Source organism: Rana temporaria, chromosome 5 (assembly GCF_905171775.1).
Source record: "Rana temporaria chromosome 5, aRanTem1.1, whole genome shotgun sequence".
NCBI classification, from domain to species: domain Eukaryota; kingdom Metazoa; phylum Chordata; class Amphibia; order Anura; family Ranidae; genus Rana; species Rana temporaria.
The window spans coordinates 67,812,116-68,100,473 of record NC_053493.1 but is presented as its reverse complement, the minus strand read 5'-3'; the positions used below and the strand labels follow the sequence as shown (position 1 = coordinate 68,100,473).

At 43.6% G+C, this 288,358-nt stretch overlaps 1 protein-coding gene and 1 non-coding gene across 4 annotated transcripts; one reads left to right on the top strand and one right to left on the bottom strand.

Annotated features, from left to right (window-relative positions):
- The first annotated feature begins 49,232 nt into the window (after positions 1-49,232).
- WDR37 (WD repeat domain 37) lies at positions 49,233-283,109 on the top strand. 3 transcript variants are annotated; one of them, XM_040352668.1, is made up of 16 exons: positions 49,233-49,339; positions 69,174-69,240; positions 152,661-152,837; positions 181,091-181,187; positions 186,488-186,583; positions 188,429-188,493; positions 192,711-192,794; positions 205,715-205,850; positions 210,322-210,393; positions 214,436-214,480; positions 216,670-216,746; positions 221,037-221,271; positions 226,733-226,874; positions 261,076-261,210; positions 273,181-273,295; positions 279,583-283,109. In XM_040352668.1, exons 3-16 carry the CDS (start codon positions 152,700-152,702, stop codon positions 279,712-279,714), a joined length of 1,569 nt encoding a protein of 522 aa, XP_040208602.1. In that variant the 5' UTR covers positions 49,233-49,339; positions 69,174-69,240; positions 152,661-152,699; the 3' UTR covers positions 279,715-283,109. The 3 variants fall into 3 exon arrangements, with proteins under 3 accessions (XP_040208602.1, XP_040208603.1, XP_040208604.1); XM_040352669.1 differs by lacking the exon at positions 69,174-69,240; XM_040352670.1 differs by lacking the exon at positions 192,711-192,794 and having other exon boundaries at positions 49,234-49,339.
- Positions 61,976-62,048, bottom strand: TRNAG-UCC. Its single transcript has one exon. It is a non-coding gene; the product is annotated as a tRNA-Gly (tRNA).
- Positions 283,110-288,358: the final 5,249 nt, after the last annotated feature.

Here is a 288,358-nt window from a genome sequence, read left to right as displayed (position 1 = left end):
GGAGCTTACTCGCAGTTTTGCCTAAGAACACGGCCATGAATAATGGTACAAAAACATCCTCCGAGAGCAACGTCTTCCAACCATCCAAGAACAGTTTGGTGATGTGCGATGTCTTTTCCACCATGATGGAGCACCTTGCCATTGGCTTGTGATTGGCCCCAAATGTATTCTTTAGCAGGCCAATGACTCCAAACATACAGTCAATGACATTAAGAACTATCTTCAGCGTAAGGAACAAGGAGTCCTGGAAGTGAAGGTTTGGTCTCCACAGAGCCCTGATCTCATCATTGAGTCTGTCTGGGATTACATGAAGAGACAGAAGGATTTGAGTCAGCCTACATCCACGGAGGATCTGTGGTTAGTTCTCCAAGATGTTTGGAGCAACCTACTTGCCAAGGTTTTTCAAAAACTGTGTGCAAGTGTACCTAGAAGAATTGATGCTGTTTTGTTTTGCAAGCAACCGGAGGTCACACCAAATATTGATTTCAGTTGGATTTCTCTTCTGTTCAGTTTTAATTTTCTTAATTGATAAAAATAAACTATTATCACTTCTATTTCTGAAAACATTCATAATTTACAGCATTTATTCACAACTGCGTATAACTTTTGTACAGTACTGTATATGGTACTTACTATCAACGGGAAAACCTGAGCCTGAACCGCCTTAATAAAATTAACTTCACATCAGAATTCCTCTTTACATCAGAGGTTGCCCCTTCATGACACAACCCTCCCATCATGTCAGCCCTCCTTCACACTAGACTCCCTCCTATACATTGGTGTCCCCTATTCCCAACAGTGCCATACCTTACTCCAGCAGCATGGCAGAGGGTGGGAGATGGGTGGGACAAGCCCAGACAGAGGTGCACGTCATCCTTCCTCAAAACCTGGGGGGGGGCGTCCCTGAAAGCTCCTTGCCCTTCATCAGCATCCAAACAGGACATTGTGAGTCCTGGCCCTAAAGCGTCATTAGATGTTATAGCAATGGCGGTGAATCCATAAAGGGTGCACGGGCGCTGCCCCCCCTCTCTCCTGCCACCTCTCTCTCACCATAGATAGATTCATGCATTGCATGAATCTATCTATGGTCGCCGCTGCCACCCCCTATTCATGTGTCCGGACCCTTTTCGGGGCGGCGGGCACCTGAATTACAGCGGCGGGGTAGTTTTTGGAAGCACCTGATTAGAGCCTAACACGGAACCACCTCTCAGCCAATCAGGTGCTCGGGTCTGTTACCTGTCACCAGATTGGCTGAAACGGCAGGCGCTGTGATTGGACGCCGCCTATCAGGCGTCCAATCATAGAAGAGGACGGGAAGAGAGGATGGGAGAAGACATCGAGGAGTGTGGAGGACATTGCCGTGACCCGCTTCCCCACCGAGACAAGGTAAGTGGCAGGTGGGGGATTCACAGTGGAAGCATTTAATGGGCACACAGTAGTGGCAATTGATGGGCACACTGGCAGTAATTGGTGGGCACAGTAGTGCCAATTGATAAGCACACTGGGGGGGCGGCCGGCCCTGAAAGCTCCTTGCCCTTGATCAACATCCAAACAGGACATTGTGAGTCCTGGCCCTAAAGCTTCATTAGATGTTATATCAGTGGCGGTGCATCCATAAAGGGTGCACGGGCGCTGCCCCCCCTCTCTCCTGCCACCTCTCTCTCACCATAGATAGATTCATGCATTGCATGAATCTATCTATGGTCGCCGCCACCACCCCCTATTCATGTGTCCGGACCCTTTTCAGGCGGCGGGCACCTGAATTACAGCGGCGGGGTAGTTTTTGGAAGCACCTGATTAGCCGTGACCCGCTTCCCCACCGAGACAAGGTAAGTGGCAGGTGGGGGATTCACAGTGGAAGCATTTAATGGGCACACAGTAGTGGCAATTGATGGGCACACTGGCAGCAGTTGATGGGCACAGTAGCGGCAGTTGATGGGCACGCTGCAAGAAATTGATGGGCACAGTGTTAGCAATTGATGGGGCACACTGGCAGCAATTGATGAGCACACTGGCAACAGTTGATAGGCACAGTAGCAGCAATTAATGGGGACAGTGTCATAAATTGATGGGTACAGTAGCTGCATTTAATGGCACAGTGGCGGCAATTTTTGGGTACTTTGCCTGCGTTTGATGGGCACAGTGGCTGCATTTGATGGCACAGTGGCGGCAATTGATGGCCACAAGAGCTGTGTTTGACGGGCACAGTAGCTGCAATTGATGTTTTTTTTTTTTCATTTGTTTGCGCCCAAATTTTGAGCACCAGCATGCTCGCATAATGACAACACATAATGCTGATTCTGGCCAAACTGCATCCTGTATACGTGGCATTCCTGAATAACCCTGATGGCACCCTGGTTGAGAAAGGCTGAGCTATAGCATGCTTAGGGCTCATGCAAACTGCATCTCAAAGAAGCGGCTCCTACAGGTTCTTGTGGTTTTCTGACCTCTCATTTTTTTCTGGCTGGAAACTCCCCTTCATGTTAGCCAATGTGTCCATGCACACTAATGCCCTGTACACACAATCGGTCAATCCGATGAGAACGGTCTGATGGATTTTTCCATCAGTTATCCGATGAAGCAGACTGATGGTCAGTCGTGCCTACACACCATCAGTTAAAAAAACGATCGTGTCAGAACGCGGTGACGTAAAACACAACGACGTGCTGAAAAAAAACGAAGTTCAATGCTTCCAAGCATGCGTCGACTTGATTATGAGCATGCCTGGATTTTTAACCGATGGTCGTGCCTACAAACGATTGTTTTTTTTCTATCGGTTAGGTGTCCATTGGTTAATTTTAAAACAAGTTTCACATTTTTTAACCGATGGATAAATAACCGATGGGGCCCACACACGATCGGTTTGGTCTGATGAAAACGGTCCATCAGAGCGTTCTCATCGGATTGACCTATCGTGTGTACGCAGCATGAGTCTTTTTTAGGAGTTTACAGGCATATGCTCTTACAGGCAGAACCCCCCCCACCAAACTCGCATTTATGAGAGGAGCTTTCGAGCAGAAAAGACACCTAACTGCCAAAAAACATGCAAAAAAGCACAAAATAAAAATAGGAAAAAACGAGCCGGGGGGGAGAGTTTGTGAAAAAAATGCTTATGCATAAAGCTCAAAGACGCTGAAAGAAGCACAAGCTTCTTCAAGCTTTTAGGCAGAGAAATAAAAGCTCAAATGCTTGTAAAAAGCAGCTTTTTTTTTTAGGCCTTAGGCTGGGTTCACACATACATCGTGATGTTCCTGCATTGCATATGTGTGAACCCAGCCTTAGAGAGTTTGTAGCAGTATACCTCCCTCTGTTCTAAGACAAAAAGGACAATATTTTTATGATTTTTTTTTTCATGACCACTTTCTTTTGACATTGCTAAGCTGTGAATTAATGCATTAGGCTCTTGTAATGTTCCATGACAATGGGTGTAATAACAGTCGTAACATAGCGAGTGTTCAGGACACATGAACATAAAAAAGGCACAGCTTGTTAAAATGAACGAGCACAGCAGTGTCACATCCAGGCAAAATCTACAAACATTTCAGTCTCTGGCAAAGCAAATTCAATTATGTTTTATTGTAATAAAATCACGATGTTAATAAACATCCCCTTCGATCAAATTCCCTGCTATACGCATTACACGCAATGCTATCCTAATGATGAACGAATGTAAAATATTATCTGGTCTGACTGACTGCCATGTCTGATTATCATGTTCTGATCATGTCTGGGCACAGTTACAGTTTGATTCAAGCTGGATACACACTGTTAGCTAGATTCACGTAGGGTGTCCTAACTTTGCGGCGGCGTAGCTTAGCGTGTTTACACTACGCCGCCGTAAGTTAGCGAGGCAAGTACATGATTCACAAAGTACTTGCCTGCTAAGTTACGGCGGCGTAGCGTAAATGCGGCGGGCGCAAGCGCGCCTAATTCAAATTCGGCTAAGGGGCGTGTTTTATGTTAATGGGGCTTGACCTGACGTGATTGACATTTTTTTGGAACGCCTACATTTCCCAGTGTGCATTGCGGCAACGTACGCCGCACGGGGCCTATTGATTTAGACGTGGACGTAAATGACGTAAATCCCTATTCACGGACGACTTACGCAAACAACGTAAAATTTTCGAATTTCGAAGCGGGAACGGCGGCCATACTTTAACATTACTATTCCAACTATTTGTTGGAATAACTTTAGGCCTGATAAAGCGTTACGTAAACGGCGTATCTGTACTGCGTCGGCCGGGCGTACGTTCGTGAATAGGCGTATCTAGTGATTTACATATTCTACGCCGACCGCAATGGAAGCGCCACCTAGCGGCCAGCCTAAATATTGCACCCTAAGATAGGCGCAAGCCGTCCTATCTTAGATAGGTTTAAGTGTATCTCTGTTTGAGAATACACTTAAACTTAGGTCGGCGCAGATTCAGAGTTAGGTCGGCGTATCTACTGATACTACCTAACTCTACCTGAATCTAGCTATGTAAGATAATTGGAAGAAAAATTCTGTATGAGGAACAATTGTTCAATTTTTGTGTAACTTGTACACAACTTTCGACATCCGATTTAGACTTTACAAATTTACATTTCTGAAAGGACAAACTGTAATATCCAATTTGTTAAAGCGGAGCTCCACCCAAAACGGTGTAAAGTTGTACTGCGGCAGTTTGGCACGGATGCGCGAATCAGCATCATTGTACGTCGGATCTTTAAAAAGGCTGTGATCGCTCCTCACAGAGACAGAACAGAGATCTGTCAATGTAAACAGATCCCAGTTCTGCCATGGGAAAAGAGAGAGATCTGCTGTTCCTAGAGATCAGGAACAGCTTTTCCTTTCTACTTCCTGTCAGTCGCACAGTTAGAAACACCTCTCTAGGACACATTTAACCCCTTGATCGCCCCTAGTGCTAACCCCTTCCCTGCCAGTGACATTTATACAGTAATCAGTGGCTATTTTTACCTCTAATCGCAGAAAAAATTTCAGTGGTCCCAAAAAAAGTGTCAAACGTGTCTGATCTGTCCACCGCAATGTCGCAGCCCCGCAAAAAAATGCAAATCACCGCCATTAGTAGTAAAAAAAAAAAATTATAATATAAATCTAAAAAAAATAAAAATAAATCTATCCCCTATTTGGTAGATCCTTTAACTTTTACGCAAACCAATCTATAAGCTTATTGCGATTTTTTGAAGCTGTCAATCAGCTGGAGGTCCCTCCCCGTCACCATTTTCTTTTGGTGTCAGGAAAACTTGTCAGAAGTGACTCTTGCTGATAGCAGAGGAAGGAAGCATCAGAGAGAAATTACACTTAGTGCTCTTATTGAGACAAGTACACACTATAGAAGGATATGCTTTGTTCATATTTCATATCTGAGGTTTACAACCACTTTAAAAGTAAATCTGTGCAAAGGGGCTTATTTGGCCGCTGTGTCCCAATAGACATGAATGGAACTGCCTGCACATGGAAGCATAGAATACCTGTGCATCCACACCACTATTCTCACAGATGTACACCTGTGTGAACAAGGCCTAAGCCCTACTCTACATACTGACTGAATCCTGCACCACGAGCCTCTGCCACATAAGCAGATTTTCAGGATTTAATCGTGGGGGTTAGAATTCTTTCCAGGTATCCAAGCTGCTGAGATTGCCCCTCACTTTATCTGGTGTGTTGGGTTGCAACAGGGTGTCACCAAAAGAGTAAATGAGGGGAAATCTTTCCTACCGGGACACAATCTGCAATAAAAGTGGTTCCAATCCTTCCCAACTCTGAAACAAAGAAGGCATTTTGGCTGGAGTTATGATGAACATTAATTAATAAACATTTAAATGACCACGGTAAGTGTTATTCAGTGTATGACTTAAAGTCTTTTAATTGCTGTCTGTGTAGCATAAGCCGTCTGTGCTGTAAACATGTTTGTAGTTTTGATCTGCAGCACGGCACGCTCCATTCATTTCAAGGTGACCTCTCCTGCCTAATTACCATGTAGCTTACAAATGACTCAGCTTAGTACATCTAATTAATGTCTCCCAGTGCACACAGGAACCCTGTTGCTGAATTTACTTCCTCACTTGTAGTGTTCTTCTCTTTTCATTAAGATATACATGAGGGGCCAGATCCACAAAAGAGATACTCCGACTTAAGTGCTGTTCAGTCTGTGTGTAACTTTGGAAACGATCCTCAAAAGGCTTTTTCCAAAGTTAGGCAGAAGATCCGGCATGTGTAATTGAATTACACTGCCGAATCTTAGGATGCAGTACCGCATCCGCCGCTGGGGGCATTTCGAGTCGAAATGCCGTTTCTAGTATGCAAATTAGCACTTAAGGCGATCCACAAAGCTTTCCAGCTTCCTTTTTGCGCCGTAAGTGTTATTTTGCAAGTGTAAAATTAGGGCTGGTTCTACAAAGTGTAAACTAGTCACACCATGTAAAAGCCCATTCCAGCGACGGCATTTGGTATGCTTTCCCGAGGGAGAACTCCACGGCAATTTGTAAAAAACAAAACCGGCATGGGTTCCCCCCCAGGAGCATACCAGGCCCTTAGGTCTGGCATGGGTTGTAAGGAGACCCCCCCACGCCGAAAAATTGACGTAGGGGGTCCCCCTACAATCCATACCAGACCCGTATCCAAAGCACGCTACCCCGGCCGGCCAGGAAAGGAGTGGGGACGAGCGAGCGCCCCCCCCCTCCTGAGCCGTGCCAGGCCGCGTGCCCTCAACATGGGGGGGTTGGGTGCTCTGGGGCAGGGGGGCGCACTGCGGGCCCCCCCACCCCAGAGCACCCTGTCCCCATGTTGATGAGGACAGGACCTCTTCCCGACAACCCTTGCCATTGGTTGTCGGGGTCTGCGGGCGGAGGCTTATCGGAATCTGGGAGTCCCCTCAAATAAGGGGGCCCCCAGATACCGGCCCCCCACCCTAAGTGAATGGATATGGGGTACATCGTACCCCTATCCATTCACCTGGAGGCAAAAAGTAAAATTTAGTAAACACACAACACAAGGCTTTTTAAAATATTTTATTATTCTGCTCCGGATGCCCCCCCTGTCTTCGTTATTAGCTCAATTAGCAGGGGGGGCTTCTTCTTCCGCTCTCCGGGGGTCTTCCACTCTCCGGGGGTCTTCCGCTCTCCGGGGGTCTTCTCCGCTCTCCGGGGGGGGGGCTTCTCCGGACTCCGGGGGGCTTCTTCCATCTTCTCCCCTCTTCCGCTGTTGACTCGGCGAACCCCGGTTCTTCTGCAGCTCTCCGGTGCCTTCTTCTTCAGCGCTGGCTGCCTGCTATGTTTGTGTGTTAGCTCGATTTCAAACAGGCAGCCAGCGCGGTCTTCTGTGGCGTCAGGGTCTTCTCTTCCTTTCTTCCGATGTTGCCTCGTCGCCTGTTGTCGCTGTAATGATGGAAGCGCGCCTTGCATCACATTTATATAGGCATCACCGTCCCATCATGCTCCGGCAGGTACCCACGTGGTGGGTGCCTACCCACGTGCACCCACCACGTGGGTACCTACCGGAGCATGATGGGACGGTGATGCCTATATAAATGGGATGCAAGGCACGCTTCCATCATTACAGCGACAACAGGCGACGAGGCAACATCGGAAGAGGGGAGAAGAACAGAAGACCCTGACGCCACAGAAGACCGCGCTGGCTGCCTGTTTGAAATCGAGCTAACACACAAACATAGCAGGCAGCCAGCGCTGAAGAAGAAGGCACCGGAGAGCTGCAGAAGAACCGGGGTTCGCCGAGTCAACAGCGGAAGAGGGGAGAAGATGGAAGAAGCCCCCCGGAGTCCGGAGAAGCCCCCCCCGGAGAGCGGAGAAGACCCCCGGAGAGCGGAAGACCCCCGGAGAGTGGAAGACCCCCGGAGAGCGGAAGAAGAAGCCCCCCCTGCTAATTGAGCTAATAACGAAGACAGGGGGGGCATCCGGAGCAGAATAATAAAATATTTTAAAAAGCCTTGTGTTGTGTGTTTACTAACTAACTTTTTGCCTACAGGTGAATGGATAGGGGTACGATGTACCCCATATCCATTCACTTAGGGTGGGGGGCCGGTATCTGGGGGCCCCCTTATTTGAGGGGACTCCCAGATTCCGATAAGCCTCCGCCCGCAGACCCCGACAACCAATGGCAAGGGTTGTCGGGAAGAGGTCCTGTCCTCATCAACATGGGGACAGGGTGCTCTGGGGTGGGGGGGCCCGCAGTGCGCCCCCCTGCCCCAGAGCACCCAACCCCCCCATGTTGAGGGCACGCGGCCTGGCACGGCTCAGGAGGGGGGGGGGCGCTCGCTCGTCCCCACTCCTTTCCTGGCCGGCCGGGTAGCGTGCTTTGGATACGGGTCTGGTATGGATTGTAGGGGGACCCCCTACGTCAATTTTTCGGCGTGGGGGGGTCTCCTTACAACCCATGCCAGACCTAAGGGCCTGGTATGCTCCTGGGGGGGAACCCATGCCGGTTTTTTTCTTTGAAAATTGGCATGGAGTTCTCCCTCAGGAATGCATGCCGCTGTCATTTTTTTTTTTCCCCGACGCAACTTTTTTAAGCCGTCGCGATCCTCAAAACTCGGCGTAACGTAACTTCGCGCATGTGCAGTACGGCCGGCGCGGGAGCGCGCCTCATTTAAATGGGACTCGCCCCATTTGAATAGGAACGCCTTGCGCCGGCGGAATTTTAGTTACACAGCCTTAAATTTCTAGATAAGTGCTTTGTGGATCAGGCACTTAGGTAGAAACTTTAAGGCAGTGTAACTTAAATGGGATTTTTTAAGTTACGCCAGGTTTTTGTGGATCTGGCCCGAGCTCTCTACACAGATACATAGGCTGGCCGTACAGTAATCCTTTTTCTTTTTCATTCAGTCAGCTGGTTATTGCTTAATACTGAGCTATTTTTTATTGAACGCACTGATAAGTGCTATAGCCGGTGGCAATGATCGCTTGGGAAAAACCCGACAGGAAGGTTGTACAGAAGCTGATCAGTAAATTGAATTCTGTATAACCAGCCTGCCCATACTTGGATCTAAATTTGGCCGGTCCCTTCTGAGACAGTTGAATTTGAATCCATGTATGGCAGCCGTCAGAGCTTTTTTTCCTCAGAAAATAGATGCAGGAACCTGACCACGAGTTCAGGGGTGCTCTGCATACACAGTATGGAGTTCAGCCTTCTTCCATGTCTCACGTTAATCCCTCCTTCAGATCAGACCTCTATATGCAACCCCCCTCCAATGTCCCCATCTTCCCCCCTCCTTAAAGCGGGGGTTCCGCGGGAAAACGTTTTTTTTTAATAGCTTTTTGTAACACTGATACTACAAACAAACGTGTACTCACCAGTCCCAAAGTCCCAGCCGCTAGGATGACGATTTCCCTGAAAAGTATATTTTATAAAAATTTATGATGGACATGGCCATCTTAATTCCGGGCACTCTGAAGCCCTCCTGTACATACTTCCGGGATGCGGTGAATGCTGTCCCAGCATTCACCGCTCTATCCCACGCATGCGCAGTGTGACGGTGAGCCGCGCCGTCAACACTGCATAGTTGCTATGGCAACGACCGCCAGCGTCCTGAAAAGGACACTTCCCGCTGTGACCGTCATGAGGAATAGACCCTCGTGATCAATCCCACAAGGCATAGCGGCGATCGCGACACGCCCAGTCCCGCACACCTAGAACCAGGAAGTGCCTGCTCCAGGACAGGAAAACAAGGTATGTAGATTTTTTATAATTTTTTGAACTGCGGATTAGTAGTAGACATTCAGGCCACTATTATTTAATGCTAAGTTGTGAAATCGGGTGAACCTCCACTTTAAGAGCACCACCACCTTTGTTGCTGTATTAGGCTGAAGCACCCAGCCGGCTCTAGTACCTCTCGCACACTGTAGGTGGCTCTGGCTCTCTGCACCCTGGGCACCTGCATCTCCCTTGTCCTGCACCCAGTGGGAGCCACTCAGGGGAACATATTGTTTGGAGACGAGCTGTCATTTGTAAACACAGAAGCCGGACATGTGTTAACAAGTGACAGTGGTGAGTAGGGAGCGGAAGGCCTGAGCCAAAGGTGGTGGAACTGAGTTCCACCAAGTTCCAGCTGAAAAAAAGCCCTGACGGCCGTAGAATACAAGAGGGGTTCTACTCGTTTTCCCATACGTAGTAGCCATTGTTTTATGAATATTTAATATCTTCTTTAAAGAGACACCATGCAATAAATCTCCTCCAGCAATTGCGATATCCGTGTGCTATCCTGGCCAGCATATTATCCAGGTCTTTTTCCAAGCTTGGCATCCTCAGCCATCTTGATTGGTTAGTCCAGGATGACGTACCCCCCACACATGCACATAGGTTATAATAATCTAGACACCAAGGCATCAATGCCTTATTTATAGGGGGGGAAGGGGGTATTTACCCTGGGACACCTATAGAACAATATAATAACTAAAATATAATTTTCTTTTATTAAATCTCATATTGGGAAGTAATATTTTTACCCTGGAATGTTTTTTTATTTTGGCAGTTTTGTTGGGTAGATTGTTAAGTCAGCCATTGTTATCTACAGAATCTAAAAACCACATAGCTGACTAACTATGTGCTTTTTTATTTGCCTTACCTAAAATCTGCTTGGAGTTCAGGCATGTATTTACATGTATACATGTATTTACTTTGATTATATTTAACCTTTCTATGTAGGTATAACTTGTCATTTTCAATGAAATGTAATAAATGGACTATGAGGTGTATATTTGTGATTTGCTATGTATTTTAATTCCGCTGTATGGGCACTGTGGCTATACCGCCGGCAAAGTGCAGATGCAGTGGCGCTTTGTGGTGGTTTTAACTAGGGTTGTCCCGATACCACTTAATTAGGACCGAGTACAAGTACCGATACTTTTTTTCAAGTAGTCGCCGATACCGAATACCGATACTTTTTTTAAATGTGTCCCCAAATGCAGCCATGTCCCCCACATATGCAGCCATGTCCCCCCAGCCATGTCCCCCACATATGCAGCCATGTCCCTCTAGCCATGTCCCTCACATATGCAGCCATGTCCCTCTAGCCATGTCCCCCACATATGCAGCCAGGTCCCTCTAGCCATGTCCCTCACATATGCAGCCATGTCCCTCTAGCCATGTCCCTCACATATGCAGCCATGTCCCTCTAGCCATGTCCCTCACATATGCAGCCATGTCCCTCTAGCCATGTCCCTCACATATGCAGCCATGTCCCTCTAGCCATGTCCCTCACATATGCAGCCATGTCCCTCTAGCCATGTCCCTCACATATGCAGCAATGTCCCTCTAGCCATGTCCCTCACATATGCAGCCATGTCCCTCTAGCCATGTCCCTCACATATGCAGCCATGTCCCTCTAGCCATGCCCCTCACATATGCAGCAATGTCCCTCTAGCCATGTCCCTCACATATGCAGCCATGTCCCTCTAGCCATGTCCCTCACATATGCAGCCATGTCCCTCTAGCCATGTCCCTCACATATGCAGCAATGTCCCTCTAGCCATGTCCCTCACATATGCAGCCATGTCCCTCTAGCCATGTCCCTCACATATGCAGCCATGTCCCTCTAGCCATGTCCCTCACATATGCAGCCATGTCCCTCTAGCCATGTCCCTCACATATGCAGCCATGTCCCTTCAGCCATTTCCCCCATACCTTTGCCGTCGAAAGCCGCCGCCGCCGCATGGAGAAAATCACAGCATTCATTTGAATAGCTGTTTTGCACGTGATTTGCTATGCATCACTGACCTAGCAGCCGGGACACCGCTCGAATCTCTTTTTAAGACAAAGTCTCTGCCACAGACTTGGAGAAAACAGAATTGTTTCAATGGTCTCTGCCACAGACCTGGTGAATGAGTATCAGAAAGGAAACCTCTGCCACAGACCCTTTTGAGGTAAAGTTGCGTCTGAATCCTCTTTTTAACGTCACCACAAGTACCGAATGAAAGAGGAGTAGATCCTTCAGTGTCCGGTCACCTCGATCCCCGATGGTTCATCAGAATCCCACAGCACAGCCAAGCTGAAACAGAGACCCAAATTTTAACTAATTAACAATGGTCAGAGTTACTTAACTCTCTGACCCCCTCTAAATTTCAATAGCACCGGTTCTGAAAAGTAACCAGGCGCTACACCCTCCCCCCACTTAAATAGACACTGTCCTCAGTGTCCGAATAGAATGGTGTTCAATCCTGAACACCTTACCTGAATCTGCATACAATAAAAGAAAGAGATAGAAAGATATAAACATTTTAAAATATAAAAAAATTACTTTGTACAGATATTCACAATGGTACATTATGACATTAAACATTCCTGACTATCTATCCTGCCCCATTCTCCAACAGTTTTGATAGATGATCAACAACCTGTAAAACAAATGGAGAAACACACACAAAAAATATACACATATAGTCACTGAGGGTGAAATTAAACCGCACCCTCTTAAATGAAGGCAAAATCTCCTTTCCTCCCAAAGAGACACATCACAAAAAAAAACGAAGTGCTGAGAATTTCTTTAGTTGCAAGGCTTAAAAGAAATATATGTACAAGTTAGTCTCTGCAGTGGTAGAAGTTGCAGAACACTGCCCCTGGTGGTCAGTGCACTGGTACTACCAGCATAAGGCAGTCCACGCTCAAATGGTTTTCCTTCTTCTGGTGCTGTGAAGAAGCCGGCAAGTTCCTATTCTCACAAACTTATCATCCCCCCAAAGTCCTGCACAAACAGCAAAGTGTGGATCCGGTGGGAAGAAAACAACAAAAAAAAAAAACTGGAACAGGCAACAGTTCTTATCCCTAACTTCTTTAAAGCGAATAGCAAAGGTGGCAGTACAGACATGAGGCCTTCCTATAAAACCGTGGATCCGGCACAATGACAATGTCCCCTTGGGAATTTGTAGTGGTGACGGAGAAGACTTGATCCGCCTTCCCGGGACATTTAAAGACCACTCTATCACTGAAGATGTACCGGCCAGGGCTCCAATCCTTTAGCTGTTTGCCTAGTGTTTCGCTTTAACCTCTTGTGGCCAACGCGCCTGACCACCCTTTAAGAAGCACGATTCAACCGATTAGAAATTTATCGATTTGAACATTTTGAATAGGAATGAATTTGAAGAAAATTTGAAAAAGACATGAAACAAATTAGTGGGAATTGTGGAACTGATCTGTATTTTCTTCTGCAGCAGCTGAAAGTAGGCTTCTCCTCATCTCCCTCTCACCAACATTCAGCTGCCTCAGGAGGAAAATAAAGGGGATCGGTACCAATATATGCCACCCCTCTTGTCCTAGTTCCGCTTCTTTCTGCTACCCAGGTCCCCTGTGTGCCCCCCATTCCCATTGTTTCAGGATTATGAGCGGGCAAGAGGCTGGTTAATATGTCACAAATGCATATGTGTTTGAGCTTTGATGCAATAGGCTGCGCACACCTATGGTGGAGAAGTTTTTCATTTAGGCTCCATGTGGGAGTCAACTAATACTTCTTACCATTTGCACTTCCAAATAAAATAATGCACAACAATATAATTGTAAATTGTTCCAACAACAGGAATGGCGCATACCAAGATGCAAAATAATATTCTTCCTTTATAAAAATAGCTTGTAGGAGCAGGCTCTATTACAACATGTTTTGCTATAGGCACAGCACTTTCTCAAAGAAACTTTATTGAAACAATTCTTTGAGAAAGCACTATGCACTTTGTTATGGGACCTGCAGCCTCCTGGAACCTGTGATATGTCACAGGAAGTTGTCAGATGAAGGGGGGGCTCAACTTTCGATGGAATCGCCTAGGCCAACCCAGCGGAAGTGAGAGCGAGTACCTGCTAGAAATTGGTACACCTTTTCCCATAAAAGAAAGCAGGGAATCTGTCTGCTGCTCCCCGCTGAGCAGGCGGATGGTATTATGTGTCTCTGCTCCACTTATGCAGAGCAAACACAACACTGCCTGCTCTCCTCTACGGGTTGTCGGGTGTAAACAGATTGTCATCCAATCAAATCTCCTAGATGGATGGAGAACAAAACGTCTGTTTTTAGCAGATAAGATCAGATTGGGTGTTTGCAGGTAAAGTTCTGCTTTAACAAGCTACAATGATTTATACAGAATCCTTTATACACTTCCTGTGTATAGGATCATGATGTCCTACATCACAGGTGTCAAACACAAGGCCCGTGGGCTGAATCCAGCCCTCCAGGCCATTTCATGTGGCCCTTGCACCTCTCCTGCAGCTGCAGGAGAGCTGGAGAGCTCAAGCCCTCCTCTGGTCTTCCTCCAGACCCTTACTTTCTGCTTTCAAGAAATGCATTCAGCTTCTTCCCAGCAGCAGCATAAGGTAAGGGGGTGCACTGTGATGTAAGGGAAAGTGGAGGACTAAACTTCTGATGGTGGGGTGGCTCTTGACATCTAATGTAAGGGAAGGGGATGCGCTGGACATCTAATCTTACAGATACAACCGGCTTTTTTGAGGGCCATCATAATGCTGATGCGGCCCACAATGAAATTGAATTTTACGCCCTTGTCCTACATGTTCTGACAACTCCCTTTAACATAGGCTCCTCCCATTTCTTACACTAATGGTGTTATTTCATAAAAAAAGAAATTCCGGATATACTGTACTAATGGAGGCAGCAAACTATTTCATTTACAGGCAGAATGGCCGGTGAAGCTTTCAGCCCTCCTGTAAAGTGTCTATACCTGGTGTAGACACTTGACAGGAGGACTGAAGGGTTCACCGGTAGTTCTGCCTATACATGAAATAGTAGTAGTACACCAAAAGAACAGATGGCAATATTTTATCTAAATTATAAAGATACTTTTTTATTTTGGGTGCTATCATCTTGCCAACTCCACATTATAAGAGAAAATTAAGCCAGACTGCCAATCACAGCCCATACTTCAGAGGCCTTGCTATCTCCAGAGTTACCACCCCATTACATTAATTTCACAGAGACCCCTTCCTAGTATCAGGGCCCCCAGAGCTCACCGTCTTTACATTAGGGTCCTCAGAGTCAGACCCTTTACATCAGGTTCCCCAGAGCCACCCTCCCCCCCCCATATTAGGATTTTCAGAGTTCCCTTTGCTTTCATTAGGGTTCGCAAAGTCATCCCCCAACATTAAATTAGGGTCTCCAGAGTTCCCTTACCCCCCATAACTACTAGTCCTGACAGTGGCTGAGGAGGGGTGGCGCTATAGTTACGGCTGACAAAAAAGAACAACCTCTGTGGGACCGAGGTGCTATAGCAAACCCATGCACACTCCTGGCGCTGCCCCTGTGCACTGCTGATGTAGTGGTGCAGCAGCACTGGGTACTTGGAAATCATGTTCTGTGGAGGGTGGTTTGCACCCCCCTGCCACCCCCTCTATTATTTATTATGCTCCTGCTTACCATATATTTTTATTAGAATTTATCTTTGTGAATATGGAAATTTAGACTCGGTATGGGGAAAATATTCAACCACTCTACTCTCCCTGATCCACTTTCATTTGGCTGTGGTGTGTGTCTTGAGGCCCCACTGTCCCCATCTATTTGCAGCCTCACAATCTTGCATGGTGTTTCCTGCCAGATGCATATGTCAAATCTCAAAAGGGTGAACCCACTGATTGACGGCCTACTGTGCCTAGCACCTCGGTCATGAAGATTCCAAAATGGCAGCAACTGCAACCCAGTTTTGATCATCTGCTGAACCATCAAGGGTGCAGTGGTAGGGAGATGAATCAATGTGCTGATTATCAGCACAGACGCCCCCTCCCCTGACAGGGAGAGCCACCAATCGGCTCTCCCAGTCAGTGCGAACCGAGGAAAGCCAATTACCGGCACTTCCTGGTTCAAGGGATGATCAGCTGTGATTGATCACAGCTGATTACGATGTAAGGAGTGTCCATCAGAGGCTCCACCAATCGCTGTGCACCGGCATGTTATCCTGCTGGACGTCATATTACGTCCAGTCAGGATAATGGAAACCACCGCCCGGCCGTCATTCTGCTATAGGTTGGGCGGTTAGTGGTTAAGCAAGTACTCTAATATTTCTCCACAAATGTTGTTTTTAGTGGGTGAAAAGACTAATCCTTTTCTAACTTTCCAACGAAATGTCCCCAATATCATCAGATAACATAACTCCCCTCTCCCCATCTAACCCCAGCATATACAGTATATCATTTTCCTTTGTTCTCTGGGAATTTCTTTCTACTCTAGGAGCTGAAGTATGGAGGAGCATGTGACTGGCCATGCTGGGCCATGTGGCCAGATTTCTTTTATTCATGGCCATTGAACTGAGCAGCAAGAACCAAACAAAAGGTAAATATATGGTGCTGTAGGTTCACTTTAATCTTGTTTTGTGCATACTATATTAATTTTTCTACGTTTTCCTGGCTGTAATCTGTAGATTGACATTCCTCAGACATGCTTTGTGGAGGTTAAGGGGGTTATATTATCGACTTTAGCTTCATGCTGATGCTCTTTTATTATATTTGGTTACAAAATAGTACCAAAGCACTTTTGTTTTCAAAAACAACAGAAGTTATAAGGTTGCATGTCTCTCACTGAAATCTTGGGCAGAGTCACTCCTCACACTCATTCACTTGTGTGTGTAAACTTCAGATTGAGCTATAGAACTCTGTAAACAATAATTATACAACAAAGGAGCACAGGAGATACCAGAAAACATAAAAATTGGCCTAGAGTACTACCAACTAACTGGCTGTCCAGATATGGTAATACATAATCTTCATCTGCCACATTTCATATTTACATGTCTAGTATTTAATTTTTTAGGCCTTACCATAATAATGAAAGACGATATGCACAAAACTGCTATATACTGCTTTTAACCACTTCATTACTAAGACTGTTTTACAGATTCAGTGTTTACGAGACTAAACCAGTTTTTTTTGCTAGAATATTACTTAAAACCCCCAAACATTATATATATATATTTTTCTAACACCCTAGAGAATAAAATGGCAGTCATTGCAATACTTTTTGTCACACCGTATTTGCGCAGCGGTCTTACAAGCGCACTTTTTTTGGAAAAAAATCACTTTTTTAAATTAAAAAATAACACAACAATAAATTTGGCCCAATTTTTTTATATATTGTGAAAGATAATGTTACGCCGAGTAAAATGATACCCAACATGTCACGCTTAAAAATTGTGCCAGCTCGTGGCATGGCGTCAAACTTTTACCCTTAAAAATCTTGATAGGCGACGTTTAAAAAATTCTACAGGTTGCATTTTTTGAGTTACGGAGTAGGCCTAAGGCTAAAATGATTGCTCTCGCTCTAACGATCGCGGCGATACCTCACTTGTGTGGTTTAAATACCGTTTTCATATGTCGGCGCTACTCGCGTATACGTTCGCTTCTATGCGCGAGCTCGTCGGGACGGGGCGCTTTAAAAAAATTTTTTTTTGCTTTTCGCATTTATTTTTACTTATTTTACAATTTTTAACACTGAAATAAAAAAAAAAAAATATCACTTTTATTCCTATTACAAGGAATGTAAACATCCCTTGTAATAGAAAAAAGCATGACAGGTCCTCTTAAATATGAGATCTGGGGTCAAAAAGACCTCAGATCTCATATTTGGGCTTAAATGCAAAAAAAAAAAAAAAATTTGGAAATGTCATTTTTTCAAATGACAAAAAAAAAAAATGTCTCTTTAAGAGGCTGGGCGGGACTGACGTTTTGACGTCACTTCCGCCCAGCAGAGCTATGGGGGACGGGCGAAGGAGATTTTTCCTTCAGTCTCGTCCCCGCTCAGCTGCCGGATGGTTGCGATCCCCTCCGCCGCTACCGACGGCTCCGGTAAGGGTGCTGTTTAATGTAAAGGAGTCCAGTAATGCAGGGTGCTGTGTAATGTAAAGGGGTCCAGTGATGCAGGGTGCTGTGTAATGTAAAGGGGTCCAGTGATGCAGGGTGTTGTGTAATGTAAAGGGGTCCAGTGATGCAGGGTGCTGTGTAATGTAAAGGGGTCCAGTGATGCAGGGTGCTGTGTAATGTAAAGGGGTCCAGTGATGCAGGGTGCTGTGTAATGTAAAGGAGTCCAGTGATGCAGGGTGCAGTGTAATGTAAAGGAGTCCAGTGATGCAGGGTGCTGTGTAATATAAAGGGGTCCAGTGATGCAAGGGGGGGGCACGTTTAATCCCCGCTAGCGGTCGAAGAAAGGGTTAAATGCGACTGTGTATCGCTGCTGCCGAAGCGCCCCCCCTGAAAAAATGTTTGACCAAATATAACAGGCTAATTTTTAATTTGATAATTTTGTACGGCCCCCGAATGATGTTACAAAAATCCAAATGGCCCTTGGCAGAAAAAAGGTTCCCCACCCCTGCTCTAGTGCAATGGTTCTCAACCTTTCTAGTGCTGTGTTGGGGGGAGTTCTGATCAGCCAACTTAGGTGCTCTTGATCAAGGGCATCTGTTGATCTGAGAACTGTAGTGGGGACTTTTAATGACAACTATAATCACAGATAGTTTTACTCACAAGACTTTGTGGTGTCTCTTAGCAGTGACACCTATGCTGAAATCAGGAGATAGGGTCTCCTCCAGCCCCTTCCACTTCACATTCCTCACAAGTCAGCTGACCTCTAGTTTCTTTCCCCCCAGCCATGCCGTGAACTGAATGGGCAGCTGCAAAAAGGCGGAGTGGGCGGCCGCGGGCTCCAGGAACAGCCCAGCTGGGCGGCCACAAAAAGGCTGGGAGAGTGGTGCGGGCTTCAGGAACAGCCCAGGATTTGGTGAGCCCTGGCAAATCATCATTCAACCCCCAAGGGGATCCCGACCCCCAGGTTGAGAACCACTGCTCTAATGAGAGTAGGCAATGCAATCAATTGGGATAACTGAAGCGTGTAAAATGTGTATCAATTGTGTTTCAATGATGTGTTAAAATTTGTATGCACTTTTGTTACACCCAACTTTATAAGGGAAATGTCTTCTGGAAACAAAACTTTTTCTTGAAGGGCTTTTGCTGGGTTCCATTGCTGTAAGGCTCGAGGAAGGTCTAGAACAGGCCAGGCCCAGGGAAGGATCCCCTGCCCATAGCACCTTAGTGAGTCTAGTGGACCAACCTGTGTTGGGCAGGAATGGGTTAAAGAGTGCAGTTGCTCCCTGTCATGGATCTTGAGATATTAAAGTGTTTCTACTTGACATCTGTTACACAGGAGAGGGACATTCAATGCAAGGACACCGGCTTTTGAAATGCTAAGTGGAACCAGCTTGTGAAATACCTTTTATTGTGTTCTGCAGGTTAAGAGCGGGTGTCGGAGACAGTCCGTCTGGCTAGAATTGGGGATTGAAGGTTAATTGAATCTATTATGTATGTTTGAAGATGTATGTGTTTACGCTAAGAGACTTTGTATTGTTCTAAAGGTCAGAAGCCTGTCAGCTGTATTGAATTAGCATTCTATTGTCTAAAAGGAATGTAACCTCTCAGAGGTAGTAATTAAGTAGACCGGGTTATTGTGTACATTGATTACCCCCTGGGGCTTCTGTCTCAATACACAAGTCTTTCTATCCAAGCTATTGGACCAATCCCTGTTGACTATTTCAAGTCCTCATTTGCATGGTCAAGGAGGACCTGAGTGAAGACTGCATACTTTACAATTGACCAATAGGAAAGCGGTTGCTGGGAGTGGGATGGGATGTTCCAAAATTCTGTATAAAAGTGTGCTGTGTACTTGAAAATAAAGAGTCCTGTTGGAACTTACATACAGCCTGCCTGGTGTTTGTTCTTAATGGGTCCGAATGGCACATAGCTGTAATTCGGATCCCGGAACCTTGGATGACTGGACCATCAGACGTTGCAATCTGCAAGCTGACTCAATGGTAGCAGAGGAGTGTCGGGAGAGCAGAACCGGGCAAGAAAGGATCTCGTCACACTCCCCTACTATTAAGGCTGTGTATGTAGAGGACATGCAGAACAGAACGGCTACACAACACTTACTACCCTTGAAATAATTGTAATTTCCAATGGATGGTATGAGTAGCAATATTTTCTCACTCTGGATTCATTATTCATGGTGTTAGCAGTGACCTCACAAATCTAGAAATCACTTTCTTTACACAGCTGACTGTCAAGCTTTATAAGATGAATATGCACTTTGAGAAATAGCCAACCATGGTTTTTCCCTACCAAACCCATCAAAGCTGATGTGTGCAGTGTGTGCAAAAATGTTAGCACAGCAACAATGCTATCGTTCTGATTACACACCTTAATATTTGTGCTGCGTACAGATAAGGAATGAATGTAAACACATTAAACTTTCTCTGTCAATTAATAGACAAGGTCAAAGTGATACTTTGTCAAAGATAGAAAACAAATGGATTAAACATTTTCTTGTAACGATAGCAATGCTCATTCCTCACACACGTGGTGCAGTGTTTAGAGACGACCATTTTACGATTCAATGATTTTAAATGAATCAGGGATTATAATGAATTTTTATGGGTTACAGGAAAATTCTCTTCTTAGCATTATTTCTTGAACAAGATTCTTTACATCCTGCTCCCCAAAGTAAGAGATTTGTTTCTGTTTTCCTTCTCAATTCCCATCTTTAATTTCTTTTCCCTTCCTTCTTTCCTCTTCTTTTTTCATTCCCTTACTTTCCTCTATTTTCCTTTATTTTCCTTCTTTCCTCCGCTCCTTCCTTTCTTCCCAACCACCTAACTCTTAATATACATCATTACTTTGATGTTAAATACCGAGGTTATGGCGGCAGTTAACTGCCATAACCCAGGTATCTTATTTACAGCAGACGACAGCGTAAAAAAATATAAAATAAAAAGTAAAATAAATAAGATTTTGTTTCCTCCGAGCTCGCACTCTGAAGCGAACCAATACATAAGTCACACCTGCTTATGTAAACGGTGTTCAAACCACACATGTGTGGTATCGCCACGGTCGTTAGAGTGAGAGCAATAATTCTCCTCTGTAACTCTAAACAGTTAACCTATGAAAAAATTTAAAGCATCGCTTATAGAGATTTTAAAATACTGTAGTTTGTCACCGTTCCATGAGCGTGTGCAGTTTTAAAGTATGACATGTTAGATATATATTTACTTAGCGTAACATCATCTTTCACATTATACAAAAAAATGTGGATAACTTTACTGTGTATTTGTTCCGCAAATACAGTGTAACATAAAATATTGCAATGACTGCCATTTTATTCTCTAGGGTCTCTGCTAAAAAAATATATAGGGCCAGATTCAGGTAGATCGGCGCATCTTTGTGCCGGCGTAGCGCATCTCATATGCGCTACGTCTACGTAACTCTGAGTGGCAAGAGCAGTATTCACAAAGCACTCGCTCCCTACGTTGCGCCAGCGTAACGTAAATTGGCCGGAGTAAGCCCGCCTAATTCAAAGTAGGAAGGTAGTGGGCGTGATACATTTAAATTAGGGCTGTTACTGATCTAAATGTTTGTGTTCGATTAATCGTTTTTCTTTAATCGATTAATCGATTAATTTCGATTAATTATAACGCACATACAGATCCAACTACTTTTAGCTGATCTCCTTGCAGGCTGATTCCCAGTGCAGCTACCAAACACTGGAAAAATGGATAGCAGGATACAAAAAACACACAAAGGCAGCGCTCGATGGGAATAGCATTAAAACTTTTATAGTCTTCAAGTAGGTAACAAAATAAATATTGCACTGGAGATAAAATCGATGTAGCTACATAAACTGTAAAAATGGTGCGAGTAATGCCAAACGGTACCAAAAGAAGTCATAAAATCATGTAGCTAAGTATGATACTGGTATAAAAATGTGTACAACGATGCCACTGCTGAATCCAGATGAGGAGAAGATAACATCAGTCCATCAGCATGTAGATGTCCCGTGAAGGGAACTATCACAACTCCCAGTGGATGGCTGTAGAATCCCAGGTTGATAGAGGTAACAGCTCTTGCGTGTGGCAGATAGTGAGGTCCCGCCGGCATGCAGATATGAAGGCACAGCAAAGGAGCCCTTCAGATGGACACGGCAAGCCCCGCCGGTGGCCGTGACATCACCGGATCTCCGACGGAACTCCCTGAAGCCGGCGGAGAGGTGAGTACAAATCAAAAAAATGTAAGATTAATCAATGAATTAATAGTTAATTTCTACAGCCCTAATTTAAATTAACCGTGACCCCATGCAAATGAAGGGCCGAATGAACGGCGCATGCGCCGTCCCGTGGACGCTTCCCAGTGCGCATGCTCAGAATCACGCCGGATCGAACGCCTAAGATACGTCGAATCACTGAACGTAACCTACGCCCAGCCCTATTCACATAGTACTACGCAAACAACGTAAAATACGACGGCTGCTCCGTCGTCCATACCTTTGCATGGGATGCGCCTCCTATAGGTGGAATAATTTTACGCCGGATGTACGCCCTACGTAAACGGCGTATACTACTGCGACGGGCGCAAATACGTTCGTGAATCGGCGTATCTCGGTCATTTGCATATTCAACGCGTAAATCAATAGAAGCGCCCCTTGCGGCCAGTGTAAATATGCGCCCAGGCTCCGACGGCGTAGGAGACTTACGTCGATTGGATGAAGCCACATTTCAGGCGTATCTTGTGTTAAGAGTCAGGCGCATAGATACGACGGCGCATCTGTGCACTTACGCTGCGTATCTCAAGATACATCAGTGTAAGTGTTTCCTTAATCCGGGCCATAGAGTATATATAATGTTCTAAGTGATTTTCTAGCAAAAAATAGAGATTTTTACAAATATCAGAAAAAGCCAGGGTCAGAAAGTGGTCAACAGAAGTTTACTCCTACTTTGGTTGCTTTTCACCATTACATTCTTGCACATGTCCCCATGTGTTTCTGCTTCAAAATGCCATTGAAGAATGATAATGTGAAGGAAGAGAGTTTGGTTGAGACGAGCAGTTGTTTCATCTGCTAGGTATGGGAAATCAATAGCATGTGAGTGAGAAATGCAAATTATAGAAATGCACTGCTAGGAAAATACTGCAATGACCGGGAAAATTGTATCGTTTGAGCTAAATGTGTTCTTGAAATGGGAAAAACAAAGTAACTTTTTCCATTTATAAAAATATAAATTTAGATTAAATTGGTATTTTATTGTACAGATGTAAAAATAATCCATAATTAGATAGACTGAGCCGCGTTTCAGCATACAGTATACTGTCTTGTTCATTAAAAGCTATTCAGAGCTGCTGTTAGAAATCACAGGGCTCAGTACAGCCTGCCTGACGGTGCCCCTCCCCCCTCCAAATAGTAAAACGACTTTTTTGATAAAAATACACTAAATTCATTATTAGTGGACACAAAATGAAAAACACAAAACTTACAAAATTCCTGCCAAATCTAAAAGATAAAACTGTATTGACTTAATAAGTAAAGCTCTGTGTGTGAATAAGGTCTTGGGGCTCATTCACATGAGTGCGACGTGTACAGTGTGAATCAGTGTTAATTTTTGTTTTTTATATGTGGCTGGAGCTGTGTGCAGGCAGGCTATGTTACTCTATAGCAGGCATGTCCAAAGTCAGGCCCACTGGCCAATCGCGGCCCGAGTTCCGGTTTCAGACGGCCCGCCTGGTCATTTTGACATGTATATCTTTTGTGGCCCCCAATGAATCCCAGAGTGCCGGGGGCTACAAAAGAAATACATGCTGGCTGCCTTGGAGGCGACAGGGAGGAGGCGGGACGAGTGTCGTGCATACAAGAGTATTTCCTGTTTACACAGCGCCCTCTGTAAACGGAAGTCCCCTCTCCTGCGCTGCCATTGGATGACTGTTCTGTCCATCATAGGAAGTGGGACTTTCTATTAAAGAGGCCACCGATAAAACAGGAGTTTCTCCTGTATGTCTGTTGGCGCTCGTCCTGCCCCCTCCCTGTTTCCTTCGAGGCTGCAGATGGGCATGAATCAGGCTGCACTGATGGCAATGGTGAGTCTGCATTTATGTCAAGGGGGTGCTGCATTCAGGGCAAGGGGGGTGCTGCATTCAGGGCAAGGGGGGTGCTGCATTCAGGGCAAGGGGGGTTCTGCATTTTAGGGTTGTCCCGATACCACTTTTTTAGGACCGAGTACAAGTACCGATACTTTTTTTCAAGTACTCACCGATACCGAATACCGATACTTTTTTTAAATGTCCCCCCCAAATGCAGCCATGTCTCCCCACAAATGCAGCCATGTCCTCCCACAGATGCAGCCATGTCCCCCCCAGATGCAGCCATGTCCCCCCCAGATGCAGCCATGTCCCCCCAGATGCAGCCATGTCCCCCCCATATGTAGCCATGTCCCCCCCATATCCAGCCATGCCCCCCCCCCCATATGCAGCCATGTCTCCCCATATCCAGCCATGTCCCCCCATATGCAGCCATGTCCCCCCCATATGCAGCCATGTCCCCCCCATTATCCAGCCATGTCCCCCCATATGTAGCCATGTCTCCCCCCCATGTAGCCATGTCTCCCCCCCATGTAGCCAGCCATGTCTCCCCCCCATGTATCCAGCCATGTCTCCCCCCCATGTATCCAGCCATGTCTCCCCCCCATGTATCCAGCCATGTCTCCCCCCCATGTATCCAGCCATGTCTCGCTTACCTGCATCCCCGCTACCGTCGACTGTGTAATACGCGCCGGGAACATTACAGCTTTGAATAGCTGTAATGATTGGCGCTGCGTATAGACACTCCCCCTCGCTCGGGATTGGACAGTTCACCCGAGCAAGGGGGAGTGTCTATGCGCGGCGTGAATCATTGCAGCTATTCAAAGCTGTAATGTTCCCGGCGCGTATTACACAGTCGGCGGTAGCGGGGATGCGGCGGGAAGCGGCGTAACGGCGGCGGGATGCGGCGTAACGGCGACGGCGGGGGGGGGAGTATTCTATTCCGGTATCGGGGGTATTTGCGGGAGTACTCACGCAAATACTCGGAATCGGTCCCGATACCGATACTAGTATCGGTATCGGGACAACCCTACTGCATTTATAGGACTTGTGAGCAGTGTTTCCAACCTACCAGATTGAAATTTACTGTCACAACACCCAAAATTTACTGGCGCAGCCACGATTTTACTGGCATTTCACAAAAGTTACTAAATTAAATTGTTAGGTGCAAATTTCAGTATTTAGGCTACAAACAAGTACGCTAGGCAAATAGCAATGTGATTTAAGGTAGATATTAAGGTAAAAAATCATTTTTGTTATTTTCGATATAATAAGGGCAAATTATTTAGTCACATCACCCCCTACCTCCATCCCCCTCTGTCACCAACACCCCCTGCCTTCACCTGATTGTGCCTCTGCGGTGCCACAATCTCCCCCTGCCTCCAATCTCCCCAGGCCCCCTGCCTCCATCGTCCCCTGCCTCCATCCCCCTCTGCGCTGCCACCAACAACCCCTGTCTCCATCCCCACCCTCTGCGATGCCACCATCCCTCTCTGCGGTGCCACCAACACCCCCTGCCTCCAATCACCCTCTGCCACTAACACCCCCTGCCTCCAATCTCCCCCAGGCCCCCTGCCTCCAATCACCCCCTGCCTCCATCGTCCCCTGCGGTGCCACCAACAACCCCTGTCTCCATCCCCACCCTCTGCGATGCCACCATCCCTCTCTGCGGTGCCACCAACACCCCCTGCCTCCAATCACCCTCTGCCACTAACACCCCCTGCCTCCAATCTTCCCAGGCCCCCTGCCTCCAATCACCCCCTGCCTCCATCGTCCCCTGCCTCCACCCCCCTCTACGGTGCCACCAACAACCCCTGTCTCCATCCCCCACCCTCTGCGGTGCCACCATCCCCCTCTGTGGTGCCACCAACACCCCCTGCCTCCAATCTCCCCCTGCCTCCATTGCCCCCTGCCTCCATCCCCCTCTGTGGTGCCACCGCAGCCACCATCACCCCCTGCCTCCAATCACCCCCTGCCTCCAATCTCCATGAGCAGTTCCAAGCCGAACCGATCTTGGCTATTTTTACTGGCACATTTCCGCAACCACGGACATTTACGAACGGGGGAAAAAAGTTGGCAACACTGCTTGTTAGGCTGCTTTAATGGCCATTGACCCTTATTTTGCTTCACAGTTCTTTATTTAAAATTTTCGTTTTTTTCCTGAATATTCCCTCTTAAAGTGAAGGTGTTTGTTATACGCCGATAAATACGATATATCCAAATACTATGCCCAAGCGCATCTCTTCACCACACACAGCCACAAAGGCAAGAGAATTCTTGTTGGGCAGTGTATTAGTGTTTGAACGAACACACGTAGGCCGAATTTTAATGGTTCACAGATCGTCAGGCAAAATGATCGGCCCTCCTGCATGTTCACTTCATCAAAGCTGGTCTTCTTTGAAAAAAAATTAGACACCCCTGCTCTAAAGGGATGCAGTGACTCTTCCAACACAGCAACAGGTCCTACTTTGACAGGTATGTGGGTGCAGGTGTACAGCCCTGAACACAGACAGTATGCAATCGGGGCCACTCACTAGGGTTGTCACCTTTTCTTCAAGTCAAACCCGAACACTTTAGCAACGCACAGCAATTTTTAAAATAATATAAACTATATATATACATTGCGATCAGGGGTCAAGTCCTGGAGAAAAAAGTGTGGGAACTCCCACCCAAGATCCACACCCCCACAAAAAAAAAAAAAGAAAATGATACGCTCATATGCAATTACTAAACCGCATGTTTTTGTTTTTTTTTTCCGATCCACTGTACCTTAGTAATGCTTTATGTTACTGGCCGCTTCCTGTACATGGATTCATCGGGTAGTGTGTGGGTATTCCGTCACTTCCTCAATGCCGCAATGTCTGACACTACTCGATGAATCCATATACAGGAAGCGGCCAGTAACATAAAGGATTACTAAGGTTCGCCTGCCCCTGACAGTGACTGGAGCTGGGCATTGCTGCTTAGTGAAGGATTGGCTCGGGCGGCTCGGCTGCTCTCGGCTGCTTTAGTCCTGCAAAGGGAACTGCGTTCCTGCTGTGAAAAAAGTGCAGGAACTCCGTTCCCACGCGTTCCCGCAGGACTTGAGCCCTGATTGCGATTAAATAACATTTCTAATCATATGAAGTTAATCACAAGAGTCCCCCTTTACATTTGAATCCACAAAGTTCCCCCTTTACCTCAAAGTCAACAGAGTTCCCCCTTTACATCAGAGTCCACAGAGATCTCCCTTTACATCAGAGTCCACAGAGATCCCCCTTTACATTAGAGTCCACAGAGATCCCCTTTACATCAGAGTCCACAGAGATCCCCCGTTACATCAGAGTACACAGAGATCCCCCTTTACATCAGAGTCCACAGAGTCCCCCCTTTACATCTGAATCCACAGAGATCCCCCTTTACATCTGAATCCACAGAGTCCCCCTTTACATCTGAATCCACAGAGCCCCCTTTTACATCTGAATCCACAGAGCCCCCCTTTACATCTGAATCCAAGGAGTCCCCCCTTTACATCTGAATCCACATAGTCCCCCCTTTACATCTGAATCCACAGAGTCCCCCCTTTACATCTGAATCCACAGAGTCCCCCTTTTACATCTGAATCCACAGAGTCCCCCTTTTACATCTGAATCCACAGAGTCCCCCTTTTACATCTGAATCCACAGAGTCCCCCTTTTACATCTGAATCCACAGAGTCCCCCTTTTACATCTGAATCCACAGAGTCCCCTTTTACATCTGAATCCACAGAGTCCCCCTTTTATATCTGAATCCACAGAGTCCCCCTTTTATATCTGAATCCACAGAGTCCCCCTTTTACATCTGAATCCACAGAGTCTCCCTTTACATCTGAACTTGCAGATTTCCTGTACACTGTAGATTCTGATGTAAGGGAGAACTCTGGGCACTCTGACATAAGGCACAATTTTCTTTCACGCAGCCGGTCCCTGGTGCCAAAAAGGTTGGGGACCACTGCCCTAGAGGAACCCATAAAATAATTCTCAGGGAACCTCTTGTAAGATATAGTCCATCAGGGGTCATTAGGAAATGGTGGTGGTAAGTGGGAAGAATGCCCTCCTTACAGGGGTGACCAGAATGACATCAATCATACCCCTTTGTATCCTGTTGTAGATTTTCCTTCCTGTCCTGTGCTTTGAAATCATTGTCACTGTGACAAGGAAGATCCCCAGATAGCAATAACAACATGATGGAGGTTCTAATTCTTCCCACTCTATCCAAATAAAATACAATTGGCTGGACAAAAGTAATCGATAGAGCCAGATGACTTCCTACATTTATAACAAATACAGCAAGAGCTAAAGAATTTTTATTGCATAAGGTAGAATGTCATCTAGCATGGAAATGTCATTATAGCATCAAACTTTGATTTAAGGTGACAGTAAAATGAACCTGTCATTGTGGCATCATGCAGGTGTAGTATTGAGCTCACATGTCAGTGAAGTGGACTTCTGATTATGACATCACAGATGTGACTGAAGATGCCAGCAAAAGGGCCTGTCATTATGGCATCACGTGTAGGAATGGCAGTGACTGATCCTGCCCGTAAAAAAGGATCTTCTGTTGTGACATCATAAACGTCTATCTGTGGCTGGAGCTGGCAGTAAAGAAAATCTACTAATATGACATCAAGTAGGTGCATCAGTGAGTGAAACTGTCTGTAAAGAGGACCTGTCATAGAGAAACATGCAGGTTTGTCACTGACTAAAACTGCCAGTAAAGAGAACCCATCATTATCCGCTCATGCAGGTGTAGCAGCTAAACCTATGCATAAATTTCCACTTTTTGGAGCCAAATTGGGATAACATATACTTTATATTTGTCCCATGTTCATTAAAAATGACTTACTTTTTTTTATTGCTTCTTAGGTTTCCTCTTCTATGCAGTGTTAAATATGGGGTTGTGGATGTTTGCCATAATTAACCCTGTCTGAACTGTGCTGGCAAATCTCATTATCAGTCATAAACAAGATGTGCACACTGTCTGTCTTAACAAAGCGTTATGGCCCCTTTCACACGGACGGATAGAATGGTGCTTTTAGCTGCGGATTTTCTAGTTTTCTACCGCAGGGTCATTAAAGGAAAAAACATTTTTGCCTAAAATTAATGTCTGCAAGGTAGACAGACAGAATAGTGTAATGATTCTGTTAAAAAACGAGTAAATGCCTATTAAATTCCTTTATCTATATCACCTCCGGCATTCTAGTTTCTGTTCTCTCATTCACTTCCTGGTTTGCATAGTTTGTTCATGTAAGAACTACATTTCCCAGTATGAATTGCGGTACGCCCAGTAATTCACACCTCCTTGAAGTCTCTAACACGTAGAGAGCGTCCTGTCACACAGATGTAGTTCCCAGGAGGGGGTGAGCACGTTACTGACCACCGCAGTAAAGCCTCACATCACGGTGGTCAGTAAAATCAGACAAGCAGGAAGTGAACAGAACAGAGAAGAAATAGAGCGACTTCTGAGCAAAAACGAACAATGAGGAAGTGAAAAGAGGAATGTCTGCAGGTAAAGGATGCTTATTACGAAAACAAATATTTTCCTTTACAACCCCTTTAAAGCACACAATTCTTTCCTATGGCCCCATTCACACACAACATTTAGCTGCGATTTTGTTGCATACGGTTTGGTGCGAATAGAAAAAATAGAATTGAATGTATCCAGGTGCGATTTAGCGCAGCTATATGCACTTAACCGCAGGTAATCGCAGTCTTTTGTGTCAACTGCGGATAGCAGCGTGAGAAAAAAAAAAGAACAACAGGAAGCACATCATAATCAAAAAAATAAAAAGGGTTGCTATGGAAATGACTACTGCAGCTAAACGCGGCCGCATGTAACCACACGTAATCGCAATGTACAAATGCAACTAATCGCAGTGCCCAGAGCCTTGAATTTCACTGAAAATTTACATGCTTTTAATTGCGGCAAATCTGCCGTGCGTCTGAAAGGGGCCTAAAGATCTCCAGGCTTTCATGGTACATTACACTTTATCTACTCACCAAAAGGCTGAGTTCCAAAGGCTCTGAGATGCTGCACCGTCCCAAATTCCACGCCCTCAGAGAAAGTTGGAAGGACGAAACGCCAGCGCGTGACCTCACGACAAACAGGAACAAACGTGCTGTGCGCTGCGCTCCAATGCCTCTCTAGTGTGTGGAAGTAGTGTGATGACTATCTACGGTGGACGGGACTGACACACACCGCCGTTTTTCCACTGAGAGCTAGGAAGCAGCCCAGCTAATTTATCGCTACCAAACAATGTTTTTAACATTAAAGAGTGCTGTTTAATAATTTTATGGACCGATCGATTCAACGTGCTGAATAAAAGGCTGAAAACGGTATCACACCATCTCTAGTCTTTTGTACACTTTTAACCAGAGGTTATCAGGAGTGGAGGGTGCTGATCGATTGCAGGAATTGGAGTTGGAGGAACTTGGGACGGTGCAGCATCTCAGAGCCTTTGGAACTCAGCCTTTTGGTGAGTAGATACCCATGAGGGGAGAGTGACACGGGAGAAGTCTATGCGGTGGAGTGTACACGTTTGATGTCCCCTGCAGTGGAGAGCATATCATCCTTGACATATCACTTTTCTCACTGGACTCTGACACATGACCTGTCCTTCAAAATTATTTCCTTCTATGAACTGTCAGGCCTCGTACACACGGACGGACTGTCCGCTGAAATCGGTCCGCCGGACCGTTTTCAGCGGACATGTCCGCCCGGAGATTTCTGTCTGATGGTTGTACACACCATCAGACAGAAATCTGCGCGTACACGATCCGCGGTGACGTGGCCGCGCCGTCGCCGCGACGATTACGCGGCGACGTGCGCGGCCCTGGAAGGTCAATGCTTCCACGCATGCGTCGAATCACTTCAACGCATGCGAGGGATGGCGGCCGAGCGGACATGTACGGTGAGTCTGTACAGACGACCGAACATGTCCGACGGACAGGCTTCCAGCGGACATGTTTCTTAGCATGCTAAGAAACATTTGTCCGCTGGAAAACGGTCGGTTGGACAAATGTCCGCTGGAAACCTGTCTGGTCGGCCGTACACACGACCGAACATGTCTGCTGAAACTGGTCCGCGAACCAGTATCAGCAGACATGTTCGGTCGTGTGTACGGGGCCTCATAGGAAAGAGGGGTCACGTTTAGAAAGTGACAACTAGCGCTGCTGTAGTACTCAAGTGTGTTTTGCAAAAGCACCAACATGGGCACAATCATCTTATTCAGGGTGTTGAGGTTGTCCTTACAGTCATGAAAACTTTATGGACAATGGTTACAGTGATGGAAAAAATATACATGTGTCTTTGATGCCGCGTACACACGATCGGTTCGTCTGATGAAAACGGTCTGATGGACTGTTTTCATCAGACGAACCGATCGTGTGTGGGCCCCATCGGTTTTTTATCCATCGGTGAAAAAACTAGGAACTTGTTTTAAAATTATCTGATGGTTAAAAAAACGTTAAAAAATGATCGTCTGTGGGCACGTCAATCGGTTAAAAATCCATGCATGCTCAGAATCAAGTCGACGCATGCTCGGAAGCATTGAACTTCGTTTTTCTCAGCACGTCGTTGTGTTTTACATCACCGTGTTCTGACACAACCGTTTTTTTAACTGATAGTGTGTAGGCAAGACTGAAGAAAGTCAGCTTCATCGGATATCTGATGAAAAAATCCATCAGACGTGAACCGATCGTGTGTACAGGGCATTAGTGTTCATTTACACCCTAGGATTGCATTAATGCGTGGGAAATTGCAAGTTTATCACTCAATATTGCACAGCACATTGTACCACAGGTGGACTGGTGGATTTGATTGTGTTGCATTTATTCTCAATGGCATCCTAGTGTACCTGCTGTCGGCAATGCTTTGCAGAGAAGCGCAACAACAGAATAATGTGCATTGCGGCATACTGAAAAAAAAAGCACACACTACTACTTTTATGCACAGTTTGCTGTGTTGCAACCCATGGGTGTTGACGGGCGCATTGGGATTCCATTGAGAATGAGTGGCAACACAACGTACCGAGCATGCGTTGCTATGTGCTATGCGACACCATGTTTTAAATGCGTGGAATCCCACACATTAGTCCATTACTATTTTGTGAACAGGCCTTAAAAAAGTAGAACCAAAGGCAAAACATTTTATTTTAGAGAGAGTGGAGTGGGACAGGGCCATCTTTAAGGCAAGGCAAAAGGGACAGCTGCCCTGAGCCCTGTCATTGTTGTAAGGCCCAAAGCAGCTGCCTCATACTTGCCAACTATCACAGTTTAAACTCCATTGTCCATTGAAGTCCTTAATTCTCAGTGTGAAGTGCTGCTACTAATGCTGCCCAGCTCTGCCCTATTGTTGTGTACAGATGACTCACCTGCGTGCCTTGTGTTTACATGTAAATAACCGTCATTCGTATGTAAAAAAGAGGAGCATTCATATGTAAATAGCTGAGGCCAACAGCAGTCAAATGTAAATAAAGGTGGCATTTATATGGATATCATGCCCCTCTGCAGCGAAGAGATGATGTGCTGTAACCTCTAGCAACCAATCAGTGAGCAGTATTACTGTACAATAATCTCTAGCAACAAATCAATAAGAATCATGTGCTATAACCTCTAGCAACTAATCGGTGAACCGTAATGTGTGCTGTAACCTCTAACAACCAGTCAGTAAGTGGTAATGATATGCTGTAACCTCTGGCAACCAACCACAATTACTGCCTGATCTGATACAGTAACTGATTTTAAGTCTAGCTGATATTTATTGTGTGTCTCAAAGCAGGTGGGGAGCAAAATTGCATGGGGGGGGGGCAAGAAGTTTTTTCCCCAAGGTCCAATCAAAATTAAAGACGGCCCTGGAGTGGGATTAGAACATCTACCAGGTTTTTATAGCTATCTGTGTACCAATTAGGAAGATTCACCCCCTCTATTTGTCACAATTACCATTGTCACTTAAAGGGCAAGGAAAATCCAAAATGTTGGGTTGTCACGGGAACAGGGATAGAGGGTAAGGCCCAGATTCACAAAGGAGATACAACGGCGTATCTCTGAGTTGTGCCGTCGTACCTATGCGCCTGATTTTTAGAATCAGTTACGCATAGATTTCTATTAGATCCGACTGGCGTAAGTCTCTGACGCCGTCGGATCGTAACTGCATATTTACGCTGGCCGTTAGGGGCGTGTACGCTGATTTACGCGTCGAGATATGTAAATCAGCTAGATATGCAAATTCACGAACGTACGCCCGGCCGACGCAGTACAGATACGCCGTTTACGTTAGGCTTTTCCCGGCGTAAAGTTACCCCTGCTATATGGTGGCGTACATGCGGCGTACCAATGTTAAGTATGGACGTCGTTCCCGTGTAGAATTTTGAATATTTTGCGCTGTTTCGTCCGTGAATGGGGCTGGACGTAATTTACGTTCACGTCAAAACCAATACGTCCTTGCGGCGTATTTGGAGCAATGCACACTGGGATATGTCCACGGACGGCGCATGCGCCGTTCGTGAAAAACGTCAATCACGTCGGGTCATGGTTATTTTACATAACACACTTCCACCTCATCACAATTTGAATTAGGCGGGCTTACGCCGGCCTATTTACGCTATGCCGCCGCAACTTTCTTTTGAGAATACGGCACTTGCCTGTAAAAGTTGCGGAGGCGTAATGTAAATAGGATACGTTACGCCCGCACAAAGTTACGCCGATCTACGAGAATCTGGTCCTAAATCTTACACTAGTTCTGGTGACAACCAGAGATTCCATCACTTCCAGTTTTGGCTATGGGAAGTAAGTGAAGGGAGGTCTACCCAATGAGACACAGATGGGGAAAAAAAACTGACAGGGGTTATAACCTTCCCTTACTTTATACAAAATGAAAAAAATGTTTTGCAAAATATTTGTAATTTGGGTAAGCCAGGATTGTGATTCGCCAAGGCCGATTCCTTTTTCAACTTCGCGGTTTCCTGTCTCCCGTCTGCTTCTGAGCTATAAATCATATCATCACACTCCCGCTGGTGTCAACACACTTTTTTTGTAGCCATCATCAGCCTAAACAAATGACAGATAGTTAAGACATTTTATGGGTTCACAATGTCAATATCAGACTCTCCTTGCGGGTAGATATCATACTTATCTAATGTGCTGCAATGATTCTGTTCGTATTAGTAACATTCTTAGTAAAGATGTCATGTCTCAACACTTCACCATCCTCAGTGTCAGGAGCGATGACTGGGCAGGTTGTCCCACTGTACGGTGTTATACAACATGCAGAGACCTATCCTGTGTGTGACACCAATTAAACAAATATTCAAGAATGCACTACCAACCACCATCCGACTGGAGTCGGACCACTTGGCCTTCAGGAGAAAGATTAAAACCCATCTCTTCTGAGGTCAAGGGGTTCCTTACCCATGAAATGGATACAGCGCCCAGAGGCGATTCAGTTCGCATGTGTTGCGCTTTACAAGTCTCTCTCTCTCTCTCTCTCTCTCTCTCTCTCAAGAATGCATCAAATTAGTCTGGTAGGACAATGTGGTGGTTGTCATATTTTTCCATCAATACAATCAATCAAACTGGTTTACTAACCTGGATTTGCTGTGTATGTAGTCCTATATCTTCTACTAAAGCGATCTTCATCCAATAAGTCAACTTTTTTTGTACCTGGCTCCTCCCCCTCCCTCTTCCACAAATGCACAGCTATGAATACTCAGGCCCAGATTCTCGTAGAATGGAGTAAAACTACGGCGGCCTAACGTATCTCATTTACGTTACGCCGCCGCAAGTTTTACAGGCAAGTGCTTTATTCACAAAGAACTTGCCTGTAAAGTTGCGGCGGCGTAGCGTAAATCCCCCGGCGCAAGCCCGCCTAATTCAAATGAGCCGGGTAGGGGGCATGGATCATTTAAATTAGGCGCGTTCCCGCGCCGAACGTACTGCGCACGCGCCATCCCTAAAATTTCCCGACGTGCATTGCGCTAAATGACGTCGCAAGGACGTCATTGGTTTCATCGTGAACGTAAATGGCGTCCAGCCCCATTCACGGACGACTTACACAAACGACGTAAATTTTTTAATTTCGACGCAGGAACGACGGCCATACTTAACATTGGTTGCCCAACATATAGCAAGGGCAACTTTACGCGTCGCAAATCTAACGTAAACATCGTAACTTCACTGCGTCGACCGCGCGTACGTTCGGGAATTCCCGTATTTTGCTAATTTGCATACACAACGGGGAAAACAACGGAGGCGACACCTAGCGGCGAAAAAAAAAATTGCATTTAAGATCCGACAGTGTAAGAGCCTTACGCCTGTCGGATCTAATGGTTATCTATGCGTAACTGATTCTAAGAATCAGTCGCATAGATACGACGGCCAAGATTAGGACTTACGACGGTGCACATTGCGTTGCACCGTTGTAAGCCCTTTCAGAATCTGGGCCTCAGTGTTTTGTGTTATGTTGTGTTAGCTGTCAAAAATTGTAAGCGTCTGTCTTTTTCATGTGCTGAGGTGTGTTGAGAGTCCATGTAGCACTAAAAATGATGGATGAACCATCTGCACACTGCAACGCACCCTTTTTAGCAAACTTTGCAATAAACAAACAGGGATTTTTAGTTCACATGCATTGCAATACATGTTTAAGCTGGCCAACTATGTCAAATTAATCCCTCTCTGGCCAGTCCCTGCTCTGCAAAATGCAAATTCTCCAGGGGATATTGTGCCAATATGGGACAGATAGATGCAAGCTGTAGGAGAGCTATGAATTGCTGGTCTGGTCATTATGCCAACAGAAGTAAGATATACCTGTGTTTAAATCATTTAACATAATGGTGTAAATATATGGACTGTGCACCTTGAGACAAGATTAGCCAGATTCAGAGAGACGGGCGCATCTTTAGTTAGGCGTAGCGCATCTCATATACGCTACGCCGACGTAACATTGAGAGGCAAGTACTGTATTCACAAAGCACTTGCTCCCATATGTACGCCGGCGTAACGTAAATGGGCCGGCGTAAGCCCGCGTTATTCAAAGTAGCAAGGCAGTGGGCGTGTTGTATTGTATAAATCGTGACCCTATGTGAATGCATGGCCGAACGAACGGCGTATGCTCAGAATCACGTCACAAATACTCCCTACTATATGACGGCTCAATGCGTACGACGTGAACCTAATTTACGCCCAGCCCCATTCACGTACGACTTACGTAAACCACTTCCGACGTCCATACCCTAAACGACTTAGACCAGATTTTTGGTGGTTTAATTTTACGCCGGAAAAAGGCCTTACTTAAACGACATAGATTTCAGCGACGGGCGCAACTACATTTGTGAATCGGCATATCTAGCTCATTTACATATTCAACGTGTAAATCAACGGAAGCGGCCCTTGCGGCCAGCATAAATATGCACCCAAGATACAACGGCGTAGGAGACTTACGTCGGTCGTATCTTGGCCAAATTCAGGCGTATCTGGTTTCCAGAATACGCTTAAAGATACGACGGCGCACATTCGGACTTACGACGGCGTATCTACTGATACGCCGTCGTATGTCTCTCTGAATCTGGCTAGATCTGTTCAATAAAAGGTCAGAAAAACAAAAATGGGACTTTATAGGTGCTAATCACTTTGAAAGAACTTAAGCAGATGGTATTAAAACAGGAATATATTAGGTTAACAATAAAATGCACTCAAGGTTCAATACATAAAAATAGTGTATATCACTACATGCACATTCCACATACCACATACCCTTCATGTAACCTCAGCAAATCCCATATATCTCATTAGCTTTATCCCATACAATATAAATATAATAAATATAAATACCTCCTGTTCTGATTCCTTCTGAGGTAACCGTGGGTTATTAGCAGAGGTTATATCTCAACGCATTTTGCAAAGAGGTGCTTCATCAGGAGAATAGGAAAATAGTAGATGGTAACATAAAGGCAATAAGAGAAATCCAATAGTATAACCCATCAGGTGCTAAAGGAGTGTGACCACATGCTAATACAAAACATTCTGGAAGAACCCTGAGCACACTGCAAGGCACCCGAGCAAACTTTGCAATAAAAAAGGGTTTAGTTCATATACATTGCAATACATGTTTAAGCTGGCTAAATATGTCAAAGTAATCTCTCTTCGGCCAGTCCCTACTCTGCTCTGCAAAATGCAAATTATCCACTGGATATTGTGCCAACAGGAGGCAGATAGACGCAAGTCAGAGGAAAGCTACAAATTTCAGGTCTGGTCAGTATGCCAACAAAGTAAGATATACCTGTGCTCATAACAATTAACATAATGGTCTAACTATATGGACTGTGCACAACATCTCAAGACAATGGGGCTGATTTACCAAGCCTTTGCTCCATGATTCATGGAGCAAAGGCTGGAGCAACAGCCTTTTTGGCAATGCAGCACAATTCCTTATTTACTATAATGCAGAGTGCGCCCAGGAGGGGGCGCATGGTGCGTCTCTATGGACCTGGCGCACGGCATTTCGAAATGTAAAAAGAAAGTGTTTGGGAGAGAGTTTATTAGGGGGGGATGTGGGGAAGTGTAGTGACATGTGTTTGTTTAACATTTACGGGTCGAATTGAAAGTGCATTTAAACCTGCGAGAGGTTTATTTGTGTACTGCGCATGGGCGAGCGGGAATTTCGGGCAATTACGCACGCCGCTTCACTACGCCGGCAAAATATTGGTAAATATCAAGCGACGTAGCTGCCTTTGCGCGGCTCTAAGTGGCGCACGTGAATGCCCGAATCGTGTTCAGCTTACACTGAGCAGGAAGGGGAACTCCACGCCAAATAAAAAAAAAACCCGGCGTGGGTTCCCCTTCAGGAGCATATCAGGCCCTTAGGTTTGGTATGGATCGTAAGGGGGAAAACCTACGCCGAAAAAACAGCGTGGGGGTTCCCCCAAGATCCATACCAAACCCTTATCCGAGCACACCGCCTGGCCGGACAGGAATGGGGTGGGGACGAGCGAGCGCCCCCTCCTCCTGAGCTGTACCAGGCCGCATGCCCTCAACATGGGGGAGTGTGTGCTTTGGGGCAGGGGGGCACTGCGCCCCCCACCCCAAAGCACTCTTGTCCCCATGTCAATGGGGACAAGGGCCTCTTCCCGACAACCCTGGTTGTCGGGTCTGCGGGTGGGGGCTTATCGGAATCTGGGAGCCCCCTTTAATAAGGTGGCCCCCAGATGCCAGCCCCCCACCCTATGTGAATGAGTATGGGGTACATCGTTCCCCTACCCATTCACCTGGGGAAAAAATGTAAAGTTAAAAAACCACACTACACAGATTTTTGAAGTAATTTATTAGTCAGCTGGGGGGGTCTTCTGCCAGCCCCCCTTTCTTCTTTAAGCTCTCTTACAAGTGAGGGGGGGAGGCCCGGACTTCACCGTTGTGTTCCCTCTTCTGCCAGGCTCCACCGGGGGGCCCGGACTTCACCGCCACTTTCTGCCGGGCCCCCTCCCCCGTTAAGTTCTTTTACATGGGGGGGGGGGGGTAGGCCCGGTCTTCTCTGCCATTTTCTGCCGGGGGGAACCTCCCCCTTTCTTCTTTAAGCTCTTATACAAAGGGGGGGTAGGCCCGGTCTTCTCCACCGTCTTCTGCGTCCATACCAGACCTGAAGGGCCAATATATGGATATTTGGGGGAAACCCCACATCATTTTTTTTATTTGACGGCGGGGTTCCCCTTAAAATCCATACCAGACCTGAAGGGTCTGGTAATGGAATTTGGGGGGACTCCACGCTTTTTTTTTTTAATGAATGAATTTGCTTTGAATTGCCGGGAGCCAACAATTCATTATAGCCGCAAGTGATTTTAAATGACTTTTTTCCGTCAGAATGTCATTTTGTGACAGAGACAATTCTAACCACGGGAAATACGCGCTCATTTACATGCATATTATACACCCCCCCTAGGTACGAAATTAAAAGGAATATTTCACTTTTATTGTTGCACTTTAAGCACTTTAAGCATTATTAAATGTCCGTTTTAAAAAATAAAAAATGCATTGATACATGTCCCCTGGGGCAGGACTCAGTTCCCCAAACCCTTTTCAGACAAAAATTAGCATATTAACCTTAAAAATTAACACTTTTGATTTCTCCCATAGACTTCTAAAGGGAGTTCGGCGGCTTTACATATTAATTGCATTGCGCCGGTTGATGCGCCTAATTAAGGATTCATCCGGCGTGCCAATTAAGCCATGAAGCGGCGCAGCCCATTGCTTTTAGTAAATCAGCCCCAATATGTCCCTTCTCTACTCTGCAAAATGCAAATATTCCAGTGGATATAGGGTCAATATTTTCTTCTAGTTTTAAATAAAGTTGAGAGGGATTGGGGCATCTATTAGGTTTGTGTTGGTGTCTGTGCCCCCATTAGGGAGATTCACCCCCACTATATTTTTTCAAGTAAAACAAAGTTACGCTTTTTCACATGTATTAAAAACAGTAATCCTTATCTTGGCAGGAATCTTTGCTATATCCAGGCACTTACTGTAAGAGAACTATTAAAGCTGTCCGCACGAATTCACGGGAGCGCGCCCGCTCGTCCCTTGGTGCCAGACAGCTTATTTAAAGGGTGCACTGACCCCAGCCTAGTGCTGACGGATCTCAGCAGTTCCAGTCCCTGTATCCTGTGCTCCTGATCCCAGTTACTGAACCTCGGCTTCCTTGACCTTACTATTGGACTCGCTTCACCTCTGACTCTCGGTTCCTGATCTCGGCTTCCCACGTGACCCTGTTTTCTGCCTGATGACTTTGTGCCTTGCTGCCCGCTCGTTGCTGAACCCGGCTTTCCATGTGACCACGCTCCTGTCTCCTGTTTGGCTCCGCTCAACTTCCCGGGTACCTGCGACTTGGTCCCTGCAACCTTCTGCGACTTCGTCCCTGCTACCTGCTGAGACTTCGTCCCTGCAACCTGCTGCGACTTCGTCCCTGCTACCTGCTGCGACTTTGTCCCTGCAACCTGCTGCGACTTCCTGCCTTTCAAGATTCGCATCGCCTGCTGTGGGCTTCCTGCACTCTTGTCTCCCCTGGCCCTTGGTTCCTCCTGTCTCCACTCTCAGCGGGACCAGGGCCAGAGACTCAAGAGAGGCTGACCTCGTCACTTCAGACTTCACCCAGGTACGTTACTGTATATTTTCTGAATAGAAGACTGAATTCTTCCTTGTGTTGAGTATAGAAGTTGTTTCCTTTTTTTTTGGCATGAGGTGGTTATGATTTTCCATGTGGTAACAACAATGCCGCGTACACACGATCACTTTTTGTGATGAAATAAAATGACATCGGGACATCGTTTTCCGTCTTCTGAAAAACGACCCAAAAAAAGTCATTTTTCGTGTTGTAAAAAATTATCGTGTGTGGGCAAAAACAACGTTTTAAACCCGCACATGCCCAGAAGCAAGTTATGAGACGGAAGGTAAAACTACCATTCATAATGGAGTAAGCACATTCATCACGCTGTAACAGACAGAAAAGCACGAATCGTCTTTTACTAACAAGTAACCAGCTAAAAGCAGCCTCAAGGCGAATAGAACTTCCCCTTTAGAGTGCCGTCGCTTTGTTCATCATTTTTCAAAAACAATGGTGTGTGGGCAACATCATTTTTAATGATAAAGTTGGAAAAATTTTGTTTTTTTTCATGATGAAAAATGAAATTTTTTTTCAAGACAAAAAGTGATCGTGTGTACAGGGCATAAGGACACTTAGGCCCCATGCACACGAGGAGCAAATGCAAACACATGTAAACTCAAGTTTTCAAAGGCAAAAACCGGCGTTTAAAACACCTGTTTTTGCCGCAAATTTCGAGGCGTTTTGCCGCGTTTATTGACGTTTTACTGCGTTTGCGGCTATCAGCGTTCATAACAAAGACATTGTAGACCCTCCCAAAGCTTTGAAAACGCAAAAACGTTTGCGTCTGAACCCAAAATTTGGCGTCTAAAAAACGAGCCTAAACCCAACTGCTTTAAAACGCAAAAAAACTTGAATGTGTGCATGGACACATAGGATAACATTAAATGTGTTCAGGGGCAGTTGAAAAAAATGCCTCTGAACTCGAGTTTACCAGCGTCTCGTGTGCATGGGGCCTTATACATTTATGGTTGAGAAGAATACATGAAGGTGTAAAGATCACTTGTCGGTTGGCTTTGTATAGTCACATTAAAGGTCATTGGATCCTGATGAAGCTATATTTCTGGCATCTATTTACGATTATAAAATGTGAAGCCAAAACACAGTCAAGCTGTTATGTGATATGTGTGACCTTTCTTGATATGAAATTGGCATGCATATACTTTCTTTACCTTTTATACTGTTTTTAAAGTTGTAATAAAGTATTACTGCCTTTATTATACTTGTTGGTATTTCCTGGAAGGAAAATTTTTAAAGTTCCAATAATTATGCCTCTCTCTGCACCTGACGGTCAATGGGGGTGTCCTGTCAGAAAGCCGCTACCCATCAGAATATGTAACGGAAATGACGTTTCAGGCACAGCCATCTTGGTACACCTGCTCTCGTCCGCAGTAATACCACGTACATGCGATCGGATCTTCCGTCGGAAAAACCTTGGACAAGCCGAGAAAATTAAGTTCAATGCTTCCGAGCATGTGTCTAATTGTTTCCGAGCATGCGTCTGAATTTTGCGCGTTGGAATTGTTACAGACGATCGGATTTTTCGATAGGAAAATTTGAGAACCAGCTCTCAATCTTTTGTTGGCGAAAATTCCGACAGCAAAAGTCCGATGGAGCATACACACGGTCGGAATTTCTGTTCAAAAGCTCACATCGTACTTTTTCTGTCGGAATTTCCGATCGTGTGTATGGGGCACAAGCCTACAGTGAGAAGACGGCAAGCGGACATATTTTGACACCCACTGAAGTCTTGCATTTCACACTTAGTTTTACCAGTAAACTGAGATTATATAGTCAAATACAGTATTTTAAAGTCCGACTGTTTTGATGTTGAATTTTAAAAGCATCGGCAAGCCTGCTGATCTCACAGGTTTGCTAATCTGACAGAACACCACTACTTTTAAAATTCGATATCAAAACAGTCTGATGGATTTCTAAATACTAGGGTTGTCCCGATACCGATACCAGTATCGGTATCGGGACCGATACCGAGTATTTGCGGGAGTACTTGTACTCCCGCAAATACCCCCGATACCTAAATAGAATACTTGCCCCACCCACCCCCCCCCCGCCGCAACGAATGCTGCCGCCGACCCCGTCGCATACCGCAACAATGCCGCCGCCGCATGGGTTAAACAGCGTGCGGGGAATATCACAGCTTTCATTTGAATAGCTGTAGTATTTCCCACCGCATATAGACACTCCCCCTTGCTCGGGATCTGTCCAATCCCGAGGAAGGGGGAGTGTCTATACGCGGCGCAGCGGGGAATACTACAGCTATTCAAATGAAAGCTGTGATGTTCCCTGCACGCTGTTTAACCCATGCGGCGGCGGCATCTAGGTATGGGGGAACATGGCTGCATATGTGGGGGGACATGGCTGCATATGTGGGGGGACATGGCTGCATATGTGGGGGGACATGGCTGCATATGTGGGGGGACATGGCTGCATTTGTGGGGGGACATGGCTGCATTTGGGGACACATTTAAAAAAAAGTATCGGTATTCGGTATCGGCGAGTACTTGAAAAAAAGTATCGGTACTTGTACTCGGTCCTAAAAAAGTGGTATCGGGACAACCCTACTAAATACTGTATTTCACTATATAAGCTCAGTTTACTGGGAAAAATACGTGTGAAATGCAAGACTCGGGTGGGTGTAAAAAGATGTCCTCTTGGCAACTTCAGACTGTAGGCTTACTGCGGACGAGTGCGGGTGTACCAATATGGCCGCAACAGAAAGTCACTAAAGTTGAATTTTCTTATGGGTAGTGGCTTTCTGATAGAACAGGGGCACTAGTTTGGGTGACAAACTAGGATTTCTTCACTTTGGGGGAAATTGCTCTCACTTCCTGTTTTGGTTATGGTACAGTACAGGAAGTGAAGGGAAATCTCCCCACTGGGACATAGGTGGCAAAAAAAAAGCACCAGGGTTTACGGTATAAATCTCCCTTAGGCCTCATACACACTGGGGCTCTTCTAAAAAAAAATATTAATTTAATTGGCCGGAGTATTCAATTATTATAAGTGCAAAAAAAGCACCTAGGCCCAGATTCTCAAAGGGCATACGACGACGCAGCGCCATGTACGCCGTCGTAAGTCCTAATCTGGGCCGTCGTATCTATGCGACTGATTCTTAGAATCAGTTATGCATAGAAATCCATTAGATCCGACAGGCGTAAGTCTCTTACGCAGTTGGATCTTAAATTCAATTTTTTTTGTTGTCCGCTAGGTGTCGCCTCCGTCGGTTTCCCCGTCAAGTATGCAAATTAGCTAGATACGCGAATTCCCGAACGTACGCGCGGCCGACGCAGTAAAGTTACAAAGTTTACGTTAGGCTTGTCCCGGCTTAAAGTTGCCCCTGGGTATATGAGGCGCAACCAATGTTAAGTATGGCCGTCGTTCCCGCGTCAAAATGTATAAATTTACGTTGTTTGCGTAAGTCGTCCGTGAATGGTGCTGGACGTAATTTACGTCCACATCAAAACCAATGACGTCCTTGCGACGTCATTTAGAGCAATGCACGCCGGGATATTTTAGGGACGGCGCATGCGCAGTTTGTTCGGCGAGGGGACGCGCTTCATTTAAATGAAACACACCCCCTACCCGCCGAATTTGAATTCCGCCGGGTGATTTACGTTACGCCACCGCAACTTTACACGCAAGTGCTTTGTGAATAAAGCACTTGCCTGAAAAACTTGCAGCGGCGTAACGTAAATCAGATACGTTACGCCCGCCCAGTTTTACGCCATTCTACGAGAATCTGGGCCCTAGTGTTTTCCTGCATTTTGGTGCGTCAGGCATTTTTTTTGCTCAAAAGCTCCTCTAATGAAAAAACAAGTGATTTGTTTTCCTATCTCTAAATGCCCCTGGCTCTTAAATGCTGTAAATGGGCTGGGTTCACACCTCCAATGGATGCGGCTTATTTTCAGGGATGAATCTGGGCCGAATTTTTGCTTGAATTCGGCCCTGAAATGGAGCCAAAGAAGCAAATAATTTCTGTGCAAGCCGCTCCGCAGCCGCAACGGAGATTTGTGAACCGGCTCCATAGAGAGCCAGTCACACTCTCCTGTCATGCGAATTGAATGCGGGGGAACCCTCATCCAATTCGCATAGGTGTGAACCCAGTCTAAAGTGTGCATGGACACATACACAGGCTAACCAGGCCCGTCGCTACAGGACAGGCAAAACAAACAATTGCTTGGGGCACCGAGCTGGCGTGGGGCCCCCAACTTCCCCCTCCCAGGCTGTAACGTGGCAGAGCTCCTCTTCCTTCCTTCTGGAGTCTTGTTAGTCCGGCCGAGTACCGCGCGTGGTAGAGGAAAATTTGTTTCCTGTTCCCGGCCAGACTGACAGGAAGTGCACACTGAGTGCTCACTTCCTTTCAGTCCGGCCGGGAACACAGGAAACTGAATCTCCTGTACCGCGCAGTGCCCGGGCACTATCTGATAGGAGACTGAGGACCCATAATGATAGAAAACCGGACTGACAGAAGGAAGAGGAGCTCAGCCACTCTACAGCGGCAGCCTACAGGGAAAAAGGGGAGGTGAGAATAGAAAAAGGGACTGGGGGGGGGGAGTAAGTACGAACATGGGTGTAAAGAAATTGTGTAGCGCTAACGTAGGCTTTGCGTGCGGGGGGGTTCTTGGGGGCCCCCATTTTGCTTGGGGCCCCCAAATTCCTTCAAATGGCCCTGAGGCTAACGTGGAATGGAGTTTAGAGGCAGAGAAAAAAAACCTCCAATATCTGTAAAAGCAGAAATTTTGAGCTCATATCCAAAATGAAGAAAACAATGTGACTGTGTGACATTTCAAAAAGTTTACACAAAAGAATAAACAGTAAATATGTTCTAAATGAATGCAGCTTCTGGTGTGAATGAGCCCTGAGGCTTCATTTAAACGTTTGACTGGGGGGCAGTAAACATTTGTGGTTGCACTATGGTTTTAAAGGAGAAGTACAGTCAAAGCTCATTTGAATGTACTTCTCCTGTGGATCACAGGAGTGCAGTTTGTTCTGCTCTCCTGTGACCCGTTTTCAGCAGACAGTGATCTGAAGCCCGCTTTCGGCTGACGTCACAGAGCCGGTCCAGGCTCAGGCAAGATCGTGACAATGAAGTCGGGATCTGCCCACATGCCTGGACCGCACTCGGCTCAGTCTCTCAGCAAAATGGTGGGAGGCTGAGCTGGCCTTTCCTGCCCCCTCCACAGCCCAGTGCTCGTGTGAGTGAGGAGGGGCGGGGCAGAGCAGAGAGCCACTGACTTATATAGCTAGATTCAGGAGGGCGAGCGCATAGTTGCGGCAGCGTAGCGTATGGCATTTACACTACGCCGCCGTAATTTAGCAAGGCAAGTACATGATTCACAAAGTACTTGCCTGCTAAGTTACGGCGGCGTAGCGTAAATCGGGCGGGCGTAAGGGCGGCTAATTCAAATTCGGCTGAGGGGGCGTGTTTTATGTTAATGGGGCTTGACCTGACGTGATTGACGTATTTTAAGAATGGCGCATGCGCCGTCCGCCTACATATCCCAGTGTGCATTGCGGCTAAGTACGCCACACGGTCCTATTGATTTAGACGTGGACGTAAAACCCTATTCACGGACGACTTACGCAAACGACGTAAAATTTTCAAATTTCGACGCGAGAACGGCGGCCATACTTAACATTACTATTCCAGCTATTTGATGGAATAACTTTCAGCCTGCTAATGCGTTACGTAAACGGCGTATCTGTACTGCGTCGGCCGGGCGTACGTTCGAGAATAGGCGTATCTAGTGATTTACATATTCTACGCCGACCGCAATGGAAGCGCCACCTTGCGGTCAGCCTAAAAATGACACTTCAGGATACGAGGGTGTAAGACACTTACGCCGCTCGTATCTGAGCATAATTTAAGCGTATGTGGTTACCAGAATACGCTTAAATTAGCGCAGACGCAAATTCTGACTTAGGCTGGCGTATCTACTGATACGCCAGCCTAAGTCTCTCTGAATCTAGCTAATAGTTACCAGCTCCCTGCTTAGGGAGCACTGAGAACCGAGTGATCAGTGGTGTTTGATCGCTCAGTTCTCAGTGTTAGTGTCTGCGGGGTAAAGATGCAGCATTGGACCACCTAGGTAAGTATGAGTCCACAAAAATAACCAAACCCATACTTCTCTTTTAACACAAGCCCCCCCCCCCCTCCAACTGCACACCTTATGCTAACACGGTGGCTGGAGGTAGGCAAATTACACCACATGTCACTTTTGGAGGGCAGAACTACTGCCAAATGTGCTCCATTCAGGGGAAGGGGGCTACACCGCAACTGCCCTGCCACTGTGTAATGCACCCTGCCCTCTGAAAAGAGATCCACTGTGGATTGATTTTCAGAGGGTCAGCATTGACCACTGGAAGTGTGAACGAGACCCTAGCACTGATTCACACTTCCAGTGGTCAATGCTGACCCTCTGAAAATCAATGCGGTTGGGGGTGGTAAAATCCCGCAGCTGAGCCACACTTTTATCCCCAACCCATCTGCTACCTTTAGACCCCTTTCACACTGAGGAGTTTTTTTAGGTGGTACAGCGCTAAAAATAGTGCTGCTATACCGCCTGAAAAACTCCTGCACTGCATACTCAATGTGAAAGCCCGAGGGCTTTCACACTAAGGCGATGCGCTGGTGGGAGAGAAAAAAATCTCCTGCCAGCAGCATCTTTGGAGCGGTGAGAGGAGCGGCGTGTATACCGCTCCTTCCCATTTAAAACAATGGGAACCGCGGCAATACCGCCCGCAATGCTCCTCGGTATTAACCCTTTATCGGCCGCTAGCGGGGGTTAATACCGCCCCGCTAGCGGGCGAATCCCGTGGCAAATCCGATGGTATAGCGGCGCTATTTTTAGCGGCGCTATACCGCCACTGCGGCTCCCGCCCCAGTCTGAAAGGGGCCTTAGACCCCTTTCACACTGAAGCGTTTTTACAGCATTTTAGCGTTAAAAATAGCGCTATTAAAATGCTCATAAAACGCTCTCCATGCATCTCAATGGACCCATTCACACTGAGTCCTGAAAGCAGCATCTTTGGAGCAGCTTTTGGGCGCTGAAAAAAAACGCTCCAAAAACGCCCCTACCCATTTAAATGAATTAAAAAGCGCTGTAAAAACGCCTTACTCTTTCACACTGAGGCACTGCAAAAACGCCCTAAAACTTTAGGGTCTTAGCGGTGCTTTATCAGCACATTGGGATTGCAGATGAGGCTTCGCTCGAATAACGCTCGAATAACGCTCGAATAATGCTTGAATAACGCTCGAATAATGCTTGAATAATGCTCGAATAATGCTTGAATAACGCTCGAATAATGCTTGAATAACGCTCGAATAACGCTTGAATGACGCTCGAATAAGGCTTGAATAATGCTCGAATAACGCTTGAATAAGGCTTGAATAACGCTTGAATAAGGCTTGAATAACGCTCGAATAACGCTTGAATAATGCTTGAATAACCCTTAAATAACGCTCGAATAATGCTTGAATAACGTTTGGATAACGCTTGAATAATGCTTGAATAACGCTTGAATAGCGCTCGAATAAGACTTGAATAACGCTTGAATGACGCTCGAATAAGGCTTGAATGACGCTCGAATAAGGCTTGAATAACGCTCGAATAACGCTTGAATAAGGCTTGAATAACGCTTGAATAAGGCTTGAATAACGCTCGAATAACGCTTGAATAAGGCTTGAATAACGCTTGAATAAGGCTTGAATAACGCTCGAATAACGCTTGAATAATGCTTGAATAACCCTTGAATAACGCTCGAATAATGCTTGAATAACGTTTGGATAACGCTTGAATAATGCTTGAATAACGCTTGAATAGCGCTCGAATAAGGCTTGAATAACGCTTGAATGACGCTCGAATAAGGCTTGAATAACGCTCGAATAACGCTTGAATGACGCTCGAATAAGGCTTGAATAACGCTCGAATAACGCTTGAATAAGGCTTGAATAACGCTTGAATAAGGCTTGAATAACGCTTGAATAACGCTTGAATAACGCTCGAATAATGCTTGAATAACGCTCGGATAACGCTTGAATAACCCTTGAATAGCGCTCGAATAACGCTCGGATAACGCTTGAATAATGCTTAAATAACGCTCGAATAGCGCTCGAATAACGCTCGGATAACGCTCGAAAAACGCCCCAGTGTGAAAGGGGCCTTAGCTGGAGAAGCAGTGACTGGGGGTGTACACATCCTGCAGCATTCTGCAAAGACGTAAAAAATCATGATGCGATGCTCAGGTGTGAATAGGGCCTGAGGAGTGATCCGCATTTGGATCAAGGCTATCGAGATGATGATGATCCCTGAGGCTTCATGAACGCACTTTTTTCACGCTACATGCATACGGCAGTCCATTCATATCAATGGGCTGCCCTGCGTGCGACAAATGCACCAAAGAAGCTCATGTAGCCATTTGAGTGATCATTACGTTTTGTGCATTTTTTTTGACGTGCGCCAAGATTCGCCTCTGCTTGCTGCATTTGGGTTGCCAATAACAACGAATAGCAGTACAAGTGCAATACACTTCTTGTTCTCTTTTTTCCACTTTTAGGTTGTTTTCACACCCGAGTGTTCTGTGAACATGCGCAAAAGTGTACGTTTTTGCGCACATTTATTAGAAAACAAAAAATGTGTGCAATCATGGAAAGGTCCGGTGTGAAAGCAACCTAAAAGTGAAAAATAGAGAACAAAAACAGTAAAGACAGTAATGCGTCGTAAGAATGCACATCAGCGCGCGTCCTGCGCTCTCTGAACAAATGTCTGAACGCAGCGCTCCTCAATGCAGGAATACAGCTATGCAATACGATGTGATGCATTGGAAGAAGAGATCTCAGTGACAGGTGATCACATCTCCCATAGAGGTGAATTACATAGAAGCCATCATGACAAGACTTGCCGAGTGTCTCCATTCCTCCCACAGTGTAGTCTCCCCGGGTAAAGAGGTGACCCCCCCCACCCCAATTTATTATCCCCCCCCCCATTCATTATCCCTCCTCCCCCCCAACAAACATCAGGTCAGGAGTCATGCAAAAAATAGCCCGGAGCTGCCAGTTTGACAGCAGACGAGGGTGGGCGTGGCAATACCACCTGGAGCTACCGATTGACGTCCCTCCCTACCAATGGCCGCTGACGCCATTCTGTCCAATCGGCACGAGCTGGCTGGTGACAGGCCAGGAAGGGGGCGGGACTTCCGTTGTCAAGGCAAATGTCCGGAGCTGGCTGTGCGTGTGCTGGGTAGAGAGGAGGAGGTGGTCGGTGGATGAGCCCGTGTACCCCGCACAGGTAATGGAGGGGGGATGGGGGGCCCGGGCGGTGGTGCGGGGGAGTGCTGTGTGTGGTGGGAGGGTGTCATGGCTGCTGGTCACCTGTCATAGGCAGTCAGTGAGCAGACAATGGGCTGTGTGATGGAGACGGATCTTCTCCTCCAGGTGTGAGCACAGCAGTCCTCTCCTGTGTGTGCGATCTCTATGGAGCTCTATGATCTGGCCTCATCTTCCTGGAGATCCAGGTGTGCGCAGCTCAGCCCTTCTCTCTACATCAGTCTTCTGTTTACATCTCTCTGTACGTTGTGTGATGCTGGGGGCCATACTGGGCTCTCCTCAGAGGTCTGCGAGACATCATCACCGCTTCTTCCTGAGGTGCTTCAGTTACAAGGGATGAGGGGGATGGGGCTTTGGGGGGGGGGGATTACTAATATAGACCTTCATCCCTGGCGTCATCCTTCACCTTCATCAGAGGTATGGACCCCCCACGACATCCGCCTTCATCAGAGGTATGGACCCCCCATGACCTCCGCCTTCATCAGCGGTATGGACCCCCCACGACCTCCGCCTTCATCAGCGGTATGGACCCCCCCCATGACCTCCGCCTTCATCAGCGGTATGGACCCCCCCCATGACCTCCGCCTTCATCAGCGGTATGGACCCCCCCCATGACCTCCGCCTTCATCAGAGGTATGGACCCCCCATGACCTCCGCCTTCATCAGCGGTATGGACCCCCCCCATGACCTCCGCCTTCATCAGCGGTATGGACCCCCCCCCATGACCCCCGCCTTCATCAGCGGTATGGACCCCCCCCATGACCTCCGCCTTCATCAGCGGTATGGACCCCCCCCCATGACCTCCGCCTTCATCAGCGGTATGGACCCCCCCCATGACCTCCGCCTTCATCAGCGGTATGGACCCCCCCCATGACCTCCGCCTTCATCAGCGGTATGGACCCCCCATGACCTCCGCCTTCATCAGCGGTATGGACCCCCCATGACCTCCGCCTTCATCAGCGGTATGGACCCCCCCTCACGACCTCCGCCTTCATCAGCGGTATGGACCCCCCCCCTCACGACCTCCGCCTTCATCAGCGGTATGGACCCCCCACGACCTCCGCCTTCATCAGCGGTATGGACCCCCCCCCCACGACCTCCGCCTTCATCAGAGGTATGGACCCCCCCCCCCACGACCTCCGCCTTCATCAGAGGTATGGACCCCCCACGACCTCCGCCTTCATCAGCGGTATGGACCCCCCACGACCTCCGCCTTCATCGGCGGTATGGACCCCCCACGACCTCCGCCTTCATCAGCGGTATGGACCCCCCCCATGACCTCCGCCTTCATCAGCGGTATGGCCCCCCCCCCCCATGACCTCTGCCTTCATCAGCGAAATGGACATTCCCTGACTTCATCAGAGGTATGGACCCCCCACGACCTCCGCCTTCATCAGAGGTATGGACCCCCCCCCCCCACGACCTCCGCCTTCATCAGAGGTAAGGATGAGCTCTGGCGTGTTCGCATAGAACACGTGCAGAGCCCGCCAGGAAGTATGCACGGCGCTGCGCTAATAACAGCCAGGGAGACATTTCACGATCCCTGCAGCCGAGCATCGGGACAATGTCTCCCTGGCTGTGATTAGCACAGCGCCGTGCACACTACCGCCTTCAGCAACATCAACAGAATAGACATACCTAGCCACCACCTTTGTCAGGGATAGGAGCAGAAGGGGCATACCTCGCCGCCACCTTCTTCAGGGACAGGAGCAGAAGAGGCATACCTCGCCGCCACCTTCTTCAGGGACAGGAGCAGAAGAGGCATACCTCGCCGCCACCTTCTTCAGGGACAGGAGCAGAAGAGGCATACCTCGCCGCCACCTTCTTCAGGGACAGGAGCAGAAGAGGCATACCTCGCCGCCACCTTCTTCAGGGACAGGAGCAGAAGAGGCATACCTCGCCGCCACCTTCTTCAGGGACAGGAGCAGAAGAGGCATACCTCGCCGCCACCTTCTTCAGGGACAGGAGCAGAAGAGGCATACCTCGCCGCCACCTTCTTCAGGGACAGGAGCAGAAGAGGCATGCCTCGCCGCCACCTTCTTCAGGGACAGGAGCAGAAGAGGCATGCCTCGCCGCCACCTTCTTCAGGGACAGGAGCAGAAGAGGCATGCCTCGCCGCCACCTTCTTCAGGGACAGGAGCAGAAGAGGCATGCCTCGCCGCCACCTTCTTCAGGGACAGGAGCAGAAGAGGCATGCCTCGCCGCCACCTTCTTCAGGGACAGGAGCAGAAGAGGCATGCCTCGCCGCCACCTTCTTCAGGGACAGGAGCAGAAGAGGCATGCCTCGCCGCCACCTTCTTCAGGGACAGGAGCAGAAGAGGCATGCCTCGCCGCCACCTTCTTCAGGGACAGGAGCAGAAGAGGCATGCCTCGCCGCCACCTTCTTAAGGAATATGGGAAGAATAGACATGGCCAACCACCACCTTCTGTAATCGTAAATCCGAACTTGTTTATGATACAAGGTGCTTCAACAAAATATACGGTCTGTCCATGACTTAGATCTTGGCTTCATGATTACATAATATATTGTCTAGTAATATTTATTATTATTGGTATCTTGTGTATAGATCTGTAAGTAAGTTTTGGTGTATTCTCTTCCTGTGCTATGCTTGTATCTCAAGCACCCATATAGAGATCAGCATGCAAGATTTGGTAACCCAGACCATCCAATCAGAGTCAATCCTTTGTGCTCGTTTTCTGCTTTTTCTGAAAACCCTGGGATGGATCAAGGCGATGTACCTACATCTTCTTCATCTTTGCCATATAACTGAATATAATTGGTGATCGGTGGAAATGATGAAATAATAGCTCTATGTATGGCCAGTGTCACAGATCTAGGGCTGCAATCGCATGATGGCATTTTGTGAACACGTGCTAATGTGCGTTTTTGTGTGTTGTGTCACAAGCCTAGGACAGCCCATCCATTCAGTACGCAGCAGAGTAATTCTTGTACCATTTCTTTATTTTTTTTGAGCTTCAAGATTTTTTTTTTTAACTGGGCGTTTTACAGCGTTTGGGGTGTTTAACTACGTATGGTACTGTAAGCACGAAATGTATGCATAATACGTGTAAATGCAGCTTTGCCGTGATTAACAGAAATGTGATTGCTATGCTTTTATTACATCTTCAATACCATCTGTAGTCTTTGCATTGCTTTGGGTTTTGTATACACACAGTACATCATGAGATAAAAAAAAACAAAACAGGTTTTATCTTCATGCAATTCTCTACAATGTGTTTTTCACATGGACAACTGTCAGTGAGTTATGGATAATCCGGTTCGTGTACACTCGTGCCTTGATGTCTTTTTATTATAACATTCGTTCCTTTTATTATTGTGCTGCAGTAATGTGACATGTACCTGTGTGTGTGTGTGTGTGTGTGTGTGTATTATCTAATGTCTCTATCCATATCTTCATATGTGTGGCTTTGATCCCTTTTTGATTTGACTTCTTTCCTGTATTTGCTTCTTTTCTGTCTTTGTTTTTTATTTCAATACTCTCCAGTATAAAATGTCATATTTAATCCTGTTTACATTCTTGCTGTGAACATTTGGCGGGTTGATTGCTGTAGTCATTCTAAGCACGGAGTGTCTCTATTTCACATTACATGGCCTCTAAATTCTGCGTTCTATTTGTTTTTCTACCTCTTGTCTCACATGCGTCTGTCTAGATTTGAAGGACATTGTAAGCTGTCATTGTGAGAGATATATATATATATATATATATATATATATATATATATATATATATATATATATATATATATATATATATATATATATATATATATATATATATATATATAAATTTCCCCTTAATCACTGATTGCTTTTTTGTTTTTTTATATTATGGAGTTGCATGTGGTACTGCATTCACCGAATGTTGTGCTTGTGTTAATGTTGTTTTTGCATTTAAAGGCAACATGTGCATCTCAAGCCTCATACACACGATCAGATTTTTGGATGACCGAATGTCTGTCTGTTTTTTGTCGCCTGCTAGTCTCATGTTGAAAGTGAAGAGGTTACTCATCGTAAGAAAATTCTCATACAACAGAATACAACTTCAGAAGTAACGTTATGTATTCTTTCTTTAATTTCGGAGCATTCGTAGTCATGCACTTACAATTTTTTTTCGTACTAATTAAACAAAAATCAGACGTTGAGTTCACGTATGACAATAATTTTATAGTCTGCACATCCAGCTTTTGTCCGACAAAAAAAAAACGGAAAATTGAATACTTACCTTTCCGTAATTTTCCTTTCCTGGTGCCTTCCATGTCAGCATACATATGGTTTTGCCTTGGGTATTCGGTGCAGCAATGTCTTCTAGAGAGCAATCTTGTGCTTATGCGAGCGGTGGAGCCGTAGCCGCACCGAATACCCAAGGCAAAACCATATGTATGCTGACATGGAAGGCGCCAGGAAAAACGGAATCGCCTGTCGAAAGCACCGTACTAACGATCCAAAAGTCGGCACACCGCTCGTTTCGACCAAATTTTACTTTTGATCTTCGTATCGTGTGTACGGGCCTTAAGGGTCGCCATACACACTACATTATGGCTGTACAATAAATTGTAGGCCTCTTACACACGGTACTGATGTTTGAGCATCTGCTTTTTTGTAAGTAATTTCAGGTGCTTGTTTTGCGTGTATTTGCAAATATTTTTTTGTGCGCACAATACATATTTGTGCTCATACCGGCGCAACATACTGACCCATAATGCAGGATTATTATTAATTTTTTTTTTTATCAAGTCGCCTTCCAGGGCAGCATCTGAGAGCTAGGCTCCTCCCACAGGAAACGCAATGTTCACCATTATAAAAAGATTGCAGGCGCCATCTTTTTGGTGGATACCTGTACATGGAGGGGGACAGGAAAACCAGCACACCTGGCAGCAAAAGAGGCGCTTCCGGCTGTGGATGTAATAGGGACACACAGGTATGTGTCCACCCATATCTCTATCAGTGTGGCTGGGGGCGGGGCTGGGGCAGGGAGCTATAAAAGACCACCTGACAGGAGGCTCAGTGGACTAACCATGTTGGACGCTGCATCACCCTGCCCTGCAGATCCTGCAAGCCAAGAAAGTTCTGAGGTAAGCCAGAGCATGCACAGGCCACCTCTGCACTTACTAACCACGATTGCGCTTAGGCCAGGGGTGTCCAAACTTTTTTCAAAGAGGGCCAGATTTGATGAAGTGAACATGTGTGAGGGCCGCCCATTTTGCCTGACATTCTTTGAACCATTAAACTTAATGTAATCTGACAGGACTTGTCCGGGCCCCTTTCCTGTCCCCTCCGAGGCTGCCAGAACGATAAATACGGTATATAGCTTTTGTGGCCCCCCCAACAAATCCCAGTGGCACTCAGGTTTTCATTGGGGCCACAAAAGATATATATATCCAAATAACCAGTGGGGCTGCATTAAACTGGAACGAGGGCCGCAATTGGCCCACGGGCCGGACTTTGGACGTGCCTGGCTTAGGCTATATAGTGGTATGCAGTGCACTGCATACCTTCTCACTCTGGGTCCTTTAATTTCACTCCACAGATAAAAGCCCCAGAAGAGAAAAAGTCAAGGTCCAGCAGCAAAACATGTGCTTCATGCAGACACAAACTAGTGTGAGATTGGACAAAACTGCTATGCCAAAAATGTCTTGGCAAACTGGTGGCAAAAGATTTACAGGGGTGTTTAAAGAACTTATGTCAACTTTCAAAAAAATGTGGGACACATTTAGCCCCTTGTGCACAGCACTAAAAAAAATAAATAAATGGCAAACCCCAACCAAAGAAGTGCTTGGCAATAAACCTTCCACCAGTCGAGCAGCCACCCCGTCCACTAGCGGAGAACTGCTGCCCACAAATCTGACCAAAAACAAATCGTCAGCAATCTCGCCCTCTGAGAGGATTAGGGGTTATGTTTTGGTTTTAGAGGAAGACCCTCAAAGGTTACTCTTCCCAACAGAGAATTAAAGAGGAACTACTGAGGGCAATCGGATAAACTCTGGCACGCTAAAACATCACATGGATAAAAAAAAAAAAACGAATTGCCACTAAAAAAAGAGTATGGGAGGGGCAGCAAACCTCAACCCCGCCATCCATTGAATCCACATACACAGCTTTGGCTAAACCAACTGCAAGCAAATTGTCACTGCAATGGTGGCTCAAACTGCATATATACAGTCAGGGACACTTATGGACCCAAACAAACGTGATCTGTATAACTACAGATGCCAGCACCACAGGCTGGAGAGCACACTTAGCTGAACACCTGGCCCAAGTCTCTTGGAACCAGGACTGACCTCTTGCCTCATCGACCATGAACGATGGAAGCAGTATGTCTAGCGTTAAAATATTTCAAAACACAGATCAAGGACAGACATATCCAGATACAAACAGACAACACTACAACCGTAGCATACAGAAAGGGGGGGAACCAATCCCCTTGACTTATGTCTACAGCAGAGACCTTCCTGAAGTAGGCAAAAGCAAACTTGGAGTCAATATCCGCCATACATCCTAGCGGATTACATAAGCAGAAACCATGTACGGCACACGGAATGGGCCCTAGAACCTTTCGATTGGACAGCTCAGATCTGGGGGACATCTTCGGTAGAGCTATTTGCCGCACCTCCTATTACCATACAAACCAGAGCTATTAACGCACTGACCAATCCGACACCCGAACTTTGAAATCCTAAAGCTTTTAGCCTGGCTCCAGAAAGGATAATGTTACAAATCAAAGGTCTGTCGGACAAAGTGGTTAATACCATCTTGGCCGGTCCTTCCCTTTTTTTTTGAGCCTATAGACGAATGCTCAGATAATACATTAACACTAAAAACGGTGGTATTGGTATCGGCAATTATAGTCAGTGAGATTCAGGCACTGTTAATCCTGGAACCAGACTGTACGATTCTGTTGAACAAAATTAGTCCGGTTGCTTGATCCGGCCTTTCTACCTAAAGTTCCCTCAACATTCCACAGGTCTCAGAACATTATCATACCCTCCCTCCCAGCTAATTTTTTATAGCAACACAAGGGAAACATGACAAAATAGGCAATCGGGATTCTTCTGACATCTAGAAAGGACCAAGGACTGGTGGAAGACCTCTCCCTCCCTCTCTCCCGTACTCAGGAGAAAAATAAAGATCAGCGAGCTTCAAAGAGCTCTATAACGAGATGGATCAAAAAGGTCATCGCACAGTTCCAGAACCTACATCCACCAGAAGGAATCGCGCCCACTACAGCTGGTCTACACCGGAGCAGATCAGCAGGGCAGCCACATGATCGAGCTTTAAGGCCCCGTACACACGACCGAGTTTTTCGGCAGAATTCAGCCAGAAACTCGGTCGGAGCTGGATTCTGCCGAGAAACTCGGTCGTGTGTACACTTTTCAGCAAGGAACCCGTCGAGGAACTCGTCGGGCCGAAAAGAGAACATGTTCTCTATTTCCTCGTTGTTCAACGAGGAAAGTCGGCCCGCCGAGCTCCTCGGCGGCTTCCACACTGAACTCGCCGAGGAACTCGATGTGTTTGGCACGTCGAGTTCCTCGGTCGTGTGTACGGGGCCTAAGACCTTCGTGAGGCACTAACGCATCGACCTCCTATCTGACCAAGATGGACTTTCGGTAGGAAAGTTATCCAGGAGGTGGACCCCCCCCCCTACCTAGCAACTCCTTTTTTAGGAAGTCTTCCAGGGCAGCACTCGTTCCCTCCCTAAAAAAATAAAAATAAAAGGGGGGGGGGGGAATTTATCACAATTCAGTGGAAAAGCATGATAATCACCTGTTCCGTTGGTACTTTTATATTACTGAGGCATGCAGGTATGTACAATCTTTTTATAATGGTGGATGTTGTGTTTTCCTGTAGGAGTTCCCTATCACTCGGATGCTGCCTTGGAAGACTTAAGTAAGAGTAAGCCGTGTCCCATCTTTGGCATCAGTGGGTGGAATAGTGGCCCATTGTTGGTGTCAATTGAAGGTATTGTGCCCTTTTTGATGGTGCTCCATTGTTGGTGTCAGCAGCAGGAATTATGCTCCATTGTTGGTGTATGGAATGGTGCCCCAAGGGCCAGATAAAGGCATGCAAAGGGCCCCATCTGGCCCAGGCCTGCAGTTTGGAGACCTCTGCTCTAGAATATGCAGTGCTTGTTTACATGCCTGTTTGTACAGGCACATTGTAAACAGTTTAATGGGCTGCATTTTTGGATTGGTAAAAAAAATAAATAAAAAAAAGCGTCTGTACTGCTTTTTCAAGCTGCTGTGTGCAAGATTTGCCAAAACTATAATTTGAGTACCTACCTAATTTATACCCAATTAGACAGTCGCTTATAGCTGGTTCACACCACGAAAGCGCACTCCAGAACTGTTCTGGACATGTTTCTGCATGCACGTTTTTGATGCCTTTCCAGATGCTTTTTTAAATTGTTTTCCTGTGGTGTGTTTTTATTTATTTTTTTTCTCCAGTGCAGGAAAAATTTTGCATGTTCTACTTCTTTTTTTTAATTTTATTTAAAAGCACCTCTGTGTCGTCTACAGCGTCTTAAAGGGCCGACGTACAGTTACGGCACCTCGCCCATGGGGAGCAATTCTGCCGCAGTAAAACTGCGGCGGATGGTCGGGAACCGGTTAAAAAGTCTGCAGTCTGCTTGCATATTTTGTGATAAAAACATCTTTGCCATTCTGAAGCTTCTCTCCAACCATTTTGCGTATTATTTTTTATATATATAATACTGTGATTCTGTACTTGCCAAATATGCTGCATAAATCTCCCTCCACAGAGTCTGGCTGCAACCATTTTTAACTGTGGGCAGCTGAAGCTGCTGCCTGTAAACTTCCTGGATTTACCCAGACACGTGGAGGCACGCCTCCAACTCTGCAGCTCTCATTGGCCCTCTTATGACTCATCACCCCCCTCCCTTCCTGGCAAACTCTCACAAGTGAAAGAGAGCTGTGTATGAGGTCATAAGCCTAGGCTAATAACCAGGCAAGGAACAGGAAGTGGGCTGTATAATATATTTACTGGCAAAAAAAATGATTTATTTTTTATTTTTTTGTATAATTAAAGTTAAACAACTAGGGCAAATGATTTAATAGATGGAAAGATTAAAAATTTACTGAAGGTCCGCTTTAATGAATATTTCCAATAAAGCATATCACTTGGCTTTTCCTCTGTCCTGTATAGATTCTGCTAAATGACATAATTGTTTTCATCGGCACGTGTTCTCTTAACATTCTTCTCCGTGTTTGGAAGGTATTTGGCAGCACTACTGTAAAAGATATGTAAACTCGGCATGGTATTCTAAACAATACCTAGGTCTGTCCAAATATATAGAATAGAATGTGAAAGGTGAGCTGTGTTTATTCAAATATCTTCTTTGCAACTAAACCAAATCTAGTTCTATTCATAAATTTTCATGCAAGTAAAAGCATGAGACGACAGAACGTTAAATTTATAACTAAAGGAGATTATATATATATATATATATATATATATATATAATTTTTTTTTTTAATGGTTTTGGAAAGAGTGGAGAGGGATTAGATCACCTGTCAGTTTTTATTGCTGTCTGTTCCCTTTGGAAAGATTTACCCTCTCTATTTTTCATTATCATTGAAAGTAGGTTTGTCCCGATTACCATTACCTAGTACTGATTAGCCCCCCCCCCCCCCCCAAAATGCTTGCCAATTACCGTGTGTGTGTGTGTGTGTGTGTGTGTGTGTGTGTGTGTGTGTTTTTTTTGTCATGTGACGGTGGTACTGGTGAGTCATGGACTTCTTTTTAGGGTTGTACCGATACTAGTATCGGTACCGATACCAAGCATTTGCCCTTGTACTCTGGAAAATGCTCCCGATGCTTCACCCGATACTTGTACTGTCAGCGGTGATCAGTGCATGGGGAAGTTACAAGCACCAATCACCGCTGTATAGATTTACAAGTAATTTCTCCGCTTCTCTCCCCCCGCCCCCCCCAAGCTTTCAGCTTCTTTAAAACACACGATCACCGCTGACTGTCCCGTGTCCTCCTCCAGCCCCCCTCCGTTTTGCTGCAGTCTCCCTCCCTCCATGTCCCGTCCCCCTGTGTGTTTTTTTTTTTTTTTCTCTCCCTGCCCCCCCATGTTTCTCTATCTATCATCTATCCTCTATCCTCTATCTCTCTCTCTCTCTCCACCCCCTGGAACTGTCAGGATCCGTCTCCGAATGGACAGTCAGTGATCACTGACTCTGTCCGTTCACATAACTGAAACATCGTAAACTGTGATTACAACGTTTCAGTTTATGAATGAAGAGAAGCGACTGTCTTCACTCCATTCATTTTCAGCGCAGCTGAGGCTGCTGAGAAAGGGACTGGGGAATCTGTGTCTCTAGTCCCTTTCCCTGTCTCAGAGGGGAGATGTCAGATTTCTGTTAAGACCCCTGATATCTCACCAAAGCCCCCCCCCCCAACAGGGCTGAAAAAATAAATTAATAAAAAAAAAAATGTATTGTAGAAAATTAATAAAAAAAAATAAAAGAGAAAACACACCGACACGGTCCACCCCCCCCTTTAAAAAAAAAAAGAAAGCGCTATAAATAAAAAAAGGATCGGTATTCGGTAACGGCGAGTACTTGGGGGGGGAAGTATCGGTACTTGAACTCAGTCTTAAAGTGTAACTGCAACTAACGATTTTCATAATCGATTAGTTGGCTGATTTCTGTCTCTAATCGGATAATAGCCTTAAAAAAAAAAAAAATTGCATTTAAAAATGTTTTTGGGCCTATTTGTTGTCAAAATTGCCGCAAAAAACACATTACATGCTTATCTGCAGCTTCTCCATCGAAGTATATACTGTGTGTTTTTTTTTTTTTTTTTTTTTTGTTTATTCCTATTACAAGGAATGTAAATGTTCTTTTGTAATAGGAATAGGGTATGACAGGTGATCTTTACAGAAAAATGTTGGATCTATAAGTCCCCACATCTCTCATCTATGCTGTAAAGCCTGAGAGAAAGGCTTTGAGGGTCATAGAGATGGCTGGGGATCATCTGGTTCACAGCCAGCTGTATGGTAAACCACCGCCGCTGGCAGATTCAATCTCTGGCTTTCCGAACGTACAGTAGAGACTGGTGGAAAGGGGGGGGGGGAGAATTGCTTCCCTTCCCACCCCCTATAAAAGCAATCAAGCGGCTAAACAGCCGCTATGACGGCTTTTACTTTGCAGGCTGAAAAAATGGCTGCAGGCATCATTCAAAGATCACCACTCAAAGTCCAGGCCGCTCATATGATGGCCTATGTGCGGCTATGACTATGCTATGACTAAGCATTAGTTGTTAATGCGAAACGCGTCAGCTGTCTATCCCACTGTATGCTGTTGTGTGCTGTGCATTTTTTCCTTTTTACAATAAAGAGCACGTCTTTTTTCAACAAGACTTTTTGGAGTGCGGCTGTCCATCCATTCTTCCACCTGCTTAATTCTATGCATTGCCAGCACCCGTGTGGTTCCTGAGTGGACATTGATTACCTGCCTGTGCTCACCTGGAGCGGCGGTCTCCCTACCTATGGGCGGCAAGTGGTTTTAAATTATTTCATCAACCAATGAAATAATCATTATCCCTAATTGATTAAAGATGTTTTAAGACAACTTGCATATAAATTTCTATCTGGGCTCAGCATTGACAGGCCCTCTCTCCTCCACTACATCTGTTCGCTGGATGTCGTCATTGCACAAGGCACCTAGCTGACCCAAAGTTGCTTACCTAGCTGGAATAATGTGATTGACATGTGAGACGGCAGGATGTGTCATTCAGTGATGGACGATGAGGAGTGATGACTACACCTGGTTGGGAGAGGAACGTAGGGTTGCAATGATGAGGTCAGGTCTGGTTGAGTAAGAGGGAGCAGTTAGAACAATGGTGTATGAGTAATACGGCAGTGCTGACACCACCATTGTCAGAAAATTTGGAAGTGACAGTGGAGATCTCCCTGGAAGAAACCTATGGTATTCTGGTCAGCTCTGAGCTATGGAAATATTGGGAGGCAAATAAGCTGCCAATTTCGCCTCCCTTTTGTAGTGCTAGGTAGGTGGCTGTCAGGCTTATGCTCTGTCTTCAACGCATTCTAAATCACCATCCTGAAAACATTTGAGGACCATTATCGTGCTTCTGGGTCAGTGATTTATAATAATAAATCCAGAGGAGTCTCCCTTACTTTTTAATATCGCCCCAATCGAGGCGGGATTTTGCTGCAATTGTCACCTGACAAATCGCAGGGCTGCTTTTGGGAAACAAGCGTCCCGTCATTTTGTTGGTGTGATTTGTCAGGTGACAATATTGTCCCAAGATTGGGGTGCCATTGAAAGTAACGGGATCACAAGCATGTCGCACGTTTTGCGGCAATTCGGGAAATTGCAGTAATTCCGCCCACGATCCGGAACGCCTAGGTGTGATTGCAGCCAAAGCTAAGCGTCTTCTATCAGTTGCTGGGTTCTCCTTCTATAGATTCTGGGGGAACGCTTTCTTCCTCAAACATTCCACACATTCTCTTCATTCTTTATTCCAGCACTAATATACTCTGCATTGACCTTGTATAGCGCTTTTCTCTCTGAGGACTCCAAGTATTGGAGATGGCGTTGGCCGGGAATTGAACCCGGGTCAGCTGCTTGGAAGGCAGCTATGCTTACCACTGCACCACCAACGGAAAAGTAGCATGTAGTGTGGGAGGAAACCAGAGTACCCGGAGCAAACCCACGCAAGCACAGGGAGAACATGCAAACTTCATGCAGATAGTGTCCTGGTCAGAATCTGAAACAAGGACCCCAGTGCTGCAAGGCTAACCCCTAAGCCTCTGTGCTGCCCATATGCGGCCTCTGTTCTCTAAGGCCCGCCCCCGCTGAGGGGGTAAATCACTTATGTTCACTTAAAGTGCCTTCAGAAGAAATCCAAACTTATCCTAAACTACAATATATAACACTCCTATAATAAAACGCACCCAAATAACAAAGAGTGTTCCCCAAATTAGCAACACAATGGCCCAGATTCACAGAGAGCGGGCGCACATTACGCCGCCGTAGCGCAAATCAATGTACGCTACGCCGACGCAGCGCAGAGAAGCCAGTGCTCCCAAAGCTGCGTTGGCGTGGCATAGGTTTCGAAGGCGCAGACCGGCGTAGGTGGAAGTGGGCTTGCCCCATGCAAACCCATGCAAATGAGGCGTGACCCCATGCAAATGATGGTTTGAGAGCCAGACAAGTATGTTTAACGAACTGCGCATGCGTCGTGGACGCATCCCGCGTACGCATGTTCACAACCACGTCGGAACAACTGCCTAAGATACGCCGGATCACTACCTACGCCATGAATGTAATCTACGCCCATCCAGACACACGTCCAGCGTAAAATATGCCGGCTTGTGTTCCCTGATGCAGACCTTTACATGTCTGCTGCTGAGTTACACCTCCTTTTATGGGGCTTTAGCCGGACGTACAACTTACGCGCACCTCTCGTAGCCTGCGTCGGGCATGCGCAGGTTCGTGAATCGCCGTATTTTCCTCATTTGCATATTTGAATGGCTAATCAATGGCTGCGCCACCATGCGTCTGGTGTAAATGTGCGCCCACCCTACCCTGGCAAGTTACGTCGGCGGGATGAAGTTTTGTTTTTAGGCGTATCTTAGTTTGTGGGGGCGGCGCACAGATACGACGGCACACATTTGCACTTACGTCGGCATATCTTGAGTAAGGATGAGCTCTGGCGTGTTCGCATAGTACACGTGCAGAGCCTGCCAAGAAGTGTGCACGGCGATGCGCTAATCAGTCAGGGAGACATTGTCCCGATGCTCGGCTGCAGTGATCGTGAAATGTCTCCCTGGCTGTGATTAGCGCAGCGCTGTGCACACTTCCTGGCGGGCTCTGCATGTGTACTATGCGAACACGCCAGAGCTCATCCTTAATCTTGAAATACGTCGGCGCAAGTGCTTTGTGAATCCGGGCAAATGGAGCTAAATATTCCATTCACCCTTAGGCCTCATTCACACGGGGGTATTAATCTGTACCCCCATGGGAGGGCCATGTTTCCCGGAACGGGGATGCACAGGTGTTCCCAGCATCCCGTGTAGGGAGTCCCATTGCTGTCAACTGGGGTGCAGTGACTGTACCCAATGTGACATCTGTGTGGGTGCCGGTGCACGGCCCCGAACGCACCCAGGGTGCGTCTGCACAACTGCACCAACATGGATGTTTTTTTTTTGGGGGTTAACGCAGCCCCCACACAGGGTACAGATTCATACACCCCGTGTAAGTGAGGCCTTGGACTTCTCCATGAAGGACCTCACTGGCAGGAAGAGTTCTCATTTCTCCAGCAGAGAGCCTAAAGAAAGCTGGAAAGACTTCTCTGACCTCTGAAGACAAAAAGAGTTCCAACCTCCACTTATAGCCGATCCAACACACGCCTTAAAAACATACCGGCCTCCAAACTTCACAACATAATCAATTACTTTGTCGATCGACAATACATAGATCGATAATATCGCCTGTAAAAACGTGCTCGAGATGTTGGTGGTAAACAGCCTGCTAGGCCCGGGAGGAACCAAACCAAGCCCTCCAAAAGTTGCCAAGAGTGTAAATGTAGACATTATGCTTTACAGTTAATCCAAAAATATCACATTCTAAAGGGAAAGATAGAACAAGGGGAGGGGGAGGATGGAAGGATGCGGGTAAGGAAGGGGTGTGGGGGTTCCCCAAACCCTCACCCCCTTCTTCCTCCAACCTTCCCTTCCCCCCCCCCCCCTTTCCTCCCTCTCACCCTCTTCCATACTCCCTCCTTTTTGTTCTACCTTTCCCTTTAGAGTGTTATATTTTTTATTAACCTTCAAGCATAATGTCTACATTTGCACTCTTGGCAACTTTTGGAGGGCTTGGTTCGGTTCCCCTCGGGCCTAGCAGACTGTTTACCACCAACATCTCAGACACACTTATTTTTTTACATGTTTGGGCAATGTATTGTTGAACCTTAAAGCTTCTGCAGAAGCTGCAGAAAGGTAAATAGAGGGCTGATGGAAAGATCCTGTGGTCACTGGAGTGGCAGCCGCAACCAGTGTAGGGACCTGTGTTGATACAGCCGTACCTGGCCCCTGCGAAGGTCCCTCAACTTTTTGTTGAGTCTTCTTCTAGGAACAGCCAATTGTCTTGTTTGTCCAACTAAATTTGATAGTTGTTGATTCAGAAGCTGCTTATGAGAAACTTTTAAGAGATTGATGACATAGTGGATTCCTGTCATGATGACTTGAAATGAAGATCCTCTCCCTCATATATTCCCTAGCAAATCAACCTTCTCATCACCTAGTTAAAATTTTCTTCCAACATTTTGCCATCTTCAATCCCAAGAAAGCTGCACCCCTCCCATTTAAGTGCAATCCGTCACTACTATAAAGATGGTAACGGCCTGAAAAGTCGGTCCAGTTTGCCATGAAGCCGAACCCCTCCTTCCTGCACCAGTTCCTCAGCCACTTGTTAAGTACCATAAGCTCTTGCTGTCTCTGTGGTGTGGCTCGAGGTACAGGCAGCATTTCAGAAAATATTGCCTTGGGGGACCTTTTCTTCAATATGGCCCCCAAATCCCTAAAATCATTTTGTAGGGCCCTCCATCTTTCTCTAACACATGCTGGTGGAGCCTCCGTGTGGACGTCACATGCTGGTGGAGCCTCCGTGTGGACGTCACATGCTGGTGGAGCCTCCGTGTGGACGTCACATGCTGGTGGAGCCTCCGTGTGGACGTCACATGCTGGTGGAGCCTCCGTGTGGACGTCACATGCTGGTGGAGCCTCCGTGTGGACGTCACATGCTGGTGGAGCCTCAATGTAGCGTTCATTTTCTGTCTCGTGAGCTGTCTCTGCAGTAAATACTGCGTACATCTGCAACAAAAAAAGAATCGGGTTTAGCACTTTCACCAAATTATACAACATCAATTTATACAGAGAAAAGTTCAAAAATCCAATGCCAGGGACAATAAATAAACCCAACATGACAGGGATCACTAATGGTGGCCTTCCTATTTAAAATTCTGGTTTCCTGGCAGTTATGCAGACCCACTAAAATGAATGGAGTCAGAAAGGCAACTGATTCTTAATTTTCATGTGCGGGGAGTAATCTGCAGTGCTTCTGTTTTCTTATTATTAAACACCCAGCCTCTGTACATCTACTTCCATTCCTATACATATGTAACTTTGGACTCCAATAAAGATGTTTTTATAACAAAATATATATTTTTTTTTTTTTATTAATTTTGATGTATGGATTGGATGGGAATTACATTTTAAGACCACAAGAAAAAGGGGGTGAACGCAGACATTTTTTGCAATCCTAAGGCGCTATCATCCCTAAACCATATTATTCTCTAGAGCAGTGGTCTCCAAACTGCGGCCCAGGGGCTGGATGGGGCCTTTTTTTTCTCCCACTGACGCCAGGGCAGTTTCTACTCCCAATGTCCCCAGTCTGAAGCACAGTAAACTGACCCTTTGTTTGGCGACCCTTGCATTGGGACTTTCAATATAGCACCCAAGAAAGGTCAATAAAACACCAAGATTAAATGATATAAAAATGAATATTATAACAGAACTTTACAATTCAAGGTAATTAACATATGTATATGCAGTAATTTTAGACTATTGCAGAAGTCGGCATAATACCTTGGGGATTAATGTGCTTCTTCAGGCCCCTTACTGAGAATACTTGCTCAAAATATCACTTCTGTAGTCTGCATATTTGTCTGAAACAATAAATCTAAGTATAATCTTATTGCAAAGCATAAATCCTTTTTAAAAACGTATTCTTAACACATATGTAGTTATGGATCTATTTGTCTGAAACAAATATAATTATTTCTTGTAACAAAACATAAATCAATTGTGATAACATATTCTTACCGCATCATTATATATAGTTAGATAATAAATACGTACTACATCTGTACAATTGTCAATATTGCTACACCCGTTTTCTATTTCTACTATACTAATATTTTATTTTTTGTTTATTTTTTAGTATTGAAAATCAAGTAATGCATTACTGCAAAACACTTTATTTTAATTTTTTTACACAGTATATTGTTTCATGTCTTGCCCCGAAATGTGCCGCCTCTTCAAAATGTCCTAATATATTGTACTTCCAAATATATCAGATGTTTTCGGGCTGGGATAAATAAAGGTATGAGACGTTAAGGCTTCAAAATGAGAATAAAAAGGGGCTGCGAAAAAAAAGAAAAGCTTTTTTATTACAGTATAGGAGTGATACATTTTGAAAGGAAACTGAATCCATTAGTAAGCTTACTCAAAAAAGCATTCCTCTCCAGGGCTTCTGGTGACCATATGTTTTATGTACAATGGAGATCATAAGGCGACTTTGTTTTTCTTTTTCTCCCATTACCTATGTACACCGACCAGCCATAACATGGCCACCCATAATAACCTATTTGTGACATGGACTACACTAGACCTCTGAAGGTATGTTGTGGTATCTGGCACCAAGCCGTCAGTAGCAGATCCTTTTTAAGTTGCGAGGTGAGGCCTCCATGGACCTAACCTGTTTTTCCAGAACATCCCACAAATGCTTGATTGAATTGAAATCTGGAAAACTTCAACACCTTGAACTTGTTGTGTTCCTCAAACCATTCTTGAAGTCATCAGACCAGGCTACTTTCTTCCATTGCGCCGAAGTCCAGTTCTAAAGCGCCCGTGCCCACTGTGGGGCGCTTGTGGCTATGGGCATGGGCACCCTGACCGGTCTACAGCTATGCAGCCCCAAAGAACACAAACTGTGATGCGCTGTGTCCTGACTCCTTTCTGTCAGAACCAGCATTAACTTTTTCAGCAATTTAAACTGCAATGGCTCCTCTGTTGGATCAGACTACACAAGCCAACCTTCGCTCCCCACGTGCATCAATAAGCCTTGGCTGCAAATGACTCCATCTCTGGTTGTGCTATCTTGGACTGATTTTGGTAGGTCCTGACCACTGCAGACCATGAATAATCCCACAAGAGCCGCGCTTTTTGGAGTTGCTCCAAAAGATTGTAATCTAGCTATTACAATATGGCCCTTGTCAAAGTCACTCAAATCCTTATGCTTGCCCATTTACTGTATATACTTGAGTATAAGCTGACCCGAATATAAGTCGAGGCACCTAAATTTTACAACAAAATAACTGGGAAAACGTATTGACTCGACTAAAGCTTGGGGTGTCCATCTCCATGCCTCACCGTGTCCATGCTTCACCGTGTCCATGCCTAGACTTACGTTTAACATGGGAGTCTATGAAAGGGGTGCCCGACTTTTAAGAATCGGTGCTCCCCGGCCATAGGTCCCCCGGAAAAACAAACTTTGCACACTTGTAGAGGAATAGTGGGGCTATATGTGTGCCAAGTCCAGGGGACCTATGGCTGGCCAATTCCGGGTCCCCAAAGTCCGGGAGATTAGGTGCAAAAAGGTGACTCGAGTATAAGCCGAGGGGGGGGGCATTTTCAGCACAAAAAAATGTGCTGAAAAACTCGGCTTATTAAGTATATACAGTATTTTTTTTTTTTTTTTTTTTCTGCTTTACTTTTTGCCTGAAAGGCTATCGCCAACTTTAATTATCTATACTAAGTTCACAGCTGCAGCAGCTGCCATGCTATTGCTTTTTAGCCCTTGCACATCAGAACGTTTTATATAAGGAAATTTGGTAGACAAATGGTTAAAGACTGTAATTACAGAAAAATACTTAAACTGCCAAAAATGCATACAGCTCTTATGTCTTGCTGTTTGCTGACAACACAAAGCGCCTTTGGAGTGGTGTCAGCCCTGCCCAGTTGTCTTTTGCTAAACTACTCAAACCCTTCTAGTTTTCCATCTTTAAAGCATAAAGGCTAATCACTCTGTAGCCCCAAAAAATAAGTAGAAGGGCTAATTGCTCTCCTTGGGATAACACTGGTAGACACATGATGACAACTCTAAACAAAAAAAAAACTTTTAATGGTGCAAATAGAAGATGATTGTTGAGGCTTATGTACAAAAAAATGGCCATCTTGCAAAGAAAAGCATAAGTACTCTCCTGTTTGCTCTTGGCTATCTTCAACTAATAAGTTTGCTGAAAAACCCTCTTTGTCACTCCTGGGAATGTCTGGTTCCAGTGTTCCCCGCTGCACTCTGTAGTTTCATCTGCCGGCCAATACTTTGTGACAGGGTGCAAAAGGGATCTAAGGGCCAGCAACAGGAACCACAGAGTGAAGTGGGGGACCGGCTGTCAGATCTGTCCAGAAGTCGGCAAGCTTATTTCTTGAAGACGATGGCAGGAGAGTGGTACGTATTGAAATGTGAACTACATCCTCCCCCTCCCTTTATTTTATTTATATATATAATATAATGCGCGCACACACACTGAACGGTTGCTTTAAATTAAACGTGTACTGCGAGCAATGTTTAGACGGCCTTTTCCTTCTAAAAAATCTCGCTATCTGGATTTCATGCCGTTCCAAATTCTTCAGGACTTTCTGATTCACTGACCAGGAACAAGTCTATAGGCAGTAAAGTGAGAACTGATCTGAGCCGTGGTTCCAGGACGTTGACGTATGATTAGCATATCGGAGCTCCCCAGTTTTTTAGGCACATGGGGCGCTCTCCTGAACGAATGTGCATGAACATAGAAATGCTTTATTTTGCAATACAAAAGTATGGCCTGTGTGTTTATGGACACTATTTTATTTCTTCCTGGTTCAGCATTGTTCTGTCTTGTTTTTTTTTGTCTTTTTTTTGTATTGGTGAAATTCTCATAATAGAATGTTTTCCCTCCACACTAGATCATAGTCTTGTACCAGAAGACTGACATCCCTGATGGGCCAGGAGTGGATCTCTGCCTAAATACAAGTGAGTTGATTGATTTATATAATTTGAAGAATTAATTTGTATTGAAGTTGCATTAGTCTTGGTTTATTTTAACCACTTACCCCCCGGAACATATTGCTGCCTAAAGACCAGAGTACTTTTTGCGATTCGGGACTGCGTCGCTTTAACAGACAATTGCGCGGTCGTGCGACGTGGCTCCCAAACAAAATTGGCGTCCTTTTTTTCCCACAAATAGAGCTTTCTTTTGGTGGTATTTGATCACCTCTGCGTTTTTTATTTTTTGCGCTATAAACAAAAATAGAGCGACAATTTTGAAAAAAATGAATATTTTTTACTTTTTGCTGTAATAAATATCCCCCAAAAATATATAAAAAAACATTTTTTTTCCTCAGTTTAGGCCGATACGTATTCTTCTACATATTTTTCGTAAAAAAAATCGCAATAAGCGTTTATTGATTGGTTTGCGCAAAAGTTATAGCGTTTACAAAATAGGGGGTATTTTTATGGCATTTTTATTAATATTTTTTTTACTAGTAATGGCGGCGATCAGCGATTTTTTTTTCGGTATTGCGACATTATGGCGGACACTTCGGACATTTTTGACACATTTTTGGGACCATTGGCATTTTTATAGCGATCAGTGCTATAAAAATGCATTAGATTACTATAAAAATGCCACTGGCAGTGAAGGGGTTAACACTAGGGGGCGGGGAAGGGGTTAAGTATGCCTGGGTGTGTTCTTACTGTGGGGGGGGGGGGTGGCCTCACTAGGGGAAACACTGATTTTCTGTTCATACATTGTATGAACAGAAAATCAGCATTTCCCCTGCTGACAGGAACGAGAGCTGTGTGTTTACACACACAGCTCCCGTTCCCCGCTCTGTACCGAGCGATCGCGTGTGCCCGGCGGCGATCGCGCCCGCCGGGCACACGCACGGGAGTCGGGGGCGAGCGGGGAGCGCGCGCGCGCGCCTCCGGCGGCGCGCACGCGCCCCCTAGTGGCGGCTATACGATAGGACGTATAGCTACGGGCTCTCGCCCAGGAGAGCCGACCTGCCGCCGTATAATGACGGTGGCTGGTCGGCTACTAGTTAAAGCAGAACTAAACCCTCCTATCATTTTCAGCCAAGAAAGCTGCCATCTTGGCCTCTGTTTGATCACATGTGCAGCATCATGGCGGTTGAAGATCAGTTGATGCACCCGACATTTTAAATGTTTGACACTTTTGTTGCGAGCACATGCAGTTACCGTATATACTAGAGGATGAGCCGAGTTTTTCAGCCCATTTTTTATTTAGGCTGAAAAAACGATCCCCTTGGCTTATACTTGAGTCCGCAGTAAAAGAGCATCTGTCACCCACTGTGTAATCCAGCATCGTATCAGTGTTTCTCTATCATGGACGGACGAGGAGGAGGCGAGGCTTTCTTACAATGGACCGCCGAACAGACTGGATTATACAGCAGCAGCACACATGCTGTTTTACTAATGAAAGGTGAGACTGCATTAGGGCACAGTGAGAGACTGCATTAGGGCACAGTGAGAGACTGCATTAGGGCACAGTGAGAGACTGCATTAGGGCACAGTGAGAGACTGCATTAGGGCACAGTGAGAGACTGCATTAGGGCACAGTGAGACTGCAAATGGGCACAGTGAGGCTGCGAATGGGCACACTGAGGCTGCAGATGGGCATTGTTTACCCAGTAGCTTCTGCATTTTCCCACCCTAGGCTTATACTCAAGTCAATATGTTTTCCCATTTTCTTGTGGTAAAATTAGGTGCCTCTGCTTATATTCGGGTCGGCTTATACTTGAGTATATACGGTACATTCCCGACACGTGGCAGATATGTACCTGTATTTAGAAATGGATAAATCCATGGGTTTAGTTCCGCTTTAAGGGCCAGTTCACACCAGATGCAGTTCCGTGCAGTTCCGTTTTTCTGCATCAATACAGTCAGTTCCCGGTCAGTTTCTGCACCAGGAACTGACTGGAACCAGGGCTGGACTGGGACAAAAATTTGGCCCTGGACTTCATCCAGACCGGCCCACTTTAATTCAATAAAATGCTGCCCCCACCCCCCCGAAAAATCACACCCACCAAAAGGCCCCTACATCCATTATTGTATATCATGAGAGGGTGAGAGAGAGGGGAATGAGAGAGAGAGAGGAGGGAAAGGGGGTGAGAGAGGGGAGTGAGTGTAAAAGAGAGGGGGGTGAGTGTAGGACCCCTTTTTACACTGAGGCATTTTTTAGGCGCTTATGGGCGCCTGTAAAGCGACTGAAAAACACTTCCGCTGCAGTCCCAGTGTGAAAGCCTGAGTGCTTTCACACTGGGGCACTGCCAGGGCGTTAAAAAAAGTCCTCCAAGCAGCATCTCTGTTTTAAAAAACGGCCCACTGAGCCATCGGCCCACCGGGAAACTCCCTGTAGTCCCTATGGCCAGTCCATCCCTGACTGGAACTGACTTCACTGGTGTGAATTGGAGCCATTGGACTACATGGAAAACACTGCATGCATTTTTAGTGCAGAAAAAAAAACTGAACTGAACAGAACTGTGTCTGGTGTGAACTAGCACTAAGCGTTTTTGTTTTTTTGGGAATAGCTGCTTTCTGTGTAGAAGAAAATCCAGAAAAATGTGAGTTGCAGAGGAGTATAGATATTATTATGTTATACCTGAGAACTTGTCCAGGGTTGGCTTGCACCAATTTCATCTTGGGAGAAAAAGACTCCAGTTAGGGGAATATTCACTTAAAAACATTTTGGTTTTCCTAATGTTTAACTTGAAGGATGAGCTTTACTTGTAACTGCTCAGGCATTCGTCATTGTCACCATTGCTAAACTGGTTTAGAATCCTTTCTTGCCATTTCAAGGAGTTTTATATTATGATATTGTACCCGAGGATGTCCGAACTCGCAGCTTGTGGTTCTTTCTACTATATTCTGTAAATACAGTTCAGTTTGTGCAGCTTTGTTCCTGTGCTTTCTGGGTTATGGGAGCTTTTTGTTCTCTTTGTATTCATATGACTCACTGGTCGTGTTTGGGATTTTGCATGTTCCTATGCGTTCTGCAATTAAACTGCAGTGTTTGCTTTGGAGGATCCTGCTTGTTTTAATTTTTACATGTAGCATTGTATAAATATGATGACGGCAGCTTCTTTTTTTTTTTATCACATGATTATTGGAATGAAGGCATTAAATCCTCATTTTTTGTGGGGGAAAAAACACAAAAAAAGTAAAATTCTTAAAGAAAAATTTCATGAGCAATGAAAAAATACAGATGTATGCACACTGCTCAAAAAAATTTAAGGAGCCCTTTGAAAACATATCAGATCTCAACGGGCAAAAATCTCATGCTGGATATGTATATGTATACTGATATAGACTGGGTAATGTGTTAGGAATGAAAGGATGGCACATCATTTGATCTAAATTAAAATTATCCACCTACAGAGGGCAGAATTCAAAGACTCCCTGAAAATAAAAGTGAAAAAATTATGCAGCAAGCTAGTCCATTTTGCTGAAATTTCAAAATGGTCCTCAGTAGTTTGTATGGCCCCCAAGTGCTTGTATGCATGCCTGACAACATCAGAGCATGTTCCCAATGAGATGACGGATGGTGTCCTGGGGTATTTCTTCCCAGATCTCGACCAGAGCATCACTGAGCTCCTGAACAGACTGAGGTGCAACCTGGAGGCACCGGATGGACCAAAACATAATTTTCCAGAGGTGTTTTTTGATTTAGGTCAGGTGAGCGCATTCAATGGTATCTATTTCTTCATCCTCCAGGAACTGGCTGCATGCTCTCTCCACATGAGGCCGGGCATTGTTGTGCACCAGGAGGAACCCAGGACCCATTGCACCAGCGTAGGGTCTGACAAGGGGTCCAAGGACTTCACTATACCTAATGGCAGTCAAGGTGTCATTGTGTAGCCTGTAGAGGTCTGTGCGTCCCTCCATGGATGTGCCTCCCCAGACCATTACTTGCCCACCACCAAACCGGTCATGCTGAACGATGTTACAGGCAGCATAAAGTTCTCCGTGGCTTCTCCAGACCCTTTCACATCTGTCACACACGCTCAGGGTGAAGCTGCTCTCATCTGTGAAAAGCATGGGGCACCAGTGGCGGACCTGCCAATTCTGCTGTTAATTGGAAAATGCCAATCGAGCTCCACAGTGTCCGGCAGTGAGCACAGAGCACTAGAGGACGTCGGGCCCTCAGGCCACCCCCATAAAGTCTGTTTCTGATTGTTTGGTCAGAGACATTCACACCAGTGGCCTGCTGGAGGTCATTTTTTGTAGGGCTCTGGCAGTGCTCATCCTGTTCCTCCTTGCACAAAGGAGCAGATACCAGTCCTGCTGATGGGTTAAGGACCTTCTATGGCTCTGTCCAGCTCTCTGAGAGTAACTGCCTGTCTCCTGGAATCTCCTCCATGCTCTTGAGACTGTGCTGGGAGACACGGCAAACCTTCTGGCAATGACACATATTAATGTGCCATCCTGGAGGAGTTGGACTGCCTGTGCAACCTTTATAGGGTCCAAGTATTGCCTCGTGCTACCAGTAGTCATACTGACTCTGGGCAAATGCAAAACTAGTGAAGAACAGTTGGAGTAGGTAAAAAATGTCAGACAACTCCACCTGAAAAAACATTCCCGTTTTGGAGGTCGTCTCATTGTTGCCCATCTAGTGCACCTGTTGTTAAAGCGGGGGTTCACCCTATAAACAAAAAAAATAAAAAATATATTTTCTTCTAGCATACAATTAGGCATAGTAGCACGAGCTACAGTATGCCTGTCTTGATTTTTTTAGCGCGGTACTCACAATGCAATCCTACATTGAAGATACCGACTCCCCGCGGGGAATGGGTGTTCCTATCCAGACGGAGGATGATTGACGGCCGGCTCTGGCACGTCACGCTTCTGCGGAAATAGCCGAAATAGGCTTGGCGCCGTATAGCGCCGTGAAGAGCCGAGACCTACTCCGGCTGTCTTTGGGGAGCGTGACGTGCCAGAGCCGGCCGTCAATCATCCTCCGTCTGGATAGGAACGCCCATTCCCCGCGGGGAGTCAGAATCTTCTATACAGGATTGCACAGTGAGTACCGCGCTAAAAAAATCAAGACAGGCATACTGTAGCTCGCGCTACTATGCCTTAATTTATGCTAAAATGTTGCTATGGAGGGTGAACCACCGCTTTTAATCAGTTTCAGCTGCTTTCCTGTTAATTTAAATTAACAATCCCCTCTGTATACACCCCTCCCCCTCTGCTACTTAACTGACCAGATCAATATCCCAGGAGTTCTGATTCAAAAGTGTTCCTTTTAATTTTTTTGAGCTGTGTATATGTGTGTGTATATATGTATGTGTATGTGTATGTGTGTATATATATATATATATATGTGTGTATATGTATGTATATATATATATATATATATATATGTGTATATATATATGTATATGTATGTGTATATATATATATATATATAATTAGTGCTGTCAGTTAAACGCGTTATTAACGGCGTTAACACAAACCCATGTTAACGCCGTCAATTTTTTTTATCGCGCGATTAACGTTCGGGGGTTATACCGGGATGATGCCTGCAGCCGCAGGCATCATCCCGGTACCGTTGTTTAGAGCGGGCGATCGGCTATCCAAACATAACAACCGATGTGGCTAAAAGCCGCTCGGTTGTTATGCCGGAGGAGCGGGAGGGGACATCCCCCCCCTCCCGCCGCCTTTCGCCACTCTGACTGGGCCTCCCGTCCCACCGGGAGACCCGATCGTCCATCCGGCGCCTTCTGTGTTCAGGCGGAGACTGACACTAAGCCGTAAACGGCTTTGATTCAGTCTCCGCATTGAAACCACGGAATCAGCGTCATGACGTCACTTCCGGGTCTCTCGGCTGCCAATGGCGCCAGATTTAAAAAAGTACACAGTATTCAGAATCGCCGTTTTCGGCGATCTGAATACTTTGAAGTGCAAAGGAGGGCTCGGAGGTCTTTTAGACCCCCGATCCCTCCATAAAGAGTACCTGTCACCACCTATTGCCGTCACAAGGGATGTTTACATTCCTTGTGACAGCAATAAAAGTGATCAAAATGTAAAAAAATTTAAAAACACAATTTAATATTATAAAAAAAATAAAAAAATAAATAAGAAAACAAAAAAAAAATGTTTTAAAGGGTGAACCTCCTTAATCGCGCGATTAATCGTGAGTTAACTATGACATTAATGCGATTAATCGCGATTAGAAATTGTAATCGCTTGACAGCACTAATAAATATAAATATATATATATATATATATATATATATATATATATATATATATATATATATATATATATATATATATATATATATATATATATATATATATATATATATATATATATATATATATATATAGCACAGGCAGAGTGGTCTTTCCATTCTTCACTTTTACAATAATTGGACATTCCGCAGCACTCCTGCGTCGCACACCTGCCATTGAATGTTTTGCTGAGCACAGTGGGAAGAATCAGAATAAGACGCATTGCTGCTCACATGCTTTCCGCCGCATTCAGCAAAACAGGCAAGCGCAGGTGTACGCGGCATGATTAATATTAATGAACAGTGAGACTGGGGTGGTCCTCGAATCTGCTGTGTGACTTCAATTTTTAAATGTAACTTTTGTTTTAAAAGAAACTCGGCCAGTTCATTGGGAACAATAAGCTGCCACGTTACAAAATAAATCGGTAACGTTCCTTCTCAGCACACATTGTTTGCATCCTCCCGCACCACTGATTTAGATCATATGAGTACTAGCCTGTATATGTCCCTTTTTTACCGGGCAACTTTTTTCCATTTTCAGCACTGTGATAGTTTAACAATTGGTCATGCTGCACTGTACCCAAATACATTTTATATAATTTTATAAGACTGATCTGTTTTGTTTTGCTGGTGTTTAGCAGCAGTTTACCTTACTTTTTGTTTTATAAAGAATATCAAATAAGAATGTGGGATAGTACAGAGACCTTCAAAATTACCCCTTTTTTGGATTGCGATGATAGCGAGACAAATCGAGATCATGAATCTCACGGGGGACACACAGCAATAAAAACCTGACAAGTGTTCTAATCCCTCTCCAATCCATCAAAACAAAAAAAAGTTTTGTCTTTAGTTTATACTTGAACCACCTCAATACTGCCAGACGTATGTATGGTTATGTATGTCTATTGAGCTATATCAGGATCATGGTATCCTTTTTTTCATTTTAGATTCCCTGTCTGGTAAAAGTAATCAGAGCAGCTATATACCCTCCAAGTCGTCACCCCCCCCACTGCCTTGCCTGGGAACAATCCGACCACAGGCATCTGCTTCCCTGCAGCCACTGTGTGACATCAGAAACGACCAAGGTTTTCATCACTTTCAGTTTATTTACAAGCTATCACCGGCTTTTAAGGGCCCTTTCACATTCAGGTCCGCCTGTCAGTTTTTTTTTTTTTTTTTTTAGGTGGATCTGAACAGGCGCTCCGTGCTTTTCCTATGGAGCGTTGGATGTCAGTGGTGACATCCCCGCTGACATCAGACCCGCTCCGATCAGCCAAAGTGTGATGGAGGAAAACCCTACTTTTCCATCCGTCGTTCTGATCTACGGTTCGCCATCATCCGTTCCCCCCCAAAGGGTAGCAGTGTGCAGATACAGACCTGTCATGTGCCTGCTCTGATAATGGACAATTTATTGTACCCTAGTTTTTTTTTTGTCATTCCACGCGTGTGCACAATTTTAAAGCATTGCATGTTTGGTATCTATTTACTCGGCGTAACATCATCCTTTATACTTTTCCCATAAAACTGGCTATTCTATTGTGTTTTAATAAACCGTGAATGTTTGTGTTTGTTTGATAAACCGCTGTGCGAATATCGTCTGACATAAAAATTGCAACAAAAGCCATTTTATTTTCCAGGGCCTTTAAATTTTGTGTGTGTGTTTTGGGGTTTCTAAGTATTTCTCTAGCAAATTAAAAAGTGTATTTTTTACATGTATGTGAGAAATGTCAGAAATGGGTGTCAAGCGGTTGGGGACTGCACTGAAATTTCTTTCACTGGGTAGTGAGTATAGCAGTTAGAAGGGAGGTGGGAGCAGGTTTATGCTTTGTTGGATTGATCCTGAACTTCCCAGTTAAGTTCTATTGACTTGGTGCCATAGCGTTGATTGACTGCAATGCAGGGGTTTGAATTGAGCAGGTTGTAAACATGGAAAATTTCCTTGTCCTTTGTTCACACCTGATGTGAATGGGCTCTTAGGACCCTTTCACATGAGGTGGCCTCTGCCCGGAATCCTTCCGCTAAACAGGCGGATGGCTTGTCCGTGTCAGCTAAGTTTATGCAGAGCGGACACACACAGCCCCCTCTCCCCTATGGGCGGTCGGATGTGAATGTAAACCACCAGTTAGTTTTACACCTGACTGCCATCCAATCTGCAAGACGGATGGGAACGGATCCCCATCTATCCATTTTTATCGGATCAAAATGGATGTTGGTGGCGGGTGTAAACAGACATATGTCCGTTTACATCCACTGCTCCATAGAGGACAATGGAGGGCCCAATCGGGTCTGCCTGAAAACTGAGAAGCAGACCCAATTGTCCTGCCTGAATGAAAGGGACCTTAGAGATATTATATATATATATATATATATATATATATATATATATATATATATATATATATATATATATATATATATATATATATATATATATATATATATATATAATATCGGGGCTTTTTGAAAACCTCAAGATATTGCATTGAATCTTCATCATATTTTGCTGCAATATAGAAAAATCTGCTGAATTTGAATAGGAAGAACTCATTACCCGGTTTTGTGGCTGGTTGTAGTCCAGCTTACTACTACATATAAACTTTGCTATTTGCAGGACATACAAATACTTAGAAAACCTACCCCCAGACTGAGACCATTTTTAATCTTTGAAGTTCCATATTTCCTATGACTAGCCATTGCTCAATAAGCTAGTCGCATATCGAAAATGGAGAGGTTACTAAAGTTCTGAAAATTCTCGTACGACCGAATAAAAAGTCAGAAATGTCATGCGTTGTAGTGCAACTGTACTGATTAAACGAAAATTGTGCGATCTGGTATCATACGAGAAATATTTTCATGCTTGTCCAATCGAATATCAGATTGCCTCTCGATGGCTCTGTACTAACTATTTGATGTTTAGTATTATCGATTCGAAAGCTGTATTTTTCGTCCTATTTTCGGATCATGTGTACGGGCCATTACAATGAATGTAGGTGAAGTAATTTGACACATTAGGGGATTTGCATAGCTTCTATGTTGAAAACGATATCCTTCCCGGTAATTTATTGCAGACTTCACCTTCTCCTCCCTTGTAGGAAAGTGACTCGTCTTTAGAGGGTTTGGAGGTGAACATGTATAGAGTTACAGTCTCTGAGGAGCTGATTTACGTGAGCACTTTTGTCATTCTGCCATTGTTGGACTCCTGATCGTCTCGTGGTGCCAAACCACAGGAGGAATGTAAGCATGATCCTTAGCCTTATATATAGCACAGCGCAGATGTGACACAAAAAAAAAAAATTTCGGGAAAAGTAACCCTTTTCTTCTCTGTGTGCAACCTGTAAGAATTGTAGGATATTTTCCATGGCAATAAGGTAAGTATCTAGGGGTATTGGGAGTATGTGTTGGGTAAAGTGGTTAGCCAGTGCACACAGCCACCGCCAGCCCCTAGGATTATATGGTGTGTGTGTGTGTGTGTGTGTGTGTGTGTGTGTGTGTGTGTAATATTACATTTCAGTCATGCTCGAAATTGTTGGCCCCCCTAAGAATTTTTCCAGAAAATCAAGTATTTCTCACAGAAAAGTATTGCAGTAACACATGTTTTGCTATACACATGTTTATTCCCTTTTGTGTGTATTGGAACAAAAAAAGGGAGGGGAAAAAAAGCAAATTGGACATAATGTCACACAACTCCAAAAATGGGCTGGTCAAAATTCTTGGCACCCTTTCAAAATTGTGGATAAATAAGATTGTTTCAAGCATGTGATGCTCCTTTAAACTTACCTGGGGCAAGTAACAGGTGTGGGCAATATAAAAATCACACCTGAAAGCAGATAAAAAGGAGAGAAGGTCACTTATGGCCCATACACACGATCCGAATATCGTACGACGGATCGTACAACTTTTTTCGTTTAATAGTCGCAAGTAAAATGAAATAGGTCATTAAAGTCACACATTCTCGTACGACCGAAAAAAATAATCGGAAGTGATGTCATGTGCTGTAATGTATTTGTATTGTATTTTCTTACGACAACTGTACTGACTAAACGTAAATCGTACGATCTGACATCGTACGAGGGAAATTTTCGTGCATGTCCGATCGAATAATATCGGATGAACTGTTGTCAAAATCAGTGTACACACGATCCGAAAATCATACGATCCTTCATCGGACGATTGTTTTCGTCCGATATTCGGATCGTGTGTACGGGCCATTAGTCTTTGCATTGCGTGTCTGTGTGCCACACTAAGCATGGACAACAGAAAGAGTCAAGAGAACTGTCTGAGGACTTGAGAACCAAAATTGTGGAAACATATCAATAGGGCCGAAACAACTAATCGATTATGAAAATAATCGATTACAATTTTCATAATCGATTAATCGGGCAGTAACATAATGGGGTTAAAAACTAAAATTAGCCCTTTATAGTACAAAAAGCAAATTGCTACTGTAAATATTACTTTCACTGTCCCACAGTAAAAAAAATTAACCCCTTACAGTAGCGCTTATTTTCTCTTTTTGTACTTAGTTTAGTTTTTTTAATCCCATTATGTTACTAAACATCTCAGGCCTGGGTCACACCTCTGTGTTTTTTGGTGCTTTTTGCAGAAACACACTACAGTTCATTTACATGTTTTCCTATGGGACACGTTCACATCCATGATTTTTTTTTTCGGCTGCTGCGTATTTGGAAAGGGCAAGGACTTTTTAACGCAAAACTGTGCTATTTTTTTATTTATTTTTTGGTTCAATATACTTCAATGGAGAAGAACCAAAGGCATTTATTGAATGTCATCTGGTGGGTGGCCATTCTTAATGGTGATGTGACAATCACGGAAGTGGTGAAATCACGTTGTGTTTTAACACTCCACAGGAGGAGTATAGATTGCCTAAGAGCACTTGGTTATCACATTGGGACTTTTAAAGGGAAGAGGATCCATTTAGAAATTCTCTATTATTAAATTTCTAATATTTTTTATCTATCTATCTATCTATATATTTATATTTTGTTTGTCACTAAAAAAGTTGTTTGTCTTTGTGATAAGAAATTCTTTGTGAACCTGATATAGGGTAACGCACGCTCTTTTTTTACGTGCACTATTTAATACGTGTATGGTATGCATATGTGTGTGTTTTCACATCCTTCTGAGAAGAATATTTGTATAAGCACCTGGTACACATTTATATATACATATATGTTTGGTGGATTGTCATTTATGGGTGATATGTATAGGGGTTAATAATTGTAATAATTGCACAGGATTAGGTGGATGTAGGTCAACCACCAGGGTAGCGCAATCCATATACTATACAATTTTTTTTTTTTTTGGGCCAGCCACCATAGAGTGACTTTTTTTGATTGCAGCAAACCAACCAATACAGAACAATTTTGTCTTTCCATTTGCACCAGCAACACCCGTCCCATTGAAGAGAAAAATTGATGAAAGATTGCAACACAGCATAGTCCGGATGGTGGATAAGCCACCCCAAACAAGTTCCAAAGAAATTTAAGCTGTCCTGCAGGCTCAGGGATCATCGGTGTGTCGGCGCCAACTATCCACCGACATTTAAATGAAATGAAATGATGTGGCAGAGATATAAAAAAGCAAGACTACAGTTTGCCAAAATGTACTTGAGTAAGCCAAAATCCTTCTGGGAAAACGTCTTGAGGACAGATGAGACCAAGATAGAGCTTTTTGGTAAAGCACATCATTCTGTTTACCGAAAAAGGGAATGAGGCCTACAAAGAAAAGAACACTGTGCCTACTGTGAAATATGGTGGAGGTCCAATGATGTTTTTACCAAAGGATTTTGGGTCGCACTGTAGAGCCCAGTGTCAGAAAGCTGGGTTCGTGTCCGAGATCTTGGGTCTTCCAGCAGGACAATGACCCCAAACATACTTCAAAAAGCACCCAGAAATGGATGGCAACAAATCACCGGGGAGTTCTAAAGTGGCCAGCAACGAGTCCAGATCTAAATCCCATTGAACACCTGTGGAAAGATTTTAAAATTGCTGTTGGCAAAAGGCACCCTTCCAATAAGAGACCTTGAGCAGTTTGCAAAGGAAGAGTGGTCCAAAATTCCGGGTGAGAGGTGTAAGAAGCTTATTGATGGTTATAGGAAGCGACTGATTTCACTTATTTTTTTCCAAAGGGTGTGCAACCAAATATTAGGTTAAGGGTGCCATTTTTGGAGTTTTGTGTGACAATCGTCATTCAAAGTATGACCGCGCTGAAAATTTGGCCTGGGCAGGAAGGCAGTGAAAGTGCCCGGTATGGAAGCTGTTATCGAAGCTTTAGGGTAGTTTTAAGAGTTGAAATGTTGGATGGCCTAAACCAGAACCATACTGTCGGAGTACCACAAAACAAAAATGCTATTTATTTAATTCAAAGCAAACTCGCACATCCATCCATCCATCCTTCCATCCATGCTTTATTTTGTTGAGAAATCAGTTTGAAAATGGCCCTTTATGACGATTCATATAGCATTTACAGTACTTTCTGGAATCTATCTGCCCTTAGCTTATGCATGAAGGCTGGAGGGTGTGCTTTTCTAGGGAAAGCCCTCCTGAAATGGTTGACATTTGCCTAGGTCTGGAAGCCAGGAAGTAATTTAAAAAATAATAATAAAATAATCAGGGAGAAAAAAATAAAGTTTAAAACCAGTAGATGGGAAAGTGTGTCCTATTTTCTAATACTAGCAGCATAAAGATTAACCCATTAGTGCCCCTTGTTCCAATATTGGAATAGTAGTGATGTGGGAGTTATTTTTATCCTACTGCTGTAGGTAACATATGAATTTTCTGTGCAAATCAAAAATGTCAATCTTTAGGCATAAATGGGTTAAAAATAGTCAGTTGATTGAGAGAGCGATTTTCCGCTTTTAAGTATTGTCAACCTAAAAGTTAGAGGTCTGTGGAAGAAAAGTTGAATTTGAGCCCTTGGATATTATTTATATAGCAAAGAACATTTACACAACACTTATATATTGTACATTCACATCAGTCCCGCCCCCAAGGAGCTCACAATCTAGGGTCCCTATGACAAACGTACATACACATACTAGGGCCAATTTAGACCAGTTCTAAACCCATGGAAACCCAAGCCAACAGAAGAACATGTAATCTCCAATCAGCTAGTGTCCTGGTCGGGTTCGGACAGGAAACCCTAATGCTGCAAGGCAGGCGTTACTGACCGCTAAGCTGATCTAGTATAACCAGATTTAAAAAATAAGCGCCCCCTTGCTCTTGGCACCAGAAACCCATGTGCCTTCCATAGGAGCTAGTAAAATGACCTGGGATAGCAGAATAAAGAGGAATTGATGCTGCTGCCATAGTGTTTAACTTTAGTGCACAGCAAACCCTTTATTTTGCACTTCTGAGTATTGAGCTATTTAGCGGCACTGGGGAGAGCTCGATGTCGGGATCCTGCTGAGTCTTCCATCTCTGTTCTTAGCCCAAGGCCTGCTTTTCTACTGAGAAGTGTGCAGGCTTAAGGTAGCAGAATGGCTCCCTGCTTCCTCCCCGCATTACAGGAATGCTGAAAATACTTTCATGATGGGGGGGAAAAAAAAGATGTTTGAATGCTCTCCTTTATCTGCCGCTGTCGCTGAAATCTGCTAGACGCAGCTGGAGGTGACAGTAATATATTGGAGGGGACCCTGAACACATTGTTGCACGGAAGGCTCTGGAAACTGACTATGGCAGTTACAACAAACTCAACACAAGCCGAATGCCAGCAGACGGAGCAGGAAAAATCTGTGATCAGGAGTACTGCTGAGCGCACAGTTTCCAAAAGAATACAAATGATTTTTTATGTACAGCTCCATTTATTGTGTCCGTTCAGGAGTGAGGGCTCATTAACATCACATTTGTTGGGCTAACGCATAGACGTGGCTTTTTTTTTTTTTTCTTTATTTCTGATGTTCCTCATTTATACTGCCCTAGTATCATAATATCTCTAATTTTAAAAGAGAAGTAGAAAAACAAACTATTTTTTCTGTTTTTATACATACCTGGGTGGATCCCCTGACACATCTGCACTGAGAAATGAGCGATTGAACACCGCCGATGGCTCGGTTCTCACAACCCCCCGACTGTCAATCAGCAGCTCTCCGCTCTGCCCCCCCCCGCGCTTGAGCGCTGGGCTTTGGAGGGGCGGGGAGTGGCCATCTTGGGCTCTCAGCGGCTCGCTGAGACGGGTATCGGTCCAGGCACCTGGCGGATCCAGATTTTATTGTTGTGATGACGTGTTGCCTGGACTGATTTTTGTGACATAAGCAGAGCGTGGCCTTCAGTCCACACTCTACTAAAAATGGGTCACAGAAACGAATTGCACTCCTGTGATCCATAGAAGAAGCCCAGTCCTTCTGCGGCGTCCTCGCTCGTTTCCCACACCGAGTTTTGAATACTGCGCCGACATATACCGAGCGCAGTATAGTCGGGCAGTCTCGGCAACTTCCGCGCTCACGTCCTGGACGTACAGGACGTCAGCGCGGGTAGCCGAGCATTGCCGACAATACACGAGTGTACAGCGCTCTGACACTCGTGTATTGTCGGCAATGCTCGGCTACCCGCGCTGACGTCCTGTATGTCCAGGACGTGAGCGTGGAAGTTGCCGAGACTGCCCGACTATACCCGAGTGTACTGCGCTCGGTATATGTCGGTGCTGTATTCAAAACTCTGCACGGGAAAGCGGGTATCGGCGTATACCGCGCACCCACGATTTTGCCCTGATTTTCAGGGCAAAAAAGTGCGCGGTATACGCCGATAAATACGGTAATAAAAATGCAATAAAACTATCCCCTATTTTGTAAACGCTATAAATTTTGCGCAAACCAACCGATAAACGCTTATTGCGATATTTTATTTTTTATTTTTACCAAAAATATGTAGAAGAATATGTATCGGCCTAAACTGAGGAAACTTTTTTCAAAATTGTCGCTCTATTTTTGTTTATAGCACAAAAAATAAAAATCGCAGAGGCAATCGATTACCATCAAAAGAAAGCTCTATTTGTGGGAAGAAAAGGACGCAAATTTTGTTTCGGTACAACATTGCATGACCGCGCAATTGCCAGTTAAACAGTGCAGTGCCAAATTGTAAAAACACCTCTGGGCATTTAGCTGCATATTGGTCCGGGGCTTAAAGCGGTAGTTCACCCACAATCCCATGATGTTACCATCGAGACAGGCATTGTAGCGCGAGCTACAGTATGCCTGTCCCGATTTTTTTAACCCCGTACTCACCTCGTAGTCGTCCATCGTAGATTCCGGCTCCCGCGGGGAATGGGCGTGCCTATGGAGAGGGAGGATGATTGACGGCCGGCCCTGGCACGTCACTCTCCCCGAAGACAGCCGGAGTAGGTCTCGGCTCTTCACGGCGCGTGCGCACAGGCTATGCGCACGCGTCGTGAAGACCAAGCCTATTTCGGCTATTTCCGGAGAAGCGTGACGCGCCAGAGCCGGCCGTCAATCATCCTCCGTCTCCAGAGGCACGCCCATTCCCCGGTATCTTCGATGGACGACTACAAGGTGAGTATGGGGGGAAAAAATTCGGGACAGGCATACTGTAGCTCGCGCTACAGTGCCTGATTTAAAGGTAAAAGAAAAAAAAATTTTTTTTTTCCTGTCGATAGGGTGAACCCCCGCTTTAAGTGGTTAAACATACTGCCAGAGCTACAATGGAATGGTTTGTATCAAAGCATATTCATGTGTTAGGATGGCCCAGTCAAAGTCCAGACCTAAATCCAATTGAGAATCTGTGGCAAGACTTGAAAATTTCTGTTCAGACGCTCTCCATCCAATCTGACAGAGTTGAGCTATTTTGCAAAGAAGAATGGGCAAAAATGTCCCTCTCCTAGATGTGCAAAGCTGGTAGAGACATCCCCAAAAAGACTTGCAGCTGTAATTGCTGTAAAAAGTTGGTTCTACGAAGTATTGACTGAATACAAATGCACGCCACACTTTTCACATATTTATTGGAAAAACGTTTTGAAAACTATTTATCATTTTCCTTCCACTTCACAATTATGTGCCACTTTGTGTTGGTCAATCATCGAAAATCCCAATGTTATTGGTTGTAACGTGACAAAATGTGGGAAATTTTTTTAAAGGGTTATGAATACTTTTTCAAGGCACTGTAGATACACTACATTCCTAAATATTATTTATAATCCATAACATTGTGCAGTGGTATAATCGAGCACTCTAGGCATCTGTCATGCTACATGTGACTTTCTCAGAATCTCAACAATGTTACCATAAATGTTCTGCAGGGATCCTCACTGTGCACCGTTTACCCGTCTGTTTGTTTGAAAGCAAAGTTATGGTATTCATCTATCTGATGGGAGAATTTAGGAAAAAATGTCTGCTAAAGTTATACTTAAAGCGGGGGTTCACCCGTACAGAACACTTTTTCCCCTTAGATTCCTGCTCGTTCGGTCTAGGGGAATCGGCTAGTTGTTTTAAAATATGAGCTGTACTTGCCGTTTACGAGATGCATCTTCTCCGCCGCTTCCGGGTATGGGCTGCGGGACTGGGTGTTCCTATTTTGATTCACAGTCTTCCGAGAGGCTTCCGACGGTCGCATCCATCGCGTCACGATTTTCCGAAAGAAGCCGAATGTCGGTGCGCAGGCGCAGTATAGAGCCGCACCGACGTTCGGCTACTAGTGACGTCGGAAGACTGTCAATCAAGAAGGAACGCCCGCTCCCGAAGACCCATACCCCGGAAGCGACGGAGAAGATGCATCTCGAAAACGGTAAGTACAGCTCATATTTTATATAGGGGAAAAATTGTTTTATGGGTGAACTTCCGCTTTAAAAGTGGTTGTAAACTTCTTGATATCCCTCTATAGTGTGTACTTGTCTTAATTAAGATCACTTTTTTTATCTGCTGCTATCCATGGCCGATCCTAGGGTCACGGCGGGCCCCTGGGTGCAGAAATATTTCTGGTCATTTTTACTAACTCCTCACCTTTACAAATGTTTCTATGGCAATGACTCAACCACAGAGACGCTCCCCCCCACAAAGTCTTCATTTAACCTGGGATCCTTACATGATCTCTTAATAATGAACAAAATACAGGAAGAGAAACGGATTACTTTTTAGGGACCTGGAGGGGGGGCCACTCTGATGGACACAGAGAGGTCTTTTGTTAGAAAGACCCCAAGACCTACTACAGACATGATACAAGAATTGGTCAGAGACTGCAGATGGTATACAGGAGATGATCAGAGACTGCAGACATAGTACAAGAGATGGTCCATTAGACCCCTTTCACACTGGAGACATGTTTCAGGTGCTTTAGGATAAAAATAGTGCCTGAAAAAAGCCTCATCTGCAATCCCAGTGTGAGAGCCTGAGTGCTTTCACACTGGGGCGGTGTGCTGGCAGGACGTTTAAAAAAAAAAAAAAAAAAAATATCCTGCAAGTAGCTTCTTTGCGGCGCTTTAGGAGTGTTGTATACACCGCTTCTAAAGTGCCCCTGCTCATTGAAATCAATGGGCAGTGCCTGTAAAGTGCACTTAGAACTTGTTATTTGGCCGCTAGTGGGGGTTAAATGCACCTCTAAAATGATGGTAAAGCGCCGCTAAAACTAGTGGCGCTTTACCGCCGACGCCCCCGCACTGTCAGTGTGAAAGTGCTTGGTACATCTCATTATACATCACATCTGTAGATGGACTACTGGGATGCAGGAATTGGCAGGGGCTGTGTATCCGATGCAATCTATCATGCCATAAAACATCTAGAGCAGGGGCAGCCCAGAGCACGTGTAAAGGGATGCTGGGGATGCTATCCCCCAGCACACTGAACACTGTAACTCATCTTGGTTCTCTCTCTGTGCAGCCTGAGATAGAGATGCGAGGGGGAGGCATTCCAACTGGAGGTGGAGACAGACGGGATCCATGTGAGGAATTCATTCCTGCACATCAGCACTCATCAGCCACCTAAAACTAGAACCCTTGTGTCAGGAAGAGGAGTGGCCTCTCCCCCAAGCACTGCCAGGCTGGACGGGCTTCCCTATGCTCGCGCATCAGTTCTGGATGGACACACACCTGTGCTCAGAACACTAGTTCTGGATGGACACAAACAAGGAGAGAAGGAGGGAGGGGAGAACTCTATCACTTTTGGCGCCCCCCACCTCTGCAGGCGCCTGGGTGCAAAGCACCCTGCCTAGGATCGGCCCTGCTATCGGTAAGAGTCACTTACCATTTTTCTCTTGGTGTCAGGAAAACTTTTAATAGTGGAGGGATCTCCAGCTGATTGACAGCCTCAGCTCTGGTGCTGTGTGCTGTGTGATGGTTGGGCGGGGGAGGTATTCCCCCTCCCCTCTAATCAGCTGTAAGAGCTCTCCTCTCTGAGCTCTGTAGAGCTCAAAGGCCAGCCATAGACGGTTTGAATCTTAGCTGGAACCTGCTGAGCCGAACTATGTATGGACAGGCTGAAGGTACCAATTTGCACTTTCGATTAACTAGGGTACAACCAGGCTGCCAGATTCACTTATCGCTAGCAGCTGTTATAGCAGCTAGCATCAATCCCTGTCTTCTCACCTGCCCGCCGGGAGCAGACAGTTGCTTGGCAATTGGAATCCTCCGTGTCCGCACTGTCTGTGTTGATGGAGGGGGGGGAGGGGGGCGGATGGACATGCAAATGTATTTTTCTGTAACCCGTTTATGGTCTGCTTAACTTCTGCTCTCTGTCTGCTTTTTTCTGAACTCTTAGACAAGCGTAAAAATTCAGCACTTTGAACAGATAAAGAGAAGACTGCAGATAAACATGTACAACTTGCGCCGGAGGATTTGTTTCATCCCTGTGTATCACCTGAGGGTGACCTCACTGGGTACAGTTTATGTTTATTGGTTCTATTAAACCACTTGGAGAGCTCCCTCATCTTGCTGAATGGATACTAAAGGAGCAGGAGTAAAATAATGAGTTCATCCCCCATGTAAATCGATTTCCTGTTAAGCCGGCCATAGCAAGGACCTGCCATATTTCTATGTGTGTATGCATAGGCTGGTTGTACACAAGTTTGTCAGTTTATCGGTCTGTGGCTGGACACAGAGTGCTATTTCTGTTTAGTACCCAGGGACTAATGCTCAGAACACAAGCAGTCTGCATTCCTAATATTCATCCCTGGGTGCATACTGTCCTAGATGTTGGCCATAGCAGCTGTTGGCCTCTTATAGAGTTTTACAGGCTATTTGCATGTTATTTTCTGATTGATCGAAAACGAATAGGTTACTAAAAGTTACGAAAAATCTTATTCAACAAAATATGACTTCGGAAGTGATGCATTCATTCATTCATTTCTAAGCATACTTGGTCTTGGGCTGGCCATACAAGGTATTTCTTTACTGCAACCATGGGTTGCAGGAAAGAGATTTGCACAATCCCCCCCCCCCCCCAACACAGACTGTGCCGAGCAATTCTCTTCTCCTGGCAGGGGGAAGCTGTCTTTGCCGGGAGAAGACGGTCATTATTGCTAGCGGCTATAGCAGCTTCTAGCGATAATCGCAAGAGAATCTGGCAGGCTGGTTGTACCCAAGTTGATTGATCTAACAACTTGGTACATTTGGCCTGCCCATTAATGGTTAGACTCTGTGAAACAAATTCGAACTGTGTATGGCTGGCTCTAGTTGGTTTTTTTCCATACAAATACTATACTACAGAGATTAAAAACGTTCATTCTGTTATCTTAAACAATTTTGGGCTTGTCCCTTTTGGATATTTTTGCTTGAACTGTAATGACTGGCTCTGGAAAGCTGTATACTAACAAATAGATTATTGGACGATCGCTTTAAATGTGCTTTTTTTTTTTTATATTTTTATTTCCCTCATCCAATTTTTCTCTGTGTACGAGGATCTCTATGGTATTTGTATGAAGTAGAGCTGCATGATTAATCGCGATTCTCCCCGCCCGCGGGATGACCCGCGATTCTTCTGTTTCACGGGCGTAACCAGCGTGGAACGCAAATGGCGCCGATATCGGAATCGACGTCAGCAGCCTGCGCCGCTGGAATGATGCCTGGGCTTCTCTTGCAGATCTGTACAACTGTGGTGTGTATCCATGCGCCACCCAGTGGTTTCCGGCGGTACTGCTTCTGATGTATTAATCTTTCTCACAGTTCTGTACAACTGTGTGTATCCATGCACCACCCAATGGTTGCTGGCGGTACTGCTCCTGATGTATAAAAAAAGAGACCAGCGATATGTTTATAATGTTAAAGACCATATAACTCCTATGAAAAAAGCAGAATCAAAGTTTCATAGTTCTATGGTCTTTAACATTATGGACATATCACTGGTCTGTTTTTTATATATTCATATTTTCAGATAAATCACAGGTTTATTTATTTGGGGGGGGGGGGGTTCTGGCATTCAGTTTTTGAGAATCGTGATCGAATCGTGATCTTTAGTCTAAGCAAAAGAATCGCGATTCTCATTTTGACCAGAATCGTGCAGCTCTAGTAGTTCATTTAATGTAATCCCAGTATAAGAGACCGATCTTGTAAAAGTTTATGTAGAACGTCAAACCAAACCTGCCTTGGAACGTGAAATCGGATAAGTAGAAATATGCCAGAACCTGAAATGAGAATGGCTTGAGAGGCGAATGTTGGGAATAAAGAACCTACGTCTTGTACATTTATTCTGTCTCCTAGCATTCATTGTTTGCATTGCTTCCAAGAGCTTCCTGCGGTCTGCTGCCTGTGCATTAGGAATGCTTCATCACATCTCTAAAGCTGCTGCTCATTGAATTCTCTGCTTTTTCTCCATTTTACTACCATCCTGCTGGCTTCTAAGTCTCGGCGGTGAGTAATGACATCTCCCAAGTGCAGTTGTTTACATCAGCCAATCCGGTTCTACCTTTTAACAGAAGCGCTATTGCTGATTAGTTAATGTGTGTTATTGTACTTGGCAAATTGCAGTTCGTTTTATTTTTCATTCCTCTCATGTCCCAAGCCTCCCAGTTCTGCCATTCTGATCAATAGGCAGGCTCAGGAGCCCGTAGGGTCAAGTTTATATTTTATAGGAAAGATCAAGTTTTGCATATGATTTCTACTGCCTATATAGGGATCGTTTTGCCACTTTACCCCCATCTGCCTTACAGCAATGTTGTTCTCGGTTCGAATCCTGGTCATGACACTTATGTGCATGGAATTTGCATGTTCTCCCTGTGATTTGCGCACGTTTTCTTCCAGGTGCTCCAGTTTCTTCCCACACTCCAAAGATATGCTGGTAGGTTAAAAAAAAAAATGGAAAGTGGGGCCAGCGTATCTGAAGTAGAAATTGCTAAAAAATAAAAATAGGCTTTAAAGGGGTTGTAAAGGGTCATGTTTTTTCACCTCAATCCATTCTATACATTAAAGCGGGGGTTCACCCTATCAACGAAAAAAAAAAATTTTTTTTTTCTTTTACCATAAAATCAGGCATTGTAGCGCGAGCTACAGTATGCCTGTCCCGAATTTTTTACCCCCGTACTCACCTTGTACTCGTAGATCGAAGATACCGGGGAATGGGCGTGCCTATGGAGACGGAGGATGATTGACGGCCGGCTCTGGCGCGTCACGCTTCTCTTCACGACGCCTGTGCGCAGGCGCCGTGAAGAGCCGAGACCTACTCCGGCTGTCTTCGGGGAGAGTGACGTGCCAGGGCCGGCCGTCAATCATCCTCCCTCTCCATAGGCACGCCCATTCCCCGCGGGAGCCGAAATCTACGATGTCCGATTACAAGGTGAGTCCGGGGTTAAAAAAATCGGGACAGGCATACTGTAGCTCGCACTACAATGCCTGTCTCGATGGTAAAATCAAGCCAGTGAGGGTGAACTACCGCTTTAAGGTGAAAAAACATCCGAGGATTAGCGCGCCCCCAGCCCCTGTTTACTTACCTGACCCCTCAAAAGTCCCGCGCCGGCTTCTCGGCTCATTCATTGGTTCATTGATTGCAGCGCAGCCATTGGCTCCCACTGCTGTCAATCAAATCAATGATGTGGGGGGGGGGGCGGCCGAGTGATACAGTCGGCAGCTATGGCCGCAGGCTGTATCACGGCAGCGCGCCTGCAACAACTAACCCCCATGGGAGAAGAGTTCTTGTGGGGAAGAGCCGAGACAGCCGCCGAGGGAGACCAGGATCGGGGCCACTCTGTGCAAAACAAGCTGCACAGTGGAGGCAAGTATAACATGTTTGTTATTTAAAAAAAAAAAAGGGAACATTTTAGTGTCCCTTTTTTAATATATTACTTTAAATTTGAAGAGAGTTATATATTGAGAAAACAAAGCATCAAGAAAATGTTATATAGTAGAAAGACACTGCAAAGCAAAGACTCAACATGTCAATATCCTTTTTACAATAAAGAATGCATAGCAAATATGGTACTGTTGCTTTGTTTGGTTAAGTACAGCATGATTATGCTTTAAAAAAAAAAAAAAAAAACTCATGAGAGCTTACAATCCTAAGAAGGTGGGGCAAGTGGTACAAAAGGTTATAATTATGGGGAGTGAGGGGATGGAAGAGATAAGATTAGTTGGAGGTGTGATGGGCTTCCCTGAAGAGATGAGTTTTCAGGGATCACCTAAAAGCAGCCAGAGTAGGAGATAGCCAGACAGATAGAGGTAGAGAGTTCCATAGGATGGAATAGGCTCTGCAGAAGTCCTGGAGATGAGCATGGGATGAGTAAACGAGGGAGCTTGAGAGTAGGGGGTTTGGAGAGGACGCTTTGGGTGAAATTTGAAGACCATATTGGTGATGTAGCTTGGGGGGGGGGGGGGGGGAGATGATTGATGATGATGATGATATCAGCCTAGGGTGACAACACTGCTCTTCCATAAATGCAGTACAGTGAGCGTTGTCACCCTAGGGCAGGAAGTGTTGCTGGCAGGATCAGAAGATAAAATAAAGAGTAACAAGCCTGACTAAATTGAAGCTAATTCAGCCAGCATATGTAAGCACTAGTAAACTTAATTTTATATATTTTTTATTTTATTTTTTGGGGTTTAGATTTTGCTTTAAGGTAAGCCAGTTTGAACTGCCCTCTGCTGATGTCATACTGGTACATGGGGTATTTTGATTGGTTGCTTTAGAGTATTGCACTCAAATTGGCACTCTCAATTTAAAAATCTAGTAGTTTACATAAACCAAGAATAGGCAGGTAATCTCTGATTTCAACTGCAGAAAAGGGAGGGAGAAACGTTCTTTCTATCACAGACGTTGCCTTCGCAGTGACCTAAAAAAGAATAGTTTTCAGCTGAATTTACCATATGGACTATTTATACATCTATGTAAGGTAATCCTATCCCTCTTAATCATGTCATTGCCGGGGTCAGTAAATTAATTTAAACCAGTCTATCCTTGTAGCTGTGAACCTTTTTGTGTATTTTCTTAAAGGGAACTTTAACCAGAAAAATGCGTGCTGCCATTTCTTTCTGCAAACGTTGGTTGCTTAGATCTTCCACCCCTTATTGGCTTCAACACTTGGAGGGGGGGGGGGGGATGGTTTCTTTATGAAAAGGCAAATCCATTTTGCACTACAAATGCAAATTACAAGTGCAAATTGCACTTGAAATTGCACTGGAAGTGAACTTGGAAGTGCAGTCGCTGTAGATCTGAGGGGTAGATCTGATATGAGGGGAAGCTCTGCTGATTTTATCATCCAGTCATGTGCAAGCTAAAATGCTGTTTTTTTTATTTTCCTTGCATGTCCCCCCTCGGATCTACAGCAACTGCACTACAAATGCAAACTACAAGTGCAAAGTGCACTTGAAATTGCACTTGAAATTGCACTTGGAAATGCAAAGTGGATTTGCCTTTAGTAAATGACCCCCTTGGAGTCATTGACCATAAAGAGATCTGCAGTCAGTAAAGACACAAGGACCTTAGAGCTGCTGATTGTACATACTGATAGATAAGGGATTTCAAAAGTACTGGCGCTTGGGGATACATTTTAAAAGCCAGGCAACTAAATATTTTAAGTAAGATGGTAGAAAAGTGTACCGGGGGCGCTATGGAGTAATATGTAATTACACAACTTATCCTATAATATGCAACAACAAGTAAATTAATGAAAATGTGTCCTGTTGTTGTACGTGATCAATCAATAGTAAATAATAAAGTCCCATTGGTGCAAACAAAGATACAACATCAATGCTCGAATATCCTCTAGATTTATTTCTTGCTGTGATACAAGCCCCTTGAAAAAGTAACTATACGAAACGTATAGTCTCTGGTCGTGCAAACTTAATTGATCTTCCACCACCTGGATAATTGGAACGACACCCAATGTGCACAAGTAGTAAATTGTGCTTACCAGACCTGGTTGACCTCTTTAATGAAAAAGACGATCAGATGCGCTTGAGCAGGATAATGCCTGCAGACATATAAATCGATTGGAGCATGTACATGGAATGTTGAGATTTTAGAACATGGAATACAAACAGAGAGCTTCCATAGTGCAATAAAAACACCAGCCAATTGGCTACTCACATAAAAAGTGCCCTTCTCCCAGCACTGGGGATGCAAGCTTTGATAAAAAAACACTGGCTCTCCCACCTCCGTGGCGGCGTGCATTCCACCAGCTGCTGACACTATCCAGACAATCGGGAAGTGATGTAGTACAAGTGACCAGGTTCCGCCGCCGACGTACGTTTCGTATAGTTAAATTTTCAAGGGGCTTGTATCACAGCAAGAAATATATCTAGAGGATATTCAAGCATTGATGTTGTATCCTTATTTGCACCAATGGGACTTTATTATTTACTAATGATTTATTGATTAATTTATCACGTACAACAGGACACATTTTCATTTATTTACTTGTTGCATATTATAGCATAAGCTGTGTAATTGCATATTACTCCATAGCGCCCCCAGTATGCTTTTTAGCACGCATCAGATAGAAGTCGCATACACTTCATCACTTTCTAGGGGAGCAGCTTGGCACACATTGTGTGTTTGGGACCTTTACATGGGCCCCAAATTATTGTTTAATATATATATTTTTTTGGGCGCGGAATTGTTTTTTATTTTTGCACCAAGATGGTAGAAAAGGCAAACTACATATTTTTCTCTTGTCGTCGTATCCAGCTATTTTTAGATTCTACCCAAAACCAAGCTCCATACTCTCGCTTGAGGGTGTAAAGAAGGTGGTTTCCCAATAGGAAAAAAAAATTCTATACATTGGGTATAGAAAATAATTCTTTAAAATAATCACATTTTGTTGCTTTGCAGCTGGAAATGGAGACAGACTGCAATCTTCAAGTCATTCCACAGATTTTCAACTGGGTTCAGGTCTGTGCTCTGACTAGGCCAGGGGTCTCAGACTGTTGTCCCTCCAGCTGTGAAACTACAAGTCCCATTAGGCATTGCAAGGCTAACAGTTCCAAACATGACTCCCACAGGCCGAGGCATGATGGGACTTTGTAGTTTCACAACAACTTGAGACTAATTTGAGACCCCTGGACTAGGCCATTCAAGAACATTTACCTTTTTCTCCTTCAAATGCTGTGTGGTCATTTTTGTTGTGTGCTTTGGGTCATTGTCAAGTTGGACGGTAAACCTTTTTCCCCATTGACCACTTTCTGTCAGAGGCATCAGATTTGTCTTAAGAATTTGATGGTATTTTGCTCTATCCATTTTTTTTTTTTTTTTTTTTTTTTTTTTTTTTTTTGTATCCTGACAAGTGCTCCAGTAGCTGCTGCAGAGAAACTCTCCCATAACAGGACATTGCCACCTCCATGCTTTACTGTAGGAATGGTGTTATTTGGATGGTGAGCTGTATTGGATTTCCGCCAGACATATAATTTGGTGTTGAGGCCAAATTATAAATTTTTTGTCTCATCTGACCACCTTAACCGCAAACCTTTAGCGCAAAATCACATACCTGTACGTAATTCTCGTGATTGGACATGGCGGGAGCCAATCAGGGGGGCCAGCAGCTACCCGCGATCGTTCAGGGAAATGACAGATCAGCGGTCTGCCTATATAAACAAGGTAATGATGTCGTTGGTCCCCAAAAAGTGTCACTTGGTGTCAGATTTGTCCACTGCAATGTTGCAGTCCCGCTAAAAAACACTGATTGCTGCCATTACTAGTAAAAACAACAATAATAAAAAAAAAAAGTCCATAAATCTATCCTGTAGTTTGTAGACACTATATAACTTTTGCGCAAACCAATCAAAATACGCTTATTGGGATTTTTTATTTACCAAAAATATGCAGCAGAACACAAATTGGCCTAGACTGATGAAGACATTTTTATTATTATTATTATTATTATTATTATTGTTGTTATTATTATAATTTTTTTTTTTATTGGATATGTTTTTATAGCAGAAAGTAATGCCGCGTACACACCATCACTTTATGTGATGAAAAAAAATGACGTTTTTAAAAACGTCACTTTAATTGACTGTGTGTGGGGGAAAACGTTGTTTTATGTCTTGTAAAAAACGACCAAAAAAAATTTAAGCATGCTTCAATTTTATGTGTCGTTTTTCAAAAGTGCACTCACAGAAATTGACCGTGTGTAGCAAAAAACGTCGTTTTCTAAGACGTTTTTTCATCCACGCATGCCCAGAAGCTACTTATGAAGCGAGCTTCAATGGTAAAACGTGGTGGAACGTAACCTCACTTTGCAAGATCATTGTGAGAAAACGATGGTGTGTAGGCAACTTCGTCTTTGAAAATTGAAGTTTCAAAAACGTCATTTTTTACTTCACAGAAAGTGTCGTTTTTTTTCATCACATAAAGTGATGGTGTGTACGCGGCATAAGACTTTTTTTTAATCAAAATTGTCAGGTTTTTTTTGTTTATACCACAACAAATCGAAACCGCAGAGGTGATCAAATACCACCAAAAGAAAGCTCTATTTGTGGGGAAAAAGGACGTCCATTTTGTTTGGGTACATCGTCGCACGACTGCGCAATTGTCAGTTAAATCGACGCAGGGCCGCATCGGAAAAAAATGGCCTGGTCATTGAACAGCCAAATCTTCCGGGGCTGAAGTGGTTAAACCTTGTAGGGGGAGTTTTCTGACTGTCCCATGAGACTGCAGGACCCCTGACCCTCTGTCTGGACTGTACTGATTGACCATGTGCTGATCACATGCACCCGTCAAAGAAAAATAAATAATAAAGCGTTTTTTTTTTTCCTTTTGGGCAGTTATATACATAGGACTCTATTGGCAGCTTGTGTTGCTTAGATCAGCTTTAGGGGCAGACACCGTAAATAAATTTATTGAAGTGAAGGTGCACTTTGTTTGTTTGGTCCCTTTTACTAGTTATGGGGCCAGATTCACGTAGCGCAGCGGATCTAATAGATCCGCTCGTTCTACGTGAATTAAGATCCGCTCCCGCAAGTTTAGGAGGCAAGTGGCTAATTCACAAACCACTTACCTCCAAACTTGCGACGGCGGATCCTAAATCCCCCAGCGGAATTCAAATTCCGCGGCTAGGGGAGTGTCATATTTAAATCAGGCGCGCTCCCGCGCCGATTTAAATACGCATGCGTCGTCCGGGGAATTTCCCGGCGTGCATTGCTCCCACTGACGTCAATAGGACGTCAGTGGTTGCGACGGGAGCTAGACTTGCGACGCGCGTGTTCGTGAATCGGCGTACGCAAACGACGTAGGAAATTTCAAACTCGACGCGGGAACGACGGCTATACTTAACAATACTTACCCCTGCTTTTAACAGGGGTAAGTATACGACGGGTACCGCGCTACGGAAACGACGTAAGAACACTGCGTCGGGTCCGCGTACGGTCGTGAATTTCGCGTATCTCGCTGATTTACATATTATTCAGTGTAAATCAGCGGGAACGCCCCCGGCGCCATTTTTAATTCAAAAAAAAGATCCGACAGTGTAACACAGTGTGACACTGTCGGATCTCAGCCCTATCTATGCGTAACTGGTTATATGAATCAGGCGCATAGATAGGACCTGAAAAAAGCTGAGATACGATGGTGTATCTGAGATACACCGTCGTATCTGCTTCGTGAATCTGGCCCATGGTATTTTTTGGGGAAAGTCCATGTTGGAGTGCTATGGCTGAATATCACTACTTTGTGCGGTTTTCTCTACATAGAGAACTATTAGAGGAAAGGATACATGTCTGGGCCACCACGGGACTTTTCTTCCAGGAAATCTGTATATTTAATAAGCGGAGTAGAATGCTGAGTGTACACAAGCTGATAACGCCTGCAGCTAGCCGGAGTGCTGAATGTACCGAGCTGTGCTTGGTCTTCCTCTCTCCCCGCAGACTGGGAGGCTGTGCGAATCCCGGGAGCTTTCTTTTGTGGGTAAATGGCTAGAAATTAGTTTAAACAATTAAACCGCCTAATGAGGATGCTTCCGGTCCTGTGTTTTCTTCTTTCCACGACCACAGCCAACTCGCATTGATTCAGGCCGAATGTTATAGGATCATTTTTTTCTTTTAATTCATTTTTTCTATTATCTTCTTCCTACATCTTCCAAAGCCAAATTACTGTTGTGTGCGAATACCAGATCTTCCTACACTTTGCTCATATGCTGTGACACAGGCAGTGCTGCCTATAATAGAGGAGTGCTTAGAAAGAAATGCATCAATGAAGTCTTCAGCAATATATGTATTTAAAGCAGTATTAAACCCAACACCAAAAATGTATTTCCCTATATACTCGAGTATAAGCCGAACAGAATATAACCCAAGGCACCTAATTTTACCACAAAAAACTGTGAAAACGTATTGACTCGAGTATAAGCCTAGGGTGGGAAATGCAGCAGCTACTGTAAGTGGAAAAGAGGGTCAACAATGCCCATCTGCATGCCTCATGTACCTGATCCTGGCGCTGTGACATGCAGGCTAGTCGGCGGCTGTCCAGTGTATCAGAGCCCTGCCGCCTCCTCATCCGACGGAACACTGATTAATTTTTCAGCTGAAAAACTTGGCTTATGCTTGAGTATATATGGTATATTGTATCTTACCAAACCTAAGATGTTGCTGCATTTGTTGTTTTCGTTTTTTTTTTTTTATTTATTTTATTTTTTATTTTTTTTAGGCTTTTTTTCCCCATTTTCTTTCACCTGGTGATCTGGTCTTGTAGTATTGTCCTCACTCTGGATCAGGGTTTTCCAAACGTTCTAAATAAAGGGCAAGTTTACAGCCCTTCAGATTTTAGGTGGGCCGGACTGGCCAGTGGGAGTAAACATTGTCCTGGCATCAGTGGGAGTCAACAATGCATCTTTGGTGTTAAGAGGAGGAGAAATGTTGCCCCATTGTTGGTGTCAATAGCAGGAATTATGCCTCATTGTTGGTGTCAGTGAGAGGAACAGAGCCCCATCATTGGTGTCAGTAGCTGGGATTATGCCCCATTGTTGGTGTCGGTGGGAGTAATAGAGCTCCATCATTGGTGTCGGTAGCAGGAATTATGCCTCATTGTCGGTGTCGGTGAAAGGAATAGTGTCTTTTCGGTGAAGGGAATAGTGTCTTGTATCAGTGGAAGAAAAAGTGCTCTAAGGCCCGGATAAAGACCTGGCCACAGTTTGGAGACCACTGCTCTGGATGAAGGAGCTCAGGGGACATGGCAAACAGCATTGTCGGCCTGGGGGGAATGGAGTAATGTACTAGCATATTTAAATACACTTCCAAATTGAAGACAAACTTCAGCTTACACTTTATAAGCAGTTGCAGCAAACTTTTTTTCTTCTTATTTTTTTTTTTTTTTTTTTTAATAGTGCTAATTAAAATAGACATTTTCATAAAAATCTGCATTTTTTTTTTTGGTTCCCTCTGGTCTATTATTTCCCTGTAGTTCCTACCACTGAAATACATGTGTAATCCAGCAGTAGTAGAGGAAGGATCAGGGAGCCTGATGAGCTTTAATCATGTAAGATGATTATACTACATTATACTACATTTCTGACGACTTTGTTGTGCACTTATGTCACTTGACATGTTTACTTTTAGGATATAGGTTCAGATTAAATTCCATAATGCATTACTCAGTAACTGGTGGATGCATGTGTGTATTGATATTTTGGAAAGAAAATGCAGTCATGTGCTTTACAGTACATTGTATGAGTGGGTGGAGGATGTAGACACTTTGAAGGTACAGTTAGGGCTGTCTTTAAGGCTGGGCAAAAGGGGCAGCTGTGGGGCCCAAAGCAGCCGCCTCATACTTGCCAACTATCCTAGTTTAAATTACCTTGTCCCTTGAAGTTTTAGTCATGTGCTGTGTCCTGATATCTCAGTGTGAGGTGCTGCTACTAATGTTGCCAAGCTCTGCCCTATTGTTTACAGATGACTCGCCTGCACACCCTGTGTTTACATGTAAATAATCACCATTCATATGTAAATAGCGGCAGCATTCATATGTAAATAGCGGTAGCATTCATATGTAAATAAAGGCAGCATTCATATGTATGTAATGCCCCTATGCAGTGAAGAGATGTGCTATAATCTCTTGCTTGCATCCAGTATACAGTATAGATAAAAATGGTCAGAAATAATAATAAAAAAAAGTAATGAACTATTCTTATTGGACTGCATTTATTAATGATGCATTATTAAAAAAAAAAAGTGTTTGTTTTTCAGCCCGATATAGAAAATAGTTTTCGGAGTAGGGGTGAGCAACATTTCTCCAGAAATAGCTCTGAAAGTTGTTTCCTGTGGAGTAATAACCAGTATCGCTTTCAGATGTTGTTGCTTCGATCTTGCATGTCAACCTCAGGGCATGACTTATTATATAAGCTTCATAAGAAATGCTGGCATGGGTATTAACATGTCATTCAAACTTGTGCAATAAGGAAGTACAGGAACTCCCACCAACCATTCAGGTTTCCAGTTTGCACTTGCAGTTCTGTTGTGCTTTATTTATTTTTTCTCTTCCCCTCTAATGCATTTTGCACACCATCATTGCTCTTCGCTTTGCTTTATTGAAGTAGATGTAAACAGTTAATGAATGGCATTTAGTTTTTTAAAGACTGGTAAACATGGGCTGAGTATCAGCCTAACGTCCGGCGTCTGTTGAATGGGCATTTTGGAAGACCGGCATCTGATCAGCGCTTGCAGCCAAAGACCTGCCTGCAGTCTCCCCATCAGATCACAATAGTATAGCGGGGAGATTGCATAGTTGGTACAGCAAGCTCCTCGGGGGTTCTTTTTATTTATTTTCAATTCGGACTGGTGGGTCGAAAAAAAATACCTTGTATGTACCAGAAGTTGTGTTTCGTAAATAATTGCCATGTATTTTTTAGGGCTGTTAATGATCAAAATTTTTCTGTTCGATTTAATTGTTTTTTTTTTTTTTTTATCGACTAATTTCGATTAATTATAACGCACAAACAGATCCAACTACTTTTAGCTGATCTCCTTGCAGGCTGATTCCCAGTGCAGCTACCGACCACTGGAAAAATGGATAGCAGGATACAAAAAAACACACAAAGGCAGCGCTCGATGGGAATAGCATTAAAACTTTTATAGTCTTCAAGTAGGTAACAAAATAAATATTGCACTGGAGATAAAATCGATCAAAAAAATTAAAGATTAATCGATTAATTAAAAGTTAATTTGCACAGCCCTAGTATTTTTATATAAATTCCTTGTTTTAAAGCCCCCCCCCTTTTTTTTTGATTTTTTTTTTTGTGATTTGTTGTCTAAATCCTGCTCTTGTACTGCACTCTTGCCTGTCTTTTTTGTATGCTAACTTAAAGCGGTGTTCCAGCCTTTTAGTGTTTATTAAAAGTCAGCAGCTACAAAAAGTGTAGCTGCTGACTTTTTTTTAATAAACAGACACTTGCCTGCTCCACGGTCCAGCGACGTGGCCGCCCGGAGCTCCGCTCCTTTCCGACCGGCGCCTCCATTCATAGTGTGGGCACCCGGCCGTGACAGCGTTCGGCTTCACAGCCGGGCACTCACTGCGCATGTGAGAGTCACGCTGCGCTCTGAGTGGACAGGCGATCTTCTGGGACCTGTCGCATGTCCCTGGAGATCGCCTAAAGGGAGGGGGTGGCCTAAGGCAAGAAGAGAAGTCACGGAGGCGGTCCCTGGGCAGAAGGAGGAAGTGGGACAGGAAGTCCCACTCCTACCGAAGCCCCCCTCCTACCGATGCCCCCACTCCCCCCCCCCCAAAAAAAATGACATGCCAAATGTGGCATGTAAGAGGGAGAGGAGTGCTTAAAGCGGAAGTTCCACTTTTGGGTGGAACTCCGCTTTAAGCTATGATACACTGGGAGCAGGCACGCAGTGTCTCTTCTGTAATAAAATATATATATCCTATCTTCCTGCTCACAGTGATCCCCAGACTATGAACCGAGTTGCACATGTGCAGCTCAGCTTACAGCAGCCAGACCGATTCTGTGTGTGGGGATTACTAGCTCTTGTGCATGCTCAGGAGTGACGTCATCCCGTGCCAGGCAACGAAGGCTGGACGAAACCTCACATATCAAGATGACAATGCCTGCGAGGGAGCATTGGGAAGGTAAGTAATACTCCATTTTGTTTCGCTTAGTTGATGTCAATGTCTGTGAATCGCCATTGGACACCACCTACCCCAGATTGACAAGTCCTGCTGTGCTGTTTGTGTGATCACTGCGGGGAGGGAGAGAGCTGCGCTGCAGAGGATGGAGTGTCAGTGTGAACACTCCAGTCTCATTGTGCTTCTACATGCTGTGTTCTCCAAATGGACATATCTATATACAAAAGGTGAATAAATGTCTCCTGCACCATCATTTGTTGTGTGGAGTTTACAAATTCCCCTCCATGTGTATTGAACTGGAAAAAAATGCAGCACAAGGGAATGATGTTTCATTGACTTAAGCCATCAGTCCAAAGGTTGTAGATGAGTTTTGGGTAGTGTGCACATTTTCGTGCTTTAATCCCTAACCTTTACTCTGTGCGACATTCTCTGGCATTTAGAGACTACTTTCCTCTTCAGCTTTCCAACTCCGTCTTTGCTATAGAAGAAATTTTATAAGCTTAAATCTGGCCTTCAGGATATCTGCTGATGTGTTGAGCCAAACACATCACATGTTAATTAGGCAAATCTGTTTGGGCAGCTGTCCTCTAAATCCATTCTGTCCAAGTTGTTTCCATGGGGTGGACTACATATGGGTTAGAATGCCATGCTCCCGTGCCATATCTTATTAAAAAGATTTCTCAGAAAAAGAATTGTTGAGGACCATGAACTGCTTTGTTTGATTTTCGGATTACCGTATAAGCCGACCCGAATATAAGCTGAGGCACCTAATTGTATAGTATAAGCCTAGGGTGAGAATGCAGCAGCTACTGTAAGTGGGAAAAGAGGGTCAACAATGCCCATTTGCACACCTCGCTGTGCCCATTTGCACGCCTCACCAGTGTGTCTTTTTTTTATTTTTTATTTTTTTTACAATTCATTTATTGCAATTTGTTTTTTTATATTTTTATAACTCCCCTTTGTGACACAGAAAGGGACTGAGCATAGGGATTTCCCAGTCCATCTCTCTGCAGCCTCAGCTGCGCTGAAAATGAATGCAGAGGAGACAGCGGCTCCTCTCCATTCATAAACTGAAGCATCGTAATCACAAGTTACAATGTTTCAGTTATTTGAATGGACAGAGTCAGTAATCACTGACTCTGTTCATTCGTAAAAGAAGAACGGAGGGGGACAGCAGAGTGGAGGAGGACAATCGCGGTGCACGAAGGATAGTCACGCAGCACGGAGGGGACTGGAGGAGGATAAGGGGACAGTGATCGGTGCGGTGGGGCAGTTACAAGCAAGCACCGATCACCCTGTATAGATAAAGCAGCTGAGGGGCAGAGAGATCGCGGCGAGGAGGGGAGGAGGAGGTAGTGGAGGACTGCGGCACCCGGGGCAGACCGAACACCGTTTTCAGCGGCTGAAATTTCAGCGAACCTCTAGACTCGAGTATAAGCTGAGGGGGGCATTTTCAGCACAAAAAAATGTGCTGAAAAACTCGGCTTATACTCAAGTATATACGGTAGTTTGGCGCAAATTCTCGTTTTCAAGAGACAAGGCATCAGTATGGTTTAATAGGTGAGCCTACCAAAACTGATACTATAGATCCCGGTAATTCATTTTCTTCCTCCTTGTACTTACTGTGGTTATTGAAAGGACTGCATAATTTTTTTTTTTATACATTTTTAGAAATGCCAGCTTACAGTAGATGGCCTCCAAGCGCAATGGGCCATCAGACCATCACTGTCCATACAAATTAACATTTAAAAATGTGTCGTCGGTACATCTGGGAAATGGCATGTCTCACTGGACCAGTAGGCCAGTATTCTCATTTAAAGTGCATCAACGCACGGGCAAACAGAAAGTGTCAGATGAAGATCTGAGATGGCGTGTTACCTGAAGCAGGGACCTTAAGAAGACAAAATCGGGATCATGTAACATCTGAGAAGTTGTGAGCCAGGCTGAGCCTCTAACAAAGTGTTTGTTGTTTTTGCAGTGTTAACAATGCCTTATCCTGTAGACAGCATGACCGTATTCCCTAAGATAAGGAAAAGGGGTGAGAGGGGTGAAGGTGCCGTAACGGTCAAATGACAGTCTGCAGATGTGCCAGGTTGAGGCTGTGGTGGAACCATTGTTGTAAATGGCAATTTGGTAGCATCAATTGTGAAAAAAGGGAAATTTTTCTTGGCATCTTCAGCATAAGAAAAATGGCATGTTGGATGAGTGCTGGTCTGGAGGACCATATGAAGCTGTCCGACACTATTTGAATAGATTTGGAAAAATACTTGAACAAAGTTTAGCAAATGGCGGGTTTAGGTTGTTTGGCAGTTGTATGCCAAGCTATCTAATGTGTTAAGGCCCTTCTGAAGATGAAGTTGGGTTTAAGTAGGGATGTCCATGTGCAGAGCCCGCCAGGAAGTCGGCGCTGTGCTGCGCTAATCACAGGCAGGGAGACCTTTCCCGATCTCTTCAGCCGCACATCAGGACAATGTCTCACTGCCTGTGATTAGTGCAGCGCAGTGGCGACTTCCTGGCGGGCTCTGCACATGGAGTGTGCGAACACGCCAGAGTTTTGCTTCATACATGCATTGCCTGCACCCGTGGTTCTGGAAGAAGTGATTACCTTGAAGACACTCGCACCTGAGCTGCTTTTTCTTTCTGGGCATACATTTTACACGTAAAATGTTTGTCTGAGGTGGCAAGGCAAAGATTTTGGCAAACCTATTTGGATCAGTATTGAGAAGAGAGATGGGGCTATAGTTTGAACACTGCTGGGGGTACAAAACATGGTGTGTGTGTGTGTGTGTGTGTGTGTGTGTGTGTTTTTTATACACTTTTTAAAAATCCACATTAAAGCGGAAGTTAACCCATCCATAAAAGTTTAATTTCTGGCATGTGTCGGAAATGTAACACTCCCATTGGTTGTGCTCTCAACCAAACTGTTAACCCATCCAATGGCTGGTGTCATAACTGATCACATGTGCAGCATTATACCAGTTGTAGCTTAACCACTTAAGGACCGCCTCCTGCACATAAACTTCGGCAGAATGGCACGGCTGGGCACATGTACGTCCTGTACTAGTACCCAGCCCTGGGGCGCGCACCCGCAACCCGGTCCGAAGCACCGGGACACCCGACCCGATCGCCGCTGGAGTCCCGCGATCAGTCCCTGGAGCTGAAGAACGGGGAGAGCCGTGTGTAAACACGGCTTCCCCGTTCTTTACTGTGGCGGCAGCATCGATCGTGTCATCCCTTTTATAGGGGAACACAATCGATGATGTCACACCTACAGCCACACCCCCCTACAGTTGTAAACACACTTCAGGGAACACATAACCCCAACAACGCCCCCTGTGGTTAACTCCCAAACTGCAATTGTCATTTTCACAATAAACAATGCATTTTAAATGCATTTTTTGCTGTGAAAATGACAATGGTCCCAAAAATGTGTCAAAATTGTCCGAAGTGTCCGCCATAATGTCGCAGTCATGAAAAAAATCGCTGATCGCCGCAATTAGTAGTAAAAAAAAAAAAATGAATAAAAATGTAATAAAACTATCTCCTATTTTGTAAAAGCTAAAAATTTTGCGCAAACCAACCGATAAACACTTTATTGTGATTTTTTTTTTTAACCAAAAATAGGTAGAAGAATACGTATCGGCCTAAACTGAGGAAAACAAATATATTTTTTTATATATTTTTGGGGGATATTTATAGCAAAATATTGCATTTTTTTCAAAATTGTCGCTCTATTTTTGTTTATAGCGCAAAAAATAAAAACCGCAGAGGTGATCAAATACCACAAAAAGAAAGCTCTATTCATGGGAAAAAAGGACGCCAATTTTGTTTGGGAGCCACATCGCACGACCGCGCAATTGTCAGTTAAAGCGACACAGTGCCTAATCGCAAAAAGGGGCAAGGTCCTTTTAGCTGCATTTTGGTCCGGGTCTTAAGTGGTTAAACAGAAGCTGCCGAGATGGCAGCTTCCTTGGCTGACAACGATAGGGGGGGGGGGGTTACTTCCACTTTAAGTGATCTTTCAGCCCAGCAATTCTTTCTAGCGAATACTACAATAGGGTAAAATTCACAAATTTCATGCAGTTTACTTTAACTCTTTCAAATCGACTGAGGTAAGAGTTAACAGACCTTTTTGCATGCTCGGTGGGAAAGGTGTTCTTGAAGACTTTCACTGGTGATACAGCAAGAAAAAATTAAATTGCACAGCAGCCCAGGCTTTTAAATGCAAGTTTGAATCTAATTGGTTTCTGTTAAACATTTCTAAGAAAATTTGGTGGGGGGGGGGGATGGAGAATGTATTGCAATTGGCACATTTGGTTTATAAAGAGGCTGGTTCTTGTGATGCCATCCCAATCCTGACTACACTAACTAGTGACTCTGTATCATGAAACAAGCTTGCTCGAATGAAGTTCAGACTTATAGTGCAAGCTTGTCCCATGTACAAGACTCCATAGGGTAGTAAGGTCAGAATCGGGATGACCGCCACAAAGCTTGCACCTTTAAAAAACATTCCTACCACCAATCTGAGGAGACTGCTTCCCACTTACCACCAGGCTAATGTAGCATGAGTTGTTGATCGAGTAATTGGCAGAGGTGTGTTTTTTTTTTTTTTTAAGGGGTTCACAATGGTGAAAAGGTTGAGAGGCTGCTCTAGTGGGTGTTGGTAGTATCCCGGCCTCAGTACTCTGACTACATGATTATATTTGGATAAAAAGCTTAGAGTAGGTAGTTTATGCCTCCTGTTTGCATTTAAAGGAGCATCCCCATTGGAAAAGCTCCCCTCTATTCCTGTTCTGGTGACAACCCAAATTTTGGGGATTTTATTTAACCACTTCCATACCAGGCACTTACGCAGCTTCCCGCCCAAGCCAATTTTCAGCTTTCAGCACTGTCGCACTTTGAATGGCAATTGCGCGGTCATGCTACACTGTACCCAAACAAAATTGCCGTCCTTTTTTCCCCACAAATAGAGCTTTCTTTTGGTGGTATTTGATCACATCTGCGATTTTTTTTTTTTGTTTTTTTGTTGCGCAACAACTAAAAAAAGACTGAAAATTTTGAAAAAAAAATTAAGTTTTTATTTTTTTCTGTTCATTTTTTTGTAAATAAACTTTCTCTTTCAATTACGGGCACTGATATGGCGGCACTAATGGGCACCGATAAGATGGCACTGATGGACATCGATGAGGTAGTACTGACGGGCACAGATGAGGTGGCACTGATTGGCGGCGCTGGTATGCGACACTGATGGGCACACATAGGCGGCACTGATGGGCACACATAGGCGGCACTGATGGGCACACATAGGCGGCACTGATGGGCACACATAGGCGGCACTGATGGGCACACATAGGCGGCACTGATGGGCACACATAGGCGGCACTGGGCACTCATGGGTGGCACTCATAGGCGGCACAGATGGGCACTAATGGGCGGCACTTATGGGTGGCACTGATGGATACTTATGGGTGGCACAGATGGGCACTGATAGGTGGGCACTGGGCATGGATGGGCACTGTGGGGTGGCACTGATGGACACTGTGGGGTGGCACTGATGGACACTGTGGGGTGGCACTGATGGACACTGGGGTGGCACTGATGGACACTGTGGGGCAGCACTGATTTTGCCAGGTTGCCAGTCAGTGCCCATTTGTGGGCACTGATTGGCATCTTTTTTTCAATGCTTTTTTTTTGCTGGCTTTTTTTTTTGCCCACCCTGGTGGTCCAGGGTGGGCATCCCTGGTGGTCCTGTGTGGCGATCCGAGGGGGGGCTGCGCTGATAAACAATCAGCGCGAACCCCCCTGTCAGGAGAGCCGCCGATCGGCTCTCCTCTACTCGCGTCTGTCAGACGCGAGTGAGGAAGAGCCATCAACGGCTCTTCCTGTTTACATCGTGATCAGCCGTGATTGGACACGGCTGATCACGTGGTAAAGAGTCTCCGCCGGAGGCTCTTTACCGAGATCGGAGATGCAGGGTGTCAGACTGACACCCCGCATCACCGATCGCCGCGATGCGCGCCCGGCATGAAATCCTGCAGGACGTTCTCGAACGTCCTGTCAGGATTTCATAACCACTTCCCGGACGTAAATCGGCTATAGGCCGGGCGGGAAGTGGTTAAATGTTATGCTCCATGATAACGGTAAACCAAATGAGACAATTGGAGAAGCTGAATCTCCCAAAGGGAACACACACCAGAAAAAAACCTGACAGGTGTTCTAATCCCTCGCCACTTTATCCAAAGCTTTAAAGGCAACTTTTTTTGTCAAACTTGTTTTTTATTGTGTTCTGTAATCATCATGAAGTGTCACTCATGATGTATTGTCCTTTGGATCATGGGGAAAGGGAAAAATGAAGACTTGCTGTCCTATATACCAAAAAAAGACTGAGGACCGGTTTCTAAGAGTCTTTTTAATGTTCTGTTTTTAAAAGCCATGTGACATTCTTGTGACAGGAAGTTTTGTCATGTTGAGCTTTTAACAGGGGAGGATTTTAGAGTTTTTCTCTACATGTGACCTCACAATTGTTTTTCTTTGTGTTTTGGCCTAAAAGCGTGGTCTTAAAGTCTTTACTACCACTTTTACTTACCGGTAAGCCAATAATAAGGCTTACCTGTAGGTATAAAGAATATCTCCTAAACTTGTACGGTTTAGGACATGGGTCTTCAAAGTGGACCAGGTAAGTTCTCTACACCTCGTTTTAAAGCGGAGGTTCACCCTATTAGGTCACTTTGTTTAATATAACAGTCCCCCCGGTGTGCCTGACGATTTGGCGGTTCCAAAAAAATATAAAAATCTACATACCCCCTTTTCAGCATCTCGAGCAGGCACATCCGGGTTGTAGGGGTTCGGGAATGGGCGTGTCGGCTAGCTCCGCAAAGGATTTTGGGAGCTAACACGTGTGTCTCTGGACGGTGACGAGACACAGCAGCTAGAGAAGCAATCTCGCGATCTTTCGAACGTCACCTGACTGCACGCGGTCAGGTGACGGTCATGTGACCGGGGGCGGATACAATTCTCCCATAGTAAACATAAATTTATATGCTAGGCACAGCGGGGAGTGTCCTTTTCAGGACGCTGCCGGCCGTTGTCCTAGCAACTCAGCAGTGTTGACGGCGCGCCTCGCCGTCACACTGCGCATGCGCGGGATAGAGCGGTGAATGCTGGGACAGCATTCACCGCATCCCGGAAGATCCTGCAGGACGGCTTCAGAGTGCCAGTAGTAAAGATGGCAATGTCCATCAGAAAATTTTATAAAATATCTTTCTGGGCGATATCGTAGTGCTAGCGGCAGCGAGGATGAGACTGGTGAGTACTATTTTCTATGTACCACCAGCGTGACAAAAAGCTCTTTAAAAAAAACTGTTTTCCCGCGGAACTCCCGCTTTAAGGTAAGTATTTCATAATGAGCTAGGATGCGGTGCAGCCAATGTTGCGTATACCCGTCGTTCCCGCGTCGCGAAATTTGAACTTTACGTAGTTTGCGTAAGTGAATCGTGAATGGCGCTGGACGCCATTCACGTTCACTTTGAAGCAAATGACGTCCTTGCGACGTCATTTGCCTCAATGCACGTCGGGAAAGTTTCCCGACGGAGCATGGGCTCTACGATCGGCGCGGGAACGCGCCTAATTTAAATGATTCCCGCCCCCTACGGGATCATTTAAATTGCGCGCGCTTACGCCGGGCATTTTGCCGGAGCGCCCACGCAATTTCCGTGAATCGCGGGTAGCGCAGAAAATTTGCGGGGGCGCAGGGCAAAAACGTTGCCCTGCGCCTCCGTAAAAACTGCGCAAAGGTACCTGAATCTACCCCAGTGTCTATTTACATGTATCAAAAAAAGGTTGAGCGTTTCGCAATACGAGCACTGTATTTTAAAATATCCTAACTCTGTTTGCGAGCGTTGTCTCGCGAAACGAGCAAAGCCAAAGCGGTGTGCAGTAGAGCTGCACGATTCTGGGAAAAATTTGAATAGCGATTCTTTTGCATAAAATGAAGATCACGATTCTCATATTTATTTTTTCAAAGTTATTTTCAACACAAAACGGAGCTTATGTGCTTAAATACAGTATATGTTAATCTGACAAACTGTTTACATGTTAAATTTTAAAAGCCGCAGCAAACCTGCTGACCTTACATGCTTGCTAATGTGAAAGAACACCTCTGATTTTCACATTTAAAGGAGTTCTCTAAGCTAAAACTTTTAACCCCCGCTGTGCCCGGGCTGTAAAACTATACAAAATAAACGTTCACTTACCTGCCTACGATCCCCCGTTGTTCCGATATCGCCGTCCCGTTCTCCGGTCCCGGTCTGTTCCACTTCCTGCGGGTCGGTGACTCACAGTGCGCTCAGCCTATCAGCGGCCGCAGCAATGTCCCGTCGCGGCCGCTGATAGGCTGAGCGCACTGTGAGTCACCGACCCGCAGGAAGTGGAACAGACCGGGACCAAGGAACGGGACGGCGATATCGGAACAACGGGGGATCGTAGGCAGGTAAGTGAAAGTTTATTTTTTATAGTTTTACAGCCCGGGCACAGCGGGGGTTAAAAGTTTTAGCTTGGAGAACTCCTTTAACTGAGGTGTTCTGTCACATTAGCAAGCATTGTAAGGTTTGCTAATGCTTGCTGCTGTTTGCTGCTGCTTTTTTGTGTTTGAAATAACTGTGAATGCTATGTTGGGTGTAACAAGATGTCCGCTTGCCCCGTTCTGCACAGTAATGTTAGTGAGGAGTGTGGGGTGGAGCAAGATGGCGGCGATGAAACGTCACTTCTTGACGAGACAGCCGCCGCCTGGTGTACCAAGATGGCCGGAGCTAGGCCGAAGCCAGGGACTTTCCTATGGCCGCACCCGAAAATCGTGAGTCATCCAGCCTGGAGATCGCGGGGGATAGAGATTGTGATCTTTTCGCAATTAATCGCGCAGCTCTAGTTTCAGGCAATGTGCTCAGTCATACGCCTTTTACTTTTGGCTGGTTGAGCTTCCAAATGACAAAAGTTCTACACGTTCTTTCATTGACTGTCCTGTATAAAATTCTTCTGATTTAGACATTAATGGCTGTGTGTTGTGATATTTTGAGGGGACAGAAAATGTACACTGTTATACAAGCTGTACACTCACTACACAACATTGTAGATACAAAGTGTAATTTCTTCAGTGTTGTCACATGAAAAGATACAAGAAAAGATTTACACAAATGCAAGGGTTGTACTTAGTTTTGTGACATGCTGTATGTGATCTCCCGCACACAGAGGGGTGTACTTACTTTTGTGAGATGCTGTATATATTGTGATCTATAAGTGGTTACATCACACATGGTGTGTGCTGAGGTCTGCAGCAATGAAGGATTTTTGTATTTGAAACTTTAATGTAAATCTAGACAGTTGAGGGGGTGCAATATTCCCGCTGGGTGGAGTATGCGATCCCCTTACTTTCAATATCGCCCCAATCGTCATTTTGTTTGTGTGATTTGTCAGGTGACAATATTGTCCCGTGATTGGGGTGCCATTGAAAGTAACGGGGTCACAAGTGTGTCACGCTCCCCCCCCCCCCCCCCCTACCCAGGCAGCCCTTAAAATCCACTCGGAAATGCAAATGGGATTTTCTAGAGAACTGCTATAGGTCTAAATGGAGTGCGCATGTTTCCATGCCTTGCATGTAAGGCAACAACAAAAACCTGGGGAATGTCCAGGGAAAAACCAAGCCTACTTACCGACCAGCTTGCAGAAAACCAATTAACCTGTCTACAGTATGCGTTAAAAACAGTGGTTCGGTCCGCACGCATTTGCAAACGCATGCGTGAGCCACAGAGCCGCGCCAAGGCACCCTGTAATATCTGTGGTCCTAACACTAAACAATGAGCGTCCCCACAGTGGAGGCACATGCATTTTAATGGATAGACAGGGGCAGGTGAACTTAAGGGAAGCCACCCCTCCTTTAAAGGTACAAGAGCACACCAAGCACCCAGCATGTAGCACAATGGCTGCAAAGGTGTTGGTGCACTGATGGACCAATATAAACACCACAGGTGAAGCATAAACATGTCCACTGCCCCCATCTATAGCTGGCCATAACAGTAAGTAGCATTGGAAGGCTAAAGCAGATAACAACAAAAACCTGGGGAATGCCCAGGGAAAAACCAAGCCTACTTACCGACCAGCTTGCATGTAAGGTAGCCTATTTATATTAATGGACTGCCCAACATGTGAGAAACACACAGAAGTAATCTCTGACCCATTTGCCAGGTCCCACCAAACCACATGGCACATGCCTGTGTTGGCAGACGCATTGGGGTTGCCATTAAGGGTTAAAGGCACTGCTGCATGTCAGCAATTTTTTTTTTCTTCTAGACCAGTGGTCTCCAAACTGCGGCCGGGGGGCCAGATATGGCCCTTTGCTTGCCTTTTATCTGGCCCTTGGGGCACTATTCCACCAACTGACACCAATGATGGGGCATTATTCCCCTACTGACACAGTGAATGGGTTACTAATCTCCCCATTGATATCAACAATGGGACACTATTTATACCATTAAAACCAACGATGGCGCACTGATGCTGGGGCATTTTATACTCTCGTTGGTTACAGTCCAGCCCTGGCCCTTTGCTTGGAAAATTTGGAGACTTCTGTTCTAGACCACAGATAGGAGTACATACAGTATATAATAATTTTTAATTTGTTAAAGCGGAGTTCTGGCCACAATTTCACTTTTTAAATATAAATACCCCTGTAATACACAAGCTTAATGTATTCTAGTACAGTTAGTCTGTAAACTAAGGTCCGTTTTGTTAGGTTTTTACAGCATTTAGACACTTTATAAAATAGAAATTGACTGGGGCCATCTTAAGTGTTGGCATCATGAAGCCAGACAGTATGACTTCCTGGATTTCAGCCTTGCAAATCGCACATGCTCAGTGCTGCACAAGCAGTGTCAGATCAGGTTTCAGCACCTGTGCTGTCCAAGTCACATGATTCTTTGAGACTGGGGAGTGCACAGACTCCTGGAAAGTTACACCCACTACATTGCCAGGAGTCTGTGTGGTGTAGGTTAGGAAGCATTAAGCACCTAGGTGCAGGAAGTGGGAAGATTAACTATTCTGCCTAGCAACAACACTTTGAAGGCATCTAAAAAAAAAAAAAAAAATTCGTAAAGGACTAATGACATTTTTTTAATAAATATATTTATGGGTGGAACTCCACTGCCCTGGTTACTACACACAAAGCGACATGCTGCTTAAAATGGAATTCCAGTCAAAACCCAACTGACACTAAACCTGCGCTCTGCCACATTCTAAGCCTAATCTATCTAACCCTGTAAAGCACTTACCTTTTCTGAAGCCGATCCAGTCTGGTCTCCAGCGGTGGATGCTGAGGTGCAGGAGAGAACGGACAACGACTGTGAAATGCCTGGGAAGTGACGTCACCCATAGACCTACTATGGGGCTTCCATTGTCGGGTTTGCCTCTCCTGCACATGCCTACACACAGAAGCAGCCGCTGGGACCAGAGCAGTTGGGACCATCAGCTGAAGAACAGGTAAGTACAGCGATTTTTACAGTCCTAGATGGATTAGGCTTAGACTGTGGCAGAGGGAAGGTTTAGAGTTCTTTAAGTTCTGACTGGAATTTTATTTAATTTTTAACAAAACCCCAAAACAACTCAACGCTACATGACCTGTGTGTACAGCACTGTGTGGTGCCACTGTAGTATTCATGGCAGGCATGAAAAGAAGGGCACTTATAAGGCTTTAAAAAGGCTGAATAAATGCAGCATAAACGCATGGTGTTGATGCATGTGTGAACGAGCCGATTGAGTTTTACAGGTTGTTGGCTAAACGATGGTGCGCCTGAGGCTAAATATCCTCCAGTGTGCATGAGGCCAAGCACTCAGTAGGCATCTTCCCATCCTTGGTCAGTCATGTACAATCATGGTTTCAGACTTTTCCAGCAATCACTGACCGGCTTTGCATATAGACAAGCTGGAGCCATATTTGGGGCAGCCCTGTATGACATTTTGTGTTTTTTTATTTTTTTTATTTATTATTAAAGGGGTTGTAAAGGTACAATTTTTTTCTTTCCTTAAATAGCTTCCTTTACCTTAGTGCAGTCCTCCTTCACTTACCTCATCCTTCCATTTTGCTTTTTAAATGTCCTTATTTCTTCTGAGAAATCCTCACTTCCTGTTCTTCTGTCTGTAGCTCCACACAGTAATGCGACACTTTCTCCCTGGTGTGGAGTGTCGTGCTCGCCCCCTCCCTTGGACTAAAGGAGAGTCAAGACGCTTTCTACGTTGCAGATAGAGAAAGGAGCGGTATGTTAGTGGGCGTCCTGACTCTCTTGTAGTCCAAGGGAGGGGGCAAGGGGGGGTTATTACATAACATGCCTGACAAAGTGGCCCTGCGTTATCTCTCTCCAATATAAAAAAGTTTGAACTTATTTGAAGATCCAGGGTGGGCTGCCAAATATTTACATGCATGCGCCAGTATCCAGCTGGTGGTCATTTCAGCACCCAGTACCTTTATAAACTCATTTCAGGAACGTGTGTGATGGGAATATGGACAGTGACCCATATATCAACATCCTCCACATATTTTTATCTTTTGCTGGTTTTTCCTGTCTGTTGGCTTGAAGACACGGCATGTTCCGTCTCTAGAGACGTATTTGAGCAGATTTTAATTGTTTTCTTGTTGAATTAAGACTTGATTGCCAAGGTTACTAGAAAGAGTAGGCCCCAGCAACTGACGGTTACCTTGGTAACCCAACAGCTAGGCGAACCGATTGGAGACTCCCAAAAATAGGCTTCCTTTTAAAGCTTCTGGGCTTTCTTCTCTTTCAGTGTGTTGGTAGAATCACTTCTCTGAAACTCCCTTCCTTATTCTTCTAACGCTGGTGAAAGTCGCGAGTCAACCTGTGGTTGAGGATTTCACACATGATCTATTGTCACGTGCTAATCCAGTGCTGTCGGGTCACAGATTAATAAAGACAGATTGTTATAAAAGCTTAGCTCAACTTTTGTAGTAAATATTTTATATTCCAGTAGATATTAAAAAGTTGTAAAGATGCCATATGGGCTCTTTTCTCTTTTTTTCTCTTATTTTTTTGTGTCTTTGTATGTAAATTGCTGATAAAAACAAAAATAAAGATTACTTAAAAAAAATAGTGTTGTAAAATGTTAATTTTGTTATACCTGTAGGCCATGTGAACCCCCCCCCCCCCCTTGGAAGCCTGGCTGCAAAACTCCCAGTTGGCAGTCCCCACGTCCTGTCTTGTTGCTAGAACAAGAAAACCATTGCTTTTTGCTTCTGTAGTACTGGGAGTGCGTTTCACCGACAACCGGAAATCACGTTGTTTAGATTCCAAAACTGAAATTTTGTCAACTCGTTTTGCCCTCCCACTGATGACGCTCTGTGGGAGGGCGAAACATGCTGGTGCAATTTCCTGTTTCGAGTCCAAACAACGTAATTTCCGGTTGTCAGTGGAACGCACGCCACCAGCGGCTTTTCCTTTTGTAATCCTTTGTCATTACATTTGTCACTTGTCATTTTCACTTATGTATTTGTTGATATTTTTTTGCACGGTTGTGAGCGCTGTAATTTATCAATTTGTCAAGTGATTAGCACCTTGTGTACAGCAGCTGCAGATTATAAATCTTCACATTTTAACTTCTAGCGCAAGTTTTATATATTTAGAGTATCTTTTTTGTTCATTAATTCTTAATGGCACCCCAGTGCACTTTGCTGATTTGTGTGAAATTTTACACCATGGTAAAAAAATATATCGTGATATAAAAGAAGGTGCTTGTACTACTTTTGTGGCGTTTTTGTGCATAGGGTAGGCCATTAAAATTGTATATTTGATACGAAAGGCTTAAATTGAAAAACAAACACAACAAGAACACTTACTTGCTGTGTGCAGTATTTTTGCACTGAGCAGCCCCAATCCTCCTCTTCTCGGGTCTCTCACCTGCGCTCCTGGCTCCTTCCTCCTGCCGAGTGCCCCCACAGCAAGCTGCATGTTATTCTGGCACTCGTGCATGCTTACTTACGAGCCCTGCTGTGTGTCCATAAGACACAGAATGGGGTTCTGCCCCACCCCCGCTCCCTCCTCACTGGTTGTGATGGACAGTAGCGAGAGCAAAGAGCATCCATGTCTTTATGGACCTTGCTTTGTGCATTGGTGCGCAGTCTTGTTGGAACAGGAAGGGGTTATCCCCAAACGGTTGCCACAAATTTGGGAGCTTGAAATTGTCCAAAATGTCTTTGTATGCTGAATCCTTAAAGGAGTTGGAAAGGTTAGTGTTTTTTTTTTTATTAAATAACAAACATGTCACACTTGCCTCCTCTGTGCAAGGGTTTGGCACAGAGCGGTTCGGGCCCATTGAGAATGCAGAGATTGTTCATATTGATTATTAGAGCTGCGCAACACAAAAAATGATGAAGTGAATTACCATGAGTGCCTAAGCTGACAAATAAATAACCAATGTGATGTGAAACATAAAGAAAAAAAACATATAATATATATAGTCCATATGTGAACCAACAAAAAAGGAATATCCAATCACTGATGAATCGATATGATAGTCCTATAGTAAGATACACAGTGCAGCAACCAGTGAGTAAATAGAAATCCTGTGCGAGGAAACGGCACAACCACAATGTGTCACCAATCACACCTGTTCACCACCACCTATAACGTTGTATGCTTACCAGAGGTAATCTGTAATGGGCCAAAAGTATTGGACGTATTCCCAATAGATAGCGTTCTCCAATGGCAGGGAAAGCAAGCGATCAGATGGAACAAACTCAATGGGCACAAAGGCCGCGAAGCTCAGCGTGGATCTCCAAAATGCAGAGAGACTCACATAGTGTGTATCGTATGGTGAATCAGATTTAATAACCAAAATGGCAACTTACAGTTTAAAAGAGTAACAAACATCCATATAGGACAATGGAGAGCCGGCCGGCATGCGATCTCCTGTTCAGAGCAATGACGTTGGCACGTCTACCTCCCGACGTACGTTTCACTATAAGATGGCGTCGCTCTGAACAGGAGATTGTTTGGCTTCAGATACTTAAAGCTGCCCTTTTAAAAGCAATCGAACAATCCACAATTTGTTATATCCTTGTAGAAGAACAGCGGCAGGACTGTGAGAAGCGTGCTGCTAATAAAAGCCAAAAATCTAAATAATATCGAACAGGCCTCTAAGGCTGCGTACACACGGTCGGTCCATCCGATGAGAACGGTTCGAAGGACCGTTTTCATCGGTTAACCGATGAAGCAGACTGATGGTCTGATGTGCCTACACACCATCAGTTAAAAAAACGATCGAGTCCAACGCAGTGACGTAAAACACAATGACGTGCAGAGAAAAATGAAGTTCAATGCTTCCAAGCATGCGTCGACTTGATTCTGAGCATGCGCGGTTTTTGAACCGATGCTTTTGCGTACTAACCATCGGTTTTGACCTATCGGTTAGGCGTCCATCGGTTGAATTTTAAAGCAAGTTCTAAATTTCTGAACCGAAGGATAACTGACCGATGGGGCCCACACACGGTCGGTTTGGACCGATGAAACTGAACTTCAGTCCGTTTTTATCGGTTTTGTCCGATCGTGTGTACAGGGCCTAAGACAGTGATGAGCATTTTTGGGGGTGTGGGCGTTCTGTTCTTAGTAGGAAATGTTGTCATGGGATGAGTCCGGGAAAGTCTATGTTATAGATGGTGAACTGCAGGTGGTAGGTATGTAGGTAGGTAGGGCATTTTCAAGCGGTGTTACCATGAAAGTCTGTTGACATTTTTTGTTTTTACTGTAAATAAGCGTCAATGTATGCATTCCTCTGTGTTCTACACTGTGTTCACAACATTAACAAATATGCATGGAATTTGTTAAAAAATGTATAGAACTGCTAGAAAAATAAATTCCTTCTATCATTGAAGACTCTCTGGATGTTGCATTGGTCTCAATTTACAGAGTGAAAGAACTGCGATAAGATCTTTATTTAAAAAAGTTATTTTTAGCTGAACTGTAAAAAATGTAATTTCACATGGCTTTACGAAAGATAAGTGCCCTTACTAATGCTTTGACAATCTAATGTATGGCTTGTGATCTTAAAGTAGAATTACTTTATAGGGAAAACTTTTGTTTTTTAGTTTTGGATAGAGCAAGGGATTGTTATAATCCCTGCTGGATTTTTTTTCCACCATCTGTTTCCCATTGTGGAGATTTTTCCCTTCACTTCCTGTCCCATAGCCAAACAGGAAGTGAGAGGAAATCCCTGCAAATTAAGGGAATTTCTTGGGGCTGCCCAGATCACCAGAACTAGCGTCCCTATTGGAAGATTTCCCAGCTATTACTTTTCTGGGGACAACCCAAAGTTTGGGATTGTTACTTTCAATGATAATGGTAACCAGGACAGATTGAGAGGGTCAATCTCCTTAAAGCGGAGGTTCACCCTGAAAAAAAAAAAAATCTTGATCTACAATACAAACGAGCATACTAGCGTCAAAGTATGCCTTTTTTTTTTTTTTTTTGAGCTGTACTTACGGTTTAATCTGTAACTTTCGTTTCAGACTCCGGCCGGGAAAATGGACGTTCCTATGAAGAGGGGTACTTGATTGACGTCCAGCTATGGCGCGTCATGCCTTCTGAAAAAGGCCGAAATAGGACGCGGACATATACGGCGCCTGCGCAGTCAGCTTCTAGTCTGAGGCGCGGTATAGCGCGGTAAAGAGCCGAGTCCTACTCCGGCTATTTTCGGAAAGTGGGACGCGCTATAGCCGGCCGTCAATCATATTCCACTCTTCATAGGAACGCCCATTCCCCGCGGGTGTCTGAAACGAAACTTACGGATTAAACCGTAAGTACAGCGCATAAAAAAAAAAAAGGCATACTTTAGTTGATGCTAGTATGCTAGTTTGGATGGTCCAAAGTTGTCTTTTTGGGTGAACCTGCGCTTTAACAAGGGCACAGACAGCAATAAAAAACTGTGTTCCAATTAATCTCCACTCTATCCCAAACTAATAAAAAAAACGTTTGCCTTTTTAGTTTTACTTTAAAGTGGAACTAAATTTGTTTGCGGGTGAGTTCTCACCATCACAGGGTAGCCTAGCTCTGAGAAAGGGGGTGCGCCCCCGAAACACGTCAGCTTATACCCTGTGATGGTATATGGCACATGTCGCTACACTGTGTGTTTTTTGGCTTAGTAGAGTTGCTGTTTGTAAGTACCCATCTCATATATATATATATATGTGTGTGTGTGTGTATATGTGTGTGTGTGTGTGTATATATATATAATGTGGTGGTATTGCGGTGGTTAAGTAGTAAGCACTTCCATTCACCTGCATTTCAGGCCACTTTGGGCTCCTTTTTTAAATGGCAGCCAAGCCAGTCGACATCGGACTATTCTCTGTGTTGTCCAGATCCGACACTTGCCAGCTGACTGGTGATGGCTGCCATTGTCTATTTGGGGTTGGAGGTCTTCTAGAGGCGCATACATGTGATGGTGATATTATGTCCCTCGTAAATCACATTACTCCTGACAAATACTAGACTGAAGAATGAATTTCTGGTAGGGAAGGGGGGTGTTGGGGGTTTGGATCTGATGCTGGCAGAGAAGGTTCTGGATGATCTTTCTGTGCCGATCACCTGCATGTGTTTGGGTTCCTTTTGTGAAGCCAGATACTGTGTGATGTCTAGATGCTTTACCAGAAATAGCAACACCGGCTAATGTAATTACTATGTTTCTAAATGGATCAGCTAGAGGCAGCTTGTACGCCAATGACCTCAATGGCAGGAGGAAGAATGGCGCATGAATCGCCGTAATGTTCTCTGAAGGACTGGTCGGCTTTGTATTCTGCTAATTCCATTGTGTCATAATTTAGTCTTGAGCTGGATACGCTTTTTTTCATAGCTGGTATATTTCTAATTGATATGCAGCATTCGGTGAGTTACAATATATGAAACAAAAGAATCGGACACAGCCAGGTAGCAAGCTATTTTTTTTGACAGGGATGGAAGCCCACACATGGCCCTCGTGACAAGTTTACCTAAAATGGGACTTTGGGGGGGGGGGGGGGGTAATGGGAACATGCAGGATTTTTTGCAAAAGAGACATGCTCTTCTTCATTACAGTTATTTAGCCGCCTGTCTGCCCTGTACACTGATCTGTGCATGTACAACTCCGTGCAAGAATTTCGGCTTTTGCCAAAATGACCAAACTCTTAGGCATGCAGAAACGGAATGGAAATGGTCGAATCTACACTCATCGGCCACTTTATTAGGTACACCTTGCTAGTTCCGGTATTCTGACGAGAAATGCCCCCTCTAGAATAATGCCCGCCCTGTACTGTGCATGCGCAGCGCTTGTGCAGTACGGAGCGGCCAAACATTGCAATAAGCTCCCGATGCTCGTGCAAGGCTGCAAGGGGCAGGCTTGTTCATGATGGGCACGAGTGAGGAACGAATGGCAACAGAATGGGGCATATTTTGTAATGATGGGCAGTGCTGTTAAGATGGGGGCAGAATTTGTCACGAAAGTCAAACGCATCTCCTAAACAAATATCTCTCTGCTATTCTTCCTACACGTGTTGGGGGCAACACATGTAGGAAGAATAGCAGATATATTTGTTTAGGAGAGACAGCCTTCCCAGAAGAGTTGAAACTGTTATAGCTGGAAAGGGTGGGCCAACTCAATATTGAACCCTACGAACTAAGACTGGCATGCCATTAACGTTCCTGTGCGTTTAAAGGCAGGCGTCCCAATACTTTTGGCAATATAGTGTTTTGTTAACATAGCCTTAGCTTTAGTTGGGACGCAGAGTGGCTCTAATCGTTTCCTGTTCTATCTGGAAAAAAATATTACATTTTTTTTTTGGTAGTACATAAACATTAAAGTGGATGTAAAGCCACTCTCATCCTTTCCAAACTACTGCCTTAGTGCTGATCTATAAGGATATCGATGCCTCCTGCATGTATCCTTACCTGTCAAATATCTCCCCTCTGTCTGTTATAAGATCTAAAAAACTGCAGCTTCTGTGGGTATCTGTTGTCTGGAGCTCGGTGGGTGGAGTCGTGATGGCAGTAGACTCTCCGCCCACCTCTACACTCTTCTTGTCAACATGCATTGTCTCCTGTGTATTCCTTACACTGACTTCTGCTATGATCACTAACATCCAGTCAAAATCCAGAAAAGTAACCACATGTCTTCAGAAAAGGAGTGGGGGGTGGGGATTAAAAAATGCCTTTCTCAGGCTAGTGCATGAGTTATGTAAATAACCTGTCACTCACAGCAAGGGGGAAGAACGGACATAAGTTTTCTCCTGTTTGTCCGTTTATCTCACTGAAAAAAGAAAAGAGGATTGCTCAGAGCTGGATTAACTCTGTGTGGCAAGACTGGGCACAGATGATGGAAAATCTTATACTCTACATTGTGACATCATAAAAAAAACCTAAAAAAACGATTTGGGTTTACATACACTTTAACCACTTAAGGACCGCCTCCTGCACATTTACGTCGGCAGAATGGCACGGCTGGGCACATGCACGTACAGGTACGTCCTCTGCTAGTGCCCAGCCGTGGGTCGCAGGCGGGCGGGACCCGATCGCCGATGGAGTCCCGCGATCGGTCCCCGGAGCTGAAGAACGGGGAGAGCTGTGTGTAAACGCAGCTTCCCCGTTCTTCACTGTGGCGCTGTCATCGATCATGTGATCCCTTTTTATAGGGATACACAATCGATGATGTCACACCTACAGCCACACCCCCCTACAGTTAGAAACACATATTAGATCATACATAACCCCTTCAGCGCCCCCTTGTGGTTAACTCCCAAACTGCAATTGTAATTTTCACAGTAAACAATGCATTTTAAATGCATTTTTTTGCTGTGAAAATTACAAATTGTCCCAAAAATGTGTCAAAATTGTCCGAAGTGTCCGCCATAATGTCGCAGTCACGACAAAAAATCGCTGATCGCCGCCATTAGTAGTAAAAAAAAAAAAAATAATAATAAAAATGCAATAAAACCATTCCCTATTTTGTAAACGCTATAAATTTTGCACAAACCAACCGATAAACGCTTATTGCGATTTTTTTTTTTTTTTACCAAATATAGGTGGAAGAATACGTATTGGCCTAAACTGAGGAAAACATATTTTTTTTTTATATATATTTTTGGGGGATATTTATTATAGCAAAAAGTAAAAAATATTAAATTTTTTTCAAAATTGTCGCTCTATTTTTGTTTATAGCGCAAAAAAAAACAAAACGCAGAGGTGATCAAATACCACCAAAAGAAAGCTCTATTTGTGGGAAAAAAAAGGACGCCAATTTTGCTTGGGAGCCACGTCGCACGACCGCGCAATTGTCTGTTAAAGTGACGCAGTGCTGAATCACAAAACCTGGCCGTGTCCTTTAGCTGCCTAAAGGTCCGGGTCTTAAGTGGTTAAGGTGTGAAGTAGGGTTGCAGCGATAGGTGTTGTTTTTATTTTTTTTTAATTAATACTTTTAGACCAGTACTCACCAATCCAGAGTACCGATACCTTCGTATTGCGGTTTGGGCCCATACAAAAAGAATGGGCGCAAATCGCACTGCAAAGAATTGCATGTAATTTGAACAGGAATGCGGTGCGATTCCTCTCCGAATCACATGCAGTTTCCCGCACTGTTATTGTGTGAACCCAGGTGGAAGTCGCTATGACATGCCTGGCTCTCACAGGAGCCGTGTGGGAATTCCGCATGTGATTCGGAAAAGAAAGGGCACCGCATTCCTGTTCAAATTACATGCAATTCATTGCAGTGCGATTTGAGCCAATTCATTTTGTATTGGCTTAAATCGCACCTCATAGGTATCGGAGCATTGCAGTACCCATGCAAATGCTTAGTATTGGCAGCGATACGGCCACTGCATAGGGACGCTGGTATCGGTGTATCCCTAGTATGAAGTATGTGCAGTGCACACAGCCTTCTGGAGAATCCTATGCAGTACGGGAAGAAACTTGCTGTGCGGTCCTCGCATCGTGTCTGATTAGGAGCTTTATATCCCGGTAGAAGGGAGGGGTTGGTGGAAAAGTTCAGCACTTCATACACGTTTTACTTTGTGGAATTATGAATCCGCTTTGCCTTCTTTTCCACTGCGATTAATCTGGTCACATTCCATCTCCAGGCGTTCACTGCCTGTCCATGTCCTGTTGTTAATGGGCCTCTCTGGTAGGTCAGCCAGAGTCTTTTAAGGTTTTTCCTGCATGTAGGAAGTTAGAAACCTTTATTCCTTCCTGTGCAAGAATAAGAAAATATATTCTACTGGTTACAGCACTATATCTACAAAGAAAGATCCAGCGTGTTGTGTCTTCACTGTATGTGTTACAGGGGAAAAACATATTTTTTTTTAATGACAGTGTACTATAGAGAACCTTCTTCAGAGAATTATTTCCTAAGGCTGGCCATACACCATACAATTTTTCTTGTACAACTTTCCTTTAAGTCTTATACACACGATCGGACTTCCATCAGACTTTTCCATGTATTTTTGTGGTATGCATACACACGGCAGAACATTTTCAGCCAACATTCACCAAATCACGTGTTTTTTCAGCTCTTAACCGCCACCCTTTGGGCAAATTCTGCTCTTGTTGTCTGATGTTTAGCATTGGTTCTGAGCATGCGTGTTTGTACTTTAGATTTTAGTCCGATGGACTTATGTACACACGATCAAATGATCCGACGTAACACATTTGTTGTCGGAAAGTTTGAGAGCATGCACGGCGAACATTTATCCGTGGAAATTCCGACAACAATTGTCCGATGGACTATACAGACGGTAGGATTGTCCGATTTTAAAATACGTCTGTCGGACCGTTGTTGGAAAGTCCGATCGTGACGGGCCTTAAGATTTACCAATACCATATAATAGAAGGTAAAACCTTAATGCGCGTACACACGGTCGTTTTTCGGCATGAAAAAAAATTACATTTTTAAAAACGTTGTTTAAAATCATTGTGTTGGCTTCACATCGTTTTTCGGCTTCTGAAAAACGACAAAAAAAAAATTCGAACATGCTGTATTTTTTAATGTCGTTTTTTAAAATGTCGTTTTTCGGGTTGTAAAAAATGATCGTGTGTGAGCTAAAACAACATTTTAAACCCACGCATGCCCAGAAGCTAGTTATGAGATGGGAGCGCTCGTTCTGATAAAACTACCGTTCATAATGGAGTAAGCACATTCATCACGCTGTAACAGACAGAAAAGCGCGAATCGTCTTTTACCAACACGGAATCGGCTAAAGCAGCCCAAAGGCCGTCGTACGTCACCACGCTTTGTTCATCATTTTTCAAAAACGATGGTGTGTGGGCAATGTCGTTTTTAATAATGAAGTTGGAAAAACTTTGTTTTTTTTTTCATGCCGAAAAACGACCGTGTGTACGCGGCATCACACTTTCAAATTGTATGCAATCAGGCAGGACCTTCTACTACATAGTTGAAGGTAAATTTAAAGTAAATTGAATAAGAAATTATGTATGGTGTATCCCCAGCTTTAAGCCGGCCATACACGGTTCTAATTTCGAAAGAATTTTCTTTCGAAAATCGTATCAAAGAATTTTCTTAAGAATCTCGCACCATTAGTGGGCTGCAGCAACAGCCGATTTTCGTGCGCAATCAAATTTGAGGAATCCGACATGTTGGAAATTTTTTGAAAAACAAACGATTTTCTGATCAATGATGGGAGAATCGTGCGAGAAATGTAATAGAAAAAAATGTGCATGTGCAAGAAAAGAATATTCCCAGAGAGAAAAGAATATTCCCGGCAACATGAAGGATTGGTCGGCCGAATTTCGAAAATCAATGGTGGCATCATCGGATCACAAAAAAAAAAAACTTTCTGATTTTGAAAAGAAAATTTGTTCAAAAATCGACCGTGTATGGCCTGCTTTAGAGTTGGTTCACACCAGGTGCATTAAGCTGCACTGATCAGCCAGCACTGCTCAATGTAGGCTCTATAAGGCCCGGTTCACACTGCTGCGAATTATATTGCGAATTTGATTCGTTGCAATTGCTCAAATTCGCAAGTCATTTTACTAACATAGTTTTCCATGAGTGCCGCTCACATCAATGCGTTGCAAATCTAAGCTGCGTTAAAGGGTCCTGTGCGAATTCAGCTCTATAGACTGGCATTCCCTGAAATCGTGGCGGCGAATCGTAAAATCGAGATTTTTACCGCAATTTTTAAATTTGCAGCAGTGTGAACCTAGCCTAAGGCCCCATACACACTATAAGATTTTCTGCAGATTTTCGGCTTCAGATTTACCAAAGCCATATAATATGAAGTCAAACCTTAACCACTAAAGACCCGGACCATTATGCAGGTTAAGGACCTTTTGCGATTCAGCACCGCGTCGCTTTAACTGACAATTGCGCAGTCGTGCGATAGAGCAAACAAAATTGGCGTCCTTTTCCCCCACAAATAGAGCTTTCTTTTGGTGGTATTTGATCACCTCTATGGTTTTTATTGTTTGCGCTATAAACAAAAATAGAGCGACAATTTAAAAAAAGCAATATTTTTAACTTTTTGCTATAATAAATATCCCCAAAAAAGATTTAAAAAAAACATTTTTTTCCTCAGTATAGGCCGATACGTATTCTGCTACATATTTTTGATAAAAAAAAACGCAATAAGCGTTAATCGATTGGTTTGCGCAAAATTTTATAGCGTTTACAAAATAGGGGATAGTTTTATGGCATTTTTACGTATATCGGCGTATGGCGGTCCTTAAGTGGTTAAAGAGGAAGTAAACTCCAAAATAAAATGTCCTATAAAAAAAAAAAGACTTGTAAGAGAGAGGCATAATGAGCTAGTATGCATAGCATACTAGCTCATTATGTGGCATTTGCCTGAGATCGAAGACGGCAAAGTGCCCCTCGGTCCCCTCCGCCGCTATTTCCTCTCCTTGCACCTTCCGTGTATCGCCACTCTGGCGCTGTGATTGGCTGGAGCGGCAATGACGTCACTCATACATGGAAATACGGCATTAACCCCCATTATCCCATTTGCAAAAACGGCACGCTCAGTGCGCCTGCGCCGTAGACATGGTGCAGTGTTTTCAGCAAATATCTCCTTAACCGTGTAGGTTACCTGTAGGTGCAAGTTGTGTGGTTGGGTTTACAACCAGTTTAAGAGTTTCAATTTGTATGCAATCAAGCAGGCCCTGCACTACATGGTTTGGTAAATCTGAAGAATATCTTATAGTGTGTAACATAGAACACAATTGTTCTCGATGTGCCCTGTTCAGACCATACATGTACAGTGGTGTGCGTTGTGCAAAAATACAGCATGCAGGTCATCTCACTGCAGCACAGTGCTGTGGTGCATTGAGTTGAATGAAATGTCATTTTGTTAAAATTACAACCCAATACTTACATGTGATAAAATTTACCCTCAACATGAAAGAGGTCTTAATGTGTTCTTAAACCCAGGAGACTGCATGCACTATATTGGGTCTCCCACAGTACACAGAACGTGGAAATGCAATTATTTTAGGAAATATAAACTGATAAATACCTTTTCTCATTGGCAGTTAGAGCAGTCTTGTGACTTCTATCAGTGTCTGGTTAACGCTTGTAGGAGGAGTTTTCATTCTCCCCTGATTGTCTTTCCTTCCCCAGCTCACCCTGTGCTATTGTGTTCTGCCTGCGGGGGAGCTGTCCCTGCCGGCAGAACACAATGATCGTTGATGGTGGCTAAGGTTGTCCCGATACCGATACTAGTATCGGTATCGGGACCGATTCCGAGTATTTGCGGGAGTACTTGTACTCCCGCAAATACCCCCGATGCCTCATCCGATACCACCCCCCCGCCGCCGACTGGGTAATACGGGCGGGGAACATCACAGCGTTCATTTGAATAACTGTAATGATTCGCGCCGCGTATAGACACTCCCCCTTGCTCGGATGAACTGTCCAATCCCGAGCAAGGGGGAGTGTCTATACGCAGCGCGGCGCGAATCATTACAGCTATTCAAATGAAAGCTGTAATGTTCCCCGCGCATATTAACCAGTCGGCGGCAGCGGGGATGTGGCGGGATGCAGGTAAAGGGCACATGGCTGCATATGGGGGGGAGACATGGCTGCATGGGGGATATGGGGGGAGACATGGCTGCGTATGGGGGAGACATGGCTGGATATGGGGGAAGACATGGCTGCATGGGGGGAGACATGGCTGCATATGTGGGGGAAGACATGGCTGCATATGGGGGGGGGACATGGCTGCATATGGGGGGGGACATGGCTGCATATGGGGGGGGGACATGGCTGCATATGGGGGGGGGACATGGCTGCATATGGGGGGGGGGGACATGGCTGCATATGGGGGGGGGGGACATGGCTGCATATGGGGGGGGGGACATGGCTGCATCTGTGGGGGGACATGGCTGCATTTGGAGACCCATTTAAAAAAAAGTATCGGTATTCAGGATCGGCGAGTACTTGAAAAAAAGTATCGGTATTCGGGATCGGCGAGTACTTGAAAAAAAGTATCGGTATTCGGGATCGGCGAGTACTTGAAAAAAAGTATCGGTATTCGGGATCGGCGAGTACTTGAAAAAAAGTATCGGTACTTGTACTCAGTCCTAAAAAAGTGGTATCGGGACAACCCTAATGGTGGCTATAGCCACTGGCAGGAATCACCTGAGGCCTTGTTTACACTAGCAGTTGGGGGGGGGGGGGGTTAAAACGGACACATTTTTTCCACCCTCAACCACTCCCCCGCAAGCTGCAGAGACAGTGGACAGGAGTGTGCACAGGAAAAATTATTCAGTTGCGTTCGGAAGTCAGTACTGCCTGCCGAATGCAACTCGTTGTCCACTGTGAATCGCGTTTTAGACGGCTAATGCAAGCTATTCCTTGCAGTGCTGCCATCTCAGTGTGAATGTTGCCAGAAATTGGACATCATGCGGCTTAGTTAGTAAATTTCGGTGCTGCATATTGTGCTGGTTCTCTTTAGAAATGCATTCTTTTTTTATATATAAATACATAATTGGAAGAAATGGTGTTTTTATTTATTCTGCTTGGAGTTTGGATTTAATTCTAGGTATTATTTTGCAACAAAACTGTTTTTTCTTTTATCATTTTTTCAGTCAGAATGTGACATTCCCCATTGCATTGTGTGCGGATTAACACCTGCGTATTCTCATTTTCCATCTGCTGTCCACTTCTTGGCTGTCATTCACGTTGTGTTTAGCGCATGAATCTGGTTGATTGTGTTCCTTGCCAGCAGCCCGGTATAGCTGGGAGTGGGAGATGCATAGCAGAGGGTTTGTGTTCCCGGACTGTCATTACTAAATGCAGGGCTGACTTTGAAAAGAACATGTGTAGAACCACGGGGGGTGATAATCGTGGATCAAGTAAAGCCCTGTAGGGGGTCCGCAATCGGATTAGTGGAAATTTCAGCAAGGGCGCGGCATTGCAGTGTAAAGACTGCCACGCTTTTATTAGACTCTCCGCCGCCCCCCCCTTTGGGTTTTCAGTTTGTAGTGCCAAAGAGGGGGAAAAAAAGAAGAATCTTGTCATCGTGCATATATTTAACTAAAAGGGTTCTCCAAAAAATGTAAAGTAACACTAGCAGTGGTGGCTGGTGCTCCATTTTTTGGTGTGGGGGGCGGGGCAAACAATCCACCGACCGTCGCTTCCTCGCCCGCAAGCCCCACATTTACCCCAAATAGGTAGCGGGCAGCTTCAGCTCATTCCTGCGTCGTCCTCTCCTCGGCGGCCAATACTGTGGCTTCTCCTCTCGGCCAATTGGGCCTTAAGACACGCCTCCTGATTGGCTGGGAGGAGACAATAGCGAATATTATTTCACTTTTGTCACTCAACTTGGTGGCCTCCGGGCGCAGTGCTCTAAGCCACTAACGCACCCTTTTTTTAAGCCAATTGGAGTCTCGTTGTCTAATCATGTGCTGGGCACATGGATTAGGGGACAGTGCCCCTTATTGACCGTACGCCACTGAACACTAGGCCTAATATTTTTGCTAGTTTTGTATAGAGTAGGAATGGGTTTAAGCATCAGTAATTAGTATCACCCCCCCCCCCTCCCCAACTACCTGTCAATAGGGAGTTGGGGCTAAACTGTAATATATGTTCTTGTTGGTAGAGTGGGGCAAGGCTGGAAACTTCCTCTTCCATCATTTTTTTTTTTTTTAACTGTGGTCTGTGTGCCCTATAGAAGTTTTTCCTCACTTCTACTTCAGTGCCAACTGTTACTCTGGGACCTAAGGCTTCTTTTACACCATGCAAGCGCAACATAGTCCGCACCCATTTCAGTGGGCTGCCCTATGTGCGAGAAATGCGGAACAGAAGTCCCTGACCCCCCCCCCCCCTTTTTTTTTTCACCCACAAATTGTGCTGCACCAACCGCATAGTGCTTGGACACCATGTCTTTGTGAAATGCATGGGGCTGCCATGATGAATTAATGTTGTAGCCACATCTCTGTAAAGGGTAGCATGATTCTGTGTGCGTCAGCAAAGCAGACAATTTTGTACATGTTGTGAAGGCTAAAGCCTCATACAGTACGATTGTTGGCCAACCGAGCGTCTGATTTTTGCTCTTGAGCACCACCCTTTGGGTGCCCTCTGCTAATTTTGTGTTTTGAGCGTTGATTCCAAGCATGCATGTTTGTACTTTCGACTTTTGGGTGATAGATTTTTATACTGACCGTACAAAAATCAGACGTAGCTGTTATCCGCCCAAAATTTACTAGCCTGTCATCCAACATTTGTTGGCCGAAAATCGGACAACAATTTGTCAAAAGGAGCGTACTAACGGTAAGATTTTAGGACAACAGTCTGTCAACAGACAATCCCCTTCCAGCAATCGTACCGTGTGTATGAGGCTTTAGTCACCCCAAAACTTTTTTTCCCTGAAGACACACACGCCGAATGCCGGTGTTCCATCGAGAAATGCCTCGGATCGGTCTGCATGTGCAGTACCAAACATCACTCATTAGCCAACAATATGCAGACAGCGGGGGAACGTAGTTGTCATATTGAACCTCGCTGTTCCAGTGCGGGTTGTAGGTGGGTTTTTGTGTGCGTTTCTCTATCAGCTTGAGTCAATTCTCATGCGTTTTCCTGACACCAAGAGAAAAAAGGTGACTGGTGTTGTGGAAATTTTTCGGATGTCACCCAGTGTCCGTTTTGCTGCAATACGATGTGTGCACATATACAGACACCGGTGGAGGACCGTTGGTTGCGGAAACCTTCCCATGGACGCGGGAGATCTGTTCGCCCTTTTAAGGGATGCTTGCTTATGCCTCACCAAGAGACTTGCCACCTCATGGCGACTGCATCTACGCTCCCAGCAAACAGACCTGCGTATATGGGAACGGAATATGGTTTGCGCCATTGGTAACGGTGGGAATATGCACACGGTCCTGATTAGAGTAATGTTCGTAGTGTTTGCACACGTCACACGGAGGGAAACTGCACACATTGCTCTGCACACGAACGATTAAATGCGTCACTTCCGGATTTCTATTTTAAAGTATACATGTGCCCGATTGGTTCTTTTGAAGGTATACAAGTGTCTGGCCGATTTCTGAAGCTACCGCTTTCTTCTTCTTTTTTTTTTTTTTTCTTTTATCCCCGTTCAGCCCTATAAATAAACAGGACCTGGCCTAGTCCAGCAGGACTATGTTACTTGGCTTTAAGCAAGTGCACTTTACCAGCAATTATACAGAAGAGCTATTGCTGTGCTTATTAGCGCAACTGAATTATTTGCTTATATGCTAAGCTCTTAATTTCCACAGCACAGGCTAGGGCGCAGTCTGTGATTGACAGCCTCAGCTCTGTTTCTGTGTGCTGTATGAAGGAGGCGAGTTCTTTACCTCCAATCAGCTCTTAGGGTTCTCTCGTCCCCCTGCTTTTCAGAGCTGAGAGGTTTTGTGTAAATTCTGCACTTTGAATAGACGAAGGGGAAAGGCCGTAGATAAACAGGTACAACTTGTGTAGGATGTTCTATGGGTTTCTAAATATTTTAACATACAGTCCTTCCAACATGGTGCAGGTAGCCATTTTGCCAGGTAGTGCTTCCCAAATCTTCCAATAGAATGTATTGACGGAGTCTCAAGCTGCTTAGTTCAATCTGTAATTGTATAGAAATGCTTGATGATCTGCTATAAATATAAACCGATCCTCCCTAATGGCTCCCCTCACTTTGTATGTGTGTTAGAGGTGCACAGAGTGCTGCACTTAAAATGCCATATGTCTGTATATTCTGTAGAAAATTAGGGAATTCTTTCCTGTGAGTAATTGCAAAACTTAAAGTACCTTAGAAAATATTGTGTCTAGGTGCTGGAAGAGTCATTGTGCCTGCAGTGTCTGGCCTCCCCATTTTAGATGATTGATTGTTTTAATTCCTTGGCACTATTTATGGCACGTAAAGACAATCGGGGCATTTAATTGCTTGTATACGTCTTAAACAAACATAGCTGAGTACATAGAGAACGCAGCTTGGCAGAAATGGCAATACTCTGTGCTGTGAGCCCAAAGGGCAATGACGTCTTTTTCAATGTGAAGGAGATCAGCTTATTGTAAATTATGATGCAGTGAAATCTTTCTATCGATGTATAGTTTGTAGTGATGACTGTATGTGGGGGCAGCCAGGCTCGGTTTGTACAACTCCCCCCTTCCATGTGGCACCCACTAACATTTGGGATTTCTCAGCATTTTCTGTACCAGGAACAATGGTCACCGGACAAATGAAAATGATAAATCGCTTCAGCAGAGACGCAGACAACAAAAAATACTTTCTCTAGTCGTCTTCCAGGACAGCCTCTTGAGACCTTGGGCTCCTCCCTCCGGGACAGGAAACACGTACACCCTTTTCTTTAAAGGGCAGTCCTCCAGGTCTCCTCCTCAGTTATTTGTGTTTCCTGCCAGAAGGGAAGGAGCACGTCAAGGGATTAAGAAAATGCTGGACTTCCCTCTCTGCCTTGGTACCCCTCTGTTCCTGGTCGGAAGAGGAGGTCACCAAGTTCCTGCTGCTGTCCTTACGCTCGGGGAGAGCGGGGACCCTTGGGGCTTAAAATCCTCCCCCCTATCCCCAGTACCTGGCCTCAGTAGCGTGGATTTCCACAGCAGGGGACTCAGCATGGCGGCGGTGAGTGACGCTGGCTTAGCCATGCCGCCCGGCACTTACTTCCTCTTCCGGAGCGGCGCTGAGGGGCGGGGCGGATTCGTTCCTCGGGCGGAAGTGCGTCAGAGGAACAAGTCATCAAGGGGCGCCGACGGATGTGGTCCCGTCGGTCAACAGGCGCAGCAGAGGAACGAAGGCTCCGGAGCGGCGTGTTTCACGGCAGCAGCGCTGTTTACAACACGGGGACTGATGGAGGAAGTGAGGGCTACAGACTCCGGGTCCACCGGCTCCGGCATCTCCCAGGTAAGGGGGCGAGGCCGTTCTGCCTTACTCTGGGGGATTAGGTCTGAAAACAGACCACTATCACTTCTCCCTCCCTGGGTGGGGAACTTGGTGGAGGGACTCCCCCGCACTTATTTTCTGACTATCTCACAGTGGTGTGTGGTCATAGGGGCTGTTTCTGACGATTATGCTTGGCTATGTGTTTGCTTGCAGGTCAAAGCTCAGGACAAGACAGCAGTCCAGGCCCCAAAAAGAAAGTGCGCTGTGTGTGGGGAGAAGTTAGGCTCTAGCTGGAAAAAGCCTCTATGTGCTGAGTGCATCGCCAGTTTAGTTAAAGACGACTCCACTGCGGAATGTCATAAAGTTTTGACATCTGTCAGGGACGAATTGGCATCCACCTTCAGCTCCTTTAGGGGGATGATGGATAGGGTGCAAATGCCATCCCCAATTTATAAAGCCTCTAGTGCACCATCCTTGGTGGCCACTCCCGGAGTGTTTGAGCAGGAGGAAGAGGAGGCTGGTGGGTCCACACGGTCCCAAGCCTCTTCCCAGATGGACTCAGCATCGGGCTCAGAGGTAGAGGAAGATTCCTCCAGGGGGACAAGATACAAGTTATCTCTAGAGGACGTAGGAGAATTGCTTAATGCTATCTACGAAACCTTAGAGATTCGAGAGGAACCGGTCCAGCTATCAAAGCACGACCAGTTATACCAAGGGTGCAGTGCTCAAAAGACCAAGGTCTTCCCTGTCCACAAGTCGCTAATAGAAGCTATCTTGCAGGAGTGGGAGCAGCCTGAAAAAAAGGCCTTTTTTTGCGGGGAATTTAAAAAGGAGATTCCCTTTTGAGGATAATGCATCACAGCCCTGGAACAAAAACCCCAAGCTTGATGCACCCCTAGCCAAGGTCTCTAAAAGAACCGACCTGGCCTTTGACGACCTTGGATGTCTTAAGGATCCCATGGACAAAAGGGGTGAAATACTACTCAAAAGAGCATGGGATGCCTCCACCATTGCACTAAAACCTGCTCTGGCAGCTACGTGCGTGGCTAGAAATCTAGAATGTTGGCTCAATCAGCTTCAAGCCCACATTACAGCGGGTACTTCTAGGCAACAGATTCTGAAATCTTTCCCGTTGCTTATGAAAGCTGTAGGCTTTCTAGCTGATGCTTCTTCTGAATCAGTGAAGCTGGCAGCTAGATCAGCTGCCCTGGTTAATGCGGCCAGAAGGTCAGTCTGGTTAAAGACGTGGACCGGAGATGCAGCGTCAAAACTAAAACTCTGCGGCTTACCTTTTTCGGGGGACCATTTGTTTGGTCCGGGCCTCCAAGAGGCGCTGGAAAGGACGCAGGATAAAAAGAAAGCTTTTCCCGAGAGAAAGAAAAAAGATGGGAATAGAAAGTTTTTTCGAGGTTTCAAGCAGAACCAAAAAGACGATAACCGTCCTAAAAAACACTGGGCTAACCAGAAAGGACGAGGTCGAGGGGGTATCTTGTTCAACCCTCCTCGGGCTACCCCCAAAACCCAGTGACATTCAGGTCCCCGTGGGAGGAAGACTGGGGGAGTTCCTCCTGCAATGGACAAAGTCTACAGTCCGTTTGTTTTGGATATAATAAAAAACGGTTACAGACTAGAATTCCTGTCCCCTCCCCCTCCATTACTTCTAATCACCCAACTACCAAAAGATCGGGAGAAAGCGGAAGCCTTGAGCCTCCTCATAGGAGACTTATTAGACCAGAGAGTCTTGGTGGAGGTTCCCCTAGCGGAAAAGGGTCTAGGAGTGTATTCACACGTGTTCGTGGTGAAAAAACCCTCAGGAAAATACAGACTGATATTGAATTTGCGCCCCCTGAACAAGTTTGTCAGGTACAAGCGCTTCAGAATGGAGTCAATTTTTTCAGTGACCAATCTTATCTTTCCAAATTGCTTTATGGCCACGGTGGATCTGAGGGATGCATACCTGCATATCCCAATTCGCCCGGAAAGTCAGAAATTTCTGAGGTTGGCAGTGAAGATGGGGACGACAATCAAACACTTCCAGTTCAGGGCTTTCCCCTTTGGACTGTCGTCCTCCCCAAGAATCTTCACCAAAGTGCTGGCAGAAGCCTTGGCGCACCTGAGAACACGGAATATCACAGTAATTCCATACTTGGACGACCTCTTATTCTTAGCCCCATCAGGTCCCCAACTAGAGAGCGACCTAAGGGTGGCCCTGTCCTTCCTGAACTCCTTAGGGTGGTTGGTCAACAAGGACAAATCACAACTGGTACCTTCCCAAGAAGTCATGTATTTAGGATACAGAATTTCCTCGATGGAAAGAAAGACCTTTCTCCCACTGGAAAAATTCCACAAATTGGAACAAGCAATTGCACAGCTTCAAACAAATTTAGAAGCCAGCATCAGGGAGGTGATGAGAGTCTTGGGACTCATGTCAGCCTGTTTCCCAGCGGTGCCCTGGGCCCGGTTCCACCTACGCCCCCTACAGGGGCTTATGCCCAAATATTGGAATGGCAGGAAGGAGGGGTTGGACCTTCCAATGCCTATCCCAGACAGAATCAAAAGAGATCTGTGGTGGTAGCGGTCCAAAAAGAACCTAGAGGGAGGGCTCTCCTGGCAACCCCCAACTGCTCTGGTGCTGACCACCGACGCCAGCGGAAAGGGTTGGGGAGCCCACTTAGAGGAGACTTGGACCCAGGGACAATGGTCCTCTTCAGAAGTCCTAAAGTCATCAAACCAAAAGGAGCTGTTGGCCGTCCTAAGAGCCATACAGACTTTCGGGAGTCGCCTAGTAAGACAACACCTACAAGTAAGAACAGACAATGCGTCTACGGTAGCCTACCTAAACAAACAAGGGGGCACAAGAAGTCCAGCCCTTCAGGCCACGGCGACACAAATTCTAAGCTGGGCAGAGAAGAATTTGATATACCTTTCGGCAGTCCACTTGAAGGGATCTCTAAACACCCTGGCCGACTTTCTCAGCAGACAGTCGATAAATCAGGACGAGTGGTGTCTGAACCAGGTTGTGTTCGAGCAAATAGTGTCTCTCTGGGGATTACCAGAAGTGGACCTATTCGCAGCAGAAGGGAACAAGAAAGTTCCAGTGTTCTTCTCTATCCACCATCAGGACAGGTCGAAGGGCATAGATGCCTTCGCTCATCCCTGGCATTTCAACCTAGCATATGCCTTTCCCCCAGTGAGATTAATTCCCAGGGTAATTCAAAAGTTTATCAGGGAATGTACGGACCTGATTCTGGTCACGCCGTTTTGGCCGAAGCGGCCTTGGTTCACCAGCCTAAAGAAACTGGCTCTATATCCACCTTGGTCACTTCCGGAAAGAGAGGACCTATTGTCCATAGGTCCGGTTCTTCACCCTCGGATAAAGAGCATGAAATTAACTGTTTGGTTTCTGAGGAACAACTCTTAAAAGCCCGTGGCTTTTCAGATAGGGTAGTGAAAACCCTACTGGAATGTCGCAAGCCAGTGACAAGGGCTATCTACTCCAAGATCTGGAAAAAGTTCAATTCCTGGAGGTTGGAGCAAGGGTCTTTCCAAACTAATATTCCAGCAGTGCTGGATTTTCTGCAAGCTGGGGTAGAACTGGGCTTATCCTTAAGCACCCTCAAGGTACAGGCTGCGGCCTTAAGCATTTTTTTGGAGACTCCCCTTCAGCAAGATCGCTTTGTTAGAAACTTTTTCAAAAGCCTGGCAAGATCCAAGCCCGTTAGGGTTAAAGCAGGCCCTACGTGGGATCTCTCGCTGGTACTAAAAGCTCTCACCAACAAGCCTTTTGAGCCGCTGGAGGAATCTTCTCTGAAACATGTGACATTAAAGACAGCATTCCTAGTCGCCATAACCTCGGCTAGAAGAGTTAGTGATCTTCAGGCCCTCTCTATTAGAGAGCCCTTCCTGAAGGTTTTAGATGATAGGGTCATTCTTAGGACTGACCCAAATTATTTGCCAAAAGTGGCATCTACCTTCCAAAGAACTCAGGATATTATCCTACCAACTCTGCATTCCTCGTCAGAGAATGATGAGGGGGAATTGTTGTCCCTACTGGACGTTAAAAGAAATATTTTATTTTATTTAGAGGCCACTAAGCAGTTTAGACTTAGTGATTCCCTTTTTGTTAATTTTTCTGGTACCCGTAAAGGTTACGGGACGTCTAAATCCTCTATAGCCAGATGGCTAAGGATGCTAATTACTGAGGCTTATCAGATAGGGGGTAAAGAACCACCGATTGTCAAAGCCCACTCTACCCGGGCAGTTGCAGTTTCTTAGGCAGAGAGAGCTGGAGCTTCCCCGGAAGAGATCTGTAAGGCGGCAGCCTGGACTTCCTATTTAACCTTTGCAAGGCATTATCGGTTGGACCTTATGTCAGATAAAGATCAGGCCTTCGGACGAAGGGTCCTACAGACAGTGGTCCCACCCTAAAAAGAGTAAGTTTCTTGCTTATCATCTCAAGAGGCTGTCCTGGAAGACGACTAGAGAAAAACCGGAGTTAGGCTTACCGGTAACTCTGTTTCTAGGAGTCTTCCAGGACAGCCGGAGTTTTTCCCACCCGGTGTCAATCTAGGAACTGGTAGTGTGGTAATGATCTAACGATGTGTAGATTGTGTCTTTCAGAGTCTTCTGTTATTTCTCGGGCAAACTGAGGAGGAGACCTGGAGGACTGCCCTTTAAAGAAAAGGGTGTACGTGTTTCCTGTCCCGGAGGGAGGAGCCCAAGGTCTCAAGAGGCTGTCCTGGAAGACTCCTAGAAACAGAGTTACCGGTAAGCCTAACTCCGGTTTTTTTGACGCTTTCAGACACCTGATGTCTCGCCTGCATTGAAGCCAATAGAGTTACTAGAGGAGTGGACTAAGGGACTTCACTCCTGGTTCGGCAGGTGTAACCTCCTTTTAAAATGCGTGTACTCCCCAAATTCTTATATTTACTACAAGTATTACCGGTCAAGATCACACCCCATTACTTTAACCAAACAAGAATTATTGATTGGAACTGACACGTCCAGAGCAAGACCAGACTACTACCCCGCTGAAAGGGGCCATGTGGTGCTATGATCCGTTACCATTTGGTTTTGGCATCTCATCTGCTAATAGGTAATACTCCCTGCTTAGGATCGAAGATATTGCATGCAGTAGCCCTCTCCACTAGTGGGTCGCCTCTTTTCCCAATCCTGGGGAACCCGGCGCCCCCCCCCCCCCCCCCCCAAGGAATGGAACAACCAGAATATGAGACGCTTCGGGTCGCAGGAAAAGACTGTCCCTCACACAAAACCGATGAGAATGGTCCGTCGGACCGTTTTCATCGGTTCACCTCTGAAGTGGCCGTACGGCCTGATATGTGTATACACCGTCAGTCCAAAATTTGATCGGGTCAGAACGCGGTGACGTCAAACACACAACATGCTGAATAAAACGAAGTTCAATGCTGCCAAGCATGCGTCGACCTTGATTCTGAGCATGTGCGGGTTTTGAACCAATGCTTTTCTGTACTAACCATCGGTTTGGTCCGATGGGGCAGCGGTCCATCAGTTCGGTTTTGAAGCATGTTTTAAAATTTTGGACCGAAGGAAAACGGACCGATAGCCTATACACACGGTCCGTTTGGTCCGATGAAACTGAACCTCGGTCCATTCTCATCGGACCAAACCGACCGTGTGTACGGGGCCTTAGATGCCAATAAGTGGCCCTCCATACAAACACTGACGAGTAACACTGGACACTCCCGACTCCCCTTATGGCAGGCACTGAGGCTGCATCATTTTCTACACTCGATGGCCAACCCGACCCATTTCAGTCGTTCCCGGACTTCAAGGAGTACTGCTGGGACGAGGGGGTGTTACCACATGTACTGTCTAAAAAGTACGCTCTGATCAGCTCCCCGGCAGACCTACCAAACCTACCCTTCATACAGAAATGGGAGAATGACTTCCAACACCCCTTCACTGTCACCCAAAAACAAGCCATCATTCGATTCTCTTTAAAATCTTCCATATGTACGAAAATCCAAGAATCTAACTATAAGATTCTGTCTAGGTGGTACTGAACACCCCAGCTACTACACAAATTCTTCCCTAACACCTCTGACAGGTTCTGGAGATGCCAGGCAGATATGGGAACGTTGCTCCATGTCTTTTGGGCATGCCCACTGCTTTTGCATTTTTGGACAACAGTTGAAACAATAATGCAGAAATTAACTGCCAATACGATCCACAATGACCAAGCCTTCCTCCTACTCCACGCCACCACAATCCCAGCAAAGAGTTACAAAAAATTCATAGCGAGACATTTACTAAATGCTGCGAAATTGTGCATCCCCCTATTGTGGAAGATAAGCACCCCTCCGTCTTTCGGGATGTGGATGCGCAGAGTAGAGGAAATTACAAAATTGGAAGATCTAGTCCTTGCTGCACAAGGTAAACAAGAAAAACATTCTAAGGCTATGGAACATGTTCATTCTGTCCGATGAGGGACTGCTTTTGCTTAACTCTTAAAGCGGTAGTTCACCCTCCTTTCCATCATTAGACCATTAAATTCGGCATCGTAGCGCGAGCTACGGTATGCCGGTCTTAAATTTTTAATCCCCGTACTCACTGTGGTATCGCTGATTGAAGAAATCGACTCCCGCGGGGAATGGGCGTGCCTATGGAGAGGGAGGATGATTGACGGCCGGCTCTGGCACGTCACGCTCCCCGAAGACAGCCGGAGTAGGTCTCGGCTATTCACGACGCCTGCGCACAGGCTATGCGCAGGCGCCGTGAATAGCCAAGCCTATTTCGGCTATTTCCGGAGAAGCGTGACGTGCCAGGGCCGGCCGTCAATCACCTTCTCTCGCCATAGGAACGCCCATTCCCCGGATTCTTCAATCAGCGATACCGCAGTGAGTACGGGCATAAAAAATGTAAGACCGGCATACCGTAGCTCGCGCTACGATGCCGAATTTAATGGTCTAATAAAAAAAAACTTTTTTTTTTTTTTTTAACAGGGCGAACCCCCGCTTTAAGTGTGTATATGGATCTGAGGCGATACACGCATTGCCTTGGAGTCTATCTGCACCCCCCCTCCCCCCACGTTTCTCTTTCCCACCTCTCCCTTCCCCACATTTTCTTTCTCGCCCCCTCTTTTTTCCCTTTTTCTCTTAATGTTCTACACGGGACCGTACAGATCGTCTCTGTGATTCTTTTGTTAATATTCAGGAACAGAACGACTCTACAGTCTTTTTTTTTATTCCAAGGGGAATTTTAATGTTTCACATTCAACATCTTAGGACGCGAATATCAAGTGACAAATGAAGTCATGATTGTATCGTTATCACTGTTATGTCTTACAGATAACAAGCTATTTGCGTTGCAATTACCTGTACGCACCCCTGTCTGATGTAATGATGGTATTGTGCTGTATTTTCCCCTGACTCTTTCTTAACCACTTAAGACCTGGACCATTATGCAGCTTAAGGACCTTGCCCCTTTTTGCGAATCGGCACTGCGTCGCTTTAACTGACAATTGCGCGGTCATGCGACGTGGCTCCCAAACAAAATTGGTGTCCTTTTTTTCCCTACAAATAGAGCTTTCTTTTGGTGGTATTTGATCACCTCTGCTGCTTTTATTTTTTGCGCTATAAACAAAAATAGAGCGACAATTTTGAAAAATATTTATTTTTTACTTTTTGCCATAATAAATACCCCCAAAAATATATTAAAAAAACGTTTTTTTTCCCTCAGTTTAGGACGATATGTATTCTACATATTTTTGGTAAAAGAAAATCACAATAAGCGTTTATCGATTGGTTTGCGCAAAATTTATAGCGTTTACAAAATAGGGGATGGTTTTATTGCATTTTTATTAATATTCTTATTTTTTTTACTACGAATGGCAGCAATCAGCGCTTTTTTTTTTTTTCGTGACTGCGACATTATGGCGGACACATTGGACAATTTTGACACATTTTTGGGACCATTGTCATTTTCACAACAAAAAGTACTATAAAAATGCAAAAGACGGGATGGACAGCCGCACTCCAGAAAAACCATAAGGTTGTCTTTATTGTAAAAAAGGATAAAAATGCACTACAAAACAAGCAGAACTCAAGGAAAACAGCCTATGCGTTTCACACACCAATTAGTGCTTAGTCATGGCTGTAGCTGCTGACTTTTAATATAAGGACACTTGCCTGTCCAGGGAGCCCTAATTTTGGCACTCGAAGCTGACCTGTCCATCAGCTCTGGGTGCAGGTGCCGGCATCCTTTCTACTGCGCATTCGCGTGTCACACTGCACTTTCTGAATAGTCCCTGCTGTCTTCTGGGGCCTGTGTGTCTCCCAGAAGGCAGTGGGGGCAAGGAGGAGGGGCGGACAGTGCGAAGATCGCCCCGCACAAGATTGCAGCGATCTTTCCCTGGGAGTGGGAGGGGATGCCTGGTTTTGACAGATATCTGCTCCCCCCGAAAGGTGCCAAATGTGGCACCGGAGGGGGGTTGGAATCTGATCCGTGGAAGTTTCATTTTTGGGTGGAACTCCACTTTTAAAGAAGATCTGTAAAGAAGAGTGGCCCAAAATCCCTCCTGAGATGTGTGCCAACCTGGTAAACCAACTACAAGAAACGTCTGACCTCTATGCTTGCCAACAAGGGTTTGCCCACCAAGTACTAAGTCATGTTTTGTTTGGGCATCAAATACTGTAATTCTTTTCCCAACTGTATATTTTATCCCCCCCCCCCCCCTCTGGGCTCCATAGGGCAGTCATGTAATTGGCAGGGAATGGTTTTCCAGGGAACATAATGAAGATATTTATTACAAAGAAGAGAATAGAAAGCATTGTTTTTGCCTTTGTTCTGTTAGGGAAGCATGAATGTGGCGAAGCAAACAAACTGTTAATAGAAACAGAGGCAGCAGTGGCTGGTGGGTGAATTCCAATGTCTGCTATATTACCATATAGAAAATGCAGTTTGCATATAAATTAGGTAAATAAAAGGAGATTTTGTTTGAACAGAAGGCTGTTGATGGTGACCTTTTAAACAAAATGTAACTTATATTTTTAAGTTTAGTTATCCTCCTAATCTAAATAATAATATGTCACTAATGCAGAATGTTTAAAGCGATTTTATTAAACCAAAAAATGTAATATATTGCAGCTTCTCAATCATTCGATGTTTTGGCTGCATTCGTTTTTTTTTTTTCACCTGGTGATCAAGCCAGTAACATGCATCCTGACTCAGGGTGGCTCCTCTATCTATGGAGGAGCAGCAGAGACACTCTTGAAGACAGAACTGCCTAGAGAGGGTACTGATAGTGATATTTAAAAGCAGCTTTTTTTTGTTTGTTTTTTTAACAAACAAACATGTTATGCTTACCTGCTCTATGTAATATTTATGTAATGGTTTTGGTAAGAGCAGTCCTGATCCTCCTCTTCTCAGGTCCCCCGCCTGATGCTCCTGGCCCCCCCTCTTCCAGCTTGCTATAGGGGCACCTGAGCAGGCGCACTTCCGAGCCCTTGCTCTGTGTGAGCAGAGACGACCCCACCCTCCTCCTCCTCCTGCCTGAGCAGAGACGATTCCTCCTCCTCGTCCTCGTCCTCCTTCTCCTTCCTCCCTGAGCAGAGACGACCCTCCTCCTCTTCCTCTTCCTCCTCCTGCCTGAGCAGAGACGACCCCCCCCTCCTCCTCCTCCTGCCTGAGCAGAAATGACCCCCCCCTCCTCCTCCTGCCTGAGCAGAGACCCCATGAGCAATGCTGCGTCATTTCCCACTAGATGAGCTTTGCCTGTTGGGGAAATGTGATCAACAGCAGAAAAATGTAAGCATGGGAGAGGAGGGCTGTTTAGTTTTACTGCACACAGGAGTTTAAAGTGAGAATTGACTCCCATCTCTGATGTTACCTATAGGTAAGCCTATGCTAAGGCATATAGTGTAAATATCACCTAATCGTGCACCATTTAGGAGATATTTACTGTACAGGCAGCCAGTGAGCCCTCTGCCATAAACTGCGGCGCACGTGTGGGAGTGACGTCATTGTGGCTCCGGCCAATCACACAGCCTGACTCTGCGAACCCTGAAGAAAGACCGGTGAAGATGGGAGCGCCTGCAGCTCTGACATTTCGGCACTGGAATGCTTCGTTTTAGGATAAGGTTGACATAATGTGCTAATATGTGATGCATACTATCCTATTATGACATTTACCTGGCAGGGTAAAAATAAAATAAACATCCAGCAGTTTACTACGGCTTTAAAGGGGTTGTAAAGGTTTGTTTTTTATTTTCTAAATAGGTTACTTTAAGGCTCCATGCACACTGAAGCTGATAAACTGCAGTTTTTTGGCGTTTTGGCTTTTTTTTTTTTTAAAGCCCATAAACTGAACTCCTATGTAAGCCTATGTGCCCATGCACACCTGGGCGTTTTTTAGTGTTAATGAGCTTTGGAGTTTATTGGCTTTTTTCTGAACGCCCAAAATTTGCGTTTAAAGTGCCGTTTTTTTTGCTGGGAAAAACGCAAAACGCGTTTTTGCGTTTTTAACCACTTGACGCCCGTCGCACGACTATTTACGTCCACAGAATGGCACGTACAGGCAGATGGGCGTATATATACGTCCCTGCCTTCTAGCGGGTCGGGGGTCCGATCGGGACCCCCTCCGCTGTGTGCGGCGGGCGGCTTACCTTTGGGAGCTATCTGACTCGAGGGGACGGCTGTTCGTTTCTGTCCGCCCCCTCGTGATCGCTTCCAGCCAATCCTGTGAGCCGCCGCTGTGTCACTTCCTCTGCCTGTAAAATGTAAACATAGGCAGAGGAAGTGATGCAGCTCTCATCTCGGCGGTATTTTCAAACCACGGAGATGAGAGAAGATGCATGCACAGTGTTTTCCCTGTATTCCATTGGCTCTGGTTGGCTTTAGTTCACACCATGCAGTCCGTTTCCGGTCATGTTTCTGCACCGGAAACTGACTGCATGGTGTGAACTAAAGCCAACTATACAGGGAAAACACTGTGCATGCATTTTTAGTGCAGAAAAAATTCACACAAAACTGTACGGAACTGCGTCTGGTGTGAACTGGCCCTCAAAACCCAACTCCAGTAATTCTGAAAACTTCAAGGCTAGATTTCTTCGAATTCCTGGGCTTGGGCTTTTAAGGCTGGGTACAGTTTTTGGTTCCTACAAATCCCCCTTCATACTTCACACAGTGTAAAAACCACAATACCAATAGACGCCTGCCTAGCTGTCAGATTTACATAGCTCTGCTATATAACAAGCTGTAGCAACCATCAGCCACAGCAGATCTGTTAATGCTCGGTGCCAGCTGGCACTGCTAAAGGTTTTACCACTTCAGATGGTAAAGCTTTCATCATCAATCAATTGCTGATCACAGTGTTTGTGTTTGAACATTGATAATCCTATGTCTGCGTTGTGCGGTAGGTCATTATGTTGAATAGCTAATTTGTCTTTCCATCCCTATGTGCTGTTCTGGTCATATCTGTTTGGATACTTTGCATAATCCCAACTTAATCTGAATCTCATTTGCTAAATCTGCATCACACGAACTGGCAAATAGTAGGTCGAGACATCAGGGTGAGTGCGCAAAACTAACAGCTTCCGTGTGCGGTGAGCTCTGCCAGTTGGTGAAAATGGGAGAGAAAAAAAAGTATGGCCTGATCGTGATAAAAACAAAAATATTAGCAGTGTGGCAGGACCCAGTGACTGCAGCTTGTGCGTGTGTGCATGTGCATGCGCGTGTTTTTATTTTTTTCATAACAGTGGTTAGTCAGATGGGGGTTGCTAAGATCCTGGAGTTGGGCTTTTAATCAGGGGTGCTAAACTCATGGCCTGTGACCCCTAACCAGGGAAGTTCATGTTCATGATCTGGGGTAGTGGGTGGGCAAGCTCAGATTGTGATCAACGGGTTGCCGACCCACCAATTCAGAGTACTTGTGTGCATGGAGCCAGCGGCAGCAGCGGAGAAAGCGGGTCAATGTAGAGGGAGCAGGGGCCGCATAAGCTGATGCTTCCTCTGTAGTGCTGGCTACTGTTCTCAGTGGTGCGATACCAAGTGCACTTCACCTGGGACCTTCTTGGCATCCTGGAGAGCGATGCCAGCAGAAGCTGGTTGTGGAGAAGGTCAGTGGGCATATTAGCACTTATAAAACGGGTTATTAGACTGCGGTCACACTGATCCACAGGTGCAGCACTGTGCTCTTATGGCTTTCTTGTGGGTTTGCTGCACTAAGCCATAGACTTTTATTATATCCTGTGGGTTTGGTGCACTTTCTGAAAGTACACAAATTCCTGAGTGTAGGAGTTTTAATGCGCCTTCAGAAAGTGCACCACACCTGCAAGATGTAATAGAAGTCTATGGCTCAGTTCCACAGTGGGACATGTAACATGTTTCCGCTCCTCCAGTCTCCCCCTGATCCTCTACACTCTGTGACAGCAGGACAGGGATCTTCTCCCTGCACCCATTGTCACAATTTGTAAAGAGCATTGCTGTGTGGGGTTCCGCCCCACATGGCTGCATCATTAATTCATAGAATTCTGTGAATAATTGCCTACAAGCTCCGTCTGCCTTTGCAGCTGACCGCTTGTAGTTCTCAGTGAATTGGGAGAGGTCTGGTGAACGCTCTCGTAGTGCATTGAGCTTCCTGTCATTCAGTAACTGCCTGCCTGCCAGTCTGATGACTGCTCACTGAAGCGCTGGGCTGTGGAGGGGGTGGGCGCAGCTGGTAAAAAAAAAAAGCCTGTCAAACATTGCACCCACGATCAGCAGATCACAGGTGCAATGTCAGGCTCCTCCGCAAACTCATACAGTGCACTTAAACCCCATTCTTACCCAGACCAATTTTCAGCTTTCGGTGCTCTCACACTTTGAATGACAATTACTCAGTCATGCAACACTGTACCCAAATAAAAATCGCGTCCTTTTTTTTTTCACGCAAATAGAGCTTTCTTTTGGTGGTATTTAATCACTCATGGGTTTTTTATATGACTGTTTGTGACAATGTATGGAGTTTTGGTTATCGTGACCTTTCACTGTCTAGTGGCTGTGTAACTAAAATTGAGAAAACTGCATTAAAATGGCAAATAATATTTTCTTCAGAACTGCTTACATTTTGGAAAAAGACTTGTTGTCTCCAGCTAAGACTTCTAAAACATTAATCATCTTAGCAGCGGGCTTAATCATTTATGGTGATTGGCACTAAATTAAACCACTTACATTTAAAATGAGTATAAAAACATTACTACATTTTTTATTAGAAATGTTCATTTGTTCATTAAAATTAAATTTCAGATAGATGGCTAAATACATCATTGATATCAACTTTTATTTCTGTCCACCCGGTCCCGAAATTTAAACGGCTCCTCGGAAAAAACAAACGCTGGCCATGGAATGAACGGATTCTTCCATCCACAGAAACAAGGTGGATTGAGGAATTCTGTATTCTGTTGGTGGGACCCAGTGCTATCCAAATACACTGATCAGTGACTGTAGCTCAGGGTTTGACAAATTTGCTTGGAATCTAGGAGCCAGCTTAAAAAGTTAGGAGCCAGAAAACGCGCCCTGTCCCGCCAAGCTCGCGCGCAGAAGCAAACACATACCTGAGTAGCGCCCACATATGTAAATGGTATTTTAAACCACACTTGTGAGGTATCGCTGCGATCGTTAGAGTGAGAGCAATAATTCTAGCCCTAGACCTCCTCTGTAACTCAAAACATGCAACCTGTAGAATTTTTTAAACTTCGCCTATGGAGATTTTAAAGGGTAAAAGTTTGACAGCATTCCACGAGCGGACGCAATTTTGAAGCGTGACATGTTGGGTATCAATTTACTAGACATAACATTATCTTTCACAATATTAAAAAAAAATTGGGATAACTTTACTGTTGTCTTATTTTTTAATTAAAAAAAGTGCGCTTGTAAGACCGCTGCGCAAATACGGTGTGACAAAAAGTATTGCAACGATCGTCATTTTATTCTCTAGGGTGTTAGAATAAAAAAATATATATAATGTTTGGAGGTTCTAATTAGAGGGAAGGAGATGGCAGTGAAAACACACTTTAAGAACTGCTGTTTTACTTGTAATGCCAACGGCCGCCCTTATTTGCATTAAATTGGCCCCATAACCTGTGTAACGAATGTGTTTGGTTTTAAAGGGGTTGCAAAGCTTTGTGCACTCTCTGGCCCCCCAGCCCCCCTGTTTTACTTACCTGAGCCACGAAACTCCGTGGGCGCGATCGCACGATGGTTTCCCCCAGCTTGAGGTGGCTCTTCATTGGAGATCGATAGCAGCGCAGCCATTGGCTCCCGCTGCTGTCGATCAAATCAATGACGCAACGCGCCGGGGGGGGGGAGGCCGAGTGATACGCCGTTTTTTCTCTTCAGGATTTTTTTGGCAAGCAATTTTTATTTTATTCAGCTGTCAGTGGGAACCCCGCTGACGGCTGATGACTCATCGATTGTTAGGGACGCGAGAGCTGGCTTCCCGGCCCCCTCCTTAGCAACCAGCTTTATACAGTGCGTTTTTACATTGCGTTTAAAGAGGGGAAAGAAAATGCAAAATGCCTGAAAACTGCATGCAAACGCTGGTTTAAAAATGCACTGAAAAACATGCCTAAAAAAAAACACATCAAACGCAGCCGCATAGGTGTGAACTTATACTGAAGCCCTGTATACAGGGCACAGACGCGTTGTTTTTCCTGACGAGATTCTTGGTAAGAATCTCTTGCCGGCCGAGTGTACAGACACACCGTTCTTTTGAATGGCACAAACGCGTTGACTTCATAGACTACGATGAGCATGCGCTCATCACATTCGATGCCGTCGCCACCATCTTGCTACACCCTCTCTATGCCTTGGAAGCTACCGCGTCAGTCATTTCGAGCATACGCGGGTTTCCATGGAGAGGCAAGTATACACACGCTCTGGTTTGTCGGCAGGAAAACAATGACGGAAATAGAGAGCTGGTTCTCTATTTTTCTCGTCTAGATTCTGGGCAGTTTTCTTGAAGGGAAACCTCAAAGCCTCGTACACACGCACGGTTTACTCGGTTTGCTGGTTCTTGCCGAGAAAACCCCATAGCCAAACAGGAAGTGAGAGGACGTCCCTGCAAATTAAAATCCCTTGTGGGCCCCCAGGTCACCAGAACTAGTGTCTCCATTGGAAGATTTCCCCTCTATTACTTTACTGGGGAAAACACAAAGTTCAGGATTTTCTTATACTTTTCACTTTCAATGAAAATGATAAACCGGATAAATAGATAGGAATCTCCCTAACGGGCACAGACAGCATTAACGATCAAATAGGTGTTCTAATCTATCTCCACGCTATCCAAAACTAAAAGTTGTGGTTAAAGCTGACTTCCAGATTATCTTTTTCCCCCCACACTTGTATCAAGTCCTCAACTGTGTTTAACTTTGAATTCCATTACAACTTGCATCTCTACAATATTGTACCCCCTAAAGATGCTGCAGTGTGCCTTAATTTACTGTCTAAACAGCATCAATCATCAATGCCCACTCCCTCTGATATGTACCGTTTGCACCTGTCAAAGCAATTCCCTTTGTCTTTGTCTTAATAATTTTGTTCCCAAACATTTTATGAAAGAACACATCCCCAGAATCCCTTTAAACATGCATGCTAAAGTCTGCAGAACCCAGTGGCCAGCAGGAAGGAGCATTTACATTAGGGTGTGCACCCCAAAGCTGAAACGGGTGTGTGCGTGCATGTATGTATGCTTAATATATACACACACTCCTTATAAAAAAACGTAAAAAAACATATAAAAAAAAACATATTAAAACATGGACGTTGTTGTTGGAGCAGAGGTTGGTGTCAGTCGTGTTTTTTTATTTATTTATTTAACTACTTGAGGACCCATTCACACCGATATACGTTGGCAGAATGGCATGGCTGGACACAAGCACGTACCTGTACGCCCTCTTTAAGAGCCGTGGGGTCACGAGCATGGTCCGAAGCTCCGTGACCGTGCCTGCGGGACCCGCGGACCCGATCGCCTCCGATCTGTACTGTACAGTGTGATTAGGGTTTACCCAGGCACACCCCCTGCGCATGCTTATGCTTTCAACCCTTTCAACAAAAGGCAGGGTACTGTGATGTGTACAGGAGCCTGCCAGTTTCTCCCACAGAACTCAGAGAAAAGACCAGCAGACCAACCCGGTGATAATCTCTTGGTATCCAGAATTTTTCTATAGTTAACGGTATAATTTTTTTTATTTTAACAACTGTCTGTTGAAAAATAGTATCAGAAAGGATTATCCTGGCCATTTCCCATCAACATATTCCACAGCAGCGAAGCTGATAAATCACTGAAGCAGTAAGATGTAGTTTTGTAATTTTATTGAAAAGTTAATTCTGGTTGAAAAACCTTTCTATCCCCATGGATGTGAGGCTGGCCTCTAGGTATCCTCATCAATCTGAAATGAAGAATATCGTCTGGGTGTGAGTGGCCAGTTCCGGACTAAGCAGCTGTAGGCAAACATGCTGAGATCACGGGATCAATATCATCCTCCTCTTGTCCGCCCACCTTGGATGAATCACTGAAAGGCCGAAACTGGTATTCCTTATTAAAATAACACATTTACAGAAACATCTACCAGCCTTAGGTGAGGCTTTTTCTTCCATACTGAGATATTATTTGAAAGCGGCAATCTAAATATACCACAGCGAGGAAGACGCAAAGGTCAACAGTCAGACATGAGTACAAAGTGCTGAATGTTTCTTGTAGATCTGCCTAGACTTGAGTAGAAAGAGCTCTTATTGTTACTCACAGATTTCATTAAAGTGGAGGTAAACCCTCCTATAGTTTTCAGACAAGGAAGCTGCCATCTTGGCCTCTGTTTAATCTCCACTTGCCATGGTGTTGCACATGTGATCAGCTATGATACCAGCCATTGGCTGGCTTGACAGTTTGGTTGAGAGCACAGCCAATGTGACAGTTGGCATTTCCGGAATGCTGGGAATGTAACTGTTTTTGAAACTATTACATTTATGGGTTTACTTCCGCTTTAAATATAAGCCAGACAGTTGGGGTTAAATGCTTGTTTTATCTGGGAGGGTGGTGTGAAATAGGCAAATGTTTTAAGGCTGCAACTAACGATTATTTTCATAATCGATTAGTTGGCCGATTTTTTGTTTCGATTAATCAGATAATGGCCTTAAAAAAATAAATGTTGAATTTTTTATTTTTTTGGGCCCAATTTGTTGTTGGGCAGATTACAAAACACAAATTGTAGCAAAAACACATTACATGCTTTTCTGCAGATTCTCCATTGAAGTATATTGAACCAAAAAAAAACAAAATAGCACCGTTTTACGTTAAATAAAAAGTCCTCGCCCTTTGCAAATACGCAGCAGCTGAAAAAAAATCATGAATGTGACCGTGTCCCATAGGAAAACATGTAAATGAACTGTAGTGCGTTTCTGCAAAAAGCACCAAAACACAGAGGTGTGACCCCGGCCTGAGATGTTTAGTAACATAATGGGGGTTAAAAAAAACAAAAATAAGTAAAAAAAGAGCAAATAATCGCTACTGTAAGGGGTTCATTTTTTTTACTGTGGGACAGTGAAAGTAATATTTACAGTAGCGATTTGCTTTTTTGTACTATAAAGGGCTATTTTTTTTTCTTTTTTTTTTTAACCCCATTATGTTACTGGCCGATTAATCGATTATGAAAATTGTAATCGATTAGTTGTCGATTAATCGATTAGTTGTTTCGGCCCTAGTTGAGAGCACAGTCAATGTGACAGTTGGCATTTCTGGCATGCTTTTTGAAACTATTAAATCGATGGGTTTACTTCCGCTTTAAATATAAGCCAGACAGTTAGGGTTAAATTCTTGTTTTGACAAAAAACACAAACTCCTGCGCATAAGTGGGATCCTTGATAATTGGTCAAATGTCTACATACAGTTCTCCTTAGATGTCAAAAGAACCCGTAGTAACAGAGGCCTTGCTGCCCTTCATGGATGGGGGAATCCTGATAGAAGACAAAAAGGGAGAAAGAAAGGCGCACCAGCCTCGTGTACTACCGTTTGGCAAATTTTAATGGAATAATAAAATAATGAAAACTACTCACAAACAAAGAATGATAAAAGGCTTGTCAAACGATAATTAGTCAGTCTGCTGGGCTCTGAGGAAGAGGTCTCTGCCACCTCGAAACGCGTCAGCCAGCAGCAACGCACCTCGCCACCCCCCCTACATTCTGGAGTGTGGTTTGAGGGGTATTTTAATTATCGTTTGACAAGCCTTTTATCATTCTTTGTTTGTGAGTAGTTTTCATTATTTTATTATTCCATTAAAATTTGCCAAACGGTAGTACACGAGGCTGGTGCGCCTTTCTTTCTCCCTTTTTAAATTCTTGTTTTATCTGGGAGGGTGGTGTGAAATAGGCAAATGTTGTTGTTTACTTTATTGCTTGCTCATCTTTAGTCCTGGAGTGTGAGCAGACCCTCAACTTCTTTATGCCATACAGGACCGCATTTAAAGGCTGCACAGCTGGCGAGGAGGATCTGCTTTGTGGGACCGGCCAACTGGCATGGAGGAGTCCATCACCTGAGGTTTAAGGGACCATCGCACCAACCTGCCCTCCACCGCCCCTTTTTTTTATCTGTGTGTAACTTTTTTTCTCCAAGTGCCTTCTAGCTGGTCTGATGACATAATGGGTCCATCCTCTTGTCATCTGGCAGTGGTACTGAGTGGTCCCTACTCTTAGACTGAACAGTGTAATGACGTGTGACCTCCATGGGCTGCAGTAGCCCATGGTGGGGAAAGTGTTAGCATGGCCAGTCTGGCATGGTAACTTTTCCCAGTAGGCTTGACCATGACCTCCTGGGCTCAAAGGGAGTGGTTTGAATGATGCTAGATGTTGTTCAACTCAGAAGCGAAGTGGAACTTCTGCAGAAGAGTGTTTGCTTAAAGTATTTAAAATGCAATGAAAGCTACTTTTTTTTTTTTTTTTTTTCTTTTTTTACTAATAGGAGTTTAGCTGCTTTTTACCCTCTTGGCCTCCATTAGGTTTTACCCCCTTCGTGGCCAGAGCATTTTCTGAAATTAAACACTGTGCTACTTTTAACGGACAATTGCACTGTCCTGCAACACTGTACACAAAATAAATTGATATCCTTTTTTTTTTCCATACAAATAGAGCTTTCATTTGATTGTATTTGATCACCACTGGGTTTATTTTCTTATCCTATAAATGAAAACCTTTTTTTTTTTTTTTTTAAACAGCCGATATTTTCTACTTTCTGTTAGAATACCTATCCAATAAAAAAAATCTACCGTATATACTCGAGTACAAGTCAAGTTTTTCAGCAAATTTTTTTTGAGCTGAAAATGCCCCCCTCGGCTTATACTCAAGTCCCCTTTTTACCCCTGATCTCCCGGACTTTGGGGACCCGGTACCGGCCGGCCGTTGGTCCTCTGGACACACGTATAGCCCCACTCCTTCTCTACAAGTGTGCAAAGTTTGTTGGCCGGGGAGCATTGTTTTTTTTCAAATCCGGGCACCCCTTCTATATACTCCCATGTTAAACGCAAGTCTAGGCATGGGCACAGTGAGGCATGCACATGGACACAGTGAGCCATGCAGATGGACACCCTAGGCTTATACTAGAGTCAATAGGTTTTCCCATTTTTTTGTGGTAAAATTGGGTGCCTCGGCTTATATTCGGGTCGGCTTATACTAGTATATACGGTATTTTCTTCATGAATTTAAGGTCAAAATGTATTAAGTCACATACCTTTGGTAAAAAAAAAAAAAAGTGTATATTGGTTTGTGCGAAAGTTATAGCCTCTACAAACACTGGAGTATATATGCATTGCATTGAAGGAAAAAAAATGACTCTTAAAGAATATGCAAACCCAACATTTCATATTCCTGATATGTGTCTGTTTCACCATGTACTCTTGTATTGCTTCCTTTCTTGGAAGTCTTGGCGATCCTGCCAGTCCTTTCTAAAAACTAACCACACTAAGCAGGAGAACACACTGTGGTCAGTTCCCTAGCTATGCTGGGAACTCACCATGCTCTCCTCTGTTCACTGGAAACATCCGTGCACTGCTGTTTCTCCTCCCCAGCTCTCTACAGCGGAGAACAGAGGGTATGTGAGGGTGGAGGAGTATTTATAATGTATTATATCTATACTGAAATGTTTTGCCTTTCGTTTCTATTTTAAACGGAATGGGTTGTTTTGCAAGGTGAAAGTTTACAATCATTTTCGGCCTTTAGAACTACTTTAAATCGTGTTTTTTTTTATTTATTTTTTATTTTTTTTATTTAAATTAACTCATGTTTTTTATTTTTTTTTATTTTGTAGTTTTCCTTTATTGTGCTGAGAACCAAAAAGTGAGGCGTGATGCCGACGGAAAGTGGAAGCTGGTCGGCCGCGCGCCAGACAAAACAGAAACGCAAGTCTAACAGTCTGACGTTAAAACGGACGAACAGCTCAGAGCAGGATCGGCCCGGTCTGCAGAGAGACTTGCTGGAGGGACAGGTAAATTGGCAACGCAGTTTTGTTATGTTTTGTATGTTGTATGTTTTGTTATGAGCATTCATTTTCTGGTGTATTTTACCAATAGCAGTGTGGTTGGAGGGCTTTATTAAATGGCAGATTTATTTTATACCTCTTTTGAAAAAACGTTGGCATTGTGAGTTAGTACTCCCTTGATTGGATATTTTATTTTTGATGTGAAGGAACAAGGTAGGCGATCAATACTGTTCACAGTGCTGATTCTTTCACTGACCTCTATTGGGCTTTGTTGGGTGCAGAAGACTGAAACGTCTCGAAGCAGAAAAGTACTGGGCATACTATGTCCCTCGCCTTGCACTGTATAGTGATCGAATGGAAACAGTATTTGGATATTATGTGCATCCATACACAATTTTTTTTTTGTAAGAACATGAAGGGGTTAAAGCCTCAATCAGTTCATGCTGCTGCCTGTTTTCCCATTGGAAAACAAAAATGCCTTAATTTCTTGTCTCCTAGAAATTTTTATTTATTTTTTATTCCTTTTAAGTAGATTCGTTAAAATCTCGGGCCCCATATATTTTTGTTACCTTTGTTCCTTGATAGTGATTTTCCTTCACCTTATCTTATTGGGGGAGATTTACTAAAACTGGAACACACAGAATCTGTTGCAGCTGTGAAGAGTAACCAATCCGCTTCTAGGTTTATGGCTCTGTTCACACTGTGATGCTGGAAACGCACAAGAATCGCTGTGTTACCCGCATTGCACTGCATAACAAATTGCACTGTGTTCTGGGATCTGCTGCGGGTATTAATTAAAAGTTGACCCCTCCAAAACCTGAGAAGGGGACCTAAAAAGAAGGGGACCTGGCTGGAACCCCCCCCCCCCCCCCCCCCCCCAGAACTAATGGTTTTTGATAACCGTTTATTAGCTGTAAACACATTCTAAAAAAAGCTTATAAAGTCGACCATTTGGCTTTTATCAGCGTTTTTGAGCCGTAAACTTTTACAGGAGTATAATTTTGCTGAAAAATGCAACAGCTGAAAAAACGCTATTGCAAAAATGCTGAAAAACTCATTCTACAGCTTTCTACAGATAACGCTACTGCCATTTTTATAACATCCAGTGTGCATTAGGCCTTACAATTGCTTTAAAGAGGTTGTAAACCCTCCCCCCCCCCCCCCCCCCCAAAAAAAATCTCCCAAATGGTGCAAGTTTAGGAAATATTTACAGTACCTACAGGTAAGCCTTATTATAGACTTACCTGTAGGTACAATTAAAGAGGAAGACGTTTTACTTCCCCATTAATTCAAAAATCTGAAGTTCGAAATTGATTCTGTGTGCTCCAATCTTCGTACATCTCCCTCCATGTGACAACATGGTTTCCACTACGAGATCTCAGATGACACCTGTCAAATTGTAATGGTACCCTGTTGGGGAGATTTCGCTCTCTGTTTATCTTGTTTACTGTTTCTACGAAGAGTAAAAGTAAAAAAAATCCCAAATTTTAAAACTTAACAAGAACAGGAATGCATGAATTGGCATAGTACGAGTTATTTTGAATTTGCCTAAAGTGGTTATAAAGTCAGAAGGTTTTTTATCTTGATGCATTCTATGCATTAAGATAAAAAAAAAAAAAAAAATATCGGTGTGCTGTAGAACTGCACGATTCTGGCTAAAATGAGAATCACGTTTTTTTTTTTGCTTAGATCACGATTCTTTCTCTCTCTCTTTCTCTCTCTCCCGTGGCGTATCATCTTTCACATAAAACAAAAAAATTGGGCCAACTTTACGGTTGCGTTTTTTTTTTTTTATATTCATTAAAGTATATTTTTTCCCCCCAAATTTTTTTTGCGTTTGAAAGACCACTGGACAAATACTATGTGAACTAAAATATTGCAGCAAATTGCCTTTTTATTCCTTAGGGTCTCTGCTAAAATATAAATAATGTTTGGCGGTTTCAAGTAATTTTCTAGCAAAAAATATTGACTTTTTTTAACTTAATAAACACATGTCAGAAAAAGATTTAGACTTTAATGTGGTTGTAAACCCAACCACACATCTGCACCTACAGGTAAGCCTAGATTAAGGCTTACCTGTAGGTGCAAGAAATATCTCCTAAACCTCCACGGTTTAGGAGATATTTACAGTAATCTTAGGCGCCAATGTCTACGGCGCATGAGCGCCGTAGACAACGGCGCAGGCGCACTGAAAGTGCAGTTTTTCTTAATGGCATAACCAGCGTTAATTCCGTATCGCCGGGGATCTCCGTCATCGCTGCTCCAGCCAGCCACAGTGCCAGATGCAGGAAGAGAATGCAAGGAGACGTTGCGGCAGAGGGGGACGAGGAGGACTTCGGGGGCTGCAATCTCAAGTAAGTGGCACATAATGTGCCACATAATGAGCTAGTATGCTGTGCGGGTTACTTTGTCTTTAAGTGGTTAAACTTTCTGCATTTACACACAGAAGTTTCCCTTTGAGCTAAGAAGGAAGTTGGTTACAATGTTTCCTGTTAAAAACTTGGCAGACTGCTGGGATATTTTCTTTTGACAGCTGAGTGAGCAGATAAGTCTCTCCACTTGTTATATGAAAGAATCGGCAAACTCTGCAATAGAGATAGTCATGGGGGTTAAATTCGAAATCACCATTTTTTTAACTTAACTTTAATTGTGCAGCTCTATTGTGCTGCAGCCTCCCCCAGCAATTAGCTGAGCCCCATCTCGATCCAGCAATGTTGCATGAGAACCTCAGCTACCCAGGACTCTTCCTCCTGGTTGGCTGAGACACAGCAGCGGGCGCCATTGGCTCCCGCTGCTGTCAATCAAATTCAGGGAGCCAATAAGAAGAGGCAGCATGGACATGCAGAGCAGCAGCTCGGGTGCCCAATAGCAAGCTGCTTGCTGGGGGGGCACTTGGCAGAAGGGAGGGGCCAGGAGCACTGGCGAAGGACCCAAGAAGAAGAGGAGGATCTGGTCTGCTCTGTGCAAATCCACTACACAGAGCAGGTAAGTATAACGTGTGAACAAGATAAGAGCGCTACCATATACCAATACATCACCAAATAAATCATAAAAACTCATATCACGTATAAAATGACAATATATAAAGTCCAAAAATTCCAGTGAACAAATATATAACGTTCATGTGAATCCAAGAAGGTTTTTCCAGTGCAACTTCAACTTAATGGGATGTGCAGTATAAAGTGCCAAAACAAACATCAGTGCAAATTTCTTGCTCCCCTCTGTGTGCCCTCTCTCACCAGAGATCCAAGACTTCCATAACAGAAGTCGGATGCACTTTGAGAGGATGGCTGGGCTTAGTAGTCCCTTAGGCTGTCTCACTGCGGCTTGCGTTGTCCTCGCTGAACCATCAGAAATCCCGGAATTCTGTTAGGAAGTGTGCAAACCCAATGAGGACTGCTGGACTCTGTGGTCCCCACAGGCTGCATCTCCAACTACAAAAGGTGTTGTCCTCAACAAACCTCCAGGGATGGGTACAAATGAAAAAAGAAGCTTCATAGCGTAATTCTGTGTGTTTATTGTATTAAATCAAAAACAATTCCAGGTATTCCGCTCACATTAAAATGTTAAAAACATGTAAAACCGAAAGTGGCCAAACAGCCTGCGTCTCCATCACCGGAAATGACGTCGCCACCTGTGGTCACCTGACCAGTTTCGTCCCTCCCACGGGTCGTTTTCAAAGGTTCGTTGAGGGACATTACCTTTTTGTCACTGGAGATACAGCCTGTGGGACCACAGAGCCCAGCAGTCATCTTAAAGTTTGCACGCTTCCTAACGGGATTTCTGATGGCTCAGTGACGACAATGCAAGCCGCAGTGACAGCCTGTGGGACTACTAAGCGCAGCACAAATTTTGCACCGATTTTTAGTTTTGGCACTTTATACTGCACACTAAAGTGGTTGTAAAGGTTCGCATTTTTTTTTTAAATAACAAACATGTCATATTTGCCTCCACTGAGCAGCTCGTTTTGCACAGAGTGGCCCCTAACGCCGTTTTCTGGGGTCCCTCGGCAGCTCTCTTGGCTCCTCCCTGCCTCAGATAATCCCCTCTGGGAAGCTCTCTTCCAAGGGGGTTACCTTGCGAGCGCGCTCCTAAGTTTTGTATTCGGCATCCATAGCCGCCGAGTACAGGACTCGGTCCCACCCCCGGCGCCGCGTCATTTGATTTGATTGACAGCAGCGCAAGCCAATAGTTGCGCTGCTATCAATCTATCCAATGAAGAGACGAGAACTTTCCAGGGCTCCCGCGACGCGGGACTTTCCAGGGCTTAGGTAAGTACAACGGGGGAGCGGTCATCGCCGGATGTTTTTTCACCTTAATGCATAGGATGCGTTAAGGTGAGAAAACATGAACCTTTACAACCTCTTTTAAGTTGAAGTTGCACTGGAAAAACCTCTCTCTTGGTTTCACATGAACTTTTATATATTTATTTGTTCACTGGAATTTATGGACTTATATATTGTCATTTTATATTTGATGTGCGTTTTTATGATTTATTTGGTGATGTATTAGTATAGTATATGTTGGTGCTCTTATCTTTACATTTTAAAGGCACATGCACTTTTGAGAGCAGCAACCCTGAATGTTAGTAATCGCTTATTTTTTTTTCATCAATTATTCCTTTATAATCGCATATTTAGCGCAGGAATTCACGGCGTTATACACTATTTACCTACAGGTAACTATAACATGTTTATTTTTTAAACAAAAAAAGACTTTTACGATTACTGTATATACTCGAATATAAGCCGAGTTTTTCAGCACATTTTTTTTCGTGCTGAAAATGCCCCCCTCGGCTTATACTCGAGTCACCTTTTTGCGCCTGATCTCCCAGAATTTGGGGACCCGGTACCAGCCGACCGTAGGTCCCCTGGACCCCAAACGTGGCACTTGGCAACACTCTTCCTCTACAAGGGTGCAAAGTTTGTTGTCCAGGGGACCTACTGCCGGGGGAGCACCGATTATTCAAACCCGGGCACCCCTTCCATAGACTCCCATGTTAAACGGTCATTTCTGCAGTGACTTTGGGACCCGGTACCGGCTGGTCGTAGGTCCTCTGGACTCGGACCTTGGCACACATGTAGCCCCATTTCTCCTCTACAAGTGTGCAAAGTTTGTTGTCTGGGGGACCTACAGCTGGGGAGCACCGATTTTTCAAAGCTGAGCACCCCTTCCATACACTCCCATGTTAAACGTCAGTCTAGGCATGGGCACAGTGAGGCATGGACAAAGTGAGGCATGCAGATGGACACCCTAGGCTTATACTCGCGTCAATAAGTTTTCCCAGTTTTTTTGTGGTAAAATTAAGTGCCTCGGCTTATATTCGGGTCGGCTTATACTCGAGTATATACGGTATGTTAACTATGTTTACACATGCCTTATTTGATCTTTTACAATATAGTATATGAATACTAATTATATGGAGGCAATAAAACCTGCAAATCCCACGTTTTTGTTTCACTCGGATATTTCCTTGTAGATCTGTCTGATTTGTAGTGATTTTCCTATCCCTGTCTATTTTATGGTCTGTACCAAGTCCGTTCACTGGGAATAAGAACAGGCCAGTGCAAGTTGTGGGGTGGTAAAACAAAGACTAAAGTTGTCGCCTATAATAACTAATCAGAAAATATTGGTAGCTATGAACTGTGATTTGTATGATTTGGGGAGTTTATATGTAGCGGCCTATTTATGCATAATGTAAGGTATCATCTGTGTACTTTTCTCTGAAATGATTTGATGTTTTTTTACATTTTGCTGCTAAAAATCATCATTCCTAAAATCTGAGAGATTCTTTCCCAAGCCCTCTGTGTACATGTGTTTGATTTGTGTATTATCTAATAATCCTTTTGTTTATAGTGTCTTGTTTCCTCATTTCCGTTTTATGTCCATTTCTGGCAAGTTTTGCCTAGCTGTGATTTGCTTTTGTTTTTTTCTTTGTTTTTGTCACACGCTTGTAAAGTGTTACTAAACCCAGGACCCTGCATTCACTATATCTGGTCTCCCACAGTACACAGAACATGGAAATGCACTTATTTTAGTAAATATAAACTGCTAAATACCTTTTCTCATCAGCAGTTATAGCAGTCCTATGACTTCCATCAGTGTGTAGTTTAAAACTTGTAGGAGGAGTTTTCATTCACCTCTGACTGTCCTATGAGGTTGCAGGACCTCTGACCTTTTGTCTTGACATTGCTGATTGGCCCTGTGCTGATCACATGCATCCTCCCAAGAAAAAAAAAAAAATCTCTAGCAATGCACACCAAACTGAGCATGTGTACAGTAACTCCAAAGGCTCTTTCTTAGTGGACAGTGGAAGAAAGGGAAGGATCAGAGAAGACAGGATCAAACAGCCTTTTTACACAATGCGCAGGATTAATCCCTTGGGTTCCACAGTGATTATAACAAGCATGCTTTACGGCATATACAGACTGATTTTACTGTTGTGGGTTTAGTAATACTTTAGGGCATGGGTGCTCAACCTGTGACCCCCCAGCTGTTGCGGAACTACAAGTCCCATGAGGCATTGCAAGGCTGACAGTTACAAGCATGACTCCCAAAGGCAGAGGCATGATGGGACTTGTAGTTCTGCAACAGCTGGAGGGCCACAGGTTGAGCACCCATGCTTTAGGGCTTGGTTTTGGCATTTGGAACTGCATCCAATTTGCATAACATGTGAACTGGGCTGCCTTACAATGGAGCCGCTTCACACATGTTCGAGGCAGCCGCACTTTATTCTCAAAAAGAGTACTGTGCAATTTTGGGTTTGGTTTTAAGTAAAAATTTGCACCTGAACCGGTGAACAAAGCTGCACCGGACTCCTTTTTGGAAATTGACTGCAAACCGGACATGTGTGAACCTAGCCTACGTGCCTGTTCACACATATACATTGGGCTGTGATTGTCGGATTTGCCCAACGCATAGACAGGACAATTTGCCTTTTATGTTTTATTGCAATAAAGTGGGGGATTTTGGGACTTTGAATGAAGAAAAATGAAGAGCCTCCATCCCTGGTTCAAGTAGATAAGAGAAGGGAATTTGGGACTTTAAGCAAGTATCTACTTTTATGTTTTATTAGTGAAGTTCATACGAACGCGAATCGCAGTGATGTGTACTGGAAAAAAAAGGACATCTGCATTTTGTGCGGCGTGTTGCGATACACTACACCTCATCACTAAATGCTGCTATGCATAGAAATGATTGGAATGTCATTTTGTGACATTTTCAATAAAGTAAATAAAAAAAGAGAAAATAAATGGCTTTATACACAGCCTATGACAACATTTGCCAGCAGGCACGTGTTCTACTGAACATAATGCATACATGCTGGTGTGAATGGGCCCTAACAGAACTGCAGATGGTTAGAACCTCCTTTAGGTATATATTTGTCTCTGTCACAGTTGTATGGTTGGTGCAGGAACAGAAAATATTGGGAAATCCTACAACTGGCACCCTTAGAAGTATGGAGAAATCTCCCTGTGATGACTCGTGTGCCAGTAACAGATTTCCAGGGTGGAATTCCCCATTTCCTTTTGTATCACCAGTTCATTCTTTTCATGGAGGTGTAAATCCTTCTGTGCTGCAGCCCCCCCCCCCCCTTTAGCTGAACGCATTAGATCCAGTGATGTGCACGAGCGCAGCGGCTCCTGCCGTTGTCTCTCACCTCATTGGACAGATTGATGGCAACAGGAGCAATTGGCTCCTACTGCTGTCGGTAAAATCTGGTGACATGGGAGCGCTTGGCAGGGCCGAGTCCTGCTGTCACAGCATGGAGGAAGCATGCACAGGTGCTCTCATGGAACGCAGCTTTTCGCGGGGCTCCCCAATGAAGAGGGGGAGCCAGGTGCTCCGGCGGGGGACCCCAGAAGATGAGGATCAGGGCTGCTCTGTGCAGATGCACTGTATATCCTGTCTAATAATAAAAAGCTGCATCTAGCATATCTTCTATCACCCACTGTAAACTAACACCAGTGCAGTATTTTTCCTGTACATGGCTCAAGCAAAGTATTATTTCTATTGGCTTTATTTCTGTCATTTTTAGCAACAGAAAGCAGAGACTGATTATCTCTCTCATGCATCAATAATAAAGAAGTATTGCTGGCCCATGCGTTTAGTTTTGGCACATTTTGTATCTTATGCTGAGGGTGGGAATTGGACAACCTCAAGGTTGTAGATAACAATAATTTAGCCCTTGGTGTGTTGGCTCACACAGTACAAAGTGTGACTTTTGGCTCATTTTGTATTGTTTTAGTTATACATGGTAGCTGGAAGAGTTTGGGGGTCCATTTACAATATATGTACTGAACATCATTGCCCAGTAAATGGACAAAGAATGTTTCCTTTGTCCTATTGGTTTCATACACATCACTGTGCATTGCGTGCATAAAAAAATCAAATGGAAGTAGGACACGGTGCATTGTTACGCAGCACAGCATGTAGGGACACACTACACCAAATCATAGGGAACTGAGGCTCATAAAGATGAATTTATATTCTTTTATGACATTTCAAGTTCAAAAAGATAACTGGTGCAATGTATTTTAAGAATGCATGACACTTTCTCTACAATGCACACCAGCAGCTGTGTGTTTTAAAGAGTATAATGTGCTGCTGGTTTGAATGGGCCCAAACAGTCCTACAAGACCAAGCCAATCAGCTGGACACATTGGGGTTGATTTACTGAAACTGGAGAGTGCAAAATCTGGCGCAGCTCTGCATAGAAACCATACATTAAAAAACTTTATTTTTTATTTTTATTTTTTTTGTCAAAGCTTAAATTGATGATAAAGTCTGTTATTTAAAAAAAAAAAAACATGATATACTGTACGTACCTGTTCTGAGCAGTGATTTTTGCACAGAGCAGCCCAGATCCTCCTCTTCTTAAGTCCCTCGCCGGCGCTCCTGGCCCCTCCCTCCTTTGGAATGGAATGTTCCCACAGCAAGCAGCTTGCTATGGGGGCACTGCTCTGTGTGTCCATTTAGACATGGAGCCGCGGCTCGGCCTCACCCCCTCTCTTATTGGCTCACTGACTTTGACAACAGCAAGAGCCAATGGCGCCGCTGCTGTGTCTCAGCCAATCGGGAGGGAGAGTCCCAGACAACTAAGGCCCCTTTCACATTGAGGAGTTTTTCAGGCGGTACAGTGCTAAAAATAGCGCTGCTATCCCGCCTGAAAAACTCCTTCACTGCAGACTCAATGTGAAAGCCTGAGGGCTCTCACACTGAGGCGATGCGCTGGCGGGAGACAAAAAAATCTCGTCAGCAGCATCTTTGGAGCGGTTAGAGGAACGGCATGTATACCGCTCCTTCACCACTCCTTCCCATTGAAAAAAATGTGAAACAGCGGCAATACCGCCCGCAATGCGCCTCTATAGAGGTAGTAACCCTTTATCGGCCGCTAGCGGGGGTTAATACCGCATCGCTAGCGGCTGATTCCCATGTCAATCCATTTTTAGCGGCGTTATACCGCCACCGCGGCTCCCGCCCCAGTCTGAAAGGGGCCTAAGGCTCTTGTACAACATCGCTGGATGAAGGTAGGGCTCAGGTAAGTATTAGGGGAGCTGAGGGGGGCTACTCCACACTGAAGGTTTTTTATCGCTTTTTATTTTAACCAGCTGAAATTGGAAACAAATTGGTTTCTATGCAGAGCTGCACTAGATTTTGCACTCTGCTTTTAGTAAATCAACCTCATTTTTTTCCCTTGTGTTTTTTTATTTTATTTTGCAAGCTTTGGCAATGTACACATTATGCCCTGCAGTTCCTTTCTTATTTGCATTAAAGTATTAGTGTACATTTAAAACCTTACCCCCATTTTAGTGTATGTACCGTATGCACCGTACACCATCATATCTCAATGTATTCAGTTTTTTTAAACAAAAGCTTTTTTTTATCCATTGCAAAGTTTCTTACTAGGCTATTTTGCCACTAACAGAACGTGCCCTGCAGGTTGATGAGGATAAGCCACTGCTTTGAAATAAGCATCATAGGACTAAAGACTAGGATGGCCTCAATGAATTCAGCCCACTGGGGTCTGCTGGACCTGTAAGATAAAGAAAGCATCATGTGATATACAGTAACTGGGCAAGCAGTCGTTCAATCCTAAAACTGGGTATACATGTTGATTTTTTTTTTTTATGCAACCAGCAGGTTGGGAAAAAAGATTCCCAGTCAACACAGGCAATGATGCAGGGATGTCTCCTGCTGTTCTATTGTATTCTGACAGGGGGGGTGCGGACAGCGGTACATACCAACCAAAATTCAGTAAGTTGATACCCTGCTTTAAAAGAGTTGTAAAGTCTCCTGGTTTTTCACCTTAATGCCTTTTATGTATTAAGGTGAAAACCCTTCGGTCCTGCAGCTGCCCCCCCCCCCTTTTCTTACCTGAACCCGATCGTTCCAGCGATGAGCACGACCTCTTTAAAGCGGGGGTTCACCCTAAAAAAAAATTTTTTTTTCTTTATCTACCATCCCATCCAGCATACTTGCATCGGCTATAGTATTTTTTTTTTTTTTTGCTGCTGTATTTACTGTTTAATCGTCGGCGTTCCTATGAAGAGGGGAACATGATTGACGTCCGGCTATGGCGCGTCACTCATTCCAAAAATAGCCGAAATAGGACTCGGATATATACACGCGCCTGCGCAGTCAGCTCCTAGTCTGTGCGCAGGCGCCGTAAAGAGCCGAGTCCTACTCCGGCTATTTTCGGAGCGCGTGACGCGCCATAGCCGGACGTCAATCATGTTCCCCTCATCATAGGAACGCCTACTCCCCGCGGGAGTCTGAAACGAAACTGAAGGATTAAACGGTAAATACAGCGGAAAAAAAAAACATACTATAGCTGACGCAAGTATGCTGTATGGGATGGTTCATAGATGTTTTTTAGGGTGAACCTCCACTTTAAAGCAGAGGTCCCACGAAAAAAAAAAAAAATTAAAAGCCAGCAGCTACAAATACTGCAGCTGCTGACTTTTAATAAATGGGCAATTACCTGTCCTGGGTGCCCGCGATGTTGGCAGCCTAATCCGAACAATCATTCCTCTCTCGGCTGCCCCCGCCGCCATCCTCGGTGAGGGATTTAGGAAGTGAAGCGTTGCGGCTTCACTGCCTGGTTCCCTGCTGAGCATGCGCGAGTCGTGCTGCGCGTCCTTACTGTTCCCCGCTGTCTCCTGAGACCTGTGTGTCTCTCAGAAGTCAGCGGGGGGGTGACGCGAAGGGGCCTGACTCCCGCGGGAGTCTATCCCTGGAAGTGGGTGCAAATACCTGTATTATACAGGTATATGCACCCCCCTAAATGGTGACAAATGTGACACCGGATGGGGGGAGGGTTCCGAAAGTGGACGTTCACTTTTTGTGTGGACCTCCGCTTTAATTCAGGCCAGGTTAAATATTTGTGGTTTTGGCTTTTAGTTCCCAGTACTAATATGATGTGTTTCTGCAAAACATCAGCATTTCTACCACTAGTTATGACTTTAAATGTCATGAAGGAGAAGAAAGTAGAATCCATTGTGTGTTGGGAGAAAGCATTGACCTTCTGCCTGTGAATTATTGCTCGTATAAAGGTATTGTTTAGTCTGCCAGCCGTTTGTTATTGCTGAGGTTAGGATGAATGTTTTTTTTTCCTGTCTTGCCCATAAGAATCTCTTGCGCCGAGGTTCATTTCTGCTTGAACCTGAGTACTTTGATGTTCTATGGCATGATAACATGGCATTTATTCCAACATTTGGGATGTTGAAAAGATACAATGGAGAATAGTGTTGAAATGAAAACATGCTGAATTCACTAAAATCACCTTTCTGAACATGTTACACCCGTATTTAGGGCAATGCCGATTCTATTGTGACAGCTGGCAGAGGATCTTCTCCCTACACCCGCTGTCACAATTTTAAAAATGTGCAGCCATGTGGGGCTCCACCCTCACGGCCACATCATTTATTCCGAGTTCTGTGATACAATGAAGTACAAGTACCATCTTCCATTGCGACAGGAGGCTTGTAGTTCCCAATGAACTTTGAGGGCGCTGATAAGTGCTCTTAGTTCATTGATGTTCCTGCTCTCCAGTAACTGTCTGTGTTGGGAGGTACAGGCAGACGGCTTTACTGAGAGTCTTCATGAGCCTGGTATTTGCCATTTGCAGATCGCAGGTGCAATGCAAAGAAAAGACAAAATTCTATTTTTTTTTACCTGCAAAAAATGTGCATTTGTGATTTAAGTGAACTCCTCCTTTAAATATAATCAGCTGACACTTAAATGAATTTTCTACATAGGGAGAGCAGCTTACATTCCACCTCAGGACAGCTCCAAAAAATGTATCTATGCAAACTGCCCTTTGTTCCATCGTTTTGGTTGACTGCAAAGCTTACACAGAACTGAAGTAGAGAGTGTTCTTATTGGCTGCGTTTTTTTTTCTCGTCCTTGTTAAAGACTCTTAAACTGTGGGAACCATGCCCAAAAGAAAAAAAAAGGCAAGGTCAAAGACTAGTCACCAGTATTGGCTGTAGCTAATCTTTTGTCCAGGACTGACTTACTATGACTTCATGCTAACGGCGCTCCAGCCCCAGTCTGCTGATCGGAGAGTGAAGGAGCAGAGGAGACTGATGAGGCCATTCCTCTGCTCACTCTGTTTTCTTGCTTCTTTCAGCTTATTATTTTTCAACATATTTGCATGCAGCTCATCTGACTTCCAAAGTTGTTCCTTCCTCTGCCAGTCCCACTGCTGATGTACACAGGTTTAAAATAGTCTGAAATCCAGCCAAATGTGAGTTCTTACACTCATTGCATTAAAAAGAATCAGTGGTTTACTAATGAATACAGAGTAACCACATAAGGACCCAGCCCTTTTCTTATATTTGTGGTTTACATATACAAATTTGTATTTTGCTTGAAAATTACTTAAAACCCCTCAAACATTATATATTTTTTTTAAGTAGAGACCCTACAGATTAAAATAGCGGTCGTGTTATGTCACACGATTTTTGAACAGCGGTTTTCAAACTCAATTTAAAAAAAAATACACTTAAATGAATTACAAAAATAAACATAATATACACCCCATTTTTTTGTGTAATATGAAAGATGTTACGCCGAGTAAATGGATACCTAATATGTCATGCTTTAAAATTGCTTGCACTTGTGGAATGACGCCAAACTACGGTTCTTTGAAATCTCCCTAGGCAAAGCTTTTAATTTTTTTTTATAGGTTACCAGTTTACAATTACAGAGGAGGTCGAACATTGTTGCTAGAATTATTGCTCTCACTCAGACATTCGCCTCACGTGTGGTGCAAACACCGTTTACATATATGGGCGTGACTTGCGTGTGCATTCACTACTGCACGCAAGGACTGGGTTGCTTTATATATATATATATTTTATATATATATATATATATATATATATATATATATATATATATATATATATATATATATATATATTTATATACAGAAGACAAATCAGCGCAATAAAAACCCTAATACTAAGCAGCTGAACACTAGGAGTCTATTTCAAAAAAATTCCTATAGTAAATATAAAAGAGAGAGTGCAGCGCTAATCAAAGTCCATAAATCAAGAAATCATCCAAGTGATCTTCAAACGTGACTTATAGTTGGTACATGCAGATGGTAAACGTGGAATATAGTGAGAGACCTCCACCAGTATTGAAAATGGCCGCTCACCTCACAAAATGGACCCTCAGATAAGAAAAAGGGTCAAAAGCACTTTCCCATATGGGTAAAATCCAGACTTGTATTCCAATATAAGGAGTCACAGGACAGACAGGCAGGCTCACAGGAGGATCCAATGAGAAATGTGTCATATCATGTAAAAAGAATAACAGATCATAGTGCTTTCCGCAAAAATAGTACATCCGAACGTTGCGTCCCTAAGGGCGGAACTTCTTCAGCGGATATTATATATATATATATATATATATATATATATATATATATATATATATATATATATATATATATATATATATATATATATATATATATATATATATATTGGGGTTGTCCCGATACCACTTTTTTAGGACCGAGTACAAGTACCGATACTTTTTTTCATGTACTCGCCGATACCGAATACCGATACTTTTTTTTTTTTAAATGTGTCCCCAAATGCAGCCATGTCCCCCCACATATTGCAGCCATGTCCCCCCACATATTGCAGCCATGTCCCCCCACATATTGCAGCCATGTCCCCCCCCCCATATATCCAGCCATGTCCCCCCCCCATATATCCAGCCATGTCCCCCCACATATATCCAGCCATGTCCCCCCCCATATATCCAGCCATGTCCCCCCACATATATTGCAGGCATGTCCCCCCCACATATATTGCAGCCATGTCCCCCCACATATATTGCAGCCATGTCCCCCCACATATATTGCAGCCATGTCCCCCCACATATATCCAGCCATGTCCCCCATACTTAGTAGATGATGATGCCGCCGCCGCTGCCGCATTAATCAGCGTGCGGGGAACATTACAGGCAACTTTCGTTTGAATAGCTGTCCATTCCTTGCCGCGCCGTGTATAGACACTCCCCCTTGCTCGGGATTGGATGGATCTGTCCAATCCCGAGCAAGGGGGAGTGTCTATACACGGCGCGGCAAGGAATGGACAGCTATTCAAACGAAAGCTGCCTGTAATGTTCCCCGCACGCTGATTAATGCGGCAGCGGTGGCTTTGCGGTATGCGGGGGGGGGGGGGCAAGTATTCTATTCAGGCATCGGGGGCATTTGCGGGAGTACAAGTACTCCCACAAATACTCGGTATCGGTACCGATACTGGTATCGGTACAACCCTAAAATATTATATATATATATATATATATATATATATATTTTATATTTTTATATTTTTTTTTTCTCCAGTTATTTACATTTTATGTCCCTTCAAAAAAAAAAAAATGTTTTAATCGCTTTTATTGTTATCGCAAGGAAAATAAACATCTATTTTTTTTTTTTTTTTTAATCTTTTACTTTTAATAAGAAAAAAAAATGAGCATGTTTACATGGTTTGTGAACCGGTGATCTGTCCAAACAACCAACTCGCCCAAATTTTCGACCACGTCACTTTTGGTGACTCGCCAGCAGCAGTAATTGCAGATTTCGATGACTTGGCTGTTTTCACAGAACACCGTATACACTATGGTACACCATATGAGTGGACATTGTTAGTCCGTCTGCTAGTAACCAACAACATGGCCGCCTCCAAGACAGTGACAACTTTTTTACTCCTTAGCCAGTGTTCTGTCAAAACAGCCAACTCGTCATGTACCGTAGGGTATACAGTGACGGTGTTCTGTCAAAACAGCCAAGTCGTTGAAATCTGCAATTACTGCTGCTGGAGAGTGGAAGTGACGCAAGTTGAGATTTTGACGAGTTGCCTCTTTTGACAGAACACCAAGTGATGTATGCCATCTTGCCATCGCTTGACTCTATGGCAAGCTGACTGCCGGTGTCGGATGGTTCCCAGGCTCGGCAATCGGCTACATAAACCTGAGGGGGGGGGGGGGGGTTGGCACCTCTCGTGCCACTTCTAAAAGTAATCCTGTGGTGAATCTGCTGCAGGGATCACTTTTATCTGAAAGACCGGCGCCTAAGGAAAAAGAAAATACCGGGGTTATGGCAGCCAGCTGCTGCCATAACCCCAGTATTTAACGCCAAAGTCATGACATATTTTACCAGCCCGCTAGTGAGCTTGCAGGTAGGCACTGTTCTCTGTGTGCATCAATTTCGCTTAGAGTGCGCCTTTTGACCTTTTTACCATCAAAAAATACTGGTTCCCTGTTGTACTGAATTTAGGGTCTCATGGTCCCTGAAAAAAGGGACTTGACTCTGGCTTCACTTGCTGCATGCTTGTTCTGGGTACGTGACATGGAAATGATGGAAACTAAGAAGATGATTTTCCAGATGAACGCCATATGTTGATCAGAACTTGTTTTGAGCCCTGTAGTGATTAAAACTGGTTGCACAATTTCACAGATGCAGTGTCACTATTTCCTGATGATAGGGACCCTATGCAGCCAGAAATGGCGCGTGTCTTTCACGCTGACTATATAAAAACTCTGCTTACCGAGCAGTTCTGATGACATACTTTCTTCTGCAAATATCGAAACCAGACAGTCGAGCAGCTGTCATTTTTAGAAGGAGATTTAGCAATCTTTAAATTTCTCACTCTGCAAGATAAAGATATCGGCCCCCTGCTCCACCTTGGACCACTCCTGGATAGGAATTTTTATTTTTGTTCTCCCCGGTTACCTTTAAATTACATTTTAAGCAGATTTATTTACCTCTGTCTTATGTGTCAGTATATTGACAGTATAGTAGTCCGTAGTGACCAATTAACGGATTTAGCATATTTTTTTAAAAACAAGCTGCAGTCTGGTTGCTGTAAGGCAGGCCATAGATTGTGCGATCTTCTTTGTGCGATCAACCACGGGTTGCAGGAAAGAAAATTTGCTCGATTTCCCCCACCCCCCCCCCATCAACACAGCCAGTGTTGATGAGGGAATCCCTCCCATGGAGCTATTGTGTTCTCCCGGCGCATTATTTGTTTACGTATCAGGAAATACATTCTATTTAAAATGATTATCTCCATGCAAACAAGTCTCAGCCTTTAGTATTCCTTAAAGCGGAGCTCCGCCGTATAAAAAAAATATTAAAAGCCAGCAGCTACAAATACTGCAGCTGCTGACTTTTAATATTAGGACACTTACCTGTCCTGGAGTCCAGCGACGTCGGCAGCAGAAGACGAGCGATTGCTCATCTCTCGGCTGCCCCCACCACCATCCCCGGTGAGGGAATAAGGAAGTGAAGCGTTGCACGGCTTCACTTCCCGGGTTCCCTACTGCGCATGCGCGAGCAGCAATGCTCGTCTTTCACTGGTCACCATTATGTTCTGGGAGCCGTGTGTTTCCCAGAACACACCGGGGGGGGGGAGGGAGAGAGAGAGATGACCCGGAAGTGACGCACTACCCACAGACTTTATGCATGGAAGTGGGTGCAAATATTGTGCTGCAACGGGTCTTCATTGATCCGTGATCCGAACCGAAGATATTGATCCGAACCGCACACACGATCCGCGGATTGATTTCTGAAAAAAAAAGTTGTGCGCATGTTCAGTGCACACACAGCGTGGTCATGGCGAGCGGAAGAACAGAGGAGCTTAAACGCCCCGCGTCATTTAAATCCCCTGTATGGGAGCATTTTGGCTTCCCTGTCAAATATAATGAAGAAGGAAAAAGGTTAGTGGATAAAACCGTGATGGCGTGTAGGCACTGTGGCACAAGAAAGCTATATGACCGGGGAACACATCAAGCATGGCCATGCTTTTTTAAGTGACATAACCCCGGTGTTTCACTGACAGGAGTGAAAACGAAAGCTGCTCAACAACCGCTTATCACCGCAGCAGTTAAGCAACCCCTTGTTGCACAATCAGACCGGGCTTAAGCCATCACAAACGCTATCGGTGTGTTTACAGGTGCAGACACGAGGCCATTTTTGGTTGTGCAAAACAAGGGCTTTAAACCCATGCTGAAAGTGCTTGAGCCACCTTACGACATTTTTTTTTTTTTTCGGAAAAATTATCCGATCCGAGAAACGTCTCGAACCGTAAGTTTTTTTTTTGATCCGTTGCACCCCTCAAAGTTAGCCTACGTTTTTGTGTATTATGTGAAAGGTTTTACGCCGCGAGAACCGTGAACTTTATTCTAAGCAAAAAAATTGTGATTCTCATTTTAGCCAGAATCGTGCCGCTCTGCCATACATGGATCCATAATTGGTTGGTCCCTGCTCAACTGACAGAGATTCGAACCATCTATGGCCGGCATTACTTATAATGTCATTGTTGTTCCCATTACTTTATTAAAGTGGAAGTAAACCCTCCTATTGTTTTCAGCCAAGGAAGCTGCCATCTTGGCCTCTGTTTAATCTGCAACTGCCATGATGCTGCACATGTGATCCATTATGAAACCAGCCATTGGATGGTTTGACAGTTTGGTTGAGAGCACAAGCAAATGCAACAGCTAGCATTTCCGGCATGCCGGAATGTTAACTGTTTTTTGAAACTATCAAATTGATGGGTTTACTTCCGCTTTAAATAAGCCCACCTGCTGTAATGCTGTGAGCATTGCATTGTCAACTCTTGAATTATGATCACAGGTGTTCGCTGGAGGGAAATGTTGTTCTATGAGTTTTGTTTTTAAGAAATCATTTTAAATAATGCATCCATAGTAATTATTGAAGCATTTATAAACTGCAGCCATGGTCCCCGCACTGACAGCGTACTATAGACTAAGTAAGATGTAATGAATGTTGACACACACAGTTTATTGATCTCCCTCCAGTCGATCATTTCCTGCCACATTACTGCATGTTTAAAGACCACTTCTGCTGCAATGCATTGCTTTCCTAAGTCGATTCGTCTTTGCATTGAATTATGTGGCTAGATTGGGATTTACCAATCATTAGATGTGGTGGCTGCACATTTTAGGCACTTTTTCCCTCTGTCTATCCCTGGTGATCTGGCCAGTATTGGAGCCCCCACTCTGGATGCAGGAGCAACAGAGACACCTTTGGACAGCAGCGTTGTCAGTCTGGGGTGAGGAGAGTGCTAGATGTACTAGCAGATTTAGATGCATTAAAGTGGAGGTCCACCCAATTTTTTTTTTTAAAAGCCAGCAGCTACAAATACTGCCGCTGGTGACTTTTTTTTAAAAATGGACACTTAACCTGTCCAGCACACCCGCTTGTCTCGGCTGCCCCGCCGCCATCCTTGGTGAGGGAATCAGGAAGTGCGGTGTTGCAGCTTCACTGCCCAGTTCCCTACTGCACATGCGCGAGTAGCATGGCGCGCCCTCACTGGTCCCTGCTCTCTCCTGGGACCAGTGTGTTTCCCAGGAGACAAGGGGGATGGGGGGCGTGACACGGGAGTCTATGCCCGGAAGTGGGTGCAAATACCTCTTAGCCAGGTATCTGCACCCTCTCCCCCCTGAAAGGTGCCAAATGTGACACCGGAGGGGGGGAGGGTTCCAAAAAGCGGAAGTTTCATTTTTGGGTGGAACTCCGCTTTAAGCTCTAGCTAACACCTTTTAACCACTTCAACTCTGGAAGATTTACTCCCCCCTCATGACCGGGCCATTTTTTGCGATACGGCACTGCGTTAATTTATCTGACAATTGCGCGGTCCTGCGGCCCTCTAACCAAAAAAATGTATGTCGTTTTGTTCCCACAAAATAGAGCTTTCTTTTGTTGGCATTTGATCACCTCCTGGGGTTTATTTTTATTTTTTTTGCACTATAAACAGAAGAAAGACAATTTTTGGAAAAAACACACAAATATTGTTTAAATTGTTACTTTCTGCTATAAAACACATCCAATAAAAAAAAGAATCTAATTTCTACATCAGTTAAGGCCAATATGTATCCTGCTACATATTTTTGGTAAAAAAATCCCTGTAAGCGTATATTGATTTTTTTTTTTTACTAGTAATGGCGGCGATCAGCGACCTGTAGCAGGAAGGACTGTGATATTGCGGCAGACAAATCCGACGCTGACACTGGGAACCAGTGACAGTGATCAGTGGTAAAAATGTGCCCTGTTGCTGTACTAATGACACTGGCTGGAAAGGGGTTAACATCAGAGACAGTTTATCCCAGGGTTTGACAAATTTGCTTGGAATCTAGGAGTTAGCTAAAAAAGTTAGGAGCCAGAAAACGTACCCCGTCCCGACGAGCTTGCGCGCAGAAGCGAACACATACGTGAGCAGCGCCCGCATATGTAAATGGTGTTCAAACCACACATGTGAGGTATCACCGCGATTGGTAGAGCGAGAGCAATAATTCTAGCACTAGACCTCCTCTGTTACTCAAAACATGCAACCTGTAGATTTTTTTAAACGTCGTCTATGAAGATTTTAAAGGGTAAAAGTTTGTCGGCATTCCACTAGCGGACGCAATTTTGAAGCGTGACATGTTGGGTATGAATTTACTCGGCGTAACATTATCTTTCAAAATATTAAAAAAAATGGGGATAACTTTACTGTTGTCTTATTTTTTAATTAAAAAAAGTGTAATTTTTTCCCAAAAAAGTGCGCTTGTAAGACCGCTGCGCACATACGGCGAGACAAAGTATTGCATCGATCGGCATTTTATTCTCTAGGGTGTTGGGATAAAAAATATATATAATGTTTGGGGGTTCTAATTAGAGGGAAGAAGATGGCAGTGAAAATAGTGAAAAATTACATTAGAATTGCTGTTTAACTTATAATGCTTAACTTGTAATACCAACGGCCACCACCAGATCTCAAAAAAGAAGTCGCCAGGACACTATTTCTAGTCGCCATGGCGACCGGGATTTGTCGAGCCCTGGTTTATCCTATGACTGTCTAGTGCCCATAATGCTGTATTTTCCCGATTTTACGCTCTTCTGCATAAATCTGGAAAATACAGCATTATGGGCACTAGATTGAGTGCTGCTAGGATGAATGTATTTATTTCCTATGATCTTCAGCTGCATCTGGTGGTCATGGGGTGGCTCACAGGGCAGTGGCACTCGGACACGTTGACTTGCACGGCTGCAGCATTTATTTGAAGGACAACTAAATTTAAGATGTCGTCTTTTACGAAATCTCTGCTGCTTTCAAGCTATGTAGCAGTACTCTTGTGTTTTGGCCCTGCATAGTCTGCTTTTATAGAGCAAAATCTCAATCGGATGTGAAATTAGGCTAAGTGATCGAATGATGTAAAAGCTAGACTAATGTGTACATTCGGCTTTAGATTTTATTTTATTCTTTTATTAGATGCAATTTTATCCATTTCCTTTAGCGCTGAATCCATAGAAATCACTAATCCCTTTAAATGTTGTAAAGAATAGGGAACATTCTGTAGAGGAGGAGGTTGGGGAAAGTATTAATTACTAATTCTTTAGTTGTATTATAAGGCATTTAGTACATTCTTCAAGTGTGATGTATAAATCTTGCTATAGTCCTATGTAATCTCTGCCTCCACTCACGTGGTCATGGCGGTACAAAGAAGTACATTTATAGGGAAAGTTCTATGTGCCTTTCTGGGGAGATACAAAGAGAAAGAGAGGGGGGGGAAATAGAAGACTGGAGAGGGGCAAAAGTTAGAATCCCAGTTCGAGCATTCATTGCTTTGCCTGTTTATCGTTTGTTATGTAGCTCCCTCTGTTTCTCCTTCTTTTGTTCCTAAATACAGTTTACGAGTAACGCGGTTAACAAGCATTTTGAAAAATCCTGACTCGGTTTGCGAGTGTTGTTGTGTCGCGAAACAAGCAGAATTCAAGCTAATGGGGTGTGCAGTACCGCATTTGGCCAGAGGTGCAGTGGTGCTGGTGACACCCAAAATGGTTCAGAGCCGTTTGGAAATACTTGTAAACACTCGGAAATACTCTGTTCCTGAGTGTTTCCGAGATCAGCCGAGTTGTCTCTAAGTATTTCCAAGACTCTCTAGCACCCTCCCACCTCTGGCCACATGCGGTATTGCATGCCATAGAAGTCGATGCGGAACAAATTATCTTTGTTTCCATTGACTTCTATGGGGAAACTCGCTTTCCTGAAACGGATTATGCTTGTAATCCAAAATTCCACTGTACTCGTAATTACCCCACATTCTTCCCCTGCGCAATACTCTGCAATACTCTGCAATACCCCCTGCGCAATACTCTGCAATACCCCCTGCGCAATACTCTGCAATACCCCCTGCGCAATACTCTGCAATACCCCCTGCGCAATACTCTGCAATACCCCCTGCGCAATACTCTGCAATCCCCCTGCGCAATAGTCTGCAATCCCCCCTGCGCAATAGTCTGCAATCCCCCCTGCGCAATAGTCTGCAATCCCCCCTGCGCAATAGTCTGCAATCCCCCCTGCGCAATAGTCTGCAATCCCCCCTGCGCAATAGTCTGCAATCCCCCCTGCGCAATAGTCTGCAATCCCCCCTGCGCAATAGTCTGCAATCCCCCCTGCGCAATAGTCTGCAATCCCCCCTGCGCAATAGTCTGCAATCCCCCCTGCGCAATAGTCTGCAATCCCCCCTGCGCAATAGTCTGCAATCCCCCCTGCGCAATAGTCTGCAATCCCCCCTGCGCAATAGTCTGCAATCCCCCCTGCGCAATAGTCTGCAATCCCCCCTGCGCAATAGTCTGCAATCCCCCCTGCGCAATAGTCTGCAATCCCCCCTGCGCAATAGTCTGCAATCCCCCCTGCGCAATAGTCTGCAATCCCCCCTGCGCAATAGTCTGCAATCCCCCCTGCGCAATAGTCTGCAATCCCCCCTGCGCAATACTCTGCAATACCCCCTGCGCAATACTCTGCAATACCCCCGCACAATTTTCAGATATTGGCACTGTAGCTTGTGGACGCTATAACTTTCACAAAGACCAAATAATAATCACACATTTGTAATTATTTTTACCAAAGATATGTAGCAGTATACATTTTTGGCCAAAATGTATGAAGAAAAATTACAAATTTGCTAAATTTTATAACCGAAACAAAGATTACATTTTTTACAGAATTTTCAGTCTTTTTTCTTTTATAGCGCAAAAAATAAACAACCCAATGGTGATTAAATACCACCAAAAGAAAGCTCCATTTGTGGGAAAAAAAGGACAAAAATTTCATTTGGGTACAGTGTTGTATGACTGAGTAATTGTCATTCAAAATGTGAGAGCACCGAAAGTTGAAAATTGGTCTGGTTATTAAGGGGGTTTAAGTGCCCAGTGGTTAAGATAATTTAAAAGGAAAATGTAGTTTCATTATAGTAAGTATGTATTTTGAGTTGTAACATTTTCCTTAAAGCAGGGGTGCCCAACTGCTGGCCCGCGGGCCGCATGTGATCCGCAGCGCCATCTGATGTGACCCGCAATCTCCTGCTCTGGGATGGCAGACCGGAAAGTCGACCTGCCATCCCAGAGCATTAGTGTTCTGAATAGAGAGGAAGCACGGCTGCGGAGGCTTATTTCTATACAGGAATAAGCCGATTCTTCCTGTATAGTGCCGCACCTGTCACAGGCTAAGTGATACCAAATGCCCGGAACAGCAACAGCTGGCAATACCTGTAGCAAGGGAGATTCCTAAATAGAAGTTTATTATTATTAATCCGTTTTATATTCTAACATAACACTGTATATATGGGCATATCTATTCTGCAGTGGTTACTGGGCTACTTTCAAACTGATCTGCAGGTACACATGCATGTTACCTGCATTGAGCCAAAGACTTCTGTTTATTACCTGCAGGTTTAGTGCTCTTTCAGAAAGTGTTACCACACCTGCAGAATATTGTAGAAGTCTATGGCTAACGCGCAGGAATGCCACAGGTGCACTGCGGTGCGGGTAAAGCCTTAGGCCCCTTTCACACGATCAGACCAATGGACTTTAGGTAGACCTCTATGGAGTGGCAGATGTAAACTGACATGCGTCCATTTACACCGCCTGCCTCCAAACCAATCTGCTAAAAAAAGAAAAACAGAAGGGGATCCGTCCCCTTCCCTCTAGGTGGGATCAGAGGGCCCATAGAGTCAAGAGGGCTGTTTTGGTCTACGCTATATATTCAGAGTGGACATGGACCTGTCGTCTGCCCGCTCTGCTCATTGTGACCCACGACCGGTTACCAAGTCACTTAAGTGGCCTTCACTCTTCAAAAGGTTAGGCACCCCCTGCCTTAAAGCCTAAGGTTGAACCTTGCAACTCTCAAATCACCACAGAATGCGTGATGTACTTTTGCGTGCCCTTATTCTTCAATGGCACCCCAAATGAATTGTGATTGTGCTGCAACAGGAGTGCAAACCAGGCTTTTATAAATCGTGTGAAGCTTGTGACCTGAAAAGTAGCAGGAAATTGAATGGGCTGGTCCTACGCGATGCACAAAATTGCATGCAACTCACTTAAAGGGTCACTAAAGGATTTTTTTTTTTTTTTTAAGCTAAATAGCTTCCTTTACCTTACTGCAGTCCTGGTTTCATGTCCGTTTTTGCTTTGATGTTGCTGTAATTCCTCTGTTATGGGCACTTCCTGGTTGTCTGTTTCCTGATCACCACAGTAGTGGGAGATTTCTCACTGTGGTGACTAATCAAGGAGTTGTGATTACTGTGGGCCAGATTCACAGTCAGCGGCGTAATTTTGTGCGGGCGTAACTTATCCGCTTTACGTTACGCCTTTGCAGCTTTGACGGGCAAGTGCGGTATTCTCAAAGCACTTGCTCTGTAAGTTGCGGCGGCGTAGCGTAAATCGGCCGGCGTAAGCCCGCCTAATTCAAATTTGGATCAGGGAGGCGTGTTTTATTTAAATCTACTGTGACCCGACGTGATTGACGTTTTTGCCGAGCGGCACATGCGCCGTCCGTGGAATTTCCCAGTGTGCATTGCTCCAAAGTACGCCGCAAGGACGTCATTGGTTTCGACGTGAACGTAAATGACGTCCAGCCCCATTCACGGACGACTTGCGCAAACGACATAACTTTTTCAAATTTCGATGCGGGAACGACGGCCATACTTAACATTAGTACGCCGCACTGTGGTGGGGGTTGAGGTTTAATATAACCCCAAGGGGCTGTGACAGGCGCTAATCAAGAGAGCTGGACTATGTCTGCCCAGCTTCACCATTCACAGAAGCTGTACTGCAGCTTCTTAAAGTGGAAACAGGATCTATGAATGGAGGGGACAGAGCTATCAATCATTCGCCCACCCTCCATTCATACATAGTTTGGATTCTTCGGCTTCTGTTTTTAATTTAAGCTATAACCAGGTTTTAAAGCCCACCCACATTCACAACTTTGTGGGGAAGGGCACGTCCGGTAATGATTGGCTGTCCTCTATTTCTGGACTGAGCACACTCACATAGTCACATGTGAGCACTCAGGAAATGCAAATAAGTCTTGCCTCCATGTGAATGTAGAATTACAAACTATGCATAGGAAAACTGTTTTTAAAACATTGATGAGATTTGTATCAAGCTGATCTTTTTCATATATTTACATATTTATAGGACTGTCCATTCCCTACATTTGCTTGGGCACACTTGACAAATATATGAACACCTTCAGAAATATATATCACAAATATATGAATTGAGAATAACATGGTGGTGTCTACTGTCCCTCCCTAAATACAGTCCTGATCAAAAGTTTAAGACCACGTGAAAAATGGCAAAAAATCATATTTTACATTGTTGGATCTTAACCACTTGACCACTGGGCACGAAAACCCCCTTAATCACCAGACCAATTTTCAGCTTTCGGTGCTCTCACAATTTGAATGACAATTACTCAGTCATACAACATTGTACCCATCTGAAATTTTTGTCCTTTTTTTCCCACAAATAGAGCTTTCTTTTGGTGGTATTTGATCACCTCTGCGGTTTTTAATTTTTGCGCTATAAAAGAAAAAAGACTGAAAATTCTGTAAAAAAAAAAAAAAAAATCTAGTTTCTGTCATATTAGCAGGTTATTTCTCACACACAGCATATGCATACTACAAATTACACCCCAAAACACATTCTGCTATTCCTCCCGAGTATAGCGATACCACATGTGTGCGACTTTTACACAGCGTGGCCACATAGAGAGGCCCAACATGCAGGGAGCACCATCAGGCGTTCTGGAGCACCCAGGCCAATTCTGACATTTCTCTCCTACATGTAAAAATCATCATTTATTTGCTAAAAAAATTACATAGAAACCCAAAACATTATATATGCTTTTTTTTCAAAGACCCTAGAGAATACAATGGCGGTTGTTGCAACTTTTTATCTTGCACGGTATTTTCGCAGCAATTTTTTGAACGCGTGTTTTTAAAAAAAAAACAGTTTTGTGCTTAAAAAAAAAAAAAAACAGTAAAGTTAGCCCAATGTTTTTGCATAATATGAAAGATGAAGTTACGCCGAGTAAATAGATACCCAACATGTCACCCTTCAAAATTGCACACGCTCGTGAAATTGCGCCAAACGTTGCTACTTAAAAATCCCCATAGGCGACGTATTGCAAGGTATTGGAGTATTGAGGGTATTGCGGAGTATTGGGGGGGTATTGCAGAGTATGGGGGGGGGTATTGCAGAGTATGGGGGGGGTATTGCAGAGTATGGGGGGGGGTATTGCAGAGTATGGGGGGGTGGGTATTGCAGAGTATGGGGGGGTGGGTATTGCAGAGTATGGGTGGGTGGGTATTGCAGAGTATGGGGGGGTGGGTATTGCAGAGTAAAATAAAAAAAATGATGAGTGCAATACTCTGCAATACCCCACCCCATACTCTGCAATACCCCACCCCATACTCTGCAATACCCCACCCCATACTCTGCAATACCCACCCCCCCAGGGTGGGTATTGCAGAGTATGGGGTGGGGTATTGCAGAGTATGGGGTGGGGTATTGCAGAGTATGGGGTGGGGTATTGCAGAGTATTGCACTCATCATTATTTTTTTTTTACTGCAGAGTATTGCGCAGGGATGGCTGGATCTGTGACTGCAATTGTCACAGATCCAGCCCACAGTGCGGCGGCTGCTGCTGCCGCCCGATCCCCCCCCCTCCCTCTCCTCTCACACTGTACCGAACGGTACAGAGAGGAGAGGGAGGAACCGGCGTCATTACATGACGCCGGTTTGTTTACAAGTGATCGCGCCGTCATTGGACGGCGCGATCACGTGGTAAGGAGCCGCTTCCATTGGCTCCTTACCGCGAGTGCTGTTGCTGCGGGTCCCGTAGACCCGGCGAGCACCGGCGATCGCGTGTGCGCGCCCGCTCGGGCGCGCACAACGCAGTCTCTGGGAGGACGTACATTGACGCCCTCCTAGAGTACAGGAACCGCTCTGTAGCCGTATTTTGGCTATAGGGCGGTTACCAACTGGTTAACAAGGTTCCAAGTAGAGCTTCAACATGCAACAAGAAGAAATGAGAGTGAGACAACACATTTTTTGAGCATTTAATTAATTGAAAATAACAAACTAAAATAGGCTGTTTTTCAGCTGATCAAAAGTTTAGGACCACACCTCCAAAAATAAACTAACCCCCCCAAAACAGAAATCCAACTTCCAAACATGAACTCAGTAATGAGTAGCTCCTCCGTTATTGTTGATCACTTCAAAAATGTGTTTCGGCATGCTTGATGCCTCGCCTCGCGTTTCCATGAGGTGAGTGGGAACATTTCTCCAAGTGGTGAAGACAGCCGTACGAAGGCCATCTACTGTCTGGAACTGTTGTCCATTTTTGTAAACTTCCCTTGCCATCCATCCCCAAAGGTTTTCAATTGGATTTAGATCAGGGGAACACGCAGGATGGGCCAAAAGAGTGATGTTATTCTCCTGGAAGAAGTCCATTGTCCTGCGGGCATTGTGTACTGTAGCGTTGTCCTGTTGAAAAACCCAGTCGTTACCACACAGACGAGGGCCCTCAGTCATGAGGAAGGCTCTCTGCAACATCTGGACATAGCCAGCGGCCGTTTGACGCCCCTGCACTTCCTGAAGCTCCATTGTTCCACTGAAGGAAAAAGCACCCCAGACCATTATGGTGCCCCCTCCACTGTGGCGCGTAGAAAACATCTCAGGTGGGATCTGCTTGTCATGCCAGTATTGTTGGAAACCATCAGGACCATTGATGCACCATGTTTGGTGCTCTCTTGCAAAGTCCAAACGAGCAGTTCTGTGGCGTTCAAGGAGACAAGGTTTTTAAAGAAGTTTTTTGTTTTTGAAGCCCTTCAGTCTCAGATGCCGTCTGATGGTTATGGGGCTGCAGTCAGCACCAGTAAGGGCCTTAATTTGGGTCGAGGATCATCCAGTGTCTTGATGAGAGACCCTGCTTATGCAGTTCAGCCACCCGACCACGTTCAAAACGGGAGAGTTTTTTTGCCTTTGCCATCACAACATGTGACTACCTGACAGAAAATGACAATGAATCCACATCTTTGCACAGATTTGGCCTTTTAAATGCATGTGGTCCTAAACTTTTGATCAGCTGAAAAACAGCCTGTTTCAGTTTATTTGTTGTTTTCATTAATTGACTGCTCAAAAAATGTTTTGTCTCACTCTTATTTCTTCTTGTTGCATGTTGAAGCTCTACTTGGAACCTTGTTAAGATCCAACAATGTAAAATATGATTTTTTGCCATTTTTCAAATGGTCTTAAACTTTTGATCAGGACTGTATGTTATACTTGTATTGTCAATTTATTTTTAAATAATTTTGACAGCATTATCAAACTTGCAGTGAGTAAAATTCTTATTTTCTACCTTTTTGTTTTTCCTATGTAGGATTCCAAGCTGCCATCTTCTGTGCGCAATACACTCATGGATCTTTTTGGACAAATAGAAAGGGAATTTGAGAACCTTTATATTGAGAACTTGGAATGTAAGTACTGCATGAGTGCGGCTGATCACAAAGTTGTGGAAACTAGACTCTTTCCTGGTTTGACATAAATAAATCTGTGGCATGATAAAGTGTCTGATGTGCCTACTTGCACTATATTACCAAGTGTATTGGGACACCTGCCTTTACATACATACACATGAACTTTAATGACATCCCCGTCTTAGTCTGTATTGTTTTGAATTGGCCCACCCTTTCACAGCTGTAACGGCTTTAACTCTTCTGGAAAGGCTGTCCACAAGGTTTAGAGTGTCTGTTGGAAGATTTGACCATTTTTGAAGAGGTGCATTTGTGAGATCAAGCACTGATGTGTACGAGAAGGGCTGGCTTGCAGTCTTCAATCTAATTCATCTCAAAGGTGTTCGATCGGGTCAAAATCAGGACTCCGTGCAGGCCAGTCAAGTCCTCCACCCCAAACTCACTCATCCATGTCTTTATGGACCTTGCTTTGTGCACTGGTGCACAGTCAACTTGGAACAAGAAGGGACCATCCCCAAACGGTTCCCACAAAGTTGGGAGCATGAAATTGTCCAAAATGTCTTGGTATGCTGACACGTTAAGAGTTGCCTTCACTGGGACTAAGAGGCCAATCCCAACCCCTGAAAAACAACCGACACCATAATCACCAAATATATTGGACAAGTGCACAAATCAAGGTCCATAAAGATATGGACGAGCAAGTTTGGAGTGGAGGAACTTGACTGGCCTGCACAAAGTCCTAACTTCAACCCAAAAGAACACCTTTGGAGTGAATTAAAGCAGAGACTGTGAGCCAGGCCCTCTCTCCAACATCAGTGCCTGACCTCACAAATGCGCTTCTGGAAGAATGGTCAAACATTCCCACTCAAAAATAAAAGCTGAAAAATGTTTATCAACATTCCACAGCACTGAGAGATAAAAAGGAGATACAATGTATCTTTTAGTTCTTTTAGAGATCAAAGAAGAGAAGAACTTCGGTCTGTAAATGAGGTCAGTTTAACCACTTAAAGACTAAACCTTTTTTGACACTTGTTGCTTACAAGATAATTTCAGTACTTTTTGTTATAAAACTACTTGGAACCCCCAAACGTTATATAATATAATTTTTTTAGTAGGGACTCTAGAAAATAAAATGGCGGTCGTTGCAATATTTTATGTCGCAGTCTTTCAAATGCAATTTTTTGGGAAAAATGCACTTCAAGGAAGTAAAAAAAACAAAACGTAAAGTTAGACCAATTTTTTGTATAATGTGAAAGATGTAACGCTGCAAGAATCGTGATCTTTATTCTAAGCAAAAAAATCATAATTCTCATTTTATCCAGAATTGTGCAGCTCTATATTGCAGTGCCCAGATACTCACTCACTCAGAGCAATGTTAGCAGATTCTAACTTCCGAAAGCTTTCTGCTCCGAAATTAAAAATGTAAAGCATAATTCTATAGGTAACGGTCATTTAAAAATAAAACTTGTTTGACCTGAACCCATAGCATACAAGGGTACCATGCAGTTCATATGGGCTCCTTCAGTTCATATTTTTGGCTCCTCCTCCTTCCTGTTGCGAATATCTGTGTAGGACCTCCTAAGCGACTAGTTACCAGCCCTGTATTGTAGGAGATGGGGGGAGCTGTCCTAACCTTTCAGTAAGCAGAGGTCATTGAAGCCTGGATATTCGGGCCAAATTTAGGAGAGTCCTATGTGCTGGGTCCTTTACCATGTATGCTATGTTATAATTTAGCCTACCTAAATAATTTTTATTTTTAAGGACTTATGTGACTTTTATTTGGTGTACTATTTTGTGTATTGTAGGCTGACAGATTGGCAAAAAATATTATATATATAATTATAACATAAGTTTTATTTTTTTTATTTTTTAGAGTTTCTTTTCAAGACTATAATTGTAGCTTACAATGACATTATTAAACAGGGACACCCTGCCATCTTCAAGCTGCGATGTATATATACATTGTGTGTGACACACACACACACACACACACACACTATATGTCTTCTGATTATTGGCAGGGTCTGAACGGTCAGTCTGACAGCTAAAACAGGGTACATAGAGTCAGCAATAGGTCTCTAAGGCATTTAATTCTGAACAGCACTTCAAAGATTATACCTGAATAAGCACTATTCAGCGTGAAACATTTTACATCACAACAAATAAATGACTCTAGATTGTGAGAGCTTTTGGCTCATTCATTTTAGATCTGTGTCAGTATCTGTTACTGCCTGATGTTCTTGTTATAGATACACGTGGCATTAAGGGTTACCAACCTCCTGCATCATTGTTTGCTGACAGAACATGGAAAACTAACTGACAACCTGGGAAAATTAGAGAACTCCTATTAGTAACAGAAACACCCATATTTAAACATTATAAACACAATCTGCAAACAATGACAATACCCATAACAGGTAATTGGTCTGGCTTACATTTAGAAAGTTGATGCAGTATGACAAATTATTAGCCATACTGCTGAGTTGCAGGGCTCGTGTGTTATGCCCTGGGTCCAGAGTGCAGGGCTCGGGTGTTATGCCCTGGGTCTAGGGATACCCCTTCCCACAGAATAGTGCTCTACTCCCACCCCCAAATCCCCCTCCTTAATAGTACCTGATAGAGAACTGCAGCTGCAGAAGAGCAGGATAGGTTACTCAGGAGAGTGTAGTGTAGCTGTGGGCACAGGCTTCAGGAGCTGTTGACACCAGACAAGCTCCGGGTTCTAACCACCTATCTACGCAGAGAGGTGGCAGGTGAAGCACTATTGATTTCACGCCACAGCCAGTCTTAGAGGAGCAGGATCAGCAAATGTGGCTGCCTGCTCCTTCCCCTGCTGGCTCCAGCCTACTTCTATTTAGGCTCCATTCACATCTATGCGACAAAACGCCGGACGCTTGTGCCGCTAGAGGGGGGAATTCCCATTGCTGTCTATGGAGATGGTTCACATTTCATAGACGCCGTACGCCTGTCGCCTGAAAAAAAGTCCCGGACCCTTTTTTTCAGGCGACATTGGCGTTCTCCCATTGACAGCAATGGGACGAATTTAAAAAAAAATAAAATAAAAAAAAAAGTTTCACACTCGCGGCAAAATACGCCGTTGTCGCGGAGGTGTGAATGGAGCTTTAGTAATCATGCCAACTGGCTCCAAACTCTGCCTGAATCAGTGGTTGCTAGTGTTGCATCAAGCTGTCAAGAGACTTTTTCTTACACTTGCCGAGCCAACACAAACCTGTCTGAAAAAAGGACTGCTTTTTACTGACATAATATTTCTCTAATGGGCATTTACTGACGGCTGTAAAAAAAATCACTGATTTATTTTTTACAAGCTGTCAATAAATTTGCTGACAGTTGGTAACCCTGATAAGGGGGTAAGTGCTTCTTTCTTAATCTCAAAGTAGTGTGGGTGATGATTGGTTAACTTTTCTTTTACAATGCAGATAAAACCTTTTTGATTTTTTAGTTTAAAATTATTTTACTACATCAAGGCAAAGTTGTTTTAATGTTTTTGTGGTTCCTGTCCAAGGACAAAGATTAAACACACGGATAACAATTTTAATTAGGCAGGAATGTATGTGAAGCCTAAGAACTGTTTCTTTAATTAAGGTTTTTGTAATACAAAGGAATCTAAGAGGATGCCTGAATAATAGCTCAAATAAATCTTTCATGTCTGGTTATGTTTTATTAAGGATGGACAGAACAGATAGCATAGAAATTACAAAATGACAGGCATATTTTATTAATGTCCCCACACCATGTCTACACTGCCCCCGATCCATGTGTGCGCTACATTGATCCCACACCATGTCTGTCCTATACTGCCCCCTATCCATGTGTGCGCTACATTGATCCCACACCATGTCTGTCCTACACTGCCCCCTATCCATGCGTGCGCTACATTGATCCTACACCATGTCTGTCCTATACTGCCCCCTATCCATGTGTGCGCTACATTGATCCTACACCATGTCTGTCCTACACTGCCCCCGGATCCATGTGTGCGCTACATTGATCCTACACCATGTATGTCCTACACTGCCCCCTATCCATGTGTGCGCTACATTGATCCCACACCATGTCTGTCCTACACTGCCCCCTATCCATGCGTGCGCTACATTGATCCTACACCATGTCTGTCCTATACTGCCCCCTATCCATGTGTGCGCTACATTGATCCTACACTATGTCTGTTCTACACTGCCCCCTATCCATGTGTGCGCTACATTGATCCCACACCATGTCTGTCCTACACTGCCCCCTATCCATGTGTGCGCTACATTGATCCTACACCATGTCTGTCCTATACTGCCCCCTATCCATGTGTGCGCTACATTGATCCTACACCATGTCTGTCCTACACTGCCCCCTATCCATGTGTGCGCTACATTGATCCCACACCATGTCTGTCCTATACTGCCCCCTATCCATGTGTGCGCTACATTTATCCTACACCATGTCTGTCCTACACTGCCCCCTATCCATGTGTGGATTTTAGAGTTTGTTCAGAAATTTTGGTTTGGAAGGTCTGAATTGGCTGTTGGGAGTTTTGTACGCACTATATGAAAATCTTATGATCATTCCTCGTATAAAAATGTTCGCACGGTTTTCTTATAGATTAGGAATATGGCACCGAGGATCACATAGGTTTTGCCTTTACTTCCACTTTAAATCTAACAACTCTAAACCTACTCGCAGCCAGATTCCAAGCCTCGTCTATCTAGCCCTGTAGAGAAAAAAATTGCTATACTTCTCTGTTCTACAGTTACTCCGCTCCGGTCTCCAGCGGCACCCTCCATGTGCAGGTAAGTGGGCTGGGAACCCATAGCGTTACTATGGGGCTTCTGTTGGCTGCCTCTGCTATACATTCCTACACACCGTCGTAGCTGCAGAACAGGTAAGTATAGTAATGTTTTTCTTTACAGGGCTACATAGAATAGGCTTTAGAATTTGGAAGAGTAAGAGTTAAGTATTGCCCTTCCACTTTAAGGGTAGGTTTGGTGCATGTTGTGCTGCAATGAAAAATGCATGTGAGGGTACTGGTGTACCCAGCCAGATGGCACCAAGCTTGCAGCAGTACAGTGCTGACATCAAAAGCGCTCTTTGGGGTTCTCAGACCAGCACTTGTATATGAACTATTGCTATGAGTAGTCCAGTGCCAATATGGTGGCTCTACCACTAGAAATGCAGCCAATTGTAAATCTGTGCATTAAAAACTGCTTATAAATATGACATTTACTTACATGCTGACAGTGAAGGATTTTAAACGTTTCTCCAGAATGCTAATTTCTGTTTTTGTTATATTGAAGTGCGACGTGAAATAGACACGTTGAATGAACGCCTGGTAGTAGAAGGACAGACGATCGATGGAGCTGAATTAAATAAAGGTCAAATGAAAACAAAAGGTAAATGGTTTTGTTGAATAGCCAATCTTGTTATCGAGCCTAAAACTGCAATGTCAGTGTGCAGATGTTCTCTTGTACATTTTGGTGCTGTCTAGCTATAACAGTGTGTGCACAGAGAATGTCTGGGACCTCTACTTCATACTCGAAGGGTCTACTGGTTTATATGCATCTGTGGATGGAGGCTGAGCAGATGGAGTAGCTAGTATCTGCCCTTTGGTTCACGCCCCTGTGTGTGGCTGCAGGGGGCGGGAATCTCATCTGTTCCCGCACCCAAATTGTGCTGCTCTTGGGAGACGCACAGGGTTGCCGTTCATTCTGAATAAAGAAATTAATTGCAATAAATGGGCAGCCTGAAAAGTGCTTCTGAAAGCGGCGCAGCACAGGAGTTTATAATCCCTTTTTTGGGGTTAGGAGCACCACGCTAGCGGCAAAAAAGCGCCACTTAAACAGCGGTAAGGCACCGCAAAAATGAGCAGTGCTTTACCGCAAACGCACGGGCAGCCCCAAGTAAGACCCCTTTCATACTGAGCCGCCCATAGCGTAAGCGGTAAAACGCCACTATTTTTACCGTCGACGCTATTGGCAGATTTGCGGCGCATTTTGGCCACTAGCGGCCGAGAAAGGGTTACAAACCGCCCGCGGTATAGCCGTGCTGTCCCATTGATTTCAATGGGCAGCATCGGTGGAGGAAGATGCGGCTAGCAGGACTTTTTTTTACTGTCCTGCTAGCGCACGGCTCCAGTGTGAAAGCCCTCAGCTTTCACACTGGAGACAAAGGAGCAGCTTTTTAAGGGCGGATTGCAAGCGCTATTTTTAACGCTAGAGCGCCTGCAATACACCCTCAGTGTGAAAGGGATCTTATATATTTTTACTTGATTATTTTTTCCCCCACAAAAGTAGTTGCCCTTTAATACCATAAGTAATATGTTATTAGATTTGTATTCCAGGACTATATAATGAGTTTTGAAAATCTAAAGAAATGCTTAAATAATGCATTCCAATGTAACTACCGTAATCTCATTAGATTTTAGAAGACTAAAATGTGTTAGAAACTTTGGTCGACTAAAATATAAATAAAGCGAAATAGAAATTTCGTATGGAAACCATTGCTTCTGTGGAGAGTAGGGCTTTATGCTCACTGTACGTTGGTTCTGAATGTGCATTTGGTTGTTTGGAACATAAACAAATGATTTGCATGGCTCAGCCCACTGTCCTGAAATTGAGAAACCATGCTCTAATTTTGGGGATATGTGTTGGAATGAGATGTGAACACCCATCAAGTCTCTTCTTCTTGGAGTCATGTTTGTGGCTGTCAGTCTTGCAGTGCCTCATGGGACTTGTAGGACCGAAGTTTATCTAGTCCTGCCTTAAGGTTTTGCTCACTATCTCTAATCGGAAACAAGTGTGAAATATCTCGTGCTTACAAAGCATGCTGTTTTTATATTCTTCTAAATCAGGGGTCTCCAACTGGCAGCCCTCCAGCTGTTGCAGAGCTACAAGTCCCATGAGGCATGGCAAGGCTGACAGTTACAAGCACAACTCCCACAGGCAGAGGCATGATGGGACTTGTAGTTTTGCAACAACTGGAGCGCCGCCAGTTTGAGACCCTTGTTCTAAATGATCTTAAATTGTGCTTTTTCCAAGTGCTGGCATAGCAGATGGAGGATTCAGTAGAGGCAGTCGATGAAGATGCACATCTAGCTTTGAAAAGTTACTTTGAGAACAATGTCTATCCTGAGGCTTTATAGCAGAAGAATTCCTATTTTAGCATCTTGTGTAAATTATTTGATCTCATTCATTATGCATGTTTAAAGTAGTTTATTTTTATCTATTTTTTGTTTGCAGCTAGCCACAGTACCAGCCAATTGTCACAAAAGCTGAAGACCACTTACAAAGCATCTACTAGCAAGGTAAACTTCATATTTCATGGCTTTTTTTTTTTATTTCACATAAAAAAAAAAAATGTTCTTTCTTTTCCAGTCATAGTTTAGCTGTTTGTGCGCACAAGATCAGTGGGTTTCCAATCAAAGTAGGCTTATCACCTATGCACATTGACTCTGCACCAAATCAGAGCTGCATACAAATCGACATGGGAAAAATAAAAAGTTTGCTCAGGGTTCTTCAATTGCTTCCCCCTGCCTCCCATAGACATCAATAGGAAGCAACTTCTAGTGGGTTAATGCAGCTTAGGAGGTCACATGCACCTGTCAGTCAACTTCAAATGCTCTCAGAAGAGTCTCAAACTGATCTCAACTGACAAATGCATTTTGCAAATAGATGCATCAAGATCTATTTATATGGTACACGAAAGATTTCTAGGCATGTTCTGCTATACACATACAGAACAGTGTTATTACACATAGGTCACTATTGGGCAGACCTCCATTGTTCTAATTGAACTTGATTATTAGAAAATGATATACATATTGTCACATGCAATTTGCCAAAGTGCTATTTTATTGCTTTTCTCCAAGGACATTTTATTAGTTAGTCCTTGCAATTACATTAATCACAGTTGTCAAAAAAGACATTCATAGAAATTTCCTTGAATAGTAGAGGATAAAATTGGAAGAAGGGCTAATTGGGTCACCTGTGGCTAGGGTTGCCACCTCATCCCTTTAAAAAGGAACACATCTGAATTACACAGATTCTGAGGCTAATTAATGCAGATAAGGCACCAAGTGAGTTTAATTACCACCTTAATCAGCCACAGAACCTGTCTAATTCAGATGTGTTCCTTTTTAAAGGGATGAGGTGGCAACCCTACCTGTGGCCTCTCTGAAGACTTGTCCTCATTTTTCACTGTGACATGTCATTAAAGTTCACCTGTCTTATACTCCTATGTGGACATCATTTGCCAGCTACGCTGATGTGTCATACGTTTTAGCCTGTAGGAACTGTTTTCTTCACTGTGGGAGAAGATCGGTTATGCTTTTTACATAAGATTAAATGCAGTGTGTAGTAATGGTGGCCATATTCAAGTTGGTTGATGCAACAACATTTTTGGGCCTTATTGGGGTGTGTTAATGAGCACTTCTAGTACTTATTTCTGCGTATAGATCATCCTATCAAAATGTATTTGACAAGAAACTAGTCATTAATGTTTTCACCCCTGGGGCTCATCTGCTGTTTCGGGAAATTCACCCTAAAGTAACTCTAAATCTACTGGCAGCCACATCCTAAGACTAATCTATCTAACCCTGTAAAGCAAATCTCGCTATACATACTTTTTTTGCGGCTGATTCGGACTGGTCTCCAGCCGCGAATGCTGTGTGGAAGAGAGAGCCGACAACAGCTGGGAAGTGACGTCACCCATAGAGTTGCTATGGGGTTTCTATTGTTGGCTGCCTCAACCTCACACACCTACACAGAGAAGCCAGCGCCGACAGCTCAGTGTGGGACCGGTCCAGATTAGCTGCAGAAAAGGTATGTAAAGGGATTTTAGCTTTACAGGGTTAGATAGATTAGTCTTAGAATATGGCTGTGAGTAGGTTTAGAGTTGGTTTTAGGCAATGTCACAATTTAACAATGTATTTTACAGCTTCCAAGATGGTGCAAGATTCCAGGCATCGATCACCCTTTCTCAAGTACTCCTAAGGACTTATGATTGGGCAAATGGTTACTTTTTTTTTATTGCTAAAAGGGAAGCCTGCCTTTGCCATATGACCACCACATTCGTCCTTTGGCCAAGTCAGGGAGTAGAGTGCAATAGATCCTGGTGCCATACGAGTCATACAAGGATTGCCTGTCTATTGATCTTCTCTAGATGTCTGCCTTTTCGATGTTAACTTTTGCAGCCAAGTGTAATTATCCCTTAATTTATTTGACTTTACCTGCTTGAAATCTGGTTTTATTGCTAGTAGTAGTTTATCACATTTAACTGTATGTATTAAATGTGATGATCTATGACTACTTATACCATGATCTAGATGAATATAAACCTTCATAAACATGTTGGTTCTATGGGTCTCTGCAGTCTGGACCACTTTTTAGAAAACCCCTGTCTGATTTTCTAAGTGAACCTATAACTACAGTAAATATGCTCCAGCTGGTAAAAGAAGAAGCTGTATACTTACCTTTCTGGTGGCCCTTTATTTGAAACGCAAAGTTAGTGGTCGCTTTTAGGAGATATCCAACACTTCCAGATGGGTTGACTGCAAGCTCCCCACTGCACCCTACGGTTTTCGCTTGCTGGTTCTTACATCCTGGCGTTATGTATAAGCCAGCGGGAAAACCTACAAATCTGGTATTTGCCACACCTGAAAGTGTTGCATGTCTGCAGCAGCTAGGGATCACCAACATAAGTTTCAACACAAAGGCTGCCAGAAAAGTTAATTGTATAGAATATTGTTTTACAAGCTGGGGTTATTTTACTTTTGATCCTGTATTGACAGGGTCTCGAAGAAATTTATAGGTTGAAATAAGGCCTGATTTTATGAGGGGGCAAAAAGAAAGCGGCCCCCCTCTATACAAAAATTGTATATAACAATATAAAAAAGACGTATAAAAAAAACTTGCTTTAATTTATTAAATGTATCTTAGGAAGTAATATTTTGCTGGCCATCATCTGTAAAACTCTGGACTGGTATATTGTATAATTTTTTTTAAATTAATTTTGGCAGCTCAAGCAAACACACACATAGAGCACTATGTCTGCATGTGTGTGGGCATATGTGGCCTCAGAATGCAATTGTGTTATTACCTGTGACTATCGCTAGCTGTTGCTATAGCAATTATCGCTGTCGTCTCCTGCCGTCAGGAGAAGATAATGCCCCGATATGAGGGATTCTCTCATCTACACTGTCTGTGTGGATGGGGGGAATCTAGCAAATTTTTTTCCTGCAGCGAAATACATTTTTTTACGTGCATAGCCGGCCTTAGGAAAACTAGACTAAAAAACTGGTGTCTTCAAAGCCTCCATAGAAGTCTATGGCAAAGCTCACGTGAAGCCCCCACCAAAGCCTCATCGGAGCCCCACCAAAGCTTTATTGAAGCACCAAGCAAAAGCAAGGTGTAAATAGGACTGTAAGCTAACCATTTTATTTAGTGATGGGAGCTTTGACTGCTGTTGAGAGAGCTTTAACATTGCCTGTCCGAAGCCATGTTTTGAAGCAAGTGTAAACAAGCCCTTATGATAAACGCCCAAATTCAGGATTAAAGGGGTTGTAAACCCTTGTGTTTTTTCACCTTGATGCATCATATGCATTAAGGTGAAAAAAACTTAGAGTGTCTGTCCCCCGGCCCCCCCCCCCCCCCTCTACTTTCCTTAACCCCCAAATTTCAGTGGGCGCGATCCCGTGTCGCTCTCTCCACGGCTTCTCGGCTCTTCATTGGATAGATTGATAGCAGCACAACCATTGGCTCCCGCCCTGTCAATCAAATCCAATGATGCACCTGCCGGGGGGCGGGACTGAGTCATACGCTCGGCATCTATGGACGCTGAGTGTATGACACAGGAGCACGTCCGCAAGGTAACCCCCTTGGGAGAGAGCTTCCCAGAGGGGATTATCTAATGCGGAGAGAAGCCGCGAGAGCTGCCGTAGGACCTCAGAAGAGGACGAATGGGGCCACTCTATGCAAAACAATCTGCATAGTGGAGGTAAGTATGATATGTTTGTTATTTGAACCTTTAATATCACTTTAATGTTGCCTGCAGTCGGTTTCTTACAGGAAAATGAAGCACAATGATGTATGCGTACAACACTGGGGGCTGTGTTTAAATGATTTGTATCACAAAAGTATCGTACATTGAATTGCAGTTAAATGATCAGTCTTCATTCTATAGAGCATGGTTATATATAATATGAAAGTTTCTACTTTTGCTTGTAAAGGGAGCTTCGTGGGGTAAGGACTTGTCCCTTCTTTGTTTAAAACAAAAAAAGACACAAATTATGATATACTGTACATACATTTTTCTAGCCATGTTTTCTGGTTTATACATTTTTATAATTGGTCAATTTCATCTCCTTGGATACATAGCTACAAATAGATTGTATAGTTATCTGCATGGCACTCCATTCTGTTTCTTGTTCAAGACATATCTTGCTTTTAAGATTTATTCTTGGCCTCTGCTTTTAAAGGTCAAATATGGAAATGCTAAATATTTGTTCTCTTGGTCTTGCTGTAGCGCTTACATTATTTCTCAGACAAGGCACATCGATCTCGCATCTCCAGAGGGCGGAGCTGGGAAATATGGGGTGGAGACTCCTGGGTAACTTCTGTGTGCCAGTGTGCATGTGTGGGTGTGGACCTGAATGAGCATTCTCGGAGCCATTTGTTTTTTTTAAACCTGTCCTTTAAATGTTGCTAAATTCCTGCTTGGTAGAACCTAATTCTAACTAAATTGCTCAGTACATGTTACCTGAAATAGATTTTTTAGAGATATCATATCTATCAACTGACCCTTTCTACCAGCAATTCGGCCAGTCCTATGACTGTGCCGGTTTGCAAAATATGTTTATCTCAATTTGGGGGAAGATAATTGACATGTTGAGAAGGAACCTATGTATGTTTTATATTTATTCTAGACTACGTTTTTGGTATCAAAGAGATATTTTAAGTTTAGTTACATAGGATATCACAATTGTGTATTCACAACTCGCATTCTTTCTCAGTTGCCTAGGATTGAGGAGCACTGGCAGCCATTGAAAAGCTATTTATTGGTCTTTTGTGCTTGCCAACTGTTAGCTGTCCTATAGTGGAAATCATCAGTGAACGTCAACGGCAGTAGACTTCTAGACATGAACTGGGAGTACACCTTTGGATATAAAGCCTTAGAAAAACATGCTTTCCATTTGAATTAATGTTAATAATTTTTTCAATGTTCTGTTAAATTAAGCACAGATGAGTACATCTTGGGATGCATTTTAAATTGCGCTCGTCCATGTTCTACTATTAAATCAGCAGATTTTCCCGTAGCTCTTGCCAATGCCTTTCAGTCTATACTTTCTTCTCTCTCCATTGGTTTCATAGACCTCTTTGCTGATATGTATAGTACCTAGCGAGGCAGCAATTGCCTGCTTCTCGGTCAGAACTTTAAAACCCAACATGGGAGAGCACAGGCAGACAGTGCTTATGATTTGTATTATTTGGTGTCCTATAATACAGAATGCCTGTCAAGCTAAGCCGTATTATTTCACTTATCTCCCGCCAACCATGGATGTTTATACAATACTTAAATGTAAAATGTATCCCCATAATTTTCAGGCTTCCTGAGTAATAGCTTCTTGGCTCTTTGTTTTAGCAAGGATTATACTAGGTCTAATGGAAACAGTAGGCTAAAGTCTGGACAAGTGCCAACTAATAAACATTTCAAACCTTCCAGTTGAGTTGCAGTATGTTTGTTTTTTGAATTTCAATTTTTTTTTGTTCTGTGAACTCTTTTCCACGATTGTAGAAAACAGCAGTGTGAAATCATTTCATGAGGATATATGTAGCTTCAGGTGTCAAGGATCAAGTGGTTTTCTTTCAAAGCCTTTACTAATAAAATGGCAGTATTTTAATCTCGCTATGCAGAAAGCTTATAATTAAATTCTAGGTGGGCACAGGTGGGTTAATTCAGCCATCTGTTTAATATTTATTTTCCATAGACTTCAGTATTGATATATACTCGTAATAAATGAATGGATCAGTTTGCTAATGCTTGTATCCTGCAGCTGGATTTCCCTGGCCTTTTTTCTAGGGTGGTGCCTTCTTTTTATTATTGGTTTAGTACTACTATTAGTATCATTACTCCCATCAGTGTGTTCCTTGTGAACAAATTTACATATGACATACCTGATTGACTCTTAAATTTTGACCCTTCCTCTCCTAATCTAAATGCTGCTGTATAAGGATTTGCAAAATGCTGCTTACACATCATGTTCATGTACTTGCATTTAAAAAATGTAATTCTGCCTAGAACTCTGTTTTAAAGTAACCCTGTCAGCACAGGCCCACTTTTATAAAACCATATACTTGCTAAAACAAGAAGGGAATATTCTTACCTTTATGGTGGCCCTTGTGCTCAAATGCCACCTCTGCCCTTATTGCGGTTGGAATGGGTCAAATGCCAGTTACCCCCTCTGCTCACTGTGGTTCCTCCTGTTGGCTCACATGTCCTGTAGTGATAAGGGGGCAAGAGGCAGCGGGGAGCAGAAATTCCACACACCCAGAATTGCACAATATGTGCAGCTGCCAGGGAGCAGTGAAAGGTAAGTGTATTTTTTTTTCTTTAAGTATGCTATTGTAGAGAAGTGACCCTGCGCTGACAAGGTCATTTTAAAGCAGAACTGTAGGAGTCAGACGCATGTAAAATAGAGATGAAAAATGTTCCCAGTTTGTAATGCACTGGTTCCCCATGTATTCTCGCCTTCATCTTACCCTTAAACTCCTTTCATATTCACCCATGTTTCCCATAATGGCATTGTCATCCTAGCTTTCTCCATCTTCTGCTTCCTGGTTCACTGTCTGTCCCAATTATGATGCTAGTAATGCAGTCTTGTGTATGCACAGGCAGAAACCTAATTGGTAGTCGCAGACAAGATAAATACTTGCTGGAGAAAGTGACAAACTTGATCATCCCTGAATTTAGCGCCACAACAGTGGTGTTTCTAAGATGCTGAGTATGACTGTTTTGAACTCGTGCAGAGGAAGAAGACTAATAAAATAATCGTAGAATAGAAAGAAACAGTTGAGGTTGTTGAAAATGGCTTGTTAAGTACGGTAAGTTTTAGGACACCACTGCTCCATGTATCACAGATCTGGTTTAGGCCTACAGTTCCACTTTGGGTGAACCAGACACCCAAACAGAGCAGGGGAAAAGAAGACAAGTCCCATCTACTTGGTACGCGTTGCAGCCCCATTTATTTCCAATATTGAGCCATATTTCAGCCAGTATTCTTTTCAATGGCGGGGGTCAGGGCTTACTGTCCAAAAACCTCCTCACTGTCCCAAATGCACACCATAGCTGCTGACCTAGGCTTTTAACCATGTGATCAAATTTGTTTATTACTGTTTGATCACATGTTTATTACATCACTCACCTTTTAACTAGTCTGCAAGAGTTTGGCCAGTTTGTTTGTGTGCTGAATGTGTTGCACATCTGTGATATAGGAGTATCAAAGCCAAAGACAGCCAAGAGACCAAGTCACATTAATTGAGAGGTCTTCAAAAAGTTTATGCGCTATTTTATATTTTAAGTTAAAAAAAAAAAGTGCGGGAACTATTTGAACGCTCGTATTTTAGAAGTGTGCAAACGACCTCAAGAGAAAGGCTGAAAAAAAAAACTTGGCACAGTGTCCAAGTGTTTTAGAGCAGTGTTCATCAGCAGTGTTAGTGGGCCCTGAAGACAGGGTTGATGACCACTGTTTTAGAGCCCTTTCACACTGCATTTTTGCGGTAAAAATAGCGCTATTAAAACGCTCATAAAACGCTCCAAAAACGCCCCCTCCATTAAAATGAATTGAAAACGCGGTAAATCGCGGTAAAAACGTGTGAAAGGGCTCTTAGAGGACAAGCAGAGAAATCTATTGGGTATACCAGAAAAAGGGGCAAAATAAGGATTTATGTGATCTTAGAAAAAAATAAAAAATCCTAAGGTTGAGTTAAGTTTTAGTTCGATAACCAGGTAGCCATAAAAAAAAGTGAACCTGGCATAAATATAACAATTGAAGCCCCTAAAAACAGCATCGTCCGGTGCCATGACATACGTTTAGTTGTCATCTCCAATTCTGACCTCTGCAGGATGCTCGGAAGAGGGGTGCTTGCCACAGTTTGGACTTGGTACTCGGTTGCAAATTTAATGTATACTTACCAGGGCTCCTGGGCACCTGAAAACCTCTTTGGGGGTTGTGTTTATTTTATATTTTTGTATTTATGCCAGGTTCATTTTTAAATGCAGTTGAAAGATATGATGCCTAACAAAACAGCATTGCTTTTTCCATTTTGTGCAATTTGATTACTAATTGTTAATGCATTGTACGCATTATTTGTAGATTAACCTGTGATGGATTTGCTAACAGCTGTGCTCAGCATTGCGTTTGAAACAGGCTGTCCTCTTGTGTTCTTAACTCTTTGCATACAAAGTTATTCCTCTTCTGTAGCATTTGTTGTTGTTATTTAGTGGTTCTTGTGGCATATACTGTAGCTTCCCTTCACTGACTTTTTGTGGGGTTGGAGGACCTCTGTCATGTTAAAAATAGAGCTATTACCCAAAGCATTTGCACTGAGCAGACATTCCACGGTCATGTACTCCCTCCCAGAGACAGACATCTGTTAGCTGCAAATGTCATGAGCATGACAACCTGTTGTGTATATTTAGATTTTACTGTCCCAATCAAGGTCATCTAAATATGCGTTGTTCTATGCCGTTCAAGTGAACCCGCTGCACAAAAGACAACTCCTAATTTTGTTACTACTTCATGTAGAAGTTTTCATTATTCTTCTCCAGATTTTGCTAAACTACATTGAGAACTCTTTTTGTTGACCACAGAACGTTGCGCTGTAATTGTTGAAAGCCTATCATGCTTTCCTAGTAAAAATCTGTTTGTTTTCTAATTGCTAGAGCCCTTGTCTAGAAGTAGTAGATTTGTTCTTGTGTAAAGGGACTACTACTCCTCCGAATGTTATCGCTAATAAGTGCAAATAAAGTTTTAATAGTTGGCCTATCACTTGATGTGGTTTAGTACAGGAGTTGGTCACATAAAACTGCTAAAGCAAAGCTGTGCTCGGTGGAATACTGCGGCTGCCATTTGGAAAATGCTAGTTGCTTGGTGTTATGCCGACCCTCTGTCTTCAATAGTTTGTCACCATCCTGGAACAAGTATGCACCAGTGCTGACAGCCAACCTTCTGTGTTCACAATGCAGCAGGGCAGCCGCTCAGCACAGGACCCTGAAGCTAGTGTAGATGACTGGAGTAGCGGCATCTACCTCAGTGATTTTAAATCTTGCAGCTGCATTGGTCAGGTATGAGATGTATATACAGCCGGTAAAATAAGTATTGAACGCGTCACACATTTACCTAGAAAAATTATTTCTAAAGGTGCCATTGACATGACATTTTCACCACGTTGGTTACAATCTATGCAATCCATACATACCAAAAACCGACATCAAAACAAATAACTTCTGAAATTAAGTTACGTGTAATAAAATGGAATGAAACGGGGAAAAAGTAATGAACACATGAAGAAAGTGAGGTGCAGAAAGCCAAGACACCAGCTGAAATCTATCAGTAATTGGAAAGCAATTTTGCCCCTTGTCAGTGCAAATTAATATCGATTGGTTTAGTCTTAACTGGTGGCCTATAAAAAGGTGTCTCATTACCAAGGTTTCATACAAAAAAACTCTCATGATTGGTAAAAGCAGAGCGCTCTCAAGACCCTTGCAACCTTATTGTTGCAAAACATACTGATGGCATTGGTTACAGAAGTATTTCTAAACTTCTGAATGTTCAAGTGAGCACTGTTAAGGCCATAATCCGGAAGTGGAAGAACATAATTTTACCATAATCCAGCCATGGCCAGGTGCTTCTCACAAGATTTCTGACAGAGGAGTGAAAAGAGTTGTCCTAAAGCCAAGGAACATTTGTGGAGAGCTTCAGAAAGACATGGAATTAGCAGGTATAATTGTTTCAAAGAAAACAATAAGGAATACCCTCAACAGCCATGGCATGTATGCACGCTCACCATACAAGACTCCATTGCTGGGAGAAAAGGCATGTTAAAGCTTGTTTAAAGTTTGCTGCACAGACAAGCCTGTGAAATACTGGGAGAATATAGTCTGGTCAGATAGACCAAAATGTAACTCTTTGGATGCCATAATACACACCATGTTTGGAGGTCAAATGGCAACTCGCATCGCCCCAAAAACACCCCCCCCATACCAACAGTGAAGTTTGGCGGTGGGAACATCATGGTGTGGGGCTGTTTTTCAGCAGACAGTACTGGCAAACTTCATATCATTGAAGGAAGGATGGATAGAAGAATGTACAAAGACATTCTTGATAAAAAAAATCTGCTGCCTTCTACCAGAATGATGAAGATGACATGACGGTGAACGGTTCAGCAAGACAATGATCCCAAACACAAAGCCAAGGAAACTCTCAATTGGTTTTCAATGAAAGAACATAAGGCTGATAGAATGGCCCAGCCAATCACCTGACTTTGAATCCAATAGAAAATCTATGGAAAGAACTAAAGTTCAGAGTTCATAGAAGAGGCCCACCGAACCTTCAAGATTTGAAGACTGTGTGGAAGAATGGGCCAAAATCACACCTGAGCAATGAATGTGACTAGTTTCTCCATAAAGGAGCCTGTGTCTTGAAGCTGGCATTACCAACAAAGGATTTTGGTTAGGGTGTTTAATATTTTTTTTCTGTATGTATGGAATGCATGGGTTGTTAGACATGTGAAAATTTCATGTCAATAGCACCCTTGGAAATATATATACCTAGAAAAATGGTGACATGTTCAATACTTATTTTACCTGCTAGGCATAGTTACATTGGTCCCAACTGGACCAATGTTTAACATACCGATGCCTGTAATTCTTCTTCTAAAAAAAGAAAAAACACTATATATTATCTTACTATCTATTATTTTATCAGCCGTTTCAAGCTACAATAGGCTCAGTAGCAACATTTGTCGATGTTGCAAAGCAGAGCCTTCTCTGTTTCTCCAGACTTTTATGTTAATATTTATGGTAATCTGTAGCCTTTGAACTGACTACACTTGGGTCTGGTTATCTCCACCCAGCATTTCTGAGTACAGCTCTCCTAATGTTCATAGTTGTGTTAATTCCCCCATGACATCTATGGTCGTCTGTGGTATTTGATATGCATTCCAGAAATTTTTTAAATCTAGCAACATTTTTGTGAATAATATGTAGGCCGGTTTTGCCAAAATGCTGTGGAACAAATGTGGAAACTGATATTTCTACCAACAGAAGGTAGTCATGCAAAGATCTTACCTGGTGAGTATTGCTATAGGTCTCGGCATATACTTTTTATTTAATATTTCATTTTACAGATGAAGCTTTTTTGCATATGTGAATGTAGATTAGCTGTGCAGAACAGAACTTGTTAAATTACAGCAACAGCTGCAAGAAGGTTTAGTTACTTATAGCATATGAAGCCAATATGATATCTTAAACAGTATAATAATCTTAGTGTGATGTAAGGCGTAAATGCAAGGCATGTGCTAAAGCTAGTATTTTAATATATAGAGAGGTGTAATATTATTATTTTTTTATCGGGAACTTACTATAAAGGTAAACCGGAGTAAAGAAAAATTACAATTAATTGAGCACTTCTACATACTTAGGCTTCAGTCTTTTGTCTTGCCATTGTCCTCATGTACCAATCTACCCTATGCCCTGTTGTTGGTAATCCAGTGGTAACCCCTTTTGCATACCTGTTTGAAAGACTGGAGGTATTCCCAAGCACCGTAAGATCTTGGTGTTTTTTCCAAAACAGCCTTTTTTATTTTAATATTAGTACTAGGATGTTCCTCATAGCCACAAGTGAGATCCAGTCATGCCTTGGAATTTCCAATCTGATTGGTTCACATTAACCAGAATATGAGAGAGTTATACACAGCCTAGGCATTCATAGGCAAACACACACAATTCACATCTGAAGAGGGCTAAATAATATTACCCCAACTATTTACAGAGAACGCAGATTAAAGCCAAATTAAATCCTCTGTATTTATTACTACAGTCAGGCTGCCTTTGCAGTATTATATAGGAGTGAATGCTTGTAATAGCAGTGTTCTGCCTTTCCAGCTTGCTGCCATCACATTATATTTTAACTCTTGTGGCAGCATTTAGGAAAAAATGTGTATATATATAATATGTGTGTGTGTGTGTGTGTGTGTGTGTGTATCTCACAAAGAGCAGCGTATTTATTACTGTATATGCAGCCTGGCTACAGAGGGTTCAAATGCATTTTAGGAACATTTAAACAAAAATTCAGTTTGAATGTTTTATTGAATTGGAATTGAAAGTACAGCCATAGGCATGACATGACCATAATAATGTTTATTACAGTATATTTTTGATCAACATTTAATGTGTTGGACAAATGCCAGAATTATAGTTTATCACATTTCAGAAGTATTCAAGTTGGTGACCAATAAGGGAGACGTACATCTGGGAACAGCATCCTGTATATGGAACTTCATGTCTAGTAGAACATGCAGCAGGTCACATATGTAGGATTACCAGAAAGAGAAGGTCAAAGAATGTAGTGGATGTAGGGCAGGAAAGGGCGTGAAAAGAAGAAAAATTGTTTCCACTGAAGTGCATAAGGCGATATGACATCTAGAGCTTTTCCACTAGTGGCGACATCCTTTGCAGTTGTCTTATTTTGAGTTTGGGATCAAAAGCCATCTTGATTGGCCACAGCTTAGAATATATTTAGTATATGCACTTGCTGCCGACACCATTGGAGCATGCACATTGAAGAAACGGCCTGCTGGTGCCGTTTCTTCATGACTCGTGCCATGACCGGCGGCTCCAATGTGGGAGTGACGTCATCACAGCTCTCGGCAAATTGCAGCGCCAAAGCCGCAAACCCAGAAGTAACTCGGGTGGAAGATGTCAGCCATGTCCTCGGAGTGCCGACGCCGATTCAGGGCCTCTTTCTGAGGCAAGTACCGGTATTTCATAATGAGCTAGTATGCGATGCAAGGTTTTTTTCCCCCTTGAGGTTTACAACCTCTTTAAAGCACTTCATTGCTTTGTCATTGTTAACAGAGACCACTTCCAATTGTCAGCAATTAAGATTATAAATAACCTGAGTGTTGAGTGGTGCATAACTTGTGAACATAGCCAATGAACAAAAACTATTCTCCAATCTGTCTCCAGAAACCAAGTTATTAAACTGGTGGGAGAAAGTGAAGACATGCTGTCAACAAATTGAATGCTACAAACATGTCCACCCCTACTACTGTACCATTACTTTCAACATACTTCTGCAGCCAATGACCTATGCCTCCAGAAATGTTTCGGAGATGGAAATTAGATCTTCGCTATTATCTTTAAAAAAAGGTGTGTGTGTGTGTGTATGTGTGTGTGTGTGTGTGTGTGTGTGTGTATATATATATATATATATACACACATACATATATATACACACATACACACACACACACACACACACCTTATCATAGCCAACAGAAATATCCATGCAGAATGTGTCAAATACAGATGCATGCTAAAACTACAATCCCTGCATCTATAGCTACCAACATTCTAACACTCTCCTATCTTCCTATCTAGTCCTGTAAAGAAAAAAAATCATTATACATACCTTTTTTGAAGCGATCCGACCCGATCTCCAGCGGCAGAAGCTTTAAGTACATGTCTGACAACGGCTGTGAAATTAATGGGGAGTGATGTCACCCATAGATTTACTATGGGGCTACCGTTGTCGGACGTGTCTGTCCTCTGCACCCGCCCACACAGCGAAGCCGCAGCTGACAGCTCAGCGTGGGATCAGAGCTTCCGCTGCTGGAGATCGGGTCGGATCGCTTGCAGAAAGATATGTATACAGAGTTTTTCTTTACAGGGCTAGATAGAATAGTGTTAGAATGTTGGTGGCTATAGATGCAGGGATTTTAGTTTTTGCATAGACTTTCACTTTAATTCCAGTTGCCCCTTATTTAGTTATTTTTGTAGTTTTTATGCTTTGTTTTATGGATACTAGTGGAATTCCAGCCTGAAATTGCTCCCACCCCTCTTATAACTCCCATTCTATCTACCCAGGGAAAGGAAGATGCTTATACTTGCCTTTTTTCAGGGTGCTCCGGTCCAGTTATGTGATCTCCCCAGTAGCCACATTCAGGGGAGAGGAGAGGGTTCCCACAATGGATGGAATGCCTGGGTGGTGACATCATCCTTAGGTTTACTATGGGTCATCCATTGGCACTGCTCTTTCCTCTTCTCTGAAGCCGGCCAGTGGGAGTCTATTACGTGACCAGACCGAAGTGCTCTGAGAATAAGCAAGTAAAAAAAATGTTCCTTCTACTGGGAAAGTATTATAGGTGTTATAAGGAGGATGGGAGCCATTTTAAGATTAGTTGGTAACTGGAATTCCACTTTAATTATCATAACCCATAAACTTGGCAATGATGTCAATGAGCAGTTATCTTTTTCTTCACTTCTATGTTGCTTTGCTTCTAGCTTCAGCTTTTTATGCTTGATTCATGATTGATGACTGAACTTTGGGTGTGAGTCACACTGTTTGAAGTTTGAGCCTTTATTTTTTTAAAAGGTTTGCTATAAATTATGGCTACATAGCAGCTGACCTACTGATATTACATTGTGTATGTAAGTTTGAGTCTTTCTGAGAAGCAGTAAGTATCGTTTGACAAATTTGATGCTCAAACAGATTTCGGGGCACCTACTTTTATACAGTACTTTTTGTTATGCTTTTTCTTTTAAAAAGTTATAGATTCAAACTTTTTTAAGATTTAACCTAGTGCCATACTCTACTGGTGTTTACTGCGCTTCCTAATGAATATCTATTGTATACAGTAAAGTGCTGGTATGCCCTAGCAAATAATTGTACATATATCAACATGTGCATCAATTCATATAACATATTCAAAATTCATCAGTATATGGAAATAAAAAACTAGATATGGCACACCAGCATTTTGCTGTATACAATCGATATTTATTAGGAAGCACTGCAAACACCAGTAGAGTTTGGCACAAAGGTACATTTTACCATTAATGCTGCAGCATCCTAGCAGTGGGCAATCGTTTTTTTTTTCCTTTTACCCATATGCACATTTTGGTTTTATTTTTTATTCAACATTTTATCTCAATTTGTATTTGTCTTCTGACACGTAGTGATACTTATAACACATTGGCTTTTTTTTTTAATTTTTCTGAAATATTTTGTTTCTCCACCACCTCACACATGATTATAACAAATTATTTGGATTTCCATCTTATGCCCTGTACACACAATCGGAAATTTCCGACAACAAAAGTCTGACGTGAGCTTTTGGACGAAAATTCCGTCCGTGTGTATGCTCCATCGGACTTTGCTGTCGGAATTTCCACCAACAAAAGATTGAGACTGGTTCTCAAATCGGAAAATCCGATTGTCTGTAGCAATTCCGACGCATGTTCGGAAACAATTTGACGCATGCTCAGAAGCATTGAACTTAATTTTCTCGGCTCGTCGTAGTGTTGTACGTCACAGCGTTCTTAATGGGCGAAAGTTCAGAGAACTTGTGTGACCGTGTGTATGCAAGCCAAGCTTGAGCGGAATTCCATCAGAAAAAAACATCCAAGTTTTTTCCAACTGAAATTCCGATTGTGTATACATGGCATTAGTGTTTAATCTACATGATGTACTGTAGAATCCTTTGAAGAAGTGGGTCCTTTGTCTTTCACTTTATGTTGTAGGGGTGGCAACAATGTAAATGTAAAGTAGATTGGCGTAATTTTGCCACTGCAGTCCACATGTCCTTTAAGGAAGCCAGCATGACATTCAACAACAAGATGGGAACTTTTCTGCCTTTCCTTCTCCCTCTTTAGAAGGTGTCTTCTCCATTAGAGTCTTCAGGAAACTCTACAAAACACAAGGAGATCAAGGTACAGATTGTGGAAGTCCCAGAAGCCACTTTAATTGGCACATTCAAGTGGTGGAATAGGAACGGTTTGTCAGTGGGTTACTCAGACGTTTAAGGTCAATAGATATCTGACTCCAAAAATAAAAGATGCACTTGTACAAGGGCCATATCAGGGCATGTGTGTGGCTTTTTTTTATATGTGCTTCTCTTGATATGTGCTTCTCTTGTCCTCTGTGCATTATCACAATCAAGTGCCCATCAAAAAGTGTGTCTTCACCCTAAAGAGAGGGGTTTCTGAGGCTGTAAGTGTTTGATCAACTGTGGCTTAAAAAGAGCTTTGTGATCTTATTTAGCCCATTTTTTTTAATAGTTTAATGTTAAAATTAATATGTTACAAATAAACTGACTTCCAAGATGGGCTTCAGCTCATGCTGTGAAGAATTATACCCCTGAGGAACTTGGGCCTTTCTGGCCTACACTAAGATATTTTTGGCTGGTTCCTGATAAGCCAGACGGCATTTGCTTAGTGGGTAGCCCTGCTATGTTTGACAGAAGTCAATCCTTCAATTGACATTTGTTAAAGGAACCTGCTGGAAATGTTTTGGCTGAACAGTGACTGCATCCATTTAGTTGCACTTGTTTGGGATTTCTGACAACTGTCACCATGGACTGTCAGAATACTATAGCCCAGTAGGGGGATTTGTCCATCTGCACAGTTTACAGTGGATGGGAGGAATATGTTAGATTTCTTTCATTCAGTCCTCGGGGTGAACAAAAAAGGTGTATAGCTTTATTTGTCCTTTTTACCCAAGACTAATATTTTGTTATTCTCTGACCTGTTTGTCCTGTGGTTATCATAGAAAATCAGGTTCAGCTCAGTGTCCAGACTTCTGATTGCCCTGCTGTGGACTGCGTCTCTCCTAGAGAATTTCAAGATGTAGTCAAGCCAATAGAAAAATATAATCTTTGTTTTTTTTATGGGCTACATTCAGGCCTCCTAGGGGCTGAAACTGCCTGGGAATCTTCCCATGAAGCCTCTAGTGGAACATCTGTATAAATGCTCAAAACACCTAAACTGGCACATCTTCATTAGAAGGAATATCTTTTCATACTGTGATGCTCCCAACAGTCCTAAAGAGACGTCCCCTCCTCTACTTGTGACTACTTTGTTTTTTTTGTTTTTTTGTACGTGGTCAGTCATTTGGAAGCAAGATTTAGATTGATCAGTAATTGACAAATTGTAACTAAAAAAAACCCGCTATTTACCAGCCACAGACCAGTATGTATATGCATCAACTAGCAGTCACTTGTAACATATGTATGTCACGGTAATGCCTACTACTTGACATTGTCTTCGTAAATGTGTATTGTATAGATTTGGTTCCTTAAGAGGAAAGCGGGTACTGAGCTGCAATTTACCCACTAACCAGAAGGAAACTGGCTGCAAGACTGTGCGTTACTTACTGTGTTTCTCAGTTTAATTAACATATTACTTTTGTGCTTGCTGAAAGTGTCTTGTCTGTTGTTCCAAATTCTATGATTTTATTTATTTTATTTTAGATTGTTTCCAGTTTCAAGACTACAACCTCTCGGGCGATCTGCCAGTTGGTGAAGGAGTATGTTGGACATAGAGATGGGCTTTGGGATGTCGGTGTTACACGAACACAGCCGGTGGTTCTAGGCACAGCTTCTGCTGGTAGCGTAAATAACATTAATAATGCATTTGCATAGTATGTAGCATGTCAACAACACAATATTCTGTATCTACTAGCTGAATGTACAGATAAGCATTTTTTTATTTTTTTTTACAGTTTAATGATGGGAGATTATTTTTCTTTTTCAGCAACATTTCATTTACGTCTTTAAAGCAAACCTGTGCTTTGACAATGCAATCTAAAGCAACATGTTTGCATTGAAGCCCCCTTCCCAGGAGCTCATAGGTCTTTCCAGTACTTGATGAGGAGGAGTATGTGACTTGCTGCTTTGATCACATCTAACCGTGTGCATGCTTGATTGCCAGTTTGGTATTGTTACATGTTGATGTGTACAAGGTCCTCGGCTCTGCATAAGCTCGGACTAGAACATTATGAAACTTACACAGTTCCCCTTTCCCCTTTTCCTGGCTGCTGAATGGCATGACAGGAAAGCAAAAAGAAGATAAATATAAACTGCTGGGAAGGGAAATGATAGTGTGAACTTATGTTTGCCCATGTAGGTACACTGCAGTTATATTTGAAAATTAAGTTTTGAGATGCAAACACAGAAACCTGCAAATATTTAAGGCATTGTTTAATGGTACCATTTCACCCTGTGCTCTTTTGTTGGGAATCTGTTGATCCTGCACTATGTCTGCTTGTGAACATACACTACTGTACAGGCATCTTGCTGCCTCTCGAAAAAAGTGCGATTTAAAGAAATGATGGAGCTAAAGCATTATGTAGGTACAATACATCAGGTGAAAAGGGGTACAGATCCTTTAGGTACATATCAATTCTTAAATTAAATGGTTTCCTACAAAGAATGTTGGTACATGTGTCATACCTGGAACAGCAAGTATTGATTCCTTATACCGGTAGGCCACATAAGAAACATATTTTGGTCTCAGAACTCTGCCTAGGTAATCCTCTTAGGAGCTGAACTGGCTCTTGGGAGGAATCGCACAAGTATTAAAATGTCTTGATGGTTGGATGTCAGTCTGGAGAAATGTGCATTCCCATACAAACTACCCTAGGTAAACCCCACACAAACAACTGGAGTCTAATATTCGAAAAGAGGAGGGCCAGGGACATTACGACTGGGGAGGGAAAGGCTAGATAATGCTGCTGTACATCCTCCATCCAAATGATCTATCTGACATGCTGCAAATTCTAATGAGAAGATCAGTGTGCAGTTAAATCTGAGTAGTCAATAAAAGCAATATTGGTACAAGAGATGAGATTATACAGCTGTGCAAACCTGAAAGTTAAGTTCAATTTTAGGAATATGAAGATTAAAGGTTCAGTCTGGGCACAGGTGAACTTTAAAATAATATATGAAATATTTCTAAAGAATATATTTATTTCCTCACTAATTTTCACAAAGTGAATATTTCCAAAATCAAATGACCGGATATTTCTTCAGCTATTTATGCCATCTGCTGGTTTATAGTAAAGATGCAGCCTAATATTAGAGACATTTATTCTAAGCTGCATACACCTACTTCGGTTTTGTTAGGTTGAGGGATTTTGTGTTCCTTTAAGCCCACTCTACTATTATCTGTCTGGGTATACTGTCTTATTTTGTAGCTCCAAAGAGAAACTAATACAAAATCAATAGTTGAGACCGGTGTTTAGACACGGCCGTCTAAACTCTACTTTGTCATGACACTTAGTCCCTCTGTTATTGACAAAAGACTGAGAGAGGCAGACAGCTACATAGTGAGAGAATATTATTCCAATGTGATGGCAATCCTCTCTTAGACATTTAAACAGGAACAAGTGGCTGTTGGAAGATTTCAACTCTATTCCTGTTCTTGTGGAAATTTAAACTTAGATTTACTTATTTTCCAGTGACACTGGTGTTCAGGGCATTCAGAGGGTAAATCTCCCTAATGGTGGCACAAACCGCAAAGGAAAACCTGAAAGTATTTCAGATCCCTCACAACTCCACTGTTCCAGTATAAAGAAGAGGCTTTTAGGTATAGCTTAACCACCTGCTCTCCAGCTATTGCATATAAACAGATGGTGTCTTCCTAGAGTTGAGAGTGTGTGTGTGTGTGTGTGTGTATGTATGTATGTATGTGTGTGTGTGTATGTGTGTATGTGTGTGTATATATATATATATATATATATATATCGCCATCCACTCCCACAACATGCTCTGTGATCTCTGTGTCCTTCGGTCACAGTGGATCGCAGACCTATGAAATTGGCCATGTACAATGTAATCTCTGTGATCAATCACACTTGAAATCAAAGGCAATATGCTGCAGCCTTTGATTTCCTCTCACAGCGATTGACTGTAAGAGGAAACAGTGTTTACAACAGTGCTCGGCACCGTAAGTAAACGTTTAGAGTGTAAATTAAACAAAAGACAATCACCCGAGCATGGTAAAGTGACTGTTGACATTGTGCTGCTGTGGCTAGTGATCAGTGGCAATAAATTAAATCTTCAAAATACTTACAATGCCTTCTAAAAAAATACTTTTGGGCGTTTACATTCCAAAATGTGGTCATTTTTTTAGTGTTTCTACTGTCTTGGAATTCCAGGGCCTCCAAAATTAGATAGGTAGTCAGGAAATTAGATGTGTAATTTATGCCCCTTGCAAGCTGGAAGGTGCTCCTTTTATTTTGGGTCCCGTTATGCAGCTAGGCTCTAAAAAAAAGTCTCCTGTGTGGTATCCCCATACACGGGAGGAATAGCAGAATGTGTTTTGTGGCGTAATTCCAAGTATGCCCATGCTGTGTGTGGGACATTCTTTATTAACAACTTTAAAAATTAATACATTTTAAATTCCTTTTTCTTAAGTTTTTAAAAATTTGTGGTAAAAAATGTGATCTTCTAGACTCGCCATGTGTCTCGAAATTAATATGGTTGAGGGTCTACTTTGCAAAACGTCTTCATTTTGTGGGTGTTTTGCCTGTCCTGGCAGTTCAGGGCCTCAAATGTGATCGTCAAGAAATCGGATGTATTATTTATGCCCCTTGAAAGGCTGAAGGTGCTCCTTAGATCTTGGGCCTCTCTATGTATCTAGGCAGTGGAAGTCTTACACACGTAGTATCCTCATACCTCGGAGGATTTGAATGTGTATTCAGGTGTACGTGTAAGTATCCCTAGATTGTATGTTAGAAAACAACTTAAAACTCTCCATGCCTCTTACTAAATACCTTGGATAGTCTGCTTTTCAAATATTGGTCATTTTTGGGGTGTTTGTAATGTCCTGGCATTTTAGTAACTCAAGCAATAAGTTAAGTAGTCACTACTTTCACATCTATATATATATATAAAACTCAATGTGTGTGTGTATGTATGTATGTATGTATGTATGTATGGATGTATGTTCCAGCATCACGTCCAAACGACTAAAGATATTAACATGAAACTTGGCACACATGTTACTTATATGTCAGCAACAAACATAGGATAGGTGGTTTAACCCTTACCCACCCCCATTTGCCATGGTCGGGGTTTTTCTTTAAAGTCCCATTCAACTCTATGGGAAATACATGTTACTTCATAACTTCCAAACGGCTGTACATATTTCGATAACACTTGGTCACATGTTACTTATATGTCCACTTAAACTATAGGATAGTTAATTTATCCCTTAACTACCCCCATTTTTGAGGGTCGGGGTTTTTGTTTAAAGTCCCATGCAAATCAATGGGAAATGTATGTTCCCACATAACTTCTGTACGCCTGGAGATATTTCAATAATACCTGGTACACATATTACTTATATGCCAAATAAAAATAGATGACAGTTAAATTAACCCTTACCTACACCCCTATATAAAAGATGGGTATATTTATATTACTATGATTTTCCTCCCCAAAAGGTTAAGATAGGAAGACCGGGCAACGCCGGGTATTCAGCTAGTATAATATACACCTTGAATCGTGGAATTATTTTAGTAAAAAACGAATGCTAAAATGCATTGCTAGAGGCAGGTGGTGTCTTTTTAAATATTTAAAATTGCTTTTACCTGTACAAACTACCACATGAGAAAAGAGATGAGGTTTCATGTTTCTTGACCTATAGTAACCTGCACCCTTTTCCAAAGATGGTCAGAAAAGGAAAACAAAGTAAGAAAAAAATGTAAATGTAAAAACCTTGTGCTGCTCCATTATTGATGCCTTGGTGCCATTATAGTAAATGCAGCCATCGCCACAAATGGTTTAAAGGGAATTTTCCCCCAAAACCTGGAGCTCTTGCAGTATGCAGATGTTTTTCACCAACTTTTGCAAAAGTTGATATTTGCACGCTGCGGCATTCTAATCCAGGAATCTCCCAGGCTGCCTTGCAGCTAATTCTTAGGGGCCGTGTGATGCCTAACCTGTAAGTTTTTAGCTTGAGGAACTTGCATGAACACTGGTTTCCTTTAAAATAATTTTTTCATATCATATTTTTTTTTTTCATGTAATTTTTTTTATTTTGTTTGTAAGCCATCATGCATTTGTTTTTGCAGATCACACAGCATTACTTTGGAGTATTGAAACAGGAAAATGCCTTACCAAGTATGTCGGCCATGCTGGATCAGGTAAAAATAAACTGAAGGCCTATGATAATGATGTGTTAACCATTTACACTCTCTTCAAAAATGTTTAGCTACTGGGACAGGGGAAGTTTTTCCTGTATGGACACAGATTGTAACCCCCTTCCCAATTCCTCCCAGAACTGAAAAAAAGAAGAAAAAAAAAACAGATTTGACTGCCGTTACAGTACTTTTGAAGGATAATTGCACCAGTAGGATCTGGTGCATGCACTAAGCTAAGCTGGAGGCCCTGGTTAAAGAGAACAAGGGCCGGAAGACTGCCCAGTGTGCGTCTTGAACTTTTTTTCTATAGCCAGACCCCCATCCTTCGTTGGGCCAGATTCAAAGAAGGAAGAAGCTAGTAAACACTGTACAAACTAGACTTTTTGCTATATAAAGGTTCTCTTATGTTAATTTGATGCAGGAGCTGGGGAGAAGGACGTACTCATATTTAAAGGGTCAATAAAGGGAAAAAAAATGTTTTCTTTAAAATAACAAACATGTTATACTTACCTCCACTGTGCAGTTCTTTTTGCACAGAGTGGCCCCGATCCAAGTCTTCTGGGGTCCCTCGGCGGCTGTCTCTGGTCCTCCCCACAAGAACTCATCACATTTATGCGAGAGAGATTGCATGAATAAGGTGCTCAGTGGAGTTGGTAATATTTTCTTGGAGATAATATAGGGGTTTGGCGCAATAACCTAGCAAGGTTTTCGAATTCTCAATCTATTTCTTTAGTTCGGGAGAGGTAGGGCCGAAATACTGTCTGTGTATAAACTGCAGCCAAATAATTTTTTTATATATTTTTATTTGAAATGAAAGTGACAAATTCTAAAACAATTTAAACCCCCATTGTAGTTAGATGGAATGTTTTACTTGTACAGATATACAATACAGTTGTGCTCCTAAGTTTACATATCCTGCCAGAATTTATGATTTCTTGGCCATTTTTTTTAGAGGACATGAAAACCCAAAACATTTCTTTCACTCATGGTTAGTGTTTGGCTGAAGCCATTTATCATCAGTCAACTGTGTTTACTCTTTTTTTTTAAATCATAACAGAAACTACCCAAATGACCCTGATCAAAAGTTTACACACCCTGGGGATTTTGGTCTGATAACCAAACCACGGTCAGGTAGACCAACTAAAATTTCAGCCACAACTGTCAGGAAAATTGTTGAGGATGCAAAGAAAAACACACAAATAACAAGATGAATACAGTATATTATCAAAAAATACTGGAGGAACATTTGCATTCATCAGCCAGGAAGCTGCTTATGGGATGTACTTGGATATTCCAACACGAGAATGATCCAAAACACAAGGCCAAGTCAACCTGTTATTGGCTACAGCAGAATAAAGTGAAGGTTCTGGAGTGGCCACCTCAGTCTCCTGACCTTAATATCATTGAGCCACTCTGGGGAGATCTCAAACGTGCAGTTCATGCAAGACAGCCCAAGAATTTACAGGAACTGGAGGCTTTTTACCAAGAAAAATGGGCAGCTTTACCATCTGAGATGATAAAGAGCCTCATCCACAAATACCACAAAAGTTTTCAAGCGGTCATTGATGTTTAAAGGGGGCGATACATGGTATTGGGGTCATTTGACTAGTTTCTGTTGTCATTATGATTTAAAAAGACTAAACACAGTTGACTGATAATAAATTGCTTCAGCCAAACACTAACCATAAGTGAAAGAATCATTTTTGTGTTATTCATATTTTCTGAAAAATGGCTACGAAATCAATAATTCTGCCAGGGTATGTAAACTTATGAGCACAACTGTATATCGTACATTAGACCTAAAATAGAGGCGAGTCTGAAGGAAGAAGCAACAAAGGTCTTTGCACCCAAAAAGGACTGCTCCTTCAGAAGAGGGAGAACTGTGGTCTGTGCATTCACATTGATGGTGGTATTAGTAATCAATATGATACAGTGAGGGAAAATTAATATTTGATTCCCTGCTGATTTTGTACGTTGCGCACTGACAAATGATCAGTGTATAATTTAATGGTATGTTTATTTTAACAGTGAGAGTCGGAATAACAACAAAAAAAAATCCATAAAAACTAATTTCAAAAGATATAAATTGATTTAAATTTTAATGAGTGAAATAAATACTTGAGCCCTTCGCAAAACATTACTACTTGGGGACAAAACCCTTGTTGGCAATCACAGAGGTCAGACGTTTCTTTGGTTTGAACACATCTCAGGAGGGATTTTGTCCCACTCCTCTTTGCAGGTCCTCTCCAAGTTATTAAGGTTTCAAAGCTGACGTTTAGTAACTCAAACCTTCAGCTCCCTCCACATGTTTTCTAAGAGATTAGGTCTGGAGACTGTCTAGGCTACTCCAGGACCTTAATATGCTTCTTCTTGAGCCACTACTTTGTTGCCTTGGCCATGTGTTTTGGGTCATTGTCATGCTGGAATCCACATCCACAACAAATTTCCAATGCCTTGCTGTGGAAAGGAGGTATTCACCCAAGATGACGGTACATGGCCCCTTCCATCGCCCCTTTGATGCAGTGAAGTTGCCCTGTCCTCTTAGCAGAAAAACATCCCCAAAGCATAATGTTTCCACCTCCATGTTTGACGCTGAGAATGGTGTTCTTGAGGTCATAGGCAACATTCCTCAATTTTGCTCTCATCTGACCACAACACTTTCACCCAGTTCTCTGAATCATTCAGATGTTCATTAGGATACCAGACAGACCTACACATGTGCTTTCTTGAGCAGGGGGAACTTGCGGGTAGTGCAGATTTCAGTCCTTCGTGGCATAATGTATTACTAATTGTTTTCTTGGTGAATATGGTCCCAGCTGCCTTGAGATCATAGACGAGATTCTCCCGTGTAGTTCTGGGTTGATTCCACACCGTTCTCATGGTCATTGAACATCCACGAGGTGAGATCTTGCATTGGGCCCCAGACCGAGGGAGAGCGAGAGTTATTTTGTATTTCTTCCATTTTCCGAATAATTGCACCAACTGTTTTCATCCTCTCACCAAGTTGCTTGGCGATAGTCTTGTAGCCCATTCCAGCTTTGTGTAGGTCTACAATCTTGTCCTTGACATCCTTGGACAGCTCTTTGGTCTTGGCCATGGTGGAGAGAGTGAAATCTGATAAATTGATTGCTTCTGTGGACAGGTGTCTGTTTATACAGTTAATAAGCTGAGAATAGGATCACTCCCTTTAAGGCTGGGTTCACACTACTACACTACTTTCATCCTACTTTGCTCTGCTACATTGGTCCTACATCCATCCTTTCATGAACAGGATACTACTTTGGTCCGACTTCAATGATATTCAATGGGATCAATGTAGGACCAAAAGTAGTACAGGGAGCATTTTCAAAGTCGGACCGACTTGTGTAGGACCAGTTAAGACAGCTGTCATAGGGAAACATTGATTTTCACACGTCATGCTACATGAGGCTCCCAATGTAGGACCGTTTGTCGGACAAGTGTGAACCCAGCCTTACAGAGTGATCCTAATCTCAGCTCATTAAGTGTATTGAAGGCACCTGGGAGCCAGAAATCTTGCTGATTGATAGGGGATCAAATACCTATTTCACTCATTAAAATGCAAATCAATTCACAACTTTTTTTTGAATGCTTTTTTTGTTGATATTTTTGTTGTTATTCTGTCTCTCACTGTTAAAATAAACCAACCATTAAAATGATAGACTGATCATTTCTTTGTCAGTGGGCAAACGTACAAAATCAGCAGGGGATTAAATATTTTTTTCCCTCACTGTATTATGTATTGTATTATATTATATAATTATATGATCATTTTTGTAGGATCTTGCTGTTTGCACTAGTTTATTGTTCAGTCCATATGCAAGTAACTCTGAATTAAGCTTTTATTGTTAAAAACCTCATGAAAAGGAAAGTATTTGCTATTCCGTATCATTGTTCTGTGTTAGTTATTGCCGGTAACCTTGTACTGTGGTTTAATTTTTGACTATTGAGCTGATTAAACTTAAAACATTTTAACGCTTTAGTAATTTGCTTTCACTGAATAATTAAATTATTATTTTTTTTGCAGTAAACTCAATAAAATTTCATCCCACTGATCAAATTGCATTAACAGGCAAGTATAGCAGTTTTATATCATTTGTAAAATTGTATTAACTGTCTAGGTTGACTTGATGCATTAATGGGATGGGGATTGGGGTAAAGTGCTTCATCAAAACTTGCTGAAACTGAGACATCGCGGGCTCCCTGGACAGGTAAGTGTCTTAATTAAAAGTCAGCAGCTACAGTGTTTGTAGCTGCTGACTTTAAACAAAAAAAAATTGTGGATGGAACCCCACTTTAAGGCCTCCTTCCCTGCTCCTGTTTGTGAAATGGAGCTTTTGGGGTGGGAAAGGGGGCGGGTCTGAGAGGGTACCCGATTTTGACAGGTGCCCGTTTCCACTACAGAAGTGGAAGTTCTCCTGCGCCCCCGAAGTCTTCAGGAACACATGACAGGTCTGCAGAACCAGTCCACAGAGCGCAGCGCCACTCACGCATGCACTGTGGGCACCCGGCTGTAAAGCCGCATGCTATCACAGCACGGTGCCCATAGTAAAGTTGCTGGCAAGGGAGGACACAGGGAGAAAGCGGCTGGGGTAAGCACACCGCCGGATTGTGGGACATGAGAGTGTGTGTGTTTAAAGCGGGAGTTCACCCATTTGTTAAATTTTTTTTTTTCTCCCCTTAGATTCCTGCTCGTTCGGTCTAGGGGAATCGGCTATTTGTTTTAAAATATGTGCAGTACTTACCCGTTTTCGAGATGCATCTTCTTCCGTCGCTTCCGGGTATGGGTCTTCGGGAGCGGGCGTTCCTTCTTGATTGACAGTCTTCCGAGAGGCTTCCGACGGTCGCATCCATCGCGTCACTCGTAGCCGAAAAAAGCCGAACGTCGGTGCGGCTCTATACTGCGCCTGCGGAAAATCGTGACGCGATGGATGCGACCGTCGGAAGCCTCTCGGAAGACTGTCAATCAAGAAGGAACGCCCATTCCCGCAGCCCATACCCGGAAGCGACGGAGAGGATGCATCTCGTAAACGGGTAAGTACTGCACATATTTTAAAACAAATTGCCGATTCCCCTAGAGAAAACGAGCAGGAATCTAAGGGGGAAAAAGTGCCCTCTAAGGGTGAACCCCCGCTTTAATAAAAGTCAACGGCTACGTTTTTTGTAGCTGCTGACTTTCAATTTTCACTTAAGCGTCTGGAGCTCCGCTTTAAGGTACCTTTTAACAGCTGTATGTAAAAACATATTAAAATAAATAACACAAGAAACACAATATGGAATTAAGCGTTGGTTACAATGTTTCACGTTGTTAAAAACTTGGCAGACTGCCGGTGACTTGTCCTCTATGTTCCCCCAACGGGGAAGTTCCTTGGAAGTCTGCGCAGGCCCAAACTTCCCGACGGAAATCTCCGAACCTCGCCCGGCTCATTCTTTAACATCCCCATGGATTGGAGGATGTTAAAAAAAGAGCCAGGAGGCCGAGCGAGCGGAGCGAGCCATCCGAGCGAAGCAAGGATGTGAGGCCGACTGGCCACTTACCTCGAAATCCACGTTGCCCTGGATGCCGGCCGAGGTTCGGAGATTTCCGTCAGCAAGTTTGCGCCTGCGCAGACTTCCAAGGAACTACCCCGTTGGCTGGAACCGTCTCAGCACATCAGATTGCGCATGCGCTGGAACTTCCAAGATAGCTGGAACCAGCACGGCAGATCACCGGGATATTTTCTTTTGACAGCTGAGTGAGCAGATAAGTCTCTCCACTTGAATATGAAAGAATCGTCAAACTCTGCAATGGAGATCGTCAGGGGGGTTGAATCGAGATCACAATTTTTTTTAACGATTAGTTGTGCAGCTCTATATACTTGATGTACATTCAGTCAAAACTGCATAACAATAATCCTCATTTCAGAAGCCTTTTACATTATCTATAAGGCACACTGTCCAACACCTTTCTAGCAGGTTCCTTGATTACTTGCTAGCATTGTGACAATCACATGCTGGGCTTAGCTAATGGGCATATGGGAGCCGCCACCACCATGAATGTTCAGATACTTTTGTCTATTTATTATAACTGATCATTGTCAGCAGAATATTTTTCTGGTGGTTTGGCATTAGGCAGAGTTATATGTTTGCATCCTGACTGCAGTAATATTCCAGACAGACAAGGAAGATGCATGGGGGTGTATGGAGCCACCTTAGAAATATCTAAAATATTAATGTATTTACTCTGATGGATGTGATTTGACTCTGTTTTCTGTCCTGCAGCATCTGGGGACCAGACGGCTCACATCTGGCGCTACGTGGTACAGTTACCCACTCCACAGCCAACGGCAGACACCAGTGTAAGCTCATCACTGAAATAAAGACATTATCCTTAGGGGTAGCAGACTACGATGATACGGGAAATAGTGATGTTTGTTTGTTACCACATGATTATATCTACTGGCATACATTTTCCCTGACATGAAGATGATCGCATAACAACAAAAAAAAGTACAGGCCTTGGGGTGGATCTGTGTGTTTTTTATTTTTTTTTACATTATTGCTACTTGTTATGCACATTCTTTAATGCAGCAAATCCTATCCTGCTGACTGTCTGTTCTTTGCCAGTTGGTTGTGCAGCCAGTGAAGTCAGAGCTGCTTAGCTGCCTACATGTTCCAGCTTAGTGACACAAAGTATTTAAGCCATTGATTAAACACAACAGCCAGGCAACTAGCAGTCAGAGGGAGAGGTCATTTTGTGCCTTTCCTTTAGCTCAAAGATTGTAGATTTTACCCACCACTTTCTGATCTGACAAAAAGAGAAGGGAAATTATAGGCCCCGTACACACGACCGGATCTGTCCACTGATATTTGTCCGGTCGTGTGTAGGCCCGACCGGACAATTGTCCGGCGGATCGGACAGTTTCCAGCGGACAAAAATTTCTTGGCATGCTAAGAAATCTGTCCGCTGAAAACCTGTCCGTCGGACGTGTTGGGTCATCTGTACAGACTCATCGGACACGTCCGATCCGCCGCCATCCCTCGCATGCGTCGTACTGATTTGAAGCTTTGAACTTCAAGGCCGCCCACGTCGCCGCGTCATCGTTGCGGCGACGGCGCGGCCACGTCCCCGCGTATTGTTTACGCGCAGATTTCTGTCTGATGGTGTGTACAACCATCAGACAGAAATCTCCGGGCGGACATGTCCGCTGAAAACGGTCTGGCGGACCGTTTTCAGCAGACTGTCCATCCGTGTGTACGGGGCCTTAAAGGATAAGTTCACCTTTTGTTAAAAAAAAAATAAAAAAAACATGCATGTCTTCTTTTTTTTTTTTGTTTTTTTTTTTACTCTGCAGCCTTTAAAACATTGCACCAACAATCAGTAGATCCCAGGTGCAATTCCAGGATTCTGCAGTCTCTTAGTAAGCTGTTTGCCCATACCTTCAATACGGGCAGGCAGTTATTGAATCGCAGGAATAATCCATGAACAAGAGTGCTCACCAGCGCCCTCACAGTTCATTGAGAACTATAAACCATCAGCCGCAATGGCTGACGGCACTTGTAGTCTAGAAATTGTGACAGCGGGTGCTGACAGAAGGTTCTCTGCCCATTGTCATGAAGCAGGAACAATGACGGCGGTAGGTTGCTGCATAAGAACAAGTTACACCCTAAATGTGGGAGTAACATGTTCCTAAATGTCAAAATGTCAACTTTAGCCTTTAACCACTTGGCCTCCTGAAGTTTTACCCCCCTTCATGTTTAGGCCATTTTTGTGATAAAAATTGTGACAGCAGGTGCTGAGAGAAGGTTCCCTGGCCATTGTCATGAAGCAGGAACAATGACGGCGGTAGGTTGCTGCATAAGAACAGGTTACACCCCAAATGTGGGAGTAACATGTTCCTAAATGTCAAAATGTCAACTTTAGCCTTTAACCACTTGGCCTCCTGAAGTTTTACCCCCCTTCATGTTTAGGCCATTTTTGTGATACGGCGCTGCGTTACTCTAACGGACAATTGTGTGGTCATGCAACGCTGTACCCAAATAAAATGTATGTTGTCCCCCCCCCAAATTGAGCTTTATTTTGGTGGTATTTAAGCACCTCTACGTTTTATTTAAAAAAAATTGCGCTATAAAGAAAAAAATACCTACAATTTAGGAGGAAAAACATTTTTTTTCTTTCTGTATAACATTTACATTCTATAAAACATCCAATAAAATTTCAAAAAATTAAATTTCTTCATAAATTTAGACCAATATGTACTCTGTTACGTATTTTTGGTAAAAATCCCATTTAAAGCGTATATTGATTGGTTTGCGCAAAAGTTAGCGTCTACAAACTATGGAATTGCATTAACTAGTAATGCAACACTTTTTACACTTTTTGGGGTCCCGTGACACTAATATAGTGATCAGTGATAAAAATATATGCACAGCCACTGTATTAATGACACTGGCTGGGAAGGGGTTAACATCAGGGGAGATCAAAGGGTCAACTGCGTGCCCAACCAGTGTTTATGAACTGTTTGAGGTGTTTTTACTAGGGGAATTTACTGCTTTCCAGGGACACAAACTCCACCCCTTCCTATCTGTCAGAGCGGCGATCTGCCTTGTTGACATAGGCAGATCGCCGTTCTGTATCTCTGCCCAAAGATCAGCGGGTGCTGGCGTACATCGGGTACTGTGTGTAAATACAGCGGAAGTGCACGTGTGCTCCCTACCCGGAAGAGTCTGATTATATATATATATATATATATATATATATATATACGTAATCCGGTGCTGCCCTTTAGGGAAAAATGCGATAGGGCGGATCTTAATAAAACTACACAAATGGCAAAATAATCAGATCCTCAAACTCTTTACTGCTCTATCAATAGAAAAATAAAAAGTTTTGCTTGAAGTTGAGAGAAGATTTTAGGTGTCTACCTCCATCTTTTAGGGCCAAACAGCATACACTGAAATTTGGCAAAAGTCCCGACACCTCATGCACATGGATACTTTCAGTCATCTGGCATAAATTACAAGCTTATTTTCATGCCCAGAGGAAACCGCTGGGAACAGCCACCCGTATTAACCACTTCAGCCCTGGAATGTTTTACTCCCTTCATGACCAGGCCATTTTTTGCAATACGGCACTGCGTTACTTTAACTGACAATTACGTGGTCATGCAGCGCTGTACCCAAATAAAATCGATGTCCTTTTTTTACAGGTACGTAGTTTCGCACAGCCGGGCCACCTTGCCGCAGTAAATGTGCGCAAGGCTGTCTGGAATCAGTTAATGAACGGCTGTACATAAACTATAAAAGCGTACATTAATGCCTTGTGCGTATGTGTGAGTATATGGCATAAATCCACCTACAGCTATTCATTACTATGGGAGGCTGTATGCTGCAGCTGTTGGTTCTAGAAATACGCCCCCAGTTTATGTTGAATACCTGAAGGCGTCTGTGTATGAGGCCTAAGTTTGGGTCGTTTACCACTGTGTTCTTGGATCGAAAGGTTGATGCGTACAGAAACCACACTCTGGAAGCACTCGCTCATTCACATGCAGAAATTCCAAATGTTCACACTGGAAAGGGAAGCAGTTGCAATGAGGATTTAGCAGTCTAGTCTGTATTCTGTAGAGTTTGAAGTATTTATCCCGACTACCCAAAGGTCCCCAGGGGTAAAGATAAAGTACAGTACATAAAGTAAGGACAGTGGGGGGGGAGTTACTAAATCTGGCGTGGCACTCAGAATTTGGTGTAACTTTGCACGGTAGGTCTTATTTAAAACCATTAGACCCCTTTCACACTGGGGCGTTTTTCAGGCTCTTTAGGGTTAAAAAAAAGCACCTGTAAAGCGCCTGAAAGAAGCTGCATCTGCAATCCCAATGTGAAAGCCCGAGTGCTTTCACACTAAGGTGCCTGAAAAACGCCCCAGTGTGAAAGGGGTCTTAGCGTTAAAAAAAGTGTCTGAAAGAAGCTGCATCTGCAACTCCAATGTGAAAGCCGAGTACTTTCACACTGAAGCGCTGCACTGGCAGGGTTTCAAAATCCTGCAAGCAGCTTTTTTGCAGTGCTTTAGGACCGGTGAATACACCGCTCCTAAAGCCCACTTCCCATTGAGGGAGCTTTTTTTTTAACGCCAAAGCGCCTGATAAAACACCCCAGTGTAAAAGGGTATTAGCGGCGCTTTACCAACATTTTTAGGGCGCTGGCAGTGTGAAAGGGCTCTGAAAGCACTCAGGCTTTCACATTGGGATTGCAGATGAGGCTGCTTTACAGTTTTTTTTTTATTTTAACGCCAAAGCGCCTGAAAAACGCTAGAAAAACGCCCGAAAAACACCCCAGTGTGAAAGGGGCCTTAGAGTTATAGAATGACTTAACGGAGATTTTTGTATTCTCCAAGACGGATATATAATTTTTTTTTTTATTATCTGCTTTTGTTTGTGGTGGTACATATGAAATCATAAGGAGGTGAAAGTGATGTCTCCATAGCACCCACTCAGATGCCAGCTACTATTGTCATAGTGCAAGTTGATAAATAAAAGCATCTGACTGCTTTGGGTAACCATTTCATTTTTAACAGGAATAACAAAATTATTTTATTCTGGAAGGTGTATACTTTTTGCTATAACGCTAACCCTGAGATTGATTAATTTTATCAGATTTCTGGAGAAGAAGAGGTGGAATTTTCAGATAAAGATGAGCTTGACCAGGATGGAGATATTTCCAATGATTGTCCCACTGTTCGAGTCCCAATCACATCGCTGAAAAGCCACCAGGGAGTGGTCATAGCAGCAGATTGGCTGGTTGGCGGCAAGCAGGCAGTCACTGCGTCTTGGGATAGAACAGCCAATTTGTATGATGTAGAGACATCCGAGCTTGTCCATTCTCTTACAGGTAGGATATGAATAGTGACATCAGAGCATTGCTGAGTGGCTCCATTTTTCATGCAACTAAAAGTCTCATAGGGGCAGATGTGTGTAATGTAATACAGATGTGTGAAATTTCACACATCATATCTGTGATATTACTCTCAGCCTCACCCTGTGCTGAGATTTTCCAGCTTGCAGGATAACATTCTAAATGTCAGCAGTCTGGGAGAGATTGCCACTGGGGCAGGTTAAAGTGGATGTAAGCCTTCACATATACCCAGTGAAGTGAACAGCCTCAGATGATACACAGATGAAACAAATCTCCCTACATAGGTTTTACGTGTATATCTGCTGTCTAAAGCTTTATATATGGATTAGAAAGTGCACATCCTGTTAGATTTTTCACTTCCTCATTCATCTGTAGGAGTGAATTATTACTAGACACTGTGAGTCAGCTGATTGGAGGAAAGGCACACACCCCCCACACATGCAGAGGTTGGCTGTGAATAGTTTAGCAGTCTGCTAATCTTCTTTGTATAGTAATCTCCCCCGACACACACTTTGATCTCCTGTCTCAGAGAGCTTATCAAGAGTTATCAGGCTGATAACAGAAGAACGGAGCAGGAGACAGCTATGGGAGCTGAGCTTTGAAGAGACACAAAACACTGCAGATATATGTACCAAGCTCAAATTTCATGAATCTGGTTTACATCCACTTTAACACTGCAGTTAACTAGTGGCACACACAAACTGTAGCTGTCACCATGTGTTACAACAGAAACATGCACCGTTTACAGTATCTGCTATTGCAATAATGACTTCTAAGAAAAAATGTCTGTTTCACCCGCTGCCACACCCAGACAGGAACGTGTGTGTGTGTGTGTGTGTGTGTGTGTGTATATGTATGTGTATGTGTGTATATGTATATATATATATATATAACACATAACACTGCTTGAAAAAAATAAAGGAACTATTTGAAAACGCATCAGATCGCAATGGGCAAAATATGTCATGCTGGAAACCTATACTGCTATGGATTGGGTAATGTGTCGGGAACAAAAGGATGCCACATTGTTTGATGGAAATGAAAATTATCAACCTACAGAGGGCTGAATTCAAAGGCACCCCCAAAAATCAAAGTGATGCAGCAGACTAGTCCATTTTGCTGAAATTTTCATTGCAGCAACTCCAGATGGTACTCAGCATGCATGCTTGACAATGTCGGGCATGCTTCTAATGAGACGATGTTGTCCTTGGGTATTTCCTCCCAGATCTAGACCAGGGCATCACTAAGCTTCTAAACGGACTGCAGTGCAACCTGGTGGCGTCGGATGGAACGAAACCTAATGTCCCATAGGTGTTCTATTTGATTTAGGTCAGGTGAGTGTGGGGGCCATTCAGTGGTATTAATCATTCATCCTTTAGGAACTGGTTGCATACTCTCGCCACATAAGGCCGGGCATTGTCGTGCACCAGGTGGAACCCACTGCACCAGCGTATGGTTTTACAATGGGTCCATGAATTTCATCCCGATACCTAATGGCAGTCAGGGTGACATTGTCTAGCCTGTCTGTGTGTCCCTCCATAGATATGCCTCCCCAGACCATCACTGACCCACTACCAAACTGGTCATGCTGAACGATGTTACATGCAGCATAACGTTCTTCATGGCTTCTCCAGACCGTTTCACGTCTGTCACATGTACTCAAGGTGAACCTGCTCTCATCTGTGAAAAGAATAGGGTGCCAGTGGCAGACCTGCCAATTCTGGTGTTTAATGGCAAATGTTAATCTAGCTCTACGGTCCCAGAGCACAGGGCCTACCAGAGGATGATGGGCCCTGAGGCCACCCTTGTGAGGTCTGTTTCTGATTGTTTGGTCAGAGACATTCACACCAGTGGCCTGCTGGAGGTAATATTTGTAGGGCCCTGGCAGTGCTCCTCCTGTTGCTCCTTGCACAAAGGAGCAGATAGCGGTCCTGCTGATGGGCTAAGGACCTTCTACGGCCCTGTCCAGCTCTCCTAGAGTAACTGCCTGTCTCCTGGAATCTCCTCCATGCTCTTGAGACGGTGCTAGAAGATGCAGCAAACCTGGTAATGGAACATAATAATGTGCCATCCTTGAGGAGTTAGGCTGCCTGTGCAGATTCTATAGGGTCCAGATATCGCCTCATGCATCCAGTAGTGACACTGACCCTAGCCAAATGCAAAACTAGTGAAAATCAGTCAAAAAAGATGAGTACTTTTGGGGTGTCTTTGAATTCAGCCCTCTGTAGGTTGATCATTTAGTTCCTAACACTTTACCCAGTCCATATTAGTTTAGATATCCAGCGTGACATTTGAGAGCTGATGTGTTTTCAAAGTGTTCCTTCAATTGTTTTTGAGCAGTGTGTGTATATATATATATATATATATATATATATATATATATATATATATATATATATATATATATATATATATATATATATATATATATATATATATATATATATATAACATTTTACACTATGGTAGCTGTCTTCAAAGAGGCAATACATCGTTAATCTCTGGTTAGTGCGTTCAGACCTTTCAACTTAACAATTTCTAAATATTGTTTTAATGAAAATTAGAGAAATTAGAGGAAGAAAATGTTTAAAATAAAAGAATATCAGACAATTAACAGTAAAACAGGGATTCAAAGAGAATGATTTAAAGAGGATTTCGGGTCATTTTTATGTTTATTAAAAGTCAGCAGCTACAAAAAGTGTAGCTGCTGACTTTTAATAAACACATACTTACCTGTCCCAGCATCCAGTGATGTGATCATCTCCCTGGCACCGGCATTTCAACCATGAGCACCCAGCTGTGACTGCTTGCGGCTTCACAGCCCGGTGCACACTGCACATGTGCAAGCTGTGCTGCGCCTTCTGAATGGTCCGGCAGTTTTGTGGGACCTGTGACATGTCCTAGAAGACTGCTTGGAGGGAGGGGTAGAGGAAACTCTGCTCGGATCACCTAGGCCAGAGGTGCCCAACCTTTTAAAAAGTGAGGGCCACTTGAGTAACTTTGTAGCCAGTTGCGGGCCACAATGAGCAGAGAGGGCGGATGACAGGTCTGTGTCCACTCTGCGTATGCAGAGCAGACACCGGCGCCACCCACTCTACTCTATGGGCCCTTCGATCTTATCCGCCCAGATAGAAGAGAATGGACCCTCTTCTGGTTTTTCTTAGCGGATCGGATTGGAGGTAGGCGGGTGTAAACGGACATATTCTGCAGGTGTGGTGCACTAAACCCGCAGGTAATAACAGAAGTCTATGGCTCTATGTTGTGCTGCGCTTACAGATTAGTTTGAAAGCGGCTCAGTAACCACTGAAGAACAGATATGCCCATATATACACTGTGATTTTAGTAATAAGCTTACCTTTAATAACTGTCTTCCATTCAGGTTTCGCCGGCTGCTGCTGTCCCAGGCAGAGTGTACTTTGGTATCACTCCGCTTGTGACAGGAGGCGGCGCTATACAGGAAGTATCGGCTTATGTGGCTCTGCTCCGCAGCCGCCTGCTTCCTCTACCGCCGGCTTCATTCCCAACACTACTTCTCTGGGATGGCGGTTCGGCAACCCACGATCTGGGCTTGCCAACCCAAAGCAGGAGGTCGCGGGCCACATCAGAGGGCTCTGCGGGCCACTGGGTACCCCTGGCCTAGGCAATCCAAGTGGGAGTGGGTACCTGTCAAAACTAGGTACCTGCTCCCCACCCAAAAAAAGTTGCCAAATGTGGCAGGAGATGAGTGCTTAAAATATAACTTCACCTTTTGGGTAGAGCTTTAAGAAAGCTTTGTCTGATCTTTGGTTCCATTGCAGAGTAAGCGCGATCTGATATAGCAGATTAGTCACTGGCTCTCATACATGACTTTTAACGTGTCTTTATAGTTTTGATGGTAAGAAAGAGCTGAAGCTTCCAATTGCTGCCTTCTTTTTCACAAGTGATCAAAGAGTCTAAGGTGTGTGCTGAAGGGGTTGGATTATTTTTTTTTTTTTAATGTTATAAATATATCTATTTCCAAATGACTAGGTTTTACATTCAGACAACAAACATATATTGTACAGAATGAAATTATGATTTGATAGAAACATACATGTATGAATACGATTCAGTGGCAGCTGGTGCTCAATTTTTTGGGAGGAGGCTGCAAACAAACCTGGCCCCCTTACTCACCCCCCTTCCCTGTCACTCAAATGATTGCTGCTTCGTAAGCCCTGCACTTACCACATCCAGGTCACGGCTTCAGACGCTTCTCCTCCCAGCCAATCGGGCCTTAGGACTCTCAGCCAATTTGGTCTCAGGACCCGCATCCCGATTGGCCGGGAGGAGAAGTAGGAAGACATTAGCGAACATCAATCTGCTAATGTCACACAAGTGGGTGGGCTCGGGGTGCAATGCTCTGCACCCCGAGCCTACCCTTTTTGAAGCCAGTTAGCTTGTGCTTAAAAAAGAAAAAACGCCAATGACATCCACTACGTTCGGTGTCCTGCATGTAGATTAGGGGCTGGGCGCCTTGATTAGGGGGGCTGCACCCCGTATGAGTGTCTGCCACTGATCAGATACATATATTAGATCTCTTGTGTATCATTAGCTTTCTGAGCATCATAATATGGTCATATTACAGTGACAGCAAGACCTTAATCTATGTGTAAGCCCAACCAGCATGTTAAATCAGGTCATGGCTGATATTTTGCAACAAGCTGTAGTTCATATTTAAAAGCTGTACAGAGAATGTTAACTCTACAATGCCATATGTTTTTCACCAAGTGAAAATAGAAGAAAGAAAGCCTAAAAAAGAAAACTAATGTACAGCCATAGCCAAACATATTGGCACCCCTGCCTTTCTGTCAGATAATGCACCACTTCGCCCAAAAAGTTGTTGCAATTACAAATGTTTAGACTTTCTCATGTTTATTTCTTTGTATTGTATTTTGTTTGTATTGTAGTGGGTTTTGTTCAAGTGAAATTGATGCGACAGCTCCATAGTTGCCGACCACTTTCACAGAGCCTGCCGCACTGTATCTCTCCCCCTCCCGCCAGCAGCCCCCCTACCCGTGGGTTCTAGGCTGTACTTCACTCACTGGAGCCTGGGAACACTTGCGTCAGCTGGGGGAGAGATTGCTGTGAGAAAATTTGTGTTTATTTTAATAAACAGTTTGCAAATATGTGAAACAAAAATTTGCAACTTTTTATTCTACAGGACCTCTGCTTTCCAAAAATAGATAATGTTCTGGATGTTTCCTTTTTTTTGCCAAAAATTGCGATTTTTACATGTATGGGGAAAAAAATGCTCTGAAGCCGAACAGGTTATTTAAAGTCTCACAGAAAAGTCTAATGCTGTGATTTTGAAAATTGAGGCTTTATATACTATTTGCAATGAAATAATTTTATATATTTGTATATTTTGTTTTGTAGAATTTCACTAATTGATCCATAATAAGATATTTTCTGTTTTAAGGTCACGACCAGGAATTAACCCATTGCTGTACTCATCCCACACAACGCTTAGTGGTGACATCTTCCCGAGACACAACCTTTCGCCTGTGGGATTTTCGAGACCCATCAATACATTCTGTGAATGTTTTCCAGGGTCACACTGAGTAAGTGTACATTTCTTCAATACTGAATATCACTAATGTTGGTGCTCCCTTTTATATGTTATTACATCATAACTAAGCATTCATAGTATACTACCACTTGGACCCCTTTCACACTGAGGGCATTTTGCAGGCACTATAGCATTAAAAATAGCGCCTGCAATCTGCCCTTAAACAGCTGCTCTTCACACTCCAGTGTGAAAACCCGAGGGCTTTCACACTGGAGCGGTGCACTGGCAGGGCGTCAGGAAAAGTCCTGCTGCTAATGCGCTCCTGCCCATTGACATCAACCGGAAATACATCGATGTAGCCGCGCATTGCCGGCGGTATTAAACCTTTCTCGGCTGCTAGCGTGGGTTAAAAGCGCCCCGCTAGTGGCCGAAATGCATCACAAATACGACGGTATAAAGCGGCGTTTTACCGCCGACGCTTTGGGTGGGTGGCACCAGTGTGAAAGGGATCATACGGTTAAAAGAAATGCACTTTAAACTTTTGTTGCATTGGCTACCAGTGAAGCATGTTTTCAGGCACTTGGAGTGGGAATATTCAGACAGGTTATAGGCTAACAAACAAGACTTCCAAAGCATGGTTGGGCTGTTTCTAGTCCACTGACCTGGCAGGTGACACTGAAGACTAAAACAGTGAATAGTACTGTCACCGTCCTGGCTATGCATTGGGGGCATGGGGAGATTGTGACAAGAGGTACAGAAAGGAATGATGCATATATTTTTTATGTAACACAGCTCACATGTTTGTATTTAGCTGTTTGGCAGAAATGTGGCTTCAAGGGCTATCTATATCTATATTTCAGCTTGATACAGGCAACATTTTTTTTTTTGGATAGTGTAAGTGCTGACTCCTGTCAGTTTTTTGCCATCTGTGTCCCTTTGGGAAGATTTTTCTTCCCTTCCCGTCCCATAGCCATAACAGGAAGTGAGAGGAAATCCCTGCAAATTAAGGGAATTCCTCGGAACCCCCAGGTCATCAGAACTAGTGTGCCCAGTGGAAGATTTCCCCTCTATTGCTTTTCTGGGGACAACCTAAAATATGGGATTTTCTTTTACTCTTACTTACAATGATAATGGTAAACGGGACAAGTGAAGAGGCTGGATCTCCGTAATTGGTCCACGACAACAATAAAAATTGACGGGTGTTCTAATCCCTCTCCACTCTGTCCAAAGCTTAGAAAAATAAAAGTTTCACCTTTTTAGTAGTTCCTTAAAACCAATACTTTGAACTGACTTGCTATGCAGAGAGAGTTGTACTTCTGTGGGAGTTTCACCCAATGGCCCAGATTCAAGAAGCACTTGCGCCCGCACAACCATAGGTTGCGCGGCGCAAGGGCTTACTTGCTCCGGTGTAACGAGTGCTCCTGATTCAGGAACCTCGTTACACCGACTGCAGCCTAGGATGTGACAGTCATAAGCCTCCTTATGCCTTCACATCCCAGGCTGCATTCTTGCGTTGGCCGCTAGGGGGCGCGGCCTTTGTGATCGGCGTATAGTATGCAAATTGCATACTACCACCGATTCACAAAAGTTGCGCGGGCCCTGCGCACGCAAGGTACGGAGTTTCCGTACGGCGACTTTAGCATAAGGCTGCTCCTGCTAATAGCAGGCGCAACCAATGCTAAAGTATAGCTGCGCTTCCCGCTCGCGACGTTCAAATTTAACGTCGTTTACGTAAGTGAACCGTGAATGGCGCTGGACGCCATTCACGTTCACTTAGAAGCAAATGACGTCCTTGCGACGTCATTTGCCGCAATGCACGTCGGGAAAGTTTCCCGACGGAGCATGCGCTGTTAGCTCGGCGCGGGAGCGCGCCTAATTTAAATGATTCCCGCCCCCGGCGGGATCATTTACATTCGGCGCCCTTACGCAGGGCTATTTAGCATATCGCCCGCGCAATTTACGGAGCAATTGCTCCGTGAATCGCGGGCAAAGCGCAATATTTGCGTGGGCGCAGAGAAAAATATTTGCTCTTTGCCCACGCAAATATTGCGCGATTCTACCTGAATCTGGGCCAAGGTCTATACACTTTGGGGATTTTTAGCACGGTTAGTGCTAAAGTTAGTTAGTTGAGTTAGTTTGAGTACATTTTTGTGCTATATTATATGTATCTCATTGCATTGGGATATGCAGCTACCTTTTAGGAGATTGGACACAATTTTTTAGCTAGTTTCCTTTACAAAATGGATGTCTTCTCTCTGCTCTGGGGGAAGAAAATCACGTCTTATTTTTTTTTCTACTTTTGTGATTATTTTTCAAGGACCGCTTGCCTATCACTCCTTAGTGCAAGCCTTTGTGCATTGTGTCACACATATTCCCCAGTGACCCATTGGGATATTAATTTTCTTTCGTGTTTACTCAGAAACCGCCCCCTGGGGTATTTTCCCTGATCTACTTTCACTTCTTTGAGCATGTCCTGCCTCATGATATTCCAAGGAGATTTGCCTCCACTGGGCTGGGTGTGGTATGTGCTGTTCAAGTGTGTCTCTCGGACTACAACTTCTATTTAGGCTTTATGTACACTACAGCTACTAAACTTGAGTTTAGGAGCTTTTGGCATCCTTTTTGCTAAAGCTCCTAAACTCAACTTCCTAGAAGCCTATGGCCCAGATTCTCAAAGGGCTTACGACAGCACAACGCCATGTACGCCGTCGTAAGTCCTAATCCGGGCCGTCGTATCTATGCGACTGATTCTTAGAATCAGTTACGCATAGATAACCATTAGATCCGACAGGCGTAAGGCTCTTACGCCGTCGGATCTTAAATGCAATTTTTTTTTGTCCGCTAGGTGTCGCCTCCGTCGTTTTCCCGGTCGAGTATGCAAATTAGCTATATACGCGAATTCCCGAGCGGCCGACGCAGTCAAGTTACGACGTTTACGTTAGGCTTGTCCCGGCGTAAAGTTGCCCCTGCTATATGAGGCGCAACCAATGTTAAGTATGGCCGTTGTTCCCGCGTCAAAATTTGAAAAGTTACGTCGTTTGCGTAAGTCGTCCGTGAATGGGGCTGGACGCCATTTACGTTCACGTCGAAAACAATGACGTCCTTGCGACGTCATTTGGAGCAATGCACCCTGGGATTTTTTACGGACGGCGCATGCGCAGTTCGTTCAGCGCGGGGACGCGCTTCATTTAAATGAAACACGCCCCCTACCCGCCGAATTTGAATTACGTGGCCTTGCGCCGCGTGATTTACGCTACGCCGGCACAACTTTACAAGCAAGTGCTTTGTGAATAAAGCATTTGCATGAAAAACTTGCGGCGGCATAACGTACATGACATACGTTACACCGCCGCAGAGATACGCCGATCTACGAGAATCTGGGCCTATGTGTCCATGTCCACATAGGCTTTTAGTATTGTTTATGAGCTGCTGTGGTTAGGGGACTTCTGTTTTCTCCTGAACACGCAAGAATCGCGTTCAGGATAGGAACATTTTCACCGCCAGCCGCAAAACACAGCAAAGTCACGGCACGATTTTGCCAGGTTTTGTGTTTTCCCATGGCCAGCGGTCATAATAGGCTATGTGTACATGAAGTCATTGAGCCTGACTTTTTTTTTTTTTTGTCTGTCTTGAGAGTCCATGAAGAGGACGACCTACTTGTTCCTCTTTCGCGTGGTGGATTTGTCATCTTCTTTCAAGGCTATAAACCTGGGGACAATTCTCCACCGTTCTCTGTCAAAGCAAAATCCAATAGTGCAGTTGGTGTTTCATTGGCTTTCAACATCAGACATCTGTTTCTGCAATCTGGTCTTCTATATACAAGTTTAAGTTTTTTTTTACCATGTAAGTGTTCAGACATTATCTGATGCCATCTTCAGTCTTTGAAGATTCTGTAAACCTTGTGGAGCCCCTTCTGTTACCGTTTGTCAGTCAGTGACTGCATCTACTATTCTGACAGAGGTGAGGCGTGCTGTCATATATAATGTCCTGGTGGGGGGATTACTATATCCATCTTGCTTGTGTGGATGGGGGAATCTTATAATGGTTCTGATTGGTTGCTACACATTGCAGGCCCCAGCAGACAGTTGCAGAAAATAAAGCAGTGTACAATCATGCATGCACTCTGCAGTTTTAGGAGCTTAAAAGCTATAAAGGTTCCATTTACACCTAAGGTAGCCTACACTTTCAGGACTGTATATATCAGTAAACTGCTTCTCCTGCAATATGTACATTTATATTCCTCAGCATGTTGTACAGTACTATGGGAATTTTATCAATGTTTTCTGGTGGAACTTGGAGCCAGCAGCAATGTGGGCTCCGAGCTACGAGACTGCTCTGTCACTAGCAGTAGTGGTCTCCCACAATGATTAGGGATCATGCTGATTGGATTCCTAATCATGTTATCACCACAACAGCCAATCATGGTTCTAACATCAGTTTGTTTACAAAACAAACCTGCTGGGTTACGCCAGCTATACAGTAAATGGGCCAAAATGTGTCTGGTTCAGTTTTAATCCATGTATGGGCAGGGTGGTTGTTCAGAAGTTGATCTACAGATCGACTTCTGTACATCCACCCTGTCAGATTTTTGCCGCTCGATCAGTGCTGCCGCATTTTCGGAAAGCGCTTTAGAAGTCCTGCATGTAGGATCTTTGGTGCACTGTGTGAGTTCAGCTTGAGCCCAGGTTCACACTGGGTACGATTTCCTTCGATTTGAGATGCGATTTCACATGTGAAATCGCATCTCAAATCGGCGGCATTTTCCGCTAATTGTCGGCAATGACACTGTCCTAATCGGTGCGACGCCGCATCTGCGGCGCTGCACCGATTTAAAAAAGTAGTACTACTTTTTGCGATTTCGGGCCACGATTTACATAGACATCTGTGCAGAAACCTGCACAGATGTCTCTTAAAGCGGGGGTTCACCCTTAGAGGGCACTTTTTCCCGTTAGCTTCATGCTCGTTTTCTCTAGGGGAATCGGCTATTTGTTTTAAAATATGTGCAGTACTTACCCGTTTACGAGATGCATCCTCTCCGTCGCTTCCGGGTATGGGCTGCGGGAATGGGCGTTCCTTCTTGATTGACAGTCTTCCGAGAGGCTTCCGATGGTCGCATCCATCGCGTCACGATTTTCCGAAAGAAGCCGAACGTCGGTGCGCAGGCGCAGTATAGAGCCGCACCGACGTTCGGCTTCTTTCGGCTACGAGTGACGCGATGGATGCGACCGTCGGAAGCCTCTCGGAAGACTGTCAATCAAGAAGGAACGCCCGCTCCCGAAGACCCATACCCGGAAGCGACGGAAGAAGATGCATCTCGAAAACGGGTAAGTACTGCTCATATTTTAATACAAATAGCCGATTCCCCTAGACCGAACGAGCAGGAATCTAAGGGGAGAAATTTTTTTTTATAAATGGGTGAACTCCCGCTTTAAATCGTGGCCGAAATCGGGACTTCCGGCGGGAGTGAAATCGTGCGAGTTCAGCTGAACTCACACGGCTTCACTCCCGCAGCCCAGTGTGAACCAGGGCTCAAATTAAGTTTGTGTAAGCACTTGGCTTCGACTTGGTACCAGCCTGTTGGAATCCTCTGTACTCCAGACCTCAGAATGGGAGAGGGAGAAGCAGCACAAAGAGCCAATCAGTACATGTGTTGGCAAGAAACCTGCTGATAGGAGGGAAGAACAGAGTGACAGACATGAGCTCCTCAGTCTGCAGCGTGTTTCGGAATCCATTTGAGACAAATGTCTTACAGTTGACCTTCAGCTGCTTTTATATTCCTATATATTTTTATAGGGAGAGAAGCAGTGCTGAAGGGAGTGCCTGTCAACCCCAGGGCCAAAGTGTGGCAATAATAATTTTTGTGGTTTTAAAAAGCAGTGTGCAATGGTTAAGCATAGGAAAATACCAGATTTATCAAATAACAATTTAGATACATTTTTTTTTTTTTTTTACACCCGACGGATACACTAATTTGATTGGTTCATGTACCATGTGCTGTACACTGTGATTAGGAGATGGCATAGCCTTCATTGAGCCGTCCAGTCTTCTCTAGCCCCACCTTCCCCTACCCTGTGCATATAAGGTGCAGGAGGGTCAAGGTCACTTTCACACTGCTACAATGTGGGTTGGCCGCAGCACAGTGTACCCGCAGTTTTCATGCATGTCACCTGCGTTTTTGCATAGACTTTCTATTGTGTCCTGTGTTTTCGGTGCATATTCCAAAAGCGCACCATACTGCATCTTTGGTGCGCTGTGCGTAATTGGCCTAAGGGGTTGCACCTGTCTGGTTGTTGGGCGCTGATGATGTCCATGGCTGCCTGGTTTTGCGCTGCAATTTATGGTGATCTGGATGTGTTTACTGTTTGTGTTTAAATTGTAAAATATATACAAGCTGTACCTATCCTTCAAATCCTTGCAGGAATGCATTATTAGATATATATCTATATATCTCTCGCACATACTTTGGGCAAATCAAAGGTACTTGAAAAAATGTGCAATACAGATTAAACATAAAAAATCACAGCTGAAAACAAACAAACAATGAGAAAGATACTGTATATTGAAGCTCCACTCCCCACTGTTCCGTCCTTTCATTCTAAGCAGTTCGCTCTGCTGATTGCTTATAATTTCTGTCTGCTTTTGGTGCCAAGAGTTTGAAGATTACCTTACAAATTTAGCCCAGTTTTCACAATTTCCATATACATTTTCATGTACAAAAGCCATTTCCTAAGACCCACCTTTGCACTTTAGTTCTCTTTGTAATAAATTTGGATTTAAAACTGTCCTGTAGAGATTCCAATTTCTAAATCCATAAGCTTATTACTCGCTTCTAAGTAATACTTTTGAGTTAGAGTGGCCTATCTGAATGAAGATTTGCAGCTGAAATATGACTTCCATGGACTGTGCAAATGCTCGCCTTGCCTTTTCATAATTTCATTGCTACTATATCTTAATAAAGAGCTTTTCTTAAGAGCGCCTGGAGCTGTGCGATAAGGCTCGGGTGCCAGGGCGCTGCAAAGACATGCACACATTTTCACACGGCTTCAATCTATCCTGCGTTGGCCCATTAACTAGCCTATTAATATATGATCTGGCACATTGTTTACTGAGGCAGCAAGTCTTTATATAAAACAAAAAATAAAATAAAAAAATAAATAAAACGATAATGGTTTCATTAAAATAATGCAGATGTATTTATGACTTTGCAATGACATCTTCAGTTGTTGGTTCTTTGCCCAGCAGATGGCATTGTAACACCGCAGTGAAAGTCATCGGCATGTTGGGCCTTATGAGATGCGCAGCATAAAGGAAGCTAGGGAGAGAGACAGATGTGGTTTGGTAGGTTCGGATAGGCTTACCTTGTTTGCACCTATTAATGAAAGCAAACTGGGTTGTGGGTTTAGGGAGGATCATGTTGCTGGAAGGCTCCAGTGGTTTTAGGAAGGCACAGGGGGTTTTATGTCAAAGGTTATGGAATTTATCTTGTGTCTTTTATTACCAGTACAAATTACTGCTGCCAGACAAATCTTCTGCCTGTCGTTTCATACTCTGTAAATCCACCTTGTAGACATTTACTAGGCTTTGTTTTCTTGGAATTTACAAGGCTGTTTGTTTCTTCTAAAAAGTTATTTTTTTTTCCGTCAGTCTTTGAGCCTCAATACTATATTTGTCTTTGAGTCTACATTGGCATTGCCTGAGTTTGACATGCCTTACGGTAGAACTCTAGCTAAAACCTTTAAATTATTTTGGACAGCATGGGAAAGCTTAGGGCGCGTTTTAGGCTGTCGTCGTAGTCTGTGCCCCTTTTTCTTTTATTTCCTGCCCAGGAGACCCCAGTGGAAATGGAAGTTGATCTTTTGCTTAGGAGGAGAATTCTAGCCTTGACCGTTGTCCAAGGTGCAAGTGTCCTTATTGAGAGATAGTACTTAAAGGGGAGTTACAGCCAATATTTATGTTTATTAAAAAGAAGCAGCTACAAAAAGTGTAGCTGCTGGCTTTTAATAAACAGACACTTACCTGCTCCAGCTTTCTAGCGACGTGCCGGCCGGTGCTCCGCTCCTTTCCCCCCCTCCCCGGCCAGCGTCTTCATTGTGACTGTGGGCACCCGGCCGTGACAGCTTTCGGCTTCACGGCTGGGCACCCACTGCGCATGCACGAGCGGCACTGCGCATGCGCGCGCGGCCCGGCGCTGCGCTGTTTGATTGGACAGGCGATCGCCTAGGACCTGTCACGTGTCCTAGGCGATCGCCTACAGGGTGGGGCTGCCAAAAGGAGATTAAGCTTAATCGCCTTTGCAGCCCCTCGGCGGAAGGAGGAAGTGGGACAGGAAGTCCCCTTCTCCTGAAGCCCCCACTCCCCCCCAAAAAAAATTGCATGCCAAATTTGGCATGTAAGGGGGTGAGGAGTGGGATAAGCGGAAGTTCCATTTTTGGGTGGAACTCCGCTTTAACCTGCTGTTCTCGTGACAACTGTATAATTTGTCTTCACTGTGGGAAGATTTTCTGTAAGTTCTTATTGTGCAATGTGAACCTGTCCAGGGTTTTTGAACAAATAAGGAATGGGGGATAGAGAAGAGAATGGTGTATTTTTCGTAAGGTTGCCTTTAGAGTTGTAGTTATTGTAACGTTTATCCGAAAGTAATTATTGATTTGCCTCTCACAGAAGGAAGTGTTTTTCTGCCTGTTGCAGACATGGTGTGGTCACCTGTTGTCTCGCCTCCATTCATTCACTCTGTTCCAGCCCTGCCCTCCATACCCTTACCTTGCTGAAATACTACTTAAATTCCCAATTTAGTAAGGTGGGGGTGGGGCACTTAAAAAAGTTTACCTTGAATGTAGAAGAAAATCTGAAGCTACTAAAGTTGACTTGTAGACATGCATCTAACCTTGGCCATACATGACTTACATTTTTTTATTTTTTATTTTTTTTATATTCTTGGCCGAAGACCTCCCCTTTCATTCAACTTTTCATACCTAAACTCCTTCCCCCTACCTTGTGTCCCATACTGGCCTTCCCACAGGGATGATAACAGTCCTTTACCATTTCTAGCTGTCTCGTCCCTCCGCTCTGCTCTTCCATTTTCTAAAGAACAAGCCACAGACACTATTGACGATTAGAGCTTTCTTCTACAAAAACTCTTAGTGGTTGACCTCATCCACCATATTTTAGCATTTTAAGGGGTCTTTTATATCTCAAACATTATTTATGTTTGCATCTTTTATTTGAATACATTTGTGATGCACCGAATACATTATGCCTTCCTTGACAATTTGATATTCATTGCTGTTATTTTTTTCCTGTATGTACTAAAATGCCTTGAAATAAAGAAGTTAATAAAACAATTTTTAAAAAATAGATAATTCTTGGCTGAGTGCTCAGTGGGAGGCTGAGTTGGCTCAGTGACTACACCCTGTCAGACGTGAATTTATATTTTATATTTATTTCAGTGCAATATCAGTCACTGTTTTGGGTATTCAGGCAGCCATGGGAGCTTTGGCTATCTGTGGGGATTGCTCCATCCGCGTGGTTTAGGAATCTCTTGTATGGCTAGTTTACACTTGAGAGGTTTCCAGCACTAAAACACAAACTTTGTTTTTATTTTTACTTTTTGTTCCTTAGTGTCACTAAACCCACAACCAGTAATATCTGTCTGTATATGCAGAATAGCATGCTTGTTATAATCGCTGTGGAACTTGAGGGGTTTTCCCTCAGCATTGTGTGAAAAAGGCACTTTGATCCTATATGCACAGATCCTCCCCTCCTGAAAGAGTATGGCACAACTGCAAACCTACCAAGACATGGCCGTCCAGCTAAACTGACAAGCCAGGCAAGGGGAGCATTAATTATAGAAGCAGCCAAGAGGCTCATGATAACTCTGGTGGAACTACAGAGATCCACAGCTTGGGTGGGAAAATCTATCCACAGGACAACTATTAGTTGTGCACGCCTCAAATCTGAATGAAAGAGTGGCAAGAAGAAAGCATTGTTGGGGGAAAAAAAAACACAAGAAGTCCTTTTTTTGCAGTTTGCCAGAAGCTATGTGTGGGGGGGGGGGGGGGAACACAGCAAACATGTGGAAGAAGGTGCTCTGGTCAGATGAGACCAAAATTTAACTTTGTTGCCTAAAAAGCAAAATGCTGTTTGTGGCCGTACTAATACTGCACCCCACCCTATACACACCATTCCCACCGTGAAACTTGGTGGCAGCATCATGTTGTGGGGATACTTTTCTTCAGCAGGGACAGGGAAGCTGGTCAGTGTTGATGGGAAGATGGATGGAACCAAATACAGGGCAATCCTTAGGAAAAAAAACTGTTGAAGTCTGTAAAAGACTTGAGACTGGGGCGGAGGTTCACCTTCCAGTAGGACAACGACCCTAAACATACAGCCATAGCTACAATGGAATGGTCTAGATCAGGGGTGGCCAACCAGTGGCCCGGGGGCCACATGTGGCCCGCGGAGCCCTCTGATGTGGCCCTTGACCTCCTGCTCTGGAATGGCGGCTTGGCAAGCCCAGTTTGTAGGTTGCCAACCCGTCATACCACAGCATCAGTGTTGTGAATGAAGCTGGTGGTAGAGGAAGAAGCTGGCTGCGGAGCAGAACCCCATAAGCCGATGCTTCCTGTACAGGAGGAGTCGATGGCAAAACCCGCAGGATAGACATAGGTGCACTACGCTGCACCCGCGGTGTGGGTAAACCGCAGCACATCAGTGTGAAAGCAGTCTTAGGCCCTTTTCACACGATCGTCAATACCTAATCGGACCCTCAATTCATCTCTACAGAGCGGCAGATGTAAACAGACTTTTGTCCGTTTACGTCCACCTACCTCCAATCCGATCCTAAAAAATAGAAGGGAATTCATCCCCTTCCATGTGGGCAGATCAGATCGGAGGCCCTATAGAGTAGCCGTGACCTGTCATCCGCCTGCTCCGCTCATTGTGGCCCGCGACTGGTTACCAAGTTGCTTAAGTGGCCCTCGCTCTTCAAAAGGTTGGGCACCCCTGGTTTAGATCAAAGCATATTCATGTGTTAGAATGGCCCAGTCAAAATACAATTGAGAATCTGTGGCAAGACTTGAAAATTGCTGTTCACAGACGCTCTCCATCCAATCTGACAGAGCTTGAGCTATTTTGCAAGGATGAATGGGCAAACGTTTCACTCTCCTATATGTGCAAAGCTGGTAGAGACATCCCCAAAAAGACTTGCAGCTGTAATTGCAGCAAAAGGTGGTTCTACAAAGTATTGACTCAGGGGGGCTGAATACAATCACATGCCATACTTTTCAGATAATTTGTAAAAAAAAATTGAAAACCATTTATCATTTTCCTTTCGAAACATATACAGTACAGACCAAAAGTTTGGACACACCTTCTCATTCAAAAAGTTTTCTTTATTTTCATGACTATGAAAATTGTAGATTCACACTGAAGGCTTCAAAACTATGAATTAACACACGTGGAATTATACATAACAAGTGTGACACAACTGAAAATATATTTCATATTCTAGGTTCTTCAAAGTAGCCACCTTTTGCTTTGATTACTGCTTGGCACACTCTTGGCATTCTCTTGATGAGCTTCAAGAGGTAGTCACCTGGTGCAGCACCCCATCACTCTCCTTCTTGGTCAAATAGCCCTTACACAGCCTGGAGGTGTGTTTGGGGTCATTGTCCTGTTGAAAAATAAATGATGGTCCAACTAAACGCAAACCGGATGGAATAGCATGCCGCTGCAAGATGCTGTGGTAGCCATGCTGGTTCAGTATGCCTTCAATTTTGAATAAATCCCCAACAGTGTCACCAGCAAAGCACCTCCACACCATCACACCTCCTCCTCCATGCTTCACGGTGGGAACCAGGCATGTAGAGTCCATCCGTTCACCTTTTCTGCGTCGCACAAAGACACGGGGGTTGGAACCAAAGATCTCAAGTTTGGACTCATCAGACCAAAGCACAGATTTCCACTGGTCTAATGTCCATTCCTTGTGTTCTTTATCCCAAACAAGTCTCTTCTGCTTGTTGCCTTTCTTTAGCAGTGGTTTCCTAGCAGATATTCTACCATGAAGACCTGATTCACAGTCTCCTTAACAGTTCTAGAGATGTGTCTGCTGCAAAAGGTGGCTACTTTGAAGAACCTAGAATATGAAATATATTTTCAGTTGTTTCACACTTTTTTGTTATGTATAATTCCACATGTGTTAATTCATAGTTTTGATGCCTTCAGTGTGAATCTACAATTTTCATAGTCATGAAAATAAAGAAAACTCTTTGAATGAGAAGGTGTGTCCCCAAAAATACACACACATATCTATCTATCTATCTATCTATCTATCTATCTATCTATCTATCTATCTATCTATCTATCTATCTATCTATAGAGAAAGAGATAAACAAACATGCTCAATGCCAATCAATAAAGTCCATAAAAAAAATTAAATATTGAGCTGGTGACCAGTTCAAATATTCAGGTGACTTTCCGCGACAACGTTAAAATATTAAAATTCAGGTGACTGTCCGTGCTCCCCTCCTGGGTCCCCACTCACCAGATGGAAATGGTATATGTGCCTGTATTGAGGTGGTGATTTCCGTCAACGGAATTTGTTGTAATTGGCCTTGGAATATAGGTGTCTGCTGGCCTCCTCCCGATAATCAAGGTCCCTCAGGCTCCCTCGATCAGCAACAATCCACAGTGGTATCGTTCTAACAATAACGGAGGAGAGCGCATTATAGTGTAATACTGCTATTTTATTTAGAACATTTTAAAATCATTACACTTGAATTAAAAAAAGATAAAATCATGCAGAGATTGCCACCTTGGCATCCACACAGCCTTCACATGCTATACCTATATTCCAAGGCCAAATACAACAAATTCTTTGGTATGTACAATATACAGTATCTCACAAAAGTTAGTACACCCCTCACATTTTTATAAATATTTTATTATATCTTTTTTATGTGAAAACACTGAAGAAATTACACTTTGCTACAATGTAAAGTAGTCAGTGTACAGCTTGTTATATTTGCTGTCCCCTCAAAATTACTCGACACACAGCCATTAATGTATAAACCGCTGGCAACAAAAGCGAGTATTCCCCCTAAGTAAAAATGTCCAAATTGGGCCCAATTAGCCATTTTCCCTTCCTGGTATCATGTGACTCTTTAGTGTTACAAGGTCTCAGATGTGAATGGGGAGCAGGGGTGTTAAATTTCGTGTTATCGCTCTCAATCATACTGGTCACTGGAAGTTAAACAATGTACCTTATGGCAAAGAACTCTCTGAGGATCTGAGAAAAGAATTGTTGCCCTACATAAAGATGGCCTAGGCTATAAGAAGATTGCCAAGACCCTAAAACTGAGCTGCAGCACGGTGGCCAAGACCATACAGCGGTTTAACAGGACAGGTTCCATTCAGAACAGGCCTCGCCATGGTCCACCAAAGAAGTTTGAGTGCACATGCTCAACATCATATCCACAGGTTTTCTTTAGGAAATATACATATGAGTGTTGCCAGCATTGCTGCAGAAGTTGAAGGAGTAGGGGGTCAGCCTGTCAGTGCTCAGACCATAGGCTGCACACTGCAAGAAATTGGTCTGCATGGCTGTCGTCCCAGTTATTTGAGGGGATAGAAAACCCACATGGTTATACAAGCTATACACTCACTACTTTACATTGCATCAAAGTGTAATTTCTTTAGTGTTGTCATGTGAAAAGATAGAATAAAATATTTACAAAAATGTGAGGGGGTGTACTTTTCTAAACTACTGTGTGTGCGCTATATTTATCGGAGGACAAACCATGCCTGCGTGTCACTATTTCTTTTTATCAATGGGGATTGGGCGGTCCGCCCTGGGTGCCACACATTGGGGGGGGGGGGGGTCATGCTGGCCGCCCCGCCTCTCCTGGTCCTGGGACAGCCCTCCTGCATATTCTAGAGATAAAAGAAAAATCACTGCCAGCCCCTTTTCATAAATCTTTTGTACACTGAAAGTGTCATAGTAAACCGAAGCTCGCAAATACCTAATTCTCACCATTCTTTCCGGCCGTTCTCCTCCTTCCGCTCCTCCTCCGAGTGTAGCTTTAGATTGGAGGAGAGTGGTCACGTGACCAGCTGGAAATAATGGAACTAATGAGGTATTTTCAGGCTTTGGGTTACAATGACAGTGACACGGTGTAGGAAGATCCTATGAGATGGGACTGGCAGTGATCTTTTGCAGGGGGTCTGTGCAATGTGTTGGGGGTCTGCATAGTGTAACTGCAGGGGTCTGTGTAATGTAAAAGGGGGGTGTGTGCAATGCCCGGAGGGAAGTCTGCATAGTGAAGAACGGAGGCTGCAGTAATGGGATCGGAATCTTTCACTGCTTGATCCCCAAAAGTCTCATTGGATGATTATCAGCTGCTCTGCCCAAATCGAATATTCTAGGTGTTCTTTAATCCCCTTCCGCCCACCCTGACGACCATTTAAAATTTTCTGAATGCCCTGGGGCAGGAAGGATTGGCGATCTTATGACCACTGTGATTGGCTGTCATAGTGGTCACAGGTTTGGGAGCTGGTTCTGACAGCTACGGCTCATTAGTGAGAACCATGGGCTATCTTTTGACAGCGCAGTCACTGGACTGGGAGCCGTGCAATCCTGTATGAATTTGACTACTTTACAGGCATTAATTGCAAGCTTTTTTGGGGGGGAAATGGGCCTATTGTTGAGGACTGTATTAAACTTGTAAAAGGAATAATAAACCGTTACATGTGCACCTTAAAAATTGAATTCTGAGATTCCATATGCAAAAAAATGGTTTTCTGTTAAAGTCGCATAAGATTTTATATGCTCTATTTTTCTGATCAGTTTAAAAGGCCATTCCATTTGTTTCAGTAATTAATTTTTGTTCCTGTACTTTTACTTTTCTTCTTTTCTGGCTTTAATTTGATATATCTTTCCCACAATTCCCTGTTTTTGCCATCTGCTTTTCACTTGCTGGCGCTTTAATGTGCGTCGCTCATTTTTCCATTAGAATTTTTGTCACAACTCATTTATTTTATGGGACATTTTGGAATCTGTGTAGCTGTCTGAGATAGAATTGCCTGCCATAGATGAGCAAAGTCAGCCTCTCACTGATCACTTTTACCATTCGAACAGGTAGATGTGTCCATCATTTATAAGGTGCCTTTCATGACATCTTTCTTAAGTGCCATTGAAAAGAGAAAGGCGGTGAATGATTATGTATGTAATCTTGATTTGATTCTGCCATTGAGAATTTATGCAAAATGAAAACCTTGCACAAGATATATTTTTGAGATGATGAGGATAAAAGAAGGAGGATAAAGATGCCCACAGTGGTAAGTGCTAAGATAATCGCCCAGTCCTGCCAATAGCTACTACACCGCCTCTGGATGCAGCAGCACTCTGTGCTATGGCTGCATGCAAACTGGCCAATTAACTGCAGCCACATTGTGTGTAGCCAAAACTCAGCAGAATGCCAACTCTTGACACATACTGACTGGGTTCAGGGTTGGCTGGAGAATGTTTTTGAATGTAATCGCTCAGATGAGTGGCTACATACGAATAGCCCCAACTGTACAGAGCACAAATTGTAAAGCTGCCGCTGACAGTTGCAGCTGTTCACACGCTGTGGAAGCAGTGCCTACTGATACTTGCCAAGGTCCATCCTTGGCTGCAGATGAACTGCCATGTAAATGTAGCCTAACTCTCTTTTATTTCCTGACCTACTAATGGATTCATATGATTTCTCCAAATTAGATTCCAACAGTACACCTTCATTGCCCGGTTTAGAGCACTTTTTTGCAGCACACAGGATGATTGTCCCCCCAGTGCGTCTCAAATACCCCTCCTTTTGTAGAAGTATGAACGTTTTAACTTGATGGACTTGTTGCTTTTGAAAAACTTGCCAAACAAATATGGGGAGAGGGGGATCAGCAGACAGACGCTCTTTGGTAGAGCCCCGCTGGTTAGATCTCCTCTTCAGTCCAGTATTGTCCCTTCTCTTTTGGATTCCTTTAGTTCTCCTAGGAAAGGAAAGAAATGGATAAGAAATCTCATCGCCCTCCCCAATCCTTAATTCCTTTTTCCCAGTGTGACTTAAATTGCATTATGATTTTGACCAGAGGTCTCTGAACTTTCTAAACAATGAGCCAGTTTGCTGTCCTTCAGACTTATAGGGGGTGGACTGTGGTCAGTGGGAGTAGAAAATGCCCCAGCGACTGTCGGAGTAAAAAAAATACATAAAGCCTGTGGTCCATAGGAGGAGGAATAGTGCCCCATTGTTGGTTTCAGTGGGAGGACTAGTACCCTCTTTGTTCTCTTTGGAACATTTCCCCTGTATTACTTTTCTGGGGACAACCAAAAATGTAGGGATTTTTTTAGATAATCCCTCTCCACTCTATCCAAAATGGAAAAAAAAGGGGGTTCGCCTTTTGTTCTACTTTTACGGCTGAATGCTGAGCAGTACTGAAAGGCAAAGTTCTGACACTTGAATCCGAGATAGGTCGAAGCATGGGGCCAAGCACTCAACATCAACGTTGAAAAAAAACCCCACTTCTTTGGAAACCTAAAACATAATATTGTGAGATTTACATGTCCTTTCGCCCCTGCACGTTCCTCTTGACCAGTGAAGACTCTTCTTTATAAGGATGGGTGTGAGGTATTGGCAAACTACAATGCTACTTGGAGGTGTTGAAGTATTGCCTTTCAGAACATCCTGTATTTCGACTGTAGCAGCAGAATTTTGGAGGTTGCTGCAAGTGTCTGGAGGAGTTTGTACTTTTTATACTTGTAGCAGTCTTGTTACAAACTTCAAAAAAATCTCAATAGGTGCTCCTTAATATTACACTATACTTTCATTCTAAATTACTCAATATGACTTTGGTGTGAAGATTAAAAAACCTGTTAAAAGGTTAGAAAAACAATTGGCATGTTGGGTAGGAACGACTTGGAGTTCTCCTCGTATCTCGTAAAAAGCTGAACAAATGCAAAATCTGCATGGCAGCCTCATCACCTCAAAGCTTTTCGAACCTGAAAAAAGAAGAGTCTCCGCTCCAGTGATGCACTGTTGTGCACCAGAATGATGTAGTTGATTGGGTATATAGACAGCACTTTATAGGCTGTCTGGCATTTATCTAACTTTTTGAGGTTTTCCCAGTTTTGAACAGCTCTTCATTTTAAGGAAATATCCTGTTTTTCCCATGGAGCAAAAACCTTGGTGCAAACTTTAGTAGTAGAAAACGTTCCATATGATGCAGTTTGCCATTGAAAATTTATTTTAAAATGTTGACAGCTATTCAAAAGTCATGTTGAAACAGCTTTCCATTGAATCAGAGGTGCCAGTAATTGCCTCATTACCATAGATCTTTCATTAAAATTTTGCTTTATTAGTCCAATCAATATCTTCTGGTCCTCTGAGTTCAGATATACCCCTGTTCCATTTTACGGATGTTTTTTTAAGCTTATGTTTTGATGAGATTTGTCCTTTGATGTGAAGTTACTAATTAGCTCCTGTCACTTGGTTCAAGCGTTTTATTCATTTAAACTTTTTGTCATTCGCATAACTACTGTACCTCCCTATGAGGGAAAAGAACGTGTGCTGTACTTTAATATAACTGGTTCTTACAAGGTAAAGAAGAGGTCACCTAGAACTGCAGTCTAGAGAATTGTGTTACTGTTATTAATCCAGATCAGCCATTCTCAACCCTAGGGTTCCTCCAGAGCTTGCTAGGAGTCCTTGAGATAGGGCTTATTGTTATCTTATTGGGGCCTGTATAGTTCTAGGGCCTTAAAAGAGCCAGATACCTGACACCAATAATCTTTTTAGCTGTCTGTAAGGGTGGCATTCTGACCACCACTGTAAGTGTGATGGGGGAATTTTTCTCACTGTCCACCATTGTAAGGGGCATTTTTCCCCACCGACTCCTGTTAAGTTGGTTTTAGCAGGGGTTCACCTAAATCTGAAAACTATTTCAAGTGTCCTTGGGAGTAAAAAAGAAAGATAGAAAGCTGATCCCTCTACAAACATACCTGACCTGTCCACCACTGTGTAAACGAATACAACTGGTGATATACTCGGTTGTGATTTTAACTACCAGTACTCTTCTTCATATCGGCTTCGGGAGAACCCTGCACTTTAAGCCTGGGCTGCATTGAAGGCCTCAGTTTTTCTCCAAGTCTGCCACTGCCCAAGCAAAATTAGCTGCAGAAAACCTTGACAAATAAAAATTTCACAATATATAAAAATGACTTGCCTCATTCCATGCTCCTGGAAGATGTGGATGACATCACTACTCCCCACTGCTGCTTCCAGAGAAAGCTGGGATAGCATGTGATAATGCATCCCAGCCCAATGCACAAGTGCATTTTCTCAGGAAGTGCCCAGGAGGTACTGGTGAGGTGCTATGCATATTCTTTTCATTTGTGAAATCTTTATTTTTAATTAAAACCTTTGTGAAGGCTAATCTTTATGGGCTGTGGGGGCTGGCAGGAAAGGGGGTCCTTCATTTGCATAAAAGGTCTCCTTTAAGCCCAAACTATTCTACCTGCTGAACCCCTTCAGTTGAATGGCAGAAGAGGGGATTAATGGTTTAAAGGATAAAAATCGATTTTTTTTTTATTTAAATACTTTGTTTTTTTTAATCAAATTTATTTTAATAAAATGCTTTTGGAGTAAAAATCTGTCTAAAGGAAGTTTTTTATTTTGGATACATTAATAATTAAGTTCAGCATGAAATGGAGCTTAGTTATGTAGCATTATTATTATTACTATTATTATTATTATACAGGATTTATAAAGCGCCAACAGTTTACGCAGCGCTTTACAATATAAAAGGGAGACAATACAGTTATAGTGCAATAAAATACAAAAGGGATTACGAGGGCCCTGCTCAGAAGAACTTACAATCTAATGGGGTGGGGCAGGTGGTACAAAAGGTTGTAACTGTGGGGAATGAGCTGATGGAAGTGGTAAAAGTTTGAGACGTGATAGGCTTCCCTGAAGAGATGAGTTTTCAGGTATCGCCTGAAGGTAGCAAGAGTAGGGGATAGCCGGACAGGTTGAGGTTGAGGTAGCGATTTCCCAAAAATGGGAGAGGCTCTAGAGAAATCCTGGAGACGAGCACGGGGGGAGTAGACAAGGAAGCTTGAGAGTAGGAAGGCTTGAGAAGAGCAGAGAGGATGGTTTGGGTGATATTTGGTGAGACAAGGTTGGTGATGTAGATTGGGGCAGAGTTATGAATGAGGCTGTATATTCTGCAATATTTACATTTTTGGTAAACTCATTGAATGCAAGCTGAGATAACATGCACTGACAATGTTATTTTTAATGAAATACAATTATTTCAGTAGTTTTCCAACTATCTGAAAAAATAAAAAGTTACCTTTCCTGCCAGTCTGCCACTGCCCAAGCAAAATTAGTTGCAGAATAAATTGACAAATAAAAATTTCACAATATATAAAAATGACTTGCCTCATTTCATGCTCCTGGAAGATGTGGATGACATCACTACTCCCCACTGCTGCTTCTTTTACTGGTATTTGATCACCTCTGCGGCTTTTATTTTTTGCGCTATAAAAAAGACACCATTTAGAAAAAATAAAATAAAATATTTACTTTCAGCTATAATGCATATAAAAAAAATACCAGTATATAAAAAGACAAATGTATTCATCAGTTTAGGTCAATATGTATTCTGCTACATATTGTTGTAAAAAAAAAAATCACAATAAGCGTATATTGATTGGTTTGCGTAAAAGTTATAGCGTTTACAAAATAGGGGAAAGATTTAGGGAATTTTTTTAATTGTTTTTACTAGTAATGGCAGAGATCAGCGATTTTTAGTGGGACTGCGACAATGTGGCGGACAAATCTGACCCCAAGTGACACTTTTTGGTGGCAAGTGACACCAATACAGTGATTAGTGCTATAAAAATGCTCTGATCACTGTGTAAATGGCATTGGCAGGGAAGGGGTTAACACTAGGGGCCGATCAAATGATTAACTGTGTTCTCTATAGAGAGGTGCTTTCTAACTGTCAGGGTGACGGATTGACTGGGAGTACAGAGAGATCACTGTTCCTGAACACTAGGAACAGCTGACCTCCCCCCCTTGTCAGAACGGGGACCTACCTTGTTTACATAGGCAGTCTGCCGGACCCACGGGCGAGCTCCCATGGCATGCACCCTCTCTATCTAATGCATGCACCGACATACAGGTACGTCGGTTCGCGCAGCCATGCCGCCTTGCCGCAGTATATGGGCGGACGGGAAGTGGTTAAAGTCCCATGAAAAATGTGTTGAGTTCTCTGTTTATGCAAATAGGAGATGGAGGCCATGAGATAAGGCACCCACACAAATTATTATTTATATGAACGATCAGATTATCGTACGATCACTTTTCATCTGATTTCATAATCGTACGTACTAGGCTTTAAACTCAAATTGGAAAGTCAAAGCCTTTCATAAGATTTTGCTAATGATATTGGAAAGCTGAGTGATTGGAAGACAAGTACAGGTTTTTAAATGTACAAGACCTGCAGATGTCAGTTAAAGCAACCTAAAATTAAATGGATTTGGATTAGAACTATTTATATAATTTTTTTGCTGTCTGTGCCCCTGTTGGGAGATTCCCCCTCTTTATTTGTCCCGTAGATTATCATTGAAAGTGAAAGTAAAAGAAAATCCCAAATGTTGTCCCCAAAAAAAGAATAGACGGACATTTTCCACTAGTTCTGGTGATGGGGCGATGGATTTTCTCTCACTTCCTGTTTTGCTGGGAAGTGAAAGTCAATCCCCCCGATAAGACACAGATGGCTGATAGATGGATGATATATATATATATATATATATATGGATGATATATATATATATATATATATATATATATATATATATATATATATATATATATATATATATATATATATATATATATATATATATATATATATATATATAAAAAAAAATATATATATATATATATATATATATATATAAAAAATATATATATATATATATATATATAAAAAATATTTTTAATCTCGCCACAGGAATAGCCCATTTAAAGGGTAAGGAAACTTTCAAACAATGTTTACTGAAAGTTACCCTACCCTTTACGTGCCACCAATTAGTTAACAAGTTGGATAGGTAATTCACGGTATATATTGTTGTGCAACACTACATTTATACTTCATTAAAGGGAGTCTTTCCTGACACACAACATATGGAAGGGTGCGTAATTTCATAAATCCCAGAGTTACCTCTGTAGGATGTTTGGGAGGGAGAGTGGCCGATAAGAATCCTAATATTTCAGCCTGCTCCGGTGGTTAGAGTGCACCAACTTTTCGATGGTTTAGAGTGCCTTGATTTTAGCGAAGGTTGTTTTTGTTGTGTTTTTTTTTATTGTGCTTTTGTTTCTGTTCATTCTTTTTTTTTTCTATGCAATCGAGCCTGGGTATGCCCAATGGTCTCTGTTATGTACTGTTAACTTCGAAACCTGCAATAAAAAAAATAATAATAAAGAATGAATCTAAACCTCTCTCACTTGCATAATCCATCTCTCAACCCTTTATAAGTCTACAGGGTTTTACTGATGGCAAGTAAACAGCTGGGGAGGGTACGGATGGCTGTTGGAGTAGAAAGTGTTGGGAAGCTTTCATAAAACTTTCAAAAAATTCCTTGGGATCGTGGCATTACTAGCTTGTATAATATTTTTTTTTGGTTTTGGTATAATGTGTGTGTGATTAGGCAAATGTGCAATTAATCTGTATGTTAAAGCATAAATCTTTTTATGAATGTGCTGTACTGAGACATTAGAAATGTACAAAAAAGTGATTCTTGGGTATCAAATTCTCTAATTTTACAGTAATAAATGAACTTTTATTTTTATATATTTTTTATTTTTTGGTGTGCAGCACAGTGACATTTTATTGGTAAATCCTCTACTGATACCCTGATTGTGCTCCTTCACAGAACATGGAGGATTCATATTGACATTTAACAAAGCCATCATGAGTGTGGATTCTTCTACCAGTACCTTGCTGAGAGTATTAATAACAAAAGATAACAAGATGTTACTTCCTTCAGGCATTTTTGGAGATGCTCAAAAGGTGTCTTATTGGTGTACTTGTCTAGTTAGATCTTGTCATCAACACCTTTTAAGACGTTTGCTGGAAAGAGCATAGTTAATTTTGAGACGTAATGCCAACTCTGATCGTACTGCATCAGCATTTCATGGTCCAGCATCCTTCCCATCATATTTTTTTGTTTCCCTGTGTATTTGAAATTTCAGCAGATTGTTATGCAAAACAGTTCTCGGTCTCTGTGTGACTGGGGAGACAGCTGTTAGTCCTAATGAGGAGTGCTAGCATCACAGTATTTCCGTTGATTGAGACCCACAGAGGGAGCAGAATGTTCCAGATCGGGCAGTGGTGTGTGGTGAGAAAGTGCCACGCTGTCAGCTGGAAGTACATGCTCGGCTGCTCCCTACGACAAGATAAATGAGTTTTGCTGGGGTTTGGCAGAGTCTGAATCTTTTCCAGAGGAGAGGAGCATCGTACCAAACTCCCAGAGAGACCTGCTGCCTAAAGAGTCTCCAGCCTATACAGAGGCTGCCTCTCTGACTTCCTCCCCCATTGATCTGCATTGCTTGTCATACCCTTTGAGTTATTAAAATCCTAATGTCTTATAGCATCCCATTAAGACATGGTCCACTGGATGTCCAGATTTTTTTTATGTGATCTAACCTCTGGTTAACCCTCATACTTTTCTCTAAATGGGTGCCAGATGTAAAGAACTGATCACATTTGCTCTCGGGGTCCCAGAGAATTTTTTTTTTTATTCCAACTGAACAGCGGTGAAGGAAATCATGCTTAAACATTTATATGCAAATTGATTTGGCTTGAAAATCATTGTTGACTCAGGATTCATTTAAAACCATCCTTCGGTGTTAAGTTGTGTGAGTTTTTTCCCATTCTGTTTTTCTTTATGTATTGCGTTTGCATTTTGCAATCCATACGCAGATCTGGCACATATGGTGATCAAAAATGCAATAATTGTGTTAGTGGTTACAATTCAGCTGTTGACACAGTATATCCTAAATGCAAAGAAAAGTTTTTTTTTTTTTTTTAAGCCAATGGATATGTGGTGATTGTTTAGTAAAGTGATTTGTGGCAGAATAGGGTTTTCTAATTTACCAAACACATTTACCACCTATGTGATGTCTGGCTTTATACGGTAGACACAGCCAGGTACGTGGTCCTCAACATGCTTTTTTTTTACTGCTTTCCTAAATGCAATTAATTTCCAAGAGGAACACCCGTTTCTGTTGTTGGCAGAGTTGTTAAGCCGTGGTGCCATTGTCACCAACAATTTTCATAAAACGATAGGTTCCACGATATGTTGGCATTCATCTATTCTACAGGAAATCCGCACTGGTAGTTTTTGGCAGAGAGATTTTGTTGAAGACAATGCAAGAAGGCAAGCAGTGGGATACTTTGGACAATGTTCTACTGGAAATCATTGGGTTCTGCCATTCATGTGGATGTTACTGGCATATACTACCTACCTAAGCAATGTTTCTGACATAGTACACCCCTTCATGGAAACTGTTTTGCCTGATGGTAGCACCCTCTTTCAGCAGGATAAAGCTCCCTGCCTGCAAAAATAGTTCAAGACTGGTTTAAGGAACACAACAAAGCATTTGAGGTATTGACTTGGCTTCCATCTCAAGATCTCAATCCAATTGAGCATCAGTGGTATATGCTGGAAAAACAAGTCTGATCCATGTAGACCCTCTCAGCTTGGTGCCTGATGCCACAGCATACCTTTTCAGAGCTCTAATGGTGTCCATGCCTTGACAGGTCAGGGCCGTTTTGAGGGCAAAATGGGGACCTACTCAGTGAGTGGTCATAAAGTTATGACTAGCGCGACTTGTCATGTGACTTTAGAAACATAAAATCAATTTCAATGGCACCCATTCTAATCTGCGCGACTTAAGTTGCAGGGACTTTGAAATGGTTCCTGCACTACTTTGATGTGACTTCTTGTGACTTGAGTATCAGAGAGTGTAAAGTAGCATGCAGAATCGCACGACTTTGGAGTTGCACTAGTGGGAGCGGAGCCCAAGACCCTCGCAAAGAAGGTTGTGAATGTCTGTGATTTTGGAAATGTATTACAAAAGATTGACAATTTTTTTTGAAGTCAATCATCACACTGTAAGGAAAAACAATCTACAAGTGGCTTAGACTTTAAGAAGGCAAGTCTTTTACCTTTTTTGAAGCTATGAGTTTTTTTACTTCTCCCAGTGCTGAAATCCAAGCCTGGTCTCTACAAGTCTGAGAACAAGTCCGCCTCAAAGTGGGGGGATGCCTGCCAGCATTGCTAGCACCAGGTCTGAAAGCATCTCAGATGCTTGGGTAAAGGGTATGGTATCCAGGGACTACAAGCCTCCACCTATTTTACCTGCCAACATCTCTAAAAACACAAACAATCTTCCACTCTGCTTTGACACAACTGCTCTTCTCTTGGAGTTGTTGTAGTTGCTATGGAACCAGAGAAGTTCCTACTCAAACTTATTCACTTTCCTCAAACCAAAAGGGGGGCATTCACTCCGTTCTGTACTTAAAGACTCTTTATACCTTCTTTGCAAAATTCCATGTAGAATGCATTAGGTTGTTGTTTCCTGCCATCAGGGGACCTTCTGGCCTATCTGGATATCACAGAGGCCTACTTGCATATCCACATCTTCCATTGCAGCTGCACTTCATTCCTTCCCTTCTATCTGTCCACTGCACCTTGGGTCTTAACCAAGGTGCTTGTTCTGCATTTTTCATAGGGTATCCTTGTAGCAGGACACCTGGGTGGCCGCCTTCTGAGGGAACTGTTGGCACAGGTCACATCTACCAATGTCCATCAAATCTATCACAATCCGCAGTGGTTCAGTTGGACCCTGAATGTTCAGAAATCAACTGTGGAAATTACTCAATACTCGGTCTCGGTTTTTGCTCTGCAAGATTAACTCCTGACTCTCTGCTCCCAGATTTGGACTCTGCAATGTATGGGCCAGGTAACCCTTTGCTTAGGGGGTGGACTTTGCCTCCTTTTGAGGCAGTTCTGTATGCTCAGTTCCACTCCAAATCGCTGTAACTTTATAGCAGTGTGGGACAAGAAGGCACGCTTATTAGACACATGCACCTGACACCCAGGGCAGCTCACAAATCCAGCCCTGAAATCGTGCCGATCCTTCCTACCATTGGTCTGGCAGATTCTCACAATAGGCGTCAGAATAGGCTTAGAATCTAAAGAGTGGTCTCTGTTCAATCGTGAGGGTGGTCTCTGTTCAATCGTGAGGGTGGTCTCTGTTCAATCGTGGGTGTGGTCTCTCTTCAATCGTGGGGGTGGTCTCTTCAATCGTGGGGGTGGTCTCTCTTCAATCGTGGGGGTGGTCTCTCTTCACGCGTGGGGGTGGTCTCTCTTCACGCGTGGGGGTGGTCTCTCTTCACGCGTGGGGGTGGTCTCTCTTCACGCGTGGGGGTGGTCTCTCTTCACGCGTGGGGGTGGTCTCCCTTCACGCGTGGGGGTGGTCTCCCTTCACGCGTGGGGGTGGTCTCCCTTCACGCGTGGGGGTGGTCTCCCTTCACGCGTGGGGGTGGTCTCCCTTCACGCGTGGGGGTGGTCTCCCTTCACGCGTGGGGGTGGTCTCCCTTCACGCGTGGGGGTGGTCTCCCTTCACGCGTGGGGGTGGTCTCCCTTCACGCGTGGGGGTGGTCTCCCTTCACGCGTGGGGGTGGTCTCCCTTCACGCGTGGGGGTGGTCTCCCTTCACTCACTGTAGGTTGGGAACCATGAGGTTTATCTCCAGGTTCAGGGAACCTTTAGGCACAGCATGCCTTAGGTATCTGTGTGGGATCTATTCAGCCTGATATACGCCTTTCCCTCCTGAAACGCCTTCCTCGTCTTAATTCGCAGAATTGAAACAAAGTATTCTGGTGCTACCCATCGCGGATGTGCTACTCAGGCCTCATCAGACACCTGGTGGACTTTCTGTGGGCTCTTCCACCTAACTCTTCTGTCCCAAGGAACTGGGTACCACCTTGCTTCATGCTTGCTTGTTTTAATGACATGGCTGTTGAAGTTCAGGTCATAAAAGATGGAGCCTATCCGATTCCAATATTCCTCTGCTCCTAAAATCTAGGAAAACGCCTCTTGCAAGGTCTACCCTCGCACCTGAAAGGTGTACTTTGCAGGGTGCAGGCAGGGAATTTCTTTCCCTGGAGGTACAATCAAACCTTTGATCAGACTCTTCTTTTCCCAAGGCTACTTGCCTCTCATTCCTTTGTTCAGGGTGTTGCTTACATAGTTCCTTGAGTAACGCCATCTGTGACTCTTGGGGACATCAAACTGGATCTGTTGGCTCTTCAAAAACCAACCCTTAACCTATCTTAGAAATTGCCCTTAACGCTTTCCTTAAAGCCAAACTTAGTAATTTTTTGTATTTTTTTTATAATGCAAGCATTGTTGATATCTTAATTTTACATTTTGTTGGCCTCTTGCTATCCTTGTACAGCAGGTCTTAAGTGTGAAAAGAAGCAGTAGCACAAGCAGCCAATCAATTCATGAACTGATGGGAAGAGAAATCAGAGTGACAGTGAATTGATATTATTGTGCTGCTTTTCCTTTCACTTTCTGGTCACAGGCTGATGAAGGTCCAGGATGTCGTGGATTTAAGGGAAGTTGGTTGAATGATGCAGGCCATCAGATATCTAGTGTCCATAAAATTTCAGCTTGCAAAGCTCTGGAATAATGAAAGGTCTGGTTAAGTGTGTGTGTTAAACACCAAACATTTGTGATGTCACAAAGCTTTATTTTCAAATTTCAACTTTCTGTAAAAGCTTAGCCCCACTACTTTTCCATCTCCTAAGCTTTACTTTTGACCAGTGCGTTAGCTGTCAGTCATTATAAAGAACAAATGGAGACTTAGTAAGCAGAAATAGGTAGCAACCAACTTGAATTTAACAGGCAAAATTAAGATTTGCATGTAACCACAGCTGCGGAAACCTCTGGGTCAAAGACGTATTTTGTGTATTACTGCTCCAGGCGCCTCCTCTGAACATACAGAAGCATGCTTGTATCTTACAGCCGTACATGGACTGTGAACCTCTGTAAGGTCTGGTTTACACCTATGCAATATTTTTTGTGTGTTTTTATTTTTTTGCTGAAATACTCTACAGTCTATTTAACATAGTATCCTATGGGTCATGATCATGATCTGTGCATTTTATGAAAAAGGCCAGGGACCAGCAGTTTGTGTTTTTGGTTCCATATACTCCAATGGATCAAAAACGTATATTGAAAAATGCAAAATGCACCTGGAATATGCATCAACTGCAACCTGTAGTGGTGTGAACCAGACCTTATGAATTTCTCGTCCATTTTTCAGAGAATATAAATGATAATGCCAAAACATTTTTCACTCATGGCTAGTGTTTGGCTGAAGCCATTTATTATCAACTGTGTTTACTCAACTACCCAAATTACCCTGATAAAAAGTTTACGTACCCTGGTGATTTTGGCCTGATAACATGCACACAGGTTGACACAAAGGGGTTTGAATGGCTATTAAAGGTAACCATCCTCACTTGTAATCTGTTTTCTTGTAATTAGTGTGTGTGTGTGTGTGTGTGTGTGTGTGTGTGTGTGTGTGTGTATATGTGTATATATATATATATATATATATATATATATATATATATAAATATAAATGGTCAATGAGTTTCTGGACCCCTGACAGACCCTTGCATCTTTCATCCAGTGCTGCACTGACATTTCTGGATTCTGTGTCATGAGGAAAGCAAAATAATTGTCAAAGGATCTGTGGGAAAAGGTAAACTGTATAAAACAGGAAAGGGATATAAAAAGATATCCAAGGAATTTAGGATGCCAATTGGCAGTATTCAAACTCTAATCAAGAAGTGGAAAATGAGGGGTTTTGTTGAAACCAAACCCCGTTCAGGTAGACCAACTAAAATTTCAGCCACATCTGCCAGGAAAATTGTTCGGGATGCAAAGAAAGACCCAACAATTTACTTTAAGTGAAATACAGGACTCTCTCAGCAGAATAAATTGAAGGTTCTGGAGTGGCCATCTAGGTCTCCTGACCTCAATATCATTAAGCCACTCTGGGGAGATCTCAAAACGTGCAGTTCATGCAAGACAGCCCAAGAATTTACAGGAACTGGAGCATTTTTTCCCAAGAGGAATCAGTAGCTTTAACATCTGAGAAGTTAAAAAGCCTCATCCACAAATACCACAAAAGACTTCAAGCTTTCATTGATGTTAAAGGTGGCAATACACGGTTCTAAGATCTGGGGTATATAAACTTTTGATCGGGGTCATTTGGGTAGTTTCTGTTGTCATTATGATTTAAAACGAGTAAACACTGTTGATAATGGCTTCAGCCAAACACTAACCATGAGTGAAAGAAATGTGTTTGTGTTATCATGCATATCCTCTGAAAAATGGCCACAAAATCATAAATTCTGCCAGGGTATGTAAACCTAGGAGCCCAACTGTAGGAACATTTTAAGCCAACTTCTGGTAGATCCTAAGGTTGCATTAAACCATCATTCTTTCTTCATATAAAGACTGATTTTTCCTTCACATACCTTAAAAAAAAATCTCAGCTGGTTCTGTATCGTAGGCCTAGTGCAGTTTCCTAAAGCCGATCTTTAGACAGGCGACAAAATATAAAATGTCACTAGACCCCTGCCTAAGGATTTGTATTTTTTTCTTTACCCCTGGCAGACTGCACAAAAAGGTGCTTGGTCCTCATGGCCGCAAAGGCCAACTTGGTCAAGAAAATACCCACAACCTGCTGATTGAACAATGAATGGTGCCATACAGCCTTGTTTCTGAAAACTTCCTTATCAAGACCTCTTCATTCCTAACATGCATGCTACCGCTACGTTCATTTCTATGTAGAGCCATACTCATGTCGGTCTCCAGTGGTCCTACAGAGCATGACTTCCCCAAAGGAATAAGTGGAGCTGCAGCGGGCATGTGCAAGCTGAAGACCTAGCAAGGATGTTTTTAGAAACCATGTATTTAATGAAAATGGTGAAATTTCACTGTGTAAGATCTAGGGGAAAAGGAAACTCCAAATTTCATTAACCAGTTGGCGTCCGCACTATAGCCGAATGATGGCTACAGCGCGGACCTGAATTTCCAGGAGGCCATCAATAGATGTTCTCCCCTTTTGCACGCTCCTTGCGTGCCCCCTGTGATCACCGAGTCACTGAGACTCGAGTGATCACAAGGTCCCGGCCCCCTACCACGTGATCAGCTGTCAGCCAATGACAGCTGATCACATGATGTAAACAAAAGCTTGGTAATCATATTTTTTTCACCTCACGCTGGTAGCGTGAGAAGAAAAAAAAGCCTATCACGGCTTTTATGTAAGGGACATTGGTCCCAAGAGGAAGAGGCAAATCCGCCTCATCAGTGCCCACCAGTACAAAACAGTGGCACCTATGAGTGCCAATATAAAAAGTTTTGCATTTTAATTTTATTTTGTCTTTTTTAATTTTTTTTAACAAAAAATAAAAAACGCAGAGGTGATCAAATACCACCAAAATAAAGCTCTATTTTTGTGGGGGGAAAAAAATGATAAAAATATAATTTGGTTACATTGTTGTGTGACTGCGCAATTGTCATTCAAAGGGCAAGAGCCCTGAAAGCTGAAAATTTGGTCTGGGCAAGAGGTGGGTTTAAGTGCCCAGTATGCAAGTGGTAATGTCTAGGCAGCTCATGAGGAGAATGGGCTAAACTTACCTTATGCAGAAAACAATGAAGTCTTGCTATAACTTCATCTTCTATATCCCTGTGTACTGACTGTTCTGACTTTCACTGTTCACTAGAGGTAGCCTCTGCTTATACATTTTTTACTGTTCATATGCCTGCAGTCTGATTTAACCATATTTTCAACAGGTTTACATTCATTTCCGTAGTTCCTCTTTTTTTAAAACCATTTTCTTGCTATTCCATTAAACCAGATTTATTTATTAATCATTGGCCAGATTGATCCTTTCAACTTGGCATGCATATTATGATTTGAAAAATGTACTAAGTGTACTTTTGCATATAAAACTTGTTTCCAGTATGCAAATTAAGTCTACAGTATTCTGCAGGAATAAAAAGCATTTTTTAAGGCTTGAGAGAAACGACAGACAAGTTAATTACGGCAATGTTTCGCTTCTTTTTTTATATATATATATATACTCAAATCCTTGTTAAAAGCTTCAGTATAGTTTTATGCAGGGCTCAAGGGTCAATTGTAATGTGTGTACTAGTCTGCTTGTGAAAGGGTTAATGGACAGCAGAACGGATTTAGGTGCCATATCATTTTACGAGGAATGTTGCCGCACTCTGAAATTACATTAAGCAACTTTGTCTCATTAATGCAGTATGGTCGGTCCTAATTAGAACCTAATTTGATGTCAATTTAAATTAAGAGGGCTTGCGTAAATTGGGCCTTTGTGACCTGGATAGTGCTAATCTCTAATCAGCAGACTGAATGGAACATGAAATCAAATTCCCGCAGTACCGGGGAAATGACAGAAACAACTGACATTTTAAATTAAAATTACAAAATTCACCGAAATAGATGTTCATGACCCCTGCTAAGGCATGTGTCAGGAAATCAAATGCACTGGAAGGATAAGCTGACAAACCTGAATTAATGTGATGATTTCGGACAGAAAAATGTGCCATGGTTTTTTTCCCCCTGCATTCTAAGTAGGCTAAATTTTCATCTTGAAACTTTGTGCACATTTCTCTTTGTGGAAATACAGATCTGATCTTAACATAGATCTGAGGCTGTACATACATAACTCAGTTTGGGCATTGCTTGTGATTATCAGACCATGTCAGTATAAGTGAAAACTTAGTACTGTATTTTCTAAGCACAAAACAGAATAACTTAATTATGGGAGCATTGGCCTGGCAGATATCTGTGTCCAGCCACATAATGCTCTTTTCAGATTCTGTCCTCAAAAGCATTATCACTACACAGATTATAATGAAGATTTTAATTTGATTCCATGAAAAAAAAAACTTTTATGGTAGCTCGGGAGTCTTAACACACAGAGATCACTGGAGGTGGCCAGACATGGGCACATCGTAGCTGAAGTGGTCTTCACTAGGTCTGGACAATCCTGTGACTTTTAGCAGATAAAGATGTTTAGTGCTGCCATATCATGCAGGAGGCAATTTCAGAACATATACAGCCGGTAAAATAAATGTCACCATTTTTCTAGGTAAATATACTTATACAGGTGCTATTGACATTAAATCACCACATGTCGGTAACAACTAGGGGTGCAACGGATCAAAAAACTCATGGTTCGGATCGCTCCTCGGATCAGAGCCACCGATCGGATCATTTTTTGGATCACATCATATATAGTCCCCACTGTAATGTCCACATCTCCCCCACTGTAATGTCCACATCTTTCCTCATCTCCCCCACTGCAATGTCCACATCTCCCCCACTGCAATGTCCACATCTCCCTCACTGCAATGTCCACATCTCCCTCACTGCAATGTCCACATCTCCCTCACTGCAATGTCCACATCTCCCTCACTGCAATGTCCACATCTCTCCCACTGCAATGTCCACATCTCTCCCACTGCAATGTCCACATCTCTCCCACTGCAATGTCCACATCTCTCCCACTGCAATGTCCACATCTCCCCCACTGCAATGTCCACATCTCCCCAGTCAGCGCCGCTCTGGGAAGCTCACCTAGGCCACCGCCGGGTGTACCAAATGGCTGCCGCCCCGGAGCTAGGCTGAAGCCGCGGCCTTTCCTATGGGCTCAGTCCACAGATCGCGTGGTGTGCCGATCTGCGGACGTTGACCTGTTCGAATCACGGATCAATGACGATCTGTTGCACCCCTAGTAACAACCCATGCAACAAACCATACATTCGAATAAAGTTCAGGAATTAAGTTATATGTAATAAAATGGAATGACACAGGGATAAAGTGTTGAACACGCTAACTGAAATGAATCAATAATACGAAGTTTGTTAGGACCGTATGCTGAAAAGCAGCCCCACACCATGGTGTTCCCACCTCCAAACTTCACTGCTGTGGTATTTGTGGGATGATGTGCAGTGCCATTTGACCTCCAAACATGGAGTGTATTATGGAAGGGTTTTAAAATTTCAAGTCCTAAACTACTAGCTAAGCCTTATGTGTTCCTTGCCACCAATTGCCCTACCCTGCTTGCCCCTAAAGATGCCCTCATAAATTATCTCATGAAATGACACTTAAATGTTTTATGCAGAATTAAGTTATAAAAATAAATATTAACACAAACTTTATCAGTGCAGCCTCACCTGCGCCCAACAGTGTAGCCCAGGCGAGGGCAAACTCGGCCCTCCAGCTGTTTTGAAACTACAAGTCCCATGAGACATTGCAAGACCCTGACAATCACAGGCATGACTCCTAGAGGCAAAGGCATGATGGGATTTGCAGTTTCACCACAGCTAGAGGGACGATATTGCCCACCCCTGGTGTAGCCACCTGCGCCCACCAGTGCCCCCTACTTGCGCTTAACAGTGCAGCCTCACCTGTGAGCTGCAAGAGGAAGAGAGCAGAGGAAAATGATTGCCAGCGGGATCATCAGAGAGCGGGGGCAACATCGCTGTAACGGCTTTCATTTGAATTGCTGCATGTTCCCACCGCTCGCCGTCACATACAGCCCCACCTCCTGGCCCGGGGACTTTGATATACGTTACACGTCCCGGCATTGGACGGGTGATCTGTCTATCAAAGTGCCAGGAGGCGGGGCTGTATGTGACGGCGAAAGGCGGGAAAACACGGCAATGCAAATGAAAGCTGTTACAGCGATGCTCTCTGATAATCCGGCCACCTGCTCTCCTCTCTTCCCCTCAGCAATTGCTGCTAGAAAGGCTCCTATTCAACCCCCGCCTGTTGGTGATGCTCGCATGCTCGCCCCCTGCTCCCAGGCAGCCAACGCTAACTAGTCATAATTTTCTACCCGCAAAATGCGAGTAGGCGTGTGGAAAACTTGATGGCTGTATTATGGCATCCAAAGAGTTCAACTTTGGTCTCATTTGACTATATTCTCCCAGTATTTCACAGGCTTGTCTAAATGTTGTGCAGCAAGCTTTAAACAAGCTTCAACATGCTTTTTCTTCAGCCATGGCGGATGAATTCATCACTTGTTTTCTTTGAAAAAAATGTACCGGCTAATTCCAGTTTTTTCTGAAGCTCTCCACAAGTGATCATTGGCTCTTGGACAAATCTTCTGATAATTCTTTTCACTCCTCTGTCAAAAATCTTGCGAGGGGCACCTTTTATGGTGAAATTATGTTCTTTCCACTTCTGGATTATGGCCCCAACAATGCTCACTGGAACATCCAGAAGTTTAGAAATCCTTCTGTAACCAATGCTATCCGTATGTTTTGCAACAATATGGTTGCAAAGGTCTTGAGAGAGCTCTTTGCTTTTTCCCATCATGAGAGGTTTCTTGTGTGACACCACCTTGCTGAGACACCTTTTTTTTAGGCCATCGTTTGAGACTGAACCAGATGATATTATTTTGCACTGACAAAGGGCAGGATTGCGTTCAAATTACTGATTTTAGCTAGTGTCTTGGCTTTCCATGCCTTTTTGCACCTCTTTCTTTGTGTTCAATGCTTTTTTTCCCTGTGTCATTCCATTTTATTCCACATTACATAATTTCTGACCTTATTTGTTTTTGTTTTTTTGTATGTATAATTGCATGGGTTGTTACCAACATGTGTTGAACATTTCATGTCAATAGCACCTTTGGAAATATATTTACCTAGAAAACTGGTGACGTGTTCAATACTTATTTCACCCGCTGTATACACTATATTGTCAAAATTATTGGGACACCTGCTTTTAAACGCACATGAACTTTAATGGCATCCCAGTCTTAGTCCGTAGTAGGGTTCAATATTGAGTTGGCCTAGCAAAATATGCATAAATTTAACCTGTGTTATGATCTTGTTGAAAGAGCCTTACCCCATCCACTGTAAGCTGCTGATTTCAAATCTACATGCTTGATCATGGCATGCTTCAGAGGTCAGTACACAGGTGCACTTTAAGGGCTTCTATGCTTCACTGAATAGAAGGGAACAAAAATTGTTTGCTACATACTAACCTATTACTAATATGTGTTTTTATTTTATTTTTCTCTTTTAAGCACTGTGACCTCTGCTGTGTTCACCGTGGGGGACAATGTGGTGTCAGGAAGTGATGACCGTACAGTAAAAGTCTGGGATTTAAAGAACATGAGATCACCCATTGCTACTATTCGTACAGACTCAGCAGTAAACAGGTACAAGCTTTTGTTAAATTTTATGCAGCATGCAAGTGTATCTTTTTTTTATTTTACAAAGGCCGTTTTTGATTTAATAGAACAACATTTAGCATAGCTCTTTCATTTGATCCATTTGTGGTTGCTGCACGTTTTTCTGATGAACATGCAAAGTATTTTCTCCCTGCTGCAAGCTCCATGCAGGTACATCACTGCTTTCATCCCTAGCTGTTAAAGAATGAAGCAAGGGAGCGAAAAATCGTTCTACATCACTCAGACAGAAAATGTCAAGTCTTTTAAGAAGGAAAAGTCCTTAGAACATGCCTTTACCTTCTTAACAAACTCTGTTCTTAAGACGCAATCCGACAGCCCAGGAGAAGAAGCCTCTTGTATTACGGAGGATCACCGCTCTGCAGGTGCAAACTCAGCCCATACTTCTTTATGGACTTCAATAGAATGTGACTAAAGAAAGGCAGCAGCCTTGTACCCAGTAAATGCTTTTTACATTTCTATTTTTCCCTGTCTCTAGGGAGATATAGGCGTGGTTTTTATTTGTGTGAGTGTGTGTGTATCTATCTATGTATGTGTGTGTGTGTGTGTGTGGTGTGTGTGTGTGTGTGTGTATGTATGTATGTGTGTATATATATATATATATATATATATATATATATATATATATATATATATATATATATATATATATATATATATATATAATTTTACACTGCTCAAAAAAATTAAAGGAACACTTTTGAATCAGAACTCCTGGGATATTGATCTGGTCTGTTAAGTAGCAGAGGGGGAGGGGTGTATACAGAGGGGATTGTTAATCAGTTGCAGCTGCTTTGCTGTTAATTGAAATTAACAACAGGTGCACTAGGTGGGTAACAATGAGACGACCTCCAAAACAGGAATGTTTTTTCAGCTGGAGGTGTCTGACATTTTTTTTCCATACTCATCTTTTTTTTCTGACTGTTTTTCACTAGTTTTGCATTTGGCAAGGGTTAGTGTCACTACTGGTAGCACAAGGCGATACTTGGACCCTATAAAGGTTGCACAGGCAGTCCAACTCCTCCAGGATGGCACATCAATACGTGTCATTGCCAGAAGGTTTGCCGTGTCTCCCAGCACAGTCTCAAAAGCATGGAGGAGATTCCAGGAGACAGGCAGTTACTCTCGGAGAGCTGAACAGAGCCGTAGAAGGTCCTTAACCCATCAGCAGGACCGGTATCTGCTCCTTTGTGCAAGGAGGAACAGGATGAGCACTGCCAGAGCCCTACAAAATTACCTCTAGCAGGCCACTGGTGTGAATGTCTCTGACCAAACAATCACAAACAGACTTCATGGGGGTGGCCTGAGGGCCAGACGTCCTCTAGTGTGCTCTGTGCTCACTGCCGGACACTCTGGAGCTCGATTGGTATTTTCCATTGAACACCAGAATTGCCAGGTCCCCCACTGGTGCCCCATGCTTTTCACAGATGAGAGCAGGTTCACCCTGAGCATATGTGACAGACGTGAAAGAGTCTGGAGAAGCCGCAGAGACCTTAATGCTGCCTGTAACATCGTTCAGCATGACATTATGTTTCGGTCCATCCTGTGCCACCAGGTTGCACCTCAGCCTGTTCAGGAGCTCAGTGATGCTCTGGTCCAGATCTGGGAGGAAATACCCCAGGACACAATCCGTCATGTCATTAGGAACATGCCCTGATGTTGTCAGCCATGCATACAAGCACTTGGGGCCATACAAACTACTGAGGACCGTTTTGAGTTGTTGCAATGAAATTTCAGCAAAATGGACTAGCTTGCTGCGTAATTTTTTCACTTTGATTTTCGGGGGTCTTTGAATTCTGCCCTCTGTAGGTGGATAATTTAAATTTTCATCAAATGATGTGCCATTCTTTCATTCCACACATTATCAAGTCCATAGCAGTATAGATATCCAGCATGAGATTTTTGCCCGTTGAGATCTGATATGTTTTTAAAGTGTTCCTTTAATTTTTTTAAGCTGTGTGTGTGTGTGTGTGTGTGTGTATATATATATATATATATATATATATATATATATATATATATATATATTGTATTTTTAGTGTGTGTGTGTGTGTGTGTGTGTGTGTGTGTATAGATGGATAAAATAAAAGTCCCCCGACGTATAACTAAAAGCAAAACTTCTTTTCTTTTTTTTTTTTTTTTTTAGTTTTGGATGGAGTGGAGAAGGATTACAACTCCTGTCAGTATTTATTGCAGCCTGTGTCCCCGTTAGGGAGATTCACTCTTTATGTTTGTCCTGTTTACCATTATCATCGAAAGTAAAAGAAAATCCTGAATTTTGGGTTGTTCCCAGAAAAGTAATAGAGGGGAAATCTTCCAATAGGGACACTGAGGGTCCCCAAGGAATGCTCTTAATTTGCAGAGATTTCCTCTCACTTCCTGTTTGACTAAGGGACAGGAAGTGAAGGAAAACCTCTGCAATGGGACACAGGTGGCAAAAAATTATCTCACAGGGGTTGTAACCCTCCCTTACTCTATTCAAAATGTTTTGCCTATAGTTCTACTTTAATTTACCAGTTACAAGTGAAAAATGGCATACATTGAAATCCATGGTCATTTTTTTTTTGTTTTTTTAAGAAAAAGAAAAATATGTAGTATGCAATACGCTAATAATAATCATCTCCCCAGTCTCTCAGTATGTGTACTCTCAGGAGTACGGTACTTCTGTTTAATTAAACTTGAAATCCATGTTTGTGAAAATAAAGACAAATGTTACAGCAAGTATTATTCTTTAAAACCATAAAGGGCTCCCTTAGAACAACTTTAAATTCTTTTCAATGTTTTTATACTTACCGTATTTATCGGTGTATTGCACGCTCCGGCGTATAGCGCGCACCCCTAATGTTGACCCGAAATTCCTGTAAAAATCTTTTTTTATTACTTACAGTTTTGGTGTCTTGCCCGGCGTCCATCGGCGGCCTTGTCCGGTCCGGCGTCCGTCCGCGGCCTCGGTGGTGTCCTCCCGGACTTCCCGCGCTGTCTCCGAGTCGAATCCCCGCTTCCTGCGCTCAGTTTGAAGCCTCCGCCGACATATACTGAGCGCAGTACTCTCTGGCACGCTCGGCTTCTCATGCATAAACCCCACAGAGTGCGACCACGAGCGATGCCAAGCCTGGCCGAATGTACCAGAGTGTACTGCGCTCGGTATATGTCGGCGGAGGCTGCAAACTGAGCGCGGGTATCGGCGTATATCGCGCACCCACGATTTTCCCCTTATTTTAAGGGGAAAAAAGTCGCGGTATACGCCGATAAATATGGTATATCCAGCAATTTTAAAGCCCAATTAAACCCCCTTAATTACTGCAATTCAGGAAGGTTGCAGGTTCAGTAATGAATATGCCTCTTTGTTTTATTTTTTATTTTGCAGCTGTTAAAACCCAGCATTGGCCCAGTTGGCAGCCCAGCTCTACGATTTGTTGCCACTGAACATTGCTCCAATGAACAGCACTGCTCAAAGATCAAGAGCGGATGTTGATTGTGTCAGTGTTCCTTTTGTTTATGTGCCTTTTTCACCAATTTTGAATGCAAGTTATTTTACGTTTTGGCTTTGTGGAAATAAATACTCTTAAATGCATACTACATTATAGAAGCATCGTCCTTCTTTCCTCTCCATGGCTGATATGGTTTTACCTGAGATGATCTTTTGCTGACCCTACATTGTGAGGAACATATAGGAAGCAATATCCAGGCTGTATTTTAAATGGAACCTTTGTATGATGACCTATCCTTACTTGATTTTGCTGATTACCTTACAGCAGTAAGGTAAGACGTTGGTACACCCACGGGTGTCAAACACATTGAAGATTTCAAGCACTGAAGTCACAGTGTCACTTTATTAATACAACTCAGCACTTGTTGCACCAGCACTCATTGCAGATTTATATTTATATATATTTATTTTAAACAGTATTTGCACAATTGCTTTGCACTTTAAGTGGACTTTTATGAAATTATCGCATGCACTATGTGGACTTCTATAAAAATGTAATCGCATGTTTTGTTAAATATCATTTATATTTATTTGGTATTAACTTCATGGATCGTTTTAGTTTTGAGTTCATAATTTTCTTCACTTTATATCACATATATACTTTGTGTCACCTTTGGCACCATATAATTTATTTGGAGCGCAACACCATTATATTGATTTTTTTTTTTTTTTTTTTACATACCTTACCTGTGGATCGTGCTTGATACGTGTCTGCTGCATCAAAGTTCCTCTGTTTGCCTCATAGTAGCGTGGGAATATCCATTCAATACAGTGTTCAATAATGCATGTCAGACAGCATTGGAGCTTGTGTGTGAGAGCTGTGGTCCGACTCTGCTGTGTGCTGACAGCACAGGGTTTTTTAACCATCGATGTGGCACATAGCTGATAGAGAAAGGTGAAAAGTGACATATTTATTTACGTTATATGCAACTTGACTACAGTACAGTAATACATAAAAAGGGTTCAGCTGAGCTTTAGGAAACCTGGTAATTTGTGTGTGTGTGTGTGTGTGTGTGTGTTTTTTTTTTTTTTTTACAACCAGTTTATTTTTTGACAAAGCAGAAATGGAGCAATTAGTTGCTGGTAGGGACAGATGATGTTCATTGATGTGTTTGTTCTAGGGCGATCACCTGTTCTTGGTGATTTTAAAGGATTCCCCCCCCCCCCCCCCAACGGACATCTCTATACTTGCCTGCTCTGTGCAATGGAATTTCAGAGCAGCCCTGAACCTTCTCTTGGGTCCCACTACTGGCTCTCCTGGATCCTCCTCTGTCCTGTGCCCCCATAGGAAGTCGCTTCCCATGGGGACTCTTGTGCGTTCCTCGTGCCCAAGCCTCGCTGTCATGCCCATTCCCCCCACTTCCTCATCACTGGCTTTGATTGACAGCATTGGGAGCCAATGGCTCACGGTACCCTAGCAAAGCCAGCGAGACCCACCCAGAAGTGAGGGGAGAGCAGAGCTGCAGTTGTGCACAGCGCTGGATCGAATGAGGGCTCAGCTAAGTATTAGGGAGATGAGGGGGGATGCTGATGCCTAAAAATGTTTTATACCTTAATGCAAGGAAGGCATTAAGGTAAAAAATGTTTAGTAAATAATTGTCACGTCTATCCTATCAAATATGTGATACTTCCTTTCAAATGAACAACATTTTTGCCTCAGAAAAGTGCGTAGCTGCCCCTTTAAGTGTATTATCACTTGACCTATTTCCAACAGTGTAAATAAGGTTCAGTGCTATCACCCTAAGACCCCTTTCACACTGAAGCGTTTTTACAGCGTTTTAGCGTTAAAAATATCGCTATTAAAATGCTCATAAAACACTCTCCATGCATCTCAATGGACCCGTTCACACTGAGTCCTGCAAGCAGCATCTTTGGAGCAGCTTTTGGGGCGCTGAAAAAAATGCTCCAAAACGCCCCTCTCCATTGAAATGAATTGAAAGCGCTGTAAAAACGCCTTACCCTTTCACACTGAGGCGTTGCACTGGCGGGGCGTTAAGAAAAGTCCTGCAAGCAGCATCTTTGGAGCAGCTTTTGGGCGCTGAAAAAAAACGCTCCAAAAACGCCCCTCTCCATTGAAACCTTTCACACTGAGGCACTGCAAAAACGCCCTAAAACGTTAGGGTCTTAGCGGTGCTTTACCAACATATTGGGATTGCAGATGAGGCTTCGCTCCAGTGTGAAAGGGGCCTAAAGAATACAAATAAACTTCTAGAAAATGTTCTTAAATGTCTATAAAAAAATAAATAAAAAAAATCCCGAAAAGCGAAATAAAATCTATATAAATTACTGTATTTATTGGCGTATAACACTCACTTTTTTACTCTGAAAATAAACAGGGTAAACTGTGCCTGCGTGTTATACGCAGGGGGCTGTGGAAAGTTTTTTTTCTTGAAACTTCCCTCTTAAAGTTAAAGTTAGGGTGTGTGTTATACACCGATAAATACGGTAATAAAGTCCCATCCACCAGTGTGAAAAAGTGTTCTTGACACAAATGGATATGTCTCTACTTATTTTAAGTGTTTTCCACCACATGTGCCACCACACTATTATGACCCCCTAAGTAAGGTCATAAGCACTTAATCCAAAGGCTTGAATATGCTCTTCAGATAGTAATGCATCCACAGACTTGCTTCTTCCCCAGTAATGTTTGCAGCTCTTAAGGTAATGCACACCAGAAAAGATGAAAAATTCTCAGTGCAGTATTTATTAAGAGTAAATATATTGCCCAGTTGCTCGGCACCAATAAATTCATCCTATTTTGTATATCCTCACCACCGAGAGTCGGTGTGCTTTCCAAGGCTCAGAACCGCTTCTGTATACATACAACGGATGATGGCAGTGAGTGTATTTTTATTCTGTACCCCTAAATATTTACCTGAGCTTGATCCAGCGACGTGCATGGGAGCAGAGACTCACTTGGCTCTCTTTCCTCATTGGCTTAGACACTGCAGCAGGAGCCATAGGCTCTCCTGCTGTCAATCACATCCATTGAGGAGGGGGTGGGGCCAATCCACACTCTGTGTATTTTTTTGGATATACACAGCCAGCTCAGGAACAAGCGAGCATGCATGAGTGCCCCCATAGCGAGCGGCTTACTATGGAGGCACTCGGCAAGGGAGAGGAGGCTAGAGCACCAGTAGTGGACCCCAGAACTAGAGGATCGGGGCTGCTCTGTGCTAAACCATTGCACAGACCAGGTAAGCATAACATGTGGTCACATGGGTCTTGTAGTGCCGCTCCAAGCTGGAGGCTTCAGGATCTCCCCACCGACACAGGAGCTGGCGTCTAAATGCCGCAATACAGAATGTAGACGAACCATGAAGAAGACACTGCTCAAAACTGACCCGACTTAGTCACGGTGTGTGTGTTGGGCCTCAGCCAGCAATTACCCCGGCCACACACCCCTGAAACATTTTGCCCCACTGGAGTTTGGTCACCTCGAAATGCATCAAAGGGAGTAGCCAGAGCAGCGCTGACTGAGCACACACACGCCACCATAGTCTTTTATCTTCTCGAAACTCCCGTGGCAAGGTCTCTTCACCCTATCTCTTTGGTCTGCAATCATGCTACTGCTATTACATGGACTTACTCCCCCTGTGGAGTTTTGAGCTTATTTTTCTCCATTAGGTAGACCTGCAAGAAGGCAAATTTGTTTTTGTAGTGGTGAGGTTGTAGTGTTCGGAAACACGAAGAGGAGATGAGGCTGCTAATTTGCCTGAAATATATTGGAAGTATACACTACTTCCAATATATACACTAATGCTCCTAAAAGCAGCTGTGTAAACTGTTGGCACTATATAAATACCGTATAACAATAATTAAAAAAAAACGACTAAATAGAGAATACAAGCCGACACAAAGACACTATTATCAGCATTTTTTGACCTTATAAAAAATGCTGGCGTGCATGGAGCCAAAAACAGGGGTGGCCCGTGGAGCCCTCTGATATGGCCTGCGACCTCCTGCTCTGGAATGGTGGATTGGCAAGCCCAGATTGCAGGTTCCTGACCGACCATACCACAGCATTAGTGTTGTGAATGAAGCTGGTGGTAGAGGAAGAAAGTGGCTGCGGAGCACAGCCCCATAAGCCGATGCTTCCTGTACAGCAGAGTCTATGACAAGGTTCAGCTAACACGCAGGCTAGACACAGGTGCACTACGCTGCACCCAAAGTGTGCGTAAATCACAGCACATCAGTGTGAATGCAGTCTTAGGCTCTTTTCACGACCCAATCGGACCCTCAATTCACCTCTGTAGAGTGGCAGATGTACTTTTGTCTGCTTAGGCCCACCTACCTCCAATCCGATCCGCAAACAAAACTGAAGGGAATTTGTCCCCTTCCATCTAGGCAGGGCGAATCGGAGGGCCTATAGCGGGGATCTTCAAACTACAGCCCTCCAGCTGTTGCAGAACTACACATCCCATGAGGCATTGTAAAACTCTGACATTCACAGACATTACTAGGTATGATGGGAATTGTAGTTCCTGAACAACTGGAGGGCCATAGTTTGAAGACCCCTGGCCTATAGAGTAGCCGTGACCTGTCATCCAACGCCGCTCCATTCATTGTGGCCCGCGACTTGTTACCAAGTTGCTTAAGTGGCCCTTGCTTTTCAAAAGGTTGGGCACCCCTGGCCTAAAAGATCCTGCATAAAATACAAGCCTAAAGTATTCATGTTGATGCGCGTATGCGTGTAAAATCTGCAGCAGTGTCTGACTTATTTTTGTGCAGGGCTAAATGCATCACGCATTTTCTTATGTGGAGGCAACTGTGTGGATGGGCTCATTGATTATTATAGTGTTGAGTTTTAACTGCACACAACACAAAACTAAACGCAGTTTTTTTTTTCTACCCCTATAAATTGGCTTCATGTACACTAGTCTTCCAATAATTAAAATATCTGTTTTGGCAGACTTTCCTGTTACTGTTTTTGGTCCTTTCATAAAAAGTGAACGTTTTATTTCAAGTATGGTTCTGTAACCTGTTTTTGTTCTCCAGGAACCCAGCATTGAGTCCTTTTATCTTAGCACGTGCCCCATTGTACAACTAAGGAGCAAGAAATACATTATGGCATTGCTTTATCATTTGTATGCATCTCACTGGTTCCAGACAATCTGTAATCACATTTCAGTGCTGCAAGAGGAAGCAACATGGATCCAGTCTGCAGCTTTATATAAATAAAATTTGAATACTCCTCATTCTCTTACGGCCAAGAAATTACAAGTGTGAAATAAGACAAACGAATGAGCTGAGACATTAATGTAATGGAGTACGATTGCTGTTTCTAGTGCTTGACATTATATGATGGCTCAGCATTTGTTGGAACTGTTTTTGTTGTGCAGATTTTCACAATAAAGTAGCTCTTAAACCATTTGACATCTGGACCCTTCACGACCAGGCCATTCTTTGCTCTTCAGCACTGTGCTATTTTGATTAGCAATTGCGCCGTCATGCAACACTGTACACAAATTTGATATCATTTTTTTTTCTCACACAAATAGATCTTTCTTTTGGTGGCATTTGAGCACCACTGGGTTTTATATTTTTATTATATAAATGAAAAAAAATCTTTTCCACTTTCGGTTATAAAACCTATCCAATAAAAAAAAATAAAAAAATTCAATTTCTTCAAACATTTAAGCCAAAATAAATTCTGTTACATACTTTGGTAAAAGAAAAGAAAATCCCAATAAATGTGTATAATTGGTTTGTGTGAAAGTTATTGTGTCTACAAACTATGGTTTATATTGGAATTTACACAGCTATATATTCTATACTGTAATGGCGGTGATCAGCAATTAGTGGGGCTGTAATAGGGTGGTGGGAAATCTGGTGTTAGCAGACACGATCTGGGAGGGTCATTCACTGACATTGACATTATTAGTGACACCAATAAAATGATCAGTGACAATACTGTACACTGACTAAGTGTAATGTGCGCTGCTTTTGCGTTCTGATCTGGCTGTTGCTATGTTTGTACACACAGAACTCTGTCGATCAGCAGGTTTCAGCTGAAATCATTGGCTAAAATCTGCTGCCAAACTCGTGCTGTGTCCAATCACAGCATGGGTCGGCAGGGGGCACACACATGCGCGCCCAAAACACGAAAGAAGTCCAAGTACATATACATTCTTTACTGAGAAAGAAATCAAAATTTTAAGCATAGTAAGTTGTCAAGCAACAGCAAAATGTCCAGTTTCGATGGTGTTCAAGTAATTTAGTGGTAAAAAAATATAACATTTGTATACAGTATGGTCATTTGTGTTATCTCTAGTTTTTTTTTTTTTTTTTTTGGCAGTTTTCCTACACAGTGTTTTCACTACACTTATGGAAGTTTTAGTGCTGTAGGTTCCACATTCTCTTTGCCCACCAAACTAACCACACTACATTAGATCAACACCGTTATCCACATTACATTATGTGGAACCTCTTTCCTCGCTGTTCACATTACATTATGTGGAACCTCTTTCCTCGCTGTTCACATTACATTATGTCAGGGCTCAACATTTCAAGCCCTGAGCTACTAGCCAGGCCTCAAGAGTTACTCGTCACCAGTTGCCCCACCTAATTCATACACTGCTCCACGCCTAATTGCGCCCCTAAACACGCCCTCGTAGATTATCTTATGGAATGACACTGTTAAATGTTTTATGCAGAATCAAGTTACACAATTAAATATTACCAAAAACAACTTTAACAAAATGGGACAGGGCACTGGGGACAGACCAGAGGGACAGGGCACTGGGGGCAGACCATTCTCTTGCTGTCTCCTTTGCAACTCCCATCCGTCCATCCTCTCTCTCCCTCTCCTATTCATCATCAGGAGCCTGTGTGTGCGGCTCCACGCTTGCATGTCCCCACTTCTCCCTTTTATTCAGGCTGGCAGTGATGAGAGGAGCTGCAGCACAGCGGGAGGGAGTACAATCCAGCGCCGAGATCCACACAACTGCACAGCCGTTGACACCATAGCACAGTGCACATTGACAGCGCACAGCACACATTGAGACCAGTCTGCTCACAGTGCTCAGGCTGAACTGCTGGACACCTACATAGAGCACAAGGAGAAGAAAACTGCACAAACTGGAAGGCTGCCACTCTCATGTCAGGGCAACTTTCAGTGAGCGCTGCACTGCCTACCTGGGACACCCGGAGTGGTAGTTTTCACAATCCTCCACCTGACTCATTACTCCCTGCTCTCTGCTCTCCAGCTACATTGGTCGGGGGAGGGGGGCAGGCTCAGAGAGGTCATACTGTTAGGTCCCATGGCCTAATGAGAATTGTAAGGAGAGCACCTGTGTACTGCTCTGCCTGTGCGTGGCTCACCAGACTACTTTTCCTGAGCATGCACCTTTCCTCTTCGGCCGCCAATCGCATCGGGGCTCTAAGTGTAGGCACAGGTTGAAGGGACATTGGTCATGCAGCCCTGTCACCACTCGTCCCCAGCTTAAATCCACTCGCCAAATGCTAGCAGGCGAGTGGAAATTTTGAGGGCTGCATTATGTGGAACCTCTTTCCTCGCTGTTCACATTACATTATGTGGAACCTCTTTCCTCGCTGTTCACATTACATTATGTGGAACCTCTTTCCTCGCTGTTCACATTACATTATGTGGTCGCAACCAGTCTTCATTTGTCTTCTCTTATCCTCCCACTTCCTCCTCAAGCCAGCGCTCTGCAACCAATTTGAAGTTCTCTTTCTTCCCTCCTGTGCATGAATAGCTCCCACCCTGTCCCTTTTTCCAGTGGTGTCAGCTCTACAGCATATCAAAGCATATATCCATCAGCACACCATGGATTTTCAAGACATTTATGAAAGTGATCACAGCAGTTAGGATTTAACATTTTGGGGCCACACTGGACCCCTTCATCAGGATTTTTGCTTATAATTTCCCAGAATTGGGATTGAAAGATAACTGCATAGTGTGTCTGTTTTTTTTTTTTTTATCTAAACCCAATTCCAGGATACCCAAAACTTGGCTGGGTAGCTACTCATTTAGGTCTAGGGGACATGGAAAGGAAGAGTTATTTACCCCATCCACCGCTCCTCGGAACTGCTAGAATGGTCCCTGCAACATCAACTTATCCATGCGCCAGTGGTCTAAGGTCCTGATGTCATCAGGGTCCATAGCTCTGCATGCTCTGTCCACCACAGAAGCATGGGGGGGAACCAGGGGGGGAGTGGAGGATCGAGGTAAGAAAAAAATATTTTACTCTACACTAGACCTAAATGAGCAGTTATACCTTGCGGTGTGGGCTCAGTCCCACTACAAGGAGGTATTTTCAGATTTCTTGCAGTTGGGCTTTATACACCATTGCTTAGATAGAAATTCTATAAACTGTTTACCACAAATAACTAGTGGAAATTAATAAAGTGAAAAAGAATAGTGCTCAGCCATGATTAGTGTTACCAATTCTTGTCTCCTGATGATACGTTTTGTCTCCATTTTCCAGGATTAACGTGTCTGTTGGGCAGAGGATCATCGCTCTTCCACATGACAACAGACAGGTCCGGTTATTTGACATGTCCGGAGTTCGATTAGCACGACTTCCTCGTAGCAACAGACAGGTAAGCAGATTTGGTTGCAATGTTATTTTACTTGACTGTGGAGTAGAGGAGAACATTGATAAAAAAATAGAATCCAGTAAATCTGAAATCCCTGCTAGGCTACGGCAGCATCTGGCTTCATTTGTTTTTGTTTTTTAGACTTGTTTTCTTTTATTTTTTTACTTGATGATACAGTCAGTAATTCTATTTTTTTTAACTTCCTTTTCCAGACCAAGCTGTCCATCAAAAATGGCAGTTATAGGGTCGAGAGAACCCATTTAACACTGACAGGAATGCTTAGAATGCTCAGCTTTCATTTTTTAGCAAAGCTAAGCTTACCTTTTCTCAAAGGGTCCCCATCCCTCTCCGGCATCTTCTCCTGGGTGCTGGTCTTTGGCTGTCTTCATTGGCCATCATTGGAATATGGCCTACAAGCAGGCATGTAGTTGTATTTTATTGCAGAAGAGACATTGCATGTTTCTTCTACATTAAAGAGCCTACCTGTTTTCTGTTTGTGAGGGCGGAACTTTATGTAGATACAGGGATTGGAAAGAATGGACTTTTCATGCACATTTTTTCTTTTGGTTAAAAAGTAACAATGTTAATTATAAATCATTGATAAAAAAAAGACTAGGACAAAGGTGAAAGACATTTACATAAGTGAATGTGGTTTAAAAACCTCAGTGACCAACCATGCAGTCCAAAGTTCAAATTGAACCTCGTTGGGCTGGGTTTGTAGTCTACAAAGGGTTTCTTCAGCTTTACTATAACCCCACAAGGGAATACATCTATCTACAGTGCCTTGCGAAAGTATTCGGCCCCCTTGAACTTTGCGACCTTTTGCCACATTTCAGGCTTCAAACATAAAGATATAAAACTGTAATTTTTTTTGAAGAATCAACAAGTGGGACACAATCATGAAGTGGAACGAAATTTATTGGCTATTTCAAACTTTTTTAACAAATAAAAAACGGAAAAATTGGGCGTGCAAAATTATTCAGCCCCCTCAAGTTAATACTTTGTAGCGCCACCTTTTGCTTCGATTACAGCTGTAAGTCGCTTGGGGTATGTCTCTATCAGTTTTGCACATCGAGAGACTGAAATTTTTGCCCATTCCTCCTTGCAAAACCGTTCGAGCTCAGTGAGGTTGAATGGAGAACGTTTGTGAACAGCAATTTTCAGTTCTTTCCACAGATTCTCGATTGGATTCAGGTCTGGACTTTGACTTGGCCATTCTAACACCTGGATATGTTTATTTGTGAACCATTCCATTGTAGATTTTGCTTTATGTTTTGGATCATTGTCTTGTTGAAAGACAAATCTCCGTCCCAGTCTCAGGTCTTTTGCAGACTCCATCAGGTTTTCTTCCAGAATGGTCCTGTATTTGGCTCCATCCATCTTCCCATCAATTTTAACCATCTTCCCTGTCCCTGCTGAAGAAAAACAGGCCCAAACCATGATGCTGCCACCACCATGTTTGACAGTGGGGATGGTGTGTTCGGGGTGATGAGCTGTGTTGCTTTTACGCCAAACATAACATTTTGCATTGTTGCCAAAATGTTTGATTTTGGTTTCATCTGACCAGAGCACCTTCTTCCACATGTTTGGTGTGTCTCCCAGGTGGCTTGTGGCAAACTTTAATCAACACTTTTTATGGATATCTTCTTCTCTGGAAATGGCTTTCTTCTTGCCACTTTTCCATAAAGGCCAGATTTGTGCAGTATACGACTGATTGTTGTCCTATGGACAGAGTCTCCCACCTCAGCTGTAGATCTCTGCAGTTCATCCAGAGTGATCATGGGCCTCTTGGCTGCATCTCTGATCAGTCTTCTCCTTGTATGAGCTGAAAGTTTAGAGGGACGGCCAGGTCTTCGTAGATTTTCAGTGGTCTGATACTCCTCCCATTTCAATATTATCGCTTGCACAGTGCTCCTTGGGATGTTTAAAGCTTGGGAAATCTTTTTGTATCCAAATCCGGCTTTAAACTTCTCCACAACAGTATCTCTGACCTGCCTGGTGTGTTCCTTGTTCTTCATGATGCTCTCTGCGCATTAAACGGACCTCTGAGACTATCACAGTGCAGGTGCATTTATACTGAGACTTGATTACACACAGGTGGATTCTATTTATCATCATTAGTCATTTAGGTCAACATTGGATCATTCAGAGATCCTCACTGAACTTCTGGAGAGTTTGCTGCACTGAAAGTAAAGGGGCTGAATAATTTTGCACGCCCAATTTTTCAGGTTTTTATTTGTTAAAGTTTGAAATATCCAATAAATTTCGTTGCACTTCATGATTGTGTCCCACTTGTTGATTCTTCAAAAAAAAAAAAAGTTTTATATCTTTGTTTGAAGCCTGAAATGTGGCAAAAGGTCGCAAAGTTCAAGGGGGCCGAATACTTTCGCAAGGCACTGTACATATAAGATGATCTAATTATCGAATAAGGTACAGAAAGAAGCAAGATAACTATACGCTATAAATAGCTTATTCATTTGCCCAGAGAACAAAGGCATATACTGTGTTACAGACATACACATGCACTAGTCCCACACAGGTGAGGTATCGCCATGAATGTCGGTTGTATCATGGGCAGTAATTCTAGCACTAGACCTCTGTAAATCTAAAGTAGTAACCTGTAAAGGCTTTTGAAAATTGACGTCATTTGCACACGCCCTTGCAGCGGTGATAATTTTAATATGTGAGGCATGGTTGGCATCCATTTACTTATCGTAACATCAGCTTTTATATTGTACAATGAAATTGGGTTATGTATTGTGTACTTTTGCATTAAAATGAAAAAAAAAAAATTGGGTTAAACAAAACCATTAGGCAAATACTGTGTGACATAAAACATTAAAAAAAACCATCAATTTATTTCCTAGAGCCCCCGCCTTAAAAATGTATAATATTTGGGGGTTCTAGATCATTTTCTAGCAAAAAATAGATTTTTACATGTAAACAAAGTGTAAAAAAAAAAAAGCCTGGAGCTGAAGTGGGTATTCACCAGTACAATATAAACCATTTTTGATTTTAAGCCAACATCCCATATAAGTTTGTACGGAAATTATGCACCTTTTTAATAGCAATACTTTTCTGCTAGACTGTTGTTCTTCCCAAACCCCAACTGAATACCCGTTGACTGCAATATTTATTAACCAAGTTCAAACTTTCTTCAAAGTTTTATGAAAATAAGAACAAAGTTTGTAGGTTTTTCCATAATATCAAAACATACATATCCAAAGTTTTGTTGTATACTGTTTGGGTTACAGTCAAGTTTTCACATCCCCTGGTACAGTTACAGGCATCATTCAGATATTTTCTTTGCAGCCAGCGATTCCCTTCACCATAAGAATTATAGCGGCTGATCGTTCTTACAGGCCACCCCTTCAGCCGCCCTCCGGTGCTTCTCCCAGCTCACACCTGCGATTGGCGAACCGGAGAAGGAACTGACTGGCGCCAGGTGCTGATTGTGGAGATTTCCAGCTGGGCAGATGGTCTCTGAAGTCTCTATGATCGTTCAGAGGTCGAGCGCGATGTTATGACCTCCCGCCCGGCCTCTGAATTTGAAAAGATGCTGCCAACTCAGCTGGCAAGCTGAGATCTTTTTCAGGCTTCCCAGCCCAGAGGTGAGATCTGGAGACTTATTGACCCCAGATCTCATTGTAAAGGGGACCTGTCACGCACTAATCCTATTACAAGGGATGTTTACATTCCTTGTAATAGGAATAAAAGTTTAAAAAAATAAATGTAAAAAGAAAGCATCAAACTAGAAAAATAAAAGTAATATTAATAATAAAAAATATTATATATATATATTTTTTTTAAAGAGCCCCTGTCCCCACGTGCTTGCTCGCAGAAGCGAATACATACATAAGTCGTGCCCACATATGTAAACTGCATTTAAGCCACACGTGTGAGGTATCACCGCAAATGTTAGCGTGAAAGCATTCATTCTAGCCCAAGACCTCCTCTGCATCTCAAAACATGTAACCTGTAGAAAAAAGTAAGCGTCGCCTATGGGGATTTTTAAGTACCGAAGTTTGGCGCCAGTTGTGCAATTTTGAAGCGTGACATGTTGGGTATCTATTTACTCGGCGTAATATCATCATTATGCAAACAAAATTGGGCCAACTTTACTGTTTTTTTTGTTTTGCATGAAACAGTTTTTTACTACTACTATTTCTCTATATTGGATTTTGAAATTTTCAAGTGCAGCAATTTAGAAATTGGATGAAAGTTGTAGCACTGGGAAACACTTTTTGAAAGATAAATAGTGCATTGTATATACAACTATATAGATCGGATCAAAATAAGGGAAAAATTAGGAGGAAAGAGGGAGATTTTGTTCCAAATCAGGGGCATGTCCATCAATAACATGGACAGTTGGGAACTATGCTATAACCCAGCTGCAGTGAGAGAAACAAGGCCATTCGTGGTAGGAAAGAAAAACGAGAAGAGAGAAGTGCCAAGCCAATCCTATAAACAGCTTAGGAATTTATTCAGCATATAAGTATAAAACAACACTAACGCCACTTGCAGAGTGCTAGAGCAGGTGGGAACTTCCACATGCAGTGTCACAGGAGAACAGGAGGGCCGCCACAAAGTCTCTATTGAGGGATCCACGAGTGCCGTGTGTTAGCCACGGCTAGAGCCCTGATAACCCTCATGGAGATGTTGGCTGTGTGTCTCTGGGTGGGAGTGGTCCAGGGCTGCAAACTGGGGAGCCGCCCATGCGCTGTCTGGCCAATCAGAAAGCGTTTCGAAGGTACGGCCTCGTCTTCTTCATCAGCTGTGCCTTCGGATTGGCTTGGCGCTTCTCTCTTCTCCTTTTTGCTTTCCTTTTGTTCACAGTGATCAGGTTCCCCAGCCCGCGCCTGAAGCGGCCTCGCTTCCTTTACAGAGTCCATTTAGAGACTTTTCTTAGAGACAAATGTTTAGGGGTTCATCCCCCAAAAATTTCAATCCACTCACCATTCACATAGTTGCATCTTCATGTAGCAGCATGCAGATGCATGCTTTTTTCATTTGAATTTTAAACTTTAATCTTTTTCATAAGATGGTTTAGTGCTGAACATTATACCAATATTGTGTATGTACGTTCGTAGTAGGAATTATCATGGGTGCTCAGCCTGTGGCCTTCTAGCTGTTGTGGAACTACAAGTCCCATCATGCCTCTGGGAGTCATGCTTGTAACGGTCAGCGGCTTGCAATGCCTTATGGGAATTGTAGTTCCGCAACAGCTGAAGGGCTACAGGTTAAGCACCCATGGATGTTGCTAGTTTTACAATGCTCCTACATATTTGGGTTTCTACCAGGTATGCTGTCTCTTTAAATACATTTAAGGAATTACCGTATATACTCGAGTAGGAGCCGAGTTTTTCAGTCCATTTTTTAGGCTGAAAAACTGCCTCTTGGCTTATACTCGAGTGAGCCGTACCTTTCATTACTAAAACACGCTGTGTCTCCTGCTGTGTAATGCATTCTGTTCGCCCGTCTATTGTAACAAAGCTCCCGCCTCCTCCTCGTCTGTGATAGGCGCCCCCGTCGCCTCCTCGTCTGTGATAGGCACCCCCGCCGCCTCCTCGTCTGTGATAGGCGCCCCCGCCGCCTCCTCGTCTGTGATAGGCGCCCCCGCCGCCTCCTCGTCTGTGATAGGCGCCCCCGCCGCCTCCTCGTCTGTGATAGGCGCCCCCGCCGCCTCCTCGTCTGTGATAGGCGCCCCCGCCGCCTCCTCGTCTGTGATAGGCGAAACACTGATACAGTTTCCCAGCATCGTATCAGTGTTCCTCTATCACAGATGGATAAGGAGGAGGCGGGGCTTTGTTTTAATGGACGGCGGAACAGACTGCATTACACAGGAGACACGCTGCTTTAGTAATGAAAGGTATGACTACAACTGGGCACAGTCAGACTGCAGATGGGCATTGTTTACCCAGTAGCTTCTGCATTTTCCCACTCTAGGCGTATACTCGACTCGGTATGTTTTTTTGTGGTAAAATTGGGTGCCTCGGTTTATATTCGGGGCAACTTATACTCGAGTGTATACGGTACCTGAAATTTTTTTGTGGTACAGTTAAACCTTCAAGAATCCAATACACTGGCATCTGAGAAGGAGTTAGGTTTTGGTAAGCAGTGGAGGGGTTATTTTTAAGAGGTGTTGTCAAGAGACATCATGGACCTGTTTTCCAATACAATCGGCTGGAAAAAAAATGACTCCTGACGTTTAGGTGAATTTCAGATTCTAAGTTGGATAATATAACTGCACTGTATGTTAATTTTCTTTCTTTTTTTGGACACAATTTTAGGGCCACCGCAGAATGGTGTGCTGCACTGTCTGGAGCGAAGATCACCCGACTTGCAACCTCTTTTCTTGCGGCTTTGATCGCCAGGCCATAGGCTGGAACATCAACATCCCGGCCCTGCTGCAAGAGAAATAATCCTGAGATGGCACACACTTGTGGATTCTGTGTTTTTACCATGGACACTATTCTTTGTCGCAGGCACTTATTAGCCTGCCATCATTGTGAGGTCCCAGACATGAGTGCTTTGTAAATGTGTCCTTGTCCCCCTCTACATGGCATATCCAGGAGGGGGGGAATCAGTGACAACAGGCTCTTTCTCAGATAGTTTTATCCATGACGTGCATTTTATCTGAGATATCATCCATTAAACAGTGGCTTTGCGCAGGGCGCCTCCTAGTGCTCTGCGTCTGTCATTACCCAGCATAGATGAGCATTAGGGCATTACATTTCTGTGAAATAAATGTGAACTTTATGTCATTGTTGTGAAGGATGTAATAGTTGCATTTATACATGGGCGTATCTGCCTCCTGTAAGGCAAAAAATACTATAAAAGACAAAAAAGTAAATTATAAACTGTTACAGAAATAAACTATGAAATAGAGTGTATATTTCACTCGCTGCTTAGTTCAGCATTAAATAATGAACCCATCACGACGCGTTCATTGGTTCCGGTGTTATTTTTATTTGTTTGGCTCAAGCTTTAGCATTTTATTGTTTTTTTAAATATGTCTATTTTTTATTCATGGAACTGCTGTATGATTACAAGACGTAAAGCATTTAACTAGTGATAGTTTTTTTTGTTTTTTTTTTAGGATGTTTCAAGATAGTATTATTCTAAAGACTGTGCTCCTAGTTTAGAGCTGACTTTAAAGGACTTTGTTCCCAGCTGTAAAATTTGCTTCTGGTTTTGTTGTTTCTTGAAATGGGAAAGTTATTTCATGATAACTATTTGCAAGGTGCCAGTGGCAGAAATTCATGCATCTCTTTCAAAATGGAAAAAAAAAGAATATATATATTCTAAATATTTTTGTTGTTTTGGAACTACAGTGACCAGCATGGAATGGGCTCTACATTTCATAAAGCATCTTTGTACCTTCTTAGGGAAAACGTGTTCTTTGTTTATGCAAGGAAACGCATACAGTTCACTATGTAGCCCATCTCCCCTTGGTTCCCTCACCATTCCATTTTAATTCATGATATGGAGGAGCATGTTACTAAACTTCTGCAGCTACTCTAGTACTTCTCACGCAGCCACTCTGTTCAGCTACCTGGAGTGAAGTAAATACACTGCTTAGTGATTCATCCAATGCTGTCAAATGGATACGGGAATACAGTCAGTCCTGGCTATGCTCCAGCTAGACACATGGGTGCTCAACCTGTGGCCCTTCAGTTGTTGCAGAACTTCAAGTCCCATCATGTCTCTGCCTTTGATAGTCATGCTTATAACTGTCAGTGGCTACCAGTGTATCATGGGACTTGTAGTTCCCCAATAGCTGGAGGACCACAGATTGAGCACCCACAAACTAGAGCTTACACAGGGCTCTCATTGACTTAATATAGCCATCTGGTGATATTGGGTTAATAATCTCATGAGTATTCCTGCCTCTTTTTGTATACGCTGACTGCCCCAGATCGCATCAGAGCTGGCTAGCTCTGATGGCTTTCTTTCAGGTTTGGCTAAACACAGCTTCGGACTGAACCCAAGTTTATCATTATTCCTGATGACTAATCAGAGTGGCAGAGACACAAGAAACAATAAAAAAGAACCAGTTGTTGTGTCCTGCATTATCAAAGCACAAGTTCACTTTAATTACTTTTTGCATCTAAGCTGATTTGCCCAAGCCTTTAATGGCTCATGTATACACAGACTAGGTTGACTGCCGGCCACAGGAAAACACAATACACTGCAAAAATCACACCTTGATTTTGCAGGAGGCGGTCAAAATGTTCCTATCCTGAAAGCAATTCTTCCACATTCAGGAGAGGGAGGTTAAAGAAGGTTGAACCTCCCCTAACTGCAGCAGCTTCTACACTCTTGTAAAAGCCTATGTGCAAAAAAAAACACCAAAAGCTCCTAAACTCAAGTTTAGAAAGCTGTTAGTTTTACATGAGCCCTAGTAGTCATAAGTCAAATAAAAATTAAGCCGGCCATAGACGATACGGGTTTCATCGCTAGAAATTTGGTAAATTCCCCCATCTACACAGTCAATGATGGAGGAATGCCTACCACAGAGCTATTCTGTTCTTACGACAAGGGAGGGAGGTACGGGGAACCATCCCTACCTGGAGAACACAGTGATTATTGCTAGAGCCTATAGCCGATGGCAATAATTGCATCCTAAAAGTCTGACATGCTGGTTGTACCCAAGTCATTAAATGGATTGACTTGAGTACAATCAGCCTGTCCATACATGGTTCAAATCTCAGCCAGTCCCTTCTGAACTGTCCGATATTTGAACTGTCTATGGCTGGCTTAAGCCCCTGTAGCCACAGCTACTTCTTAGTAAGTCATATCTGAACAGGTCTAACCCAAGGTTCCTATGATGAAACAAAAGCTTTCCCTATTCTGCTACATGTAAGCTGTGCTTATATAGGGGGTGGACATAGGCACATTTTCAGGGAGAAAGGAAGATCGTTGAAAGAAAGATGTGTGTTGGCCTTACTCCCATCCTATTGGGATGTTGCCTGGCCAAATTAAAGGAAACCTGCAGTAAGAGCATGATGGAGGCTGCTATTGATGACCTCTCATTAAAGTGTTAGTTGCCTGGCTGTCCCTTTAGCTTGAATGATGACCTGGAACAAGTATGTGGATTATGAGTTTTTGCTGTTTGATTTTCCTGATCAGCGTACTTGTATTGAGGCGGAAATCCATACAGCCAGGTTACTAGCATTTCAGGAGAGGATCCGCAACATTGGCTCCCGTAATCTTTGTCAATCTGCTTTTCCAGTAGACCCGAGTTCATTTAAATATGAATCAGACCCCTGCTATTGTAATGGGAATGCTGGATCCTGTAGTTCCACAGCAATTGGAGGGCCACAGCCCAGCCAAACCATAATATCCTGTGAGCCTGTGCTTGTGACAATTGAAATCGGGCACACAATGTGAGTTTCCATCACAGGAATATTAAAGTAAATTTAAAGCACTTTAGCTCCAAGATGCCGTTCTGAACAATTTGTAACACTTTCAAATAGCATTGGCAGTGTATGTGAGATGACCTTCTTAGGAATGACTTTGACAACTTTGAGAACCATTTCCAAAAATAAAAAAGCTGCAATTTCAAAGGGTTTTTTTCTTTTCAAACGATAATGTTTCATACCCATTGCAGATTATTTTTCTATTTACATTTCAATGCTGGGTTGTTAAGTCGTGTTATAAAATGTTGTTGTTGACTTGGTTGCTCTTGGAAATATGTGAATCTATGATTAATAAGCAAATAGATGCTACAGATTCTCCACTTTGAGATGATAATTGTCTATATCTCAACTGCCTTTTGTATTATTTACACATGAATAAAGATACAATCACACTCCAGGAGATGTCTAGGTGAAGCTTTCACTGGAAAATGCTTTTGTAAAGAATAAAATGTAATACTGTAGTTGTTCTATGTCTCGCCGCCCCCTCCCCCCCCCCAAAAAAAATAATTGTATTTACAGTTAAAGGGAAACTTTAAGGTTCAGTTTTCTTATTTCCTTATGTCTATCAACTGATATTAAATCTAATATATCATTACTATGATAACTTGAAAGCAAAATGTTAATTTTATAAGTTGACATTAAATACAGGGTGCTTTAATTTGTGCACTAGATGCAGAACTATCTAATGGGGAAAGCCCAGCACTAATTCTGCACTGATTGTTATTATTGTAATACAGGATTTGTATAACTCCAACAGTTTGCACAGCGCTTTACAACATAAGGACAGATAGTACAGTTACAAAACAATTCAATACAGGAGGAATCGGAGGGCCCTGCTCTTTAGAGCTTACAATCTAGTTGGCTGTCCCTTCTGTGTGATTCAGCTCTCTGCCCCCAAAGGTTGCGTTCATACGTCACCATTTTGAATCGCGGGCAGATTTGCAACGGTTCTGCCTGCAGTTTCAAAGTGCCAGAGTGTGAATGACAAATGACAGAACAAACATTTGTGATGCCATTCATTTGAATGGCACCTAAAATCGTGATGCGGTTCTGCCGCACGATCAATCATGAAGCAATCGCGGCAACCTGCATTGCATAAAGGGTGTCGCCCAAAAAAGTTGAGTTACTTTTGGGCGACAATCGCAGCAGAACCTCACCGAGATTTTAGGTGCCATTCTAATGAATGACCTCTCAAATATTCCCCAAACGCGCTTTGAAATTGCGGGCAGAATTGCAGCAAATCTGCCTATGATTTAAAACGCTGAGATATGAATGCAGACTAAGACCTTCTATTCGGGTATGTATCGCAAAGCAAAAATCCAGCTGTATGAAATTCTGTAATACTGAATTTATGCTGGCCGTATTCTATATAAAAAAATCGCAGAAATTCTGTTATTTAGACATTTCGTTCATTTTTCGGACAGTTAATGGGCACAAAATCAATCGTTTGGGAAGTTTTTGAGCCGAAAAAAAAAAATGAACAAGTTTGAAAAATTTCTAACGAACAATAAATTGAAAGGTTAATGTATTTTCCGTCCGAACAGTTTGCACTAGGTATATATAAAAACAAAAAATTGATTTATTTATGTCCAACATTTATGAACAATTCATCGGTCATTACATGATGGCAATATCGTTTGCTCTCACGGCCGAATGTTTGTGTTTCGAAAATGGGTTCGGGTGATTTTACGTATAGTGTATGGCCAGCATTACACTCGCTACCTGCTGACTGCACAGAAGGCTAAATATGACTTAATTTATTTAGGCAAATATATTGCATTATAAATAATTTATTTACTCCTGAACTTATTATATAAAGAAACTTAAAACACTAATACAAAACTCAGGGAAATGTTCACAAATGCCAGAAGCCTAGTCAATAAAATGGAGTAACTGGAGCTGCTACTACATGAGGAGGATGTGGCCTTCATAGGAATATCAGAAATTTGGTTTGACAGTTCACAGGACTGGCTGGCAAACATTGAGGGGTATTCTTTGTATTGGAGAGACAGAGAGGGTAGAAGAGTGGAATGACATCAGTGATGGGGCAAGAGGGGAGGTGAAGTCCGTATGGGTGGAAGTAAGCAGGATATTACTATTGGGCGGGTATGTTGCAGGCCCCCTGACCTAAGGGAAGAGGTGGAGTTGGATCTCCTTTCACAATTAGAAATGACAGCAAGACAGGGAACTGTCATCGTAATGGGGGACTTCAACTATCCTGACATTGACTGGGTAGAATGGACAGTCAGACGTTTCTTAACTGTTCTACAGGACAGTTTCCTGCCCCAATTGGTAAATTCCCAGACTAGGCGCTAGATCTTTTAGTTTCAAATGATACATATCTGATTGCAGAAGTGGAAATATGGGACAACTTGGGAATTAGCGACCACAGGATTATTAAATTCTGCATAAATCCTAGAAAAGTAAGGCATGAGGGGAGTATAAAAACACTAAAAAGTACAAAGTGGATGGGTCAGTGTCGGCATTCAAACAAAACAAGGACTGCAATGTGAGGTATAAGAATGCATTTAGGGCAGCTAAAAAAGAATATGTAGAAAAAAAACAATAATCAAGTAGTTGCACGCTGCCACCTAGTGGTAAGTGAAAAAGAAAAATGCTGCTATCACCTATGTGTTCCCACATAAACAGCAATTAAACAAGATATCTATGATAACTAAAACCTATATGTGACTATAAATACATACAATTCATAGTAAAGTGTCAGTGCCAATAATGAAAAGTGCCAAACAGTCAATATGTGCAAGCGGTTCATAAAGAGTCCACAAAGGAGAACTGAAAGTCTTCTAGAAGGTGCACAAAAAACTTTCACAACTAACTCCCCTCTATGACTTGTGCTCCCTTCACTGGGTGCTGTGCAAGCTCACCTCTTTCTTAGACCCTAATGCCACGTACACACGATTGGAATTTCCTACAACAAATGTTCGATGTGAGCTTTTGGTCGGATATTCCGACCATGTGTATGCTCCATTGGACATTTGCTGTCGGAGTTTCCGACAACAAATGTTTGAGAGGTGGTTCTCTCTTTTTCCAACGGCAAAAGTTCCTGTCAAATTCCGAGCGTGTGTATGCAGTTCCAACGCACAAAAGTCCACGCATGCTCGGAATCGAGCAGAAGAGCCGCACTGCTTATTGAACTTCATATTTCTCAGCTCGTACGTCATAGCGTTCTTGACGGTTGTAATTTCCGACAACATTTGTGTGACCGTGTGTATGCAACACAAGTTTGAGCCAACATTCCGTTGGAAAAAAAAAATCCACGGTTTTGTTGTCGGAATGTCCGTTCGTGTATACGCAGCATTACAGCATAAAAAATGCGCTCTGAACACAGTATGACTCTTCTTTAAAAGTGGCTCCAGACTGACCACCAGCAGCTCCAAGACTACATAAAAAGACAAGAATGCTTCCAGAAGTGTAGTACCTAGGTGTTATTCAGAATAAACCTCACCATTCCAGCTTCATATATTGCACTCACATTTATTTGAATAGAATATAGCATAAAAACCAAGCCAAGCAGATCTTTTGTAATCCATGAAAGTCCCACCGCCAGGTTCCACCTCTGCGTGTTATGCCACCATCTTCGTTGCTTCATTTTGTTTGTATTGTCAGTAATGTCACTTCCGTGACATTATCTGACGGTTTCACTGCCCTGTATTGTCGCAAATCGGTTGGAACGCATTGCGCATGCGCAGTGTAAAATTTCTCGGCAGAACGTCACTTCTGTAGCAAGATGCAATGGGTAGCCGAATGTAACGAGACACGTCTCCCTGTCAGTTTACTTCAGGACTCGCTCGACCCTCCGCTCCGCCGCTGACCCATTCCAGGTATCGGGTGAAGCATCAGGAGCATTTGCGCGAGTACAAGTACTCGCGCAAATGCTCAGTATCGGGACAACCCTAGTCTGTAGGCATAGACCATAGGGTAGGTACTTGGATAGAAAACTGGCTATGGGGGCGTGTCCAAAAGCTTGTAATAAATAACGTATACTCGGAATGGTCTAGAGTAGTTGGTGGGGTACCCCAAGGCTCTGTCCTGGGACCAATTCTGTTTAATTTATTTATAAATTATATAGAGGGTGAGATGAATAGCTCAATCTCAGTGTTTGCTGACTACACAAAAATATGCAGGGCAATAACAACACAGCAGGATATAGAGAAACTTTACAAGAGGACCTGTATAAATTAACTTCCGGACCGCCCACCGCACATATACTGAGGCAGTGCGGCCCGGCTGCACGAACTGATGTACCTGATCAGTGCATTTTTTAGCACTGATCACTGTAATAATGTCACTGGTCCCCAAAAAGTGTCACTTGGGTCAGATTTGTCCACCTCGAATGTCAGTCCTGCTAAAAATTGCAGATCACTGCCATTACCAGTAAAAACAATAAAAAAATAAATTAAGTCCATAAATCTGTCCCATAGTTTGTAGACCCTACTAATTTTACGCAAACCAATCAATATGTGCTTTTTGCGATTTTCTCTTTCGTTCATGGACAGACACAGCAGTAATCTTGACAAAGTGGGTATTGGCCTTCATTCAGGAGTGACTAAGCAGAAACTTGTAGAAAGTGTTAAACACATCACACACATTACAGTGCCGCCCAGGGGACGGTCCCTCTGGGTATAACCCCTCTCTCTGCATCTCGCAGCTGAGTTCGTCAAAAAGCAGTACAAATTCAAAAACGCAGGGGTGGGTGCTGTGTCCATTCATGAACTCAGAGAAAAGGATACAAAAATCCTTTTTTTTTTTTTACAAAAAATATGTAGAAGAATACATATTGGCCTAAACTGATGAATAAATTCTTTTTTTTATATCTATATTTTTGAGGGAAATGTATTATAGCAGAAAGTAAAAAATATTGTTTTTTTCCCATATTTGTCTTCTTTGTTTATAGCGCAAAAAGAAATCAGAGGTGATCAAATACCACCAAAAGAAAGCTCTATTTGTGGGGGAAAAAATACATCAATTTTGTTTGGGTATAGCGTCACATGTGCAATTGTCAGTTAAAACGGCGCATTGCCGTATCGCAAAAAATGGCCTGGTCATTAAGGGGATAAATCCTTCCGGGGCTGAAGTGGTCAATGGAGTGGGCAGTACTACATGGCAAATGAAGTTTAACAAGTTGAAGTTGAGAAAAAGGAAGGTAATGTACTTGGGTAAAATATAAACGCAAGTTACTTATTAGGGGGAGAACCCCTGGGGTATTCCAGGATGGAGAAGGATCTAGGGGTCCTAGTAGAAGACAGACTGAACAAAAGCATGCAGTGTCAAGCTGATAAGACGATTGTTCTGCCACTTTATAAAACTCCTGTTCGGCCGCATCTGGAGTGTTCCGTCCAGTTCTGGTCATCAATCCTCAGAAGGGATGTGCTGGAGCTGGAGAGAGTCTAGAGAAGGGCAACTAAATTAATATGGGGACTGGAGGACCTCAATTATGAGAAACGACAAAAGTACTAAACGTATTCTCCCCGCGATTGGCACTGCGCTGACAAGCCATTCACCTCTGCAGCCAGAGGTTCGGATCCCGGTCTTGGCTACATGTGAATTGAGTTTGGTGGTCTCAGCCCAGCTCCCGGTGGGTGTGCTATGCGAGGTAAGCCTGCGCTTAGTACGCCCACCCCCC

What these genes read in the sequence shown, in the direction of transcription:
- WDR37 (XM_040352669.1), top strand. Translation starts at nt 152,700, where the DNA reads ATGCCGACGGAAAGTGGAAGCTGGTCGGCCGCGCGCCAGACAAAACAG. An exon ending in TCTAGGCACAGCTTCTGCTG is followed by an intron (nt 205,851 to 210,321) that starts GTAGCGTAAATA and finishes TTGTTTTTGCAG; the next exon opens with ATCACACAGCATTACTTTGG. An exon ending in TTCCTCGTAGCAACAGACAG is followed by an intron (nt 273,296 to 279,582) that starts GTAAGCAGATTT and finishes ACACAATTTTAG; the next exon opens with GGCCACCGCAGAATGGTGTG.